The sequence below is a fragment of the Rhamphochromis longiceps genome, linkage group LG6 (assembly GCF_057381845.1).
Source record: "Rhamphochromis longiceps isolate RC_006_pf linkage group LG6, R_longiceps_female_GT1.1, whole genome shotgun sequence".
Lineage (NCBI taxonomy): Eukaryota > Metazoa > Chordata > Actinopteri > Cichliformes > Cichlidae > Rhamphochromis > Rhamphochromis longiceps.
Window position 1 is genome coordinate 9,302,459 of NC_140562.1, and position 288,358 is coordinate 9,590,816.

At 40.9% G+C, this 288,358-nt stretch overlaps 12 protein-coding genes and 1 long non-coding RNA gene across 21 annotated transcripts; 7 read left to right on the top strand and 6 right to left on the bottom strand.

The window, feature by feature from the left end:
• Nucleotides 1–16,987: 16,987 nt before the first annotated feature.
• LOC146667485 (rho-related GTP-binding protein RhoU-like) lies at nt 16,988–20,645 on the bottom strand. Its single transcript, XM_085409188.1, has 3 exons — nt 19,832–20,645; nt 19,518–19,576; nt 16,988–18,410 (listed from the first exon to the last, which is right to left on the bottom strand). The coding sequence occupies exons 1-3, from the start codon at nt 20,100–20,102 to the stop codon at nt 17,919–17,921; spliced, it is 822 nt and encodes a 273-aa protein (XP_085265314.1). The 5' UTR covers nt 20,103–20,645; the 3' UTR covers nt 16,988–17,918.
• Nucleotides 20,646–34,402: 13,757 nt separating this feature from the next.
• Nucleotides 34,403–40,693, top strand: dla (deltaA). The gene is made up of 11 exons (XM_085409176.1): nt 34,403–34,941; nt 35,087–35,389; nt 35,664–35,724; nt 35,818–36,075; nt 37,004–37,064; nt 37,169–37,299; nt 37,885–38,054; nt 38,309–38,525; nt 38,619–39,387; nt 39,477–39,585; nt 39,694–40,693. The coding sequence occupies exons 1-11, from the start codon at nt 34,873–34,875 to the stop codon at nt 39,697–39,699; spliced, it is 2,154 nt and encodes a 717-aa protein (XP_085265302.1). The 5' UTR covers nt 34,403–34,872; the 3' UTR covers nt 39,700–40,693.
• Nucleotides 40,694–46,736: 6,043 nt separating this feature from the next.
• zbtb45 (zinc finger and BTB domain containing 45) lies at nt 46,737–58,530 on the bottom strand. 2 transcript variants are annotated; one of them, XM_085409187.1, is made up of 6 exons: nt 57,141–58,530; nt 54,656–56,002; nt 54,149–54,283; nt 51,685–51,825; nt 49,730–50,003; nt 46,737–49,389 (listed from the first exon to the last, which is right to left on the bottom strand). In XM_085409187.1, exons 2-6 carry the CDS (start codon nt 55,712–55,714, stop codon nt 48,971–48,973), a joined length of 2,028 nt encoding a protein of 675 aa, XP_085265313.1. In that variant the 5' UTR covers nt 55,715–56,002; nt 57,141–58,530; the 3' UTR covers nt 46,737–48,970. The 2 variants fall into 2 exon arrangements, with proteins under 2 accessions (XP_085265313.1, XP_085265312.1); XM_085409186.1 differs by having other exon boundaries at nt 54,656–56,005.
• Nucleotides 58,531–60,318: 1,788 nt separating this feature from the next.
• On the bottom strand, nt 60,319–77,624 carry LOC146667488 (hexokinase-1-like). Its single transcript, XM_085409185.1, has 18 exons — nt 77,241–77,624; nt 75,160–75,322; nt 72,201–72,349; nt 71,143–71,262; nt 70,719–70,814; nt 70,513–70,612; nt 69,884–70,067; nt 69,352–69,507; nt 69,027–69,260; nt 68,370–68,674; nt 67,200–67,348; nt 66,775–66,894; nt 66,449–66,544; nt 64,596–64,695; nt 64,220–64,403; nt 63,838–63,993; nt 62,345–62,578; nt 60,319–61,553 (listed from the first exon to the last, which is right to left on the bottom strand). Exons 1-18 carry the CDS (start codon nt 77,301–77,303, stop codon nt 61,403–61,405), a joined length of 2,760 nt encoding a protein of 919 aa, XP_085265311.1. The 5' UTR covers nt 77,304–77,624; the 3' UTR covers nt 60,319–61,402.
• A 5,309-nt stretch (nt 77,625–82,933) lies between these two features.
• Nucleotides 82,934–112,242, top strand: myom2a (myomesin 2a). 6 transcript variants are annotated; one of them, XM_085409177.1, is made up of 39 exons: nt 83,008–83,088; nt 83,960–84,088; nt 85,297–85,389; nt 85,768–85,903; nt 86,457–86,611; nt 86,768–86,860; nt 89,302–89,390; nt 89,469–89,507; nt 90,356–90,520; nt 90,625–90,786; nt 92,092–92,233; nt 92,993–93,192; nt 93,275–93,328; nt 95,017–95,144; nt 96,157–96,340; nt 96,626–96,643; nt 99,068–99,242; nt 99,982–100,103; nt 100,328–100,345; nt 100,717–100,904; nt 101,055–101,181; nt 101,497–101,675; nt 101,778–101,892; nt 102,509–102,668; nt 103,279–103,385; nt 103,526–103,570; nt 103,657–103,793; nt 105,459–105,603; nt 105,756–105,815; nt 105,939–106,006; nt 106,154–106,267; nt 106,333–106,420; nt 106,525–106,563; nt 108,664–108,769; nt 109,286–109,449; nt 109,606–109,642; nt 109,731–109,753; nt 110,151–110,206; nt 110,901–112,242. In XM_085409177.1, the coding sequence occupies exons 2-39, from the start codon at nt 83,982–83,984 to the stop codon at nt 111,405–111,407; spliced, it is 4,545 nt and encodes a 1,514-aa protein (XP_085265303.1). In that variant the 5' UTR covers nt 83,008–83,088; nt 83,960–83,981; the 3' UTR covers nt 111,408–112,242. The 6 variants fall into 6 exon arrangements, with proteins under 6 accessions (XP_085265308.1, XP_085265303.1, XP_085265304.1 ...); XM_085409178.1 differs by lacking the exon at nt 100,328–100,345; XM_085409179.1 differs by lacking the exon at nt 96,626–96,643.
• A 142-nt stretch (nt 112,243–112,384) lies between these two features.
• LOC146667490 (uncharacterized) lies at nt 112,385–125,631 on the top strand. The gene is made up of 5 exons (XM_085409184.1): nt 112,385–112,648; nt 113,161–113,645; nt 116,573–116,737; nt 120,326–120,450; nt 121,244–125,631. The coding sequence occupies exons 2-5, from the start codon at nt 113,211–113,213 to the stop codon at nt 123,303–123,305; spliced, it is 2,787 nt and encodes a 928-aa protein (XP_085265310.1). The 5' UTR covers nt 112,385–112,648; nt 113,161–113,210; the 3' UTR covers nt 123,306–125,631.
• A 2,258-nt stretch (nt 125,632–127,889) lies between these two features.
• Nucleotides 127,890–132,804, bottom strand: lgsn (lengsin, lens protein with glutamine synthetase domain). The gene is made up of 4 exons (XM_085408467.1): nt 132,763–132,804; nt 131,835–132,519; nt 131,022–131,188; nt 127,890–129,193 (listed from the first exon to the last, which is right to left on the bottom strand). Exons 1-4 carry the CDS (start codon nt 132,802–132,804, stop codon nt 128,000–128,002), a joined length of 2,088 nt encoding a protein of 695 aa, XP_085264593.1. The 3' UTR covers nt 127,890–127,999.
• Nucleotides 132,805–138,147: 5,343 nt separating this feature from the next.
• On the top strand, nt 138,148–140,452 carry LOC146667492 (uncharacterized). The gene is made up of 2 exons (XR_014912068.1): nt 138,148–138,314; nt 140,111–140,452. It is a non-coding gene; the product is annotated as an uncharacterized LOC146667492 (long non-coding RNA).
• On the top strand, nt 140,217–144,461 carry ptp4a1 (protein tyrosine phosphatase 4A1). Its single transcript, XM_085409189.1, has 5 exons — nt 140,217–140,808; nt 141,474–141,566; nt 141,924–142,054; nt 142,378–142,452; nt 143,536–144,461. The coding sequence occupies exons 1-5, from the start codon at nt 140,704–140,706 to the stop codon at nt 143,651–143,653; spliced, it is 522 nt and encodes a 173-aa protein (XP_085265315.1). The 5' UTR covers nt 140,217–140,703; the 3' UTR covers nt 143,654–144,461.
• A 5,910-nt stretch (nt 144,462–150,371) lies between these two features.
• Nucleotides 150,372–174,947, bottom strand: col9a1a (collagen, type IX, alpha 1a). The gene is made up of 32 exons (XM_085409190.1): nt 174,473–174,947; nt 173,751–173,825; nt 173,256–173,294; nt 173,111–173,173; nt 170,973–171,026; nt 170,779–170,814; nt 170,519–170,542; nt 170,002–170,055; nt 169,772–169,825; nt 169,584–169,616; nt 169,192–169,248; nt 169,064–169,117; nt 168,919–168,972; nt 168,757–168,810; nt 168,126–168,179; nt 167,991–168,044; nt 167,765–167,818; nt 167,314–167,367; nt 167,067–167,120; nt 166,937–166,981; nt 166,765–166,818; nt 166,496–166,549; nt 165,135–165,188; nt 160,096–160,167; nt 158,684–158,719; nt 158,536–158,580; nt 158,251–158,283; nt 157,808–157,954; nt 157,440–157,494; nt 157,068–157,256; nt 156,328–156,405; nt 150,372–151,529 (listed from the first exon to the last, which is right to left on the bottom strand). Exons 1-32 carry the CDS (start codon nt 174,545–174,547, stop codon nt 151,324–151,326), a joined length of 2,064 nt encoding a protein of 687 aa, XP_085265316.1. The 5' UTR covers nt 174,548–174,947; the 3' UTR covers nt 150,372–151,323.
• Nucleotides 174,948–176,351: 1,404 nt separating this feature from the next.
• Nucleotides 176,352–187,044, top strand: hyls1 (HYLS1 centriolar and ciliogenesis associated). Of its 3 annotated transcripts, none has more exons than XM_085409192.1 (12): nt 176,352–176,518; nt 176,898–177,051; nt 177,706–177,825; nt 177,911–177,984; nt 178,200–178,402; nt 179,148–179,203; nt 181,527–181,696; nt 182,527–182,572; nt 182,654–182,708; nt 183,683–183,764; nt 183,980–184,006; nt 186,781–187,044. In XM_085409192.1, the coding sequence occupies exons 2-12, from the start codon at nt 176,952–176,954 to the stop codon at nt 186,898–186,900; spliced, it is 1,053 nt and encodes a 350-aa protein (XP_085265318.1). In that variant the 5' UTR covers nt 176,352–176,518; nt 176,898–176,951; the 3' UTR covers nt 186,901–187,044. The 3 variants fall into 3 exon arrangements, with proteins under 3 accessions (XP_085265318.1, XP_085265317.1, XP_085265319.1); XM_085409191.1 differs by having other exon boundaries at nt 176,914–177,051; XM_085409193.1 differs by lacking the exons at nt 176,352–176,518; nt 176,898–177,051; nt 177,706–177,825; ... (1 more) ...; nt 178,200–178,402; nt 179,148–179,203 and adding an exon at nt 179,229–180,659.
• Nucleotides 187,045–187,105: 61 nt separating this feature from the next.
• On the bottom strand, nt 187,106–193,263 carry LOC146667496 (large ribosomal subunit protein uL4m-like). Its single transcript, XM_085408396.1, has 5 exons — nt 193,210–193,263; nt 192,920–193,114; nt 192,315–192,358; nt 189,041–189,114; nt 187,106–187,182 (listed from the first exon to the last, which is right to left on the bottom strand). Exons 1-5 carry the CDS (start codon nt 193,261–193,263, stop codon nt 187,106–187,108), a joined length of 444 nt encoding a protein of 147 aa, XP_085264522.1.
• Nucleotides 193,264–215,422: 22,159 nt separating this feature from the next.
• LOC146667497 (uncharacterized) lies at nt 215,423–220,007 on the top strand. The gene is made up of 6 exons (XM_085408397.1): nt 215,423–216,082; nt 216,200–216,770; nt 216,876–217,154; nt 217,257–217,358; nt 219,254–219,394; nt 219,967–220,007. Exons 1-6 carry the CDS (start codon nt 215,423–215,425, stop codon nt 220,005–220,007), a joined length of 1,794 nt encoding a protein of 597 aa, XP_085264523.1.
• The last annotated feature ends 68,351 nt before the right edge of the window (nt 220,008–288,358 follow it).

Sequence of the window (288,358 nt, forward strand, 5' to 3'; positions counted from 1 at the left end):
TGTGAAGAAGTTATGTGGAGCAGTTACAAAAGTTGAAAAGTGATCATATAAATGGGGGTTTAAATTTTCAACTGATAAGACTAAAATAATGTTTTTTACGAGGAAAAGAGCTGGTAATAGTATCAACCTCAAATTAAGTGGACAAGAGTTGGAAAGAGAACAACCTAAATTTATTGTATTTTGGTTTAATGAAAGGGTGACATGAGCTGTAAATATTAATAATAATAATAATAATACACACGTGCATATTAAACATAATGAGGAAGTGACAGAAATTCTTTGAAAACCATTTAGTATTAGTAGTAGTATATATAATCCAAAACCATTGGATTATTCAGAGCAGTATTATATCAGTGCTCCATATAATTCTCCATAAATGGCAACAGCATGTAACAGCTCCATATAATTCAGCAGCAGGTACAAGTCTTCATAAATTCAACAATATCCATTATCAGTCTCTAAGACGCTCCATAAGTGCATTTAAACAACCCCGACAGCAACATTACAGGAAGTGATGAAAAGAAAGAAAAGAAACGCCACTTCCATGGCTGCAGGTGTATCAAATAAAGCACCTAGGCACGCAGACTGCTTCTACAAACATTTGTGAAAGAATGGGTTGTTCTCAGGAGATCAGAGAATTTGAGCGTGGCATCGTGATATGGTGCCAGCTGTGCAACAAGTTCAGTCATGAAATTTCCTCGCTACTAAACATTCAACTGTTAGTGGCCAAAGGGATCACCAACTTTCTGCAGAGTCAATCACTACAGACCGCCAAACTTCATGTGGCTTTCAGATTAGCTCAATAACAACCGTAGAGAGCTTCACAGAATGGGTTTCCATGGCCAAGCAGCATCCAAGCCTTAAATGCAATGCAAAGCACCGAATGTAGTCCCTTCTATATCTAGGGTGTTCTGTATAATGTTTGATCATGATTATACTTTTTTTTATATATTTTTTCTACAGTAAAAAAGTGACCTTGGATTTCATATATTTCTTACACAGAACATGCAAATAAAGATTTGAAAATATTTTGTAGCTGTTGTTGAAGAGCTGCGTCAGAGGTTTGCTCTGCTGTGACAGAGCTGCTGCTGAACAACAAACTAGTTGTTAAGTTATGAAGTTAATTTCCTTCTCATAAAAAGTCTTTATGACACAGCAACATGACTGTTTAGTTTTGTTGCATTTGTGCACTTTGCAATGCAATTACTTCTCTGCTTTTCTGTGCTTCGAGACATCACTTCTGATGAGTGTGTGTTTAATGTCCACAGTGTGACAAAGTGGATCTGTAGTCAAATCCATTCATTGTTAAGTTTTGTTTTTTTTATCCCTACCTATTAAAGTAACTCTCTCAAATTACACCAGCCAGGAGCGCAAGATCGGAACAAATGAAAATTAAAAGAATAGATTCATTCAATTCAACACACTTTTATTAAAATTTACATAGGTAAAGACCATGTGAGACATTTGCAGAGTGCAGTAATCACTGTCACAATGCGCATTAGGCAAACTGTTGAAAGAGTAACACTATTGTGGTGGTTGGATGGCATGTCTTTCTGGTGACAAATTCCACACTAAATTCAAAATTGTCTGTGGATCACGTTGTCATAAAACATATACAATTTTCAAGGTAACTGTGTGCCACAGATTTTTTAATTCCTATTTGGAATTACTTTAATTTAAATATAATTTAAATATTCTTCTCCTGAAAGTGAAACTGACAAATACACATGCCATGAGGCCAGTGGCAAAAAATACTTTTGGTAACAACTGACAGCATTTGGACTGGAGCATTTAAAACTAGGTCACTGGTTGGCCCAATATTAAAGGAGAGGATGCTTAAACATTAAAAGCATATGGACTCTTCCTTCAGGAATGTTGCAATGCTATGGAGGAATTGTAGCACTTGGAAGAATTAAGCATGCTAGCTGACATGAAAATTCAAATTCAGAAGTTTCCATTCAAACTGAGAGAAAAATGGAGAATAAACACAAACAAGATTCTTGAGAGGACTGACCAAAGAGCATGTCTTCTAGATATTGGTAACTTTATTGAACATCAGATTAGGATTATACCAGACCCAGTTTTTGGAGATATACAGGATTTACAGCTGCAAAGGGAATCATAAAACCTATTAAATCTCAAATAAAATTGCAGTTTAAAAGAAACACCTTTGTCACTCATGTTTCTCTTAAGAATGACTGTAAAATTGCTTCTTTCAAACATGACAAGTCTCCTGTCAAATCAAGCTTTTTCCTGTCTGTATTGTGTACAGGATGGTCATATATTGGAACAATGTCGACAGCTAGGAAAAAGGTCACATGGGGAAAAATGAGACTTTATAAAGTATAACTGACTGTTTGACTGCACAGTACAGAGTCCTGCCTATTGAGTGTAGTACCGGCAAATGTGACAGAAGAGACTTCTCGTTAAAAGGTTTCTTGAAACATCTTCAAAAAACTAAAGAAGTCGATTCACTTTTCTCTTTAAGCTCCTTCGATCAGAATAGAATGTTATCATTTAGAATGGAATATCATGAAGAATCATATTTTATCATGCAGAATGTAACATTATCGTCTAAAATAGAATGTCAAAATATGCAAGAAAATTTCAACTTGTCCAATGAAACATACTCAAGTATGGAATGTCACAGTGCCGAATGCAATGTCATCATATACAATGGAATGTCATTGTATAGAATGGCATTTTATCATGCAGAATGGAATTTCATTGTCTAGCATGGTAAATAATCATGTGGAATAGAACATCATCATGTAGAACACAATGTCATAGTGAACAATTGAACCAAATGGCAAAACAAACAAACCCACCAACTTTACGCTCTGAACCACTGAACAAGTGAAACGTATAAATGAAATTGATGATTTATTTTAGTGAAGAACACAGTAAATGGAGCTGTGATAACTGGGATATGTATTGAGAATACCTGATTGGAGGCAGGCGTATGTCTGTGATATGTAAAGGCGATCAATCAGCATGTGTTTTTCAGTAGTTGCAGGAGCAATAAGTTGCGTATATCCTCTTGACATAGATGCTTTTTTCCCTCTTCTCATAAGTCTCCACAAACAATGACTGGTTGGTGATTCGTCATGTTCAATGAGTCCAACAGGTTTTGCATTTGTGGTAAAAACCTGTTGTGGCTGTAATTTGGTGGTCTGTATACAGTTGCAATCAAAGCTCTGACTGGTGATTCAACTTTGAGGACAACAAATTCAAGGTCAGTCACATTTTGCAGGTATTTTCAGGCCTCAGCTCTAAGAGTTTTCTTATAGTACAGTGTAAATCCACCACCATTTACCTTTGCCGTGTCTGTATGGTTTGTGTAAGAGACGTGTCTGCTGTATTGTTCCAGCTGGAGGGAGAATGAGAGGATCCAGACAAGTGTGTTTCTCAGAAGCAAGTTGGGTATTTTGGTCAGACATCTTACATGTTATATACTTGTCAATAAATTTGTACACATGGTCTTTGAGGTCACTTCCTAATTCAGGTGGATCTTTGACCTAAACCAGTAAATGTATATGAGGGCTACCTCTAGCCTGAAACTCCATTCTATAGAAGTCACCTTCTACAGGATCAGATTTGCCATTAGGGCATCGATTCTCTTTTCAAACATGCGCATGACAGTGACAGGTTTGTATCAGAGAATTTCACACTTTGAATTCCAGACAAGCTCTGAAAACTCCACTTGTTCACTTTGTTGAGTTTTTATGCCTTCAACAACCTCAGGCCATTTTATTTCAGCAGTCCAAAATGTCAGGAAAAAAGTTGGCTATCCTAGCTGTCTGACCATAGCATGGATATCTTTCAGTGACCTTCTCCCAATAGACTGGAGTACCTCTCAGAGGTTTGATGAAGCGTGTTCATCTTTGTTATCTATCAATTTCACCACTTCATCTTTATTCTGAAGCATTCTGTTAGAGTTTTAGATTCATCTTTGGTGATTGCCTTACTTTTGTGCAATTGAATTGACATGCTGTTTGTAGCCATGTGTGTTTCTGTCACAAACTGTGAAAAAAATAAGTTGCAAAGCGTGTATCTGCAGAGAACATCCGTGAATTAAAGTACATGCTTGGGGACAGTTTAATTTGTCTGGCTTTATCTAATCTGTTCTGTCCAGTTGCAAACTGCTCAAGAAAGGTTCAAGTTTAGGAACAGAGAAAAAGCTAACAGGTTTATTTCCTTGGGCAGGTGCAAAGGTAAAAATTCCTTTGCCATATGATAACATTTCCTGTGCTATATCTGGTGGTTGCATACAGGTATCCAGAGAAAGACCAGGTCGAAGTTCCTCCTTTTCCTTCTCCATATCTTTTAATGGCTCTTCATTTGAATTTGACTGTTCAAGCTCTATTTGTTCATTTACGTTGTTAGATGGCTGAAGCAGCTCAGCTGCTGTATCCTCAGTGGTTCTCCTTTCTGACGCAATTTGGTGTTCTGAGTTTCTGGGCTGTGCACCCTGTATATCTGCATCAGGAGTGCAATGTTCTGTCTCTATTACCTGATTATCTGTGGGATTTTATAAAGTAGCTTCCTCATCAATTGACACATCTTTGTATTCTGAATATATTTCTTTTAGTTTTGATAGTCCTGCTAACACATTCTTTGTGTTCAGTGTAGAAGTGCTGGTATCCTTTGTACCTGGTGTGCCTTTTCAGTTTTACCTGCAGGAGTTGGCCTTCATTGCTGCGTCTTTGGAGCAAGTTTACTGTGGTTTCTACATCTGATGGTAAACAAACAGCCCCACGTATTGCTCTTTGCTGTCGTTTGGGCAATGCGATGATTTTGGCAAATGGAAGAATTTTAGCAATCAGTTGTTGTTCAAGTATATTTAATTCACTCAGTTCAGCTGGAATGGGTACTAGTGCTACAATGTGTGCCACTGCTTTTTTTTTAGGTGGCTGTCACAACTGTGGCAGATCCACTCTTGCATTCTTTGTTTTGGAAATTACAAAGAGTTGCGCTTTCCCTGTCACAAACATGGACACATTTCCCTGTCAAGCAAGTAGCAACAACGTGACTATTTCTAACACTTGTTGCAGTGTTTAATTTGATCAGGAAACAGTTCTGTGCCACACTGTACAGACATGGGTGGGCCCTAATCGAATTCTTTCACGGAAAGCTAATATGGCAGCTTGCATCAGTGTTCACTACACCCTATGGCTGTGCTTCAGACTGGAGTTTGCTGGCATTGTTGTGAGCCAGCTGTATTTTATCTTCATTCTCAGTGCGCAGTGCAACTTATTATGTATGGAGAAAAATCCAGTTGTGGTCATTTTGTGTCTCTGGTACAGGACACTGTATATGGTGCAGTCTGAATTGTGGGTCATTGTGATACCTGACATGAATTGTTTTTGTTTGTGCCTGTAGTTTGGATCAGATGCGTACCTTCTTTTTTATGCTCTCTTCCTTTCTCTGACACCATCCTCTCTGTATTTCTGGTCCATGTATTTTCTTTTCTGTCTGCTTTGAAAATCAGGATCTGTGGTAGATCTTCTGATGATAGTCTCTTTTTGTTTTGAAAATGAGGATCGGTTTGGTACCTCTTCACCTTATGGGCTTTTATTTTTCCTTGAATATGAGGATTTGCAAAATAATAATTTTTGTTTGTGGTAATGACAGTTTTCAGCCTAATGAGTTTTCATAGCCATCTCATCTGAAATTCAGGACAGCTGGCATATCGTTGTTCTCATGTCCTTTTTATTTTTTTCTCTTTTGTCTTTGCCTCTTCATCAGATGAAGATTTGTCTTCAGGTTGTACATGCTGCCTCTGACTTGTTTTGGCTTGGCAGATCGCTTACTTACGTCGTTTATTTAGTTTGCACACATTTTCTGCTGTTTTGGGGTTTTTATCTGTGACTTTGTCTTTCATTTAGTTCAAGATGTTCTTGTTCTTTCCTGATGCTGCCTGTTGGTTCAACAGATGTTTCAAGTTGGTCTTCAGATTTGATTTGTAGCCCTTTTGTCTTCTGATGAGTCTAAAGTACTTTGTAACATTGTCATGTAGGTTTGGCCTGATTCTGGTTGAGGCACTTGTAGCAGTAGCTCTTTGTGTTACCTGAGTTGACTGTCCAGGATGTTCACTGTGAGTGCTGATACTTTTGAACTGGTGCAAACTCATATCTTTCATAACTGCCACAAATTTAAAGGTCACAGGGAGTTGATCAGGTCATTCATGAGTGAACGTGAACCTGCTTCACTTCTTTAGTGTAAGTCAAAGAATCCATACCTCCTTGATCTGTCATGGAAAACTGCAACGCACTCAGGTGAGACCAAAGCATGGTTCACATCTGTTGACAGACACTTGAGGCAACCACCTCTTTTGTTTTTGAGGACTTTTTTTCTGCTGCTTTCAGGTATCCATACCGCACATCTTCCACGTTCACACTGTAGACATTTGTGTCTGTAGGAGCTTGATCGGGTAGTTCTTCTATTGTCAGATTGTGCATATAATGATCCTCCTGCAGAAGATTTGCTTTAACCCAACCATAGAGTACATCTCCCTGTTTGAGCACCTTATCAAGTTGGGCTGTGTTGAATTGTCATTCCTTATTGTGGTAGGCCAGGAATCTGAGGGAATTACATGTGCGTTGATAATTTCTAGAGAATTCTCGATTTAAACCTTTCATCACTTTGACAATGAGTTGCACTAACACACCAAAAGTGCTGAACTTTGTTGCTCTGTAGCTCCTCCGTCAGTAGGTCTTCATTTGTGTCGTGGAGAGGCTGTTCAAGGAATGATAGAGGGGGCACATGTTGTTCTTAAGCATTTAATGAAATGTGTTTCAAGGTTAAGCAATATAATGTATTTTCTCTTGTTACAACGAAGTTTCAAATGTCTTACATTTTCAAAGCAGACTCATTACTTTTGGTATATTTCATTTATTGTGTGTGTGTGACATATGACATGTTTCATATTGTGAACAAACTGAGGCACACTCACTGTGATATTTAAAAGTTGCATGAAAATACTGTGTAGTTTCGTGCAGGAAAAACGGGTTAGATTGCACGTGGGGAGGAGGAGGTGGTGCTCATAAAAAAGACCAGTACGACGTCTGTCATATCGACCTGGTTTGGGTTTAAGCAGTCGGATGTTGAGCAGAAAAATATCATCTGCAAATTATGCCGGGCGACAGTAATAGAGAAGAGAGGGAATACAAGTAATTTGTTTTATCACCTCATAACAAAGCTTGTTTTGGAATATGATTAAAGTCAAAAACTGCACGCTCCACAGACGCCCAGTCACTCAAGTGGAAAGAAAAAAGGTAGTCCTACCTAGCCTTACACACCAGTAACTGATATTTCCCAAGCCACATTTTGCACTTTTTAAAAAAACCAAAAAAAACCAAAAAACTATTTAGAATTGTTTTACTGATATTTTACTTGTGTGTTGGTTTTTTTGTTTGTTTGTTGTTGTTGTTGTTGTTGTTTTTGTGTGTGTGTTACATTGTTTGGAAAAAGATCTGTTACATCTTAAAATTTATTTGAATAATTTTGTAATTTAAATGGGAAAAAAAAAGTTTTGCACAATGTTCTTAAAATGGCATTCTGTACTGTTCAGTCATTTTTGACAGCAGAAAAGAATATATCGCAATATATTGTGAGTCATCTCTTTCCTTCTCATTTTCCTGTTTAGGGGCAAAGTCACCCTCTACAATGGAGGCAAAAGAAAATAGATGTATTTTCCCTTTTTTCTGTTCATGTTCTACTTTACTGATTCAAGCTGGGAGCCTTTATTAGAATTAAAATTTAGACTGAAATAAAGTGTGTATTCTATCTACTAATATATTTTATCATTACATGAATATAGCCTGAGGTTCAGTTAGCTTTGCATAAAATGGTTTGTAGAAATGTTAGAAATTCAAGGAACTACTTTTCTTTAAGTATATTTCAGGAGTATTTTTAACACGAGTATCTGTACTTGCACTAAAGTACAGAGTGTCTGTAATTTGCCACCTCTGAGAGCGACCTCTGACCTTTGCCACCTCTGAGAGCGACACAGAGAGAAGCAGATGGAGACAGTCAGATATTCAGAAATACCTTTCCAGAAAGAAAATGGGTGCAGGATGGTGCTTCATCCACTTTCCAGATGTGTTACAATAGTAGAGGTGTCCTGGCCATCTGTTAACACGTGGGAATTTCTTATACTGGGTTTCAACATTTCAAATCAGGAGTTAAATGGAATTGTCATCAGATAGATGTGTGAAACCATTATAGCTCCTGTTAGCTCAAAGCTATAATTTTTTTTCTTTTTTTAACGAGATCAGCTAAAGACACAATTTACAAAGTGATGATACTTGTGCAAAGTGGGGCTATTATTGGAAAGAAAAGAAGTTTGAAAAGTGAAATTAAACTACGGTTATAAAACAGAAAATGAGGGGGAATACCTTTTTAGCTGGAGAATTTGAAGGCGAGTGGAAAGCATCAGTTACCCAGAACGGTTTTGCTGGTGGAGGTGTCTGAAATCTGATAACATGTGATCTTCATTAAAATGATAAAATCTAGTAACACATTTGAAACAGTGAAACATGTTTAAAGAAAACAAGTAACAGTAGTGGTTACTGAACTTACAAAAGAATCCCCGCTGTTTGCACAATGGTAAAATGCCAGCAGCAAGCAACTCCAGATGTTCACAGCTCACACTTAACACCTCAAATTGATCAAAATCTCACAAACCTATAATATTGCATTATGAGTAGATATGGGGCCTTTGAATGAAGAGTGAAAATGAAAAAAAGCCAATTAAGCATTAGGAAGGGGCCCAAGACTATGATCAAATACTTAGCTTAACTTTCTGTATAGAATAAGACTGCAGATAGAATAAATAGTGCATTTCTATCACACAGTTTAGAAGTTAACTAAACTTGTAAACATGTTGTACCATTACTACTCACAAGCAACAAGTCTGCAAAGCAGCAACGCAGCCAGCTTCCTGTTTCCTCCACCAACAGGAACATAAAAAATCTCCACCAAAATATTAGCTTGTGAGTAGTCCCACTATAACCAGCAGAGGGTGCTGAAGGGAACAAAGCTATGCATGTCATATTTCACTGATATGCCAAGAACAAACTAGCACTGTGTCTTTCCCTGTCAGGTTTTCCAAAGACAAGTTATGCAGGTATACTCTGTAACGATGACCTTCCCTCATTTGACGATGACTGATTGACTTCTATCTTTCAGCAGAATGACAAATCCTAGCATCTTCCGAGACAGTCTTTTACTAACTGATTTAAAGGTTTTAAATGTAAAATTTACTTATTTATTATTTTTGTATTAAATCTAGATTAATGATCTATGTGAACTCGTGGAGACTATGGAGGTGAGAATGAGAGTGAGTGAGCCATGATCTTGGTATTTACTTGCATCGTACAATACTAAACTTAACTCTATTGTCTTCCTTTGTGTAGTACATTGTGACGAGGACCACATAGGCAGCCATTCAGGACGAGAGTACGTTTATTCACCTACACAGCAATAACAATACTAACGATGTGATGTTACAGTCCGGAGCTAGGACCTACCTCCTCCGATCCCAGTGGCCCACTAAAGAGAGAGGGCATGATTGGGACATTTCTCTTCTGCTCATTCACATGAAAGGGATGGTGCTAGCCAAATCCAACCAATTTAAACTGGGTGTTTCATGGATCATACTTTTCTTCTACAGATAATGACTCCTATCATGACAAAACTGTTATCAAATGATGATTAACACAGAAAAGCCTGGAGTTCAGTTTTCTGGATAAGAAACTAAACAGGATAAGAGTGCAGCTGTTGTTAATTTCATGAACATCAAAGCAGCTGAAACTGACTAACAACCTCCTTTGCTACTTAACTGACCAGATCAATATCCCAAATTTAGTTGACTGGATGCTATACTCTGATTAAAAGTGTTTCATTTGCGTCTCACTGCTGCAGAAGGCAATAATGTGCAAGAAGTTTCAAATTCCATATGAAAATAAAATGTTTTATTTGTTATTATTTCTTTTGATAATTTTGAAATAGAACCTAGAAAGCTGAAATCTAACCTTCATATTTTAAGAAGCCAAAGAGGTGGCTGCTGTTAAGAAATAGAGAGATATTTTTAATATGTATCTGCTCATTAGATTGTTTTATGTACTTTAATAATGAAGGCTTGTAGAGCAAGGCCACTTTTGACTCACAAACTAAGTGCTCAGCCAGACTGAAAAACAGGAAGTTGTAGTGCACAGGCATATTAATAGATAAGACACAGAAAAGAGGAACTTTGTAAAGTACCAAAATAAAACCTATATGAGGCACAGTTTATGATTCTAATGTTAGAGATCCTGCAACTGGCGTTTGGTCTGTGCAGGGGTCTCTCTCTTCCGGAAGATGACTGAATAAAAAGAAATATAAATGTTTTAACACACTATGAGTCGGTTTTCTCTGTTCTATCACGGGGACAAAAGAATCAGGGTTAATACTGCTGAGGCTGCAGCTGATGATGAAGCAGACAGCTCTAGTAAAATTGAGCTCAGTGGCAGCAATTTAGAGCACCAGCAGACATCTGAATATGTTCTGAAGCTCTGAAGATATTCAGGGGAAATTTCAGTCAAAGTTGATCCACTTAGTTTCCACAAGAGAGCACGTAAGCACTGTGACAGGACGATGAATGCAGGAGTGGTTCCTGGTAAAGGCAAAGCTGGAATTAAAAAAAGAAAAAGATGAATTCATAGATAAAACAAATGCCACCAGATTACCTCAGCCACAATTTTATCCCTAAAGAGAGCTGTCATCCCAAAGTCAAGGTGTCCAAAACATCACAAAATATATTTTGCAGAAGAACATTTTAATGTAGTTACTTTGCAATTTGTTGACAGTCCAGAGAATTATTATTCATGGATTTTCAAAATGCAACAAATGCTTATACTTTCAGATCAAGAAGGAGAGATGGATTTGACGATAAAGTGATTCGGAGTGGAGTCTGCAGAGCATGCAGGGCAGATTTGTACTGCAACTCTGTTCAGCATTACAGCTGCAGTCAAGGTCGTCTGGCAAGAACTAAGAATGTTATGGCTCACCAGAAAAATTCATAGTATAAGCTATCTGTCTAGCTTTGAAGATGGAAACTCATTTTTTAACACACACATTTTAGTTCCACATCCCTGCTGCAGAGGGCGACAGCGTCCAACACGTTTTTAATTTTCAGCTTGAAATAAACTGTTGGAATTAATAAACCTATCATATGTCCTTCATTAGTTAAAGGACTATACTTAACAATGTAATACTTCATTACACTAACTCTGCCAAGCTTCAGCAGCTGAATAGATCTCCAAACACAAGACCTGACATGGCAAGCTGCCTGTGAGCTGCACTACAGTCAGCGGCTGGACATGCAGAAGTAAAATGATAAAACAAATCATTAGCTTGATCTTATAATGATATTTACCAGCATTAAACAGTATAAACTTGATTATAGTGTTCCCTTACGTAGTACACATTTGCAGCATTTTCAGCTGTCCTGGAATGAAACTGTTAAAATGCCAACAGTGAGTTGAAAATGAAGAAATACCTTAAGATCACTTCCTCTTTACAACATTTATTACAGTTATAGTCTCACTTTCAAAACTAAGTAGCTATCTGAGTTGAGGATGATGTTTTGTATATTGTACAGTTTCACCCATCCAAACTTTGAAATCACAACATTTAGGAGGTTAGACGAGTGTATTTATTAAGTCCAGCTATCAGCTAAGTTCTAAAAAAAAAATGCAGTTTACCAAAATTTTACATATGATGACTTTAAGATAACATGAACTCTTGCTTTTTATTCTGTGAACATCCATAAGTTCATCATTCATCACATATGAAACTCTTAAGAATGTGTGTCAGTGATCAAGCTGTGAAATGTTAGCTGATTATACAAAAGTTTGAATTTTGCCTTCCCATCACTTTGAATGACTTAGGTGTAGATTTAAAATGTAACTTTGGTTCTATGTGTTTTGTATGACTCATGTTGTGTTAATGGTCCAGGTTCAAACTGAATACAGACAAGTAACAATTTGAAAAAATTAAAATCATAGACACACGTTTTTAAAATATACTTAGAAGATAAGCTATACTATGGGCAAATGGTTATGCATGAAAATATAGATTTTATTTTTTTTATTTTTTTTATTTTTTTTATGTACATAAAGTGCAGTGAGAGTGATAATGTATACACATGTATATTTTCAAATGTATATTTTAATCGGAAACTTCCCCATCACTCTCTCAGTCGCTGCTACTGCTCTGGTCGTCACATTACTCTTTCTCTTGCTCTGAAGTAGGTGGGATGTTTGTTATTTGATTTCTCATCCAGAGAAATTTAAAGTCCACTGACGCTTAGTTGGCAGTATCATTCACAAGTTTAAAAATCCTAGTACATATCGTGAAACTGATAAATTAGGACAGATTATGAGAACATGATCAGTGTACTTGCTACAAAAACATATTAGCCAAAAGTTTGTTAAAGACTCTAGCCTAAAAGATATGAGTGACCATATCAGTGCATTGATTTAACTCCTTTTGAAAATCTTTAGCACAATGTAAGAAAAACACCATCAGCAAGGAAACTACAGAATATTTGTGAGCAAAAAGCTTTTACGTGAGAAGCTGGCTAGAATTTTAAGATTCTGCGAGAGCTGCATACAGATGAAACATGGCCTCATATCTAATGTTGACTTCTTTTGAATGTTTATCCTGACCTTATCTGGTATATTTACGTTACAGTTTATCCTCACAACTTCACTTTTTTGTACATAAGGTAGGTTTAATAATTTAAACTGCAACAATAATGTTGTATAAAGTTTCTGTTAGCTTTAATCATTCCTCTTCTTCGTACTGTCCAGTCTTATGTCATTGGACATTCGCATGCTTAAAACATGAATCTATCCTGTTTTTTGTTTAACATGTATTTTATTATCTACTCAGAAGGTCACTGAAACAACAATCAGAGGCTGCAGAGAGGCAAGACAACAGAGCACAGGTGAGTCATGCTGTGTCACCCATCGGCTCAAACTCATCACACAGGCTGATTACAACAACTGTATCTATGGACACTTTGTTCACCCATATTATTCACCTCCACTTAATTAACAATGCTACTCACTGGAGCTTTCAAGTGTCAACAAGACCCATGTGTCCATCAGATGGATGAGATTCATTACGCTGCTGTACAATTCGCTTCAACCCAGCCAGACTCTACTAACTCCAACTTTAACCGAAGTCAGCGTGAGAGATACCAGGATGAAAGTGTTGTATTTTCCACCACTAATGTCAGCAGTACTAGAAGGTGAGCAGCTCTTTACACAGGAGAACTGTTCTTAAACTCTATACTGTACCTCAAGTTTAACCTTTTAATATTTGTTCTGCAGTAGTTGTGTCGCTTTATTACTTCACAGATCAAAACATCAAGCCTCTGTGGAGGAGGCCTCTGCACTGCACAGTAAACAAACATCTCAGAGTGTGAACACAGCCTGGATCTGCTGTGTGTTTCTTTGGGAGTTCCCGACCTGCGATGAATGTAACTCATCACCATGAGCATAAAGCTCATTTTAGAAAATTTTCAGTAGGATTCTATTTTATTTCCCAGAAACATATGGCAGTTTAGTGTTAACTGTCATGGAAGTATCTTCTTTAAAGTTGTGTTTTTATTGCTGTGATACAGAATTCAAAGAACGAACAAATTGTAGAGTGGCCAGTTGAAAGAGGAGATTCAGGTTAGTGAGCTCTGGTGCCATCTTCAGCCCAAAACGCGTTGTCTCAGTGTAATGAAGGTCTTCTCCATTAGTTTATTAGTTTACAAGCTTACAACTCAGACCGTTACAGGAAGTGATGAACACACACTGACAGTATTTTCAGAAACATGTTAGGAATTTTATGACGCAGGTGGATCTAGAGTTCAAACTTCTACTTATACAGACTGCTTTTATCCTGGAGACATCATCTCCTTTGCTTTCACAGGATATGAGGATTACCGCTCTCCATCTGTGTGTGAGTTCACTTCACTGTGTCTCCAGCAACACGTCAACAATGTGTGTTTGCAATGTGAGAGGTTCATGCTTTAAAGGCAGCCATTAATGCAGCAGCTAATTACACTTTGTACAAATGAAAGAGGAATCTTGACCTGCAGAGACACTACTTCTCTGTGTCTGTGTTCATAGAAGTTCGGTGTAAGTAAACAGTACATCAGTAAACAGCAGATCAGTTACCAGTTGGTTTTAAAAGTATATCGTGAATTTTTACACTATTGATGGAGTTTAAACTGGAAGACAAAATATCAAGTTGTTAAAGTTGAGCCAAATTATTATTAGAGCACATTTAAAATGATCAGACTAGAGGCTACAATATAACTGATCGTGCTTCAATTATATCATCAATCTAAACATGTTTGCTCTAAATTCTCTGAAACCTCCTTTTTTGCTGGTGAGTCCCTGCGAGGAGGCAGCAGAAGTAGCAGTGATGCAAACCCAGCTCTAAGCAGTGTAACTAAGAGAGAATTCAGGGTCACCTGATCGAGCCCTAACTGGCTGCAGGAGAACGGTCTGTCTCCTGAATCCAAACTGGGAGCTGGTTCCACAGAAGAGGGGCCTGAACTGAAGGCTCTGCAGTTTGTTGCTTCATTCTCTGGTCAGTGTGTAACTCTTGGCCTTTGGCACAAGATGTCGTCCCCCTTTTACTCACTCAACTAAACTTTAGTGAAGAACATCCAATTACTCTGACACCTGTTCAGTAGAGTCTCTTCATCTGCTGGCCTCCAACCATCCTGACATCCTCTATAATCTATAGATGACGTCAGAATAACGTCTAATCAAAATAAAAGGATTTTGAAATGCATTTTCATAATTTTTATAAGTATTTGCAACAACAATCTTCTGTTTTACAGGTAAAGGAAGACAAAACAGAGATTATTTCAGCAAATTCCAAGGTTTCAAAGCACCAGATTCACTTCTTGTTAATGCTACTGACACTAAAACTGCTTGAGCACCTGAAACTTGGGTGTGATTTTAGATACTGGGCTTGACTTCGAAAAGCATATCTTCTTCAGGGCTGCCTTTTATCATTATTTCTAAAGTGTGCTGGTTCCAGTCTCAGACTTTTCAAACAAAACGCATTCATTGTCAATGTCCAGGATCATTTGACCCAGTGCTTTGAGTTCTTGTGTTTTGATGTTGTTTTGTATTATAGTTTACATTCATTTTGTTAGTCACGAGTTTATTCAATATTTTTAATTGTCTCCCCATTTAGTTCTTGTCTATTAGGTTCCCCTTGTGTCTTTGTCCTTTGTGTCCCTCTCGGTGTGTTCAGTGTTTATGGGTCTGTCCTTGTGTCTTCTTCCCTGCTCTGCTGCCATGTTCCTCTCTTTGCGTTTCATTCCCTGTTCGCCTCTTCTATCACATTTTTCCATGTTTCCCCAGCACCTTATGTGTGTCTCGTTCTGTCTCTGTCTGCCTGCTTGCTCATTTAGTTTGTGTGTATTCCCAGCTTAGTTAGTTTGTATTTTTGGTGTTCAGCAATAAAGGTGTTTTTTGAGTTCAGTCTGTCTCCGTGAGTCTGCGTTTGGGGTCCAGTTCATGACATGCGTACATATTTTAGCATCTTGTTATTAACATGTTTGCTCTGGTGCCAAACATTGTCCAACGTTGTGTGTCCCCTAATAAATATCACAGCCTGAAAAAGTTAGCAAAGTTTTCAATCAGGATTATTTTTTAAACCTAAACTTGATATTTCTGAAAGGCTTCTTCTTCTTCTTCTAACTGAAACAGGAAGTTGTGTAAATTTTCAAATAGATTATGGGTAGGTCTCATACAGTCTGCTGAATCAGGACTATATGTTCTTCAGAGAAATCCTCAGGGGATGAGCATTAGCACCCAGATTTCCAGAGAGCGAATCACAACACCTGCCTGTAAAATCTCCCAAGCTGTTTGTGCCTCTGTGCTGGGGAATTTAGGCCAGGTCAGGTCAGGCTACCTGTTAAACTTCTGGTCAGCATGCTGCCGAGTGGTGTAAATGAAATAAAAAGAAGGCAATAAACTAGTCGAATAAACATCTAGGTAGCATATGCTAAAAATTTACTTTTATTTTACCTAATGATTAAAAACATTGACAATAAACTTTTAATAGAATTGTATTAATTTGAGCTTTTTAGTCTTCTGGTTACATGCTACAATTTTCTAATAAAGTATATTTTTTCTTTCATTTTCTTTCCCGTAGTTCCCACATTTCTGATCACTGGATTAATTATTTTTATGAACTATAGCTGTATATTTACACATATGTGTGCACGCATATATTTAACATTTACAATAGTAAACTTTGACTGACTGTCACTTTTAGAGTTTTGTTAAAAGTGGGTTAAAACTCCTGAAAATGAAAATACAAAATGCATATTGTGTGTGTGCTGAGCAGTCTGTGTGTGTAAAGTGCTGTAAATGTTTTTCTTACTTACAGTTTGCACATGAGATTTTGCTAAACCAATGAAAGTGTACCAATCTGCTTTTCCTGCTTCTTGAGGTGTGAGAGAGGCGCGCCTTCATGTGAAGAGACACAGGCTAAATAAACTGGTCTAATCCAGTCCAGGTGGTCCTGTCAGCTTCTATTAGAGGAGGCTGCCAGTGGGGGAGACTCCACCAGGTTCACAATGAATCCACAGGCTGGCTTACCAGCTTACTAGGAGTTGCTCCCTGACTGCCTGCTTTCAAAACCAACTTCTAAAGATAGAGATACTTTTTATCCATGTAGGTTCACCTTGTCAAGTCGGGTTTTGTAGAGTTTGTAGAGTTGCTTAGGTGGACCAAAGTGCTAAGTACGCAATCAGCAACACTTAATTCAATCAACAATTAATGCTCTAATTTGATATTGAGCTTTCTGTTGAAAGATAAAAGTGCACAAACAAATCATTCAAGTTTTGTCCTACGATTTCTAGTCCTTTATAAGTGACCTTTCTTTTGTTCTGTTGTTAAAAGAAACGATCTTGCACAGGTGTAATAAACTTTTATTCAAGGCTTCTGAGCATATTTCATGATCAGGAATGGCATTCAAATCAATAAATATAAACACACAATAAATAATCTACAACTAACAAAGAGTATATAATGTTTGGGTGTAAAAGTGACAAACAAACCAAATACTTCTTTTTTTTTACCCTTTAGATGAGTGAGGCTAACGAAATCAGGGCTAAAATATGAACCCACAATCACAAATCTACATGTAGCCTCAGATTCTGCTCATTTCTCAGTTCACAAGTCAGGAAAAATGATTTAGAGTACAAATGATTCTTACATGCATCATTTGTTCATTGTTTACAAAGTGCATTTCATATTAACATTACTTTCATTATTTTATTAAATATCTTCGAGTCCTAGTTGTGTTTTAGGAACTTTTTGCACACTGAATGATCTGCTGAATATTTCTCCTTGCAACCACCTTCTTTTGTTGATGGCAATTATGTAGTTGATGGTTTAGTAACAGGATTCCAGTGCAGTGCTCCTGCAATGCAGTGCTGCACTTCAATAAATTGTCAAAAATCAACGCAGCACAAAAACATCTTTCCATAGCTGGATGATTGAACATGCATCAAGACTACAGGTACTACATTTCTACTACATAATGCAGTTTACTAAAATCTGTCTTTATACTCTAGATACCTCATAAATGACAAAGACTCTTTACACTGGCTGTGCAGCTCATTTTCTATGTACTCTAACATGCACTTATTCAATTGTTGGGGATCTATTAACATTTTTCTAGCAGAATTTTCCTGTCAGTTTGAGAGTTTTTAACTGCTATTTGAATTATTTCAGGAACTTGTGTTGCTCTTTGTGTTGATAATGCCTCCTCTACTGGCATTATCTGTCACCTGGTCAGCTCTGTAAAAGACAACATCACTCAGGTTTGTAATCAAACTGTGTTCATTTGAATTCACAGCTCTGCTCTCCCATCAGGCAGTTGATTTTCCTCCACCAGGTCTCTGAAAGGCTCTTGATCTTATCAGGGGTCTTCTTCCTGAGCGTTAGCCTCTTCTGCTGCTGGACGTTGTTGCTCTCTGTGTACTGGATGCTAGCTAAGATAGCTGAATCAAAAGTGTCCTTCAGGTTTTTCTGAGTCAGTGCTGAGCACTCTGCAAAACTCACTGCCCCAAGCTCCTGGGCAAGCCGCTGGCCCTCCTCTGTGGACACTGGCTGCTGCTGGTTCTGTGCCAGGTGGATCAGTACTTGAACATCTTCTCTCAGGTCCAGCTGGGTGCCTACCAGGACCACGGGCATGCTGGGACAGTGCTGACGGATCTCAGGAAGCCATTTGGTAGTGAGGTTATGGAAAGAGCAGGGACGGACGACGCTGTAGCAGAGGAGGAAGACATCAGCATTTTTGTAGCACAAGGGCCGGAGGCTCTCCAACTTCCCCTGCATGAATATGAAGACAAACCAGATTATAATCAAGCGGATTTGTTTTACAGACAGACAGGTGGCTTCATTCAGCGTTTGTGTCAGTTATTCCCACAAAAATCAACATCAGCGGCGTATCTGTCTCGCCTCATTTGTGGCTCTCAGATCCAAGCCTGCTGACTCCACTGAGGAGATATTCCTTATGGAATAATTATTCTTTTATAATATTGTAAGTGCCCTAACCCTGTTACAGAAATATTGTGATTGCTGGTTTTCACTCATAAAAGAAACACAGATAAAGTATAATATATAGAAATAAATAATATAGTTTATTTACTTACACTGATCAGAACTGAGCACAAGTACTGCTGCGAGCATGGCTAATTCCCAATTTGATTCTTTAATGAGTGTTTTCAGCAGCTTCTGTTATGGTGATGTTACTGCTATTGGTCTTCCTCATACAAGATTACATTCATGGGGCCATTCATCTGTAGATCATTTACGGTGATAAGGCGTGGAAAAGGGTTTTGTTATAAGTTGGATAGCCCAACCCTATTATTTATTTTATAAAGAACAAAATAACCTGGGTGTAAATCTTTGTCCAATCTATCACTGATTAGTCTATTAGAGAAAGGGTGAAGATAAGAGAATCCTCAAAAAGTCGATAGAGCACAAGGAGCACAAAAAAAAAAAAAAAAAAAAAAAAAAACTACTGAAATACAAACTCACTTATTCCTGCAGGGGGCGACATAAACTGGGGGCTTACAGGGACATACTTGGGATTGGTGGGCAACTCAAACTGAAGGGGTGATAAAGGATTTAAGTCCAGGACTTGCTTTTACCTCTGGACTTAAATCCTTGTGTACTCTGCAGAGGCAGCCAGCACAAACAATCGGTGCTAATTTTGGATCCAATGACTGACAACTACTCATCGATCACTGATGACTTACATTAATCGATCCATCAACCAGCCCCCATTTCTATCATGGCAACGCATTATAAGGAAGAGAGGAGTAAACTTAATTTACACTGCATACATCAATATTTTAACTCCAGCTCTCCAATTCATCATATCAATTGCTAGCTTTTTAAAATAAGAAACTAAAAAGAAAAGCTGATGCTCACCTGTCCAGCCATGTCACAGAGCTGCAGCCTCACCGGCTTTCCGTCAACCACAACCATCGCTAAGAAGATCAAAAGACAGCTTACAGTATGTTTTGAGCTATGATCCTTTACAGCTTCAGTAAGCTTTGCAGCAATAAACGCTTCTTGTGACTGAAAATGTGGATAAACGACTAACTGAGGCATGTAAGAAGTGTGTGTGTGTGTGTGTGTGTGTGTGTGTGTGTGTGTGTGTGTGTGTGTGTGTGTGTGTGTGTGTGTGTGTGTGTGTGTGTGTCTGTCTCGCTGGATCAGCTACACTAACGATCAAGATTTACCGGTAAAGTTGTCAAACGCTGTGGGGACATATTCTGTTGGGTATCCATTGGTGGTGTAGCTCACGATGAGGCTGGTTTTGCCCACCCCTCCGTCTCCAACCAGGACGCAGTGCACCTTGCGCTCGGGCGCGGAGCCGGAACGAAGGCGCTTCATGCTCAGCGGAAAGTCCCGGTTCTTCAGGTGCAGAGGCGGGACCGGGGGACAGTCCCCTGCGCACACCGGGTCCGACACAAGGCGAGGCTTCTGCTTCCCAATATCCTGAGGGAGCATGGCTCTGCCTTTGCACAGAAGAAGATCCGAAGTTTTATGGCGGTTCAGATTTGTTGGAGGCTTCCCGTTTGCTCCATTTTCCTGAACACTGTTTCTTCTGACTGGGCTTCTCTACTGCAAATCTAAAACGCTAAATGGTACTTCGGAGATTTGTGTTAACCATGTCAGATATTTGGAGCAGGCAGTGGCACAGCCGTCGGGTTTCTCTGCTCAGCAGGAGCTCCTGATTGGCATTCTCCCTGCATCTGCTGTGGTCGTGTCTCCTATAAGAGGCTTACAGAGCTGAGCGCCATCTGAAGCTGCAGAGCTCTCCAAGTGAAATCAGCTAAGCTTACCAGAAACGTTTACCGTTAAATACGGATTTGATTTCATTCCTATATACAAAAAGAAAAAAAGAAATCATCTTCGCAGATGGAGCACCATGAAACTCCTCTGCTGAATAAATGTTAATGTTGACGAAATAGCCGACATAATAACATACATAGCAACAAAAGATCAATACAAATGCTGACTCACTGTTACTGTGACATCAGTTCATTTCTGCCAACCTGCTGCTTAGTGAAAATGAGAAAGAAGCGTTGCTATGCCCTCTGGTGGTTAAATCATTTCAGCTGTGGAGACTGAAGGAGCAGTAGCAAATCATTACTCAGACAAGCTGTAGACTGCAGGTCTAATGCTTCAGCAGAGAAAGAGAGGGAAGGCTGAAAACATCAGAAGTGGCGAGAGGCGGCTGCATATCGTGACGGGGGAAAGCTGTTATAACACCCTCAGTAAAAATCACAGTGACCATAAATATCATAAATAGTTCATAGTTATCTAATTCAGCATTTATTTAAAAAGGGAAATTGTCTCTGATGTGTGTGATCAAAGTAACATGAAAGTTTTGTGTTTTAAGGTCAAACCCTTGAGATTAGTTTCCAAATTAATTTGGATAAAAGTATGAAGCACTGGACCAGTAATAATAATCTAAAAACAAATACTTTTTTCTCCTTTATGGAGTCAAACAGGGAACTTTAATTCTTGCAGATTGTGATTGATTTTAAATATTAGGATTACAGCTACCCAATGAAATAAACTAACCTTGATTTATTCTGTCATCACAGACGAGGTGAGAAACTGCTTCACTAAGCCCAGCCGGCACCTTTGTGTGAAGTGTGTGATTTCTGCACAGCAGTCTCCTGGAGAAATGTGTGGGAGGCAGAATGTGGGAGGCAGAATGTGTTGCCATGCATTTAACAGCAACAGCACCCCACAGAGTGAGAACAAGAATATATTTCTTAGGGACACATTGCATGAAGTGTTCCCGTTTCTTTAATGGCAATTGGCATTGTTGAAGTATTTGTCCAGAGGACGTCTTTTTACAATCTCTCTCCCAGCACAGAAATATCAGGTGTTTCTGTCTTTCTCTATATGCAAAGAAAACCCTTTGTTTCCTATTTGTTTCTCAAAGAAGCTGTGTTTTTATCTACAAATACAAAAAGAAGAGCAAACTCCAAGAACTTAATACCTCAGGATAAGAAGAGATTTCCAACCACTCTGTGCATGAGCTGAGGAAGTGGAACCAGAAGGATGGTATTTATTAGAGACTATCAAGATGACGTCCTCCAGTTGTTCTTATTTCTGTTTGATATAAAGTTGTGAAGTTGTGACACAAAATGTAAAATGCTTCAGAGCCGTATTGACAGACGGACTCCAAAAGGTAAACACTCATAAAAACAATCAAGCCACATGTTTATTTACAATTCAATCCAAAAAGGCCCATTTTCATCAATTTACTTTTATTTAATCTATTTTTTTTTTACTTATTTTAATTTGTGTGTTTGTTTGATAATCTGCATAAAAATATGAATAATTGTAGGCAACAAAAGTGTGGAAGCAAAAGTTTTCATTTTCTACCCTTACAGAGGATTTCTGAACATAATGCAGCCTATAAACTGTGATCAAGTCATTATACCAAACCGTTTTTTTTTTTAATTGTCATCTGCAAATGATATTAATGCTTTTAAAAACGTTTGTCTTCAAAGTCAGACAATTCGTCGTCCTGAAGGCAGACGAAACATTGCTAAGAAATCATCTTAAACCAGCGAAGGACACTGTTGCCTAAAAGGATTAACAAAGAGGAACGCACCAGAGATCTACCAGCTCAGTGAATGGAGACATGGGGCAGCGTCTGAAGCTGGCAACGCACACACAAACACATAAATCTCATCAACACAGAGACACAATCACACACACACCTAACATACAAAGCTGCTATTCTACTCATGTACAAACAGTCTCCCCTAAACCCTCCCCACCCTCCAACATCTGATAAACTAGACACCTAATCAGAATCTTTGGGGACCCCAGGCCTCCTTTTGGAGTATGCAGACCAAGCAAATACATTAACTCAATTTAGAGTTTGGGATTAAGGGCCCACCCCTCCCCCTTTATGAACACACACACACACACACACATGCAACATCCCTCCTCTTTCCCCTTACTCTGCCTTTCCTCGATCCCTTGTCTCTCTTTTTGATGGGATCAGCTGAGCGCTACATTCTCTTCTTCTTCTTCTTCTCTAGCAACCTCTCTCTCTCTCGCTCTCTCTTTCTATCTTTATCTGTCACACTCTCTCGCTCTCTCCCTCAGGGGACCGGGGTGCATGGACTCTATAGTTATGGGCCGGGGCCATCTGTCAGCGTGCACATTCACGCAGCCACCAGAAGGCCACAACATGTGCAGATTTAAATGGAGAACCCAACTTTCCCAGGACACACAGTCCTGACCCCGGCAGCCGCTGCAGCTCCCCCTCCTCTTCATCCTCCCTCCCATCACCCCGTGCCTCCCTCCTCCTGTTCTTTCCTCCATCCCACGTCCGTGACCACTATCCAGCATCCCTAAAATACAGACCCCACCCACCTGCCACACCCTCCTCCACCAACACCACCAAGAAATACTGTCTGCATTTGAATCAGTGAATTAAAGTCCCCCACCCAAAACCTCCTGGACCAATCAGGCCCCAACCCAACACACCCCAAATAAGTGTTTGCATGCATGTGTGTTTGTGTGTATGCATTGTAATGGCTGAGCAGCATGCACAAGCACCTTCTTTACACATAATGATGGATTTCCACCTTACATAGCAGCTGATGGAGAAAGAGGGGAGGTTAAGGAGGAGGTGGGCGGAGGGTGGGGAGGGGAGAGAAGGGAAGGAAGGCAACACTGGTGGGTGTGTGAGAAAGGGAGCGATCAGCTGATTGGTAAAACTGATCATGAAGGAGAGGGAGAAAGGATGGAGGGGAGTGTTAGGCAGCAGTGTGTGTTGTTGGATGTGGGCGTGGGGGCATGGGGTGGGAGGGTAACAGGATTGGTCTTGTCTGTGGGACCCATGGGGAGGACAATAGGAGCGGCGGGGGTAGGGCGAGTGTCACACGCTTTTGCTTTGTGGCACGGTCAACAGGCGTGTGCCACGGGTGTCGTCTCGCCTCCCCTTCGCCTGCTGTCCAACTCCTGGGGAAGCACCGGCAGCCATGAGAACCAGGGCCCCAGGGCCTTTAATGAGGGGCGTGCTGTTTCTTATCAAAGATGGACAAGCCATCATTACAATCATCATTAGAAGCTGCACAATGGAGCATACCTCCCTTAGCTATGGATGGGAAAATCCTCCAGCAGAGCAGAGGAACTGATGGCAGCAGTGGGGGGGATGACATTTCTTTCTTTTAAGGGTACAAAAAGTGAGTGCGAATGTGTCATTTTAATGAATTTTCAACAGTTTCTCCTGGTGAGGCAGCGCAGCTCATTTTGCGCATCTCCATCATTTTTTTTCCAAGATAAATTGTTTCAAATAGATCATACATGAGCGAGAAAGCCATCATCTGATAACATTTTAGAAAGTTTCTGCCTTGTGCATAAAAATAATTTTGACTGAGAAACCCCTTAATGTATTCATTTTTCAAAATGTTTGCTAATCATAAAACTAACTAATAAAATTAAGCAGAGTAAGAAGAAAGAATACATTGAACAATATCTCTGCTGGGGCTCTTATGATGTCGAATTTACATTTCACATTTACGATGATCAAAAAAAATCCAATGACCATGTTTATATTTAACTCAAAATGCAAGTGCATGCAGATGTTGAGACACTCTTTTATACTCTTTTTCATAGCAGTAAAAAAAAGAAACTTACAAAAAGAACAATTACACAGTTGCTTGCAATGATATTATATGTGCATTACTGAAAATTACAGAAATCTCTCTGTTGATCCAACATTTTGTGGAAGCTGCAGCAGTTATTGTGTCAGGGTTTTTTTGGATACATCTTTACCACAGGTCAGTCAAACAAGGCCAATAGGGTGAAATTGCTAAAAAATTCAGTTATATACATGAATTTCAGCCATTTAAACAACTCTTCCTGTTTTTCAAGCTTTATCTCACTGGGTATGAAAAATCTGTCAATGACCATCTTCAGCTGTGTCCTGGGCATTGGCTGGGCCACTCAAAAACAGTTAGGTACTCACTGTGATTGGAAAGTCTGTGGCATTTCCTGTGCTGCATGCTTTAGCTGATGGACAGGTGAAGTGTTGACATGGTCAACTTCCATTCAAGAGCTCATGTTACTCAAGGTTGGACTTAACAGGTTGGGAAGATGTCTTGCTGACCATCTGCTATCAATCAGCACAGTTGCAGCATGAAAACCAAGAGGGTAGTACAAAGGTAATGCTCTGAGTTTTCAAGCAACATGTTGATATTTATGTCAAGGTTGGCTGTGTAACAGGCAGTATGACACAAACCCAACTGGTAAACAACCTCTTGTTAGCTACATACACAGATAACCTGAAAGTAACCATAGCACCATAACAGAAAGCCCAAATGTCAACAATAATGTTGACACTGGAACCAAGAATAATCAAAAATATAAAACCAGAGAAACCTGGACCAACGACCTGGGGACAACGACATCAACAATTTGTTTCAGGTATATAATATCTGTTGTTGCATTGTTATCTGAAATATTACTAATAAATATGTTTTCTAATTTTTGTAGTTCATTTTCTTTTCTGGCCAAAAAGGTTTTGCAACGTTGAGGGTTTTACAGAAAAGCAGGTTATTGTCTAGTGTTTGCCAGACACTATGCTTAAAGCCAAAATAGTTCTATTTTTGACTTTCTTTTCATACTTGTGACAGCATTGGATATCTGTGTTCTTGCGCGTCAAGATTAGTTTACAGCTGCAGTGCAAGTATAAAAAAACAACTTTGAATTGAACATTTGGGCTCTCATCACATCCCTGATTAAGGACCTGCTTAATAATTAATTGGCTGTGATAACCAACTCTCTGAAGAATTATAATATTTTTAAATTTCCCTCATTTTCCATATTTTAAAACTTCTGCACAACTTACCACATTTTTATCATGGGTGCATAGAGTTCATCAGAATTATGCCCTGACACAGAGTGTGTATTGTGGAATCTTCAAATCATTTCAGTTCAATTCAATTTAATCAATATAGTGCTAAATCATAGCAACAGTTCCCTTAAACTGCTTTATATTATAAGGTAAAAACCCTACAATAATGCAAAGAAAGCCTCACCAATCAGATAAACCCCTATGAATAAGCACTTTGTGACAGTGGAAAGGAAAAACTCCCTTTTGACAGGAAGAAACCGCCAGCAGAACCAGGCTCAGGGAGGGCCAGGCAGCTGTCACAGGGAGACACCAATCCCCGTGCTACAGATGAATCCTAGTCACAGATTACTGAAGTAACCTGTGAGCAAAAGCAAAATAAGAAATTCCAGTTTACCCTATAAAATGACACTTACATTTGGGTCATGTGATTACATATATGGTCACAGGATTCTTGGAGTTTGTGTTTTGATACTTTAAAGACTGTGAATGGTCAATAACCAAATACCCACTCAATTCTGGTTTACTTTGCATTTTCAAGTGCTAAGGTGCACCTGCCTGAGCTTTCAGACAAACTGAAAGTGAAAATTGTAATAACAACTAGATTACATAACACTAAGATACAAGGTGCAGTTCGTTATTTTGATAATACCGTATCATACAGTTAACTAGCAGCCATATAGCTGAACTTCATCTAAATGGTAGTTTAACCCTTTAAAGCCTCAATCATGAGAGGATTTTTTAAAATAAAGTGTTTATTGATAATTTGATCTGATAATTATTAAAACATTTTAAAAAATAGATATTAATTTGCATACATGAGCTTTAATTTGTACCATATTTGATATATCTATCATTGTTTAGTTTTTTGTATTATGTATTGTGCAAGTTATTTAAGTTTTTTTTTTCAATGGAAAAAAATCACACTGATGATGTAGAAGTCTCAAAAACCGTATCTATCCAATATGATAAACACTAGGTGTTAAGGGGTTAACAGCGTAATCGCGGTGTAGTCTAGAGACTGTAGCTCTGAACTGACGGGGGTGGGCGTCAAATACGTAAAGAGACTAAGTCTTAGTTGATAAGATAAGTGTAATTACCTGACGAATGACTGATAAACTGTGCTGATTTTATGATTCCCGTCCAAAGGTTTAAATAAGGATCTGATTTTATACAACATGATACTCAAATTGTCTCTTTCAGAGAGAAAAAAGTCCAGGCTGGGACTGTACCTTTAAAGTAAACAAAAAAGGAGCATGCTGAAGACTCAGAAGGAGCTTCGATCCCTGCATCATCTGCAGTAAGTTAAAAACGATCACACTAAATCTTTCGGTGTTTCTTTTCTTGGTTTCAGTCTCTCTGGGCGGCTGGCAGTCAGATTTGTCCAGGTTACCATGTCATGCACTGTAGCCCACTTTTGAATTTGTCATCATTAATGTTTGTCCAAAAAATGTGTCGCTCCACTGTGGCCTTTCTCAAGTGTCTCCTTCAAATTCTTTTTAATGCTCTTCACTGGCCTCTGGCCACGACTGCAGGGAGCATTGTCATTTTGCTAAAGGTGGAGGCGATATAGGGAGGCGGTGTGTGTGTGTGTGTGTGTGTGTGTGTGTGTGTGTGTGTGTGTGTGTGTGTGTGTGTGTGTGTGTGTGTGTGTGTGCGCGGAGGGTGAGGGGGGCATGACGCTGCAGCAGTGGCAGCTGGCGGCCCAGCTTGCAGGGGCCATCTCTTCACAATGGAGAGCCTTCCCTCGGGGGCCAGTGATTTAGGACAGGGCTCTCTGGACAGGCCCCTGAAGAGGGGAAGAGAGGACACTGGCTTTGGAGAAACACACTCGCCCTCTCTCTCTTTCTTTCCACCTCTACCTCCCCTCCTTTTTTGTGCCTTGTCCTCTAAAGCTTCCCTGCTGGTTCCTGTACAACCCCCCCCCCCCCACACACACACACACACACACACACATACACTCTTGACACAATCCCATCATCCCACCATGGCTAAGCTCTCTCCTGGGACGAACAGGCAGGCCTCTGGACAGGGAGCATTCCTGAGGTGTAGCACACTAATGTTCACTGGACACAATAGGGGACGACAACAGGTGCGTGTGGATCCTCTGTCATCCAGCGGCAGCTGAGAGATAGGAACACGGGGCTATTATGGCACCATTATCCACTGCTGCTCTACCGGTGGGCTGTCGGAGCTCTTTTCTCCAACAAAAACAAGGCTTTTTATGTGTAACCTGGTCTTGTACCCACCCAGCTCCAACAAGCCTCTCTTTCATCCTACTACCCCAGCTAGCACCTGCCACCCTGACACTCTCCAAAAAAGCCTAACAGCCACTTAACCATATTCAGTTCACTCGAACCCCAGCTGCAAAAAAACCTAAGCTCACTTGTTTAAAACATCTACCACTTCACTCTGGAGCTGCAAAAATTGTCCAGACAGCCATCTCTGTACACCACCCAACTCCCCCTCTCTCTGCTCCCTCCCTCCTACATCCCTCTGAATTATGTTATGTCTCAAATGAGCAGTCATATAGCAGATTGTTTGGTGCACCCACTTGATATAACTGGTGACAATGCCTCTAACAAAACGAGTGTCCTGAGGGGATAGGCAGTATTTGGTTACTGCATCCCTGATCTCTGCCCCATTGTGGTGGGCTCTGGGTCCCATAGAAGGTTGAAAGGGGGTTTGAGGAGGGGGACATGTGCACATATGTGAGCCCACAATGCAGGTGCCTACATCTGTTCATTTCTGGGCAGATGCTCGTGGTTGTAGAGATAGAGAGGGAGAGAGTGAGAGAGGGAGGGGAGATGGACTTCCTCCATTTACTCTCTCATCATTCACACTGGTGATTAAGCTTAAATGGAACAAAATAAGAGTAGACCTAAGAATGAAAAATGATGTGTTGCACCCCTTCTTGGGGAAAAAGAGAACTTTCAATGTTTGAATTTCATATACAACGCTGCTCAGATTGTTCTGGGTCTGTCTTTATGTTTTGACCCAGGCACCAGTTCAGGGAATACTCAATGCTGTAGCATAAAACAGTATTTGATCATGCTTTGAGCTTTCTGGCAGCCATTTTTTGCTTTAAAATAGCAATTCCACCAGCAACAGTTGCCTCCTAATCCCATCAGAAAGGTGAAAAATGAAAGGAAGACAAGACCACGGCCATGCAATAAATTCTGTGAGGCTGGTCTTTCTTAGTATAAAATGCTACCAACAAAGCTAGCATGTATTTGAACAGGTAATATATACAAAGTTCACAAATAGCATGATGTGATTGCTAACTAGCACTGAACACCAAGTGCAGCTCTTGATTGATTTTGCAGATATTTGGTAAAAAAAAAAAAAAAAAAAAAAAATTCTGACAAATGAAACTGATCATGTGATCTTAAATCTAGGTGAAATTTAAGGGCATGTAGTATTTTACACTTTAATATTAATAACCATTGTTAATAAAGGGAAAAATAATTAGTTACTGTCAGCAAAGAATACATGTGTTCATCTTTACTAATATGTTAATAATTGGCTTGTAAACTTTCTAAACCCTTCACTTGGCATCACTGTAAAGCGGCAACTGATGTAAAAAAATAATAATAATTTAAATGGTCTATAAGTGTCATTTGATTTGATATTATAAAGTTGCAAATGATGTTTGCAATAGCAGATTATCAGTCATTTCAAATGATAGGTTCACCCCTGCTGTTAAGTGTTTAATGACTCTATCAAACAGTAAATAGTTCTCTTTCCAAACATGAACAAAACAGTCCATGTCGACTTGTTCCACTGCATCACAAATAAAAGCGGGTGGAATGAGGCAAAGGTTCAATTCAGGGTAACACAACAGGTCAAAAGCCAAAAATGGCATTAACATTTGGCAATCATTAACAAACACGTGATGTAGTATATAAAATGCTAGGCGTGCAACAATAGTTGTAGGACAACAGACGACTGGAGAAATCTTTCCTGGTCTAATGAGACTTGACTTCTGCTGTGACATTCAAATGGTACGGTCAGAATTTGGCATAAACAACATGAAAGCATAGCTCCATCCTGCGTTGTATCAATGATTCAGGCTGCTGGGAGCAGTGGTGTCTATCATGTGGTGGATATTTTCTTACCAAACTGCCAGACCATGTCCATCCCTTTATGACTACAGTGTACATGTCTTCTGACGGCTGCAAACGTTGCCAGTCAACCATGTCACCATGTCACAAAGCTCAAATCATCTTAAAGTGGTTTCTTGAACGTGAAAATGAGTTGACAGTATTCAAACAGGCTCTGCAGTCACCAGGTCTCAATCCAACAGATCAACACTGGGATTTGGGTGGAACGGGAGATTTACATGACAGATGTGCAGCTGACGAATCTGCAGCAACTGTGTGATGTTATCATGTCAGCATGGACCAAATTCTCTGAGGAATATTTCAAGCAGCTTGTTGACTTTAGGCCTCAAAGAGTTTAGGCAGTTGTGGAGGCCAAAGGGGTGCAGCCCAGCAGCAACAGGGTCTAGCTGATGAAGTGGCCACTAAGTACACTGTCTATCTCCCTTCTTTTATGATACTCTGAAAGTGCGTATTGTTTCATAACACTTAGAGTATAATTTGCATTTTCCAGTTGTTACTCACTCTAAATTCAGAAGAATTGGGTGGGAAATTGCACTATATAAGTCACAAAGTCACATGAAGCCACTTAAATATAATTCACCCTATTTTCTTATTCACTACACTCCCATGTCAAACCACATTAAACCAAAAGCAGAGTTATAATCTATTTAAAAAGGTCTTACTTGCTTTTACCCATTAAGTGCCTTTAATTTTATTTTTTAACCCTACATCCATGTATGTATCCTCTTGACTGTGTATGTTTTGTCTGTTTGTTATTTATTCCTGCTGTCCAGGTGGTATTTATATTTTATTCCTGCACGGTTGGTGTGGAGCACCCATAATTTTGTTGTACATGTACAATAACAACAAAGCCCAATTTTACTCTATTCTACTATTCTGGTTGCTGTTGCACAGAAAATATTATAAAAACAGGCTAAACTTTAATTCACTTTTCTATGTAAATTTTATCATTTTATCAATAACCTTTGACAACTATAAGTTTATATTTATTAAAGGTTTGTGATTGTTCAATCCTTCCCCTACTCGTCATTACGGTAGGACCGTGGGTGTGGGCATTAACATGAGTATATGTTTTGGGTAAACGTGTGGCGCACGGCATCAGTTGTGGATTTATCGATTTTATTCTTAGGGACCCGCGTGTGTTGTTGTGCGTCACCCCAGGGTGCGCAGCAGATGTGTTTTTATAAACACTGGCACGCGACTGGCCACGTACAGCTCGCTCTTTACCTCCCCCTTAGGTCCCCTATGCCTACACAAACACACTTGCAGGCGCGTCTCCGGGCCTCCCACGTAATTACTGCCGCACTCTTCCCATAAACGTAAACTCAGCACGTCTCCACCAACAGCAAAGTATGCAAATGAGACAGCAGGCCGGACAGGGAGCCTCGAAGCGCCGTGGGAAGCCGTGAGGAGCCTCGCGGAACCCCGACAGGCCCTGGGGAAACGCGGGTCTGGCCTGTGGCCCCCTTTTCGAGCAGCTGGCCACAGTAATCTGATCTGGACACAAAGGAGCCTGTTGATCTCTGCGTCTGAGCAGGTAGAACAAGCGGACCTGAGAGAAGGCAGTCCAAGTCTCCTCTGAAATCCCAAGTCTCCAAAGAGCCTTAAAATGGTCCGAACTGTTTAGCAAAACTAAATTCTGATGGGATGGTCTTCCAAATAGAATATAAAACACTGGTAAAGTCACACAAAGGAATTGTATTTCTCCATATTGTTGCTAAGGTGTTTTTTCCCCGTAAGCTATTACGCCTGGAGGAGGAATGCGTAATAGCATCGCTCACGAACGTGCCCATTCAAAACCTGCCATTTCCTTTAGGCTTTCAGCGCTTACACGGGTGGCCTCTATCCCCTCATCCTCCTCCTTCTCCTCCTTAGCGCCCCCCTCCCCTCTCCTCTCAGCTGCATCCAGCAAGAGAACATTGATTCTGCACCTTTTCCTTTTCATTCGGGGGATTGAACCACCAACCATAGCAGCATCATGTGTGCATCTTTGACTCCAGGTGAAGTCTGCAGTCATATTTTCTGCACTGATGAGATATTACTGTAAATAATCAGTTGATCATCACACAGCATTACCCTCCCTTCTCCCCTTCCCCGATCACCGCCTCTTATGATCGATATCGTGTGATGCTCGCTGTGTTTACGTTCCCACGAGTGACCATGTGGTGTCTCCTCTTCTGGGACCAAGAAAGGGAAAAAAATCTCCTGCTTCCCCCTCGCCATATGGCCCCGGAGGGCCCATACCGTTACAGGTCCTTATACATGCTTCCAGTTGAGTGTAGATGGAGCCCAGTGGACAGAGGCACATAGAGATGTGCGCTTCAGGCCGGAGAAGGGAGGGAGGGAAGCAGGGAAATAAACGTCGTTTTCTGGATATGCAGGGGAGGGGGAAGTTAGTGGCAGATGGCTTGTAAGGGTCTGTCCGCGTCTGAAGGCGTGTCGTGGTCCTTCACTGAAGACCCCCTTCCTCCTTCCCCCCTGCATTCACAATCAATGGAAATTAAAGCGCAGAGAATGGATGAATAGTCAGACCCCGAGTCACCCTTTTTTGTTTGACGCAGCTACTGGTGGGCAGGAGTTAAACTACAGCAGCCCCCTACAGTAGCACTTTGGTTAAACAGCCAGCACCATCTTTTCGATGGACAGTGTCCTAATTGTGTTCTCTGTTTTTTCTGTTTTATTTTTGGTTGTTGGGGCGGGGGGGGGGGGGGGGGGGGGGGGTCTACTTTTCTGGTTTTGAGTGTAGAGTGTAGAAACTCAACACTTCACTCCAGGTGAAGTGCAGCACAGCGGCCAAGGTATTAACAGTAAATAGCCCTTCAGTTAAAGTTTCTGATAACGGACATTATGGGGGTTCAATATAGCCTGAAAACGTGTCTGTGTAATTTTACCATGTCGGTACCAAAAGTTAAAGGTATTGCACCCAGATGCACCCTCCAATCCCCTCCCCCAAGGACGGATGAAGTCTCCCCTATCCCTGAGTGTAATTGATTTTCTTGTCTCAACCGGCTTAATTGTGATGGTCATGGTTCAGCCGGAGTTTACTTTGAGAAAGAGTCGAGAGTTGAGGTTTATCAATAGAGGAGGACTTTTTGTTTGATTGTTGCCCATGAAATAATACGTAACACTGTTATGTGACGTATGAAGTGAAGGTAATTGTGGGGGAACGTAACACTTTTTCATGGGGGAGGGCTCCTCTGACAGCCGGTGTGTAGGACGGACCGTGGCAGCAGGTAACGAAGTCGGAGAGAGGCGCCAGAAAACAATAGTCGTGACGTACATATCTCAACACAGTGACGCAATGTACGTGCGCTAGCCCGCGCGTGCAGTTCCAGTAGACCCCATTATACAGCAGAAAAATCACACATCTAATGAACAACCTAATTAAGCAACACCCCTCACCACACCCCCCGTCCTCCCACTCCTTATTCATATGCGCACCACATAAGATTTTGGACGAAGCACAGTTTTCCCTTTTCATACTAGGATATATATATATATATATATATATATATATATATATATATATATATATATATATATATACTTAATGACAAATGAAGTCTGTGTGTGAGCGTGTGTACGCGCCCAGGGAGAGTATTGTGTGTTAGATGTGTGCGCGCACGCTCAGCCAAGTGAGGCGTACACGCGCTGTTATTGAGGAGAAGAGAGCAGGTGCTGGTCGAATTACCATACAGCTGAGGGGGGAGAGAGAGAGAGCAAACTTATTCCTCCACCACACACAACAACAAAAGTTCCCCCTTATGTTGGCCACGCGAGCGACTACGGTGCGCGCGCGCCTCTGTGCACGCACACACACTGCCACCTATAAGCACCCAAACACGGTCTCTTTTTTTCATCCTAGTGTGAAGAAAGAGAAGAAGGCGAGAGCAAAGTAGAAAAGCAGGAGTCCAGCCCCTCATGTCGTTTACCTCATTGCGCAGCTCTGCCAAGGAATGTTTTCTTCAGTCTTTTCAGTCAATTCAAAGCATCAAATTCTTCCCACAGATACAAATACCAAAATTTAGAGCGTGTGTGTATGCTGAGAAAGAAGGGGAGAAGGAAGAGAAAAGGGGGGAGGTGGGCTGAAAAACAATTAACTGAGTCAGAGTTTGACCAGGAAACGCTTTTTCTTTCTTTTTGGGGGAGATTTTTGAATCAGCTTCACACTGTTAATTGGCACTGCATCCAAAACATCTTAGGACGCCCACAACAAAGGAGCTGGTGCAGTGATGCAACAGCTGGATGGATCAATTCAGCCGCATGTCGTCCACAGCGCAGGGGGAAATCTGGCAGCTGTACGATGCTGAAAACTTTTAAAAGGTGTATAGAACATATCCATATTACCGCTTTAACACCTTTAGTTTGTTTTTCATATATAGGAGAGGGTCTGTGATGTCAAAAGACCAACAACCAAAAGTCAGCCCAATTCTTTTTCTTCTTCTTATGTCTTCTTAACCGCTTGAATGTTAAGTTTTCCTGTTTAGTGTTAGCAGAAAACATGTATTAATTAATCTTGTCTCCCGTCTTGTCCTGTGTAGGAGTCTTACAGAAGTTTTCACTTCTTAAATACTTCCACACAACCTTATTTGAGCTCGGGTATTAACACTGTATGAGAGGTTACAGGAGGAATAAGGAGGATGGTGGTGGGGTACTTGTATGGGATCCCATTGTAGAGAGCCAAGCCAGATTGGGAGGTGTAGTCGGGCAGCAGGAGGAGGGGGTCCATTTGCATGCTATTACCATAGCATGTGTCAGGCCGTATATAACAGGCTGCAGGCGGCCTTGGCTGTAGACAGACGCACAGTTCACAGTGAGGAAAGACATCAGGCAGTAGAAAGAAGCATGTTGGACCAGTGACAAATCTGTCCTTGGGTTAGACCAAGACCTTCACACACAAAACAAAAAAAGCTTCGCCCTAACATTCTTGCTGTAACAAACAAGGAACACTTCGCTTTTTCCTCTTTACGCACTGGATTATAACTGAACTTCGAGGACTGCTTTTCTTTTTCAACACAGCGCAGAAGTTTACTCCATTTGTTTTGTGATTTTATTTTTTAAGGTTTGGGATTTATCCTTTGTCTTTTTGTGCCTCGGGACATGAGTGAAAACGGCGTGGCTGATATCCACAGCAGTTGATGAGAAAACCCTGTGAGGCGACAGAAACGTGCTCAATGTATCTTCCTCAGACGGACTGAACAGGAGGAGGCACCCTGACGACAAGCCCAAGACTTTTTACTCTATTTATTTACTATTTATTATGTATTTATTTAATATGGGGCGCGTCATCCTGCTGACTCTTGCCGTCATGTCCATGTTGCTGTGCCAGGTAAGCTTCTAAATCAAACATTTTCCCTCCAAACAATGAACCATCACCCTCCCCCTGCCTCCCCTACCCTCCCATCACAACACGCACTCTCACACAAGCGGTACTGTGTGTGCACTTGATGATAATAAGCCGCTTTCCTCCGCAGGGGTTTTGCTCGGGAGTTTTTGAGCTGAAGTTGCAGGAGTTTCTGAACAAGAAGGGAGTACAAGGCAACAAAAACTGCTGTAAAGGAGGTCTGGCTTCGTCTTTCCAGCAGCAGTGCGAGTGTAAGACCTTCTTCAGGATCTGTCTCAAGCACTATCAACCCAACGCTTCCCCAGAGCCCCCGTGCACCTACGGCGGCGCTGTGACACCCGTCCTCGGCTCCAATTCATTCCAGGTCCCAGATGCCATCCCGGAGAGTTCGTTCACCAACCCCATCAGGATTAACTTCGGCTTCACGTGGCCGGTAAATACAACCATTCATGTAGAGTAGGAGTTAAGGCTGAGAAATCGCGCCAATTCTTGTAAATGCGTGCGTGAAAAGAGCACCTTTTCCCCTGCGCACAACTTGAAGGCTCAGAGAGCACACAAAGTTTACAGGTATTTAGTTTCATCGGATCAGGTTAGGCAGTTTGCATTCAGCACATTGAGTGTATGGCACAATCGCCTCGGGCCTTTACTTGATGTTATCGCCACATCTCCGCTGGCCACCTGTCTCATGAAGCCATTTGTGTTCCCAGGGGACCTTCTCGCTGATCATTGAAGCATTACACGCCGATTCCAAAGACGACCTCTCCACGGGTAGGAACTAAATCTCACATTTCAGTGTTGTTGTTGTTTTCACATTTACACACTTTCTCCTCCTCATCTTGTACTTCTACATGCACATTTCAGAGAACCCAGACCGGGTTATCAGCACCATGACCACCCAGAGGCATCTGACTGTGGGAGAGGAATGGTCCCAGGACCTGCACACCGGGGGAAGGACCGAACTCAAGTACTCCTATCGATTCGTGTGCGATGAGCACTACTACGGGGACGGCTGTTCAGTGTTCTGCCGGCCGAGAGATGACGCCTTCGGCCACTTCACCTGTGGAGAGCGCGGGGAGATTGTGTGCGACGCCGGGTGGAAGGGGCAGTACTGCACTGAACGTGAGCTGCAGAGATTTTTCCCGTTATAGAATAAAATATTTAGATTAGACGAGAGACAAAAAAACACAGAAAGGAAAAGAAGTTAGAGGTAAAGAAATCCGTTTAAAAGGAAATCGTTTAAAAAGGATAGATTTAAAACCAATTTGAATGTTTTTTTAGTGAAGGTAAAGTTCAAAAAGTTTTTATTTCCATGTATCTATAGTCAAGTTCTCTGAGTGCCGTTAGAAGGCAATTTAGGGCGTAAACACCACGAGCACCCCCTCCTCTCTCCTACCCCCCACCCCCCCCCCCCACCCCACCCCACCCCACACACACACACACACACATACATACACATACACACACACGACCACTTGATTTATTCTAAGGAAAGTTTTTGAGAATAATCTCACGCGTGCCATAAATTTACATGCTACCTTCCGATTCGTTACTCTCGAAGTGGGCCGGTCGGTGATTGGCTGAGTTGGGGGAGGTATTGTTTGAAGTGGGCAGCTGCCGGCAGAGAGGAGACAATGGAGCAGCTGTCGCGCACTGGCAACACACTCGCCAGCTGTCCACTCTTATCTACCCCAATCCGAGACATTAAGGGGAGTATGTGTGTGTATGTGTGTGTGTACACACACAGAATGAATAAAAGAGTTCTGACCCGCAGTGAAGAAGAAAAAAAAGAGGGTGGTGGGCTGAGGGCCTCTGTGTGTGTGAGTGCGTGTGTGCACTCTGGGGCACACACGCATGCACACACTCCCTCCTTTGTCTCTGCACTATGTTAAGCAGAAAAATCTTCCATGATGACAAGCTAATGGGTTCAGAATCCACTGCTTTACTTCATTTTAATTACTTTCTTTGGATTTTTTAATCTTTAAAAGCAAATCTTAAAAACAAGTTGCCTCAATGTTTCTAAAAAGCATACTCTTGTTTTCCTGTACAGCGATTTGTCTGCCAGGATGTGATGAAGAGCATGGGTTCTGCGAGAAACCCGGGGAGTGCAAGTAAGTTTTCTCCACAAGTTCACTGGGGCATTAATTAATTAGTGGATTGCGTGAAGTAATGTGAGTGGAGTGACCGGTGTTCCCTCCTAATTGGACAACAACAGGTGCAGAGTGGGATTCAAAGGGCGCTACTGCGATGAGTGCATTCGTTATCCGGGCTGCCTCCATGGGACCTGCCAGCAGCCCTGGCAGTGCAACTGCCAGGAGGGCTGGGGTGGACTCTTCTGCAACCAAGGTAAGGAAAGAGTCTGGGAAGTAGGGACAGAGAGAGAAGTGGTTTTGTTGGATGAAGGAAGCCACAACACGTAGGGTACAGCAACGATTGCTTAGACGTTTTCCAGATATCTAGGCTGCATCACAATTTTAAAAAACAAACAAATAAAAAAAACTATTTGAAATGTATTTGAAACAAAAATCTGGTTATGTGCAGCTTAGACTTAGATTTCATGAACAGGAAGATAACAAATTAATGCTTAAACAACTTACAAATGCCCTGCTTATTTGGTGGAAAGGTGACAAAATGTGGACAACTTGTTCTTGAAGGCAAGTTTTCCATCACTGGTTTGTCATTTATTCAAACCACAAACTTGGTTTCAAACAAGCCAGTAAAAAGGTAGACTGAAGCGAAAGAGCATCAACACTCCAGTAACAGAGCAGCAGTTGTTTCAGCAAAGACAGGAGGCAAGGAAACAAAAAACCACTGGCAGAAGAGAAACAGTCAAGTGTGCCTGAGGACAAAAGCGCATACTGTCGCCGCTGCTGCTGTCCCGCCATGTGTTATGCTCTGGCTAATCCACATGTGCTGCTGTGTTTTTTCCAGATCTCAACTACTGCACTCACCACAAGCCCTGCATGAATGGAGCCACTTGTAGCAACACTGGCCAGGGCAGCTACACCTGTTCCTGCAGGCCTGGCTTCACTGGGGCCAGCTGTGAGATTCGGGTCAACGAATGTGCTGGAAACCCCTGCCGCAATGGAGGAAGTTGCACTGTGAGTGCTCGTGGGTCTTCTTAAATGAACTTGGAATAAGAATAGAGACATCTTGTTAACTGCGGCTCAGCACCAGTGATGCCTGAATGCATCAGCCTTCATTCCTTCTCATCTATCTTTTCTGTTTTCGATCATTCTTCAATTATATTAAACCTAAAAAAAATCAAGACATACAGCATGCAGCAAGCTGGAAATGCTGCAGATGCAGCACCACACAGATCTTGATGTCAAGTCTGTTCTATTTTTTCCCACAGGATTTGGAAAACACATATACCTGCACTTGCCCTCACGGTTTCTATGGCAACAACTGCGAGCTAAGCGCCATGACGTGTGCTGATGGGCCTTGCTCCAATGGAGGCCGCTGTACTGACAACCCTGACGGAGGCTACTTCTGCCAGTGCCCCACGGGGTATGCAGGGTTCAACTGTGAGAAGAAGATTGACCACTGCACCTCCAGCCCCTGCTCCAATGGTAAGTACAAACAGAATAAGGGTTTGGTCTTTGAGATGCTCAGTCTGCACGAACTGAACACTCATTCATTCATGACTTCATCTCTATTCTCAGGTGCACGCTGTGTGGATCTCGTGAACTCCTACTTGTGTCAGTGTCCAGACGGCTTCACCGGCCAGAACTGTGACCACACTGGTGATGAGTGTTCTTCGTATCCTTGCCAGAATGGTGGCACGTGCCAGGAAGGTCCTGATGGCTACACCTGCACTTGTCCCCCGGGATACACGGGTCGCAACTGCAGCTCCCCGATCAGCCGCTGCGAGCACAACCCCTGCCACAACGGTGCCACCTGCCACGAGAGAAACAACCGTTATGTCTGTGCCTGTGCTCATGGATACGGTGGCAGAAACTGTCAGTTCTTGCTTCCAGAGCACGCTGCCATCCGGGGGTCAGAAGTTCCCTGGATGGCCATTGGTTCCGGGGTGGTGCTGGTGCTGCTGCTGTTGGCAGGCTCTGCTGTTCTGGTTGGCTTTTTGCAATCAAAAGTCCAGCATGTCGGCCAAGTAGAAACTGTAGGCGAAGCAGAGACAATAAATAACCTTACTAACAACTGTCACCGTAGTGACAGGGACCTGGCCATCAGTGTGATGCCGATGCCAGGTGTCAAAAACATCAACAAGAAGATGGACTTCTGCAGCGGGGACCCTGATGAAGGATCTCCACCAGGGAGGAGCAGCTACAAGAGCCGCCATCTGCCTGCAGATTACAAGCTCGTACACGAGGTCAACTACGAGCAGGCGGCCAAGGAGGCCATGCTGGAGGCGGCCTGCGAGGACAAGGACTCATTTGAGTTTGAGGAGAAGCGCAGCAAACGTTTAAAAAGGTAAATAACTGACGCTATAAACGTCTGTCAAACACAAAATCAGACTGTGGATGTCCACAAATCTAACGTGTTTTCTCACCTTCCTACAGCGATGCATCAGAAAAGAAAGCCCCAGAAATGTCTGCATGTGCGGACACCAAGTACAAATCTGTGTTTGTGATGTCAGAGGAGAAGGACGAATGTATAATTGCAACTGAGGTGAGTTCTACTTTGTTGACCCTTAGCCAGAGATACGATTTCTGCGGTCATTTGGAATTTAAAAGAACAAAAACTAAAATTTTCTGTCTTTTTGGTGTGTTTCCCCAGGTGTAAGAAGCCACCAATGGGCTGCCCGTTGTTCATTTACTCTATAGGAGAGTTTTTATGCTCCTTCAGATGCTGCTCTAAACCTAGGGGGAGGTGTCCCGCCTTGAGACTGCTGCTGATACGTTTAACTGATATTCAGAGTGAGCTGGTTCTCTACTGGAAACTAAGCGCAGGCAGTGGCGGCCTGTGGGATTAGAACTGGCAGGGTAAAAAAAAAAGTTTACAGTTCAAAGTAAACTGCTTCTTAGCTTTCTGTTCTGCCTGTTAACAGGGAGTGGGGTTTTTGTAAAAAATAAGAAAAAAAGAAGAAGAAAAAAAAGAAAATATAAATGAACGCTGTCCCGTAGCGATGATATACGAGTTTTGTTTTGCAACATTTGCACCCAGGCCTTTTCTCTAACCCACACGCCGTTGCTGAGCGCAGGAACTGCATCAAACGGTGGATGTTTGGCCATACTGGCCTGTTCTTCACAAGGCTGTTCTCGTGGGCTGTGCGCCCATCACTGCACCTGTGAAGACTGTATGTATACTTGATCACTGTGTTAACTGAAGTGCATTTTCTTCCCTAAGCCCTCCAAACCATTTTATGACATAGTATTGTTCAGTTCTTTTCTTCTTTGGGATATGAAAACTTTGTGTCGATTAAAAGAAAAAGAAAGTTGCTTTTTGATACTGATTTTGTAAAATAAATAAAGAAAAAAAACAAGTTATGATTTAAAATTATGATTTAATTTAAGTTAATTTAATGATTTTGTGTTATTTTTATTTTGTATTATATACTTGTGATGTTTGTTATGATTATTTAAGTTGCTTTTTTTAATGATATTTGCAAAGGCACTTCAGGTCAATGGGATGGTTTTTCTTTGTTTTGTTTTTTTAAGAAAATGTTATTTAAGAGGGATTGTACTGTACAAATTGTTATGTTACCCTTTCCTTTACCGTATTTGAATGAAGGAATTAGCCAAGACTATTTTTCCAAATAAATATTGCTAAATGTGAACATTTGATTGCGTCCAACTTTTGTTTTGTCCATCTGCAAGCACTCTGAAAAACACTTCTTTAGGGGTCTGTGAGCAAAGTTAATCAGTAACATCTGTTGTCTTCCCCTTGCGACCCCATAGTGGGCTTTTCTATGCCGACACTGTTGGCTACTGCCAGAAGTTGAAAGTGTCTCCCTGGAAATGAGAGAGGGGGCCCTATTCATAAAAAACAATACCCCTACGCTAGATTTACCACTCCTGTTTCTCCTCCTAAAGACCAAGTCAGGTAATTCACGGCTCTGAAATTCACCTACTGGACCACTTTAGGTTTGGTTTTCAAACCTTGACTTCCTGTTGCCAGAGAAAAAGCTATTAAAAAACAAACAAACAGCAAAGTTCGGTCACATCTGAACATAAAAGTCATACAGTATAAAATCAGTTCCTCGGAGTTCTCTTTCTTAATTGCCCCACAAAGATACAGATTGTGTTTGGACACAAATAACTGTAAATCATCAGGGCGGTAGAGTTTGTCCTTTGGAGGGGTTTATAAACCCACGGCCTTATGGGAACAGACTTCAGCAGACAATGATGGAATTGACAATGGGGCACACAAAAGGCCACCCTTGGGAGAACCTGCGTGTCCCTCGGCATGCTGGGAGAAAGAGAGTAACAGGAACAGATGTTGTTGAGTAACAGATGCCTTCTGGCCAGAGTTCAGCCACAACCAGCCAGACCTTCAAAGGAGCAGCAGTAAAAGGAAAAAAAAAACGATTATCTATGGGCCTTCAAGAAACAACAGCTTTTGCATTGTCTTCCTTTCTGATAAATTTGTTGGGATTTTTGAGAAATGGGCAACACAAGAGAGAACCTAAGAGGACTTTTGTGCACAGTGAGGAATACAAAGACACTACAGCACTCAATCAGCAGCCTGAGAAATTCAATGTTTTCATATTTAGCTTCAGCTATGTAAAACTCACAGAGCAAGAGTGATAAAGCCTTATAAAAAAGAAACAATTTAAACTAAAAACACGTTTTTAAACTGAGCAACCACAGTGATACACCAGTGTCTTTCTGAAGACATACTTATTATTATTTTATCCCCTGCTGAATATGTAAATTTGCCCACTTCCAAAGACATGAAAAGTCTCTAACTTTTATGACAGTTTCATTTTAATGGAGAGAGACAGAATATCGACCACAACCCCCCAAAACGCATTACATAAAAGCTTTAAATAGATTTTCTATAAACTGACGTCTTGAGATTGGCAGCTCCATAGTCTTAATGTGATTCTTCTTTAGCCACTCCTTTGTTGCTTTGGGTCATTGTTATGGTTGAAGACTCATCCACAACCCACCTTCAGTGTTCTGACTGAGAGAAGGAGCTTCTCATCCAAGACCTTATGGCACATGGCCCCATCCATTGGCTCTTTGATACTGTGAAGTCATCCTGTGTCCTTAGCAGAAAAATAGCCCCACTTCTTCCAGTTTCATGCTTAATGGTGGGGATGGTGTTTTTTTGGATCATACTCAGCATTCCTCTCCACCACAAACACAGCTGGTCCAGTTAACACTAAAGAGCATGATCTTGGTTTTAGTGGACCAGAACACTTTCTCCCAAGTCTTCTCTGAATCATTTACGTTTTCACAGTCTTAAGACAGCCATGGTCACTTCTTGAGCAGCAGACCTTGTGAGTGCTGCAAGATTTAAATCTTTTATGGTGCAGTGTGTTACCAGTGGTGTTGTTAGACTGTGGTCCTGTTGTCAGATCACTAACAAGCCAAACCACGCCATGTGGTTTTGGGCTGATCCACCACCTTTGCCATGATCATTCTCACGTAGCATGGAACTGAAAGCAACTAACAGTCATTTTTTTCCTTCCCAAATCATTGCTTCAACAATTTTCACCTTCGCACAAAGCATGCTGACGCTCATTTAGCCCTGTACAGGTCTACAGTCTTGTCCCTGACATCATCTGACAGCTTTTTGGTCTTGCCCATGGTGGTGGACTGGAAGAAACTGACTCTGTAGACAGGTGTGTTTTATACACATAAAGAGCTGAAAACAGGGGTGCCTATAATTAATGGTTTAATTGCAATCCCTGCACACAGGCAATCTGTGGGACCCATTATTCCGGCTTGGTTGTAAGGAATCAAATACTTTTTTCACTCGATAACATGCAAATCAGTGAATATCTTTTCTGTAATGTGTTTTCTCCCCTAAATTTTTGGTTGATATTCAGTCTCTCTCCATTAAAATAAAATGACCTTAAGAATTAAAGACTTACAAAATTACAAACTCTGAAAACGAATCTCAGATTTGAGGACAAAAACCGATATGGCCATCAGTGAATGCACTGTTATTAGCTGATATACTTACATTTGATAAAAGGTTCACGGTTGCTTTATTTATACGCAAAGGTAAATTTGCTTTACAGAAAAATTATAGCAATTTGGCATCCCTTCACAACCTTTTTGTATCCCTAAAAACAGGCTTTTCACCTCATTTCCAGCGCTTCTGGAGTTGAGCTGTGCGACATAATGACAATAAATATATAGTTGTGATCAGAGGTTTATATACACACACCATGGGAATGAAAGTCATGGTAGTTTAAGATTTTTAATGATTTCTTAGAACTGTTGTTTTTCCTGAAATTACTGTACAGCACACATCTTTAATGACTTTAATAAAGAATAATTCAGTGCAGAAGTTTGAATTTATTTGGGATTCTCTCTAAAGGTAGGGTCAAAAGTATCCATACAAGCTCAAATATGTACAGACACCCCAACTAATATTTAGTAAAATGTCATTTCACTGAAAAGGATTCAACTGTATGAAGTTCTTTGAGTGCTCAGATAGAATAGAAAAGCACTAATAGAACAAGACCAGTTACCATTTGCCTGCTTCATTCATGTGTTTTTGTTCCTGTTGGAACACTCGGCTGTGGTGTTTCAAAGTTCATAAACACCAAATAAATACCAACTGATAAAACATAATCTGTCAAGTGTAACAGTTGTAGGATTTTTTTCATGCTATGAGGGTGGGTTTAAGCAAAAGCACAATTCTATATTTTGCTTCCAACGAGTCAGACTTTCTTGCAGTTTTAAATTTGCGTTGAGCAGAAGTTCACTAGACCTTGTGGAGATCTTTCAAAATGTTCTTCTTTGGACATTGGCTGATTATGCACCTGATCATTTTTAGAGAACTGCATTTTTGCGTTATCTTATGGAACAAATTTGAAATATATTTATATTGAAATATATATGAAGGATGTCCCGACAGGGAAAATTGACTCTTCAGCCACTTCTGTTCAGCTCCGATAAAATCCATGCAGGGAGGGGTGGGACGTTGTTTTTTGATGGGTACACCATGTGGCCAATCACGAATCAAAGAAAGCAAGCGGTACAGGCCAAGTACACCGAGCGATAGAGAAACAAGGAGCCGGATTTAAGTCCAAGCATGTCGGGTGAAAGGGAAGAAATGAGCGAAAACAGAAAAGGAGCACCAACTGGCTCCATTTTAGTGATATTAGAAACTAAAGATGAGTGTAAATTTGTAAAATGAAAATATGCTTCAGAGCGGGGTCAACAAGAAGAAACTTGCACAGATGTTTAAGAACCATTCACCAGTCTGTGCAGCCTGAGGAGAGTTTACCCTCTCTCCTCCAGCTGCCATCCACTGGCCCTGGAAAAGTGTCCTGTTCGACTCTGCAGCATCCACCTTCTTTCAAAAAACTTCTGAAAAATCAAACCAAGACATGTACATTTATTCCAAAACAAATGACCCCAGACAAACGTGTTGACGAGGAGCTGGCTGACATGACGTTTAGTTATTTACTTGTTAAGGACAAAAGATTTCAAAGTTTTGTCCAGGGCTTAAGCTCCATGTATTCTTCGAAGCAGCAGTAAGTGCATAAAAATACATCACAATGAATAAAGCAAGCAAGCAATTCACAGTTGCTAAATTAGGCTAAAACTGAAGATACAGAGTGATACTCAATGAAGAGCCAGGACACCATCGTCCCATTCCACCATCGAGGGGGGTCACACAAAATACCAAGAGATAACTGTGCTTTCACAATAATGGCCTCTAATGATCTCAGCACCTGAATGTACAATGTCTGATCAGGGACAGTTTATAAATATATTAAATATATGTCTTTATATATTCTTTAACGTTAATAGTTTATCACAAACTGATTTTTAATTTCACATGATTGTTGGGTTTTTCTCTGTATCTATGAAGCGCCTTGAGGTGACTTTTGTTGTGATTTGGCGCTATATAAATAAAATTGAATTGAATTAATTGGAGATTTGAATGGAAGAAGAGTTTTGCATCTACGGGTTGTATGATTTACACTGTGTGATGAGCAGTGCTGGATGGGTAAAAATACCAACATCAAACGGCAGCTTTGATGCCTCGTGTTTCAAAGAGAACTGAGGGCGTGTGCAAAATAAGAATTGTATATCTATATTTGCCCACAAGACATGCGCAGATACAAACACGCATTTAGGGTTAAAAAAAAAGAAGGAGTTAAAAAAAAGTTATTTTTAAGAAATTGAGATCCACAAAGAGCAGCTGGCCCAGAGCCATAGAAGACTTTTTATTTGGAGAAAGAAATCTTTGAAATCACTCATTTTTAAAATTCAATTAATTCATCGAGTACGACATCTAAGTTCTCAGAAAAAGTTAAAATCATGCCTTTAGTCTTTTTATACATAAAAGATGTAGTTTTACAATGACAAGTAACTTTTTTTTTTTATAAAATGACTTTTTCTTCTTCTGACATATTTAGCTTCTGTTAAAGAAATAATGTAGAAAAAACAATTATCATCCCTCTCAATAAAACGAAAGTACAGAAAACAAAAAAGGCATAACACAGTACGATACAATGCGCTGACATGGCTTCAAAGCACACATAATACAGTACTGTACAAGGGTCCGCCTCAGACAAAATGCACCAAAACCACTTTCACTGCTGAGGATTGATCAAACCTCAGAAACAGCTCAATACTGCTTATTTACCAAACCCAGACCACAGCGTGGTGTTGGCATCTATCAAATGAGGTAAAGATTTCCAAAAAAGCACCAATGTTTTGGCGTTAACATTTATACACACTAATATATATATATATATATATATATATATATATATATATATATATATATATACACACATATATAAATGTATATAGCTTATAACCAACAGGCAGTTGGAGGAGTTTCAGTCCAGCATCTCTTCTTCTATCCACAACACTGGAGAAACTATGTACTGAGTCTGCAAATTCACTTGCAATGTTCAGAAGCCAATGAACACATGCTGCCAGGACTGTTCTGTGTAAATAAGCAGTCATTTTACACATTTATGTGGGACATTTCATGTCAATATTTATAGTGAAGCCTAGGCAGAAAGGATCCAAATCTGTATCTTTCCTGGATTCACTTTTTTAAAAGACGTCTACATTAAAGAGATTTTTTTAAATGTCAAATTATCTAATCACTTGCAAAGTTCTCAAGCTCAAAATGTCTCACTTTTGAGAGGTTCACTTATAAAATCATGTCAATTAGAAGGCTCTTACAAAGCTTAAGTAAACTACTGAATATCATATAATGCTTCAGCTAACAAACATTGAGGAAAATGAGCAAAAAGCAGGAACACATAAGGTCTTTTTATGTACCTTTAAGGTACTGAAAAAGAAAACAAAAACAATCTCGGGCCAAATATTTTAGGGGACAGCAACATTAGGTCTAAGTAACATGATGTGCAAACTTAACTGTGCATAGAGATCAAATCCTAATAAATATTAATGTGATAATTAATATTATCACTAGTTCGACTTGGTCAAAACTTGAAGGGGTGATTGTACAGTTTTATGATTAATTTAGTCTTACTAAAACATCAAAGGTTGTTTGTTTTTTTTTGTTTTTTTTATAGTGCTGTAAGAAAAGCTTTTATTTTTTTAAGCAACAAACACTTCCCATTTATTATCAACCAGAGCCCCAAAAGACAAACAAAACCAAACACTTAATAAAAATCCTGATAATGGTCACTGATTTGTCATTGATATTCATCCAAGTTTAACTTCCTCTGAATGGCTCTTTCGCTTTTAGGTTGTTTTTTTTCTGCCTTATTTTTGCATCAAAGAATCACATGAGCGACAAATAACAAACTGAGCGTTATAGTGATGTACAGGAATTTTACACATAAGTACTTTAGCAAGCTTTTAAAAAGTATATGGATCTATCTTAGCTTTAGTTTTCACTGTTTCTTCGTTTGATGTAGCTTAAAAGATGTGAAGCATAATGCCTGTCTTTGGACCACCGAGGTAATTGTAGGTGTGTGTGTGTGTGTGTGCGTGTCTGTGTGTAAAACATGCTGAAATGTTTAGCAAACATTTCAAATGAGTAACTAGTGTCCCTCTGAGCCATCGGGGGCTCGTTCTGGTTCGAGGTATATGATCCTGGTGCCGACCGGTGGCGCCTGTGGAAAATGTTACAAAGCGGTCTGATGGATGATGGTCAATTTCATTCACACTGCTGTGCATCATACAACCCGCCTCTTCCTCCCTCCCCCATTCCCTGCTGTATTCTCACTCTTCTCGGACTATTTTCCTTCTTCCTCGATTCATTCATCAGCACGCTTCTTTGTCATCAAAGGTTGCTCCTGAATAGTGCCGGGCTCCATTCACATTCAATTCAATTAACTCAGTAAGTGTATTCTTTTTTTTCAAGTTTAAATACGCAAAACTCAAAACCGGGTGAAAAAAAGAGGCGCTGAGGGTGTTTTGAAAGTAAAAGGCAAGCAAAATGTTTTGCTAAAGAGAATGCGCCCATGTGTTACTCCTGAGAACTGATGTGAGAACCATAAACTTCAGCTGCTGAACAACACGTAATCAACACTTAATTCTTTATATTTAAATCAACATCAGTGCTCTTAAATTGTTTAAATTATTATTTTTTCTATTATTGTCCAACTTGATCTAAAGTAATGCACTAAACCAAACCATAAATGTAGAAGTTACAGGTAAAAAATTATTCTATATAAAACTATATAGAAAGTCAGTGTTGGCTTTGATGAAAAAAAACAAAACAAAAACATTACCACCACAAAAGGTAGTTAAACAGTAGAGAAAGAAGTGATAATTCTCTGAATATTGCTTGCAAATAACTTTAACTGTTCCTTGCAAGAACTGTTATACATGCTAGCATAGCTAAATGTGGCTAATGCTATCATTAGCTTTTAATATTAAACAATAGCTAATAGCTAAAAATAGCTAATGGAATTGTGAAAACTTTTAAATGATCATTTAAAACAAATAAGAAAAAAAGACGAAACTGAGACTGTATTTATCTGTTAGCTTCTATGCTAAAGTGCTAGCTAAACCTCTACTAGCCGTCTGCATTGGGTTAGCTTCTCCTACTCTGTGCTCACATGTAGCACATTCACTGTTTTCTAACAATTTACTACTCAAATTTTCCCTTTTCTGTAATATTGACTTTATAGTGACACATTTAAATACTAAATTAAAAAAAACCCCTCAAGCACTTTTCCAATCTGCTGCTTCAAAGATTCTACGTATAGAATCATCCTCATTGGACAACCACATTGGGTTATGGTTACATGCTTATGTTTTGGTAATTTGCATGAACTGACACAAACTTCATTTAAATGAATTGAAAGTGAATGAAACCTGGTAAACTCACCGACCGACCTATCCTTCCCTGTTTCCCTAACTTGCATCTCCTTAAAACTCCACTCCCACCCTCACCTCCACTTAGAAAAAAAAAAAGAAACGCTACAACTTTCCTTAGCCTCACCCACTCCCAAACCCTGTTCAGTTTTCCTAACCTCTTTGGTGACTCTCTGGTCTTTTCAAAACAGGGCTCCTACACAAGTCTCAGTTATTACACAAAAGAAGAAACATGGCTATTCAACAAGGCATGATTATCGTGACATTGCTCTATAAGCTTATGGTTAGTCCTCACAGGAACTGATGTGACAACACGAATTACAGCTACGACTAGGTCAAACAGGTTTCTAGAAAATGACTTTTTTTCCAGCCAGATTTTCCCATAATATCTGTGCTATTCAAAAATACCCGTAAGAGTACTTTTTTTTTTTTTTTCTTAAAAGGCGTTCCAGTCCTGTGTAGGAGCCCTGACTGAAAATGGTATTAAGCTAAAATGGCGCTCTTTCCATCAGAACAAAAGATCAACAAGGCTGTTAGGAGCAAATTGTTGATTCAAGGAATGGGATCATAACCCCCCCCCCCCCCCCCCCCTTCCTTCCCCCCTCTCTCTAGGTGGAGGAAGCTCCGTGGCTCTGCATGTTGGCCATACTGCCAACCATGCCAGCCGCGCCAGCCATACCTGAGTGCCCTCCCATAGCTGGAGGGCTGTGCTTGGTAGGTGAGGTCATGTCGGCTCCACGCCCCTGGCCTTGACCTGGGGTCTGCGGGGCGTGGTGGGCGTGCTGCAGGGCATGGCGCTCCAGCAAGGTACGGTGAGTAAAGGCCCGGTGGCACACGTTGCACTGGAAGGTGCGCTCGGCACGGTGGGTGCGCATGTGCACATTTAGCGAGCTTTTCTGGGTGAAACGCTTGCCGCACATGGTGCACTGGAAGGCCCTGACACCAGTGTGCACCACCATGTGTTTGAGGAGGTAGTCCCGCAGGGAGAAGGAGCGCCAGCAGATGGAGCACTGATGAGGTTTCTGACCTGTGGAGCCAGGCATGTGCAGAAGCACGCTTATAAAACCATCCCCAAGAACAGTCTTGCCAATACAAGTGAATCATTTTCTGTTTGCCTTTTGTTCATATAAAAATACTTATTTTACAGTTCTTTTAATACGATACAAAGAATTCTGGGATAGAAACATGTCTATTCATTCGAGAGATTATCCTGAAATACAAGTCTCTACCTTTATGCTGACCTCAATGGCAGGTGATAATGAGGTGAATGCTGGAATACTGCATACGTAACTATGCAATTAATCTTTGTCCTCTTCACACTTGTGTAACATACATGCAGCTGATCAATTACTGTGACATGAACGTACCGGAGTGGATGAACATGTGCTTGCTGTAGTTCTTCCTGGAACGTAAAGATTTGCCACAGTGCGTGCAGTCGAACGAGGTCTCAGATCCCTGGGAGGAAGGTGAGGGCCCTGCGGAGCAGGAAGAGGTGGAGGGTGGCGGAGCTGGGGTCATCGGTGCTGGGGGTGGAGCCTGCTGACTGGGCTCTGTCCCCGCCATGGTGTCAATCCCACCCATGGGCCCGCCCACATAGAACGGAGCTGGCTGCGACTGGCTCACTGGGTACTGGAACAGAAGCTGTGAAGGAACATGATACAGACAATTTGCTCTGGATGAACATTTCCGAACACAATCGATAATATTTAGAACTAATTAACTACATATACCCCTAATAAAAACAATAGCTGGTGCATTTCAGTAATGACCACCATCCTACCAAGTGTGGCAGGACAAAAGCAGATCTAAACAAAATAACAGCAGGTTTTACACACGTGCTTCTCTCTGGACACCGTGCACGAGAGAGGAATAGTCAGCTGAAACAGAATCAGTGTTGATTTGCCCAGCAGAACTCAGGTAAAGCACAGGATCTGACTACTATCTAACCCACAAAAAGGTTAGATAGTGTGAATGCGCATTTTTTTCTTATTTGTTTATTTCTCCTTTTTAAAACCTCTGTAAGTCACGTTTGCACGACTCATTTGAAACTACTCCTCCCCAGATATTGCACCTTGGAAGCTCCACTCCTATACACATATGCAATAAATCCATCTTCAAAAATATCCGTGTCCACGCCTTCCAGCCACAAAACACACCATGCCTCTTTGGAAAACACACAGTCATTTTTTAAATGCCTAAAGAGAGCGTTGTGCTAGCACAGACCATCAGTAAATATGGTACAAATCGTTTGACAGGTGTGCGTTTCCATTTGCCAATTTAAGGAGCTGACATGTGACTGAACCCATCATCATCAGAATTTTGAGAAGGCCTGATTTGAGCATATATATGTAGAAATGGTATGTTACAGTCTGGTATGTTATGCTGTTTCATTTTCTTTTTTACTTTTTTTGTTGCATTCTTGAAAAAAAATAATAAAAAAATCATTGTCTATGCAGGCCATTTCTGCATTTTCATTTTCAAAGTCAGCACACCCGTCAATCAAAGTGTGTAGGCTGAAGCTTGAAAAAGATATACAGCCCATCACACTAAATTGAAGCTTTTATTTGTGTTTCTGTTGTTCTGTGTTGGTTGAGTATGTGTGTGTGTTTTTTCTTAGTGCTGCATTGCGTTAAAATGTACTCTCCGTCAATCATCTCACTTCCTGCCTCAATGCAAACATCATTTAATAAGATTAGTGCTTCACATTTAAGGCGCTTCAATTTTCACAATTCAATTATTTTGTAACTTTTGCAATTGCAATCATGTATTTATATATGAAATGTGGAGGAGCAATTATTATTTTCATTAACAATTAAGTTGCTCATTATTTCCTCATTTAACTGCATAATTGTTTACTCAGAAAACGGTGAACAGATTCATTCTAGGTTTGCACTCATTTTGTTTTTAGTTCTAACATACATACAAAAGGTGTTTCATTAGAATCAAGAATAAAAACATTTATACATTTTTTCTGAATACATGCACATTCCAGTGAAAATGAAAGGTGCACTCAGGGCTTAATTCGTGATGTTAGTAAGGTAAGGCTTAACAACTTGCACATATAAAACATGTTCCCCACTAGAGAGTATAACACAGTTTTTAAAAATGCTGTAAATAAAACAATTAGTGCATGTCCAGCCAATTTTAAGCTGAAACTCTGACCACAACCTGCTCTTGACCAGGTTATGAGTTCAGCATAAGTTGCCATAAAAAAAGCCACTTTGGTGATACAGAAAGCTCTGACTTTGAGCTCGACAGAGCTCACTAATCCATTAATCTTACTTCCCAGTACACCCCTCGTGAATTTGACTGAAGCACTGACCTGGTTGTTGATGGCCTGGGTGGTTGGAGGTGGAGTCAGTGGTTTATTGACCCTTCCTCTGGGGTTAAAAGCCATGGCTTGAGGGGGCTCACTCTGGGGCCAAAAACTCTCTGAAAACACGCCCTGCTCATCATAGAAATCCTGAAACACAAAAACAAACATAGATTTAAAAAAACAAAACAAAACTAAAACAAACAAAAGAACAAGCTAAAAAAAAGACTATTTAACATGAGAAATTTTGCTTGTTTTGCCATCAGTTCAAGGGTCGGATGGTTCACATCTCTGCAGCTCTGCAGACAGCACATATCATCAAAGGAATGTAAAAGCAAACCTAAAATTAGACTTTTGGTCATCTATACGGGCATATAGCTCAACTAAAAGACATTCCTTTATGCCATTGGTTTGAAGGAAACAAGATTATCTTTTTCATGTAACACACATTATGCAACTAAAAAAGACTTTCTGTGTAGGCAAACTACATCCCTCATTACCTAAATATACAGCCAGTTTTCTTTATATTGTTTATAAGTCTACCATGTTACAGCTGCAGGCGAGCAGATGCTGACACGATATCGTACATTACAGTCCAACCAGTCATAGAATGACTGTCAGCAGCAGTTTCACTGAAAGTAGTTAGACCTGGCTGGGAAGATGATCCACCTCAATGTAAAGAAGCACGAAATGCCAACATGAGTCATACCAGTAGTAACTTTCTGTTTGTCTGAGAGGCTGATCGAGTTTCACATGCTACTTAGGTGGTCTGGTATCTTCTTATCTGTGTTGATACATGTTGTGTGATGATGCAATAGTGTCATGCATTACAGTTTCCAGTAACTAGTGCCAAATGTTTAAACCAGTAATGTCAATGCTGGGATTTCAATAATTTGCACTTGCAGCCCATAATTTCATTGTACATGTGAGTACTATTCTAGTCTGTTTGTCCCGGCCATGATTTTCTTAAAGTGGAAAATACCCAAACTGTTGTTACTAAATCTGAGTAATAATAATAGAAATAACATAGTGGAATATATGTTTTGATTTTACGAGAGTCAGACATGTGTATGGATTTGGGGTAGACTGAACAGAAGAGCATCCAGAGCTGTTAACAACCTGGGTGCATCCTGTAACGGTACCATAGCACACACAGTGAGGGTAACACGGTAGACAGAGAAGTCAAACATTAACACTACTTCTAGTAAAAGGAAGTGAAGAACTGCACTAGCACTAGTACTGCTAACCTACTTAAAACAGACAGTCTTACACATACTGGAAGTTCTTCAAGAAACTCCACTGCACAGGCTTTATTTACGTCCTTGCAGAGAACAGGCCCATCTGCAGATTTTTATCACTGAATTTGAGATATCGGACCAAGATGACCTTTGAATATATTGGATATATAGTTGATTTTTCTTAAAAATGTGGGATCAGACATCATTTACAACTGATGACTAGCAATAACACCTCCAGGTGGCGTGTGGCCGACTGAAGCATTTTTGCACGCATTCTAGGGCTGTGGCCAAATATTCTACTATTCAGATATTTGTTCATTGGGTATGCATGTATATCTCAGCTTGCTAACCACATCTATCACACTCACTGCAGTTATCGTCATGCTTTGGTTCCCGCTATTGTTGCAGAAATTTAAGCACTTTCCATACTCATATTTTTATCCTCCTGCTTTGCAACAACATCTTGCTCGAATGGAACAGGAACAGCTCTCTCGCTCTGCTCTGTTCACTGGGTGAGCAAGCAGGGAGCGTTCAGAGTGGCAGGGAGCAGCGGTGCACTGTGCAAGAGGAAAAAAGTAGGAGAGCTTCTCCAGATTCAAACTTTCTCTCTGAACGCTCATCTTACATGTAAACATGGCTACAATCACAGCAGAGCAATTGCCTTTTAACCGTCATAGACATGAGGAGGACAAATAAGAAAAATAATGTCTGCAGGGATGAAAGCAAGAGCCCGTTTCACACATTGCTCAAAGACAAGATTATATTATTCAAGCAATGTTGGGTTAAGTGACGATCACATGCTGTGACTTTGACTAAACTGAGTAGATGATTTTATCTCCAAACGTGACAATCTGCAGCAAAACTGACAAGCAGGGCTGAATCTTTCTGACTGTGTGGCAGATGTTCCTTGTGTAGACTGCAGGGTACAGCAGGCTGCGGCATAAATCTGCTCCACCACGTTTTCCCGTCTACTTATTTCAGGACTTCTGGCACAAATGCTGAGTTTGAATGTACTACAATAAGGCCTTTCTAAGCCAAAACGGAAGATAATGTACCTAAATATTTCTCTAAAAAAATCAAAGACCATCACTTCACAACTGCAATATGTGTAATACTCTGAATGCCATGCTTCTCCTTGCATAGTAGATAAATTATTGAAACATTCAGCGCAGGTGAGCTGGGTTGTTTTTTTTTCTTCATTTTAGTTTTTTTTATTCACTTCTGAGTTAACATACCTGTCCAAAGCTTGCCATGGATTCCTGGGAGCCCTCCTGCTCTTGATCTCGTCTCCCATCCTCCAAGGCATAGACAGTCCCATCTGCATCCTGTACACTTTCATCCTTCACCACTACTCCCTCTCCTCCCAGCACCTAGGGAGAAAAAAAGACAGGTCCATTTCAATTTCAAGTAGTAAAGAAATACCTTTAGATCAGTATTGGAGCTAAAAAGCAACAAAAAGTCTATAAGAGCAACCAATGCCCCAGCTACAGCCCCTTCAAGCAGGTTCTGATAAGTTGAATAACCTACAGTCAATATGCAGAAGTCCATAGATTATCAACAAGGCAATTACTGCTGAAGTTTAGGCGAGAGATCCAACTGTGAAAAGTGCAGAAACATCTCAGCGATATACGCCAATGCAGTGTGAGAAGAGGGAAAAGCATAAAAAGAAAGAAAACGAAAACGTTGCAGCTCTGCATGCCTGAAAACTGTAACCATAGCAACCATTCCCCTTATCCCCCTACCTGGAGTCTTAGCGGCTGCCTCTGCTTGCGGCTGTGGCTCGCCCCCCTGTCTCTATCTCCATCTCTTCCCCTGTCTCTCCCATCCAAGTCCTCCTCTTCGCTGTATCGGTCTATCCCCACAAGGTCATCAGAGAGGTCAGTTGTGTTGCCGCGGAGGCTGTCCCTGCCAATGCTGTCCACACTGGCCACACCGGAGCTGCAGCCCGCTGAGAGGTTCCCTGTGCTACTTGTGCTGGCTCCATTGGCTGTCTGTGCCAACAGGTCTCGGAGCTTGTACCTTACGTCCTGAGTACAGCTTGAGCTCTGCTTCATGAGGACTGCACCTCCCCCGGTGCCCATCGCGTCACCACCACACATGGCACCGGGGCCCATGTCTCCAAGTGCCATCAGGCTTACAGTGTTAGCTTGATCCATTGGGCCTGGGCCGCTATCACTGACGCTAACGTTGGCACCCCCTAACCCACCGGCCATGTTACCACCTCCACATTCAGCCATGAAATTAGAGAAGTTGGCGTAACCCCCACCCCCACTAACAGAACAGCTTCCACTGCTGCCACTCTCTCTCCCTTTCCCCCCGCCACGCTCCTCTTGTTTAGGGAGGACCCCTCCAAGCATTCCTCCTCCAGCAGCAGCAGCTGCGGCGGCCGCTGCTGCTGCACTTGCTGCCCCTGCCGCTGCCTTCCTCTGAGAGATGATCTGAGTGCACTCATCAATGACCGTCTTAATTTGCAGGATGCTGGCAGCAGTGAGGATGCACAGGGCCTGTGACTGCAGCACTACCAGCGAGCCACTGTACATGAAGTCTACAAGCTGCTTCACGGTTTCAGCGGGCACCAGCGGCGGAACAGAGATTTCAGAATGACCGAGCAGCAACTTGTCCTGGAAGAAGGGGCTACCGGCTGCCAGAACGCAGGCGTGAGCACGCAGGGAGGCATCATGTATTCGCACGGTCACATCGCAGAAGAGGCCCTCACGCCGTTGTGTGCGAAGGGCTTCCAGCACTGATTGGCTGGAGTTGTGGAGGTGGATGTAGTGCACGGTCTCTGTGCCGGACACCATGGCAGGAGGAGGCGAGTCACTGGGAACCGGATGGGAGTGGGGGTGGGGGAGGGGGGGTAGGTGTCTGGGGTTTTGCGTCAGCTTGAGGGATAAGGAGGACAGGGAGGGAAATGGATACAGTGCATGGGCCACGGTGGGGCCGTGTCCTCTCAAACAGTCATGAGTCTGATGAATGTTTACAAACTGCTTCTCTGATATGCCTAAAGGTATGAGGAGCTGCCTTCGATGTCCTGAGTGTGGGCAATGTCAAGTGGCTGTTTCCACCAGAACGTTAACCTCTGTTAAAACCTGCTGAAATAAACCATAACAAAAACAATTATACACTAAGCACTTATAAAGTTTTCAGTAGTGCAAAAACACTACTGTGTTTATATATACATATATACATAATATATGTATGTCAAAAATGTTAATTTATTCAATTGCAACTCAAATATAAAAAATACAGAACTTGTCTTTACATTAGATTAATCAAAATTAACATTCTTTGTTTGGGGGTTGAACAAAGAGGAACCTGAATTGTTTTCCTAAAAGTCGTTGAATGGAATGCCCCTTTTTCTTATTTTCTAAAACCTTTGCAGATAGTAATAAGAATTTCATGATTTAAAATAAATCATTCACAAATTATACTAATAATCCTCAACTCTACCCCTTAATTATATTGTTCTCAGTGACTCGTTTCGTGTTGGAACTAGTTAATCCAGCCGTAACGAAAGGTGGCTGAGTAACAATTGAGCAGCTAATAATCCATCATCAAATTAGTCGCGTGCATCATCTGGCACACCTGTTTTGGTCAACCGACAGCACGTGCCGTGCGCGAGTCCAATGGTTCCCCGGGTCAGTATATGTGGTTATCTTGCACAGTAGGTGGCCGGTAATGCAACATCAGAGTTAATTACACCGTTGATTGAGCTAAACAGGCGCAGGAATAGCGAGGCAAAATGGGTGGATAATTAATAGCACTTGTTACCTAAATGTGTAACTAATAGCTCGATTAAATTGATGACTGACCAGCTAACGTTCCCTCCAGCTACAAGCGAGCAGGTTAAGAGCGGCGAGCTAACGTTAACTACCGTTAGCTGTTGATATTAGCCGCTCGAGTCTCACACGGAAATCTGCACAATTTTATACATGCAAAAAAAGCTTCGACGCCCAATAAAACACAAAAGTGGAGCACTGACTATAACAGCAACTGGCAACGTTTCTAGCATAACATATAAGCAGCAATCAAATCTCGCCCCCACGCGCAAATAGAATGCTAACCTGGCTAGTTTACTAGCTTGCGTTAGCTAGCGAAAAATTAGTAAAGTTAGCATGTCAGCAGCTAACGGGCTACCACCCTTTTCTGCACAAAGCTTCTTAAGGCTATACCTACGTGTTTTACTGTGACACTGTCATTGCATGCTATTTAATCACGACTACTTACAATGAAAAATACAGTGACAGTTCGGTTCTTGGTAGTTTCAGGCAGATGGATGCAGCAGGAAGCCCTCAAATAACGTACCCAACCTGATGAGAGCTGGTAACAAACACACATGCACGCAGTTGCACACACACGCATATACACACATACAGAAAGGGATATGGAGTTTCTCTTGTATAACGCAAGCTACACGAGCGGCAACTGCTAATGTACATGCACCACTTCTATGGTATTAATTATAGGCTTGTGCATCTAAAAACGTAGGACAAATACCTGCAGACAAAGTCTAGATACAAGAGGATCTTCAACATACCTGTACACGCCTAAATAGCTTCGAGGAAATGCAAACACTCAATTGTTTAAACTCTTTAATTCTTCCCAAGCTTGTCATATGGCAAAAGAGGAAACTAATGCAAAATTTTAAATGAATTATATTCGGCAAGCACAACAATAGCAACAATATAATACAGACAAATATACAAATCACAGGAGCATAGATTTTCAAGTTAACTTTTATAGTAAGTTGTTTAAATATTGCGATTTCTTACGGTTTCTATGAGCATGTATCTGAGGGCATTTGTACAACAAGAATTCCACTTACCTGACTTAATCCCAGTAAGAAAGGCAACATGCTTGTTGAAGTTGGTGGGGCAAGATTCTTAGATCAGCCTTAATGCAGTGCTGCATGCTCAAGAATGTTCGTCATGCAGTAAATGCTTGCATGAAATGGGAGAAAAAAAGGTCAGTATCTGAACTTTTCTCTGGGTTTAAAAGCCATGTGGGTACCAGGTTCCAGTTGAAAAGTCCTAACCCTTCCCAATCACATTACATTGGCCTTGATGACAATGAGGTCAAGGAAAGGTGTAAAGGAGAGTTTATATAAAACAGAACAGCCAGTGGGACAATAGTTCAGCCCCCACCACCACCTAATCATGAGTGGCAAACTTGAATACAAAATGATGATATAATGTAATAAATATGTGCTATATATTAGACATATAATCCAAAAATTGTGGTGTGAAAAAAACCCATTCACAAATACTCATAGGTTGTGAGACACCTTAAAAATGCTATAGATGACAGATAAAAGGTCAGCGATAGATTGTCTCCATGTAGCGCATTGTTTTGAACTTGTCTGTACCCTTCCTGATTTTTGCCCATGATATCTATAAACCATCACAAGTTATCTGATGTAAAGGAACTCTTTGTGCCTTTTTAAAATAAACAAACCATGATTCTGAAAAGCAAACTATAGAATTCCATGAGAAAGTGGTGGTATTATTAAATATCTAGAATAGAATAGAATTCAACTTCATTGTCATTGCACATGTCACAGGTACAAGGCAACGAAATGCAGTTTGCATCCATCCAGAAGTGCTTTAGCCATGATATAGATATATTACAAATATATATTAGCAATAATATAGATATGTGAGTATATTACAGAAATGGGTCTATTATGGTATGTTATAATGTACACGGTATGAAGTATGTTATAAATATGCTATTACTATAAGTATGTACAGGCTGTAGTGAGTACAAGCTATGTACAGGCTATGAACAGGATATAAATATGAAAAACTATACAGAATATGAAATAAATAACTTTACAGAAATCTGAGATATACAGTTATACAGAAATGTGAACTATGCAGATAATAAACAGTTGTAGTTTTAAAATTTATCGTATTGTACAGAATGATTATTTACACAGAATTATACAGTAGTGCAGTTAAGATGTGGATAATTTCTACAGAGGCTATATAAAGTGCTAGTGGTTTTGAGTGGTGGTTCAGTCCATGTTATTATTGTGTGTTTGAGGTTGTCCATTGTGTGTGTAGGTGGTTGTGGGTGTGTGTATGTCCAGTCCATGTGTTAACGTGGGTCAGATGTCAGGAGGCAGAGTTCAGGAGTCTGACAGCTGTGGGGAAGAAGCTGTTCCGGTACCTGGTGGTCTTAGTCCGGAGGCTCCTGTAGCGCCTCCCAGAGGGCATGAGGGTGAAGAGTCCATGTGATGGGTGACTGGGGTCTTTGATGATTTTCCCAGCCCTTTTCAGACACCGCTTCCTGTAGATGTCCTTTATGGCAGGAAGTGGTGCTCCGGCGATGCGCTGGGCAGTTTTCACAACCCTCTGCAACGCCTTCCGGGCCGAGGCAGAGCAGTTCCTGTACCAGACTGTTATACAGTTGGTCAGGATGCTCTCGATGGTGCAACAATAGAAGTTCACCAGGATGTCTGAGGACAGGTGGTTCTTCCTCAGAGTCCTCAAGAAGAAGAGGCGCTGGTGAGCCTTCTTGACCAGCTTGGAGCAGTTGGTTGTCCAGGTGAGATCCTCGGAGATGTGGACTCCCAGGAACTTGAAGCTGCTCACACGCTCCACAGCCGTCCCGTTAATGTAGATGGGTGGATGTGGGTCAGCATTTCTCCTGTAGTCCACGATGAGCTCCTTGGTCTTCTCGGTGTTAAGCAGCAGGTTGTTTGTGTCGCACCACTCAGCCAGACGATCCACCTACTCCCCGTAGGCGGCCTCATCGTTGTCACTGATGAGGCCAATCACCGTGGTGTCATCTGCAAACTTAATGATGGTGTTAGAACCACCGGCAGGTCTGCAGGCATGGGTGAAGAGGGAGTAGAGGAAAGGGCTCATCACACAGCCTTGTGGTACACCAGTGTTCATTGTGATTGTACATGAGCAGTGGTTATCCAGCCGGACATGTTGGGGGCGGTTGGTCAGGAAGTCCAATAACCATTTGTACATGAGGGAACTGATGCCCAGGTCTGTCAGTTTCCTGATGAGTTGTGAGGGGTGGATTGTATTGAATGCTGAACTGAAGTCTATAAACAGCATTCTGGCGTAGGTGTTGTTGTTGTCCAATTGTGAGAGGACAGAGTGCAGTGCGATGGAGACTGCATCCTCTGTGCTCCTGTTCTGGCGGTATGCGAATTGGTGGGGGTCCAGGGTGGGGGGGGGGGGGGGGGGGGGGGGAGACAGGATTTGAAGTGTCTAGTCAACTATCTAGTCAAGATAGTTGATAATTACCAAGCTATGGCACAGGCACAGCCCTTCCTTTGTATCAGATGAATGGTGAACTTAATGCACTTTTTATGTGTCAGCTTGTTACCAACTTCACCATCTGCATTTCCAGTTCTGCCCCGCTTGACAGCTAAAGAATGAGACACAGGTTTTACTCCACAACAAAATATAATTTAATGAATTAGCTTTTTACTGTGTCAATCACAAATCTATAATGATGTTAAAAAAAATAGAGCAAAAGAAAGAAAATGATCCAGTACCCTCCTTTGTGTTGATGTAAGGCATGCAGTCTCCATAGAGCTTTGGACATTGAAGCTACAGGTCATACAGTGAGACACACTGACACTCAGCTACAAATACACACAAAAGCGCTCATTATGTCCACTCTTCTTGGGGCCCAATAAACATTTATTGTTTGCACATACAATGAGTAGAAGTGGTATAAATCACAACACCAAAAGTTTAATAGTTTACGAATAGCAATAGGATGGGCTAACGCTTCTCTGGGGATTTTTCTACCTTGTCCACTCTTGAGGAATAATGGTATGGTGATGCAGGAATATTTGAATATGTGAATTACACTGACAGTTACACAGAAAGGGGTTAGTAGACAAACACGTTGTGTGAGCATGTAGCACACAAAATGAGGGAGATTTTAACAGCCGTGACTCTTGCATTCAAACCTTTGCAACGAGCCCTTTTGGAACTGGTTTTTCTCAACCAAAGGAGCCTGTAAAAACAATCGGCTTCATTCAGCTTCAAGAAGGTCCTTCATATGGGAAGTTACATTGACGTGTTGCTGCTGTAACTTTCATATAAAAAGTGCAGACATTTACTTGTGTCTATGGTGCAAAAATCTTGATGACCTCTGGGATTCAAATTGGCCCGAGCTATATAAATACAATTATATATCTGGCTTCATATAAAAATAAAACTAGTAGTACACAAATATTGCACACCTAAGGGAGTTTAGATTTGTCAGGTTATTGACAAGCTATTGAGGAAAATGTACAAACACGGAAATAATAAACCATCTGGTGCAGTATAAATAAATATTTAGATACTGAGTTTTAATTCTCTGCATGCAGTATATCTCTCTGGCTGTAGGTGGACCAAGTTGGGCACAGGTGGAGTCACGGCTGCCAAGGGGAAATGGATGTAGGCTGTGCGGTGCGTGAAGGTCATGGTGGAGCAGCAGGTAGTTCTTGTGGACAATTGGGACAGAGCTGCTCAGTGTTGCTGGGCATCCAGCTCCCTCTGGCGGCAGCCCACAGCAGTGATGAGGGCAGCTCCCTTACCGCTGCCGTCCTCAGACAGCAGGAAGTTGACATCACATTTGGGGGCGAGTTCCTTCACAGTTTGTTGGAAGATCCGAGAAAAACTGAAGAAAAGAGAGCAAGAGGAAACTGTGGTTATGAGGCAGCTTGCTACTGAACTTGAAATGACAGTTGCTTTCCAGCATAGGTGACAGACATACATATTATTCAAACTTTACAACTAGAAGCAGCACAGAGTTGTGTGAGGAGGTTCATTCGGGCCTATCGAGAGGGTGTGGACTTGGAGGTAAAAGAGGTCCTCTGGATTTTTATTGGTGCAGTTATCTCCTAATTTGTAACCCCAGTTACAAGAGTCCATCAGTAGTCCCCTCGACAAACAACCAAATGAAGATGTTAGCCTTGAGGTACTTTTTCAGAAAATTATCTTTTATATAAAAAACTGGTATAGTTGTAATTTGTCCTCACAAAGAATCACAAGTGGTAGCAGATCAAAGTGTTTTAAGGCTAAGAGATGTAGACAGATTGTACATTTAGTTGATTTATAACATACTAATACTTGGCTATTTATGGGTTGTAATATGTTTATTACAGTTTCTGCTGTTTTTATTCTGGACATCTGCAAACGTACAATTTGCTTTATCTTTTCAATGTCTAACATGCATTATTTAATGTCAAAAAAGACCAGTATATTTGTTGACTATAGGTCCTTCAGCACTTTTTGAATGTTTTTCCATCCTAGTGACTGAATAAATAATTCAGTGCTACTGTAAGGCCAGTGAGTTTGGTAATCTTGGGTAATTCTTTGCAGACTGATGAAATACAGTAACATTTTAAAATGAACGGGTCTCCTTTCACACAAACATGCCCTCTATTGTGTTCCTATCCCAGCTCTTACTGTGGGTGCAGCTTGTAGAGTGTGCCATCCACACCCACTGTAACATCCAGGTGGTCCAGTCTTCTGTTCTCACGGATCTTGTCCACCACTGCAGCCATTCCAGCTCCGCACAGTTGAGCTGCTCGGCGGGACACTGTGCCGCACACCTCCTTGACGATAATACTGTCATCACAGGTGCTGTCGAGCCCCAGCTGCTGCAGGATCGCTCTGACCTGCAGCAAGGCCAGACGATCGCTGTGGAGAGAGGTGGGAGGGGGGAGAGTCAGAGGTCAGCCAACAGCAGGAGAGTCATTGGATACCTCACAGCTGTTCCCAGAGACTAAGGTAGGCTTAAACAGCACATAAGCTCAAGTGCTCACATCCCCCTTCCTTCATCATTCCTAGGTGTGGTGATTCATTAAAAACTGCTTTTTGCTGAATACTTCAGCTTAATCCCATGTTTTCATGCTGGTATACTATTAATTTCCCAGCATTTTGCATGTTTAAGCCGCAGGCTTTATATAAACACAGATACTTTACAGTACTACTAACTCTTTCTAGCTTTCTGGTATTCACCATTTTCTTCTTAACTTCCGTTTTCATTTATTTCGCTACAGTATGAAAATTAGTCTGCATCAGACAAATTACTTTTTTAACCTCTGTATGGTTATGCAGGTATTCTGTAGGGGCAGAACATTAAAAACTGTCCCACACAATAATATTGTAGCTAAAAAACTAAGTACAAACTAAGTGCATTTTTTGTCTGAGGTGTATTATAGACTACTTCTTATGTGCTATTAGCTTTATCTGATATTCTGATCTTCTAAATTCACAAGCTAGATAATATATAATATTCTGTAAAAGTCAGTGGAGCCTATGCCTGCTAGGAGGTGTATAAAGCAAACAGTGTTCTGTGTAAAGTTATATAAGTTATATAATTAAATTTTATACTTTTGTAGTTATTAAATGCAAAATACTTCTGGTGCTAAACTTTTATTTGAATTAACTTGTGATGTTTGATAAGAGTGGTAAATGTAAATGTACCGAACTCACTTTTCTGTCTCCTGGCTTGACATCTGTGCGCAACTTTGAAAACTTTACACATTTGTCAGAATATCCATGTCATAGCATAGATCACCTAGAGCATAACAGGTGGCTGCATTCAGTAACAGTTCTATGAGAGAAGAAACTGATCTTTTTTTATTTAAGCAACTGATCCCTCTAATGTTGAAAATCAGTCCAAACCGGCAGTGGTTGAAGACTGTAACCACAACTTATGTGCTCTTTATCTTCTAATTGAAGAAATTGAATGTTGTGTTTGAATTGAATGCTCAAAATCATAGTTGGGGTGAATTTTACCTTTAAATAGGACAGACTATTTTTTAGACGCCACAATTCTGTAATGTCTGCTCCTGGATAAACAGTTTGTATATAATGATTGTTTGATAGCATTAAAACAGCCCTAACCAATAATTGCAAAAAAAAATAATGTTAGTGTGAAATGATTCACCCACCTTTCTATCTGTGACAGAAACTTTGTCTCAAAGATGCCCCTGGTCTTAAGTGTCTCTGAGATTTGTCCCCGGAACAGGAAGCCACGCTTGGTCAGATCAATCAAAATCTGCCGTACAATCTCACCAAGATACATTCCACTGCACATCTTCTCATATCTGTGATGCAAAAGAATTAACACAGCTGTGTCAGTAAGCTGTAAAGATGCTCTCTTAACTAGAGATACCATTTGTTTTCTTTTTTTCCCTTTAAATATATTTTTCTGTTTGCTCTTTGATCCAGTATTACTGAACAGGCCAAGATGTTGAGGGGAGAGTATAGCACTGTGGCAGGTGTTGCTATTTTGTTATTTGTGAAATAGTTGGGTACTAGCTGCATCCTAACCTTTGTTTGCCTTCGTTGAGTGAGTTCTCATCCACTGCCTGGTCGTATGTTGTCCTGATGTCATCCAGACAGCCATTGTCTCCAAATGCCCCCCACTCCATATTGACACACATCCGACCCTCGGTACCCGGCACTATCTCAATGTTCTTCATTTCTTCCATATAACAAGCATTGCTGCCCGTTCCTGAGTGTATACACAGCCAGGGCTGTTACATCTAAAAAGAACTACCAAATTTATTTTCTAACTGTAGATTAGTATTGGGCTAAGGTGCAAAATAACACAAAAGTAGTTTTGCTTAATAAAATAAATACATAAACATATCTTGCAAGATAATTGTAGAAAAAATATTTTTGTTATAGGTTGTGTGTCACTCACCTGCGATCAGTCCCACCTCACATGTGGGCTCCTCATATGCACAGGTCATCATCGTCCCCACTGTGTCATTCACTATGGCTACCACATCCAGCTCAAACTCCTACAAACATCACAAGAATTATTGTTTACACATCAAAGTACAACAATATTACATGCACGTATAATGCAGTAAGAACTTGTGTATGCTTTCCATGTTATAGACAAATTTCAATTAAAAAAATCTGTCGTGCAAAAAATCAGTTGTGTCCAGAATGCCCAGAATATATTCATTACATTTTTAATTCACATACTCATGATACTGAAGTGTTTACATCCGGTTACTTATATTAATAGCCATATAGATTTTTTTCCCTGCAGTCTAAAGAAAAGCAGGTAGCTGCTGTTGCTTAAGACTTTTCCAAGATGATGTTAAAGCAGCGTTAAGTCCATGTTTTTCACTAAACATTGCTGGATGGTTGTTTTGACAGATGAATCAATATCACACCTGGCAACATCTTAAATGCCACACTGAGCACAATGCGGTTAACCCACACTCCTAGACAGGCGAAACAACAAACTACACAAGCAGTTTCAAAGAGCTGTAAGGTTCAGGAGCTCTGCCAGACCTCTGCTCTTAGCTGCATGTCTTCTGGGTGTTATTGCATGCTATAAGGACAGTAAACAGGTCCAGGCTCGTACCGCTTTACCTGTTAGTTAATGATTTACCTTTGGTTAATACTTACTGGATTCTCCATCTAAAAAAATAAAATTAATATGTGAAACCGAAAAGTGGCAACATGTGGATATTAGGAATTTTCTAGATATAACAGTGACACTCAACTGTATTCATAAAAATGTAATTTATTAGAGAGAGTAATTAGTCATATTTGTTGTTCTGTTGTAGGTTTATACAGTACGAGGTGGGGTTAAGTGCGTTTATGCTGAAACTGCAAAATTGCAGTTCACAGCAAAGATGCCTGTATGCTGGGATTAGCAGCTATGTGGTCATGTGACGTGGATGGTGAGTGAATATATGATGTGCAATCTTCTTTACTACTAAGGATTTACTATAAGGTTTTTAATGAGGTGGTCTGTTAGGTTACATATCCAGATTCTTTCCCTTCCTTATTCTGTAATGTTTTTATGAAACAAAGTTTAAATTATGAGATTTTAAACGACCAAAATAACAAAAGTTCTCTAAATAGTGGGTAGATAAGTGAATATAAAAAAAAAACAGTTAAGCTCTAAAATAGCTGAATTTCATTATTTAAAAGACACTGCTTTGAGGGGCTCATTGAAGGCAAGCATTTATTTGCTCAGAGTGCTGTCAGTCAGAACCTGGACAGCACTTTTAACCCTCGGATGGTCATAGTCAAAAAAGGGACCCTTGTCCCTTTTTTGACTATGACCATCCGAGGGTTAAAGAAGCAACAATATGAGGGACAAACTGTGCCTACATTATACAGGATGCAAAGGTGCAGCTTACACAAAGCCTTTTTTATCTCACCAAATATCCCATGCAAAGACTGCTGTGACAAAACAAATTTCCCACGTGTGGGACTAATAAAGGTTATCTTATCTTATCTTATCTTATTGTTTTGCTGTTCTTTGTAACAATAACCAAGCAGCAGTCAGAGGTATAAAATATACACTTATGTCTATTAAATTTGGGATCATTTTAACAATACTGAATGAAACCATTTTACTGGTTTTAGGGTATTTTAGGTTTTATGTCTTTTAGGGTATATTTTGACTAAATGATGCATATTTTTTAGTAGCAAACTTTTCACAATAATGGCATCTTTGGGCTTTCTGTCAAATCCAGTGGATTAACTAGTGTTCGTGTTGTTGTGACCAAACTGGTCTGTGATTACCTCTTTCCTTTTGATTGCTTCCCGAAGAAGCTCCACTACATCTTCACCCTCACAGTCTGTGGCCTTGAAGCCTTTGGTCCATGTTACAAGGATGCCCTGAAGATAACAAAACAATAAGTAATGATTTAAATTATAATAATGTTTAATTTGACTGAATAACATTTCACAATTCTCTAAACATGACAGAAAAACGACTTATTAACCAAGTATGTGTCCATTACATGTGTACGTTACATTGTACATTATGCTTTGCCTTCTTGGTAATTTGGTTGTAGCTGGATTGAAAGCAACGTAAAGTTTTTGCTTTGAGGAAAAAGGGAACATACTGCATCCAGGCTGGTCTGATGGCAGGGGAACGAAAAAGTGAAACCCAGTGGGAGTCGAGCACTTTTCATTCCCATGTAGTCCAGGAAATCAGAGATGCAGTGCACAATGTGATCAAAAAGCTGGAAAGAGACATCATATAGAAAGAAAAGGTCAGGACTGCTAATGGCTTTTGGTGTTTTTTTTTTTCATGTGAGTTACAAAGATTCTTTATGGCACCAATGCAGGTTTGGATTTGGATAGTTGCATGTTTCAAATGGATTTTGTTGTAGCTAGAAATTAAGATGGAAAAGAGAAGAAATTGCTATAAATGTCTATAAATGTTTAATCTGTTTTCATGGAATAAGCAGTTTTTAAAGACTGAGAATTATTTAAACATGATTATTGTTCCTGTTTCCTGCAACAAATACGCAAAACTGATCGGTACCTCTTCCCCTGTGCCCTGCATGACTTCTATGGGAATGGCATAGATTTTGTTATGCATCTCCACTGATCGTCTTTTCCCACTGCGAATCTTGACCAGAAGCACGCGGAAGTTCGTTCCGCCAAGGTCCAGAGCAAGGAAATCACCATTTTCTGTTAAAAAAAGCCAAAGAAATGAGCATGAGAAGGCACAAAACATATTTCTACAACCACTGAATAAGTTTTATCTGTTGTACTGGTTATAATTTAGAATAAATATTGTTCTCTCTATGGTTAAAAAACTTGAAAATAGCAATTATATTTGACTGCCAGGTACAGAGAATTAGGGACAAAATATAAGGCACAGAATTATTGGCTTTTAAATCTTAAAGTATTTGTCTAAATGTTAACCTTCATGTATTAATTGCCATTAGGCATCACAGATAAGTAGTGCTAGTTTATCAAGGTGAGGCCAACGTTTACTCGTGTGTGCTTCTGTGTCTGGTAATTCACCTATTTTCAGAAAACCTTTTGAAAGAAACACATAGATCTAGGAAACGTCAGCTGTGTCTTCAGTCAGCATAAACTGACCATTTGTACTGTTACTGGTTATTGGATTGTGAAAATCCTTTCATGCAGATCCATAAAGTCCACCTCATACACTAAAAGCAGTGCTTGTGCTGGGTAAACATGTCCAGCTGTTGGGTTTTTAAATATCTGAAGCCTGTTGTTTGACTCCTTGTGCCATGAACTTTACTCAAGCTTTTTGTGTTAGCACAAGCGCTGCTTTCATTATTACCAAAAACCAAACATATAGTGACTGATTGTTTCATGATACATTATGTAGTTTAGTAGTTACTTTGAGATGACATATAGACTCGCTTTAATTATTGATAATGCTGTTTTTATTGTGGTAAATAATGCAACTGTTTGTTTCACCAAACACTGATATTGTATTTTATAAGCACGTAATAATTTTACCTGATGCAATGGTGGCCTTATTACAGGTAATACACTGAGTATAACACATGGTTTCACTATAGACCACACGAAACACTTTAGTATCAAAGGATATTGATATTTCCATCTGCATTACTTTCCTTTGGCCTTCATATATGACATAGACAGGCGTGAATGATTGACTTGGACCTGAGCTAACAAAAAAACGAATCTATGTATGTCTCATTTTAATTACCTGTTCCGTCCGGTGTGCTTCGAACAAAGGTGGGCAACATTTTGACTGTAGCGTCCTTGTGGCTGTCCTTCTTCAGGCCTCTTTCAATCTCCACCTTCATCCTTTTCTTTACCTCTAACAACTGATTTTTGCTCAACCGGAATTCTGCCAAAGTCTGCTGAATGTGGCGCGCCTGCTCAGTTAAACGGTATGCCACTGCTGTCACCATGGCCGCTCCTTTCCCACTCCCGCTTTCGGACAGCAGGAAACGGACATCTGAGTCTGGGACTAAGCGACGCACAGTTTTGTGCAGACGACGGGCATATCTGTTCAGAGAGCAAAAGAATTCCTCGTGAGTCTTCAAGTGAGTATTAGAATGTGTCAAAATCTATTTTTCATCAGAATTATGTATTCAGGCTGCAGAAATATATAAAACACTACACAATTACAGGATAACTGTGACTTAGGATTTTAGGAATTCACAATGCAGCAGATCTGAACTTCCACACAGACCAAAACCTGGAGTTTTTCATTTAGGACTGAATCTGAAGCCACTCAAAGAATTGTCTGGCGTACATCCTTTCTATGCTGCATAGGTCTTTTTGGAGTGCATAATATCCAAACTAAATGTGCGTCTCTGGAAAGCGCCCTTTAGTCCCCATTTTATGGCCTACTCACTGAGGGTGCATCTTGTACAGGGATCCATCAATGCCGACAGTGGTACGAAGCCGCACAACTCCTTTATTCTCTTTTAGGCGACAAAGAATGGCTCCCAGAGTTGCAGATATTAGATTAGCTGAGCGGAAGGATACGATGGTGCACACGTGCTGCACAGCCAGACAGTCTTCATCTGAGGGCTCCACTCCAAGCCTTGTCAGGATTTCCATGCACTTCTTCAGTCCTTCCTTAGTCCTAAAATTACAAGTATTGTACATTAAAAAGGTCTTAACTCTTCTGTTGAAAAATGGAAGTGGAAAAACTATTTTATTCCTTCATGTCTCACTTTTCAATTGCAGATACATGTTTCGTCTCAATCTTTCCTCTCGTCAGGAGCTCGGGGGTTATTCGTCCCTCAAACAGCAGCCCCTCTTTGGCCATCTTGACCAGGATGAGACGTACCAGTTCTCCCATGTACATGCCACTGGCCATCTTTTCAAACCTAATCAGAAAGAAACACAACAGTGTTTTCATATAAGGTATCACAGCTACAATTTCTATTCATCTAAATTACAGTCCACTGCAGACTAGAATGCTTTTTTTCAACTGTAATCTTAAGGGACAAAGCTATATTTTATCTATAGTGGTGTGTACAGTAACTTCACAATGTGTAACAACAAAGAGAACTAGTCCCAAAGAAGTTAAGCATACTGGTATACTTTTGTGTATTATATGCAGTTCGTTTACTGTTTGGCTGCACAACTTAAAAAACTAACTTGCATTGTACTTATCGTAGTCTACAGTAAGTAAACTTACTGAAAGATATTTAAACTTTCAAAACCTTCTTTAGTTTAAAAAAAAAAAGAAAGGAATCTTACAATTGTTTTCCTGGGTTGATCGATCCTCTGTCAATCTCACGGTCAAACTCTGTGCGGATGTCCTCTAGGGACCCATTATCCCCAAAAGCACCCCATTCAGTGTTGATGCACATCCGGCCTTCATCTCCTTCCACCAGGTCAATGTGACGCAGTTCCTCCATGTAGCAGGCATTTGTTCCCGTTCCTGAAAGGATGCACAACTGACATAACTCTTATTTCACTTCAAAGCAGAATGCAGTGTGCTATTTAGCTTATTTGGCGCCCCCACATGTAGAACTGTGTACACGCTTCTGTACAGTGCTCAGGACCTCGTGTGATTTTTGCCCAAGCTTGGACGAGAGACATTATTTTTGCTTGATTTTTGCCCTTCTGGGTTAGAACTTTAATATAAAAATGTATTCTCAACATCCTGGGATGGTTTGAAGTACTGATAAAGTACACTTGGTTACTAAAACCTGTTGGCTTTAAGGTGCTAAATACCTTTTCCAAAGCCTGGGGAAAGGATCTATTTGTTTAAAAGGGGCATATCAAATCATGTGAAATGCAAGATATTTTTCCCCCTACTTTAAAAGTGTCATTGGCTCAGGCATTTGTATTTGCCTAATGCAGTGGTAAAAATCCGTTTTTACCTATAATGATTCCCACTTCACAGCGCTGATCGTCAAATCCACAAGTCATCATAGTGCCAGTGGTGTCATTCACCACTGCCATGATGTCTGCTTGGTAGTCCTGGGAAAACAAGGTTATGTTTAACTCAAAACAAAATGGAAAAAAAGAGCCACCTGGCAGATGTCTTATCCATGTTTGCAAATGAAATCCACAGACAAAAACCTACCCCTCGTTTCTTGATAGCTTTGTTTAGAAGCTTCACAACGTCCATGCCTTCTACACCACTGGCTTTAAACTTCTTTGTCCATGTTAGTAAGACAGCCTGAAAAACAAGACTAACTTTAATTTACTATAAGACGGGCAAAGACAATCTCAAATATATGTCCATCGCTATTTCAGTCACGGCATCGCCAAACACATTATCTATAATATATTAACACAATAATATGATACTTTAATATAAATACAATACATACAATAAAATATAATGCATTGATGAATTTACACTGTTACATTCTATGGGCTTTATTGAGCTATTGATCTAAAACTATTAACAAAAGAAACAAGCCACACATGTTGAGATTGTAGTGATGACGTGTTTAATGAGCACAGTGAGTGGTACAGTTATCCTTTAAACTGGAAGTGTTTACCTCATCTAGTTTGGTTTGGGCACATGGGAAAGAGAACGTGAATCCCACAGGAAGTTTTTTATCCTTGATTTTTTGTTTCTCCATGAAGTCACCGAGGCAATCTGCAACATGGTCAAAGAGCTGCAGACACACAAAAAAGACATTTTTAAGAATTTCAAGGTGATGTAACTACATTTTGGCGCAAATGTAACATTTTCTTTATCATTTTAAGTTAATGCATCCTTAAAGTACAATTTCCAGTTTACATAAATATCCCTGAAACTTTACTTAGAAAATGCTTCAACAAATATGTAAAGAACATAAAAGATTCTGCAGACAGTTAAAAGCCTTTCTGTAAACCATGCATATTTTAGAAATCATCATGAGATCCTGGAAAGATAGCTGATATCTACCCATATTGACATGACTTGTGACTTAGCATGTTTTTAAACTATTTTTTTTTTCTTTTTTCTTTTTAGTCATTGGATTAATTGTATACTTGCATGAAATTGTTTTTAAAAAAAATCACACCAATGAAGACTGTTTACAGAGTTGTATATTATACAATAAGTCACAATCTAAATGTACGTCTTTGTTAACAAACCTGTGATATATCACATTACATTTCTTCTGACCAGCTGTCCGTTCAGCATTTCACTAAACAGCATCTGTCTTGTTCTGTCTGTGTAAGTCATGGCCTAAACCAATCACACCGCCGCAGACAGTCATTCATGTTTTGGTTATCATGTTACAACACGGCCGCCAGCTGTCTGTCCTGTGTAGGCCAGTGTAGGTTCTGACGTTGCTCTTATTATTCCCAAGTGTCACAAAGATCATTTTACACAAACTGAATGTTGAGTCGGCCTTCCTATAACTGCTTTGTGTGGTGTGTAGACAGTAATGTTGAATATTCTTAATTAAGTGTGATTACGATACATCGGTGTGACAAGGATTACAGCATGAGAACAACATGTCTGATTGCTTCTTAGCTATGTTTTCACAGAGGAATGGCTCAATAAGAAGAATACAACAAGAATGTTTAGTACATTTAAAAATGGTAGAAATATATTTTTGGTTACCTGTGCCCCACTCCCATGGGTAATGTCATCAGGGGTCTCATAGATCTGGCTCTCCATCTGAACTGGTTGCTTCTTGTCTTGTGTCACTTTGACACGCAGGATCCGAAAGTTCGACCCTCCAAGGTCCAGAGCTATGAAGTCCCCCTTTTCTGTCAGGTTGAGAGTGTGGTCACACATTAGTCTTTTTGAGTTTTGTGATTTTTTTTCAATTGCAATTCATGACAGACAGTTGCAACTAGTCCTCCCCCTGGTGTATTCCAACCACACACACACACACACACACACACACACACACACACACACACACACACACACACACACACACACAACAAAAAACAGAAGATTTTCCCCATATTATGTATATTTTGGATCATACCTGAATACCAGAAGTCAACTCATAGGTGGCCCAAAGACTGCACTTAGGGCTACCAGGGTCAAATGTGAGTTTTGGGTAGATTTATGTTTTGCATTTTGTTTTTTGACAGTTTTTACAAGCAAAGGGAGTGAAAATGTGTTTCTTTTTTAAGAAATGTAATATAATATCCTAATTTTAATTTAGGGCAGATTAGAAATTAATGAATGTTTGATACTTTATTAAAGCTGTCACTGCTAATTCTCTCTAAGGCCATCAGTATTCCCAAGCTTGGCATGTCACTAAAAGAGAAAAGGAGCTTTACAGGCATCCACCACAAAGCACATGCGGTTAGTAGTAGCATCAACAAAAGACAATGTTTGGAATAATACTCCCCTCTTGGCCAAAAGTACAAAGATCTATATCAACATTTCTCAACAAAGACACGAGGAACATATCCTCAGGTTTATTTTCCTTACTCCCTACTTATGGTTGGAATGCTGCCTGTCCTTAGAATCAAATATATAAAGAAACCCACCGAATAAAATAAAAAAAAGAAAGGAAAGAAAAGAAAAGAAAAGAAAAGCATAATGTCAACAAATAGCCCCTCTGATTAAAAAATGTGAAGTTTGTTCTGAAATGAATACACAGACCTATATGTGCAATATTACAGGTAATTACATAAATTTATTCTTCTTGAAATCTGACACTGGATAAGAACAGAACATGTGGATGTAAATTTACTATTGCTGGAATCAGAGTTGTAACCTTTAAGTAAAGAAGTTCAGCTGCCCTCCAACAAAACACTGTTCAGTCGTGCCATGACTGTAATGTTTGCTGCCTTGAGCTATTAATCCTCTTGACCTGACTGGAATGAGATGTGTGTCTGGGCTGGACATACAAGTGTTAGTGATTTGCCGCAGAGCATTTGCTGTTTTATAACCCATGTCGTTGTATATTCTCAGTGCTAGCATGCAAATGTCCTGATGCTGTTTCGTTTAATTAATGCAAAAATTCTTAACTAAGCTCGTCAAAACTAGTGTTGTAATCTAATCACTGATAAAAGAAGGCTTTATCTGTGGCATGGCTGGTGTCTGTAGTACTGGCAAAAAAAAAGAAACATAATATGGTTTACAGTTTTTAAATTATTATTATTTTCGAGAGATTTGATTCTATTTGATTCTATCTGCCATTTGATTCTAAAATACCTTTTAATTATTCCATTTCCATAAATGTGTTTTAGTAATAAAAGATAGTGAAAACAGAATCCGTGAGATTTAGGATGAAGACCCTAAGCTGGTCTGTCTACATTTGTATCTCTCATTAGCTTTTACACCAAGTATAATCTTATTACACAGTAAAACTTACAGTCTGAGCTGTTCATTTGTGAATTTTCTTTCCAGAGAAAAAAGTCAAGACAGAGGAATGGGATTAATTTTCACTTATCCCTCTTATCATGACAACCAACCTTGCCAACATGTTTGTCACTACTGTCATTATATGGATTTAAAATGTTTATTTATTTATTTTTTTTGCCATCACCATAGCTTCAACTTCGCACTTTGCTTCATCCCTGTCACCTCATGTTGAAACCCTAGGCTATATATAGTGCGAGAAGGCAGGAATGTCTGGCTGCCTTGTTCGGACATCAGTCTGCAGGAAAACTAAGATATACCTGAAGTATATTTCTGCATTTTTGTTTCTCATTTTTCGACTTGAATACAAGAATAAAACCAAAAACAGCAGAAAGACATTCAAATATTTAGTCATCAATTCTACTTTTTGAGGTTTGTTTCCCAGTAAATGATCTTTTATCATCTGTAATAATCTGACTGTCAAAGTATCCTGAATATACATTCTGTTCCTCTATTATTTTATCAGTATAGCCCCAAAATATAAGAAAAGTAACATCTTAAACTAGTTGCATGGTCTTACTAAAGGCCTTTTGCTGGTTACAGGCCAGTCCTCAGACTAGTAAAGAAAAATATTTGACACAAAGATATGATTGGATTAGACGAGCCTATGAGGATTCTGTTTCAGGTAAGTTAAATGTAACATTATGAGGTTTTCTTCTGCTTGTACGTTACACTGAGTGATGAGGCTGTGTGGACTGTTTGGCCTCAGGCCTAAAACAATAGTAATCTATTTAGCTTGAACCCAGAGCACAAACACAAAGAGGCTTATGTGACAATTTTAACATCAGCACATTCTTTACAGTCAGACAGAAACAAATACATCCTTCAACGAGTATGGATGAAATTTTGTCATCAGTGTGTGAATAGGAGGTATTAATGATGCTGCTTCTTCTGCATAATAGTGGAAATGCTCCTTTATTTTTGAACCATTTTGACTTCTAAAATGCAGAATTATTTTTGAGCTTTGTGATATTTTTTATATTGTTAAAATATTTTTACAAATTTTTAAGCATTTTTAAGTTTTAAAGGCTTAAACCCATGTGTTTGACCTCATTAAGTGAACTGCCAATGACTTTGGGCATTTGGGGGCACTGTTGGGCACTTACACAATTAAGGAGAATATTTTTGAGCTGATCAGAGCACTTTTCTCAATAATCTGTGATTTCTGTGAGACTCTTAATACACACTCTACCTGATCCATCAGGAATGGACCTGACGAACGTGGGCAGCATCTTCACGGTGGCAGTGGGGTTGGTGTCACGTTCAAGCCCATTCTCCATTTCCCTGCGGAACCTGTTCATGATGTCCTTAAGCGTCTCATCGGAGAACCGCATGGAGTACAGGTACTTATCGATCTGAAGAATAGGTGCACAGAGAAGTTGTTAGGGACGTTTTATGCTTGCTAAACATCTGTGAGACACTAATATTTTGCAACCTGAGCACATATCAATTAACATGAATTAAACACATGTAAACACTGCCTACTAGTATTGTCGTGGTTTAAACACAACAATGGGGGTTTCCTGGGATGGATTTTATAATGGGTTTGTGTCATTTGAATTAGTTAACGGCATGGCAGGAGTTCTAGGACATGGGCAAAAATCAATAAACAGGGAGTACCTCTAATTGTGGCAAAGAGCCTGAAGTTGGACACTTGAATCCATGTACTAGTCAGCATAACATTTTGATACAATTAAATTATCAACAAAACATTTTTTAATAATAGCTACATTATATGGTTACATCACAGTTAACACATCTAATGAATGAAATGTTTGTTGGGAGGATTTACAGAGGACAGTTTTTGTTATTGTTATATAATCACAGTGCATGCCATGGGGCACCCCACACGCCTGAAACCTGCTCTGTGCCACGAGACAGTCCACACATTTGTTACCCATCAAGCTACTCTGTCACATTATTAATATTAGCCTCTCCAAAATGTCACCTGATTTGTAGAGTTTGTCTACAAGAGTAATGAAACATGTCTGTAACTTTTTTTTAAAATACAGTAACTTTGATGTTTGTCTATATATACTTTATAAAGTAACATATTGATTTTTTTCATGGCCAATCTTCTTAATGTTGTATGTAAATGCAGTTAATTCGTATAGTTATTCACTCTTAGTTTTCCTGACACTTATAATATGGCATCTATTATCAGTCTCTTTCTTATGTTATTTAACTGCATCTGTGTGATGCCTTCTTTTGTCATGTTTTTGTATCAAACTTTTTCAGAATTCTTACGGATTTAAATTAAATTTTGTTTGTTTGCCTGATCCTTTGATGCTTAATCAAAGAATACTAGTAAGACCAAAGGTCTACACACTAAGGCTACCCCGCTACTACAACACTTGGATAACAGATAGTAAATCTAGCTGCCACTAAATTTGACTCCTTATCTTGATATGGTTACAGTGTCGGTGTCCCCTGCAGGATGTGCATGGTTTAAGAGCTTTCATCCTTTCAAGGATTGTTTTTACCCCAGTAGTTCCAGTAACCTACTTCAGCAGTGGCACGTGTTGCTACTGCACTGTGATATCACACATGACGTCATGAGTATTTGACCCCACCCCCACTTACACTGACTGCCCTCACCCGTATCCCCTATTCCCTGGGGATATCTTACCAGTTTGTTCAGTCACGAATTCGCTGTGAACACAGAGTCCGTTTATATGGGCAGCTAGAAGCTGTAATCAGGCTCAGATTTCACTGATGGCAACGTCTATGAGCTGCTAAAAAATTGAAATGTGTTTTCACGATGGACTAAAAGAGGAATGAAATTAAGAAGGCAACAGTGCAATGGGATAGAACATCTGTGAAACAGTAAAAATGAATGACTGGGAAAAGAAAGACACTGACAGTCGGGGACAAAATCGTGGATCTTGGAGATCTTGACTTTTGCCAACAACCCCTCATAGACACCTGTCTGCTTCAGATGCCATAGCAACCAGTGCTCCGTAAAAGCTCAGTGATGGAGCTTTCACCACGATCAATGACCACAGCCCTGCTCAAGGACATCTGTGTCAAATACTGCTAACAAACTGAAAATGCACCATATCAATATTAAACACCATGCTGGCTTTCTCCTCCCGTAACTCCCAAATGGTGCATCCTCTTCTCCCAACACGATAAACCCCAAAGATTCGATCCCAGCATGCAGCCACTGTTCGCCGGTGTCTGTGGGTACACGCTAGGCTGCTGTGATATAACAAAGCTCTGAAGTCTAATATAAAAGGACCACCATAACAGTTTAAAGCTGCTGTCGCTCACCTTTTTGAGTTGATCATCCTTCAACTCGGTGAAGTAGTAGGCCAGAAGCTGAGCCGCTATCATCCTGTCTGCGTGTCCTTCGGGAGCTGTCACTTACTACGAGGTGGTTTGACAGTGAAGAAGAAGGGAAAAGAAGATTGTTCAGTTTCCCCTCACGCTGATCCCGCTTTATCCTGAAGTAGAAGCAAAAGCAGGCCTTGCCTGAGCACTGTGTCAAGGCAAGGTTAAAAGGAAAAAGTCTGGTGAAACAAATGTGCAGCAGCGGCCCTGCCTGCTAGTCTGCGACAGGCACACACACATACACACACAAACACACACACAGGCTGGGTTTGGCCGTGCCTCCTCCCTCTGAGCTGCTAGCTCCCTGTTAGCTCTGAGGAGATGTAACAGCTCGGCACAGGAATGGTGGTTCTGTTTTGCCCTGCCCCCACTGAGCACTCCCATTGGCTGAACCCAGGACATGGAAGCAAAGGAAAGAGTGGGGAGCAAATTGGAGGAGGGGGCAACAGGGGAGTGCAAATGGGAGTGGGGGCACGGGAGTTGTGAGCTGAATGAGGAAGCGGCTTACGCACGATAACTGGCCACTCTCCTCCATAGACTTCCCCGAGTTTGCACGTCTCCATGTTTCCACGGCTACAGGAGGTGGACGTGCAGAGAGGCAGGGCAGCCACATGATGATGTCACTGCTGCAATACACTGAGCACCAACTGCAGCCTGAAGCACATCACATTCATGCTGCAACATCCAAGCATCTTCTCATAGCTCCACACATGCAGCAGCACCGTTGGAGAGTCAGACTTGTGACTGATGGCTTCTTATCTCTGCAGCACACACCCCACCCACTGCAACACAGAAGCTAGAGATATAGCTTTAAAGCTAAGTGTCATTCCTGACCTTGAGAGGACATTTCTTAATGGAAGGCAACCTGCACACATTATGTACCTATAAATCCACGAATCAGCGTTTTTAATTAAAAAACAACAACTAAAAACAAAAAGTAACAAAGAATATAAAAAGTCAGGACGACTCATCCAAAGACAAGAAGTAAAAACATTTGTTTGCAGGTTGCAGTCACATTAATTGATATTTTGAAAATGTGTTTTATATTTTTTTTTAAATCTATTCTTACATGGGCTTAAAATGTGTCTTTAGCTATAGCCAGCACATGTTTCGAGCCCCCACCCCTCTTTGACTGCTGATGAGGCTTCAGCATTGCTATACATAGTCAGGGACAGCTCCTCTGCCCCCTGTGGCTCTATTACGTCACCACGCTCTGCGTAAAATGAACCATGTCTCCTGACTCAGTGACGCCTAAAGCTTGTGACGTCTTTATTATATCCCCCCCCCCCCCCCCCCCCCCCCCCCCCTTAACCATTGTGATTTAGGACTTCCCTCTTTGATTTTCCTCTAGTCTACACACAGTCCCCCTCCTCTTGTGTTCCATCTTTAGCAGCCTGCAACCTAAAGAATGGTTTCCCGGTGCCGCCTTTCCCCACTGTGAAACAGAAGCTCAGAAAGGAGAGAGGAAAAAGGGGGAGGGCTTAATATTCATTCACTCCCCTCTGAGGAAGACTATCCGGCTGGTGTCATGGCTGCTTCAGGGTGACCTTTCCTGGTGACCTAAATGTTGTGCTCTTTATAATGAAGTAACGCATGCTTAAGCAGGACTTCTTTTTTTTAAATTGTTTACAGTTTCTTTATGTAACCACATGTTTATTTGAATATTAAGGACTCATTTTTTCTCATTTAAGTATTTTCCTCAACACGCGACCCTTTTAATATGTTATGCTTGATATGTTTATCGGTATACTTAAACTTTGCTGTTACTGAAGTTGAGAGTTCATCATTCATCCACGAATCCATTTTCAATCTGCTGCAGTATATATGTGCTTGTTGTTTGTAAAGGCACACAAGATTCCTGTCTGTCAGAGGAATATCCTTTGGGAAGCTTAAATGTCCTCAGTAAATCTGTTATAGAAATAGATTTGACTATTCCCTGCATATCAAGGAGCAAACTGGCCAGATTGTGGTGTTACAGTGAAGGTTAGCATGTTTTTCACGTTGGCATGTTTAAAAAGAGATATAAATAGAAGAGACTTGATGTAATCCAAGGTATTTGCAATTGTCCTCTTTTTTTCTTGGTAAGATGTCCTGCTTGGAACCAAGTTCGAACATCTACTGGGACCAAGACCACATATACTGAAATTTCTAGAGGTGTTTAGTTTATTATAAATTCTCATCAAATAAAAGCAAAATAAATAAATAAAATCTCTGCAGCCTTCATGCATCATAAAGTCATTGAATCTATTGGCACTTATGTAGTCTAAATATTCTGCAGACATGAGGCATCTCAAATGTCTGAACTTCATGCTTGTCACATTATCATGCTCCAATAATCTCTTTTACTCCCAGTACAAACATGCTATGTAGTGGGGCCAGAGAGGGGAACGAGACTGGAATCCAACAGGAGACCTAAAGTCAAAGACAATGAAACAGATAAAGAGAACTGTTACTGCAATTGTGCAAAAGAAAACAAACACACAAAAATGTCTCTCACATTTAGTGCATATAGTCAGTGTTAGTTAGGTTTTACTTGATGATGATGATCTTTGTAGCCTTAATCTTTATTACAAAAGGTTAAACTTGAACTAAACTACACTTTGGTTGAAAGCACACTATCATTCTGCATGTAACTTTCACTAGTTCAGATGGAGATCCATCCATCTATCCATTTTCTTCTGCTTCTCCTTCCAGGTCACAGGGATAATAAGTTAGGGCATTACTTATACTAAGTCATACTGTACAGGCTGACGGTTATACTGGGCAGGAGGGTAAGTGGCCTCTGAAAATGAGTTTTGCTCTGGTGAGACATGAAGTACTTTCAATCTCATCCAGAGAGGGTAAAGAACATCCTGTGGTCTTTTCAGCTGACCTTATCACCCTCTGCAGTCTTTCTTTGTCAGCCACTGTAAAGCCGGCGGGCCACACACTATCACACACTAATGGTGCATGACAGTCCAGACTCGAGTGTAGAGCAGTAGAAGGTCACCAGCAGCTTGTCCTCCAGTTTATTCATCTTTAAAACCCTCCAAAAGTGGAGGCACTGCCGAGCCTTTTTCACCACAGATGTTGTTAACTGACCACTAAAGATCTTCAGAGATGTGTTCCTAGGAATTTAAAGGTGGCAAAAAAGAGCTGAGGAGAAGTACCTGCAAAAAATATATAATATATAAAAATATAGTCTATATACATTACAGTATATAGTAAAGAAAACCCTGAAAAATCTTTAGTCTTTTGCACTTTATTCAGTTCTTAAGGCTGAAAGTTTTGGTGTGCTGCCTCAAATCACATTGTAATACTGTTTTGAAGGCTGAAAGTATGAGTGTGAAAAGATATTGTTGCAGATGGACATCAGGTGGCAGCATTGAACAGAGAGTCACACCAAACTGAGCCCATGCCTTCACCGTTGTGGATTTCTGGCTCCATCTCACTAGATCCCAGCATCCTCCTTGGTCACATCAACAAAGTAGGACAAGCATGCCCTCCTTCACTAAATCCATGAACTTCCCCTGTGCTCTATGTTCAACATCCTTTGTCCAGTAATTTTACTGTCCTTCTTCTGCACAATTCAATTCAGTTTTATTTATACAGCGCCAAAACACAACAACAGTTGCCTCAAGGTGCTTTATATTGTAAAGGTGGACCCTACAATAATACATACAAGGAAAAACCCAACAATGACCCCCTATGAGCAAGGTCTTTGGTGACAGTGGGAAGGAAAAACTCCCTTTTAACAGGAAGAAACCTCAGGCAGAACCAGGCTCAGGGAGGGGCGGGGCCATCTGCCATGACCGGTTTGGGAAAGATGTACTCTATCTAATTCTGTCCCTCCTGGTCACACCCAATGAAAATCATAGCATCTGAAAGCCAATTTAGATGTATGGATTGTTTTGTAAATTATGGATCACTCACCTCTCTTAACATGACTGGTACTTGTTAAGAGAGGTACAGTCTAATGATTTGATCGCACTCTGTTCTGTGGAGGGTCTCAGTCATCCAGATAATGGTAGTCTTAAGAAAAAGAAAGGCAACGGGACTTGTGGAGAGACGCAGGCATAGGAGGTGGTCCTGAGAGTCACTGACCTACTATTGATCATATGAGTCATTGCATGAGCTAAAGTGTGGACATGATTATTGAGGTCTTTATTGTCACCGGGGGGTTAAGGGTGAAACCTCTGTGAAACCTTTTCCCAACCCATCATGTGACCTATTGAGGTACTGGGAAGGGATCTCAAGACTACATTGTAGGCAGTTGATAGCTGGTGTTGTAAGCCATCACCTCTGTCCAAAGATGGTTGTTCACAGCGGACAGAGATGGTCTCCTTTACTTTTCTTTCAAACCATCCGTCTTCTCAGTCCAAAATGTGAACATCCTCAAAAGAGTGTCCTTTAGGAGCAGTTGTACAGCATCTGTATGAGCCGTTTTTTGTCTAAGGGTGTAGTGCGCTCAGATGTCATGCTTGGAGAAAGTTCTGAATGAGTTTCTCTGAGGAACCTTATGCAAACCTTCTCCTTTGTTGGTGTTTGACCTTTTTTCCCGTGTAACATCAAGAATGATCAATCACACAGCCTTTGTTTCGGTTTGCATGTATGAATTGATCGTAGCGTAACTGTTGTCTTTGAGTAAAGGTGGGAGATGGGTGACTTTTTTGAGTCAGTTCTTCAGGACAATTGCTAAGCTCAGTATTTCCTATATAGTCATTGTTTCTAGAAGTTACATCTTTTTTCTCTGCATTGTTCTGATTTCTTATCTGCGGGTTTTAATTAAATGAGATGATGTCTGTTACAATGTCTTTTTTTTAAGAATATACTGCTATATACTGTATTGTAAAAGTGAGCAAAGATGTCAGTGAAAATATTTTAAACATAAAATCAGTAACATTTTAACAACTACAGGTCAAAGGGGAAAAATTAAAGACTTTATATCTCTTTTTAGTTCACTGTGATCTCGACTGCCATTAAGTCTGTTTTATAAGATATTTCCATGTATATTCTGTTATTTATAATAGACTTGTTTGAATAAAAATAGCTGCAGTGGCTCGTGTACAGTAAGAAGTAGAGGTATCACTGTAACCGAGGACTTGCTGTTAAAAATAGCTTGACTGTTGCCTGCAAGTGTTGAGCCAAGGAGGACAAGCTGTCTCGAGTAACCTAAAAAGGTCTCATAATGCTTTGAGTGTCAGGATCTGCCAGAAATGACTGAAAACTTCTTCCTGACTCTTGCACAGATCAATATTTTTGATGGTTAAAGGGGAGATCCTTCATACCTCATACTTTTAGAAAAAATGTTAGACTTACCGACAATAATAAGAAGAGAGGCACTCTGGTATTTCAGATTTATTTTTCTGATTTTCAAAAATGAAACTTTGTGTGGAACAATTTCTAAACTCTGTCACCATTTACTGTTTCACTGTTCCAACTCTTTCTCATCTTTAATATTCCATTAAAAAAAAAAAAAAAAAAAAAAAAAAAAAAATATATATATATATATATATATATAAATATAAAAAACGTTTCCCATATTATAAAGAAAGGGGATAAAACTTGCCTCCAGAATAATTCATTAAACCTTGTGGAACAGGTGCACACTCTTCATCTACAAAGTGCAGAATGAGAAGGAAATTTGGGGGTAAATGCTATATATAGTTTTAAGTGCATCCATACATGGGGTGGAAGGGGAACAGCATTCCTCCAGTGAGAGGGTAATATTTTTGTTGCCATCAGCAAGTGCTTCCCAAGCGGCATCAGGCTGGTCTGCAACCTCTTTGCGCTGTTTAAATTTCTTGGGGTAAGTCTCTTTTGTTAATATTCGCTAGCTGGTGTGCTAATTTTATTTTAGAAATAACTTTTTTCAAAATGAGCTTCACATTAGGAAGAGGACTTATCTGCTGCCAATCCTGGGGCAGGTGAAATGTGTTGCATAAATAAATGGCAGCAGATAATCTGTCTCCTGTGTGGGGGAAAATGAAGCAGCAGTCTGTAATCTCCCTGAGCTGTACTTCCTTTCATATCAGGGTATTAAGAGGTTGCTGACCCTCTTTTCTTAATTTGCGTCAGCCAAAAAAGGACGATATTGTGCTGAAATAATTATTTATACAGAACGGAAGCACAATTAGCCTGCAGCAGAGTGTGGATATGACAGCTGGCTTAGATCTAAGTCTTGTTCCTGTACAGTCTGATCACTCTGATTTCCTGCGCAATCGTTTTAATTAAATAGTGTGAGGACTGTGCTCTTCTGGTAATGACACTGTTTCCTTCATTTCTCCGTTAATGGAATAGGCAGACTGGTGAAAGCTATTCATAGCTGAGCTGTGTGAGGCTGTTAGAGGAAGCAGTTGAAGTGCTGAGCTCGAGTAAAAAGTTGGAACTGCCATGCTGTCTCATAAATGTTTGCCTTTAAACATTGTTTAGGTCTATTAGAGATTCGGGTGTGGGTATTTTTCTCATGTGTTGTATAAATTCTACAACAGAACAGCAGAAACTGCACCTGTTAACCTTTGCACACGGTTGATTTCAGAGATGACAGCGCATCTAATACTTTAAACTTACATCACAGAATGATTGCAGTAACAGTGGTGGTAAAGTAAATACTTGTATTGACATTTCTAACATGGCTAACACATGTTTGGTCTCCCCCTCCCACTGGTACTCTTGGCCAGGACTCCTTGAAGTGTTCCAGTCATGGCTTCCAAAGTCATACCTTGGTATAAGAAGAAGCATGTGAGCCAAGTCAAAACTGATTATGCTTATCATCACACTAAACACGTTTCCAAGCAGCACACAGAAAGGTATGACAGTGACATTTACCTGCTGCTTTGAGTAGCACAGCTCTTGCTGCTTTGCGACGTAGAACAAAAAACACACACAGGGGTGTTGCTGAGGAGCAGCTGCGGTAGTGGGTGTGTCTGCTTCCTAGCTGGCAGTTTAATTGTCAATTCAAATTCAAAGTTCTGCAAATTCTGATTTTCATGAACAAATCAGTCAGTCACAGAGTGGTACATGCTAACTGACTGAATACCCAGATGTTAGTTCTGTTTATCGTTTTCCACAGGAATATATTTTCATGCCTCTTTATTATAGCTTCAGTTCGTTTCTTTGTAAAACCTCAATGTATCACCAGTGATTCTAAAGCTCTTTGTCTATGTGAGCTCCAGAATCTCTGAGAGCAGAACCCAAGTCGGTATTTCAGGAAGTGCTATTGCTTCTGTTGCTCTGCAGCTTCTGCCAACAGATCTTATAGTTCAGGCCAATGAAAGACATGTATGCATTTGTCTTTGTTGCTATAGCATGCTTTTTAAAAAGGTTTTCTGGCCCTTACAGCTGTGCTGTGCAGTATAGTCATACTTAACATGATATTATACATGCTGAAGATTGGCTTTTTCGTCACTAGTGGTGAGGTAATAAACTGAGCCCCTACGAGCCAAGTTCTGATCTCCCAGGGATCTGGAAACTGCAGCTGTCTAATGGCAGATGACTAATGTCACCACTTGAACCTGACCTACATCTGAGGCTACTAACTATACACAGTTGTGTTAGTACTGAAGAAGTTTCTCTCAAAGTGGTGGTTAGTCTTTATACACAGAATGTCAATTTTCTGGTTATTTTGTAAAAATAATTTTCTGGATAAAATCATAGTTTGTTGTGCAAATGACACTAGCCACTGTCAGATTTTTCACAATAGTGGTTGTGGTATGCATATAGAGAATAATATCCATCAATCAATTTTCTTAACCCCAGCTAATTTTGAGAAAAAGACAAAGTACATAAACAGATTTAATCCCTCTGTGGCGTATACAATACATCAGGCAGATATGCTGGGAAATCTTGTAACCGCATGTTTGTAACTGTTAGTTATTTTTTACTGCGAGTGTTTGTGTTTTTATGTATGTATATGTTCAGAAGACAAACTCAGCTTAGCTGCTAAATTAAAACCTGAGAATTTTTTTTATGCAGAGAACTTGCTTTCTGATTTTTAATGATGTGTTTTCCTCAACAGCAAATCAAGCTCTAAATCGGTGAGCCAGGCACAGGCCCAGGCCACGGAGGCTATGGCAGAACAAGCCTATACCGTGCCGGTGTTCCGGCAGAGGTGAGTCTGCTCTGGCTCACAGCTATTTCAGTCGCAAGGTAACATGCAACTACATTTTCTACTGGCTGACCCCTGTAACCACAGCACATTTCTTTAGTATAACTTGTTAATTATTCAATGATTACCGTTTAAATTATGAAACAATTGCACAGTCTTACTGCTACAATCCTATAGACTCATAACACTGACTCCCTGCCCTCAAGGTTAGTTTTATCCTGTGTTATGCTTGATATGCTCAATGCAACGGTTTCAGGTTGTATCATACAATTATTTTAGGGTAACAGTTCAGCTTGTAGGTAAATATGTAACAAGCGTATAGCTAACAATGATGCTAAAGTCAATCTTAGTCAAAGATTAATCTGATGTATGCATTGTTAGGACTGCTGAGGAGACTGAGGAGTACCAGAGAGTAAGCAAAAATGTTGGGAAAGGACTGGCTGTTATTCAGGAGGAGCTTCATAGGATGAGGATCGCTACTAAGGCCCAAGTGGAAAGTCTTGAAATTCAGAAAGAGGTTAGTAACCATCTGCTAAACAAATCAAGGTGACACTATAGTTCCTTTGTTGGTTTGTTTTTCTGGTGTTTTATCGCATATATGTGGAACAAGTTTAAAAGTCTGTGGAAATGTTGTGTGTACGCTTTAATGTATCTGTCTCTGTTACAATCACTATTAAAATTATATCAATTTGTAATCATGAGTACAGCAAAACAGCAGATCTAGAGTCTCTAAATGTAATCTAAATCATTCACTGTAGATACTCAGCTGTACATTTCTATGAAATCTGAGCCCAATGGTCTTATTGACATTGCATCAGTGAACTGTTGGTCAAATCAGTCTCAGGAATAAACCAACTTTTTAGGAGTTTTAACAATATGATCACTAACATCTGCTGGCCTCATGTTCCTTCATTGGTTTTGTCAGGTTTCAGATTTGCTGTTAGCTAAGAATTGTTGACAAAGATAACATGTTGCACTAAAGTGCTTATGTAATCTCTGCCCTATAGAGATAATGCATAAAAATGTCATTTTCATAAATAGATTAACTTGATGCAGTTGACTCTCTCCAGGTTAAGGGGATGATGAGAAAGAGAGTGGATCTGTTGGAGGAAATCCCCAAATTGCCAGACTTCTTGGTGGCCTTACGGCCGCATACTGTGTGGGAGAAGACTCCTGTCAAGCTGTTCTGCACCGTCGAAGGAAATCCGAGGCCCATCGTCAAATGGTCAGTATACTGCCATCACACACAAGCGGGTTTTTAAATTTGACTCAAGCTTTATGGTAATACCATTATAAGCTTTTCTGATTTATTACACTATTGAAATATTTTAGGACTGTAGAATATCACTGTAGTGTGAAACTGATTCAGATTCATTGGCAGGTATAAAGATGGAGTGCCAGTAGATCCACTGAGTACCCCAGGAAAGTACAAGATTGAGAATAAATATGGAGTCCATAGTTTGATTGTTAGCAGGTATGTATTATCTACAACTCTCAGCAGTTAGACATAAATGATTTCATTAAACTGAGTTTTATAACATGGATGCTGCAGCCTTTGATTTTCTTTTTACCTGAAATGAGGTAAAAAGAAAAAAGTCATGTTGTTCAGTAAATTAGAGAAGTAAAATGTTTTAGTAAAATTAAGTTATGAATTAAAATGAAGTTATTAATTACTGATATGTGTTGGTAATGCATTAGCATCTCTGAAATATTCATACAAATTTAGTAAAGACTTCCAGTATCAGTGAGCTAACTTTTTCCAGGTGGAGGTCGATTGTCCGTTTTATATCTCAGAATCCTCCAACACTGTTTTGAGCCACAGTGTGGTAGTAACCAAGCGTGCTAGTTACTAGTTACTGTCGTCATTGTCATCTTTTTGTGCATGTGGCGGTCAGCATTAAACTGTAACAGTGAAGTGTATCATCAATAACATATAAAAATGATTTAAATAAAAAATGTAAAATTGTTAAAATGTAGTTATTCTGTAGACTATAGAATAAGACTGTAAATGTACAGTAATAAGGTAAAAGCCAATATATTGTTTCCTCAGACTAAGATGCCTAAACTAATGTTAGGGCAACAGGAAGTGATATAATACAGTCTTGAATATATTATACAGTACTGTGCAAATGTCTTCAGCCACTTTATATTCTTTATAGTTTACAGAGTCAGACTTTCTTTCTTCTCCAAGCTCTCACTCATTTTCAGTCATACGTGACTTTAAGCTCACAATTTTTTGTTTGTTTGTTGTTCTGCTTAACACTGACCTACAAATCATTCAAGCACAAAAAAGCATCACCTAACACCTAACACTATGTGTCTACACATAACAGATAAATTGCACCAACAAGATGCCCAAAGAGCTATTAACTGTTGTCATATTGCTGCATGGTTGGCAATATGTCCTTAAAAAATCTGGGAAAAGTAGACAAGTGGAGGACAAAAGAAATGGCTGACATTACAAAACATCTACAGCAGTTGAAGATTATCTGAAAGTGACGCTCAGTAAAAATCAATTAAAAATGTGACACAGGACCTGAGAGATCTGGCTCTACTATTCAACAAAGCCTCAGCCTAAATGGTCTAAGATGAATGGTGGCTGCCAAGAAGCCATTCGAAAGGAAGTGAAATAGGGAGAAAAGGCTGAGGTGGTGTACTAAACTGCACAAGAACTGGAACGAAAATCAGTATAACCTGCTCTGATTGGCCAATGAATCCGAATAGGACATTTTTGGTTCAAATGATCATCAGTGAGAGTCTATAGCTGTCTATAAAGCATGATGGAGGCTCTGTTATCGTTTGAGGCTGCAGTTCAACCATTTTGCCTCGTGTGCGGTATTTCCCTGTATGTTTACACGTTTCTATAAATCTCTGCATCTGCTTCCGATTCTCCCACCAAAATATAAAGAAGTGAGGGTTGTTTAAGACTTTAATGAATTTATCAGCTGAGTGAAAATTTCTAGCATTTAAGCAACAAAAAGGCTTCCAGCTCCAGCTTTCAGGATTTCTTCTGGATTGTGTATTAGTTTTTCTTCCAACAGCGCAAACTGAAATTGCTCCCTGCATGGACTATATATGTTTTGGGGGTTTTGTAAACTTTTTTTCATTTTAAATTAAAAAAATGTCCCATTAAAGGTTTAGTGTAAATATGTTTTATGAGGTTTGTTGAAAAGACAATATTTTTATATAGTCAAGCAATTTTTCTAGTTGTTGTATTATAACCAGCCTTCAAACTGAAAGGAAAGCAGCATAGAAACAAACTTGGAAAGACTGAACGTCTGTCACTCATGCTCAGCGTAGATGTTTACACTTACAGGACTTTTATTTTGTTAGCACATTATATCGATATCTTGACATTATCTGACAGTCAGCTGGAGAGTTAGAGGGGAGATTGCTAAATTGAGGGTGAGGCTGCAGCCTGCTTCTTTTCGTCATCTTCAAGACCCCTCAGCTGTTCATGTTGGAGTGCTGACCTTTGCGTCATTCGAGCCATGAATTCCTCTGACTGCGCTCCGCTTCTCTCTGTCCCTCCCTCTCTCTGAGAATTGGAATATCTCTGGACCGTCGTAGCATTGAAGGTCACTGAGAACATCGTAGTTTATTTGCCAAACTTCTTCAGAATCAGTCATTTTCACATTCTTTATGCAAAAAGCACCAAGTGACAAGAAGGATGCATCTATGTCCAACACAGCTGGGAAAATGGATCTTTTAAAATAGTTCAGCTCAGGCTGAAGGTCAAATTTCTTCCTTCTATTCTAAACCTCAGACTCTTCTTGAGTCTCAACACAATTGCTTGCATTTTACCTTCTATTAACCTAAATAATACATGTTCTTCAAACCAAATGGCATCAAATCAAATATAAATGTTGATATACTGCAATCAGTGACTTCTTCCTACTCTGGCTGACCTTGTAGGTGTGTTGTGAGTGATACTGCTGAGTACAGTGCTGTGGCAACCAACCAGCATGGCACAGCTACCAGCAAAGCTAAAATTATTGTGAAGAGTAAGTCTCCCTCTTTCTTAAAGACATTGCTCACCTCCCATGTCTTTCTCTGTAAACATAAACGTCTTTTCTTCACAGGACCAGCTGGAGCCGGAGAGTCCTGCCATCTTGGTTTAGGTGAGAGCATAAAGGGAGTTAGTAAGACTGGGGAGTGTGGGGATTGAGGTGTCACGCCCAGACACAAGCTCATGGAATCATGACACTTCAAATAGCAGCAAGCAATGAGAGGCCTGATAAGAAGTGGAAACTGATAGCAAGCTGTTCCTGTCCCGTGACTCCCTCTGAAGAAAAACAAAACACAGATCTGTCTTTAGATGAGCAGCAAGCGATCGAAACATTTATGTACATGTTGGGATTTAAATAATGAGCAGTCCAGAAAATACTAACCTCCACAAGATTTCATTTAGACTAAAAACACCAGACATCTCCTTTGTCAAAACTAATTAAGCTGGATTACCTTATTTAAGATTTATTGTATACATTGTTGAAATGAAAAAACTCATGCTGTTCACTCCTTATGGACACATTTTTTAAAAGTTCCAGAGAAATAACTGTGACTACAAATTGTTTCTACTTTCTTAATGTTACTGGATGTGCTGATTGTACTTGAAAGCTCTTAAACCAAGTCCACGTTTAAAGTGAAACACTCATCACACATCACTTTGTGGAAATCACAGCCTGTGGTTGCCAAAGCAAGGGACAGTGTCACAAAATTTCCTTAAAATCATTGACGTCTAAGATAGCAAATCTCAGACCTCATTTTGGCTCCTGGACACGTATACTGAATTTTGATGCTTTTGAATGACAAGACCATATAGTTATATTGAAAAAATGTCAGATTTATGTTCATAAATCCATTGTGGTTCTACATTATCATTCTGATATTGCAAACATGTTCTCTCCACATATCCACAAAATACGATTATTATCTGATTGCTAATGATGTTGCAAATCTTGTCCTCCAGTGCCTCATCTGACTGAGATCCATGCCAGTAAGCTGGATGTCAGCCTGCTTGACCGGTTCCCAGTGTCTTTTGGTGTGGAGGGCAACTCCATCAGACTGGTGTGTACAATGGTGGTGGTCCCCGATCTCCCCAACATACCACCCATTGCCCAGTGGTACAGAGATGGTCAGACCTTCTTTCATTCTTTCATTATGTTTGTGTGTGGCACTGTCGGTTGACTGTGGAGTTTGGTCACTTCTCATTATGTCCTCTATCTTGTATTCTAAAAGATAAACTGCTGAAACCAAGTAAACTGGTGGAGATGTCAGTGGGTGGAGGTGCTGCCTCTCTCACGCTGCCTCACCTGGCCAAGGATGATGAGGGCCTCTACACGCTTCGGATCTTCACAAAGGACGGCACTGCTGAGCATAGCGCCTACCTGTTTGTCTCAGGTTGGACACAGTCCTAACACCACGTGATCGACTTTGAAAGAACAAATCAGAAATCGCTGTTTAGAATAATTAGAGCAATGGAAAAAAATTTTAAAAAGCCATGAATGAGCAAAAGAGATAGAATAGCACAAACCTTAGAAACTTTAAACTTACCACTTATAACTTACCTTACTTAAAATACCCAACTATAATCTGGTTAATATATATGATAGTCTGATTATGTGTAGTGTAATAATAGATAAAAGAAAAAAATGAAGATAAGTTGGTTAAAAATGAAAATACGTAACACTGTTGAACCTTCCTCTGAGGTGAGAATTTCTTTGTGGAACAGGTGAATAATGCCAGGGCTCAGATATCACCACGTCTGCTCTTGACACCTCAGTCACTGTTCCTTGCTCTGCTGCTTTTGGCCAGTTTGAGCCTGTAACTTTCTTTTTATTGTATGAGGTTGTTGGTCATCTGAAGCCCACAGGTTTCCCTGCTGATGTTGTTCCACCTTGATTATTTAAAGAGGTCATTTCTACTCTTCCATCTCTCCATCTGTCCTCGATAGCAGTTTCTCATCTGGTATTTTTCCCAAACCTTTTAAGCATGCTACAGTATTTTATCAAATTTTAGGGCTATTTACAAGCTTTTCTTTTTCTCTGAAGTTCTGGAGAAAATTGCTTATAGTCAGCTAAAAAACCTTTTTAGATGAAAATAGTGACCTTGAGACTTTTCAGTCTGGTTTTAAATCTCTGCTTGGCACAGAATCTGTTTTGCCTAGGGTTGTTAATGCCATCCTCCTGGCTAAAGATTTTTAGGGGAATGCTCTGCATGGTTTAGGTCTTACCTGGCTGAGAGAACATTTTGTGTAAGTCCTCAGCTCTGGTCTCATGTGGGGTACCACAGAGATCAATACTTGGACCTCTGCTTTTATCTTCTGCCCCTTGGCTGTACTTTTAGAAGCCTCTCCGTTGCTATGCAGATGAGACGCAGGTTTATATGCCCCTAACAAAGAAAAATAACTACACTATGCAAATGGTGGTAAATGTGGTAAATGATGTCTCTTGTATCTTGAGCAAGTGAAAGCTTGGTTGGCAAAATGAAATGTTTTATTAGTTAGCAATTAAATTAAGAGTTCCTAATCTTTTCTATACTCACAGCAGTACATAGATTTAAAACAGGTGTTATTGACTCCTTATTTCCTGTTACCACACATTAGGCATAGTATGCAAATAAGCGGTGGAGCCATAATAGTTGTGTCTATCACCATTCGTCTTCCATTCTTCCTCCCCAACATACCCGTGTTTCTTTATTCCCTAGATGCTGCTCCCTCTGCACCCGGAGCCCCCAGCGCACCAATGAGCGTAAAGGCCTATGACATCAATTCGGACTATGTCCTAGTTGCCTGGAAACCCCCAAACACTGTCAACGAGGCACCCATCACTGGATACTTTGTGGATCGGTCAGTTTTAATCTTGAGAAGGCTTCCAGCTCTCTTTAAATAGACCACAGTTGGCACACTGACATGAATACAGTGGAATTATACTGCACTTAATGCCAAGGAAGTGAGTCATAGTTATTAGAGCTGCACTCCTTAGAAGATTTTCTAAATTAAATGTATCTTTTCACACCAAATGCCAGATATGATTTGCTTATTTTCATGGTTACATAAAGTGCATATAAGACTTGTGGGATTTGCAAATCTCATGAACGCGTATTTTATTAACAGTGGAACATTGAAAATGTATTTAATAACATATGTTTATATTTTAAACAGATGTTTAAAGTGGGAAAATGAACCATTTTAAGAAAAACAATATACCTTATTTTCGATTTGATGGCAGCAACACATCTTTGAAAAAAACGTTGGTGCAGAGCCATGTTTACAGCTGACTACATCCCCTCTTCTTTTAACAACCAGATGGTTACAGCGGAGGGTTGGGAGATCAGTTTTGCCCTATTTTTGCCTGCTGTATGATCTTCTATGTCATCTTTTTCATTTCATGATGCACCAAATGTTTTCAACTGGTGAAAGGTCTGGACTGCAGTTTTCTTTAAACAAAAATACTTGCAAGTGCAGCCCTTCTCACCAGTTTATTAGGATACTTTAACTTCTCAGCTTGTCAAAATTGCCTCATAACAAATATAAAATGTCATGTGAAGTACTTTCTTATAAAAAGATATTAATTTCATGATAATGGAGAGTTTATTTGCTGTAAAGGTGTGAAGCTGGCACTGACACTTGGGTGCAGTGCAACGACGCCCCAGTGAAGATCTGCAAATACCCAGTACATGGCTTAAGGGTTGGCCACTCCTACTACTTCCGGGTCAGAGCCGTGAACAGCAGTGGCATCAGCAGGCCCTCACGCAAGTCAGACAAAGTGACGGCCCTGGACGCTGCAGAGAGTGAGAGACTGCAAGGTACAGATGAAGGTAAATACAAAATACAGGACAGCAGGATGCCAGCGTTTTCTGACCGATCTGTTGTCATTTCCTGCAACAGTGATTAAAATTGAAGGAAAATACGACATAGTGATAAAGGATGATGACCTGGAAGGTATAGTGGTTACACACTCGTCTGGTTTCACAGTTTTTGTTTCCCCTATCTTTAAGCCACCACCTCACAATCTCACTAAATACTAACATCTGTCACTCAACCCCAGCAGCACCATCATGAGAACATTTTACATTTTATGGGGATGTTTGCTTAAAAAGGCATCTTCCCTGATCAAACTCTCACTGATGTTTGTTTGCTGTTCTGTTCTGTTTTCTGTTCCACTATCAGTGAATTTTCTTTCCATTTATACCTGTTTATTGGACATGATCATTATTCCAGTAACAAATGAGTGCTGCATGATTAAATTAGTCACTATTACAGGAATATGTTTTCATCTTAAGGTGTGGCGTTTGAATTCTGACCTTTACATTCGTATCTTTTTCAACGAAGGAAACATGAGAAGGAAAAACATTTTAATGCGGATCTTAGAACTAATCTGTCATTTTCTCATAAGGTTTTTTTTAAACAACACAGGGAAAACTGTTTTCCAGAGCCTTCCCAGCTTAACTTTTGTGGTGCTGTCTTTGATCTAATCGAACTTTTTCCATTCACACTTTAACTGAAACAGTTTTCTCTTTAAATTGTGTCCACTTAATATAATATACTACTTTAACAAAAACTTATAACAGATGAAAACTAATTTTAGAAACTAATAGAAAATATCAAAAATATTACATATTTGTATAATATCACAATCAAGGCTATTGTAGAAGTCCCACATTTCACTGTTAACTTTAACTTTGATACGTCCTTTTAGTTCATATTTCTATTTTTTTAAAATCTGAAATATGATATCAGGGGTTTTTATCCATGTTCTGGTTTATCTAATGGCTAACTGCTGTATATGAAACTTGTAGTTAAACAAAACTAAAATATTGTGTGTTTTGTGAGCATTGAGCCACCAAACCACATACGAGGCTGTGGCAGCTCTAGTGTAGCATTTGGATATGTAATTATTGTTGAATGCTACCAAAAATAATTATTTAATCTTTAATAAAATTCCACCAATGTTATTGTCCTGCTGATCAGCACTTTTAGAATTTAACAAGCGAGAAAAAGGCAGGACTTAGTTGTGTTTGTTTTCATCACTTATAAGTACAATTCTATGAAAATGCGTTATTGAAGTCCATATAGTGGTGAATATTTAATCTCCTCTCTGCCTTTGAAAGCAAGCTCAACAGTAACATTAGAAGCATTGTAAAAGTCACTTTAAATGGTAAATGGCCTGTATTTATATAGCGCTTTACTAGTCCCTAAGGACCCCAAAGCACTTTACACATCCAGTCATCCACACACACTGGTGATTTCAAGCTACATTATAGCCACAACCACCCTGTAGCGCACTGACAGAGGCGAGGCTGCCAGACACTGGCGCCACCACCTCTGACCACCACCAGTAGGCAACGGGTGAAGTGTCTTGCCCAAGGACACAACGACCAAGACTGTCCAAGCCGGGGCTCGAACTAGCAACCTTCCGATTACAAGGCGAACTCCCAACTCTTGAGCCACGATCGCCCAGCTTGACACTACATTCAGTCATCCACCCATGTGTGTACATTCACACACATGGCAAGCTACATTGTAGCCACAGATAAAAACCTGAGTACAAAAAGTGAATAATGTGGGACTTCTGCAGTGGCTGCTGTTCTGTGTACGTTATGCCTCAACACTGTTCACTCCCAATCTAGGCTACGTAACTATTCCAGGTGAACCCACAGATGTGCATGCATCCGAAATTTTCAAATCATATGTCGTGCTGAGCTGGAAGCCTCCTAGCCCCCGTGGACGAGCTCCACTGTGGTACGTCATCGAGAAGGTGTGTGCTGCTTCACTTTTGCCCATCAGTTGCTCTCAGTTTAGCCGATTTAACCTTGGTACTGTAGCTGAGGGATAAACAAGACAGTCACATTTAAATGTCCTCTCAAGTTTTACTTAAATGGCAGCACTACACACAAACGAAGCTGTATTACGTTTGGGTTGCGTGAAACTTCAATACCCCAAACTACATGTTTTTTTTCTTTTCTTTGTTTTTTTTTTAATTTCACACAGAGAACTCTACACTAGCATATCTCCAGATTTCAGTTTGATACATTTTTGAACTTTTGATCTCATCTTTAGAGAAGCTTCCGTGGGTTTAAACAGGGTTTTGCTACCCAGTGTAAATATGGAACAATGGATTTACTGCAACCAGTGTAGAGTCACATGACATGTTTTAATGCATATAATCGCAAGGATGTAAACATAGCTGTGACCTTATAATATATTGCAAACAAATTCATATAGTAGCCATAGTGAATGCTTATACAAGAAGTTCAAATGTAATATAAATTTGTGTGATAGTAGCTATATATTGAGATGCTAGATTTCAAGTTGATGATAGTCTGAAATCTTGTTTATTACATATTGTATCTGATGTATTGTGCTTTTTATAGTATTTTTAATGCCACACATTAAGCAAGCCAGTCAAGTTGTAAACAGTCTTGCTAAAAATGTTGACATTTACACAATATGTTTATTATATTTCCCGAAAAAGTGAGAGAATGTTTTCATCAGGTTTAGCTTGAATAACAGTGTTAGCATTGCCCCCGGTTCAGTTACATGTCAATAGCAGAATTCACACAAAGATTGATTTTATTTTTAACCCTTTTGGCACACACAAACATACACTTTGTTATTTATGATTCTTATATCTTAAATTATTTAATTAATTTAACAAAAGTGAGATTTAACTTTGTAAAACACAGTATAAAAGCTGCTCTTTTTGTCTGTGCCACAACACATATGGCTATACCTTCTCATTTGCCCCCCTCCCTGACTTTCCCACACAGTGCTTAGCAGGCACTGGAGACTGGCAGCGGATCAACACAACAGTCAAACTGCACTCCCCTCGTTACCCAGTTTTTGATTTGCAAGACGGGCAAAAGTGCCAGTTCCGAGTGTATTCGGTCAACATGTATGGCTCCAGCGAGGCCTCTGCACCCTCTGAGCCCATCCAAAAGGTTGATGAAGATGGTAAGAGCCAGGATCAGTGCAGACTTAAAGACACATGATTATATATCCAGCAAAGCACAATGCACACAAAAACCTGTGAAGAAATGCTGAATCGTCAAATTTTGTAATTTATTAGAATTATAGATATTAAAGGTCCAGATGGGAAGGTTACTAAAACAACTTTTTTTGTGTTTGTCTACCTTAAGCAAAGTGTTTTAGTGCATACATGTAAATGTGTCCACAAAAACAAATGCATGAAAAGCCCAAATACAGTTTATTTCAAAAGTGATTGACTGTGTTTTGCAGGTACTGAACTTCCAATTGGTATGTACAGAAAAATATCAAACACACTTTAAAAGCACTTTTTTCACACTGCTGTAAGTTCACTCTTTCACTCTCTGCTCTGTGTGTGTTTGTTCTCACTATAAGTGATGAACTGGAGCACTTGGGGATGGCTTAGTAAGCTGTTATATTACAGGGTAACGAGAAGTTGATAAAGCAAAATGGGATTATTCTGGGCTCTCGTGCCTAAATTCAAATTAAATCCCAGAAACGCTCCTCTGTCACAGTGTTCTGCTTAAACATCCTGTTCTGCAAAAAGGCATGGCAAAGCCATTCCATGGGAACTGAAAAACAAGTCCTCTGTGCTGTGTTTAATCACTGTGTTTGTGCACACAATATACAGGAACACAGAACACAGCACAAATATCGAATGCATGCATGTTTTTTGAGTAGCAGTAACGTGCTGTAGCTGTAACCTGCAGACAAGTAGGTGGAAGTCAAAGCTTCAGTGAGTATTATTTACAGCTAATTGGCATGATTTCTGTTCTGTAAGAAAGTAAATTGTTAGTAACTGATACATTAATTAGTCATTTGAATAAAATGTTCTTTAATACAGAAAAAAATATTTACAACTGGTTTGATGTCTGAGGTCATCAGTTGTGGAATCATTCTGTCCTTGTCCTTTTTTCCACTTTAACACTTTCAGCTTTGTATACTTTTGGTAATTAATTAATATTACATGTATATAGCCTGGAATCCAGAGCCACACCACTGTGCCAGCCTCTCTCTTCACATGGCGCTGTTGCCTGCTGTGAGATTCCTGACACCCCTCCCCCACCCATCACCTTCACTCAATACCAGGTTGAGATGCAAATGAGGAGACTTCACTCAGGCAAGTCTGCTGGACCAGACGGAGTGAGTCCCCTCGTCCTCAAGACCTGTGCCCCCCAGCTGTGTGGAGTCTTTCATAAACTGTTTATGCTGAGTCTGAGTCTGCAGAGGGTCCCAGTGATGTGGAAGACATCATGCCTCGTCCCTGTACCAAAGACGCCACGTCCCAGTGGCCCCCAGGATTATAGGCCCGTGGCATTGACCTCCCACATCATGAAGACCCTGGAAAGGCTCATCCTGGACCAGCTGCGACCCATAGTAAGACCACATCTGGATCCCCTTCAGTTCGCTTATCAGCCTCGTCTCGGAACTGAGGACGCCATCATCTACCTGCTCAATCGTGTCTACACCCATCTGGACCAGCCGGCGAGCACTGTGAGGGTCATGTTTTTTGACTTTTCCAGTGCTTTCAACACCATCAGGCCGACCCTCCTGGGTGATAAGTTAGCAGCGATGCAGGTGGATGCTTCTCTGGTGTCCTGGATTGTTGATTACCTGACAGGAAGACCACAATATGTACGTCTCCCACAGTGTGTGTCTGACAAGGTGATCAGCAACACAGGGGCACCACAGGGGACTGTCCTCTCCCCCTTCCTCTTCACCCTCTACACCACAGACTTCAGCCACTGCACAGAGACCTGCCATCTTCAGAAGTTTTCTGATGACTCTGCGGTGGTTGGATGCATCAGCAGGGATGATGAGACAGAGTACCGGGCTGTGGTCGACTCCTTTGTCACATGGTGTGAGCAGAATCATCTGCAGCTCAATGTGGCAAAGACCAAGGAACTGATCGTGGACTTCAGGAAGACCAGGAAACACTTGACCCCTGTTTCAATCCAGGGGGTCAGTGTTGACATTGTGGAGGACTATAAATACCTTGGAGTACACATTGACAATAAACTGGACTGGGCTAAAAACACCACAGCACTTTACAGGAAGGGCCAGAGTCGACTCTATTTTTTGAGGCGACTGAGGTCCTTCAACATCTGCCAGAAAATGCTGAGGATTTTCTACGAGTCTGTTGTGGCCAGTGCGATCCTCTATGCTGTTGCATGCTGGGGGAGCAGGCTGAGGGTCGCAGATGCCAACAGACTCTATAAACTAATCCGTAAGGCCAGCAATCTTGTGGGGATGGAGCTGGACTCCCTCAAGGTGGTGTCGGAGAGGCGAATGCTGTCCAAGATAAAGACAATGTTGGATAACACCTCCCACCCACTCCATGACATGCTGGTCAGTCACAGGAGCACGTTCAGTGAGAGACTGAGATTACCGAAAAGCACCACTGAACGACACAGGAAATCTTTCCTGCCTGTGGCCATCTCCCTGTACAACGCATCCACTTAACACAGTTTGCTGCTACAACTACACATGTTTCTTTTCCAGCTATTTATTTATGAGTGACTTATGTATGTATGTATATATATGTATATATTGTACTATTCTTAGTTAACGTATTGTCTGTCTTGTCTTAATGTTGGTTTATAATGGAGCACTGTAACAAAAAATAATTTCCCCCAGGGATCAATAAAGTATTCTGATTCTGATTCTGATATATGTTTTTTCTTTGCCGCACAGGCGTCCCCTCTGCTCCTGGCCATGTTGTTGCTACTAGGAACACCAAGTCATCTGTGTTTGTGCAGTGGGAGGCCCCCAAACACCTGAAACACCTCATGGGATATTACATCGACGGCCGTGTCGTTGGAGCCAAGGAGTGGTTTGCATGCAACCATAAACCCTTCAAACATACCAGGTAAGAGGGACAAAAATGTTACACGATGGTCTTACTGTGATTCAGATGTTTCAAATGACACCAGTTTGGCAAAACACGAGTTTTTGCTTCTCAGCCTTTTGAACAAGAAGGAAAAAAAAGAATTTAATGAATATAAATAAAGTGTCTCCTCTAGAGGAGTGTTACATAGGAGTGCAGTAACTCCACAGCACACAGAGAGCTCAGTCTGAGAGTCCCTGAGCAATGTGTCAGGTTTAATATAAGGCAAAGGCAGGTTGTGGAGTCATGGATAAATGATGATGATTTCAACAATTTTCTAGCTTGTTTTATACTTTATTCTGCAGTATTCCCAATATCAGCTGACTTTCTCAAATCTGAAGATAAACTCACGATGGCTTTTGTGAGTGGAGCTCACAAAAAATAGTTTAGCCAGAATAACAATATGTACATAGAAATATCCGATGTGGGCACTGGTTTAGCTCAATAGGTGAGCAGGTGACCACACGCCCTGTGACCAGAAGAAGCGAGCGAGCTTTGAGTCCGAGCTGTGGCCCTTTGCCGTGTGTCTTCCCCTCTCTCACTCTCTCCCCACTTTCCTGTCCATCTTTCACTGTCACTGTTCAATAAAGACAAATGCCCCCCCCCCCCCCCCCCCCCCCCAAAATAATATTTAAAAAAAGAAATATATAGAAACAAGAGGAAAGACTTCAAGAGGTTTTATATGTATTTGATTTAAAAAATGAGTGTGTGCGTGCCTCAGGTTTGTGGTGCACGGCCTGATCCCAGGGGAGACCTATGTGTTCCGTGTCCAAGCCGTCAACCTCTTTGGCCTCAGTGAGGAGTCACAGGAGTCCTCTCCCATTGCTGTGGAGCCTGCACTCGGTAAGAGTATTATCAAGTTCATGATTGCGATTTATATGCTGCCTCTGAAAAGTTAAAACGCTCTTTGAAACTGTCATTTTTTTCAAAGAAATGTACATTTCTTTGAAAAAATAGAGGAATACATTGGAGAATGTATAATTTAAGAGAAATGGTGTTTCTTAAGATTACCAGAGTCCTTGAACCAACGTGATGCTCAGTGTGATTCATTTCATTATTCTGTGCAGGCAAGGGGGCTGAGTATGGTATGTATTCAATAGCTGTGTTTACTTTTGTCCCCCCCTTACTTACCCACAGCTTTCTCTTTATCCACCTTTCACTTTACATTATTGTGTTTTGATCACACAGAGACGTATTTTTAACAGGACTCTACAAAACACTTCACACTTCAAAGTCTGACAGTTACTCAGCACAAGAGTTGAAAACTTTACGATAAAACTTTGCAGGCTGCTCAGTGAAGTGTGAGAAAGTGCATGACAGGCTCACATGCAGCCGATCACAGTCATCGTTTCCTAGATTGATTAAAAAATGTTGAACTTTGAAAGACGTTATGTAAGATGATGTCATACAAAGTTTAAATATGAAGCTTCATTAAATGTGAAACTTTGTAATTCAGCAACTCCCAGCTCTCCCTTTGGGATCACCATGCTGAGTTCTGATGGTTCCTCCATAACTGTGGCCTGGAAGAGTCCCAAACACTGTGGTGGCTCCAAGGTTAACGCTTACTACATTGATAAGCGGGACGCTGACACTTTAGTCTGGAAGGAGGTCAACCTAAACGCTGTCACAGAAAGAATGTGCACTGTGAGTAATCAGACACAAGATTAAGATTTTCTTTCTTAAAGTTTTCTTTTCTTGTACTTGATAAAGCTAAATTTGATTAATTTACATTTACTCACTTTATTATTACTACTTTATTCATTCATTTGATGATTGTGCCACACGTTATTTTAGGTGGAAAATCTGAAGGAGGGAACTTTTTACGAGTTCAGGGTCACTGCTGGTAACATGGCTGGTGTTGGTCTACCATCTGCTGCCAGCGTTCCAATGAAATGTGAAGCTTGGACCATGGAAGAGCCAGGTACAGGATTGTCCATGTGACTTTATTCTGTAGAGTTATCTCTGCATCTCACAGTGAGTATGGCAGCTGTTGTTTTGACAGAGGCAAATTCACCAAAATGCCTGTTGAACTCCTGCAAATGTATCAATAAAATGAGCATCCAAGGCTTTTAAAATGTATTAAAGGTTAAAAAAAACATTTGAATTCCAGCCCAAAAAATAAAAATAAAAAACTTAACTGATAAAAATGTCAGTTAAGTTGCGTTGACTCCAGTTCAACTACAGCTCGTGCGTCGTGTGTTCTTTCTGGAACTGATGATGTTTCTGTAAATTCAAGGCCCAGCCTATGACTCGAGCTTCAGTGAGGTCAGAAGCCACTCTCTGGTCATCCTGTGGAGGGCTCCCATTTATACTGGAGCAAGTGCTGTCACTGGATACTTTGTGGACATGGCTAAGAAGGGCTCATCAGAGTTCGTCACTGTGAATCAGGAAGCTGTGAGCCACCGTTACCTGCAGGTAGCAAATCTGGTGCATCATGCATATTCCAACAAATGGCCAACCCTCTTTCCACACCCAAGTCACACTCTCCATGTGATGATATTTCCCTGGTTTTCGTAGGTGACTGGACTGGAGGAAGGTGAAAGCTATGTGTTCAGAGTCCGTGCTGTCAATGCACACGGTGTTGGAAAACCTTCCCAGTTGTCAGAGCCGGTCTGTGCTAAAGCTATTCCAGGTGATGAAAACAAACTGAACGTGTGCAGCCAGCTCTGCACTTTATCCTTTATATTGGCAAAACATTCAGAGACATGTGAGACGACAGCATGATAATTGTCTTTTATTAAAATACTTAGACATCGTATGAGCAGACATAAAACACAAAATCACTGATAATTACAGTTAAGCATTTTTAAGTAGAGAACTTTAGCATTCACTAGAGATATCAAATTTCATATACAAATGAAAACTTATGTGTGGTATCACAGTATTTTGGGAATTTCTCTCACACAGTCTAAACATAGAGGCTGTAGTGCTTTCATGTAGTTTACTTTTTTCATTTCTACAGACACATAGTAATGCTTTCTTCCTTACTTTGTAATATTTGACATATCATTGAAAAGATGTGTACACACTTTGGAAGGTGAATATCTTTGATCACTTCTCCCTGCAAACACATGCAAATTACTGCAATGCAAATTGAATATGTTCATATCATGATTATCAGTTTAATTTATGACACTAAGTTTAGAATTAAAACCACACAGATTATCTGACTATTATCTGATTATTTATGACAGCGAGTATTTTATTTTTGTTATTACTCACTGGAGGGTTTCACGTGTAATTTGCAGGCACAAAGGAGATTGTGGCTGGTGTGGATGAGGAGACTGGAGATGTCTTCCTGTCTCTTGAGGCCTGTGAAATCTGCGAGACGTCCAAGTTTGTGTGGTCGAAGAACTACAAACTCATCAGTGACTGTCCCAGAGTGGCTGTCACAACTAAAGGCAGAACGTAAGCTTGATCTTTGAGCTTTGACTTTGTTCTGTGTCCTTCGTTTGTGACAGCGGGACGAATCTAATGAATCATTCAGTAAATACACCAGCGCAAACAATGAGCTTCTCCCTCGGGGCCTGAACTAGTTTGCTTTGTCATCTTGCTTCGGTGAACTCAAAATGAAAACATGAAACACAGCCGGATCAAGTTTTTATGTTTCCATTCAAAAAGCTAATAGTTCATTCAAGTGTTTTCTAAAAAAGCTCATTATTGGCCACTTTTTTGCATTTTTTTCTGGCCAAAAAGTCACAGGTGATTGTATTGCCTTAGCATTTAATAGGAATTTACTGATTTAAGTTTAAAGTAACAAAAAATTTGACTGACCAAAATGTACCAGAATATTTTTAATAAGAGTATGAGGAAATAGTGAGGACTATACCATTAGGATATGTAACATGACACTGTAACAAACCCACTGTTTTAAATAACAGCAAATTTGAATGGAAATTAAATTTATAGTAAGAATTAAGTGACTTGTGAAAGAATTTTTGTTTGACACCCTGTTGAATCCCAGTTGAAAACTGCTTTAAATGTCCTGACTGTAATGGATCTTACCTTTATTTCACAGGTCCAGACTTACTTTCACTAACCCTGATAAAGATGATTTGGGCAAATACTCTGTCATCGTCACTGACACAGATGGAGTCTCTGCCAGCCATACTCTCACTGAGGATGGTCAGTCATGTCTACAAGTTGCTCTATATGTCAAAAGCAGTCATAAAAACATCAGATTTCATAATTCAGAGCCCCTTAGTTCTTCTCGCTCCGAATTGTTTCTTTATGAGTATATTTGTTTTCTTGAATCTTTCCCGCAGCCCTGAACACTATGTTGGAGCTCAGCTATGCCATCAGACATCCGAGTGAGTGTTGTGCCTCCCCATCAAACCCATTTACATCCAGTTTGTTTCTTACTAATTTAATTTTTAAATGTCTTTTTCTTTTTCAGTTGTTCCTCTGAAACATGGTCTGAACTATGAGGTTCTGGAGAAAGGACACGTGCGATTCTGGTTGCAGGCAGTCAAACTTTCACCATCTGTGTCCTATAGATTCATTGTCAACGACAAAGAAGTCACGAGTGGGGAGGTAAGGTGTCGACCTTTCAGAAATGAGTGAGTGTGAAATCTAATTATGAGTGAGTTGTATGTCTTCTCTTCTGTGTCTCTTCAGTCCTAATAGAAAAATACAATCACACATTTTGAATTCTTGATTCTGTTCATCTGGACGTAGCGTTCTCAGTGGGAGAAGCGTTTCGTCAGTCATCCCACTGTCCTTTCTCCCATCAAAAATGCTACATGCAGATGAACAGAATCAACTTTTGGGGATTTTCTTACCTGAATGATTGAACATTCCCACGCATCGAGATATTTTGAACTCTTGCTTTTAGGACATTGAATTCTTATTAGTCATTAAGCATCCTCTATTTTGATTTTAGTTGTTTGAGTTTGATTATTTAGAGTTTAGTTTATCACTTTCATGATTTTATTCTTTTAGTAATGTCTCCATGTTTAGTCTTAAGTTCTTACTATCTTTGTAATATGGTTTCTGTTAATCTTTAATATTTTTTATGTTTCTGACACTTTGTGTAGCCTTTAGCCTTCCCAGTGTCTGTGTGTATCTGGTCAAGTTGTCTCCTCTGTTAGGTGTTCTCTGTTTGGGTGTTTTATTTTGTTTTATTTTGATAGTCATTTATGTCTCGTGTTGTATTTTGTTTCACTTCCCCTGTATTATTGTCTTTGATTGGTTTCAGCTGTTTTCTGTTACCCAGGTGTTTTCACTCATCCCTGATTGCCCTCTGTGTCTGCATGTAACTGGTAAATGGTTCTTATATAGTGCACTTCTATTGTACCCGAGGACTCGAAACGCTTTCTACAGCATGTCTAATTCACCTATTCACACACACATTTAAACACGCACTACATCTAAGTGCTTTTTCTCTGACATTCACAATTCACGCATCGAGAGCAGCTCAAGGTTCCACATCTTTGGCATGAAGACTAGAACGGCCACGGATCAATTAGTGGATGACCTGTTCATGAGCTACAGCCGCCCTGTGTGTATTTAAAGCCTTAGTTTGGGTGTGTTTACTTGTCATGTCATATTTCCCTTTCTGTTTCCTGGAATGTTTCTTCTGGTTTCCTGGATTTAGTTACTTTGCATCTTGTATTATTTAACTTCAGTTTGCATCTAAGTTGGATTTCATCAGCTAAATCAGCAGCTGGCCTTTTGTTTCATCGAGTCTACATCTGAAGTTTGCGTTTTGGACTTTCATTCTACACATTCCATTACATGACATAAATATGAAGTTGAGGACTTAAGAGTAAAACTTCCTGCATTTCTTGTTCTCCTTTTTCCCAGCTTTGGTTCACATCATTCTTGAACTGATATGATCTCAAACAGCATTCAGTCAGAAAAACCCAACCAGACAAACACACAAACATCATTCTTGCCAAGCAGTCAGCTCAGGCTCACTTCATTTTTATTCTTTAGTTTCATTCAAAATAAAATGTTTCCACATGATAATATGACTACTAAGAAAAGTAAAGTTTAGCTAAATATGTAAAGGAACCCATATGTAACTTGAACAAAGACAAGGAAACTTTACAAATCTTTTATTATATTATTCTAGTTTCTTAAAAGCAGAACAGATACTGTAAAGTAGTCTTTTCTTTTTTACAAATGAGTGGCAAAAGTATTTAAACACATTGAAATTCTCATAGTTTAATATTTTCATCATTTTATTCCTCTTAGGGACAGAAGATCAGTCACGATGTGGCCACTGGAATCATCCAGATGACAGTGGATCATTTCACCAGAGCCAATGAGGGCACATATACTGTTCAGATCCATGATGGCAAGGCCAAAACCCAGAGCTCCCTGGTCCTGGTCGGAGATGGTGAGAGTTTTCCATCTCTCACATAGAAGTCCATATAACTCGTGTTGGAATACTACTTTGGAAACTTATAAAAACCTCTGTTTCTCTGATTGCACCAACCAAAAGGGCAGCACAGCGAGCATTTCATCTGTGTCTGTTTTTTACTCATTCAGTGTTCAAGGCTGCTCTGAAGGAGGCTGAGTTTCAGAGGAAAGAGCACATTAGGAAGCAAGGTATGAATATTTTTGATGACTTTGGCACAAGTAGTAAGCAAGTTTGAGTAAAATAATGGATTTAGAGATGTGTGCGGCCTTAATTTATGTCATTCATGTGGTTCTTTGTTCTTGTCCTTGTAGGCCCACATTTCTCTGAGTATCTATATTTTACTGTCACTGAGGATTGTACTGTTATGCTCGTCTGCAAGGTAACAAAACCACGTAATTATGTAGGATTTCCTGTAACTCTGAACCACATGTCAGATGTGCTTTCCACATGTTCATTGATTCTGTTTCACTTCTTATTGCTTTGCTTTCTTGTAAAAACAAAATCCTTTAATCTTTGTACTTGTCAGGTGGCTAATGTGAAGAAGGAGTCAACTTTACACTGGTACAAAGACGATGAGGAGATTGTTCCAGATACTCCCCCCAATGTCATGTCTGGATCCTGTGCTCTTCCCCTCCCACTGGTAACATCTGCACAATCCACACTGAAAAATATAATGTAATATAAAATAACCTTGTTTTTATTCAGTTCTCCAGAAAAGATCATGGTGTTTACAAGGCAGTACTCAGTGACGACAGAGGAAAGGACACATCTGTGTTTGACATTTCAGGCAAAGGTAAATTTTTAGTGTTGTGATGGGTCAGCTATTAGCTCTTGGTATTGTCATATTAGGTTTCTGTACCGTATTCATTGTGTCGTTTTTCCCACTTTGATTTCCAGTGTTTGATGACATCATCAATGCCATCGCCCAGATCGCTGGTAGGTTGGATCAGCTAACTTACACAGCATCTCAAACTGTTAAAATATCTTTGCTGCATAGGCCAGTGTATGTATGTATATGTGTGTATATATATATATATATATATACACATATATACTAGGGGTGCAACGATATTCGTATCGATATTGAACCATTCGATACAGTGCTTTCGGTTCAGTACGCATATGTATCGAACAATACAACATTTGTAATTTATTTTATCAACTTTCCTTCTGACGATGCTGTCTGTGTGGAGCGCTCAGTGAATCTGCGTTCGACTACTCCGCCTAGGCTGCACTGTCGAGCGCAGATCCACTGAGCGCTCAACACAGACAGCATAGTCCGAAGGAAGAGCGCAGGGCACCTCCCCCACCCTCATTCAGATCTGGCGTTTGGAATTATTTTGGTTTTCATGTGACGTATGACCCTGAAGGTAAGCGAGTCATGGACTAAAGTAAAACAGTATGTTGGATGTGCCATGCAATGCTCAATTACATGGGTGGGAACTAGTGTGTTAGCGCAGTTAGCTCGTTAACGTGTTGGCCGTCTAGCCCCATGCACGGGGCGATCGGCGGTAGCTCGTTAACGGAGATTTGCCATGTTGTGGTGTTAAGGTCATTTCAACGAGATTAACCTGAAAGCACTAGTGGGAACACAACGAATATGACTGCACATTTACGCCGACATCATCCTAGTGCAAAGACAAAAACAACAAGCATGCTACTAACTTTAGCCGAGTCATTTAGACAGCTGTTAGCACATGATTCTCCTTATGCTGCTGAGAATATAGCCCAGAAGAAGCGGATAGTATAGCTTTTATTTTGGAAAGAGCCATTTCTCTGTAATAAACTCTCTTTTCCAAAGATGCATGATTCCTCAATCAGATACAGGGCTTGCAATATCGCTAGCCTGACGTCCTGGGGCTAGCGATTTTTTCAGTCGGGCTACCAAAATCTATCTCTTCCCTGCCCGTCGGGCTATTGTAAGAAGGAAAAATATATGTCAATGTTTGCATTCTTTCAGAAATGTAGCTGGGTAATTATGTCATTGGCATCGGTGAGCCACTGTCAATATGTGACATATTGAAATCGCGTTTGAATTTGCGCTTGTTTTTTTGCTTTCACTTTGCAATCGTGCCAACTGTGTATAGAGAGCGACAGCACTGATCTGTGAGTGATGATAATTTGTGCACCAATTCCTCTGACATCGTCTTATTAATCGTTAGCTTACTATGCAAACATGACAAGTGAAATCTCCCGCAGCTTAAACATGTGAGAGGTTGATCGCGCAGAGAATCGCTGAGCTTATGTGAGTGCGTGTGTAAAAGCAGCAGGATTTATATTTGACTACGATGACCTGGATGACTGAGAACCTTCACAGACAGATATATATTTTAGTTCTGCTGAGCCAAATAAGACAGGTCAGGGTGAAGAAGTGACAGCCAAAGAAAAGCTTACCACAAAACGGAGAAGTTATGACAAATCAGACTATAAGGCAAAAAGAAAGTGCAGCTTTATGGTTTCATGGACAAAATAATTTCTGTGGCTGCAATATGACAAGCTAAATAACCAGGGCTGCACATAAGTGGTCCGCAGGTGCGCATTCGCTGTCAAAATAAAAAACACGCACAAGGGTTAGGGTTAAATTTAAAAACTGTACTTTTGAGTTAAAATATATATTTATAATTTTAATAAATGACAAATTAAAAAGGCATGAACATTTTTTTTGTATCGAAAAAATATCGAACCGTGACACCAAAGTATCGAACCGAACCGAACCGTGAATTTTGTGTATCGTTGCACCCCTAATATATACATATACTAGAAGTGCCTTTCTTAAGAAAAGTCCAGTGGAAAAGCTGCACCAAAGTCAGCTGCAACAGTACTGCTGCAGTTTGATGCTGACAGAGCTGGAAACTGGTTCAGAAGGATAAAGTACGTGTACATGTTAACCTGGAAACAATTCTGAGAACCCCAGCTTTTCTCTAAATACACAAATTTACATTAAGTCTGCTTTGGCTAAGAGACGAGGCTGTGATGACATTCTGAAGTCATTTCCCTATTGTTGGTGCCTGTGCGTTTCATGGTGGTTGTCTTTAGGTGCATCTGCTTCTGAGCTGGTGTTGCAGTGTACTCCAGAGGGCATCAGACTGCAGTGCTACATGAACTACTATACAGAGGAGATGAAAACCATCTGGAAGCACAAGTACAGTCGTGAATTTAAATATTTTAGATTATTCAAATATCTCTTTTTAGTTTATCATTTTAAGGTTTAGCTATTTTACTTTTTGAGATATTTTGTTTTACTGTTTATATGGAACAAAAGTTCATTATTCACAGACACTTATAGGCAGTCTGTGAGCTTACCCAGGCTGCTGCATGTGAGACAGCATTGAATCATAACATCTTTTGAAACAAATTTTCTATGAAACACTTCAAACACAGATGTTTTGAGTAGTTCTGTGGGTGGCTCAGTTAGCAAAAGGAGATGTCATGCAAATGTGTCACTTGTGGGGTTTGTTTGTGTCCAACTTTGATCAGGAGTGTTTAATATTGTAGAGAAGCACTGCTAGTTTTTAAAGGGGTGTAAAAGCACACAGACATTATGCCTTAGAGTCACTATATCTCACATTTGAAAGCAGCCTACGAAATGTCTGTGTTTGTTTTTTCACTCTGTATGAATTAATAACGAAGTTTTGAGATCCATGATGTAAACCCGCAGGGAGAGTAAGATTGCCTCCTCTGAGAAGATGAGGATTGGCGGTACAGCTGAGATGGCCTGGATGCAGATCTGCGATCCGTCCGATAAGGAGAAGGGTCATTACTCCATGGAGATCTCAGATGGCGTCAAGACCCACACCCGGACTTTTGACCTCTCTGGACAAGGTAAAAACCTCCATCTGTGCCACCATTTGTTTTCATTACAGTTTTTCTCTTTTGCTGTGATTGTCTTATTTATTTGTCTATTTATTTTGGAGTTTCTAAGATGTGAAACCTTTTGTCTTTGAAAAATTGACTCCATTGTAATCATTTGTTTTGTAGCATATACAGATGCCTATGAGGAGTACCTAAGACTTAAGTAAGTGTTTTGATGTTACAAGTTTGTAGACATGCGGTTTTAATCATGTCAAATTTTAATCAAATCGAATTTCCTCTTCGTCTTTTAGGGCGGCTGCATTCGCTGAGAAGAGTGAGTATTTCACAACTTGTATTGAGACAGTTTGAGAGAGATTCCTCATGTATCTTTCAATAAAGGTACATTGGTTAATTATTTTTTAAGCTGTTTATACTATGCGCACATCTTACAAGGACAAAAAATTGATAATCACAAGTGCCCTCGACAGCTCTTTAAGCATTCTGAAAATTTTCACAGGAATTTGTGGGCAAGGTATTTTATTTTAAAGGCAAAGTAGAAATGAATGTCTTACTCATTCTTCCTCTTCCTCCCCCTGAACATCTCAGACTTGATCTACTAGTGCACAATAACAACACTACACAATAAATGTAAAAAGACAGATTGCTGTAGTTTTAAGATCTTTGATTTCTAAGTCTGGGAGTGAAAAGTGACTTTTTCTTTTTCTGTTCAGACCGTGGTAGAGTGGTTGGTGGTCTACCTGATGTGGTCACCATTATGGAGGAGAAGGTAAACATTTTCCAAACTCGGCAATCAACGTCTCTTTTCACAGAGGGAGAAAAGACACGTTGTGGAAGATGATGCTTGAGTAATGATTAAATGCAGAGTGGTGGATAAACACAGAGAGTGAAAAGAGGGGTGGGCAAGTTCAGGCCTCGAGGGCCGGTGTCCTGCAGGTTTTAGATCTCACACCTGAATCACATGATTAGTTCTTTACCTGGAGAACTTCAGGACATGTTGAGGAGCTAATTTAGCCATTTGAATCAGCTGTGTTGGTTCAAGGACACATCTAAAACCTGCAGGGACACCAGCCCTGGAAGCCTGGAGTTGCCCACCCCTGTGTTACACCATAGTCTGAGATGTACTGCTGCGTACAGTATTGATAACAGTATTGACAAAACACTTCTTTGGATGGCTTTTGTTCAGATGTCATGCCTCAATTCATATTTAGTCTGCAGTTTAAGGTTCATTCTAAAAATGTTTAAAAAGAAATGCCAACTTCAACTTCAAATTGTGGGTCAGAGTTAATAATAAATAAATACTATAATGTCTGACCTCATTATGTCAAGTGATTACAACAATTTTCATTAGTTTAATAAACACATGAATAAATAAATCTTTGTGTAAGAATGTAACAAACCTAAAATATGAATCGTATTCTGTGAATATATTTTGATTTGAGTTGACTGTTGGTCCTTTCTAGTCCCTGAGCCTCACCTGCACCGTGTGGGGCGAGCCTACTCCTGAGGTCACCTGGTTCAAGAACGAGCAGGAAGTCGCTTCCACTGAGCACACCAGGGTCATGTTTGACGGTGGCAAGTTTGCCAGCCTCGTCATTAACAAAGTCACCCCCGAAGACTCCGGAAAGTACAGCATCAATGTACGGAACAAGTATGGTGGTGAGTTTGTGGAAATCACTGTCAGCGTCTACAGGCACGGAGAGAAGATCCCTGAGCCCAAACTGGGGCAGGCCAAAGCAGCCGCCACCACGCCTGTGCTGCCAAAGTCCCCAGCTCCCCCTTCCAAGACCCCAACCCCCACCCCTTCTAAAACCCAGACCCCAGCGCCATCCATGAAGAGCCCAACTCCAGCCTCCACCCCAATCTCCAAGTCTCCAACCCCTACCCCGAAGTCTCCTACTCCACCACGCAGTGTTAAGTCTCCAACCCCACCCAGATTCATGAAGTCTCCAACTCCACCCAGGAAGTAGAATGTGGGGGTTAATGTTCGCTGTTAGCAACACTGATTTATAAGCATTAGTGTGAAACAATGAGCTCTTACTTTAAAGTTTATTTAGATTTAGATAACGTCAAAGTCCCACTTCAAAAACTGCTGCTTACTCTGGACTACACCTCACAGTCATGTATGGGCCATCATATGTCTTTAAAGTGGTTCCTTTTAACACAAGAAAAACACTGAGAAACATAAAATGTCCGTGTATATTCATTACAAAGTTTTAAAGGCTGCACCTTCCACTATGCAATGTCAGTGAAATGCCTGCAACAAATTGTGGATGTCAAAGGATATTTATGCTCTATTACAACTTGGGTATTAGTGACACAAAAAAGTAAGTCAGTGAACTGTCTTACAAAGAGATAAGCAGAGTTTTAGAGGACAAAATTAAAGAAATTAGTAAATATTTTAGGTTTAAGCTCCAGTTTCAGTGCTTTAATCTTAATCTTCTCTGTTACTGTGTTTCCCTACATTTAGCACTTATGTCAAAGAGTGTGATATTATACAAAACAAAGCAAATAATATCAAAACCTACAAAAATAAGATCCAAGTTGTAATACACCAGTATCAAAGTGGATGAGCTGGGAGTCAGCAGGTACAGATGTGGGGTAATGTTAGTACCTGGGTGAAAATGTGCAAATACCAGGTTACTGTGTTTGTGCTCCAGCCATTCTTCTCCCAGGGTTAGTTTGTCTGTGAACAAAAACATTCACAGCCCTTGTCTCTGTACCTGAGAGGCTCTTCTGTCTGTGACACATTATGTCTTCCTCCCCAGTGCTTTGTGATGGCAATAAACTTTACTTCTCAACCTACTTTTGTTGTCTTTGTCAGTAGTCACTGCTACACCTCACCCTAGAAGAGGTAACTCAAATCCTTCGGCTACAGTTAATGAAGCCAAAAGTAAAAATGTGCACTTGTAGCCAGACTCCAAGGGACTGCATGACAACTTGCGAGACAAGCCAACCTGCCTCTGAAAGCCAGGTGAGCTGAGGTGGGTGGGGTTTGTTACTGTAGCTGTCAGCCGAGCAAACAGAGCAGGTACAACAGGCTATTCGTTTGTACAGAGTTCGCGAATCCACACCTTTAGCACTTACCGGCTTATGCTGGAGAGAGTACCGACACCAGGACCGACAGAAGGTTTTAACTTTTTAAGCTGGTTTAAAGTTTCTCGCCTCTGATTAATCAGGAAGACCAGGATTCTTTTTGGCCAGTTATGAAGTAAGTCTCTTTGTATATGTTGCTGAAAGTGTGTTGAATTCCTGACAATTTACAGTAGTTACTGAAGAAGTAAGCACATGCCTCATATTGTTTATGTGTTTGTGCTGAACCACATGTACCTTTTTGGTTTCCTAAGAGCTTAGAGGAGAAACATTTCTCGTATGACACCATGGTAATAAAATTATCTGCATGTCTAAGTTTCTTTAAGACAACAACTAAATGCACTGAAAATAAAATGGTCTTACATTTTTCTGTGATTGGCTGGAAAAGTTTGTTCCAAAGCTCTGTAGTGTTATGTAAAAATTGTATGTTGACAGTTGTCTCATGTTTGTCCTGTTCATGTTTAATGATTAGTTAAAGATTACATATTACAACTCAGCAATGCAGATAAAAATGTTAAAGTCATACACATAATATTTTTTTTCCTAATTATCTCTTTTTTGACATTCAGCTCTAAAATGCAAGTTTAACTCAGTGAACCCTGTAACAGCATAGTGTGTGTCACATTTAAGGTAAAGAAGAAGTCTGCTGCACACAGAGACTCAGAGGGGTTCTCGCATCCATGGAGTCCAATCTGTCATGCCTGTCTTCACTTGAAGAGGACTGTTCAGATTACATTCAGCCGCACTATAAAGAATCCTATCGTCTAGCCATTTATGCCCTACTATGTGGCGGCAAAGAAGCCTATGAAGAGTTCCTTCGAGCTGAGCAGATCAACCACTTCCTTTCAGAGGAAGAGACTGTGTTCATTTTGGAAAATGCAGAGTTACCGGTTGTGGAAGATGATTCAGAGGGAAGACGCAGCACAGACGAGGTCAGACCCTCCACCTATTTCCCAATTGAGTCGGAAGAGGAGGTGCCAGACTTGGATTTGGGCTGGCCAGGGGTTGCGCTGGAGGGTGTAGAGACCAGCATTAGCCTGCTGTTTCACCCACCCAGACAGAACACACCAACAATTAAAGAGGTGGTTCGGAAGCAGATTCAGGCTGCGCAGAAGGTGAGGCCTCAGCACTGCGATATAAACAAAAGAAATGCTCCTGGGCCAGTGCCAGAAAATAACGCCTCATCTATCAGGTGGAGGAATCAACAAGGACAATAGTTTATCAATAGTACAAATTCCTAGTGAAAGGTGTAGTTTTGCGTAGGCATATAAACACCTCTGCATAGTTCTCTGCATACACAGGAGACTGCAGGGAAGGGCTAAACATACATTAACCCACACAATCAGCTGACTACACCAGTTCAAATGTTTGAAGCAGTTAACTACTATGGCAACTGAACTTTTGTTATCATGAAAATGTACACGATGGAAGTCACTCATTACTGTGCAGCTTTTTGCTTTGTGACGTGTGAGGCAGGCGAGTGGCCAGTCTGAATTCATGTAGGCTGCACTAACTTTGGCAGGTTTCAGAGAAAAAGTATTTAGCAATTCAACATTCACAGAAACATTGTTGCAGCAATGTTCTTTAAAGCTGTAGCTATCATGAAGCGGTAACAGTGATGTCAACCTGGTAGAAATTTGTATTTATGCTTAAAATGCATTTCATGACTAGAAATATTAGTAATATTATATTAGAGCAGCAAGTCACTGCAGTTTTCCATTTCCTATTTTTTCCCCAGGAACCTGCTTCATGAAGCAAATTCATCTTGTACTTCCTGTGCAGTTATCTCCTGTAGAAAGAGTAGAAAATGAGTGCTGTTGCACTGCTTTCGCAATTTGTTGCTGTATGTTTAATCTAGTCTTCACATCGCTGTCTTTTAATGAGATGATCTTGTAGGATCCCGTGGAGGTCACAAACAGACACGCTGTTTTTTGCTTTTTTACCTCACACTTCCTGGAATTTTCCTTTTTATTTAAACCTATAATATTAAACTTAAGGATTACCTTTAAGTCATTTAAAAAGTGCTTATTATAATTTAGAAATAAGTAAATATAGTAATGAGTAAAGAGAAGAGCTTTTTTCTGTGCACATGTATGCAGTGTAGGAAAAACTGCTCCAATAAAGACTGCAAACATCTGAAGATTTTACTGAATCACAGGATCTACAAAAAAAAAATGATGAGATACAACAGTAAGGATACTGTTGCTTTCAAATTAGTTAAAAGATCAGTCAAATGAGATGGAAAAAGTATCACTGTGAAACATTAACATTAATTCTTGTAGTCAACATTGTAGCAAAATACCACAGTAGGATCAGATAGCTAGGGCTGGATTGGTTGGCCTTAAACTGATTACAGAAAAACTAATTAAACCAACTGCAAACCAACAATTGAACAGACCACTCTTTAAAAAATAGTTTTCCTGTGATCAAGTACATGTTTAAATACTTGTTTAAATTCATATGAAAGCACTGATATATAAAATGCTGACACAAAAAATAAATCATTCTACTTGCCGTAACTGTGAAAGTGACCTTTTTTGTTCTACCACATAATAACTGGCAGAACAAATTTAGATGCTACACATTAAAGGTGAAATCTAACTAATTTCAAAATAAAAGTACCTATACATAAATATATATCATGAAATGACGTAGGCAACAGTTATGTTGAAACAGGTAAAACTTTGTCTGATATTTGATTTAAAAAAAATCTGTCTTTCCTCTTTAGCAAACCACTTGTCTAATTTACAGAATTCATAACAACAAAAAATATCACAAGCAAAGGTGCTCAGTAAATCACAATCTAAAAAGTGAGTCTGCTCACGAAGCTTTACTCATTCACGGTCACCTGACAAAGAAAGTACACTTGCTTTTAATTCTAATTCTTTGGGCTTGTTGTCTTCTTACTGTTAAACATTTGGTCATGTCAGTGAGATACAAACTATGTAGTTTCCCCTTTTGCCACAAAATCATCACCTTTCCTGCTTGACAGCTGGTATGAGGTGTCTGGTTTTCACCAAATGTGTGGTCCTGTGTATTATGTCCAAACATCTTCACTTTGGTCTTGTCTGTCCAGCGGACATTGTTCCCGAAGTCTTTTGGTTTGTTCAGATGCAACCTTGCAAACTTAAACTATGCTGCCATGTGCTTATTGGAGAGAAGAGGTTTCCTCCTGGATCCTCTCAAACATTTTGTGTTTATTTAGTCTTTTTCTAACTGTACTATTATGAAGTTTGAAGTTTCTCTGAGCATTAAACAGTCTTACTTAAATTAAATTTGCTAGGATGTGCACTACAACACTGGCGACTTTTTTCCACTTGAATACTGTTTCTGACTGTATAGTGATGAAATTCCAGTTGTTTAGAAATGCTTCATAACCCACCCAGATTGATGGGGAGCAACAGTTGTTTTTGTAAGATCATTGCTGATGTCTTTCCTCCCCGGGATTGTGTTCTCACCCCCTCAATGCGCCAAAACAGCAAACTGTTAAAACATCTGCTGTTATAGAGGTACTCACATTTGCTGATGACCTTATAGTAACAGAACCTGTTAATTATCCTCCACATTTCTATGGAAGCAAAAAGGATGTAAAACAAATTAGTCCGCATTCTTATACTTTAGATACTGCTTCTGCATTGTAGCTTAATTTTTGTTAAATAAATAATGAAACTGTGCAAAATGTCACAGATTAACCAACACGAGGTTGCATTTGCCTAATTCTAAGACCTGCTAAGGACCAGATGATTTTTTTTTATTATGGCCCAGTACATAAACTCTAAAAATAAAAGTTTTTTTTTTCACATAACTGCATATATACAGTTGGCAGTTACTTCTCTTTGCATGCATCAGAAGTAATGACATTATTTGTGTTGCATAAAAGATTATTTCAAGTTAAGAAGGTGTTTTGCACAATGATACAGTTAATTTTGTGTGGAAAGTCATCTCTACTATACAAGTCCTGATGTTGACTACTCATACATTTTTTGACTTAATTTGTATTTTCTCAAAATTGAAAACATTTCCACGTCTAATGTGCTTCCAGCTTATTGCCATTGTAATGGATGTCTTCACTGATGGCGACATTTTCAAAGAACTCATCAATGCGACACAGAGGGGAGTGGTGGTCTACATCCTTCTGGATGATTCCCATGTCAAGAGCTTCCTCAAAATGGCACACGACATGGAGATTAATATTCAAGAGCTCAAGGTGAGAAACACGGCACCTTGAAATACAAGGTTTAAAGGGCGACAGTATCAGATGAGTATGTTTTATCACCATGCTGAGATATTATTGTACTTGTTGAGGCCATGAACTGCAAAAAATAAAAATCATCAGGAAAAAAAAATGTATTATCTTCCACTAGACCTATGTGATTATCTGGATTTCACAGTGGAGACACAACAGGCCTATTCTTATGTTTTCCACTTTTCCTGATATAAAAAGGGGCTTCTGGTAAACATGCTCTTCTGCACTTCTTGCCAAATGTAATTTTCCTGTTCCCGTGCATAGTATACACGTTAGCATTTTAAACAATGTTTATCTTGCAAAATATTTGAAAACTGTCAACTCCATTGTGTGGTGGCTTTAGTAGCACAGTGGCTGATAGTGAACAACAGCCACATACCAAACTAAGACAGGTAGAGTCATCTTAGAGCTGGGCATTTATTTAACCCTTGGCGCTCTAAGTCATAGTCAGTTCGGCAGTGAGTGTGTGTATGTGTGTGTGTGAGGGGTGGTGGGTACACAGATATGTAGACATGTATGGAGACATTTGCTACTCAAAGCCATAATTGGGCCCACACATGCCTGTTGACCTGTTAAACATCATCTGACATAGTCTAACATTTGCATTCCCCCAGAGCTTCCCATGAGGCTTCACAACCTTTCTTCTGTTGGCAAAAGAGCATTTAAAATATTACGTTTGACATTTTCTCCGCACCCTGATGGAAATACAGTCATTTACCAACATTTCCCTGCTGTGTCTCTACCTGCCATTTTCACACAACTGCAGCAACCGCAGGACAGATCTGTCAGTGTGGCTGGATTTTCCTGTTAAACAGCATTAGATGATGTTTCCACAGTCTAAACAAAGAGTCATCAGCTCTGAACGCAGTGACGGCTTCACGACCTCTTTGCAGCGTGCCTAGCCATTAGCAACATCAAAAAAACAGCCTGAGGAAAACTCACACAGGTTTGATCATGTAGAGTTTGACAAAGGGTGTGCGTGCTTTCATGTGTTTGTGTAAAGGTAGTAGTAATGGAAACTGGGGGGGGGAGTGTTTCAATTAAGTTAAGATTTAGGCTGTTTGCACCTGATGACTGAAACAACCCTGAACTCATGTTTCATGCTCTCGGTTTGAGTTTTTGAGTTTCATTTTTGAGTGTTGAAGGCCCTGATGTGTTGAGCAGTGAGACGTGGGAATCATTTAGTTTTTAAAAGATGTGGCACATAGTTCTTTCACACGGTAAAGAAGTTACATTCAGATAAATCAAAATGAACGAATATTAGATTTACTTGCAACATTTAATGTGGTGCCTTTGTGCACTTTTCATTTAAGTAAAGAGTTCAAATTATGTACTTCTTACTGAAATGATAATCAAAGCACTCCTTTTTTGGAAACAGGCTTGCATCATATTCCTGTTAACAAACTAGCTAATGTAAGTTGCCAAACTTGTTAGCCCAAAACAAAACTAACACAATCAATAACACAAAAGCTGAATTACTTCTATGTAATTCTTTTAGAAGGAAGTATGTCCAGCACATGCATGAATTATTTTTAAACTGGCAAAATCACATTCCTGTTTCTTGTGTAATGTCTTTGAAAAACAATGCATGTTCAAAGATTGTACTATCAACTATAAAACAGTGTTAACCTGAAAATCTCCTTGCAGTTAAGCTCGTAAGACTTGATGTTAGAATCCCTGATAATCAGCACTGGTGTCCTGTGGTCAGGAGGGAGGGGTACAACCTTTATCTGCTTTGAATGCACAGATTTGAATGTTCTGCTGGAAACAGATGAGAACAGTTGAAGAAATATTGACAGACATCAGTCATGACTTACAGAGACTGTGCCCCGTTAACAAACCCTGGATTACAAATGACATAAAAGCAATCATCAACCAGAAAAAGGTAGCTTTTAGAGGTGGTGACAAAGAATGGCTCAAACAGAGCTGAAGAAGTGACTGAACACAGCAGAAATGTAGTAGATAAAGAAGATAGAAAGGAAGCTAGAATACAGCAACATCTGTGAGGTGTGAAAAGGAATGAATACTAAAAAGAAACAAAAACAAAAAGAAAAGACAGCCACTTATGGGTGATGTGGAAAGAGTTCTTTAGTCCTTCAACTTTATGGTCACACTCACTCCCACTGCTTCTCCTTCACTGTAACTCCGTCTGCTCCTGCACAAGCTCCCCCTTCTCCTTTCATTTCTAATACAGCAGCTACTTCCCCTCTCACACCTGTGCCTTCATGCTCGTCTGTCACAGACAGGGGTGAGATTGGAGTTAGGAAGACTATGATAGCCCAGATGGTGTGTGTCCAAGGCTGCTCAAGAATTGTGTTGCCCAACTGTGTCAACCTCTCCACAGGATTTTTAATCTGAGTCTACTGCCAGGACTGTGGAAAACATCCTTTATTTTTCCGGTACCAAAAATAAAACGTCTTGCTGAACTAAATGACTTTAGACCAGTGGCCCTTATAATGCACATCATGAAAACCTTGGAACAGCTGATTCTACACCAAGACAAACTTGCTTAAAACTGCAGACAGGAATCCGAACACAGGGATCTCGTAAAAACCTTCAGCCACTGGTGTCACAAAACCTACCTCATGCTGAACATCTCTGAACACTGGGGAGGCAGCAACAGAAGGATCAGTAAATTTATTCTTATTCTTATTGTTGTCAGGGTCATCAGGTAGCCACCCTTGTTCACTGGTCACTGATAGACCCACGCATGTACTTGGATGCTCATGCTTTTGAGAAACCTGGTTGCACCAGCTACATCATTTTGTTTTGGCAACTATGTCTGCATAATTGAGCCTTTTGAATTGTATATGCTGCCTCCCATAGTACCATTATCTCCACAGTGTACAGGCACTTCTGCACGGTGGACCACCAGATGATGTCTGGCCTGAGAATACTTGGAGTAATCTTTGGTGGGAAAGTGACTTTCTGCAACTTGTAGCCACAGGCAGTATCCACAGTAGCTTTCATTCTTGCAGATAAGATTTAGGGGGGAATTACTTTTCCAGATTTGGGTAGCCTTTTGTGCACTAATAAGTGAAATCATGATTTAAAAGCTGTGTTTTGTATTTCCTTTTGTCTTTGCAAAACTAAATAAATAAATAAGAAATCAGGAACAAGGAAATGTTTTGTCACTGTATCGTTTGACCTGATTAAGCCTCCTTGGCTAGTTTTGCAGCCAGTGAGGATGTCACTGGAGGTCAGCAGAGTTCCATTTGTTCTTCTTTTTACTGTATCATGATGTTTACACATTCACCAAAAAAGGAAAAGATCACTGGTTTTATCAAAGATGAAGACATAAATCCCTTTGGTATTGCATTACGATGAGCATCTGGTATAAAAACTCTGAAATTAAACACATGGAGCTTCCCACTGTTTTGATCTGTTGTGAATAAGCCAGAAGTAGGTTCTTCTATCATTGCATGATAATGCATTTTACAAATAGAGATTGCTTAATGCATTCTCAAATAAGCATTACATATATTACTTGTAGGTGAAATGAAATTGATTTATTTTTGGCCTTAATTCTCATTTTTATTTTTCCATCAGAATCTTTGTGTTCGGACGGTTCAGGGGCCAGAGTATCAGTGTCGCTCGGGGTTTAAGTTTCATGGAGGTTTGGAACAGAAGTTTATACTTGTGGACTGCAGGACAGTTATGTATGGAACATACAGGTGAGTCAGTGCTGTTCAAAAGTATTCTGTGATTAAATTGAAATAGAGGCCTGGCCTAGCTCTACTTGGCAGCTTTGCTAACTTTAAGTAAACCTTAAAGCAATTTCATGTAAACTCACTGTGCTACTCTGGTATTTTTAAAAATAAAAATTGGTGAATTAGGAAGAAAAAAATATGATTAGCTGCCTTCCTTCACCACTTAGACTGGCTTTCTTCTGGCGGGTCAAATAGCCATATTAGGAAGATTCTGTCTCACTTTTATCATATCGAGCAAGTATGTGTTTAGAGCAGTCTGCAGCCTGAGCTCGTGGCTCACGGAGATTAGTTACATTATTTGAAACTTTCACTACTGAAACAGTAAAAATAAGAGAGAAAAAAAAGTTTTAAAAAAAGACAAACCCCAGAGCAAGTTCTAAGACAAACTTAACAAATCTTCCAAGTCAGCAAAACTAGTTTATCTGTTTGAGAACACACAGAGCTGAGGTAAGAAGAACACTTAATAAATGCAGTGGCCTGTGGGCAGTTGCAGGCACCAGAAACACATAAACTTTCTGCTGAATTTGCCAAGTTCAAACATCATATGATTTAAACTTTAGTCCTATGCTCTGCTACTATAGCTTTTGTTGTGTTGGATGTGTTTCCTGGTTGGCCCTTATTTCCACTGTTATGTTTCAGTTGTGGATTAAGCACATTAAAATTTAGATAATGAAGATATGCATGACTTTATTATTAATACTGTTTAAAAATTTGTGCATCATTATGATTTGTACTGGTTCTTCAATTTCTTTTTCAGCTACACATGGACTTTTGAGAAAATCAACCTCAGTATGGTCCTGGTTGTCACAGGCCAACTGGTTTCCACTTATGATGAAGAGTTCAGAAGACTCTATGCTTGCTCCACAACTTCTTCAGTCTTGCTTAACGGGAGGCCACCTGTTCTGTACCTTAAAGATACTTTGGCTCTGGAGAGCCCAAACTCCAGCCAGCTTTCTCTTAATATGATTCACAGGAGCTCCAGGGTGATGCACGTGGTGAGAAGTGTTCAGGACAACAGGTTCAACAATTCTGGCACAATGACCAGAGGCTTGAGTGTCCAGGATAGGCTCCATCAGTATGACTATACTAAAATGGGGAACCTAGTGAAAGGACACAGTTATGGAGGCGAGCTGCAAAAGGTAAACTCCATGACTCGGCTAAGGATGGGAACTAAAGACATTGGAGTCCCTGGGAGAAGTGGATCTAAACCGAGGGGAGGTGGGGAGGTGCTTCTACCAAACCGGATGTCGCACCATCACCTCCGGCACCAGACACGTTACGGTGCGGACCAGAACCTAATACCATTCAACTCAGAAACATCACTCCACCGCTGGAAGATTGATTCTTATCTTAATGAGAATGAGATGCATCCAGGTGCGTCATGTGATGCGATCTCACCTGTGACATCTCCATATAGCAGTCACACAGGCTTAAATGATTATCAGTCACAGCTCATTCACAGCAGGTCGAGAGATATTAAGTCCAGAATGGAAGAAACACGGCAAAAAAGGTTCAGTTTGCAGGACTATAACAATTTCAGGCAAAGCCACGAGTCTTTGAGGTCCATGTATCTGAATGCAGAAACATCCAAACTGATGTCTTCATTAAGAGGCCTGGATGTAAGGCAGAGTGTCACAGAATCGGAGCTAGCGGCACAAGAAAGCTGCAGCCAGGAAAACAGGGAGCTCAAGAAGCGAGGTAACAAAAGAGAGCCAGTGCTCACTGATGGACATCGTTCTGCCTCTCACCATGATGTGGTTTCAGATGGAAAAACAATGCAGACATATGATTGGCGTGAGCCTCTATCCAAGACAAGATCAGCTGCTGATTTAGACCAGAAAATGAGTGATGCACCACTCAAGCCTTCTCATTTACAGTCCAGCAGTGTTAGCATTCAGCATCCGAGAGCAATGGAATCTTTGACCGAGGTCCCTGAAGAAAAAGACAGTTCCCACACTCACTTAGACCCAGCACTTAAAGTCAGACGTGAGATTTGCAAAGATGAGGAGGTTGTTCCTAAGAACTCTGTAAAATCTCCAGAAAAAGAAATTCAGGATCAAGCCACAGGAAAGCATTATAGGGTGGCCAAAAGCACAGGCTCAGGTGATTCAAGGCAAGGAAAGAAATCCATTTCTAATGAAGTTGAAACTTCTCTGGGAGTCTTCAATCCATCTACAGGACCTCAGCGGGGAGTGGAAGATAAGGGCAGTCACACAGAAAAAGGGGAAGCACAGCCAGAAGATGCAGCGCTACAGAGAAAACATTCTATGAAAATGAAAGTGCCTACATCAGATGAAAAGAAAACTTCCAAAAATGAAAATAAGTCTCTCCAAAGAAGGACCTCAGGAGTAAGCCAGCCACTGAAGGCTGCCCATTCCCTGGCACCTGATGCAGTGCACACAACAAAAAGCCAGTCACTGAGCATGCCCAGTTTGCAGAGCTCCCTTACTAGTCCATCAGAGACAGAAAAGACTAAATCTCCACTGTCAAGATTTTCTCCTCAGCGTTTGAGCAAAAAGAAGATGGCCCTTGCAGCAGAGCAAGACTCAAAGGGCACTGTGGGTGACGAAAGAGAGACTTTATATCAGAGACCAAAAGACAAAGCCTACAGTCGGTATGAGTTTTTGCTTAGCAATGAAAATCTACGTCTGGATAAGTCAAAGAAGAAGGCAAATTCATATTCGTCAGACAAAGAGAGAATCTCTTCTTTGCAAAGGCGCGAGTCTGCCCGTTCAGTGAATCAGACACAGAGCAGCACTGATAACAAACTGGAGCGATTCATGCAGCGAGTTGGAAATCTAATAAACAAGAACAAGTAGCGAAGGCACAGAAGAAGGCCAACATGGTCAGAAATGAAGGCAAAGTTTAAGCATATTACATGTTTTGTTTATGCAGCTGTTTTCCATGCCTAGACAAACGGTTTCTTTACACCGCAGCAGTATGCTCCACATTTTTTTTTAAATCGCCACTGATGCCAGTAACAAGGCTTGATAAATCGGTATTTGCAGTTAAAGTCTGAGATGGATCTTACTGGGGAGGAGGAGTTAAGGCAACCAGGGAGAATCTGACAGTAGCACTTCAGGACATTCAGCAATGTTTGATTCAGTAAGCTAAATTATAATGATACGGTATGTCTTATGCAAAATATGTTTATTCTTTTAGTTTACCTAAAGGATCAGACTGATGAGAGCATCTTTTATGCTATGACAACACCAACACCTCTGTTGTTGTTCAGTATTGTTGTGAAATATCTACGTTTAAAAAAACCCACACCAGTAAGGCCCACTGTTATAACCTGTACCTGAGGTTTTCTAAACAAACATACACTGGTTTACTCTAATACAGTAATGCATACATTCATCTGCCACTGAATATATTTCTTCTTGTTTCAGAAACAGTACTGAGACAAAGGGTGGATGTAGCTCAGGAGGCAGAGCAGGTCATCCACTAGCTGAAAGGGTGGTGGTTTGATCCGTGTGTCAAAGTATCCTTAGGCAAAATACTCACCCCTAAGTTGCTCTACGATGGATTCACGGGAGGATGAATGTGTGTGAATTACAGTAGAAAAAAGTGCTTGTGTGAATGAGACGTGTTGTATAAAAGCACTTTGAGATCTTCAGTAGTGTAAAAAAGTGCTATATAAGAACCAGTTCATTCTCTGAAAATGTTCAGAGCTGCTGGAAATTACTGAAAAGTGTTCAATTAATAAACATATTTGGTTTTTTTGCTTCTTATATAGGCAGCACGGTGGTTAGCACTGTTGCAGCACAGCAAGAGGGTCCTGAGTTCAATTCCAACATCAGACCGGGGTCTTTCCGTGTGGAGTTTGCATGTTCTCCCCGTGTTTGCGTGGGTTCCCTCCGGGTACTCTAGTTTCCTCCCACCGTCTAAAGACATGCAACTTGTGGGGATAGGTTAACTGGATAATCCAAATTGCCACTAGGTGTGACTGTGAGTGCGAATGGTTGTCTGTCTCTGTGTGTTGGCCCTGCGACAGACTGGCGACCTGTCCAGGATGTACCCCGCCTCTCGCCCTATGACAGCTGGGATAGGCTCCAGCGCCCCCCGCGACCCTGAAAAAGGATAAGCGGAAGTGAATGGATGGATACTTCTTATATAGACAAAAGTCTTGAATCTATGTGTTTTCAGTCCCATTGTTACAGGTGTATAAAATCAAACACACTGTCATACAGTCTGCCTTCACAAACAACATGTCTGTGAACTGTATCCCCTCCTAGATATTCTGCGATGAACTGTAAGTGTTATTATGGCAAAGTGGAAGTCATTGTCAGCCATACCCACAGCGCTAATGTTCTGCTGACTCTCTACTCTACAGTTGATTAACATCAGTACTAAAACTGCATGCCAGGAGCTCTATGGTGTGGGTTTCTATTGATAACCAGCTCCTGTAGGTGTAATGTGTAGATAGCTCACTAGCTACTTTTGTCCATATGGTGTATGAAGACTGAAATTGTGGAGCAAAGCGTTGGTGGATTTGGTGGTTTTTTTGTGCAATGTGTCACAAAAAAACACCAAAAATATGTCATATGCCTTATCATTTAATGTATCATATAATGTATCATTCATGAAGCATATTGATATATAATTTTTTTTTAAATATGGACGATGCTGTACATTTTCTCAGTGTATTTTGATGAATTTAGCAACTATGTTCCAAATATGAAAGCATTCACACTGGACTTCTATCAGATATTTTATCATAAAGTGTCTGTGAACACTAAACTGCTTTCTAAGTCTCTGTGGAAGATATCTGCTGCATAGTCATCAGTGTTACTCTTCTTCACATCAGTTCTACAAAGCTTTTTAGGTTAAGCAGAGACACAGTTACATGCCTACTTTATAAGCTCCCTCTACAGATCACCATCTTGGTGTTGTTCTTTATAACGTGTTAGGTTTTTGCTTCCTGCTTTATTTTGTGAGCTGCTTGTTCCTTATGCTTTGCTTTTACTTTTGCTTCCTTGCCTCATCTTCTGCTGTCTCTGTGCGTCCTTTGTCAGTGTGCCTATTCGCTTCAACCCCAGTGATAGTAGCTCTAGTGTATTTGTTTAGGTTTCAGCAGTTTATAGTTTTCAGTGTTTCCCTTCTGGATTTATGATTTACCTTTTGTATTATTGCAAAAAACAATAAACAGTTCACTTCAAATTCACCGCTGTCTACCTGAGAGTCTACATTTTGGTCCTGTGCACAACATTCAGCCTGCATATCTTACATGCCATGAAATAAGACCATAACTGTAGCTATGGGTAGCTATGTTTGATGATAATGATGATGTCATAACTTTGCAAGACAATGATGAGTGGTGGCTTTTATTAAGTCAAAGATTTAGCTGAGCAGCTGATTCACACTGAGGCCACAGAAAAAATAAGAATATCAAATTGCAGCCAAGCTAGGGACCCCAAGACGGTAACATGCTTATTACACACCAGAAAACTAAATTGTTGCAATTTTCTCAACTGCTTGGGCTGCACTCCTAAATAATAGCTGAATTTGTCAAAATAATCTGAAATTCTTCATTACTTTTTGGTTCTTCTGCACAAAATAAAGCATTTCTAATTCTTGTTTTGCAAATGTTTTAGCACAGATGGGCAAAGGACTCTGCTTGCTGCACATGTCTTTGTCATTAAAACACATTATCAGTTAAATAGTTTAATTCTCTAAAATATACTTTAATTTCATGTGTAATATTTGTCACATGTCAAAGAAAATCTTTAGAAATTCAAAATCTCTCTAATCTTTCTATGCACAATAAACTTTGAATATGTATGTTGTAAAGCATATTTTTAAAGCCTGAGCACTGGTGGATCAAAAATAAATCTATAACACAACATTAACACGGAGGAACTGCTCATACAAACATTTTGTAGCCTGTGAAATATGCAGGGCAGAGAGGATGTGTGGCAGTAAATAAAGGGAAGACAACAGAATGCATGAAGGTGCATAAAAGTGCAAAGGATGGATGTAGCATGCACGGTAGCTTTTCTTATGTTACCTTGTAAGAGGACATCAGGTGGGAGGTCAGAGAAAATCTGTGACCAAATAGACAATGACTCAGCCCTTCTGTGCTATTGCTAGCACTGTAGCATTATATTGCAGATAATAGGACTGTTTTGGTTTGATACTTCGGGTATGGATAATGTGCATGCACATTGAAGTAATTTGTTAGTTTTCTGGTTACTGTGCTTGACTGTGTGACCACTGAAGGAAACGTGCATTTTTCCTTTCAATTCATGCAAATTAAATCCCACTTTTGCTTTACAGATTAGAATGTAAAACTTTCTGCCCTTGAAATCAGCATTTGATAATTAGTTACTTTCAGCAAAAATGTCTGACACAACTTCACCTACTTCCAAGGTGCATGGAGAGGATGATAGAATTCACAATGCAGGAACTCCAGCAACACTTAAGGGAAGATGAACAACTTTAATAATTGACCAACGCGCTTCGGCTTGTGGCCTTCATCAGGGTCATAGTAAAACATTGTAGAAAATTGCATAAATACAAGACAGGAAACAGAAAAAAAATTCAAATTAACCAATCACGCATGTGTTATTTTGAGACAGGTGGGGATTATGTCTCCTCCCCCCCATCCTCATCATTAATGATCTAGTCCAGTATTTACTTGGGCGTGACTTAACCAATTAACCAATACCTACCTGTTATATGTCAGATGATCTATAATTAGTTACTTTGACAGACAGTAGTAGTCAGTTGTCTTCACCACCACTTCGCTGTCATTAAAGCATTTCTACACCTACTGTCAGCCAGACAAAATAGTTTGGTTTTACACAATGTTAAGACAACTTTTGACTTTGTTGACTTTCATTTACACAATGTTTCTGACACACACACTGGGGTGAGCAACCTTTGCATTTAACCGATGGTCTACTGCTACATGTATGAGCAGTTTAAAGAACTGCAACTTCAGTGCTAAGAGCTTCAAAAATAATGTGCCAAAGTAAGTGAGGCATAAATATAAATGGATGCACAATGGAGAGAACTTTAGCTTTCTACAGTGAACATGGCAATGTTTTGGCAATGACCCTATACTTGACCCTGTGTTCAAGATCAAATCCTTCTAACTAATATGCACTAAAAACAATTGACATTATTACTAAACCCTAAACCTATCCCTAGGTCTGGAGTTTAGGTTTGGAATGATCACCAAGGTTTAGTGCTACTATGCCATTATATTCACACCATTCAGAGTAAGCGCAGACTGCATTGTTCTTGGCATTAACAACCAGAACAGTGTTTTGCTGTGTGCATACAACAACAAAATAACTCAACAAAAAAATAGCACAATACTGCTGTTTATTTGGGGGGTTTAATGCCTTTATTTTGAAGTAATATCTTCTAAAATATCTAGAGTGTGTCTAATAATAATGTATAACATTGTATAAAATAAAATCGTGTATATTCAAGCAGCTGATTCACATGCTTTTAGTTGTTTGGCAGGAGGAGGTGTGTTTTGTATAAAGTAAATTCAGGGTTTCTATATGAAATACTCAAAGCACTTGTTCCTCTCATCATCCATTTCCTGGGTCTCAATCTCAAACTTCTTCATGGCAATGAAATACTGAATAAACGGCTCCCCAAGGGCACTGCGGATGACATGATCCTCCCCCAGCGCCTCCAGAGCTTCGTCAAGCTTTACTGGAATGGTGAACTCTTTCTGTTGGATAGGGGCTTTGTTAAGACTGCTTTCAACATTCAGGTTTCTTCTGATACCATCCAGTCCTGCAGCCACTGTAGCTGCAAGAACAATGTAAGGGTTGGCCATGGCTGAGCCCAGCTTGTTGTCAATGTGCGTCTCCCTCCCGCCGTGACACTTGATGTTGAAGGAGCTGCTGTTATCATTGCTGCCACAAGTGGCATACAGCAACCGCTTGGGGTCTTTGATGGTTTTGGCAATGTGACTTCTGCAACCCAGGCCAGGTGACATCAAACAGCTCAGGGCAGCAGAGTGGGTCAGGAGGCCTGCCAACCATTTTCTACCAATCTCAGACATCTCGCCTGCTTTCTCTCCACTGTGGAAAAGACTCCGTCGCCCATTAGCATCCCACAGGCTATGAGAGAGCACCCCAGCATTGTATAGACCATCGTCAGTAAAAAAGCTGGCAATGTAGCTGTGTTTGCGAGCCATTTCTTTGATGCCGGTGCGGAAGGTGAAGGCGCTATCAGCGGCAGCAATACCAAACTCTGGCCTCAGGTTGATCTCCATCTGCCCAGGGCCACTTGCAGAAGCAATGCTGTCTATGTCAGCCCCCATGCAGTACATGCTGTCCACTAGCTGCTGGAAGAAAGGCAGGTCATGGTTGCTGAGCAGGGTTGTGGCAGGAAACAGGAGTGTCTTTGGTCCAATCCGGTCCGGCGCTCCTAGTACACAACATTCATAGGTGAAGGATGAGTGCAGGGAGAAACCCAGGCTTTGGAGCTGACCGAGAAGCTGCTTGGCAATGAGGCGAGGCGAAGTGCGAAGGGGGCTTCCGGTCACGGTGCATGGGTCGCATATGACCCGTGCTGTTTGTTCAGCCCAGGGTAGGACCCTAAAAGTCGAAAGGTCAGGGATCAGAAGGACATCACTACTGAAATTGGCAGTGTTTGCATGGTCCACTTCATTGCTTTGTGGGCTCAGGGTTAGCTCCAAATAGCTTCTTGGCATTGGTACCCCATATACTGCTTTCTCCTGTGAGTGAAACATATGCATTAAAGCACTTCTCACCTTTCGTTAGAAGGGATAGATAGATAGATAGATAGATAGATAGATAGATAGATAGATAGATAGATAGATAGATAGATAGATAGATAGATAGATAGATAGTAGGGGTGCAACGATATTCGTATCGATATTGAACCTTTCGATACAGTGCTTTCGGTTCGGTACGCATATGTATCGAACAATACAACATTTGTAATTTATTTTATCAACTTTCCTTCTGACGATGCTGTCTGTGTTGAGCGCTCAGTGAATCTGCGTTCGACTACTCCGCCTAGGCTGCACTGTCCAGCGCAGATCCACTGAGCGCTCAACACAGACAGCATAGTCAGGAGGAAGAGCGCAGGGCAAGCTAGCGAGACAGAAGTTAAGCTCTCCTTGCAAGATGGGCCTCCCCCACCCTCATTCAGATCTGGCGTTTGGAATTATTTTGGTTTTCATGTGACGTATGACCCTGAAGGTAAGCGAGTCATGGACTAAAGTAAAACAGTATGTTGGATGTGCCATGCAATGCTTAATTACATTGGTGTGAACTAGTGTGTTAGCGCAGTTAGCTCGTTAACGTGTTGGCCGTCTAGCCCCATGCACGGAGCGATCGGCGGTAGCTCGTTAACGGAGATTTGCCTGTTGTGGCGTTAAGGTCATTTCAACGAGATTAACCTGAAAGCACTAGTGGGAACACAACGAATATGACTGCACATTTACGCCGACATCATCCTAGTGCAAAGACAAAAACAACAAGCATGCTACTAACTTTAGCCGAGTCATTTAGACAGCTGTTAGCACGTGATTCTCCTTATGCTGCTGAGAATATAGCCCAGAAGAAGCGGATAGTATAGCTTTTATTTTGGAAAGAGACATTTCTCTGTAATAAACTCTCTTTTCCAAAGATGAGTGATTCCTCAATCAGATACAGGGCTTGCAAAATCGCTAGCCCGACGTCCCGGAGCTAGCGATCTTTCCAGTCGGGCTACAAAAATCTCTCTGCCCTGCCCGTCGGGCTATTGTAGGAAAAATATATGTCAATGCTTTTGCATTCTTTCAGAAATGTAGCTGGGTAATTATGTCATTGGCATCGGTGAGCCACTGTCAATATGTGACATATTGAAATCGCGTTTGAATTTGCGCTTGTTTTTTTGCTTTCACTTTGCAATGACAGCACTGATCTGTGAGTGATGATAATTTGTGCACCAATTTCTCTGACATCGTCTTATTAATCGTTAGCTTACTATGCAAACATGACAAGTGAAATCTCCCGCAGCAAGCTTAAACATGTGAGAGGTTGATCGCACAGAGAATCGCTGAGCTTATGTGAGTCCGTGTGTAAAAGTAGCAGTATATATATTTTAGTTCTGCTGAGCCAAATAAGACAGGTCGGGGTGAAGAAGTGACAGCCAAAGAAAAGCTTACCACAAAACGGAGAAGTTATGACAAATCAGACTATAAGGCAAAAAGAAAGTGCAGCTTTATGGTTTCATGGACAAAAGAATTTCTGTGGCTGCAATATGACGAGCTAAATAACCAGGGCTGCACATAAGTGGTCCGCAGGTGCGCATTCGCTGTCAAAATAAAAAACGCGCACAAGGGTTAGGGTTAAATTTAAAAACTGTAATTTTGAGTTAAAATATATATTTATAATTTTAATAAATGACAAATTAAAAAGGCATGAACATTTTTTTGTATCGAAAAAATATCGAACCGTGACACCAAAGTATCGAACCGAACCGAACCGTGAATTTTGTGTATCGTTGCACCCCTAATAGATAGATAGATAGATAGATAGATAGATGTGCATTACATGGAAGAAGCGGACAGGTACTGTCTTGGACCTTGACACCCCATGGAGGTCAGTGGCTTCAAAGCGGACGAAGTTGATATTGTCACGTGCTATTTGTTGTTTAATTTGCTCCATGGCTGCAATGAACCTCTGGTTCCCAGAGATCTCAATAGTGTCTTTTCCGTTATCTGTGGGAAACAGTTTGAAATATTTGCAAAAACATTTGAGAATCTTTCATTTTAAATATAAAGTGTCACACTTTTGAAAGAAAAAAAACATGTTGTTTTTTAAGTCAGAGATTTCATAATCAAGTTCAAGTAGCATCATCAGGACCACCCTAGACAAGAAACAATTATCTGGTTTAAGATAAGTTTCAAACAGTTTGTCCACAGGCAGCACAGTCAAGTGGATATTACAGCTTAAAACACCTCACTGTTAGTCACTGAATGTAATACTATGAGCAGAGAAAGCCAAATCCCACCAAAAAAATCCTTAAGCTAGACCTCATATATTGTTGTCCCAGATTCTTTTAAATGTAGAATAATGAGAGTTTATTACAACACTAATTTGTTTATTTTGATTAAATTACCTTTAAGAAGGTTTTAAATCATATGAATTTTCCAAAAACAAAAATGTGTCCATTTTTTATATTCAAGACAATGAGAAATATTCAGTATTCAGCTTTTATGAGCCAGTAATTTCTAATCGTTTTCCGTGAGCAGAAAGGTATCATTCCAAGTCTAATTATTTGCCAAATATATACTTTTTCAACATAAAATATTTCTTCCTTTCTATCAAGAACAGTGTAACTAAATCTAATCAAACTTCACCAACCTGTATGAGAACCGCCAGTCTCTCCCCAGGAGCCACCACTCACATATGTGTGGGTCCTGACTTCAGGCTGCCTATTTGTGTTGGCACTGAACCTGAACGAGCTGGATGAATCCATGGTGGAAGGCAGCTGAATAGATGTGCTATCTCTGGATCTGGGCCCCCTTCTGGAAGCATCAGAGTGTGGTTTGAAGGTGCTGAACACCCTGTGAGAGTTTCCATCATCCTGCCGTCCATCCGTCCCTCCACCACTAGTGCTGCTTCCGTGGAGATACGTGTAGGGACTCCCTGGTTTCCCCTCATGTCTTTCCCGGATACTGAGCAGGGGACTGACCCTCAGGATGGTCTTCAGCTCTTCCATGGTCTGCCTTGGAACACCCATTTTATCATAGGACAACCTGGTTTGACATGATGCCTCTGTGGTCCAGTCGTCCCCAGCGTCAGCTTCATCCACAGAGGGATCATTAACTTGCTCTGGGGGCTGGTGAGGCAGAGGGCCAATGGAGATAACTGTGGGAGTGTTGGGAGTTACTGGTGTACCGACGGGACCATGGATGATGGATGGGCCACCTCCTCTGCTATTCCAATCCATCGGAGGCACATACTTCCCAGTCACCCTGACTCCTTTCTTGCTGCCTAGACTCATCCCGGTGCCATCTATTTGGTCGTTGCTTCTATTTTGGCCTTCCTGGAAAACAAACAATGGCTCTGTCAGAATAATGGTAAGAGAAGGTCAAGTTATGCATGAAAATGATTACCAAGAAGTGTAAGCAATCAAATCTGAAATCATATTGAATGAAAAAAGACTTCTAAATTAAAAATACAATCCTCCAGGTATTTTTAAAAAAAGTGAAGTAATATATATGAAAACCCTACCAATGGACATTGCTCAATTAAATTCAAATCCAAAATGTAAATGTCAAGTTGTTACCTTGAAATCTTCAGAGTCATTCATTTCGTTTTTTGTACTCATGTACTGGGATTTGGATATTGATAGCCCCCCCTGTGAAAGAGCTTCACTCGCACATTAATTTTTATAGACAATTGGTACAATGATGACGGATTAGAAAATTCTTTCTGCCCCACAAAACAGCCACGAGAATCCAGCTGGAAACTGACATCAGCCGGCCACTGGTGGACACTGAAGCACTGCTGCTTTGAGCTCATTGGTTGTTTCCGAGACCAATTCAGTGGCGCTTTTGTGTCACCGCACAGTAAAACTGCAGAGCTCAGCAGTTCTGTGTGTGTTTCCAGAAAGATATGGGAGCAAAAGTATTTATTCCACACAATTATAAAGAGCAGACAATAGCAGCTGATACTGACAGTCTAAGCATTTAAGAACTGCTACAGGGCAGCGTGACACCAGCAACATAATTTTCTTAATTACTCAATAATAAATGGTGCCACTTTCTAATGTGTTTTATATTTAAATGCGGTGCCACAATATCTAAGTGTACTATTAAAACAATTGTAAAAGTGGTACTAAATTATAATTTAAAAATAAACCATAAGCCTAAATCATTACAGCCATTAATTTCAGCTTACTAAAGCAGATAAAAACATGTGAATCAGTTGGCTACTACGCATTCTGGGGGTTTTCAGTGAATCACAAAACAATCCTTCTTATTTTCCATTCCACCTTTTATGACAAAAATCTTGTCTTTAAACTGCTCAAAAATGTTAAACTTTGTACCACTTTATGTCTAGATCAAGTACCACCTACTGCATGTGATACACGTGTTACTGCTGATACAGCCAAGTCAAGGGATGTGTTACATTTATTTAATTCATAACTTTATTGAAATATGACCAAAAAAATCATGATGAGTATGTTAAGCTTTTTTATGCAGCTGTTTTTTATCCTTTCAATATAAGTTAACCTATCATTCCAAACAGCGGGTAGTCAAAACTGCGCCTATATTAAGTATTTTTATTTTTTGTCATTTACATTTACATTATTATTATTTTTATAACAGTAAAAAGTTCATGTGGAGTCTGAAACAAAAAAATAGCAACATATTTTTTAGCTCTTTGGCAACAGCAGGAAGGAAAAACTCCCTTTTAACAGGAAGAAACCAGGCTCAGGAAGGGGCGGGGCCATCTGCTGTGACCGGTTGGGAGAGAGAAGGAAGACAGGACAAAAGACAGGCTGTGGAAGAGAGACAGAGATTAATAACAAGTATGATTCAATGTAGAGAGATCTATTAACACACAGTGAGTGAGAAAGGTGACTGGAAAGGAAAAACTCAATGCATCATGGGAATCCCCGGCAGCCTACGTCTATTGCAGCATAACTAAGGGAGGATTCAGGGTCACCTGGTCCTGCCCTAACTATATGCTTTAGCAAAAAGGAAAGTTTTAAGCCTAATCTTGAAAGTAGAGATAGTGTCTGTCTCCTGAATCCAAACTGGAAGCTGGTTCCACAGAAGAGGGGCCTGAAAACTGAAGGCTCTGCCTCCCATTCTACTTTTAAATACTCTAGCAACAACAAGTAGGCCCGCAGAGCGAGAGCGAAGTGCTCTAATAGGGTGATACGGTACTACAAGGACATTAAGATAAGATGGGATATAATTATTTAAGACCTTGTATGTGAGGAGCAGGATTTTGAATTCAATTCTGGATTTAACAGGAAGCCAATGAAGGGAAGCCAAAACAGGAGAAATCTGCTCTCTCTTTCTAGTCCCTGTCTTTTCAGTGAGTTTTTTGGACATCCTGATAATAATGAATTACAGTAGTCCAGCCTGGAAGTAATAAATGCATGAACTAGTTTTTCAGCGTCACTAAGAGACAGGATATTTCTAACTTTAGAGATGTTGCGAAAATGGAAGAACGCAGTCTTACATATTTGTTTAATATGTGCATTGAAGGACATATCCTGGTCAAACATGACTCCAAGGTTCCTCACAGCATTACTGGAGGCCAAGGTAATGCCATCCAGAGTAAGAATCTGCTTAGATACGATATTTCTAAGATTTTCAGGGCCGAGTACAATAACCTCAGTTTTATCTGAATTAAGGAGCAGAAAGTTAGCGGTCATCCAGGTCTTTTTTTGTTTTTTTGTTTTTGTTTTTTTTCTGTCTGTTTGTTTGTTTCTTTATGCTGCACAGAACCCTGTGGAACCCCATAATTAATCTTCTGTGTGAAGAGGACTCTCCATTTACATCAACAACTTAGATAGATATGATACAAACCACTGTAGAGCAGTACTTGTAATACCTACAGCATGCTCTGATCGCTGTAATAGGTTATTGTGCTCAACAGTATCGAACGCTGCACTGAGGTCTAGTGGTAGTACAAGCATAGACATGTGTTTACTGTCAGAGGCTATTGTTATCATTAATTATGCTAAAATTTGTTAATTGAAAATCACAAATTTGATTTAAAAAATCTACATTAATTTTGATAATTCATGTATGTTACTTTTTTCAATAATCTTTATAAGAATTCATTTTAAAACTTAAGGTATGTTTGAGTGCAGTATGTATTTTACCACAAAATATTGATGAACGAGTGACTCGATGATACCTTAATCAATGCTGGGCTACGATGAAGTCATCATGATCAGGATTTTTTCAACTGTTTTTCTATTTTTTGTTACCTGCACACTTCTGTTTAAAACAATGTTAGCCATGGTTCACTGTGACACATCACAATGTAGTATAATGATTAGAAGTGGAAATTTGCAATCAAAGCAAAGCTTATAATATTAAACACAAACAGACACACATATTTCCAGGGGTAGAACCTTCTATTATTCTTACTATACTAATAAGCCAATTTCTTTTTAAAGTCTGACAGGTTGTATAAGTGGATTGAAAAATGTATGATGGAAAATATTTTTACAATTAAAATGACACAGCAGCACGTATACTGCTGGAGTCATGAATGACCCTATTCAATGGCTTAAAGGCTAGAAAGGTTCCATTTTTTACAAGGAACTTCTCGACAATTTCAAAGGACAAAAATATGTAATTTGGTACTAACTAAAGAGAAAATATGCATTTTCTTTCCCATTTAAATATTATTATTTGCTTATTACTAACAGTTTGATCCTTCATGTACATTATGTGTTTTGTTTTCAGAACATGCTAAATACTGACATATTGCTGGCAGCTTCCAGTTTATTCAAGTAATTAACGGGAATCCATATCATGTATAGTTAATCAGTCTTTTAATTTACTTGCTGAAAAATAAGTCAAAACTAAAGTTACCTAAAATAAGATATATACTATAACGGTAAATCAATAATAAATTACTTTTTAACCAATTTCATAAACCATCTTAAAAGAAGGTTTGTTCAGTATATGTTTAGTCGGGATTATTGTACCTGTTGTAGTTATTCAGTCATTCTGGTGCTCCTCTTACTCGATTCTGATGACTCAGAATTAGATCCTGATGACTTAAGAATTACTCATCAAATAGTATGACTCAGTGGCTCTAGAGATCAGCTTCACATCCTCTCAGCATTAAGTTTAATGCACATGTTAATGATCTGGCTTTTGTTCTTAAACAGGGAATTTATAAAAGATTAAGAAATAACTACTTTGATCAAAGCTTTTGTACAGATGCATGCAAATCAAGAGTAAAGAAAAAAGAGAAGAAAATCATGTGGTTTACATCTATGTAGACAGATCAAACTTTGCATGTGAATACAGGCATTTGAATTTTAATAGGCATGTGAAGACATGTGAATACAAAGCAGATTTGATCAATATGACAAGGTTGGACGGTGGTGAATCTACAATACATTTAATTCTCAATTTATTTTTCCTTGATCATTTTATTAAAAAAATTTAAAAAAAGTCCTTCATATTTTTAAACCGTTTTCAAATTTTTAAAGCAATAATATAATTATATTGAATAAGTAGTATCCCATGCTCCAGAAGGACTTCCCACCAGGGCACTTTGAGGGATGTAGTCAAATACCTTCTCCGTGTAGGCCATTATAACGTATTGGTTATGTTGTTGTCAGCAGTGGCTGTTTCTTTGCACGTTGAACTCCCTCAGGATCTGAGCTATTGTGTTTTGGGGTTTTTTTTGTGCATCCTTGCTGAGTGTTCCATTTGATTTTGGAACTTTTAACCCATGCTTGTAATAGATGTTCCTGTAGACTATCACATAGATTTAACTTAACAGAACATTTAATACAGCTGCCATAAGGCAAGAGGCAGGGTGCACCGATGCAGGGATAACACAGAGAGACAGACATCCATCAGCACTCATATTAATTTTTACGGACAATTTAGAATCCACAGTTAACCTAACCCCTCTGACTGCATGTCTCGAGATTGTGGGAGGAAGGCAGAGTACCCAATGAGAACCTACACGGACACGGGGAGAACATGCAAACTCCACAGAAAAAGGCCCTGGCCAGATGTTGGATTGAAAACCAAGAATTTCTTTGCTGTGAAGAAACAGTGCTATCCACGGTCCCACCTTGCTGCCCCTTTTCTATCTAAGATTTATACACAGTCACACATAGTGAGCTACTCAGGGTTCGATATCTTGCCTAGTATCTGGAATAGTAGCAGACTGGAGCAGCCAGAGATCAAACCAACAACCTTCCAATTAGTAGATGACCTGTTCTACCACCCTGTAAATATGATGGTTGATTTGAACCCAGGACCTTCTTATTGTGAGCCAGAAGAGCTAACCACTGCACCATGGTGTTATCCCATTTGTGATTCAAAGCACAGTAAAAAAGCTTTAAAACTCAGAAATTATTTGGGAATTTTCCTTTCCATTTCAAGTTATGAAATGTATCTACACAAAGGTCTGTTCACATGAAGTCAAAAGAACCACACATGTATAATTCTATGGTGTCGTGATTTCTGGCCTCCTCTGTCCTTGTGTATTTTCTGGAAGTGAAGGACGAATTAGGCCACAGTCACCAACTGACCTTTGCAGCCTGAAGACAGAGAGATGTCTGGACATAACACTACACATTTTCAGGGTGGGGTTTCACGAGACCAGTCAAGCTAAAGGCAAAAGGAAAGAAAGACAAAGGGTTAAGGAAGTTCGGTTTAGCTTCGAAATAAAGCTCTGTAAACAAGTGAATGGGACATGATGCGTGAGCATTCATCAAGACATTTACACATTGGGACGTTTTAAACATTTCATTATTTAAGATTTTGAATATTTTTGTTGTATGCTCACATAGTGTATAGTTCTACAAAATTATACATTTAATTCAGCTACCAGAAACCTTTAGTAAAAACTAAAGGTACATAACTTACAACTAAAGGTGTATATTTAATACTGAACAGTGTTTTATAGTGAAAGTCCTGACAGGAAATGACGTTAGTATCTCGGGCTCTCGCGCGCTCTCTCTCTCTAACTCTTTCCCGGCAGATCAGGAGACTTCGGCTCCGCTCGGAGAAACAGCACAGGACTTTATGGTGGAAAACCGTTTCATAGTTTTACCTTTTTCTAGGGACCGGCTGTATGATTAAGCTACAATCTTCAATGAGTAAGCATATCCCAGTAAGTAACCTGTTTTTCGTGGCTGCCATTTTGTTTCTCGGTTTCGTCTCCTAGGCTCCTCTGGTAAATCAGTACGTTACGGTGAACTGTTACCAGCTGGCCTTCACGTTGCTTCGATGAAATCACGGCCTGCTCGATAAAAACCCAGTTCAATATTTCCACAGTGCTATTGCCTAACGTTGCCTTTCTCATTTAACTGTAACGAAAATTCACAGAACATGGATTTGGCCATGTTATTTGAGTGCAATCTTAGAGCTGCATGATGATCGTCACGATTAGGAAGCGGCTGACGGATGCGCAGCTCGGGCTGGTCCCGGCTCTTCACTCGGAGTTTTTGCCGTCTAAAATCGACGCATATTTATTTGAAATAAACGAAACACGTAAATGACGTGTTGTTAGTGGTTTGCGAGACTGGCTACGTGCACGGTGTCTGGGTCGGGCGTCTTTTTGTCACCTCAGAGCACTGTGCAGTCTGTCACAGCTCCCGACGGCGCCTATAGGCCTCTAATGTTATATGATGGCGCCCGGTCTATCCTCACACAAAGGACACTTTACAGCCTTGTAATGCAATGCAGAGACATGTCTGCTATTTAAGCCACTTCTGCTTTGCTTCACGTCTCTCTTATATTTACAAATCACTGTCCTTTCAGTCAGGCAGTGGCTTTTAAGTGCTTGGTAATATTTCTAAGTAAATGCTGCTTTTCGGCCGGAAAATAGCAGATTAACAAAGCATGCTTGACCGGCTTAGATTTTACTATTTCGACAATAAGATGAAGAAAACCTTTCCAGTAAGCCAGCGCTCGGGTATCGAGCTTCTGTGAGGAGTAAAGGGCAGAAGCATTAGGGAGGAAATGGCAGAGAAAGCATTTGTGAGTCACATTTCTGACGATCATAACAGCGTGTATGTTAAAGCCCCGCTGAAGGCCCCACGGTGAGCTCAGCCTGCGCACACAGATACGACCTGGATGTCAGAAATGACACGTTATATATTTATTTCTGCTGTACAGCGGCAGCACTGCGCTGTGATTTTATGTACTGGGAGGTACAGTCTGCTCTGCTGTGTTAATCATTGCGTTATCTGAAACACCACTTTCTCTGCATGGGAATCAAACCCCAGACACTCTAGTGTATTTAGTCTCCAAACAATGTTAATGTGGCTGTTGACATACTTGAGTGTGAAACTTGGCATAATTAAAAAAAAAAAAAAAAAAAAAGAGTAGCTCAGAAAGGCTGCGGTTTAACTGCCTGTTTCAGGGTAGCTAATATAAAGAAAATTATACTGTGGGATTCGATTACTGTCATTACACCCTAAATCTGTGTTTCTAGCCAGACTCTGTGCTGTTGTCTGAAGGTAATTCTAAAATTCAAATGAGGAAATTTGTTTTATTCTTTTAAAAATGAATGGCTCATGACTTTACTGAAAATCCCTCACTTGTTTCACGGCTGCTTTGTCTATACTTTGGCCCTGTGCTTCCTCTATGATCTAATCCCTTTGTCTTTTACTCTGATGGAGTGGTATGTTTGACTAGGGGCTTATGGATATGTGTTTGGGATTAGAGTTGTCACAATATCAGATTTTCCATTTCATGATTATTGTGCTTAGGAAAAAAGAAAAGAGGCACAGTTTCCATATAGAATGTGAATAAAAACAGTTTCTCAGTAAAAGTTTGTCTTTTTGGCAAATGAATTGAACTACACTGAGAACAGTTGCCTGTGCTTTTTGTGTTCTTTAAAGGTGTTTAAAAAAATAAAAAATTAAGCTTTTCTTCCCTCCTGCCCCCTTCTGTGTCCTGCAGCAGTTCTGTGGTGTTCTGGGTCACACATTTATGGAGTTTCTGAAGGGCAGTGGGGACTACTGCCAGGCTCAGCACGCTGCCTATGCAGATGAGTGAACAGCCAAACTCGCCATCGATCCGACGCACTTGAGCCACAGGAGGGACCCCGGAAAGTTGGCAGGACCGGGACTCCTCCCAGAACCAGCGATAACTCGGCCTGGATGGGGTAACTCCACCTGCTGCACACTGCCCTCGTCGGCTTCCGCCTGGCCAGAATCAAGGTGGAACCAACCTTGGTTTTTTTTTCCTTCCTTTTCTTTTGTTTTATTCCAAAGGAGAGGGTTTGAGTTACTTCTCCAATTGTCCGCCCTTCCCAGCTGCCAACTTCCCAAATTTGCCTGTTACTGTTCTTTTTGGCGGGATTATTTTTATTTTATTTTGACACTTAGCCTTGCCAACCTCGAAGAAGACTGGAGGATTTTTTTCTTTCGGAGTTCCTCAAAACTTGTTGGACATTTGTTTGACATTCCCTCCGAGTTTAACTGTTTACATTAGTGTTTACTCTGTGGAAGACATTTTAGTTTTGTTATACATTTTTTTCCCGCATTGTCACGATGGCTCGAATGAACAGACCAGCCCCTGTGGAGATTACCTACAAAAACATGCGGTTCCTCATTACCCACAATCCCACCAACGCCACCCTGAACAAGTTCATAGAGGTGAGCCAAATTGTGGTCAAGTGTTTACATATTACAGAGTGTATATTACTCTAAGCCCACATTGGAGAAGCATGTAACCGGTGATTACATGTTGAGAAATATTTTGGAAACGACCGCAGTTTAAAATCTTTCCTGGAAATGTTTCAGCCAATGAACGCAATGACTACAGAATCGTTTTAGATTACAGGAATTGACGTATGTAGGTGTATTACTGTCAGTGTGCTTTAGAGGGTTGGGCAATCGGACAAAATTGGTGACTAAAATCAATTGATTCCTTTAACAGTTGGCTTTTTTTCACAGACTTCAAGAAATTGCACATTACAAAAGAGCTACCAGACAGTACCTCTTTCCTTTAAAAGGGAAATACACACAAGAACAGATTAGCCGCTTATGTCAACCAAAGGCAGTGGGATGTCACTAAAATAGTCATGGGCGAAGCTATCTAGCTTAACTTATCAACTCTTTAGTCAAGCGAATGATCTAAAAACTGATGATATGAAGAATATCACTAACTGACATGAGCTAGTGTTTGCATACATCAGCAAATTCATTTTCACTTCTTTTTGTTGGAATTTTAACGTGTCGTCCAACCTTAGTATCCTGAGGTAGCTTTAACAGTCTTGTTTGCCTCTTTCACTCATAAATCCTGTGACATGTGATTACAGGAGTTGAAAAAATATGGAGTCACCACGGTTGTGAGAGTTTGTGAGGCCACCTATGATGCCACCCTGGTGGTGAAAGAGGGAATCCAGGTTCTGGTGAGTTCACACGTCTGACTTCATCATGACTCCTAATGTTTCAAACCAAAACAAATGTAGTTTTTTTTTTTTTTTTTTCATTGCTCTGGGTTTTCCCCCCCAGTATACCAGGCTATTGTTTTTTTTTTTTTTTTTATTCTGGTTTTTATTGTGTAACAGATTTAGGTTTGGGGGGGGGGGGTTCCCTCCAAGCGAAGGTTCAGATTGTGCAGGAAGACAAGCTCCACGGGTGTCCTTGCTGCTGCAACAACATTTTTCTTTCCCCGCAGCTCAGCCTTCTCACTTCTTTTGTTTTGGTTTCCAAGGAACGGAGGCCACTGACATCATTTCCTTTTTTCTTCTCTCTTCTTTCTGCAGGATTGGCCATTCGACGATGGAGCTCCTCCCTCCAATCAGATCGTGGATGATTGGCTGAACCTGCTGAAGCTGAAGTTCAGGGAGGAGCCCGGCTGCTGCATTGCTGTGCACTGTGTAGCAGGGCTGGGGAGGTAAGCAGTCACTGACACAAAGATTCAAGTTGTTATATTTTACGTATGATAGTGAAATGTGGCTCTTGCTTCTGTTTGTATTCTGATACAGAAGCAGTCGGTGCTAAAACAGTTATTTGATGATCCCTGTTTTCATATTGTTTTTATATTGTACATAAGCTTTTATTTTAGGGGATTTTCTCTAACAAAACTGTTTGAATCCATTAAATAACGTTTTCCCCCATGTTTGTTTGTTTTGTTTTTGTAATTGGAGCAAAACACTATTTTGCATGTTAGTTTTAACTAACATTCCTGGTACTGTCTGTTCCCTTTCTTTTTCACAGAGCTCCTGTTCTGGTGGCACTCGCTTTGATTGAATGTGGGATGAAGTATGAAGATGCTGTCCAGTTCATTCGACAGTAAGTAAAAATAATTTGGCAGGAAATGATTAAAGAAGCTACTTTTTTTTTTTTTTTTTTTTTTTTTTTTTGGATGAGTTGAGGTTTTTTATTATAAAACCATTAAAATATCTGATAGTTAATTACATTTGTAAGGCTCTCTGGTGGACAGACTTTGGCATTAACTTTGAGAAAATCCTTGATTTTTGTCTTGCAGTAACCTGATACTTTGATACGTAAAGCAGGGAGGCCTGAGTCATATCTATAAATAGCAGAGATGTCAGAGAGTGAGATAAAGGATGATTCAGTAGGTGTGCTTTAAAGTATGTGTCATCCCTTGAAAGAGGGACTTGGCAGCACTTGGCAGTCAGCTTTTTTTTCCAAAGACTAATCAATAAAATGAGGGAAAGCTCAGCAATTTGAGGCTGTCATAGAAAGTGGTGTTATATTATTGATTAAATATTATTAATACGGATAAAATCCATTTTTTTCTTTTTAAATTAACAGTTAATAATAGGACTTGAATTTTTTAAAGTTTCTTTTAAAATCCTCAACAAGCCAAAGAATCGTTATCATGCTGAATGTAAAAATCATACATATTGCCATGAATCTTCATATAGAACAGAGTTAGTTGACTATTTCTGTAAATGTAATAGTACAGGGCAACCACTTTGCTCTTTTCCAACCCAGCATTTATATTCTTGCACTCTATCACAGTACCTTGTTATTCAGAGTACTGGTCCTTAATACAGCATTTTAATTCCTTTCCGTTTCCCTTTAACCAATCATCTGATTGGTTGCCCCTCACACCCAGAAGGTTAGAACAGTTAGTGGGTGGAGCTTCTTTTCTTACAGTCACAGATCTGTGGCTGAGCTTTCCTCTCTAACATCAGACAAAGCCATCATAGAAAAGCCTGTAAGTAGGGTTCACAAAAGCTGAGCGTTTGACTCACAGGGGTTAGACTGCTTATATGCACACTGACATGAATTATTTAAACTTTGGGCATGTTTAATATATTACAATATCCATGGTAGCAATATATATTATGGATTTACAAAAAAATCGGCAGTCATGAGCTAATTAATTTCTACACTTGCTTTCAGGAAGCGCAGAGGAGCATTCAACAGCAAGCAGCTGATCTACCTGGAGAAATATCGTCCAAAGATGCGCCTGCGTTTCAAAGATTCTAACGGCCATCGCAATAACTGCTGCATCCAATAGAGCCAAACATTGAGCCACACCAACCCCTCCCCAACCTACCCTCCAACACAGAAGAGTTTCATTAAACCTTGCTAGCTTATAACCTGGCAGGCTTCCTTTTTTTTTTTTTTCTTCTTTTTTTTTCTTTTTCTTCATTGTGTTGTATTTTAATTTGGAAAACCATGCTTGGTAAATGAAATTCCCCCTCCCTTTCTAGTTTCAAAATTAAATGTCAAAAAAAATGAAAAACAAGAGTTGTGTGAACAGAGTTTTTTCTTCATGTGCCCAGAAAAAAAAATAGGAAGAGTCGTGTATCATTGTAAGATGTTGGATTAACTGTTTTCTGAAAATGCATCCCAAAGATTTTGATTGGCCCGTGCATTCACATTGCCTGAAAATGTGTTAAAAAAAAAAAAAGAAAAGAAAATAGGTTAAAGAAATGTTTTCTTGATGTGAACAATTATGTGTACCCTGTTCAATTTTAGGATTCAGTTTCAAGACTGACTAGAAAGAGGTATGCCTTTCTTCAAATCAGATGGATCATCCATAAATGCCTTACAATCGGAAGTGGAACAAAGGCAATCGAGCAGGAGTCGGCTCCTGTTGGCATTTGGAAAAGGTGTTTCATTTTTCTACTTGGAACAAAAAAAAACCTAAACTGTTGCCTTTGTCTTGTGCAGGAAGTCTTACACACACTTATGCCCTTTCAGTAACTATTTTTTATTATAAATGCTTAACTGTTGCAATATTTGTCAATTGAAAGTCTAGGAACTTTTTAGTCTTTATCAGACCTTCTGTTTACTTATTAACTGCCATGTTAAAATAAAAATGTGATCTTTTTCATTTTTCCTTTTTTTTTTTTTTGGTTTATTTTTGTTTAGTTTTGTTTGTGTGTGTGTGTGCGCTTCAAACTGGACTTCCAACATCTGCAATATTTTGTATGCCTTTTTATTTGATGTCCATAACTTAAGACTTGGATACTTGATGATTTTATGTATTTGAAAATGTGTACTATTATTATTAGGTTGGCTATTTATACTATCAATGGATGTGTGATTTAGTACAGTGAGCAAAAAAGTTTTACCTGTTCACCAACTTGTGAGAGTACATTAAATGATACACTGAAAAAAGATGTTGGTCTTTTCTCCCCATTTTCTCAAGAGAAGAAAAATGCAGGAGGGGTTTGAGCAAAATAGGACTGATAAATACTTCTTAATAAAAAAATGTTGCAGATGTAGCGCTAAAAGACTTTCTTGAAAAATGATAATAATAATGGATTGGATTTATATAGCGCTTTTCAAGGCACCCAAAGCGCTTTACAATTCCACTATTCATTCACTCGCATTCACACACTGGTAGATTTAGCTGTTTGGTTGAATAGCGGCTTTTTCTCAAACCTTTCATCGTAAAATACCTGTATTTTTAGCATTTACATCACCAATAGTCCAGTAAACCAGTTTACATTTTAATCATTGCAAAGACTAAAATTTAGCTAATTTGTGGCCCAATATGAGTTGACAGTTACATTTGTTTCAGTTTCTATAGTCTTTGAAATAAAACATTCAGTCCCATGATTAATTCAACGCCCTGCTAGGGCCGTAACACTGGGTGACTGGCTCCAAGATGAGTCCTGTTGGTTCAAACTTCTTCCATTTACTGTCGATGGAGGCCATCGTGCTCATTTGGACCTTCAGTGCTTCAGGAATTTTTCGGTATCCTTCCCAATATCTGAACCACAATGCAATCCTGTCTCTCAGATTTACAGACAATGCTTTGGACTTTATGTCTTGGTTTAGGCTCTGACATGCACTGCCAACAATGGGACCGTATTTGTCAAATCAGACCTCATATCCAATCAACTGAATTTACCACAGGTGGATTCCAGTCAAGTTGTAGAAATATCTGCCAAAGATCCGTGGAAACTATTTACACTGGCCACTTTGTTAATTATACCTTACTATTACCAGGTTAGACCTTACCTGCCCTAATTCTGACACAGGTCAAACAAGATGCTGAAAACATTCAGTGGAAACTTTGATTCATATTGGTGTGATGAACATCTTTATATTATAGAGTCTTCAAAATAGCCACCTTTTGCTTTGATTACTGCTTTGCACACTCTTGGCATTCTCTCGATGAGCTTCATGAGGTCATCACCTGAAATGGTTTTCCAACAGTCTTGAAGGAGTTCCCAGAGATGCTGAGCATTTGTTGGCCCTTTTGCCTTCACTCTGCGTCCATTTCTTCCAAAATCATCTGGATTGGGTTTAGGTCAGGTGACTGTGGAGACCAGGCCATCTGACGCAGCACACCATCACTCTCCTTCTCCCTCCCTTACACAGCCTGGCGGTGTGTTTGGGGTCATTGTCCTGATGAAAAATAAATGATGGTCAAACTAAACACAAACAGGATTGGATGGGATGTCGCTGCAGGATGTTGTGGTAGCCATGCTGGGCCCTGTGCTTCGTACGTCGCTTACTACATCCAAGATCAAATGAAACATCCAAGACCAAACCATCGCGCTAACCGTGAGCGCGCTAATCCGGTTCCCCGAACACACCTGCTGTTGACGATTAGTACAGCTGGACGCAGTAATGTGACATCACTGGGTGTCGTAAAAGGGGCTACGCATCGATAGTAGAAACATTGATCGGCAACCCTCTGATTGGTCGGCGAAAATGTCGACGGAGCGCGCTCGGCTCGGTATTTTTCGGCAGCAGAGCAAGAACTCTTGAGTGAGGGATTTCAGGAGTTTCAGAGTTTAATCAGAACGCAAGGGAACACTGCAAAGGCTGCAAAAGCAAGGAGCGAGGGCTGGCAGGAAGTTGCTGACAAATTAAACTCGTAAGTAATTTAATAATAACAATAATAATGGAGTGGATTGATATAGCGCTTTTCAAGGCACCCAAAGCGCTGTACAATGCCACTATTCAGTCACTCTCACATTCACACACTGGTGGAGGCAGCTACAGTTGTAGCCACAGCTGCCCTGGGGCAGACTGACAGAAGCCAGGCTGCCATATCGCGCCATCGGCCCCTCTGGCCAACACCAGTAGGCGGTAGGGTAGATTTATTATATTACACTATATTATCCAATATTATATTACATTATATTATAATATGTTATATTTTATCCTCTGTCACATTAGAGCCACGACAGGACCCACTAGAACATGGGAACAGGTAAAAGTGAAATATAAGAATATTCTACAGAATGGTAATATTTATCACTTATATTGCTTTTAGTCTCTTGGAAAGAGACCCTGGAATAATCTGTTTGTTTATAACAGCAACCAAGAAAAGGGCAGAGCAACAAAAGACAGGTGGTGGTCCTGCACCCCCTCGTCAACAAGTTGGTTAAGTAAATAATACCCTCACGGGAAAATCGATATCTCTCTATGAGCACACTGTCGCGCTGAGCTAAAGGATCCTGTCTGTCCCGCAATATACGCTGAATTCTGAGGACTCTCCTTATCAATCTTGCACCTTCCGCAATGGGTGGCTCGCGTATACGGACAGGACATGGCTGCGACAGACTTCCCAAATCCACCTTCGCTTTTATAGCCGTGGTCTCTCATCTTGATTACACGAAGTAATTTACAATTGCTACTCTGAAATATGAATTAAATCTGTAATAATCACATACATGTAATAGAATGTTAATAGTACATTTCCCTTTTTTAGGAAATGACCTGTGTGACATCAATAAATGGATCAGGTGCTGCATTGTCTTTAGTTACATTGATGTTATTTATTTATGGTGAAACAGTGGTGGAATATCGCTGTTGCTTTCGTATGAATGACGCGGGCATACCTGCGTGGCCGCGATCTAATCCTGTTTACATAAAGTAAACCTGCTCCCCAGCAGGTTTACGCTTACGGCTCTGTTGCTATGACAGCAAGTCCCGGATGGGCTTCGGGGAACCGAACGATCCAGGATCACGCGAAATCGTCAACAATCTAATCCAGCTAACTTACTTAGCGAGGTACGAAGAACAGGCCCCTGGTTCATTGTGCCTTCAGTTTGAATAAATCCCCAACAGTGTCACCATCACACCTCCTCAGCCATGCTTCACAGTGAGAACCATGCATGTAGAGACCATCCATTCACCTTTTCTGCATCGCACAAAGACATGGCAGGTCGACCAAAGATCTCAAATTGGACTCATCAGACCAAAGCACAAATTTCCACTGGTCTAATGTCCACTCCTTGTGTTTTTCGTCCCATACAAATCTCTTCTGCTTGTTGTTTTTCCTCCGTGGTGGTTTCTTAGCAGCTGTTTGACCATAAAGGCCTAATTCACACAGTCTGCTCTGTACAGTTGATGTAGAGATGTGTCTGCTACTGGAACTCTGTGTGGCATTTATCTGGGCTCTGATCTGAGGGGATGTTAACTTGCAATTTCTGAGGCTGGTGACTTGGATGAATTTATCCTCAGTAGCTTGTGAGCCAGCTTTGACAGAGCGCTTGATGGTTTTTGCAACTGCACATTCAAAGTTTTAGCAGTTTTACCTACTGACTAACATTCAGTTCTTATAGTAATGATGGACTGTTGTTTCTCTTTAATTAGCTGATTTGTTCTTGCCATAATATGAATTTTAAGAGTGGGGTCCCAACCCCACTAAGAAGGCAAGAAACTCAACAAATGAACCCTGACAAGGGTTTGCAGCGCTATCAACAAAGCGAAGGGTGGCTACTTTCAGGAATCTAAAATATAGGACATATTTAGAGTTATTTATCATTTTGCCTTTGCTACATAAATCCAGATATATATTACATTTATATCTGGATTTATGCGCCATATATTCAATGTCTTCAGTTTGTATCTACAGTGTAGAAAGTAGTAAAAATAAAGAAAAAACACAAAATGAGAAGGTGTGTCCAAACTTTTGACTGATAGTATAGATCATTACAGCCTGAAATATTAATGCATGGTTGGATGAATCCATGTCTTCATATTGTATATGTTAAATTCTGTGACCCATCTGAATGTCACAGTAAAATTCAGCACTCATCAGACCAGGCAACATGATTCTGATCTTTTATTATTCAGTTTGGGGGAGTCTACATGAATTTAAGCCTCAGTTTCCTGTTCTTGGCTGACAAGCGTGGCACTCAACGTGATCTTCTGTTGCTGGAGCCCATCTGCTTCAATATTTACAAAAACTTAGCTGTAACATTCGAGTTAGTTTCTTACTATTAGTTCAATGCTATCGGGCCCAATCTCCCCTGACCTCTGACACCAACAAGGCATTTCTATTCATGGAACTGCTGATTACTGGATATTTTCCTTTTTAGACAATTGTCTGAATGCTTGTGTGGGAAAATCCCAGTAGATCAGCAGTTTCTGAATTAATTAGGCCAGCCTGTCTGGCACCAACAACCATTACACATGAAAGTCACTCGAATCACCCGTTTTCTTCATGCGTCATTTGAACGTCAGCAGGTTGTCTACATTCCTAAATGCAATGAGTTGCTGCCATTTAAATGGCTGATTAGATATTTTTGTCAAAGATTTGAAAATGAGCCTGTAACGGTCCGCTACAACCTCTGGTGTACGTTTTGGAATAACTTTGAGAAAGAGTATTCAAAAAGGGGGAGGACACAGTGAATTTCAAGTATACAGAGATGGGCAGTAACGTGTAATCTGATTACTTTTTTCAAGTAACGAGTAAAGTAGGGGATTACTATTGCAAAACAGTAATTAGATTGCAGTTGCTTTCCCATAAGCATGTTACTAAACCGTGATTTTGTTTGTGAGAGTGTCTCATGACAGTGCCGTACGAGTGTGTGACATCCGTGGCAACAGACGTGTGTAGATCAATGGATAATATGGAGTGCGGGAGAGAGTCCATCCATGCTGCATTTAAAGTTTGGAAGTACTGACATTACTTTGAGTTTGATTCCGTAAAAAGTGACACAAACATTAGCGTCCGCTGTTCACTCAGTGTGGGAAGAAAACTTCTTTCTACAGCAAAAAAATTAAACTTCAAATCTGAGCAAGCACCGAGCAAGCTGCCATGAGAATGTAAAATTCTAAAAGAAACCCCCAAATCCTCTCACTGACATGACCTCTGCAGCACCGGGCAAACCTCCACCTCCTGCCCCACCCCTGCTAAACAGGTGACAATAGCTTTAAGAGCGACAGGACTTAGTGCCACTGAGTCTTTGATTTAATTTATTTATTTTGCTCCGTTTTACTTGCATCTATTTGAAAGAGTGTAAACACAGAACATTATTTTATTCTGTATGCTGGAATATGCAGAAAATAGGTTTAAATGCTAAACAAATGTCTTCAAGTCAGAGAATATTACATATAATTTATTTTTTGCTTGATGCATAAAGTTAAAAGATTAAAACTAATCAAACAAGTTTTAAAAAGAGACTTTTTGAATTTTATATGCAAAAAAACAGAATTGGGTCTATTGCTTGATTACATATTCAGGTTGTGTATCATCTTTTTAATAAATAACTAAGTAATAAAGTAACTAATGACTTTTGGAAATAAGTAATCAGCAAAGTAACAGGATTACTTTTTGGAGAAGTAATCAGTAATTAGTAACTAATTACTTTTTTCAAGTAACTTGACCAACACTGGCAGTGTACACAACTGTTTATATTCGGGTTAAGTCAAAGGATTAAAGAAAATTAAAACCTACCAAAATAGTTTGGTTTGCACTGGTTTCAGTAAATGAAGATAAAAGTAAAATAAAAAAATTAGGTGAAAGCTTGGCAGAGACCACCTAAAATTTTAATGAAATATTTGAAATATTTACAGTGAGGAAACAGGATGCAATATCAATGACAATTTTAATGACACTGTAAAAGCACTCATTTTAGTAAGCATGGTTAAGCACGTCTTCATGAGATCGGCTTTCTGATACTTTTTAATCCTTTTGTCTGAACTTGGTGTGTTTTAAAGTAACAAACAGCTTTGAGTTTTTCATCGTAGTGATTCAAGTTTACGTTTTGTTTTAAGTGCACTTCATTTTTATTTTCCTTGTTCATACAAAACATGCCAGGGGTTATCAAAATGTTTTTATTTCCCTCCTTTGTACAACTTGAAGATGTCACGTCAAACTTTGATATAATAAATAAGAAGTCATATAAAACTGCCAGAGAGGTTTTCAAACATGGCCAACCTCTAATCAAAACCACACAGAGACAGAAATTATCAAACATTCTCCTACATTAAGAGCAAAAAGCACAAGTGGGGATTTAAGTGGACAACCAACAAAGATACTCACAAACTAATGTATGTTTTTCATCAGTATAATTTGCATATTGACACATTTACATAAACACACAGAAAATATTGCCGTGTTGTTTGAATCGAGAAGGGGCTAGAAGGTTTGTAGAGGGAGCTTTTAATTTCTCAAAAATAAACCCTCCTTTTACTTTTACAGTACAGAGATGGCAAAGTTGAGGTAAAATTATTTTTTTTGTCATATAAAGGAGTTTCAAAAGCTGATGGGTGTTTTTCAGTGTCCACCATAATATGACTTTATAACCACAAAGATGGCTTAAAAATAAATCTAGTTCCAAATCAGCTGACTACATTTAAAAACACAACAACACACTCACACACACACACACCAAGCTTCAAAACTCAAATGGACACATTTTCTACAGAGTTCTAGTTTCTCCTCCACTCTGTCAGTTTTCCGCCTAATGCAGCTGTGGTCCCTCCTCACATCTCAGTGGGACCTTTCATGCTGGAGTCCTTTGCCGAAACCGGTGATGCCACCATGGGAAGGATGCACTGCGACGGCTCACAGTAACTGTTCAAACCAGGAGGACCAGGAGGTCCAGGAACACCAGCTGTACCAGCAACCCCACGAGGTCCCCTCTCTCCGTCACGACCGTCTCTGCCATAAGCTGGTCGACCAGGATTGCCTGCAAACAGAATGACAGAGGATCAGAAGTTAAACATCCACGTTTTTCTGTAATCATCCTATAGACTACATTGATGCAGCCCCTGGACCTGACTTTTTACACTGGACTGTGATATTGCTATGCCCACCTTCTTTCTATGACTGGTTGTCAATAAATTCACTCTATTTTACAAGATTGTGGGTGATACACTGATTTAGTTTAGTTGTGTTTACTAAGCACTAATTTACAAATTTTTGCAATACAGTCCAGGAAGATTATCCATAAACCTTCAGTTAGTATGTCAAATGTAATGATTGCACAAGAGCAGTGCAAAGAAAAACACAAAATATGAGGAAATATAAATATATTCAAAAGTTTCCCATGTTCAGTTTGCATAGAATATCTGCCTTTGTCAACTATGTGGAAAACCTTAGGCCAAGTATCTAACCCAGTAGTAGTCAAGTGCTGTGAATTTTTGCAGCTTCTCATTACACTTAAAATGTGTCATGTTTGGCACTGCTGGCATTAAAACTCATGTATCAGATGAATATCAACAAGTTACTAGGCCCTGGGTATCTAGAAAGTTCTAAACATGATGTGTTAAAGCAGTTCTGTAATAATTAACATCATTATTTGCAGAGTAAAGTACACGACTACAAAAATGAAATGAACAATTTTTAATCACTATAGCAATCAAGTCAGTTAAACTTGTGGGATATTGATCTGGTCAGTTTAGCAGCAGAGGGGGTTGTCTGTCAATAAGCTTCAGCTGCTTTTGTGTTTGTGAAATTAACAACAGGGGAACTAGAGGGGCAACAATGAAACAACCACCAAAACAGGAATGGTTTTGAAGGTGCAGGACACTGGCATTTTTTTTCTTCACTTGTTTTGCATACAACTAGGGGCACTGTCACTACTGCTAATAGAGCCCAGTTGGCATTTGGCATACACTACCAGATTTGGCAGATCTGCTGATGTCCTGTGTTTTTCACAGATAAGAGTAGGTTCACGCTGAGCACACGTGAGAGAGAGGAAAGGATCTGGAGAAGGTGTGGAAAACATTATTCTCCCTGTAACATCATTCAGCATGGTTTGGTCTGAAAAGGCACACACACCCTATAGAGGCTAGGCAACAGCACCCTTGGACCAACTGTCGGACCCTATGCTGGTGCAGTGGGTCCTGAGTTCCTCCTGATGTATGACAATGCCCAACCTCATCTGACAAAACTCTGCAGGAAATTTCTGGAGAATGAACAAATTGATGCCATTGATTGACTACATGCTCACCTGACCTAAAGCCAATAGAACATCTTTGGGACGCCATGTTTCGATCCATCTGACACCACAATGTTATATATAGAATGTTGGACTCGTTCCCGGTGGGTGATGGGCTCCGCCAGGGCTGCCCTTTGTCACTGGTTCTGTTCATAATTTTTATGGACAGGATTTCTAGGCGCAGCCAAGTGGCAGAGGGCTTTCATTTTGGTGGCCTCAGAATCTCATCTCTGCTTTTTGCGGATGATGTGGTTCTGTTGGCTTCATCGGGTGGGGACCTCCAGCTTGGACTGGAACGGTTCGCAGCCGAGTGTGAAGCAGCGGGAATGAGGATCAGCACCTCCAAATCTGAGGCCATGGTTCTCAGCCGGAAAAGGGTGGCGTGCCCACTCTGGGTCGGGGATGAGTTCCTGCCCCAAGTGGAGGAGTTCAAGTATCTCAGGGTCTTGTTCGCGAGTGATGGGAGAAGGGAGCCGGAGATCGAAAGACGGATTGGGGCTGCAGCTGCAGTAATGCGGACGCTGCACCGGTCCGTCGTGGTGAAGAGGGAGCTGAGTGTAAAAGCAAAGCTCTCAATTTACCGGTCGATCTACGTCCCTACCCTCACCTATGGCCACGAGCTGTGGGTAGTGACCGAAAGAACGAGATCGCGGATACAAGCGGCAGAAATGAGCTTCCTCCGAAGGGTGGCTGGCCTCTCCCTTAGAGATAGGGTGAGAAGTTCGGCCATCTGGGAGGGGCTCAGAGTAGAGCCGCTGCTGCTCCACATCGAAAGGAGCCAACTGAGGTGGTTCGGGCATCTGACAAGGATGCCTCCTGGGCGCCTCCTGGGTGAGGTGTTCCAGGAGGCCCCGGGGCAGACCCAGGACACGCTGGAGAAATTATATCTCTCGGCTGGCCTGGGATAGCTGGAGGAGGTGGCTGGGGAGAGGGAGGTCTGGGCCTCTCAGCTTAGGCTGCTGCCCCCGCGACCCGGCCTCGGATAAAGCGGATGAAGATGGATGGATGGATGGATTTTTTCCCCATTAAGATCTGATGTGTTTTCAAAGTCTTCCTTTGAACAGTTGTTTTGAGAAGTGTACTTATTCTCCTAAATATAAACTATTTAACTGTCAAAGTGATACTGTTTTTTATTTAATGTGCACCCTTTCTTTGAATTGCAGAGCTTTCCATGCCTCTAATTAAAAAACATTTTTTACAATGACTGAATGCAGCATTCACGGTGTTAAATGCAGCATTCACGGGACAGGGTGGAGCAACAGTTTGACAACCCTCGGAGTATGTGGCAGGGACTAAACACGATCACAGACTTTAGAGGGAAAACCAGCACACCGCAGACCACGGCCTCTCTGTGTGAGGATCTAAACGTATTCTACGCTAGATTCGACACAGCGAACACCATGAGACCGGACAGTGTGCGCACCGCGGATGACGTCAGTGCGCACACTGTGTCTGAGGAGGATGTGCGGAGGTGCTTCAGGAAGGTGAACGCACGCAAAGCTACTGGTCCGGACGGGATTCCCGGCCGCGTCCTCAAGTCATGCGCGGCTCAGCTGGCTGGAGTGTTCACGTACATCTTCAACCTTTCCCTTTCTCTGTCTGTAGTCCCAGCCTGCTTCAAAATGGCCACCATCGTCCCTGTACCCAAATCCTCCACCATCTCCTCACTGAACGACTGGCGACCTGTAGCCCTGACCCCCATCGTAAGCAAATGCTTCGAGAAGCTGGTCAGGGACTTCATCTGCTCTGCACTACCCGACTCACTGGACCCTCTACAGTTCGCATACCACCACAACAGGTCCACTGATGATGCCATAGCCCTGACACTACATACTGCCCTGTCACACCTGGAGAAGAGAGACACGTATGTGAGAATGCTGTTTGTAGATTACAGCTCAGCATTCAATACCATCGTTCCCTCGAAGCTGGACAGGAAACTGCAGGATCTAGGACTGAGCAGCTCCCTCTGCAGCTGGATCCTTAGCTTCCTGTCTGACAGACGCCAAGTGGTCAGACTGGGCAGCATCACCTCATCCCCCGTCACACTGAACACTGGTGCTCCACAGGGGTGTGTACTGAGCCCTCTCCTATACTCACTCTACACCTACGACTGCACAGCCACTAACAACTCCAACATCATTGTGAAGTTTGCGGACGACACTAAAGTGGTGGGTCTTATCACCAATGGTGATGAGACGGCTTACAGGGAGGAGGTCAGCGCCCTGACCCACTGGTGTCAAGACAACCATCTCACCCTCAACGTCGCAAAGACAAAGGAGTTGATAGTGGACTTCCGGAGGTGCAGAGAAGTACACACCCCCATCACCATCAACGGCGCTGCTGTGGAGAGAGTGAGCAGCTTCCGGTTCCTTGGCGTACACCTGGCTGAGGATCTTACGTGGTCAGTTTTGTGTGTTTTGTTTGTGGTCAGTACACACAAACAAAACAGTGAAGAAGGCGCAGCAGCGCCTCTTCTTTCTCAGGAGACTGAAAAGATTCGGCATGAGCCCCCGCATCCTCAGGACCTTCTATCACTGTGCCATTGAGAGCATCCTCACTGGATGCATCACCACCTGGTATGGCAACAGCACCGCCTACAACTGCAAAGCTCTCCAGCGAGTAGTGCGGTGCTCTGAACGGATAATTGGAGGTAAGCTTCCCTCCCTCCAAGACATCTACAGGAAGCGCTGCCTGAGGAAAGCGGGGAGGATCATCAAGGACTCCAGTCACCCCAGCCATAAACTGTTCAGACTACTTCCATCAGGAAGGAGGTTCTGCAGCATCCGGTCCTGTACCAGCAGACTGAGAGACAGCTTTTTCCATCAGGCCATCAGACTGCTGAACACTTCATAGACACCTCAGCTTCACTACTGGAACTTTAACATTATGCACTCCATACTGTACAGTAATGCCACTGTTTTGCACGTCTCACTCTGTATATTTTATTTTATTTATTTTATATATTTTATTTATTGTTTACTCTATTTAATTTGTAAAATATGTGTACACACACACACACACACACACACACACACACACACACACACACACACACACACACACACACACACGTAGAAAAATATTTAGTATACACATCCAGAAATGCATATACTATTATATATTGTACATATATTTATTAGTTTCAGATGTAGCCATTCTTGTATTTTGCTTGTTTACATTATTGTATTTTGCACAACTCTGTTGCTTGTGAAGCTCGCACACAAGAATTTCACTCACATGTGCTGTACCAATGTACCTGCACATGTGATGTGACAATAAAAGTGATTTGATTTGATTTGAAAATTATAATATTATTAACCTATAAGACTTTATGCACTCGGGAGGACAGAAAGGGATATTTTTGCTGTTAATTAATATAAAAGGCTTTGTGTAATTGAGCTCAGATCTGGGGGTTTTTTGTCCAGCATTATTGTTCATCCAAACGGCATTTTTCTTTTGGACAATATTACATAATCTTCACTACCTGATGCTTGACTGAGACATTTAGTTCATTTATTCTATGTACAGCTATCTTGTCAATTACCTGGTAAACCAGGTGCACCTGGTTCTCCTTTGGGTCCTCTCGTTATGGGTCCCCTGTCCCCTTTATCACCCTGGTCACCTGTGGGGAGGGAAAGTAATTATCACCAATGGGAAACACATAATTAAAGTTACTATATTTAGCTGTGTTTAGCATGAGGTTCAAACTCAGGCTTCACACCACATCTGGTCCCTCATTCAGATGATTTGTCCCTGAGGAGCTACGGGTCAAAACAACATGAATATAAATGACTGTCAGTTAATTTCGATAATCCCACAGGCTTGCAGCTTACACATGAGTCATTTGCTTTTATTTTTCTGATTCAGTAATAGTAATCCTCCTGATAAGCTCCAGATTTCCTCTGTCTAAATTACAAATACATCATAGCTGTGTATCTCAATACTAGAGTTAAGCATGAAAGATTTATTTTTAATTTTGAGTTTGCATGTGATTCCATGTTTGGTTTAACCTTGCCTGTTTTCATATATATGCACCTGAAATGTACACCTCTGCCAGTGGTTTCCCATTATTTTTGAACTGATCTACAGATGGCAGTAATGCACCAAGAAACTCAGTGATGCACCAAAAAAAGGCAGAGAATAAGAAATGTGCTATTATATGCTTGTTAGCAGTGACTTATCACCAACTTAAGTCAGACAGTTTTGCGGTCTTTGTGCTCACTGGACTTGCACATTAGGGGTTGCGCTACTCCAACAATCTTCAACTGCCAAGATAAAGCTCACCCTTAGGTCCTTTGATTCCCATCAGTCCAGGTGGCCCTTTCAGACCAGGCAGACCTCTTGATCCGGTGTGACCTGGGAAACCATTCTCTCCTGTGGGGCCTGGAGGTCCAGGTGGGCCTGGAGGACCGGGCATCCCACCAATACCTGACTCAGGCCTGGTCAAGCTAGCTGCTAGCTGGGCAAACTGATCTGTGGCACAGGAGAATTTTATTTTTTAATTTTCTGTGTTAATCGGTGGATATATAGATGTAAAATAACAAACATTTTGTGTTTGCCACAGATTGGTTTGAAAAGCTCTTTTATCCAAATGACTGTAAAGCACACTGTCTTCAGTAACTACACCTAGTGGTAACCAGCCGATAGAACGCTTACCTTGCATTACCCTCATGCAGACTTGTTTGATGTGTGTATCTGTTGGTGATTTTCCCTGAACAAACAGATCGTTGATAGTGATGAGTGATGGTTACTGAGGAAATTCTGGTGTTCTCAAGGTGTTTCTTGAGAAGATTGGATATTTATAGTCTCATTAAACATTCTGCAAAAATACTGAACAAGTATTTTTTAATTGAATACTAATAATAAACACTGGATGTATCATATTCCCTTTCTCCAACAATCCATTTATTGAAAATTCAAAATAACAAGCATTGTATTTCACTTGAGCGAACATGCTGTTCAATAATCGACCATGATTCAACAGAGAGTTGTAACAGAACAGTACAGAGATAAAAATTTCTCACCGCTGGTCCCTGTATTCCCGGCAGGCCAGGCACCCCCATGTCCCCCTGCATGCCACGGGGTCCTGGTTGGCCCAACTTGCCCTCTTTACCTGGCAGTCCTCGGCTGCCCTCGGGTCCTTTATTTCCCGTCTCTCCTGGTGGGCCTGACTACAAAAAATAGCACCAAACAGATGACTTCAACAGAAAAAAGGGAAGAGAAGTGGGAATCTGTGGAGTAAGATGGAAAACACTGGACAGAATAATACAATAATACATTTTGATCAATCTAAAAAATTAGGTGGGTTCTCATTTTTAAGAACATATAAACCATAATCGTCAGCGAATATTTCACTTTATGCGTAAGGAAGCTAGCATATATGAAAGTTTACCTTTTTGAACTAAGTTATGGGAAAAAAAAATCTCCAATATTTAAGGATAGGATACACTTGGTTAGATGAACATACCGATCCTTTCTCTCCAGATTCTCCTGGTTCACCCTGAAAAAAAGAAAGCAGGCGTAAATAACTACATGCATGCAGAAACATCCGAAGATATTTCTACCAGATACGTATCATATTTTATTATTCTGCAAAGCTGTGTCACTTTGTCACAAAGGAGTATTTCCCACAACAGATTTTGCAAACTCAAGTGATTCTTGACACTGTTAACAACTACATCCTTCTTAATGGCATCACTGCGAGCATGTCTGTTTTCCCACTTCTTGGTACTTTCAGTAGTTGATAACTCACCACATCTCCTCTCTCTCCTGCTGTTCCCTCAGCTCCTGGAAGTCCCTAAAAATATTAAAATGTGCAGATTTTTAGCTCAAATCCCACTCTGTGATTTGTCTAATAATAATGATAATGATATTACAGTTTAATAAATAAATAAAAATACCTGGTCTCCCTTTGGACCATCAAGACCGACTGCACCCTGAGAAAAACAAAAAAGCAAGATAATTATTTTTGGGAGTTTGATAGTATTAACTGGAAATAAATAAATTTAGTGCACCAATACCCACAATAATCCAATTTGCTAATCTAGATCTGATCCAGACTTCATTTATATGATTGAAGCTGCCTGAGTCAAAAAAAGATATGACTTTAAATGGACCTGCATTAGGACAGTGTGGGATATTGGATCAATTATTTATTAGTCTAAGGAGCTTGGAAAGAAAAGCGTCTGGACTTTTTGTCTGTATCAGTTATTTATTATTTTTACAATTTTCGATGAATTTTTAACTCATTCACTGCCAGCCATTGGCAGTGAATGAGTTAAACCCATTGACTCATTCACTGCAATTGACGGCTATAGACGTCAATGGCAGTGAATGAGTTAATAGAATTGTCATTTTAGTGTGGTGATCACACACAGCAGTAACCCATTCTGACAAATGTATTTGGAAAGCTAATCTGAAGCCATCTATCAGTTGTATGTGCAGTATTTCCTGACTGGGGCCTGATACTGGTCATCTGCAGAGTCACAACAACACTCCATCAGCCTTTTTTCAACTCAGGGGTAAAAACACACAATTGTTCCTGCTATAAAATTTTATACAAAACTTCATCCAATTCACCTACTTAGTTCCAGTTACACCAGAAAGCCTGCAAACAATAGAATTAAGGATTTGTCTGGGAAGGTTCTCAGTGATCCAGGTCATCATAGTCTAAGGAGCTTGGAAAGAAACGTGTCTGGACTTCTTTAGGTTTCTGTGGAGACGTTTCACCTCACATCGGAGAAGCTTCTTCAGTTCTAAGAGCAATTGGTGGAGAGTCCCAGATTTTAAGCCCTATGGGAGTGTCCCCCAAGAGGGTCATGGACCCCCTATTGATCCCCTACCTAATCACACGAGCCAAGGTGTGAAAATGGGTGTGGGTCACAATCAGCCAAGGTTTCGGGGGGTTAATACACACTGTAAACATTTGCTATGTTTTAACTTCGTATATTCTCCGCACACCCTCCACCCCACCCCCGCAAGTGATCAGCTGATCTGACTTTCTCTCTGCTCTGCAGGTCTGAACACGAACTGAGCAGAGTGAAAATGTCTTGTTGGGTTTGCACCCACCTTTAAAGAGGATCATTTATATCTGTTTGCTTCTTTTGATATTAGCAGATCTCAACCATATCCCCACACAAATTCAATTCCCATATTGTTCAACAAAAATAACATTAGTGTGCAACTTAATAAGTAGAGTGAGGTAGTGCTGTGAGCCACGGTACATGTGACTACTTATTTTGGACTGTTGCATTCACATGACTTCGGTTTAAATCAGATCTGTTTTTATCTTGTTTCATTTTGTGTCTCTTACCCTGTCTCCTTTCTGACCACGGAAACCAGCAGGGCCAGGGAGTCCGGGTAGGCCTGGATTTCCTTTGCTCCCCTATTTTTTTTTTTTTTAAAATAGCCACACACAGACATAACCTCCTCTTAACATATAATACACACATTCAAAATCACAACACAGAACACACTGTGTGAAGCCTAGAGCAGGTACCATACCACCCCCAACTTAATCTAACCATATCTACAAGGGAAAAAAACATTTCCAGCTTTACATCATTCTGAACCACAGGCTGGACCCACCAGCACCCCAAGCATCCACCCTCCCTTGGATGTGTTAGGGTTTCAAGGGGATGGGGATGTGGGCATTCCTGGGGAACAGAGATTTCTTTCAGGGTTTCTCGGGTTATTTTCCTGTCCTGAATCCCCCCTGAGCTGCAGAAAAAATAAAAGTCTGTAACACAAGAGACCATTCATGCCCACTCACCAGTGGATTAGAGACTTAACTGCAGGGACAGGCGTTCATAAAGACGTTCAGCTCTTTATTAAAAGCACAAAAACATGACTCTGCTTTCCTGCAATGAATATCTGAGCAGATACAAGGTTTTTCTTTACCGGATTATTCTCGTGTCGAATAATACTTTCAGGATGGATTGTATTTATGAACACTGTGTCTGCTTGGCTTTCAGTTTCGAGGCGCTCATTTCTTACTGATTTTTGCTCTCCCAGTGACAAGCAAAAAAGACCAGCGTGTACTTTTCTCAAGGCCCATCAGACCTTGGAAATTATTGCGTTCTACTTTTTAATTTTTTTTGCTTGTTTGAAGTTATCGTTATCTGAACATTTCCTCTCTGTACAGCGTCTCCTGTTTCTTTTCCCACAACAGCACTATCATAATCCTGTTGTTTTTCACTCAGGCGGACTCGGTTCTAACAAAAAGCATTGCTTTTAACCCAGATTTGTTGATCTGTCTGTCTGCCAGCAGGAGATCTCAGGAACTGTGCATTTATATGACTGTAAAAAGAAACAATTAAATACAACTTTTCTACCCTTTCATGATCTAAATCAGAGTTTTCTTTTATTTTCCCACTAATTAATTAACATAAATAAATTCTTCTGTAGACATTCTATGGAACACCAGGACTGCCATAATGAATTAATTAAATACACCATTAAATAATTAATTAAATGTGGCAATAATTAATTAAAATTGGAATTAATTAATTAAATAGTTATGACACATGTAATTAATTAATTATTGACACATTTAATTAATTATTTATGTATTTCACATTTTAATTAATTATTGACACATTTAATTAATTATTTAATGATATATTTATTTATTTCATTTTGGCAGTCCTGGCGCCTGGCTCTCATCATGAAATAATTTTATCTGTCAGCCTCACCCATCAAACTCAGGAGGCGGGGTTAACGCTGCCCATGCAGCTTCTCTAACATTTGATTGGTTGCCGTGCAAAGTAAGTCAAAACAGGTCGATCCTAGATAATCGATTGCTTGTGTAGACTTGGGGCAGCCAGGTATCCCAGAATGCAGATCAAATCACAGGCAGCAATGGTGGTGGTGTAGTTTTAAAATACCCCGTTTTTCTGTCACCAGCTACACTTTTAACAGTGTTTTAGCCGCGAATGTCGCAACGTATGTCTGGTCAGGTTGTCAACATAGAATATGTTTGCAAAAGTGCTCAGATGTTTTCAGAGATTTCACTAGCTCTGCTAACAATTAGCATGCAGAGTGCACCGAGGGGGTTACGTTAACCAGTTTGTTTACATATTCCACTCTCCGTGTTCCACATGTTGCATTCGCAGATTCTCATTTTCACCGAACGATCGTCTCTTTCCGCCTGGTCTTGTGTCTCTGTGCTTCTGTAACATAAAGAACGAGCTGACATTTTTCTCACGAAACCAGCGATCAGCTCAACAGACCCTCAGTTTACCTGCATGCATCCTCCTCCTCATCTGTCAGCTGTTTAACACCTGCTGCTAATTCAAGAAACACGCCTACGTTACCTGGTGATAGTCACAGTTTAACTGGGCAGCCGGTGCTCGATATAAAGCAATGTCAGCGCATTTTTCTGCACAAGATAAGTAAATATAGTGTTTTCCCCGAGCGCAGAGCTGCTGGAGCTTGTTTCCTTACAGAGCACTTTATAGGTGAACAGCTTCATCAGCGGCTGATGTCCAATCACCGGCACACAGCTTTGAAACCTCAGCTGAGTTTTAGCTCTCAGTGGTTAAACGCTGGACTTCATTCACTCAGGTTCTGTCTGTCGGGTCACGTTTACTTCGCTGTTTTATTTACAACTGAGCAAATCGGTTTGGCTGAGGTTAAAGTTACGTTTCATAACTGCATAGTTTCACAGACGTTTAATGGTTCACTGGCACATGTGTTAGACTGAACTATCATCTAAATATCATCTGTTTTTTAATAGTTATTCAACTGTATTCTAAGCACCAGCTGTCTGTTAGAATGTGATTTTTTTTCTCTCTCTGTTGGCACACGTATAAAAATGCGCAGGAAAATCTGACGTGCATGGCGAACTTCACCGACGATATTTAGGGAGGAATAAACACACATCAAACATAAATGAACCATTTGCCTGTCTCCATAATTGAGAGCATTTTCTCTTCTTATCTCAACATTCTCTCTCTCTCTCTCTTTTTTTTTTTTTTTTTTTTTTTTTTGCTTTTTCGGTCATGTTATGTTTACCTGTCAAAGGCTTGTTACAAACTATGAAACACATCGTGCAGACTTCTGGATGTTAGAAGAAAACTAATACTGCTCATGAATGAGACTAAAGGCAGGAAGGTGTCCTTTAAAACTAAACATGTTAATAGGACCTCCCTATTTATATCATAGTTTATGATATAGCACGTGTATTTCAGTAATAGCTGAGGCCACTATACGTGCTGGCCTCATATCAAATGTGAAGGCAGACTGAGTCTATGTTTGACGTTTTTTATATCTAATCTTCCTTTTCAAACATTTAAACAGTCTGCAGCTGAGGGAATACAAACTCAAATTGTCGGAACAGGTTTGCTCGTTTCTTGGATTCATTTGGTGATTTATTAAATCTATAACTGTTATTCTAATCTGCTGCTGAGTCTCTTACACTTTTCTTTATGCTGTATATTTTCACGTCTCTGGAATAGTTGGAAGTTAGATAGTCAGGTGGGAAACTTTGTGTTAACTCATGGAGCTGAGGATATCGTGGATATCGTGGACATGCTGACCTCGCTGCGTGGTGTACAGAGCGAGGTCAGCATGATTAATATTCACAATAAAAATATTAGCCGAACATCATGAAGTCTGTATGTGTTTCATAGTGTCGAACAACCTTTGTACAGTTAAAGCCAGCAGTTACTACATGACAGAAACACCAACGTTATCTCTTTTATGTGTTTATACACAGGTCACGCTGATTACTGAACAAAAACCCAAAGATCAGATGTTAAACAGATTTATTTGCTCTCTCTCCTCCTTAAACATGTTTTTAATGTTAGTTATAATTCAGAATTGGCGACTGAAACACGTAGGACACATAAGAACATCAGGAAATAAAACACCGATAAATATAACCTCAGTAAAAGAAGTCAGCGGGGGTTACTACAGCTGTGTACCGGGGCCTGCGCTTTGTCGGTGGGATTGCTTGCGAGGCGAGCGGGTCTATCCCACGCTTTGCCGTGAGACTGGGCAGACATCTCCGAAATCATCGAAACACTTTTGCAAAGAGGCTGTATCTTGACAAACCGACCAGACACATGAAGATTAAACCACTACATTCTCGGCTAAAAAAAATATTAAAACGGTATTTGGTGACACACAAACAGGGTTTTTCAAAGCTCAGTTCTGTTAGCTTCCACATGCCGGTTGTTGTGTGCTAGAAACAATGGCCACCAGGCCAAAGCAATGGTTTTGACTCGATCAGCGTTAACCCCGCCCCCTGAGTTTGATGGGTGAGGCTGACAGATAAAATTATTTCATGATGAGAGCCAGGCGCCAGGACTGCCAAAATGAAATAAATAAATATATCATTAAATAATTAATTAAATGTGTCAATAATTAATTAAAATGTGAAATACATAAATAATTAATTAAATGTGTCAATAATTAATTAATTACATGTGTCATAACTATTTATTTAATTAATTAATTCCAATTTTAATTAATTATTGCCACATTTAATTAATTATTTAATGGTGTATTTAATTAATTCATTATGGCAGTCCTGGCGTTCCATAACATTCAGCTCAGATCCTTAAATCGTGTTGATGTGTCAGTATATTATGCAATACAGTTAAACTCCAGCATAATAAAAGCATGGATACCTGTTGATGTCCTTTTACCATGTATTATTAAAGCCTTTCCAGTCTATACAACCCTTATGTTTTCCATCAATATTAGAACCAAAACAATATGTCAGCATACATCTGAAAAAATCTACAGCAAAATGTCTTTATAGAAACCAAAATCTACAAATCTGTTGGAGCTCTTTGGACTGTTTTTTTTTTTCCTGTCTGAATTCACCAACCCAAAGGAGCACTAGCAGGAAGCTAATGTTACAGCTCAGTTTTCATGAAGTCAGACAGTTGCTTTCTTGTGTTCAGTGATGTTCACTAAGAGATAAAATAGTTTTCACTCCAAAAAATCTAGATGAATACCTAGCGCTACAGGCAAAAAAACTATATGTACCATCAAGATTTCTGATTATTTTCCGTTATTGTCACATATATCTCAGATTTCAGACTAAACTAAAAGCCTTTACTTAGAGTGTGACTGTTGCACTGGGAACTACTGTAAATGAATGCAACAAAGATCACGGAAGTTACAGTAAAACCAGGACCTCAGCAAGCAAGCAATATTGATTTTTAGCACATTTCCCAGACAGGACTCTTTGCAGAAAATAAGATCTCAAATAAAATTTTTAAATATCTTACATTTAAGAAGAATCTTACTTGTGTTACTGTGTTAAATTCTTTTTCTCCCATATTTTTTTTCAAAACATAATGTCCCCAAGAGAAAAGACGGCTTTCCCTCAGGTCTTACCCTGGCTCCTGATAATCCCGGGGGCCCATCGGGTCCTCTTTCTCCTTGTCCACCCTAAAACACAGAAGAGCTATGGTCACATCTGGAAATACAGACAGAAGTGAGTCAAAACGCAAGTGAAATAAACAAAAAGAAATGCAGTTTGGTAACTTGTCATGTTTGATATACTGTATGTGATGATATTTTTAGGTCAACTGTCCTGTAGCTATTACAGGGAATCTTTTATATCCTTATCGTTTACAGCTCATTATTTTTATAGTTGAACAAGTCACCGTATATTAACATCCTTATTTATCATATATCCCAGTCAATCCTCTGGGTTTGACTGGGATATTTGATTTTTTTCTAATTGGCTGGCGCTCCTAAAGGTTGTGTGTCTAAGAATATGCTGTCACTCAAATTTGAAGCCTGAGCTTTTGGCTAACAGATGTCCGGGTACACTCTCCTTCTGATTATAAATCTATAAATGCATTTCTTCTCTACATGACTGTTTGCTCTCAATTTCTCATTCAATAAATATCGTTTAATCAAATTTGAGGCAGCGGACTTTGCATCTGTTTGTGTATGTTCTGAATGGAGACCAGCATAGGTGCACTGTTTTCCCTCTCATCTCATTTCTCATCCTGCTGAAGTTACTGTTAAGATAAGATAAGATAACCTTTATTAGTCCCACATGTGGGAAATTAGTTTTGTCACAGCAGAAAGTGGACAGTGCAAAAGTTATATAGCAAAAATTAGAATACAATACAAATGATATACTGTGCACAACTGTACAGAATACAATAGAATGAAATAAAATACTATATAGAGTAGAATAAAATATACAATAGGATAAAAATAGAATACAAATTCTATATACAACTGAGTAAAAATACAACTTTGTCAGAAAAGAATATTGCACTTAGCCTTATTGCACATGTGTGGGTTTGTGTGTGTTTGATCAGCTGCCTTCTATCTCTTTAATCTTACCCTACTGAGGAAGATGAACAGTTACTTACATCATGGAGTTTCCTTTACTCTGCAACAGTTTGCTTCCTCTGTTCATATTGATCAGATTTACAGAGGCTATAATACTAAAGCTTCTAGCATAAAATAACAAGGCTCAAACAATTTCTTTAGACGTGTTTGCACCATGCCCTGCAAGTAGGCCATGTAGGCAAAGCTAACAGGTGACTGCTTCTGGCTGTTGTGTTTTGCCCACAGGAAGGTGGAAGTCAGGACTTAGGTGAGATAAATAGTAGATATTGGGGCATCATGAAGGGCTGGAAGCAAACAGGAGGGGATCTTCTGGTTTACGAAGGGAAAACAACTGTTTTGGAGGTTAAAGTGAAAAACCAAGTACATGAATTTCAGAGACTTACTGGTCCTCCTCTGAGCCCAATGGGTCCCACCTCTCCTTGATCACCACGTTCACCCTAGTGAACAAGATATCAGACAAGATAATCATCAGAGCTCCAAAAGGCAAGAATTTTTGTCATCTACTCATAGTAAAAGTTATCTGACTAATCCATTAGTTGGTACCTTTAACCCGGTAAGGTACAGTAGTTTAATGTGCTTTTACATGCGTCTATTGAGACTTTTGCGTAACAATTTAATGAACCTGATGCATCTCGCCTTGCTTCAAACTTACTTGTTTCCCTGGAGACCCCATCAAACCAACAACTCCTGGATCGCCTGCGTTACCCTGGTGACACAGAGAGACAAACAGAACATCATTGGCTCATCTTACTGTGGAACTCCTGTCTTTTTGCAAACATAGTTTTGTTTTTCACGAGGTGTTGGTACAGAAGCATTGATCATACCTTTGCACCTCCGTGTCCTTTTTGACCATAAGCTCCCGGCAAACCCTACATGAAGAAAATTGTAATAAGTGAAAATATCTGAGTCAAGAAAAGATGTTAATGAGGAATCAGGCTGTCAGACGTCACTTACAGGAAGTCCCTGTGGGCCAGCATCACCTGGAGCCCCATTTTTTCCTGGAAGACCCTAAAAATAAAAACAATTGAACTGCTAAAGGAGGAGGAACTGCTAAACACCTTTATTGTTATTGTATTATTGTTGCTAAAAGTAATTCCTAAGGAAATGTCTACAGACTTAGACTGAAGGCTAAACTAAAAGCAGTCTTTTGAGAATCTAGACTTCTGTTCATTATTAATTAGATATTAATTAAAACAGTTACCTTGGACCCTGGCAGTCCAGGAATTCCTTCACGACCATCTGGACCAGGAAGGCCCTGTTGGCAAGATAAGAGGGATCTCATTACAAAGCTTATTTCACACATTTAAATCAAAGTTCCACAGTAAGAAAAAGAGGAAGATGTTATATTTGGTAGAGAAGGAATATGTGTAGAGATAAAGCTATTTAAACCCAATACGGTCAGTCATGATAGCTAAACAGCACAATAAGAGCGTTATTGCAATTAAATTCTGAATTCTAGCAAGACAAAGACACAGGAAAACTCGTCCATAGAATACAGGTGGGAAAGGAGGATAACAATATGAATTCAACAGACAATGGTCGGATGGTTTTAGAAGTAGAAAACAACAGAAAAGCAGGTCAGCAAGAAGACATAGAAGAAAAGATTCATTGACTGATTGATTCTAGCATGTATAAGACATATCTGTGCTCACAGGGTCTCCTTTTGGCCCAGGAACTCCTCTGATTCCTGGTGGACCTCGGTCCCCCTATGAAATAACAAACTGCAATTAACTGCAAACAAATTCACATGATGACAGGCCTAAGTTCATTTCATGCTAAGTTCATACTGGGTGATGTATTTCAAGTGGAAACGGAGAGTTAAAAGAAAACTTTGGCTGATGCTAAATTTCTTTTCTTTTTTTTTATTTGTGATCTTACCAGCACTCCTTTTGGGCCGTTCTCACCAATGGGTCCTCTCTGGCCTGGATCCCCCTAAAAATGGTCAGTTTTCATCAGGATTTTATCCAAGTAACACAAAGGACTGTGCAGAGATAATAGTAAGCTTCCACTCACCGGAGCTCCCTGGATTCCACGAGGGCCTATGTCGCCCGGGTTTCCACGAGGTCCCTGTTTATAGTAACGGAAAAATGGACATAAGTCAAATTAAGTTAATACATTTTTTTTCTATTAAAAGTATACATGATTCACTTTCCAGTGCACGTCTTAGATCATGAAATTACTGCGTTTTGGGTCTTTTAGGCTGTATTGGATAGAGACCGTGTAGAAAGACAGGAAAGTGGGGAAAGACTGCAGCAAAGGGCCGGGGGTTGGACGTGAACCCAGGGCTACTGCTTTCCATCCATATGGCATATGAGTGCCTGTATATCCCACTGAGCTAAATCAACACCATTACTGAGCTTTATTAATAACGATTTTTTGGGGAGAACATGCACTCTCCTCACAGAAACTCAGGGCCTTTTCTCTTGAGGCAGCAGTGCTAACCACTGTGCTGCCCCTTTTCATATAATAGTTTGTAAATACGTCTGTAGCTATGGACTACAATAAGCAACTTGCACAAACTTCCTTAGAGGTATTTTTTTTTTACATTGGACTGTCCCTTAATATATGCCCTTTTGGCTCAAACTTTACTGTTTACGTTTACAAATACAATCCATGAAACTGTATGCAGTGTGCGTCCTCTCACCCTGTCACCTTTAGAGCCCATTATTCCTGGGAGGCCTCTTGATCCAGCTGGGCCCTAGAATTACTCAGCAGATAGAGGAGTGTTAATATGTTTGACTGCATGGAGCAATTTCTGTATGCATTCAGATTTTTAGGGTCACAAGAGAATGATGAATTAGTTTACTGGTAGTCCTTGAGATCCAACTTCACCAGCCAGTCCCTGTTCACCCTCATCTCCCTGAGAAATGAACGTCCCAGAAATGTCAGGATTTGATATCAATGCTTAATTTTTTCATGTAGTGAAAACTAAGATGTTAGCATAAGGTTACCTTGTGTCCTTGTCTTCCCGGCTCACCTGATTCACCTTTAACCCCTTTGTGACCCTATAAACAGAAACTAAATGTTAGAAGTTATCAACAAAAAGCTAATTAAATATGCTAATAATTGATCAACTTACTTTCATGCCTGGGAGGCCAGAATATCCAGTAATACCTAAGGGGCAGGCATTGGGACACTGGAAAATACAACAGCCTATTTGAGGTCATGGAAACGCCCTCCCACCAGGGGGCTCCACTGACAGCTAAAACAACGCTGTAATCTCACAGTCAAGATAATCAGCTTTTAAGATAAGATAATACTTTATTCTAGATTTGGGAAATTCTTTTATTACAAATGTTACGATAAGAACAATAATAATAATATTTTGAAATTAACAAAGGAATGATAATTTTGCTGCTAATCACATCATTAAGTCTATTCATGTTCTGTTCTTAGTATGTTTCCCTGGTATGTAAGCCAAATGTAAAATTGTGGTTTTACAAACAAATAGTTGCAGGTTTATCTACTTACCAGGTCTTTGCCTTCATAGACAGCCGGAGGCCCCTAGAAAAAAGTGTCTGAGCTTAAATCATCTTATTTTTATTTTCAATACAGACCTCATCTATTCATTAAAATAAATTACCAGATCATTAACCTTTATTATCTTTTTTTCCCTGATGATGTTCATTAGCAGTGTACACAGAAACTGGGATACTTACTCTTGGACCACGAGGACCAGGAAGACCAACTTGACCTCTTCTCCCTCTTGCTCCCTGCAGCAGATAGATGTGTTTTTATTAATCAGTTGTGTAGTCACCAGCAGGACATGTTTTGTGATGATTGTTGACTTTGTTTGTACTGAAGGTATTGGCTCTTTCAAAGATAAAAACTTTTTATTCTACAAAAGCTAAGAAATTGTATTTAGGCAATTTATGATTTATATACTCACTGGGGGTCCTACTTTTCCCAGTTCCCCTGGTAGCCCATCAGAACCAGGAATACCCTGTTAAAAAATACAGCAAAATAGCATAAATTGTTGTAAATGAGCTCTACTTCCACCTGTGCAACACTGAGCAGTTTTTAACAGAAGAACTGATAAATTCTAACAAAAACACACCAAAATATTAGCCACAATAATAATTTAAACGCTCCCATTTGTGGAAATGACATTAACAAGATGATCAGATATTTATCATTTATCAAATGAAGCCTTGCTTCAAAAAACATTGAACATTCAAATTTGTTTTTAGCAGAAGTTAGATCTTTTCACCATACTCTGCCCAAAGAATAATATCGTATAAGAGCCCTGGAACTACAGAACAGCCTGTAAATATGTTACAAAGTAACCAGTAACCACTCAGTTGCTGGTAAACACAAATCGGCAACCACTGATTTGTTTGTTCGTTTGTTTAATGTACATACTTATGCAAACCTGAAAAGGACTTAGAAATCAGCAGTGTACTCACATCAAGTCCATCAGGTCCTACGCCCTGTGGGAGAAAAGTCCTAAATTACAATGTGTCAAACTGAGAGTAAGAAATAATTACAAATTTGCAAAGCTTCTGGCTGGCTTTATTAGCTTTAGTCAAATTGTCTCAATGCACTTTTTAAAACTAGGTTGTACAAGATATAATAGGTAATAACTAAAATGAAGAAAGAGGTCAAATTTGCATTGAAAAGAAGGTAATATATATAAAGCAATACATATTTGAATATCTGTACTTACAGGCTCTCCAAGGGGCCCACGTGCTCCAGATTCCCCCTGAAAACCAGCAAGAACAGAAATGTTATTTCACATGAGGACAGAGTACAGTATACTTGCAGATATGTGGTGCTACTCTATACTGTAGTGTGAAAAAACTGATTTAGAGATCTGAGCAACATGACTAACTGAGAAATATGTTGAGACAATAAACTTACTTTTAAGCCTTTTGGGCCCACGAGGCCTGGATCCCCAGGAGGTCCCACAGGTCCCTGTGGACATGAAACAAAGTACATTCAAATCTTGGCATGCAATAATGATATTTTAAATATATATTGCACTCTAGCTGCCATACCATTTTTTTCTTTTCCTATTGTTGTTTGGTTTGATTTCTGTGTGTGTGTGTGTGTGTGTGTGTGTATGTGTGTGTCTCATAGTATAGGACTGAGGTTAGAGAATTTATAGGTGGACTTGGTGGACTTGTGTAAAGTGAAATTGTAACTTTCTGTATCCAATAATATACACTTTACTTTTTCTTATACACTTTACAAAAGCTCTGGAGGTCTCCTGTGATATCAGGCACCAAGACGTTAACAGCAGATCCCTTAAATGCTGGATGTTGGAAGTTGTAGCCTATGTGAATCACATTTGTTTTTCCAGTACATCCCATAGTTGCTCGCTCAGGCTAAAGTCCAGTCAACCCATTGAATTCCCTTATGTTCCTAAGACTATTCTTGGAGAATTGCTCCAATATGTCAGGATGCATTATTATCCTGAAATAGGCCAATGATGTGCTTTGAAGTGATGGGTTTAGATTGCAGTAATGATTAGCTTAGTATCAAAGTAACATTCACATGAAAGACAGGACCTAAGGTACAACTGCAAATTGAGCATTCTGACAGTTCAATGACCATACAACACAGCATGCTGTGATGCCCTTTGTGTCCTGGCAACTTGTCACTTTGCATGCAACAAAGGGTGCTCAAGTAGGGATTGGACAAGGGTTTGCATCACTTAGAAGCCCAGAATAAATAATGAGCTGGCCAAAGCAGGAGACAGATACCACTGATGTCAAAAACTCATCACACTTCATGAAGGCAGCAAAGAGAGGATTACCGGTAGTTAGAGCTATAATGAAAAGATCAGGGGGATGGCACCCTGAGATGAACTGCGAGAAGAGAGTCTGAGATAGCAGACGATAAATAACATTGACAAAAAGAGAAAAGAAATGTTAAATATATGTGTAAGCCATTCATGGGATATACAATCAAGATACAAGTTCCTTGGGGATAGCATAAGGGCTCTGATCATAGTGGCACAAGAACCACCAATAAGCACCAAGGCAGAAAGCTATCACAGCCATCAGAAGCCATGTTGCAGGTTGGTCAAAGATGGCACTGAGACAGTCCAGCTCAGAGTAGCAGGAGCCTGGAGACTGACAAGTACCATAGGCTGAAGGAACAGCTAGAAAACATGAGGGATGATTGCTCCAGATTATGACACATGAGACTGAAATAAGTCTGATATCGAGTTGAGGGTTTTTACATTCTTTAGCTTTTCCGCTGACTGCCTTCCTTATTAACAACATTCAAAACACTCCCCACTTGGTCAAAGGCATAGGTTAAGAAATAAAATGTGTCAACACATTCAGTCTGTGACAAAAGGTTCCTTCTGTCTCAAAGCTGAAGGTCAAAATCTCAGCAAATTTCCATTTAGTATTGTATTAAAGTCTATATTCTGCTTCTATAAGTAAAGGAAATTGGTGTAACTTTTGTTTTTAATTAATCACAGAGTGGTTGTGCAGGCTTGCTAAAAAAGAATTCAGTACATATAAAACTCTGAGTCTTTCAGTCTGTTCTCTGTACCACCACCACATAGAGGACAGCAAACACACTGTGACCATTCTGCACCATCTTTCCCAGCGTACAGCCTTCAGTCAGCCATCTCTGGGCAGCTGATTTCCCTGAACTCCTTGAGTAGTGCACAAAAAGACCCCTGTTTCTGTCAGTACGCTATTTGAGACTCAACCCTAAATAAACAGATTGATTTATTCAAGGGACCTTTCTTTTTCCTCTACACTTTTGCTCAGCTGGGGCCAATATAAACTGCTCCTACAGCAGCAGATCTGAATGTCTTAAGTCATGTGGCTCAGATCTTACGGACACTTAATACATTATCGCATTGGAGAATTTAAGACCTACTGGATCAGGTTAGCTGGTGAATTCAGAACTTAATAAAGTCTTTTATTTTGGTTTGGACTATAGAGACCACACCGCGAATGATTAAGCTATAAAACATGACTGCTGGACAAACACTTTACCAGTTTGTGCCTGTGTTGACATGTTGTCTTACTTACATCTGCCCCTGGGATGCCTGGAGCTCCAGGAGTCCCATCTTTGCCATTCTCTCCATCAGGTCCCTGGAAGCAGAAGATTCAGCATTACTGATTTTACTAATCTTAGACTTCTGCATGTGAGAAGAGAAACCAAAAACTGACTCACTGGTGCACCAGTCACTGTAGAGTCTTCTCCTCTGTCGCCCTGAAGACACATGAAGGAGATGATACAATGAAAACTAAATATTCATCATACATATAACTTTATGTTTCATTGTCATTTATAAGGTGATACATAAATGGCTCAATGCAATCATGATACCATCAAATGATTTCATTAAATGTGGATTTAAAAGACTGTCTTAAACTTTTTGAGCCCATAGCAGGCCAGCATCCAAATGAAAAGGCAGACTTTCAGTGCACAATGTATGGCACACTTTAGATTAAGATGATCAACTTTCTCTTTTTCTGTAGGGCAGTTCTTCTGAAAAAGGTCAACGAGCCCTGCATAGATACAACTATACCATGATTTAGACAGAGAGACAGACAGAGCTTTGTTATTGTCGGAGAACATCAGCTGCTGTTTGGTTTCACTGTTCACTGAGCTGATTAATCCTGGAATAAAATTCAGTACAAAAGAAGAACCAAAAAGCAGACTCACATCAATACCGTCCACTCCGGGCACTCCACCTATCCCGGGTGGCCCTGGAGGGCCTCTGGGACCGACTGGGCCTCTCTGTAAAACAAACACAGAAAACATTTTTTACTTTTTTTCCAACTGAAATCCATCTCCAAATACCAAGCAGTGCTGCTGCTGCTGCTAGTGTGAAGGTAAGCTCACACAGAGTCCCATTGTCTGCGTGATGTGAGTGGCTAGGTCACAGAACCAGGTTTCCTATTATTCCACCTAAGTAACCGCATGTGCTCAGATTACTGCTGCCCTCTGGACTTCACTGGTGCCAGTTGCGATCACTGGGATGAACTGACATTAGAAAAACCTAATAAAAAACACTGAAATCATTCATTTAATCATCAATACAGCATGTTAAAGTACAGTAGCCTTAAAGTACCGTGCATTTTGCAGTAACTGCTTTAGGGTAGTTACGTTTCCACCACAGAAAGCTTTTTACATGTCTAAAGTTAGAGCACAGAGTTAAAGAAGAATATTTAACTCATAATGAGATTACTTAAAGTGCTACACAAGTATATGAAATACAGCAGAGTAAAAACTACAGTTAGGAACCGTAAAGTGTGCTCCTTTCTGAGTCGTAAATACCTATCAAATATACCACATCGGCTCTGCCACATGAACGCATAGGACATTAGGACTTTAAAAACGTTTGCAGTTCAGAGAAGAGAAAAAAATCTACGCTTATCTCTCACCTGAGCGGAGCAAATAAACACAATTTGCAGTAAAAGCACCAAGAAGGATTCCCGACAGATTCGTGGTGGAGCCATGATCTTCCTACGGACCGAGGAAGACACTGAAAGTCCCTTTTTCCAGATCAGATGGGGCTCTCAGGCAGTCCACCTGTCAGCGTCCCCCCTGACTGAAACCCCACCGCCTGTTGGAAGGGGAGGATGTTAGAAAGTCCTGATTATTTCTGAGAGGCTGAGGCCGGCCGGAGGAGGAGGAGGGGTTCCCTGCACACACAGGGTGGGACGTACTTCCCTTTACTTGTAAAGGTTAAGCTGAATGTTTAATACACACACAACTGTTACATTACTGTGGTTCTTATCAGTAAATTGCTACATAAAACATAACAGCATTCTGTAAAGTAAGATGCTTTCATTCCACTTTTAATACCAAAGATTTCGAAACTCAAGGTTTACCTTTTAGTCTTCTGTGGGGCCTTCAACATCAACTTAAGGTCCAACTCTGCTAACAGAAGCCCTAAATGAACTATGGTGGTATAGCTTTAAATGATAGAGGTGGGGGCCTTTACATGTTTGTGCCCAACTACACCACTTATTTGTATTGTACTTCAATTTATTTTTCAATTCAATTTTATTCATACAGCGCCAACAACAGTCACGTCAAAGTACTTTATATTGTAAGGTAGACCCTACAATAATATATAAAGAGAAAAACTCAACAATCATATGACCCCCTTTGAGAAAGCACAACAGTGGGAAGGGAAAACTCCCTTTTAACAGGAAGAAACCTCTGGAAGAACCAGGCTCAGGGAGGGGCGGGACCATCTGCTGCAACTGGTTGGGGTGAGAGAAGGAAGACAGGATAAAGACATGCTGTGGAAGAGAGCCAGAGATTGATAACAAGTATGATTCAATGCTAAGAGGGTGTATTATGACATAGTGAGTGAGAAAGGTAACTGAAGAAGAAACACTCAATGCATTTACTTAATGTATGTAATTCACTCACTTACTGAATGTCATCCTTGTACATATTCACTTACTGTTTATTAAGTTCTCTTTTTGCACAGTCAAGGAGCTTTTCAGGACACATTTCACTACGTGTTGTTCTCGTATAACTATGCATGTGACAAATAAAGAATCTTCAATCTTGACTCTTGAAATGGAAGAAAGCAGCCCTACATATTTGTTTAATATGTGCATTTAAGATGGAAAGTCTCAGATTTCAATCCACTAACTAACCATTAATTAGTGGGGTTAGGTTAAGTGGCGATTCTAATTTCTCCATAGGTGTACATGTGAGTGCATATGGCTGTCTGTCTCTCTGTGTTTGCCCTGCGACAGACTGACATTCTGTACAGGAAGCAGGAAACTGCCTCTCACCCAGCACTTGGGATATGCTCCGGTAGCCCTGCAACCCTCATAAAGATAAGCATAAGAAAATGGCTCAATGGACGGACGGTAAATGTTCAGTTCTAATGTCAATCCATCATGTTTCTTTAATTACATCATCTAAAGAAATAATTTTCAATATATTACAATTATATTAGTATATTATATTACTGTTGTGCAAATGTCTTTGCTTAATATTTGATGAAAACATCAACATTGATAAATTAGATTGAATATCCAATTTTAACTAAAAACTACAGCAATATACTACCTCAAAATCAGTTCCTCATTTACTTTAAGATATTATTAAAGCAACTTTAACATTTTCCTCTCACACACCGTGCCCTGGCGTTCCTATCTGGGAGGATGATTAATGTGATTTGTGAGAACTATTTATTATCGTCGTTGTACTTTTCCAGTCCAGTTAGAGGTGGTAATGCGTCGACTCGTCAATCGCTAAATAGTACAACGAAGAAGAAAAAGACCGGATGTTTATGTCAATGACGTTAGCAGGCGTCATTTTCAAAGCTCTTTACGGCCGTTGTCTTGGTGCTGAGTGTTTAACTCTGTACAAACAATAAAGCGCAACTACTACTTCGATAAACTACACCGGTAACATTAGCAGGATGGGTTCACGCTAACACCTAACCGGCTTGTGTGAAGGTGAGAACGGACAAGTTAAAATTAGTTAACATCGTTTCTCTTTATGTCTGGTTGGGAACGGCTAGTCAAGCTAGCTAACAGCTGTTGTAAAATCAGTTTTGAATTGTTGTTAGGACAGTAGGAAATCAACGCAGATGTTAGACTTATTTATTTACTCTTGGTTTATTTGATATTTGTTATAGAGTATCTACAGACTGTTTGTTAAAATTGCAACTGCGCTAGTAATCATACCAAAAGTGTGTCTCATTGTCCAACACTGTGATAAAAGCCCATGCGTAAAACGTGTTTGAAAAGCTTTACATGTATCAAAAGAACATTTTGTTTATGACATAACATCTTGCATCCTGCATATCTGGTTTTGTCTTTGTGTTTGATTTAGATTTTTTTTCATGTAGGACTGTTTTCATATCAGTGACTGGAAGCTGGAAATATTATGGACAATCTGGATTTCTCAGAGGAGGAAATTCAAGAACAGTTAGCCCTCCTTGGCTACAAAAACATACCAAAGCACAGGCTGCGTGAATTTAAACAAGGTTAAACATATATCTACCAACCCTTCTTAAACCTCCCAACTCACATTGCCATATTGTTTTGCAGTTTAATATATTTATTGTGCACTGATTATTTACATTTTTAATTCTAAGAATTGATCTCTTGTTTTTCTTAATTTTCTGTCATATACTCACATTAAACATAAAAGTTTCAAATAATGAGCTCAGTAATTTTCTGTCATATATTAAACATAATCAAAGTTTCAAAAAATTAGCTCAGTAAGTAATCTCTGCGAGTAAAAAGCTCAGACTTTAGGAGTTTCAAAGAGTTGAGTAATTGTTTTTTGGGGGAGGGGGTGTAACTTGTCTTAGATAATGGATTTCCCTTATGTGGTTATGTCAGGAGCACAACTCTAGTATGGGCACACGTGTTGTTCAAACCATCAGTTTCTGAGGCGCAGTTAATCAGAGGAAAGTTAGCCTAAAGAGAGATGAAATTAAACAGTTGTTTCACACTATAGATGAACTGAGGGGCTGCACAGAAGTTAAGGATTATTTTGAACTGTGAATCATGCAGAGCTACTCTGGTAGAGTGTAATAATAGAAATAGATGTGGAAATGACAGGCATTACAGGAAATGATTGCAGACATGTTAATCAGTAAATATTGAGGGGAAACTGTCATTTCTGTGATTAGATCTGGATGAGCTGGTTCGACGAGGGGAGTGGAAAGGCCTTTCCTCATCAAATGAGATGAATGCCAAATCTCAGGCAACTACACCTCAGCCAAGTCCCCCTGCCTATACCAAAGAAAAGGGTCAGAGCACTCACTTTGTGATTTTGAGTATTTCACTTTTATAACACTTAATAACATCTAACTTGAGCTCTGTTTTTCTCCACAGTTAGTCCACACTGCTTTAAAGGCACTAGTGAATCATTCTTCCTACATGCAGGCAGTACAGACCATGCCAGAAAGGTAAGCATTAATGACTCATAACATACAAGATATGTTTTTATATTATATTCATTTATTCTTGCATTCATTGCTCTATTGAGCCAAATGCTGTTAATGTGTTGCCACATAAAATCATGTCATGAGTAGCACTACTTTGATTGGACAACAAACATAGTCTTAATTGTAATGGTGTCAGGCATGTGCAATAAATTAAAAGCATGTAATGTCACACCCAGACGCTCATCAACTGTTATAACGGAGACTATGACTCGTACGCTCAACACTCGGTGGCCCAGAAGCTCAAGCTCCCTCCAGGTGCTCCAAGCAGGCTTCAGGTGGAGCAGGATCTTGAGGATACCATCCACTCACCACTGACAGATAGCTACACATCTACCCCAGACACCCAGGGGAGACACTTCATCAAGAGAAAAGTTCTGAGGTAGTTTTACGAATCGTGTGCTAATTTTTTCATTTGTTTGTCCAGAGTTAATTTGGTAATGGTAAATGGCCTGTATTTATATAGCGCTTTACTAGTCCCTAAGGACCCCAAAGCGCTTTACATATCCAGTCATCCACCCATTCACACACATTAGTTAATTTTAGTTTTATTTGTCTTTCCAACTAGCAGCAGCTGGATTTTTCTTTGTATTAATAAAAAAAGCACGTAAAGAGTAGAATTTCATGCATTTCTAGGAAACAGCTTTCCGGATACAATTTTGTTCTGATTACCAAAGAACAAGTTTGTTTGTTTATTTTTGTTTGTTTTTTTTCATGTTATTCTGCTCTGTAACCACTAATGGCTCACGAGTGAAAGAGTCTATGGGTTTATGGGCCTATGTGCTTACTGTCTGGATTAGTCTGTTTTATTTTTTTACAGTTTATTTAAACTTTAAACTTTATTACAGTTTAGCCCAAGATTTTAAATAAATATGAAATAAAACCCGTGTTTTTCATCATCTCTGACACCGATCTCCAATTTATATCGCAGGTCGGTATTCAAATTTAAGTTGTTTTTTTAATCATTGACATATTCTTCTCTTTTTATATCATTTCTTCATTGGCTAACACTAACAGGGAATTTGTGGCACATCTGGAACAAGTCAACTTATTGTGGAGATATGACTTGTTCCAGATGTGCCAAATGGAGAAGGTCTTCGACTCTAATTATGCTTCCCGCCCCTCAGGAAACACAAAGGACAGTCACTTGTCTGTGATGAATCAGTCTACAGTGAAGACTCAGGTAACAAAAACTAATGGACAAAAATCTGTAATATCTTCTGATCATCTGCTTTAAGGTTTATTGTTCTAAAATAATAAGTAATAATGTTCGATTTTATGTTTTCACAAAGCTGTAATGTACAATTGTACTGTGTACTATTAATCAAATTGGGATTATTTTTTTTAGGTAGCTTTACTATAACTAGATTAGAATAAAAAAAAAATAGGTAAACTGAAGTGCAGAAATAATTTCAAGAAGAAAATGAAAGAATAAATTGACTGAGTACTGCTGTAGACATCCAGTTTGTATTTATGGATCACAACAAGTTTTATCCGAAGTTTCATGTTTATAGTTGAACCCTGGCCTTCATTGTCTCACAATAAGAAACAACTATTGAAACAAGCAGCATTAAAGAGTAAATGCAGCAGTGTAATTCCTTTTGGTCAGCAGCAGTGGGCGCTGTTCCAGTGAGAAGAAGCTTTTGAGGCTTCAGCTAATCCTCTTAGCTACTTCCTTAAGTCCTGTGCCTTCTCAGATCACACACTCCATACACCTGAGTTGTAGTGCAAACTCAACATGTACAAAATGTGCAGCACTCAGTCAGACGAAGAGAGTGAAGATGACAAGAATTCCCTTTCCTCCTCATTTTGGTCTGATGGAGATGAGGAGAAAGAAGAAGAAGAGGATGAGATTGAGCGAATGATTGACTCTAAACCAGCCACCGATGCAGAAGATTTACTTCAGGGGGCTTCAGAGGAGGTAAAGAGTGGGTTGAACAACCAGAGCAACTTCAGCAAGGAAAGTTTGGATAAGACAAATAACGATGAGGAGGAGGAAGAAGAAAGGTGTAGTAGCAGTCCAGATAGTCTCGCACCAAGTCTGATGACCTCTGGCTACGGGACCTACAAACCAGAGGGGCAGGAGGGAGCAGAGTACAGAGATGACCACACCATAACAGAGTTTGATCAGGATAGTCTGTCTGAGATGAGAGAGGACGAAGAGGACAGTCGGTCACTCAGCAGCTTTGGCGACTTTATTGAACCTACACATAAGCCAGACTTCAATGAACTGTCTGTGTTAGAGGTCAGCAAGATTTTTGATAATGTGGCGTGCTGTAGAGAAATCATCCACATCACAGAAGTGCATTCGGAACAGAAGAAAAAGCAGGCAGGTGAGGAGGAGTGCGATCTACATGCGGCATCTGAAAAGAAAGCACCAAAAGAACAGCATCGCACTGTTCAGGCTGAAGACATGTTCCGGCTGAACGAGAAGCAAAAACAAGAAATAGAGGTGCACGACCTTCATGGGTTCAATAATGTCAAGAAAGACGTCGGAGGAAAAGCGGAGTGTGAAGATCCAGACGAGTCTTCGAGCAACAAAGACATCAAGTTTATTGACTCCAGAGTGAACATTAGCTCGACCATGATGTATGGCAACATGTGTGCAGAGTGGGAAGGAAACCTCAGACAGGACAGGGGTAAATGTTTTCCAGCTTCTAAATCAGCACGTCATGATACTTGTTACTGTAAGGAGGTTGTTTTTTTTTGCTGTTTGGTCAGAGGCTCAGAAATGGGCTACATGTTTTTGGGCATTTAGCCATAAAAAGGTCAGCTTTGAATAATAAATTACATCCCAGTTTGGACATTTAAAAAAAGGTTATTGAATTTATATTCAGAAAAATAAATACATGTTGTATGAAAACAATTTTTCAAAGAGTTAAATTTCTTGATATAAGATGTACATTTTTAATGCAGGTATTAAATTTCAACATCACATTAATTGTAAATTGACTTCTCAATTAGTGTTGATATGAAAAGTTTAAAAGGTGGGCTGATTATGCTTTCCCTTATTTTCTAACATACATATGTACTATTACAAAATAAATACTTCTGTTAAACAGGTCGAGTGTTTTAAATAATGAGGTGTTCATGTGTGTTAGTAATCGATGTGAGACTTAAGCTTCTCACTGATCTAAATGCTCATTTTAAGGCCGTTTTTTCAACCCTTTGAGGGCAGCCAATCAGGAGAATGTTGTCTTGGAGCCACTTATAGGAAGAGGAACTAAAATGTAATTCTGTCAGAGAGTAGATGAACCTTGAAGCAGAACCAAGGCTCACTATCAAATTAAAAATAATTATTTTGAATTGTGGCAAAAATATGGAAATTTGCTAATTTTAGCAGGGAAAGTTTAATATTTATACATGTATTAACACAGACTTTGCTACTCTCTTCAAAGTTGCTAAGAATCCAAATATGGAGTTGGAGATAAGCAAACTATGTCTCTTTTAAAGTAGCTGAGAGTGAAGTGTTGGGTTTGCTGATGGTTAGTAATTTGTGTTTGCAGGTACAGCGAGCTGTCTGGAAGAAAGACTGGCTCAACTTCATTTAGCCACATCACCTGAGCAGGAGTCACCTGAGTCAGACAATGAAGACCTGGACGATCAGAGCGACACTCAGACCTCTGAGAGTGAAAGAGTGTCTTTAAGCGCTTTTGAATTGTACATGAAAGGCATGGTGGGTAATATGTCTGTGAAGGTTCTCAGTCATCCAGGTCATCGTAGTCAAAGGAGCTTGCAAAGAAAAGCGTCTGGACTTCTTTAAGTTGCTTGAAGACGTTTCACCTCTCATCCGAGAAGCTTCTTCAGTTCTAATGTCAAATGGTGGAGAGTCCCAGATATAAACCTAGTGGGAGTGACCCCCCACAGAGGGACAAAAGGACCCCCTGATGATCCTCTAATCGCCTGAGCCAAGGTGGGAAACTGGGCGTGGGTCCCAATCCGCCAGAGTTTCGGGTGTGTTCATTGTGAAACCTGGCCCCACTTTATCATGCGAATTCCTGAGGTCAGATGGCCCAGGATGTGAGTGGGCGTTAAGGCAACTTAAAGAAGTCCAGACGCTTTTCTTTGCAAGCTCCTTTGACCATGGTGGGTAATGTAGTCTCTTAAGATTTAAGAAATTTAATAGCGTTCAAAGTGTGTCTTCTGTCCTATCTTGCTCCTCCTGCCAACGGGTGAGGGGGGATAGCTGCCCTTCCCTTAGCCTGGTTCTGCCAGATATTTCATCCTGTTAAAAGGAATTTTTTTTCCTTCCCACTGTCACCAAGTGCTTGCTCATAAAGGGGTCATTTGATTGTTGCTGTTCTCTCTCTATGGGTTTACCCTGTTGTAGGGTCTTAGTTTACAATACAAAGTGCCTTGAGGAGACTGTTGTTGAGATTTTATGCGATATTATATCTATAGCTATATTATATTAATAAAACTAACACATTTTCTTCTGTTAATAACAGTTGAAGATGTAATATCTTGTTTTTTTCTTCTGTTTGTCTTTCTTTATGGTGGAAGCAGACTCGAACTAAGAGTGATGGTGATATAAGGCCCAAACCAAAGTCCTGTAAGCTGGCAATAAAGCACAATATAAAGATTTTGCTTTCTCTGAACTTTCGATAATTTCTCACATAGATTTTCATTTCAGTCATCCGGCCAGTGATGAGTCAACAGACCATAAAGAAGACTGACCCAGTAGCCAAGTAAGTTACAAAATGCAGTGGTTAAAAAATGAAAAGGATTGCCACTTCTGTTTGAGACTCACACCTGAAATAATGTGGAATTATGATTCTAGAGGCTCCTGATAGGTTTCTTAATGATTTCTTTTCCATTAGAAGACTCATGTGCAGCACCTTAATGCTTCCAAATTCAAAATTCAAATTTTTATTTGTCACGTACACAGTCATACACAGTACGATATGTAGTGAAATGCTTGGACAACTGCTCGTGACCTAAAGAAAACAAAAAAGGAAAAGGCTATGAATAAGAAAGGAAATAAATATGAAAAATTAAAAAGGGTAAATTTAACTAGGAAGGAATAAAATATAAATTAAGGTTAAAAATGAAATAACTGTACAACACAAATTAGAATGAAGGGTAAATTTAACTGGGAAGAATAAGATAAAGATAAATATATAAATTAAAGTTGAAAATAAAATAACTGTACAACAAAATACACAATATAGAACTATATAAGAATGTATGAAGAAATCTAAATATAAATAAATATATACACAATAACAGCAGCTGTACAAGTATTAACCGGAAATGAAGAATATAGTGACCAGTGTTGTGCAAAACCAAAGTCCAGAAAGTCCAGTGTGTGTGTAAGAACCATATGTGTGGGTCAGTACTGTGTGGTGGTGTGATTGAGAGACCGTATCGCCTGCGGGAAGAAGCTCCTCCTCAGTCTCTCTGTGTTGGTCTTCAGGGAGCGGAATCGCTTTCCATACAGCACTTCAGTACTTCCTATAACTTGTGTTAGTGTAAGTTAGACAGTAATTATGCCAAATAAAGGACAGTAATTTTAATTGATTATCCTCATGTTGTATAACAGTTCTGTAACATTCTGTTTGTACTTCCTTAATACAGCAGCAGTCTGGAAGAATCACACCCATCAGGTTCACATTGATGTGATGGTTACATGTTTGCTCACTGGGTTTTCTTATATCTGCAGGTATTTCCAGTACAAGCAGCTCTGGGAGATGTTCAAACTTTCAGGAGAGAAGGACAGGAGGGCACTGCGCTCAGAGATTAAGGTAGAAAATATAACTTCAATAGGCAAGTGTTAGCACTCCTCACATAGATGTTCAATCATCTTTGTTTTCATACTTGTGGGATGAGACATAAAGTTATTACACCGTCGCTTTTCTCAGTAATAGAATGATCTGACTTATAAATTCCTGTTTTGTTTCATTGTCCTGGGCAGCAATGTTTATTGGAAGTACTTATGAGTGTATGTTTTTCTTTTCAGCAACGGCTCACATATCAGCCTCCACCAGTAAGTATTTCTCCAGATTTTTTTTTCTATTTCTCATTTGTCCTTTTTGTACACAAGTTGTGTGAATACAAACTTTGGATAATCTCTCTCAAAACATAAAATATATGGTATACCATACCATAAAATAAATTATGGTAAAAATAATAATAATAATAATAATAATAATACATTTTATTTAAAAATAGCGCCTTTCAAAGCACCCAAGGATACTGTACAACAAATAAAAACACAAAAACTGGAAATATACACAATAATAAGAATAACAGATAAAAGTTAAGAGCATACAGAGGTTTAAACATAAGCAATTTTAAACAGATGAGTTTTGAGGGTGGACTTAAAAAGAGGGAATGAACTACTATTACTGAGGTCAGGGGGTAAGAAATTCCAAAGTCGAGGGGCAGAACAACTAAAAGCCCCGCCCCCATTGTAATCAGATGAGCGGAAGGAACAGAGAGAGAAAGAGAAGATGAAGATCTGAGGCACCGGGATGGGAAGTTCATCTGTACTAAATCGGAGAGAGAGAATGAATAGCCTTAAATGTATAAAGGATTATTTTAAAATGGATGCGAAATTTAACCGGAGCCAGTGTAGCTACTTCAGGAGTGGGGAGATGTGGTGGGTAGAGAAAGTCCTAGTAATAATATGGGAGTTCTGGACACGTTGGAGCTTGTTAATGGATTTTTGTGTAAGGCCAAATAATAGTGAGTTACAGTAATCAATTCGCGAGATAACAAGATTATGGACGAGAATGGCAGTGGCATGAGGAGTGAGGAAAGGGCGGAGGCGATTGATGTTACGGAGTTGAAAATATGTTGCACGTGTGACATTATTGATATGTGAATTAAAGGACAATGTGCTATCAAGAATGACACCCAAGCTTTTCACAGAGGGAGAGATAGGGACCAGCGAATTATTGATAGTGAGAGAGAAATCGTTAATTCTGGATAGCAATCGTTTAGTGCCGACCATGAGAAGTTCTGATTTATTGCTGTTGAGTTTAAGGAAGTTGGAGGAGAACCAGGAATTGAGTTCAGCTAAGCAGAGGGTGAGGGAGGGTGGAGGAAGAGTAGAATCGGGTTTGGTAGAGAGGTAAAGCTGGGTGTCATCAGCATAGCAGTGGAACCGAATGTTATATTTACGAAAAATGTGTCCGAGTGGAAGAAGCTAAATGATGAAAAGGAGGGGCCTGAGGACAGATCCCTGGGGCACCCCAGTAGATAGAGAAGAGAAGGCTGAGAAGTGAAGGATTTTCATTGAATGAACTGAGTGCGGTCAGACAGGTATGATTTAAACCAGGCTAATGGAGTATGAGAGAGACCAATAGAAGCTAATCTGCTAAGAAGAATGGGATGAGAGATGGTGTCAAAGGCTGCACTCAGATCAAGGAGAATAAGGATGGAGAGGAGACCAGAATCAGCTTGCCATAAGAAGATTGTTTGTTATTTTTATAAGAGCAGTTTCGGTGCTATGCAGAGGACGGAAACCAGACTGGAACTGTTCGTAAAGGTTATTATCAGTTAGGTGTAGATGGACTTGTGAAGCAACTATTTTTTCAAGAATTTTTGAGAGGAATGAGTCCTATCTCCAATCTAGGAGATAGGACGAAAATTGTTAAAGTTGTTGGGATCTAGACCTGTTTTTTTCAGGATTGGGGTAATGGCGGCAACTTCGAAAGAAGCAGGAACAGTTCCAGTGGTGAGTGAAGAGTGAATAATAGCAGATATGAGGGGAAGGAGAGGGGGTAAACAGGCTTTGACAAGGACAGTGGGGATAGGATCAAGCTGGCAGGTAGAAGGCTTTGATTTGTGGATGAGCTCAGCAATATTAATTAAAGACGGAAGTTGAAAAACAGAGAGGAAGTGAGAAGGGGGTGGAATTAAGACAGAAGAGCTACATTGAGCATTAGGGACCAAGTCTAGGTGTATTTTTGGAATTTGGACGAGCTCATCAGCTGTATACTGATGGATCCCAGTGCAAAGTCGGAAGATCGATGACATAAAGATCCAGACCCACACAGACAGTGCATAGATCCTGAGAGGCCACATCACGGACAGGAAGAACCGGACAGAGACACCGGTGGGCCGTAGAGACAGGAACAGGACAGGAATCCGGTAGCGACAGAGGTAGCGATGAGTAGCGGCAGCAAGTCGCGCCAGCGTTCACTCAACCGGAAGGTTAAAATGTATCAGAGGAAAAATAAAAATAAATGAAAAACATGAAATGAGAAGGTGTGTTCAACCTTTTGACTGGTAGTGTACATCTATTTCATGGACGAATTTGTAAGAAATGCAAATATGTCCCAAGTGCAATGACCTGCAGCTCTTTATTTCAGATTTTGTCTGAAACAAGAGTTTATTGTTTTATCTCCGTCCTTTAAAGTCTTAACCCTCTGTGGTTGGATCTTATCTTTGGATCTTTACACATTCTGCAAATATTTTCCAAGAACACAATGGGCAGCTGTTTATAGGAGAGTGTGGATGTTCTGAGAAGTGTTAAAGGGTAAATAAAGGTAGCACTGTGTTCAGAGTAAGATTTCTATTTGAATCTCTTTGACCACGTGTAACAAACACAACGGTCACTTGCCAAACAGAGCTAAATTTTCCTTTAACTTGATGTGTAAAGAACTGAGATCAAAAATCTACACAAAACGTCTCTCAACTGTTTAAGTGGCTTACATATCTGAGCCTGCTGTTGCATAGATCACAGTTGGAGACTCAGAACATCCGAAAGTGATCAGCTTTAGTGGTTAAACAGTTTATCCCTCGTCTTTGCAGCCTAAACCTCGGAGAGTTTACGTACCCAACACCTACATCGTGCCAACAGAGAAGAAACGGTCAGCACTTCGCTGGAAGATCAGGAATGATTTGGCCAGTGGTCTCCTTCCATACAAATGATTACACTCTGCATGTTGTTTTTACATATTTTTATTAAACTTTTGCTTTTTTTTTTATCATTGGAGTTATTTATTATTGACTTTCTTGTTACAAAAAATAAAAACAAAGAAAATGTGACTCACTTAACTCAGTTAATATGTTACAGGTCACTCTTTAAGGAAAGTCAGAGTAGGTTAGTTTAAACGGGTAGAGAGGCGTGTAACGTTCATCGTGCCAGAAACTTAACCTTTTCCAAAGTGAGGACGATGGCTTCATGTTTCAGCATGCTGTGGACATTCAGACCTGAGAGAGAAAATATGACAAACTGTGTGAGTTTTAAAGAAGAGATTTGTTACATATAACACTTAAAACCCTGAGCTTTTTAACAACTGTTTAATTAAACTGGCATGTTAGGGGTCCATAGACACAGTGCTGCAAAGACTTCAATGCATGAAATATTTTGCACAGAGAGGCATTTTTTGAAAAATGTATTGATAGCAATGTTGAATATTATTACAGGGTGGCTGGCCTCTCCCTTAGAGATAGGGTGAGAAGTTCGGCCATCCGGGAGGGGCTCAAAGTAGAGCAGCTGCTGCTCCACATCAAAAGGAGCCAGCTGAGGTGGTTCGGGCATCTGACAAGGATGCCCCCTGGGCGCCTCCTGGGTGAGGTGTTCCAGGCATGTCCCACCGGGAGGAGGCCCCGGGGCAGACCCAGGACACGCTGGAGAGATTATATCTCTCGGCTGGCCTGGGAACGCCTTGGTATTCCCCCGGATAAGCTGGAGGAGGTGGCTGGGGAGAGGGAGGTCTGGGCCTCTTTGCTTAGGCTGCTGCCCCTGCGGGTCGCAGCAGCCGGGTCGGCCTCGGATAAAGCGGATGAAGATGGATGGATGGATGGATGGATGGAGGAAAAAAAACTACATGTAAAATAATCCAAAGACATGCAGCTTGTGGGGATAGGTTAATTGGATAATCCAAATTGCCATTAGGTGTAAAATGGTAAATGGCCTGCATTTGTATAGCGCTTTTCTAGTCCCTAAGGACCCCAAAGCGCTTCACAGAGAAGCGGGGTACACCCTGGACAGGTCGCCATTCTGTCGCAGGGCTAACACAGAGAGACAGACAACCATTCACACTCACATTCACACACTGGTGATGGCAAGCTACATTGTAGCCACAGCTGCCCTGGGGCGCACTGACAGAAGCGAGGCTGCCGGACACTGGCGCCACCGGGCCCTCTGACCACCACCAGTAGGCAAACATGGGGTTAGTATCTTGCCCAAGGATATTTGGCATGCAGCCAGGAGGCAGCCTGGGATCGAACCACCAACCTTCTGATTAGTGGCTGACCTGCTCTGCCACCTGAGCTACAGCCACAGGTGTGAATGTGCGAGTGAATGTGAGTGCGAATGGTTGTCTGTCTCTCTGTGTTAGCCCTGCGACAGAATGGCGACCTGTCCAGGGTGTACCCCGCCTCTCGCCCTATGACAGCTGGGATAGGCTCCAGCGCCCCCCGCGACCCTGAAAAGGATAAGCAGAAGCGAATGGATGGATGTAAAATAATTACACCGTGATGCCTCTGCCTTTGTAAATAGAGGGACAGTAACTGCGTGTTTATATGTAAGCGTGTAAAACCTGAAGATATACAAAATACTGTTAATCTGACTATCTGCCATTCTGCAATTCCCCTCATGTAAGCAATAACGTGGCGCACAGCTGATGTGAAAAAAGGCACATACCATAAACGTTGCGTGAAGAACTCTGTATTCCTCGTCCACACGTAAACGCAAAAAATTCGTTTTAAAAAATCTCAGTTTTCGGTGATTCGAAACGCCGTTTACGTGTGGAAGAAACAGCTGCGTTTTCAAAAATACCCGTGTAGGTGCGTTAGTAGTTTATTTTCTTACTACCTGCAGATTACTTGTATTTGCTTAATTGTTTACTAAATGTTTGAGGTGTGAAATAAACCGCAATTGAGCAAATATGGGTGTGTGTGGTTGGAGGATGTGTTAGTGCGCGCGTGTGTGTGTGCGCGTGAGGGGGGCGCGAACATTTTTCTGTAAAACAAAGGGGGGCCCTTCGAAAAAAGTTTGGGAACCACTGAATTAATCTGCTAAAACTGAGTTAAGAGAGACAAAAATCACTCAGTGTGAACTTACCGATTGCTGGAATGATGTTCACTGTCTTCAAGTTTGCCGTGGCCTGAAGGATGTTTTCAGAAAAGTCTTCACCTCTGAAAGCAACAACAACAACGTGAGCACTGAGCAACAGTGGGCGTCCAGTGGTGGAGATTCAAACAGATTTTAAAGTTGATCATTTCGAGTTCAAAGTTTATTCGCCACATGCAGTGGCAGGTTGCCCTGCAGTGGAATGAACCCGCCCCCTGACCTTACACATACAACACAGACATCACATGGGGATACAAGTCAGAGAACGGTTGCATTACAGAAAAAAACACTGAAATGTACACTACAGTGGGAAAGGTACAAGAGGAAAAAAAGAGACCTCTACTCATGCTGGGCTACAGGAGGACAGCATGAGAACAGGAAACAAAAAAACTCCTCTGCACAGAAAAGCACATAAATGTCCACAGTACAACATTATAGAGCACGTGACCAGTAACAGGGTTGGGTAGGGGATATGGAGTTCTCCCAGGCAACACAGCAGCCATCCTGCCACTGCGCCGACTCTCCAGTGCGGGCCCAGACCCGCCTCGTGTTCCCAGGAGGCAACAAGCATCGAAGGCGTTGGAAGGGGACAGGGGATGTGTGAGTGCTTATCAGTGTAAGTGTATGTGTGTGCGTGTCCATAGTTCAGCTGAGACAGTGTCCTTCGCCCTATCAGGCTAAATAAACAGTCTGCTAGCCAATCCAGGTGGCCTTGCATGGGATGGGAAGGATAGTCATCACACAGTCGTTATCAGGAAGTTGTTGATTGGCTCCAGCCTTGGGCCTGAGCAGCTGGCGCCGTGGTGTCCATATGTTGAATATTGTTGATTTCTCCTTTATGCGAGCAGCTCCGAATTTCAAGCTATTCTTTAACACTCTGACACTGGTCTCTCGATCTCCCGTTGGAGAGCCGCGAGCCTCCCCATGATGGTATCAAACTTCTGTTCCGTGGTGTTGTCATTCTTTTGATTCTGAGACCCCACAACCCCACAACTTTCGCTCAAGGGTGTCATTTTGAGCAGGCCTCTCTCTGATGTATCCCATCATACGCTCAATGTTGTTATTTTGAGTCTTCACGGCAGCCGTAAGTGTCTCCAAGGTGTTAACCATGCTGCGTTCGTTGTGAGAGGTCGCGCCTCGTCCCATCGCTTCAATTCCAGCAGTCAGCCTTGGGGGGGGTTTGAACAGCTGGTTCCGCTCTCTTATTTCTATGATAAGTCAGGGCCAAGCCAGCTCCGATCAGCAAGAACCCTGTTATCATGGTTCCGAATAGGTAGGTATCTTCAGCGTCCTCGATCGACAGTCCCGCCAGGACTGTCAGGACATCGTGTATCTGGCAGGGAAAGTCCCTCCAGGGCACTCGGGCTCTCCCGAGCCCAGACTTCTCGTTGAGAAAAGGGTGTCAATAGCATTCAGAGACCAGTTGATCAAATCCATAATTCTCTTTTAGGTTTTAGAGAACGACAGTGAGAGATTGTTCGAGGGAAAGTAATACACACGAGACAAGACAAGGATACAAGAGGCTAAGCAAGGAAGATAAGGGTAAGGAGGAGAGGAGAAAAAGTGTGACCGCCTTTGCATTTGTACAGAAGTGCTGCTAAAGATACTCACATCCACTATTAACACAGACTCTCCCCTGTGTCTGATGAGGTCAAGCAGGTACTGAGAGTCTGGTGTGGGGATGTTCAGAATCAGAATGGGTTTATTGCCAGATGTTGAGGTTTACAACATTAGGAATTTGCTGCGGTGCTTCAGTGCAAACAATAGAATTAAAGTGCTATGTAGAAAGAAAGATATGTGCATGAGATATACATGAGATATATACATGAGAATAAGAATTAAGAGTGCTACGTAGAAAGATATATACATGAGTGCAGGTGGTGATCAGTGCCAGACATGAAATGATGCAGTGACACAGCGTAGGGTCATGTGTTAGTGGCGGGGACAGTCATGTGGTTATTGTTCATGTGTCCAACAGCAGAGGGGAAGAAACTGTTCTTGTGGCGAGAGGTTCTGGTGCGAATGGACCGGAGCCTCCTGCCTGAGGGGAGCAGGTCAAACAGACTGTGTCCAGGGTGAGAAGGGTCAGCTGAGATCCGGGCTGCACGCCGCAGTGTCCTGGAGGTGTACAGGTCCTGCAGAGATGGGAGTCTGCAGCCAATCACCTTCTCAGCAGAGCGCACAACACGCTGCAGTCTCTGTTTGTCCCTGATAGTGGCTCCAGCGTACCACACGGTGATGGAGGAGGTGAGGATGGACTCGATGATTGCAGTGTAGAATTGCATCATCGTCCGTGTTGGCAGGTTGAATTTCTTCAGCTGCCTCAGGAAGTACATCCTCTGCTGGGCTTTCTTGATGACGGAGGTGATGGTGGGCTCCCACTTCAGGTCCTGGGTGATGGTGGTACCCAGGAAGCGGAATGAGTCCACAGAGGTGATGGGGGTGTCAGTCAGGATGATGGGGGGGAGTGGGGCTGTGTGCTTCCTGAAGTCCACAATAATCTCCACTGTCTTCTGGGCATTCAGCACCAGGTTGTTGTGGCTGCACCAGGACACCAGACGTTCAACCTCCCTCCTGTAGGCAGACTCATCCCCGTCAGAGATGAGCCCAATGACGGTGGTGTCATCTGCGAACTTGATTAGCTTGACAGACTGGTGGGTGGAGGTGCAGCAGTTGGTGTACAGGGAGAAGAGCAGAGGAGAAAGAACACAGCCCTGAGGGGAGCCGGTGCTGATGGTCCGGGAGTCCGAGACATTCTTCCCCAGCCTCACGTGCTGCTTCCTGTCCGTCAGGAAGTCAGTGATCCACCGGCAGATGGGATCAGGCACATTCATCTGGGAAAGCTTGCCTCGGAGATGGTCTGGAAGGATGGTGTTGAAGGCAGAGCTGAAGTCCACAAACAGGATCCTGGCGTAGGTTCCTGGGGAGTCCAGATGCTGCAGGATGAAGTGTAGGGCCATGTTGATGGCGTCGTCTACAGACCTGTTGGCTCTATATGCAAACTGCAGGGGGTCCAGGAGGGGGGCCGTGAGGGTCTTGAGATGGGAGAGAACTAGGCGCTCAAATGACTTCATGACCACAGATGTCAGAGCCACGGGTCTGTAGTCATTTAGTCCAGTGATCCTAGGTTTCTTGGGGACAGGGATTATGGTAGAGGACTTGAAGCAGGCAGGCACATGACATGCCTGCAGTGAGGAGTTGAAGATGCCAGAAAACACTGGGGCCAGCTCGTTTGCACAGTGTCTGAGGGTGGCAGGAGACACACCGTCTGGGCCGGGAGTTCACAATGTGAAGATCATCCTTTGTCAGCTAGCAGTTCAAAAGGGGGGAAAGTATTCAGCTGTCAAGAAATATTACGGATACGTAATAATGTAGTTAAAGTCATCGTGTATCCTATTCTCACATTTGTTATGTGCTCTAATTATAGTGTCACAGATAAAGAAAGGATTTTCTTTCTTTCTTACAAGTTCGTCACTGTCACCAATCTGCTACAAACCAAATACTCTCAAGAAATGATATGAGAACATAAAGGGTGAAGAAATTCTCCATTTAAAACAAGTGGATTTATCTCCTCCCCTCTTTAAGCAAACTTTCTTCTAAGTGGCTAACCACTGCAAACAAAGGGTCTGAACAATAGGTGGGTGCGGCTTCTGTATTCACACGTGTGAGATATCTGTACGGGTTATCGTCTCTGTGACATCATAACAACAGCAATAAGCGCTTGAGATAAGTGGGTGACAAAAACAGCTGCTTGTGGACACCGTCATATGTTACTGCATGTTTTACAACTCTTATTACAGATGTTATGAGCCTCTAACATCACTAGCAGCTGTATTTGCTCTTCACATGAAACAAAGGGGTTTCTCTTACCTGAGCCATCTTGGAGCTCAGCGCCACTTTGAGTCCTTGCACTCGAACTTTCATGGGTAACATGTAGTAGTAACTGGTGGGTCCTCTGGGTCCATGAGACACTCCACCTGAATGAAACACAGAACCAGTCAGACCATACTGGCCTCCAGCATGGGAATCCTTCCAGATCAACTCCACTGAAGGGTGATCATGTTTCTGGGAGTCATGACACAGAGACGAGCATACGCTGGACTATAAAACAGATGTTCATTCAACAGCAGACAGGGAAAAAATGAAAACAGAAGTTTTACAATAAGATCAAAAAGAGGCACCTCCTCTCCAAATGGGTGATCGGATGCTTCCATGCCGAGCTCGTCCACTTCCTTTCTGTTTCCAGGGATTCCAGCTGTACGGGTACAGGGATTTATTGTAGGGGCGGATCTAGAAGGGCGGCATGGGGTGGCCACCCTAAAATGATCTCTTGCCACCTATAGTACCACCCTAGTTTTGCATATGACATTGTTGTTTATTAAAATAAGAGCATTGACACTTTGAGCCATCTATATGGCTAACACTAAATATAAATTCTAAAACTGAATGTATTCCATTGTGTTACCCCCCCCCCCCCCCCCCCCCCCCCCCCTTCCACCATTAAGAAATGGTTTAGCCCATAGCGCAGACCGGCTTTATTTCTTGCTTTCAGTAGCAACCAATGCCTATGATTGTGCCAGAGCACATTTTGAATCAACATCATGGGTATTTCAGACTTCACACAGGTGGTTGGTTGCTACACTCTGGAAATGGAAAGAAGGTGAGTCTCCTTAACCCTCTGTGGTCAAGGGACACATATATGTATATATATATGTATATATATATACATGTATGTATGTATGTATGTATGTATGTATGTATGTATATATATATATATATATATATATATATATATATATATATACTCCGCCTAGGCTGCACTGTCCAGCGCAGATCCACTGAGTGCTCCACACAGACAGCATAGTCAGAAGGAAGAGCGCAGGGCACCTCCCCCACCCTCATTCAGATCTGGCGTTTGGAATTATTTTGGTTTTCATGTGACGTATGACCCTGAAGGTAAGCGAGTCATGGACTAAAGTAAAACAGTATGTTGGATGTGCCATGCAATGCTCAATTACATGGGTGGGAACTAGTGTGTTAGCGCAGTTAGCTCGTTAACGTGTTAGCCGTCTAGCCTCATGCACGGGCGATCGGCGGTAGCTCGTTAACGGAGATTTGCCGTGTTGTGGCGTTAAGGTCATTTCAACGAGATTAACCTGAAAGCACTAGTGGGAACACAACGAATATGACTGCACATTTACGCCGACATCATCCTAGTGCAAAGACAAAAACAACAAGCATGCTACTAACTTTAGCCGAGTCATTTAGACAGCTGTTAGCACATGATTCTCCTTATGCTGCTGAGAATATAGCCCAGAAGAAGCGGATAGTATAGCTTTTATTTTGGAAAGAGACATTTCTCTGTAATAAACTCTCTTTTCCAAAGATGAGTGATTCCTCAATCAGATACAGGGCTTGCAATATCGCTAGCCTGACGTCCTGGGGCTAGCGATTTTTTCAGTCGGGCTACCCTGCCCGTCGGGCTATTGTAGGAAGGAAAAATATATGTCAATGCTTTTGCATTCTTTCAGAAATGTAGCTGGGTAATTATGTTATTGGCATCGGTGAGCCACTGTCAATATGTGACATATTGAAATCGCGTTTGAATTTGCGCTTGTTTTTTTGCTTTCACTTTGCAATTGTGCGAACTGTGTATAGAGAGCGACAGCACTGATCTGTGAGTGATGATAATTTGCGCACCAATTCCTCTGACATCGTCTTATTAATCGTTAGCTTACTATGCAAACATGACAAGTGAAATCTCCCGCAGCAAGCTTAAACATGTGAGAGGTTGATCGCTGAGCTTATGTGAGTGAGTGTGTAAAAGCATTTCAGTTCTGCTGAGCCAAACAAGACAGGTCAGGGTGAAGAAGTGACAGCCAAAGAAAAGCTTACCACAAAACGGAGAAGTTATGACAAATCAGACTATAAGGCAAAAAGAAAGTGCAGCTTTATGGTTTCATGGACAAAATAATTTCTGTGGCTGCAATATGACGAGCTAAATAACCAGGGCTGCACATAAGTGGTCCGCAGGTGCGCATTCGCTGTCAAAATAAAAAACGCGCACAAGGGTTAGGGTTAAATTTAAAAACTGTACTTTTGAGTTAAAATATATATTTATAATTTTAATAAATGACAAATTAAAAAGGCATGAACATTTTTTTTGTATCGAAAAAATATCGAACCGTGACACCAAAGTATCGAACCGAACCGTGAATTTTGTGTATCGTTGCACCCCTTATATATATATATATATATATATATATATATATATATATATATATATATATATGTATGTGTGTGTGTGTGTGTGTGTGTGTGTGTATGTCAGGGTCCCTGTGCCTACCCGGTCGGCTCAGTATGGCTACATATGTTTTTGTATTCTTTTTTTTGTTCCTGCTCTCTCCCTTCCCCCCTTTCCCTCCTCCCTCTGCCTGGGCGGAGCTCACCTGTGGGCTCCTGCCCTTGGCCCACGCACCTATGGCTCATCACGAGTGATCCAGCTCCTTTATAAGATGGCAGCTCTGTGTTTCTCGTCGCTGGACCGTTGCCGACCCTCGTCAGTGTAACCCCAGCTCAATTACTTCTAGAGTGCTTTCACAGCGATTTGCCTTACTATCCCTTCGTGTCTCTGTGTACAGATTCCCTGGACCAACCCCTGTGTTACCCGAGCAAGTGGAGTGTGAAGAGGAGTGGACGGAGTGTGTGTGTGTGACTATCGGCAAGACCTAGAGCCTGCGTGTGAGTCCGTTCAGTCGCAGTGTGACAGTGTATACGTATATGTGTATATATATATATATACGTATACACGTGTGTGTGTTTGTGTGTGTACCAACAATCCTCCTGGCGGTCTTAACAATCCTATTGATTTGTCGCTTCTCATAGGACAGCTGCAGCTGCCAAACCAAGATGTAAAACTTTGTGTCAGGCTGTTTTCAATGGTGCCACAGTAAAAAATTGTGAGGTGAAGTGTGGAGAGTCCTCCTTTTCAGTGTTTCCTCAGGGAGTGGAGACACTTTTGTGCTCTTTTGATAACTGCTGTTGTGTTAATGGAGAAGGACAGGTCATCAGAAAGGTGTACACCCAGGAACTTAGCACTGCTGACCCTTGTCGCGTGTTCAGAATATTGAGGATGAGAACAAAACAATGATGGTCCAGAAGAGTTTGGGTCAAACAATGATTTTAATGAACACACGCGTGGGGAGATGAACACTACACACAATCAGCATCGATCTCCACCTAACAATACACAAGCAGTTTTTATAACATCAGGGTATTCTTACGCCCCCTCATGCGTCAAAGCAGATACATCACATGCATAAGTTTCAAAACCACAAATGTTCTGTTGACAACTTTTGACACATTTGAAAAGAACATTCTCTCCGTCTCCACGCCAGGTGCTTCCTGTAGATGCTTCTTGCTCTCGCTTATCTCTGGAACATCAGACGCACGTCCTACAACAAACTGTCACTTATGCAGGCACAAAATGCAGCTACAAGCAAAATATGTCTGAACTCTTACCTAGAATATGAGTCTACCTCCTGTGTGTGTGTGACCTCAAATGCACTCTGTCTCACCTCGCCAACTAAACTCATGACCTCTTACCAGACGGAAGTCACTCTCATATGTGTAATAATCTAACTGAAACTATATATACGGAATATATTGAATAAATGCTTTAATCAAATGCCACTACTCAAAGCTTAATAAAAAGGATATAAACAGCTAAAAGATAATAATGAGTAACATGGCATATGTGTCTTGTAAGCATGTAGGCAATCCTTCCATAACTCTAAGTCACTTTGCACAATAGATCGTCTGGACCTAGCGCCGGACGAAGCTTCTGACCTTCAATTAACTGACTGAGCTTCAACTCTTTAAAAAGCACAAACTGCAAGGTGTGTATAAAATGGTTATAACTGCACCTGGAATAAAGGTTAATATGGTGCCTGTATGTTTAAACATCTTAAAGCTATCTGTTATATTGTTAATGCAATGTTAATGCTGTAGATTATACTGTAGCAGTAAAATAACTTGTTCAATTCCACAATTCCCTCTCTTGACCTCTTGACCACAAGAGGTCACCATACGTTGTGTTGTGTCACTCCTCGGCCCACTCAGCTGCTTCCATGTCCATCAATGGCATCATGGACATCGGGGTCACCGCCGAGGGGTCCACTGCCCTCGCTCTGACCCTCTCTAGCCGTCCTCTGGCTCAGGGAATGAGACAACAACCTCAGGTGTTGTCTCATTCCCTGAGGTGGTCAACCAGAACACACTTCTTAATAAGCACTCTGTGTATACAATGATTATAGTTCAGTGCTTTCATCAGTATGCAGAATGCTTCGTAACTTTTTTTCCATATATGGTTAGATGTACTGATGTGCTTGTGTCATGTGCGTTAGATGTGAGTTGTCATGTGTCCATCTCCTTTCTCGGCTCGTGTATTGTTTTCTGCCATCTTCCAGTGCGGATAGCGTGATGAGCAGAGCCGTTGCCAGTAGTAAGACGCCAGTTTCCACCTGAGAACACTTCATGCTTGAGGTTGGTCACACCCAAATGCATCAGTGAGCCTAAAGTTGGTCAGTGGCTGGAGAGAATGAGAGTGCTAGCTGAGCTCAATCAGCACTCCTCCCTCACCACTGAACCCACTGACACCGGTGAGATACTCCTTACACTTGTGAATCTCTAGTGGTCTGTGTCATGGTCCTGGGTCGTGCGACCCAGTGTTTTGTGTTTAGTCTATTTTGATGTTTATTGTTTGTTAGGTTCATTAAGTTATTCCAGCTCATTTGTAATTATATTACCCTTGTATTAAGCCTCCCTTGCCCTTCATGTGTTTATGTCTGTGTATCTTGTGTTGTCAAGTTCATGCTGTCACTTCTGTCATCTTCCCCTGTACTCCGTATCCCTGGTTCGTGCGTCTACCTGTCATGAGTCATGTGTGCGTGGTTATGTTTAGTTCATGTCATGTCTAATCTCCATGTTTCCTGTTTTACTTTGAAAGTCTGTATTCAATGTCAGTGTATTTAGTTTCACCTCTCCTGTCCTGTTGTTAGGTTCATGTGTGTCAGCTGTGCTCCCATGTGTGGCCACTTCCCCTGATCATCCCTCATGTGTATTTAGTCTCGGTGTTTCATGCAGTCTGTGTCGCGTCGTCTGTGTTCCCACCCTCCATGTTGTCACAGCCAGTCTTTTGTATTCATAGTTATGATTTCCTGTGTCTTCATAGTTTATCCTGGTATCACTTTCCCAGTTTAGTTATAGTTTAGTTTTGTCACTGCGCTTCTGCCTTGTTTGCACTCCTTGTCTTCAGCCACAATAAAGGCTCGCTTTTCGTTCAACTCAGTTTTGTGTCCACGCCTGTGTCTGCACCTGAGTCCTCCACACACTCTCCACACGGTCTGCCACTGCGACCGTGACAGTCTGGGCTTCAAGCTCCACTTCCTTGCAGTGACTCTGATGAATCCAAAATGGTCTCTCTGCAATTCTACAGGCTTGAGCAACCTTAAGCTTAACCTCACATCATAACTGACTAAGGTGCCTCTTCGTATTAATATTATGTCATTATTAATGTTATTATCTTTTTATATAACAGCAATGGGACATTACAATATTTTATTAGTATATTACAATATACTACTATACTACTAATATACAATAGTCTATTATAATATTTTATTTATATTTCATTTTGTATCCAGCAAGGGCTTCGGGTGATCTGCAATTTCACCCTTTCCCAAGCTGGAGACATTTTCCTTTTCACATAAATCACTTCATTGTCATGGAACTCCCTGAGTTATTCCTCAACTTCAAGCTTTAAGTGTGTTAACTTCACACTATTCTAATACTTATGAAAGTAGCAAGCTGATTTTCATTGCATATGTTTGTGTTCTTAGCCAGGTTTAATCAATGTCTGTGCATTAATCTTCATGAGCTCTCTTAAGGTTAATGCATTTTCTGTTTGTGTGTGTGATTTTGTATATGTTGCTTTTGCAGTGTTTCAGACTCCTTCACAATTTTCCCACTTAATCAGACAGTTTTCTCTTCCCCAAGGTTGCTAACCTAAATTTTGATTTCCCACCTTAAATAACAGCATTCCTTGTCTTCAGCCAGGAGTGAGAGCTCTCATGTCAGAATTAGTGACACCAGTGATGTTCACCTATAAATTTCTTCCGACCGCTGCATGTGGAAAATTGGTCCAGGTCTGCTTTGCGCCTGAAAATAACAAAACTGAGACATTTTCATTATTATCATCAGTGCTTAACCGACCCACTTCTCTCCCACCCGCCAGAAATAACAATTCATGTCATGTATATAAGTTATGTGTTCATATTAATGTTGAGTGTAATGTTGAGTTTCTTCATTGCATATGTATTTTATAATAAGGTTTAATTCATGCATCTTTACACTGAGCTGTGGATTCAAACTGTCTCACTTCTGATTCTTTCCAAAAAATAATTTCACATGTAACAATTTGTGTATGTGTGTTTTCTATTCATTAATGTAATTGTTAGTTAGTTCCTCTCATTATTTTTACCTTCTTCTTTTTTTTTTTTTACCTCTTTGTTGTGATGTGGTGGACAATTCTAAACCTCCACGAATTCAGTCACCATTGTCAATCCAGTCATATCCTGTACTCTCTCACTCGAACTCGTCCGGGCTTGACCTCTCACTCACATGGCAAATCTGAAAATCAGTGTCCAGTGCTTTCCAACAGTTATTTATCCCACTGTTCTTACCAACCTGTAATTCACAGTGCATGTTGCATCACGTGCTTCCTTACATGCTGCTGCTGGAGTCGTCAGTGTAATAGTTCAGTTGCACTGTCTTTTTGCCTGCTGTTAATTATTCAAGTACACGGTGTTCTGTCTGTCTTCATCGGGAGATTGTCTGTCCTTTAAGCTTCTTCTCAGGATTGGGACAGAATGAGAGGTCAAGCTGTAAAAAATTTTAAGCCAAAGACTGGCCTGTTTTCATCGCAATTCTGTTAATCTATCCTTTTGCGCTGTACTCATGTTTTCAGGTTGAGAAGAGTCCACCTGTACTGACACACTAAAACATGTGATTAATATCCTTTTTTATTACTTTTTCTTAAGACAATCCTTCTAAGTCTTTCTCCCTGGTCTCACACTACACACATCAGCCAGTTTCCTTTTATGGGCATGCAAAGTTCCTGTCACACACACTACTTCCTGTCACACACACAGCCACACAGACTCATATTTTCTGTTTCTCTCCTTCCTGTTTCTTCAGGATAATCAAACTCTTATTTTTTGTATTTACAGTCTATAAACCCTCTGTAATTCTGCTAAGTCTTGATCTAAAAACAATGCACCCTTATTTCACACACACACACACACTTTTAAATATACTAAGTTCTTTGTTGAATGTTGCCATTGTGTTTCTTAAATTTGTACAGTCTTAGTTCAAGCAGTAGGCTCAAAGCCATTCCTTTGATCCTGACCACCTCTCCAACCACTCTGTGCTGGGGGAGGTTTTATTGTAGATACATCCTATCTGAAAGATCTGTTTCTTTTGATGTAAGCTTCCTGGGTTTACGACCCTTTGGTCAGCAGGAGGTCTGACACACACACACACACACACACACACACACACACACACACACACACACACACACACATTCTTACAGAAGTTCACACATATACATAAAATACTTTGTCTTAGAACCAAGGGGGCGTGGCTTTGTTCTGACGTGTTTTGTGTGAACTGTCTCTCAATAAAAGGTAGCAGGAGGAGGTCAGATCTGGGGGTCATTTTCGTGGTGGACACAGACGAGGCCTCCCTTGCGCAAATAATCGATCGATCGACTGTCTTGTTTTCTTCATGATGAATAAGTCTCTAGAATTAGCGGGGCTTGTGGAAACACAGACCCAACATTCATCACAGTCTTCAGCGTACTTAGCAGATCTCTTTCAGACCTCAGGACAATTAACAGTTTTTGTTGTTTGTTTTTCCACACATATCACCATTCTTTAGGTCAGTTTTGTAGCATCATCCACACAATAGTTTCCTCAGCATTTTGCATCCTTCCCTAAACTTCGCCGTCCCACACACACTTTTCTCTCAGACTTCCTCTGTTCACACACTCTGCTATGAACCCGTGTAGTGTGATTATTATTTATTTATTATTTAGTACGACTCGCACAGAATCATTCAAACCCAGTACTCACAACATTCACACACTTAGAATCCCTCAAAATATACTTTCCTTCAGAATCAGAAAGAGCAAGTGAAAGAAAAACAATTGAAACCTCTAATAATTCTCACATCACACACAAAAATGGAAAAAATAAAACACACCAGCATTTATTGCTGAAGAGAGGTTACTATTGAAAGGAATATATTGATCTTAGGTATGTACATTGCACTCAGTATACAGGATGGGCCATTTATATGGATACACCATAATAAAATGGGAATGGTTGGTGATATTAAAGTCCTGTTTATGGCACATTAGTATATGTGAGGGGGCAAACTCCTCAAGATGGGTGGTGACCATGGTGGCCATTTAGAAGTCGGCCATCTTGGATACAACTTTTGTTTCTTCAATAGGAAGAGGGCCATGTGACACATCACACTTATTGGTAATGTCACAAGAAAAACAATGGTGTGCTTGGATTCAACGTAACTTTATTCTTGATGTAGATAGCATCAGCCAGCAGCACAGGCCCTACTGTGCTGTAGATGGCCTCTAGCAACAGAAGCACAGGCCCTGGTGTAATGTAGTTTGTTTTTTTTTTAATTAATCCTTTATTTATCCAGGTAACAAATCTCATTGAGATTAAAAATCTCATTTCCCAGAGAGACCTGGCATCATGGCAACAAAAGTCACATACCACATTGGTATATAACATTTAAAACGAATACAATATCCCATACAAACATGTGTAAAATATACAATAACAATAATAGCCTCTACCAACAGCAGCTCAGTCCCTTGTGTACTGTAGATGGATTCAGCCTGCAGCACAGGCCATGGTTTACTGCAGATGGCATCAGCTAACAGATCAGGCCCTGGTGTGCTTTGGACGTCATCTGCCTGCAGCACAGGCCCTGGTTTGCTTTTGATGTCATCAACCAGCAGCACAGGCCCTGGTGTAATGTAGCTTTCCTCAGCCATCAACACAGTCCCTGATGTAATGAAGATGGCCTAAGTAAGCAGCACAGGCCTTGATGTTGTGTAGATGAACTCAGCTTGCAGGACAGGCCCTGGTGTACTGTAGATGGCCTCAGCCAGCACCACAGACCCTGGTGTAATGTAGATGGCCTCAGCCAGCAGCACAGGCCCTGGTGTACTGTAGATGGCCTTAGCTAGCAGCACAGGCACTGCTGTGATGTTGATTGCCTAAGACAGCAGAACAAGCCCTGTTGCAATGTTGAACACCTTAGCTAGTAGCACAGGCCCTGATGTGCCGTTAATGGTATCAGTCATCAACACAGGCCCTGGTACAATTAAGATGGCGTCAACCAGCAGCACAGGCCCTAGTGTGATGTAGATGGCATCAGCAAGCAGGACAGGCCATGGTGTAATGTAGATGGCGTCTACCAACAGAAGCTCAGGCCCTGGTGTGATGTAAATGGCCTTAGCTAGCAGCACAGGCCCTGCTGTGATGTTTATGGCCTAAGACGGCAGCACATGCCCTGGTGTGCTGTAGACGGCCTCTACCAACAGAAGCTCAGGCGATGGTGTACTGTAAATGGCCTAAGAAAGCAGCACAGTCCCTGTTGCAATGTTGATGGCCTTAGCTAGCAGCACCGGCCTTGCTGTAATGTAGCTAGCCTCAGCCATCAGCACAGGCCCTGCTGTAATGTAGATGGCCTCAGCCAGCAGCACAGGCCCTGGTATGCGGTAGATTGCCTCTACCAAAAGCAGCACAGGCCCTGGTGCACTGTAGATGTCCTCTACCAACAGCAGCTCAGTGCCTTGTGTACTGTAGATGGCCTCAGCCAGCAGCACATGTGCTGGTGTCCTGTAAATGGCCTCTACCAACAGAAGCTTAGGGCCTGCTGTGATGTTGAATGCCTAAGACAGCAGCACAAGCCCTGTTGCAATGTTGAACACCTTAGCTAGTAGCACAGGCCCTGTTGTGCTGTTGATGGTATCAGTCATCAACACAGGCCCTGGTGCAATTAACATGGCCTCAACCAGCAGCACAGGCCCTTGTGTGATGTAGATGGCCTCGCAAGCAGCACAGGCCATGGTGTAATGTAGATGCCCTAAGCAAGCAGCACAGGCCCTGATGTTGTGATGATGGCCTCAAGCAGCAGCACAGGCATTCGTGTACTGTTGATGGCCTAAGCCAACTGCAGCACAGGCCATGAAGTAATGTAGATAGCTTCAGCTAGTAGCACCCACCCTGGTGTGCCTTAGATGGACTTTACCAACAGCAGCTAAGGCCCTGATGTAATGTTGATGGCCTCAGCCATCAGCACAGGCCCTGGTGTAATGTAGATGGTCTTAGCCAGCAGCACATGCCCTGGTGTGCTTTAGATGGCCTCAGCCAACAGAAGCTCAGGCCCTGATGTAATGTAGGTGACCTCAGCCATCAGCACAGGCCCTGGTGTAATGTAGATGGTCTTAGCCAGCAGCACAGGCCCTGATGTTGAGTAGATGGCCTCAGCCAGCAGCACATGCCCTGGTGTGCTTTAGATGGCCTCAGCCTACAGAAGCTCAGGCCCTGGTGTGATGTAAATGGCCTCAGCCAGCATCAAAGGACCTGGTGTAATGTAGATGGCCTTAGCTAGCAGCACAGGCCCTGGTGTGATGTAGATGGCTATACCAAAAGCAGCACATGCCCTGGTGTGATGTAGATGGCATCAGCAAACAGCAGCACATGCCCTGGTGTGATGTAGATGGCATCAGCAAACAGCAGCACAGGCCCTGGTGTATTGTAGATGGCCTCTACCAAAACCAGCTCATTCTCTTGTGTACTGTAGAATTCCTCAGTCAGCAGCACAGGCCCTTGTGTAATGTAGATGGCCTCAGCCAGCACCACAGGAACCGTTGTAATTTAGAAGGAATCAGCCAACAGCACAAGCCCTGGTGTGCTGTAGATGGCGTCAGCCAGTAGCACCGGCCCTGGTGTGCCTTAGATGGACTGTACCAACATCAGCTAAGGCCCTGATGTAATGTAGGTGGCGTCAGCCATTGGCACAGGCCATGGTGTAATGCTGATGGCCTAAGACGCCAGCACAGGCCCTGTTGCATTGTTGATGGCATAAGGTAGCAGCACAGGCCCTTGTGCAATGTAGATGGCCTCAGCCAGCAGCACAGGCCCTGGTGTGCTGTAAATGGCCTCTACCAACAGAAGCTCAGGCCCTGGTGTGATGTAGATGTCATCAGCCAGCAGCACAGGCCTTGGTGTGCTTTGGATGTCATCCGCCAGCAGCACAGGCCCTGGTGTATATGTAGCTTCCCTCAGCCATCAGCACAGGCTCTGGTGTAATGTAGATGACCTCAGCCAGCAGCTCAGGCCCTGATGTTGTGTAGAATTCCTCAGTCAGCAGCACAGGCCCTTGTGTGCTGCAGATTGCCTCTACCAAGAGATAAGATAAGATAAGACTTTATTGATCCCACAACGGGGAAATTTTTGCGTCACCTCAGTTCAGGTACAGATATATGAAGGAAATACAAAAATACAATTAAGTACAATCAATGAAAAAAAGTAAGATAATACACTATATACAATGGTAGCATACACAGTATGTGATTATGGATATAGTTGGAAATATGGAAGACATAAACTATATAGCTTGGAAGGTCATGGAAGGTCCATTATGCATGAAGTGGTGACCGTGGATGTTCACAGTGTCCAGTGACTTATGACCAGTGTTGGGACTAACGCGTTATTAAGTAACGCGTTACAGTAACTACGTTATCATTGTGGTAACGAGCACGGGAACTAGTTATTATGCCAAAACCAGGAACGCGTTACTCGTTACTGGGATTTAAATAGGCTCGTTATTCGTTACTTTGTGTGGTGGCTATCGCGGAGCTTCCACAGATTCAATAACATTAGCAAGTGGTGGAAGCCAGCAGGTGGATGCAAGAGGAGAGACCTGAAGCAGCCGCCGGTCCGAGTATCAGGTGAACTGAACTTCAGGTAAGAAGTTATAACCTGCAGTTTATCTCAGTCACATATAAATCAAGTTTAGGTGGAGTTTATTTTCGTTATGCTGACTTTTTCGTACTGCGTACTAGCTAGCATGACGGAGTTTCTATACAGCTGGGTGGGTGCAATGTTACTGATGTTGAACTTTATTTTGTTCATACGGTTAATTATTAGAGTTGCCAACCGTCCCGTAAAAAACAGAATCGTCTTGTATTTGGAGAAAATTTTACGGGTTTCGTATTGAGGTGAAAAGGAACATTTTGTCCCGGACTTCAGCTACAATGAAAAAGACACAAAGCTGGAGTTACTCTGTGTTTACGCTGCACAGCTGCCTCTTCTTCTCTCATTCTCCCCCCTCCCTCTCCTGTTTCTACTTCAATCATGAAACTGATCAATGATCAGCTGATCGGCTTTTCTCTCTTGTTTGTTTATCGCCCACTTTGCGCCAGAAAGAGGAAACCAGCGGATGTCGCGGTAAACAACAGCAGCACTTTTAAGCTTGATCAGCTGTTGTTAGAATTTATTTAATATTAATTTCTTGTATCAGCTGATGTTTGCTGGAGCCAAGCTGTAAAGCTGCTGGTCATGATATCGGTTTGTATATGTGGTGAGATGGAAACATGAAGATGAAACCAGGAGATGTCCTTACTGGATCATCAGAGCTGAACAGGTGATGGAGAAACAGGTTTACCTTTTAGGTGACATGAATGAGTTGAAGGGAAGTTATGAACTGTTTCTGAGAAATAACACCAGGATCCTTTTTTTATGTAGCTGACAGCTGGTAACTGTGCAGGGGCGGATCTAGCAAAGTGTTGCCAGGGGGGCAGGTAGGGCATTAACAGGGAGAGGGGGCACAAGGAAATACTTTTCTTTCTTATTCTCATTTAAAATGTCTAGCTTTTAAAAAATAATTATCTGAGTCTTACAACAAACAATTGATAGATTGATACATATATACCATCAGAACAGTGTACATCACTGTCACAACAGCGTTTGTTTTCATTCAAAGGCTTTATGATTTTTCCTATAATGGTGGGCCGGTCTCTAGTCAAAATGCCCAGGATGATTTTTTTTTGTCCCAGTCCAGCCCTGTAAGCAGCTCATCTGCACTCTGGTGTTACCTGCATCTTCCTATACAGAAGGCAGAATTTCCGAGTTCTAAGTACAATCGAAAGCACCACGACTGCAGTTTTTGTGTTGGATGTAAAAAGCAGGCTAGAATCATGCGGCGGTCAACGACGGTCCAGGCGTGGGATTTCTCTCATGGAAGTGTGCACATTATTTTTTTCCTTTCTATTGGTAGGTGGCACAGTGCACTTGTGGCAAGTAAGCAAGCTAGAAGACTGGTAGTCTGGCTGGGTATCCAGTTACAGAAGCAACACATTAACAAGAGAATTCTGAGTAAAACCAAAGTTACTTTCCCTAGTAACTAGTTACTCTGAAAGTAACGAGTAACTTGAAGTAACTGAGTTACTTTTGATAGAAGTAACTAGTAATGTAACTAAGTTACTAATTTAAAGTAACTTACCCAACACTGCTTATGACATCGTGATTGAGGAGTTATAGAGTCTAACTGCTGTTGGGATGAATGATCTGCGAAAGCGCTCCTTCCTGCAGTGAGGGTGTTTCAGTCTCTGACTAAAGGAGCTGCTCAGCCCACTCACATACTCATGCAGTGAGTGATGTGGGTTGTTCATGATGGATGTCAGCTTTACTAACATCCTCCCCTCACTAACCACCTCCACGGACTCCAGGGGACATCCCAACACGGAGCTAGACCTCCGCACCAGTTTGTCAATCCTGCTCCTGTCCATGTCCGTGCATCCACTCCCCCAGCAGGCCACTGCATAGAAAAGGGCAGATGCTGCCACAGTGTCATAGAATGTCCTTAACAGAGTCCTGCAGACTCCGAAGGACCTCAGTCTCCTCAGCAGGTGGAGGCTCTGGCCCTTCTTATACAGGACGTCTGTATTTGTAGTCCAGTCCAGTTTATTGTTGAGGTGAACACCCAGGTACTTATAAGAGTCCACTATCTCAATGTCTTTCCCTTGGATGTTCATCGGTGTTGTAGGGGGTGACAGCGGATGCTGTCCAAGATAAAGACAATGTTGGATAACACCTCCCACCCACTCCATGACATGTTGGTCAGTCACAGGAGCTCGTTCAGTGAGAGACTGAGATTACCGAAAAGCACCACTGAACGACACAGGAAATCATTCCTGCCTGTGGCCATCTCCCTGTACAACGCATCCACTTAACACACTGTTTGCTGCTACAACTACACATGTTTCTTTTCCAAATATTTATTTATAAGTGACTTATGTATGTATGTATGTATATATATGTATATATTGTACTATTCTTAGTTAGCGTATTGTCTGTCTTGTCTTAATGTTGGTTTAAAATGGAGCACTGTAACAAAAAATAATTTCCCCCAGGGATCAATAAAGTATTCTGATTCTGATTCTGACTTCTTCCTGAAGTCTATAATCATCTCCTTTGTCTTGCCGGCGTTGATCTCACACCAGCCAACAAAGTCACTGATGACCCCCCTGTAAGTGAATGGTAAATGGCCTGTATTTATATAGCGCTTTTCTAGTCCCTAAGGACCCCAAAGCGCTTTACATATCCAGTCATCCACCCATTCACGCACACATTCACACACTGGTGATAGTAAGCTACATTGTAGCCACAGCCACCCTGGGGCGCACTGACAGAGGTGAGGCTGCCGGACACTGGCGCCACCAGGCCCTCTGACCACCACCAGTAGGCAACGGGTGAAGTGTCTTGCCCAAGGACACAACGACCGAGACTGTCCAAGCTGGGGCTCGAACCGGCAACATTCCGATTACAAGGCGAACTCCCAACTCTTGAGCCACGATCGCCCCTAAGAGCAGCACATGGTGTAATGTAGATGGCCTAAACCAGCAGCACAGGCCCTGGTGTGCTGTAGATGGCCTCTACCAACAGCTGCTCAGTCCCTTGTGTACTGTAGATGGCCTCAGCCAACAGCACATGCGCTGTTTTGCTGTAAATGGCCTCTACCAACAGAAGCACAGGCCCTGGTGTACTGTAGATGGCCTCTACCAACAGCAGCTCAGTCCCTTGTGTACTGTAGATGCCCTCGGCCAACAGCACATGTGCTGGTGTGCTATAACTGGCCTATACCAACAGAAGCTCAGGCCCTGGTGTGATGTAGATGGCCTTAGCTAGCAACACAGGCCCTGCTGTGCTGTTGATGGCCGAAGACAGCAGCACAAGCCCTGTAGCAATGTTGTTTGCCTTAGCTAGTAGCACAGGCCCTGGTGTGCTGTTGATGGTATCAGTCATCAACACAGGCCCTGGTGCAATTAAGATGGCGTCAGCCAGCAGGACAGGCCTTGGTGTAATGTAGTTTGCCTCTACCAACAGACGCTTAGGCCCTGGTGTGATGGAGATGGCCTTAGCAATAAAGCACAGGCCCTGCTGTGATGTTGATGGCCTAAGACAGCAGCACATGCCCTGGTGTGCCGTAGATGGCCTCTACCAACAGAAGCTCAGGCCCTGGTGTGATTTAAATGGCCTAAGAAAGCAGCACAGTCCCTGTTGCAATGTTGATGGCCTTAGCTAGCAGCACCAGTCCTGATATAATGTAGATGGCCTAAGCAAGCACCACAGGCCCTCGTGTAATGTAGATAGCCTCAGCCAGCACCACAGGCCCTGGTGTAATGTAGATTGCATCAGCCAGCGCACAGGCCCTTTTGTGCTGTAAATGGCCTCTACCAAGCTTAGGTCCTGGTGTGATGTAGATGGCCTCAGCCAGCAGCACAGGACCTTGTGTAATGTAGATGGCCTTAGCTAGCAGCACAGGCCCTGGTGTGATGTAGATGGCATCAGCCAGCAGCACAGGCCCTGGTGTAATGTAGCTTCCCTCAGCCATCAGCACAGGACCTTGTGTAATGTAGATGGCCTTAGCTAGCAGCACAGGCCCTGTTGTGTTGTAGATGGCCTCAGCCACCAGCACAAGCCCTGGTATGCTGGAGATGGCATCAGCCAGCAGCACAGGCCCTGGTGTGTTGTAGATGGCCTATGCCAGGAGAAGAGGGCTTGGTGTGGCTCAAATGGTTTTTGCTAGCGGCACAAGCCCTGGTGTGTTGTAGACAGCCTCAGCCGGCAGCACAGGCCCTGGTGCCTCCAGCAATAAACAACTTAAACATAAACAATCACAAAGAAAGAACAATACTGTATCCTCATCTGAACCAAAGAGTAAAACAGTGAAATGTGGATTCTTAATTATTAGGTCTCTCTCCTCCAAGCCTCTGTTAGTACATGACTTAATAATTGATCAACAAATTGATTTACCCTGCCTTACAGAAACCTGGTTGCAGCAGGATAATTATGTTAGTTTAAATGAATCAAGACCCCCGAGTCATTCTAACTACCAGAAATCTCGAAGCACAGGCCGAGGGGGCAGTGTGGCAGCAATTTTTCACACCAGCCTATTAATTAACGAAAGACCAAGACAGACTTTAAATTAATTTGAAAGCCTGATGTTTAACCTTGTCCACCCCAGCTGTAAAACTCAGAAACCAGTCTTACTTGTTATCATCTATCGTCCACCTGGGCCTTACACAGAGTTTCTGTCTGATTTCTCGGACGTTTTATCTGATTTAGTTCTCAGCTCAGATAAAATAATTATTGTGGGTGATTTTAACATCCATGTAGATGCTAATTGGCTTCTCTCAACATGTAAAATAACCCACCCACCACTTTAATCACACTCTAGATCTTGGCATAGAAACTGAACATTTAACAGTGTTTCCTGAAAACCCTCTCCTGTCTGATCATTTCCTGATAACATTTACATTTACAATAATTGATTACACACCAGTGGAGAGTAGACTTTATCAAGGTAGATGTCTTTCTCAAAGCGCTGGAACTAAGTTTAAGAATATAATCCACCCACTGTTATCATCTTCAATGCCCTGTACCAACATAGAGCAGAGCAGCTATCTGAACACTACTCCAACAGAGGTCGAATATCTTGTTAATAATTTTACCTCCTCACTACATACGACTCTGGATACTGTAGCTCCTGTGAAAACAAAGGTCTCAAATCAGAAGTACCTGACTCCGTGGTATAATTCTCAAACACGTACCCTAAAGCAGATGACTCGTAAGCTGGAGAGGAAATGGCGTGTCACAAATTTAGAGGATCATCATTTAGCCTTGAGAAATAGTTTGCTGCTTTATAAGAAAGCCCTCCGCAAAGCCAGAACATCTTACTATTCGTCACTGATTGAAGAAAATAAGAACAACCCCAGGTTTCTCTTCAGCACTGTAGCCAGGCTGACAAATAGTCAGAAAGTCAGTGGCTCTTTTGAGCCAACCATCCCTTTAACGTTAACTAGTAATGACTTCATGAACTTCTTCACAAATAAAATTTTTATCATTAGAGAAAAAAATACCAACAATCATCCCACAGATGTAATATTATCTACAGCTACTCTTAGTACCATTGATGTTAAGTTAGACTCTTTTTCTCCAATTGATCTTTCTGAGTTAACTTCAATAATTACTTCCTCCAAACCATCAACGTGTCTTTTAGACCCCATTTAATTATATCCAAATTATATCAGTCACGGTAGCCAAGTTTATATAGGTTCTCCTCGTGTATCGTGTGGAGTATGTGATGATGGGAATTAGGTGAATTATGTGGGATCAATAAGATGTTGAGCAGGGGTAGGAATTAATAAGTATGTTCATACTTCTTCCTACTCCTTTTCAGACCAAACATTGTTACATTATGTCAGACGATTTTGTTTTATTTCATTATATATTTTTTGTTTATCTGAACACATACGTGTGTGTGTGTATATCTACATATATATTCGTATCTGTAAATGAAAATATATGTAGTGTGTATATATTGTTTTTTGTTTTATATGTCTGAAACAAATAAAGATACAATACAATACAATACAATACAATTGCTACAAAACTGCTCAAAGAAGTCCTGCCATTAATTAATTCTTCGATCTTAAATATGATCAATTTATCTCTAATAATCGGCTATGTACCACAGGCCTTCAAGCTGGCTGTAGTTAAACCTTTACTCAAAAAGCCATCTCTAGACCCAGCAGTCTTAGCTAATTATAGGCCAAAATCCAACCTTCCTTTCATATCAAAAATCCTTGAAAGAGTAGTTGTCAAACAGCTAACTGATCATCTGCAGAGGAATGGCTTAATAGAAGAGTTTCAGTCAGGTTTCAGAGCTCATCACAGCACAGAAACAGCTTTAGTGAAGGTTACAAATTATCTTCTTATGGCCTCTGACAGTGGACTCATCTCTGTGCTTGTCCTGCTAGACCTTAGTGCAGCATTTGATACTGTTGACCATAATATCCTATTAGAGCGATTAGAACATGCTGTAGGTATTACAGGTACTGCGCTGCAGTGGTTTGTATCATATCTATCCAATAGTCTCCAATTTGTACATGTAAATGGAGAGTCCTCTTCACACGCTGAGGTTAATTATGGAGTTCCACAGGGTTCAGTGCTAGGACCAATTCTGTTTACATTATACATGCTTCCCCTTGGCAGCATAATTAGAAGACATAGCATACATTTACACTGCTATGCAGATGACACCCAGCTCTATCTATCTATGAAGCCAGATATATCACACCAATTAGTTAAACTGCAGGGATGTCTTAAAGACATAAAGACCTGGATGGCCGCTAACTTTCTGCTTCTTAATTCAGATAAAACTGAGGTTATTGTACTCGGCCCTGAAAATCTTAGAAATATAGTATCTAAGCAGATTCTTACTCTGAATGGCATTACCTTGGCCTCCAGTAACACCGTGAGGAACCTTGGAGTCATTTTTGACCAGGACATGTCCTTCAACGCACATATTAAACAAATATGTAAGACTGATTTCTTCCATTTGTGCAACATCTCTAAAGTTAGAAATATCTTGTCTCAGAGTGACGCTGAAAAACTAGTTCATGCATTTATTACTTCCAGGCTGGACTACTGTAATTCATTATTATCAGGATGTGCTAAAAACTCCCTGAAAAGCCTTCAGCTAATCCAAAATGCTGCAGCAAGAGTACTGACAGGGACTAGAAAGAGAGAGCATATTTCTCCTGTTTTGGCTTCCTGTTAAATCCAGAATTGAATTCAAAATCCTGCTCCTCACATACAAGGTCTTAAATAATCAGGCCCCATCTTATCTTAATGACCTTGTAGTACCATATCACCCTATTAGAGCACTTCGCTCTCGCACCGCAGGCCTACTGGTTGTTCCTAGAGTATTTAAAAGTAGAATGGGAGGGGAGAGCCTTCAGTTTTCAGGCCCCTCTTCTGTGGAACCAGCTTCCAGTTTGGATTCGGGAGAGAGACACTATCTCTACTTTCAAGATTAGGCTTAAAACTTTCCTTTTTGCTAAAGCATATAGTTAGGGCTGGACCAGGTGACCCTGAATCCTCCCTTAGTTATGCTGCAATAGACGTAGGCTGCCGGGGATTCCCATGATGCATTGAGTTTTTCCTTTCCAGTCACCTTTCTCACTCACTATGTGTTAATAGACCTCTCTGCATTGAATCATATCTGTTATTAACCTCTGTCTCTCTTCCACAGCCTGTCTTTTATCCTGTCTTCCTTCTCTCACCCCAACCGGTCGCAGCAGATGGCCCCGCCCCTCCCTGAGCCTGGTTCTGCTGGAGGTTTCTTCCTGTTAAAAGGGAGTTTTTCCTTCCCACTTTGCCAAAGTGCTTGCTCATAGGGGGTCATATGATTGTTGGGTTTTTCTCTGTATCTATGAAGCGCCTTGAGGCGACTTTTGTTGTGATTTGGCGCTATATAAATAAAATTTTATTTAATTGAATTGAATTGATGTGTTCTAGTTGGCCTCAGCCAGAAGCAAAGGCCCTGGTGTGTTGTAGTTGGTTATGCCAGCAGCAGAGGGCCTAGTGTGGCTCACTTAGGTTTTGCCAGCAGCACAAGCCCTGGTGTGGTGGAGATGGCACCAGCAGGCAGCACAGGCCCCGGTGTGGTGCGGATGGTCTCACCCGGAAGCACAAGCCATTGCTGAAAACAGCCAAAAGGAATGTCGTTAATGTGCCCTCATTAATTGGCAGCTGCTTTGGGTCTTTCAACACCCTCCTTCTCTGGATCAAAAGCAGTTCAATGACATGAAAAGGGGAAGCTTATAGCACCTGGTATTCCCAGGAAGTCTCCCATGCAAGTACTAACAAAGCCCAACCCTGCTTAGCTTCTGAGATCAAACAAGATCAGGTGTGCTCAGGGTGGTAATAATAATACATTTTTTATTTAAAAATAGCACCTTTCAAAGCACCCAAGGATACTGTACAACAAATAAAAACACAAAAACTGGAAAAGATAAGATAAAAGTTAAGAGCATACAGAGGTTTAAACTAGAGATGGACCGATCCGATATTACGTATCGGTATCGGTCCGATACTGACCTAAATTACTGGATCGGATATCGGAGAAAAATTAAAAATGTAATCCGATCCATTAAATATCACGAAAGCACCTCACAAAACTTGCAACACGCCGTAACTCGCCTCAGAACATTAGCACGTAGGAGCAGTATGCATCACGTGATAGAGTGGCTGTGGCATGCGGGACCTGTTGGTGGTCTGGCTAGCATGTGGAGCTTCGCTAGCAACCCGGCATTTCATCTCCGACAAAGTTATCCCCGACAGAAGTAAAGCAAGTATGTAAGTCCATCTCTGAATGTTTGTAAAGCATTCCTGCGTTAAGCTTAACAAGCAACTGCCTCTTCTTGCTGCTACTTCAATCATGAAACTGCTTTTCTGTCGCGAGTCCGTCTCTCTTGTTTGTTTTTGGCCCACTTCACGCCAGAAAGAGGAAACCAGTGGATAAACAACAGCAGCACGTTTAAGCTTGATAAGTTGTTGTTAGAATTTATTTAATATTACTTTCTACACCAGGATCTTTTTCTACGTAGCTGACGCTGGTAACTGTGCAGGGGCGGATCTAGCAAAGTTTAGCCAGGGGGGCCGATAGGGCATGAACAGGGAAAAGGGGGCACAAAGACATACTTTTCTTTCTTATTCTCATTTAAAATGTCTAGCTTTTAATAAATAATTATCTGACACGCAAAGTTTTAATTTGATGTAAAATGAATAGAAGTCAATTACTGTATATAATGACTATTAAGTCTAATATATATACCCTAGTAAGCTATAGTACTTTTTCCTTTGGGAAGGTACCATCTGTGCAGTCTGCAATTTTGTTGAAGAGAGATGTTGAATCTATTTAATATTTCTTGAAAAATAATTGATTTCTGTGCATTTTTTTTCACACTGCATCAAATCGTGGTTTGGGAACAGCTGTGTGAAGGACCAAAAAGCTCTCCAGAGAGTGATCCGTACAGCAGAACGCTGCTGCAGGATTGCTCTCCCCCCGCTTCAGGACACCTACACCAGGAGATGCCGGACTAGAGCAGCGCAGATACTGAAGGACCCGTCCCATCCAGGCAACAAACTGTTCCAACTTCTGCAATCTGGTAGAAGGTTCCGCATCTTCCGGGCAAGGACAGAGAGACTCAAGAGGAGCTTCTATCCCCAAGCCATCCGTGCCCTAAACACACACACCCGCCCTCTCACATCATCTATAATTGACTGAGACAGGACTCTCTTCCAGACACTCTAAACCAAGGCACAATGTACATTTCAATTCCTTTAATTTTAAATATGTTTATATTGTCTATCCTGTAAAATAGTCAGATGTCTATTCATATTAATGTACAGAATTCACCTGCTTGCTGCTACTACTGCACATTCACCCAGTGTATATATATATACTGTGTCTGTTGTCATTGTGTTCAGCTTGTGTCCTCCAGTCATCATGTGTATTCAGATCAGCTGTTCTTCCCTCCTGTGTGCGATTACCTGATTACCTTGTGTGTGTATATATAGTGGGTGTCGGTCTGTATTCGTTGTCGGCTCGTCTGCGTTCTATGGTGTTCCTGTCTCTGCGTCTCTCTGCCCCGCACCCCTTTTGTATGGTCTCAGGTTTGTCACTTAGTTTCTCCCAGTTTAGGTTTCCGTTTGTAATTACTCATGCTTCATTGCCTGTTTTTGCCACTACCACCCTGTAAATAAACGTCACTCGTATCATCAGTTTGCTGCATTTTGGGTCCTCCTTTTCCTCCACTCCACACGGCTCTCCGCCAGCCGTGACAGTACGAGCCGACCAGACATGGACCCAGCGGCATCCGCACCTCCCGAGGAGCTTCGGGAGGAACTAATTGACTCTGTTTCCAGGTTGGTTAACCTATGGCTCGAGCATGAGGGGGAAGAGTGTCTCCGCGCTGTAGAAGCCAGGCTACAGCAGCTCATCTCCGCTCACTCCTGGCTGCTGGACTCTCTTCACCCGCTCGCACAGGACTTCATACTCAACGAACTGCACCTTCACCCACCAGCCGCTACCGCTTCCCAACTCAGCCCAGCGGCGAAGATTTTGCCCGGCCCGCCGGAGGTTTTGCCCGGCCCGCCGGAGGTTTTGCCCGGCCCGCCGGAGGCTTTGCCCGGGAGGAAGCGACGATCGCGCCGTCGGCGCATCACCCCACAGCCGAAGACTAGGACTTCGGAACTGCCAGCTGTGAGAGACAAACCACACAATACTGAAAACATTCCTCAAGAGCTGGCCAGTTCTGAGACTGTGACACACTCCAGGGCCTCCCCAGAGGCTGGGTTCCAGCCCCCAGCCGACTCTGGACCCCTGGAGGTTAAGAAGCCAGCTGAGGACTGCATCCGGCTGTCGCTGCCTGAGCTGAGTCACTGCTCTGTGCAGCCGCAGTCCGCTTTGTGTTCGCCAGAGGCCCGTGTGCCTGCTGGTTCTGATCTGTTCCTGCCAGAGGCCCATGCGCCTGCTGGTTCTGACCTGTCCCTGCCAGAGGCCCGTGCGCCTGCTGGTTCTGACCTGTCCCTGCCAGAGGCCCGTGCGCCTGCTGGTTCTGAACTGTGCCTGCCAGAGGCCCGTGCGCCTGCTGGTTCTGAACTGTGTGTTCCAGGGGCCCCGGTGCCCACTGGTCCAGAGACTGTTTTCGCTGGGGGGCCCGAGGAGCCCGTCCAGCCTCCTGCTTCGCCTGCTGGGGGGCCCGAGGAGCCCGTCCAGCCTCCTGCTTCGCCTGCTGGGGGGCCCGAGGAGCCTGTCCAGCCCCAAGACTCGTCAGCTGGAGGGCCCAAGGAGCCCGTCCAGCCCCAAGACTCGTCAGCTGGAGGGCCTGAGGAGCCCGTCCAGCCCCCTGCTGCAACATCGTCATCTGCCTCGCCTGGCCCGGCTGCAGCTTCATCGTCTGCCTCGCCTGGTCCGGCTGCAGCTCCATTGTCTGCCTCGCCTGGCCCGGCTGCAGCTTCATCGTCTGCCTCGCCTGGCCCGGCTGCAGCATCATCTTCTGCCTCGCCTGGCCCGGCTGCAGCATCATCATCTGCTTCGCCTGGCCCGGCTGCAGCATCGGCTGCAGCATCGGCTTCAGCTTCGCCTGGCCCGGCTTCAGCATCGGCTTCAGCTTCGCCTGGTCCAGCCTCTGCTTTAGTCTCGTCTGGTCCAGCCTCTGCTTTAGTCTCGTCTGGTCCAGCCTCTGCTTCAGTCTCGTCTGGTTCAGCCTCTGCTTCAGTCTCGTCTGGTCCAGCCTCTGCTTCTGCTTCAGTCTCGTCTGGTCCAGCCTCCGCTTCAGCTTCAGCTTCGCCTGGTCCAGCCTCCGCTTCAGCCGCGCCTGGTCCAGCCTCCGCTTCAGCTTCAGCCGCGCCTGGTCCAGCCTCTGCTTCGGTCTCGTCTGGTGCTGCGACGGCTACGCCACCTTCGGGTCCTGAACTGCCGCCTCGACGTCGGCGGTCATCTGCCAGGCCGCTGGTGGAGCGTCATCGTCACTATGGACGACCTCCTAGATGCCGCCGTTGCTGTCCGCACGGTCGGCCGCCTGAACTGTTTCCTCGTCACCGCCGTTGCTGTCCGCACGGTCGGCCGCCTGAACTGTTTCCTCGTCACCGCCGTTGCTGTCCGCACGGTCGGCCGCCTGAACGGTTTCCTCGTCACCGCCGTTGCTGTCCGCACGGTCGGCCGCCTGAACAGTTTCCCTGTTGCCGCTGCTGCCATGTGCACGGTCGGCCCCCTGAACTGCCTCCACTCCGCCACCGCTGCCTTCCTTTTTTTTTTTTTCTTTTTTTTTTGGCCTGTCCCGTTTGGCTCTTTTGCCATCAGAATTGTTGTCTAAAGGCAAAGAAAGATGCCCAACGGATTTACTTTACCAAACTGACCATCCCAGCCTTGCCGTAATGGTCCATTTGATTCACCTTTTATTGTTTATTTTATTTTCACTTACTGAATACGGGACAGACTTGACTGGGGGAAAGAAGGGGAGAAAGAAAGAAGGAAAGAGAAACAGCTGAGAAGAGGAACGGGGGAGAAGGGCAAAAGACAAAAACCAACAGAACAGGCAGAGAAAAAAAATGCATATATCAATCACCTGGATCACCTGCTGAGAAAGAAAAAAGAAAGCAAGCAGAAGAGAACAAGAGTAATAGAATAAACAACATCACAATGATATATGGGAATATGACAGTAAATACTAAATGTTAAACATTATTGTGCAGCACATAAGATCAACAGAACACAGTGTGCTTTGAGGTAGGAGCCAAAAAGGGTGTAGTTTGTGGGTGTGATCACCCGTGTGTACACCTGTGAGCATGGACGCGCTTGTTTTTTGTTTTTTAAAAGGTTCCTTCATGTAATAATCTGCTAGAGGGTGTGGGGGGGCCACAGCCCCGTCCTCCAGGGCGTGAAGCAGGTGTGGAGGAGATCAAAACTCCAGACATCCAGAGGCCCCCAGAACACAAGAGACCAAGGAAGACCAACAGAGGGGCAGCTGCGCCACTGTCCCGGAAAGAGCTGAGGAGAGTCCCAGATGAGGGCTCACCCAGCAGCCGCGGAGCAGAAGCCAGGGGGAGTTGCAGTGACGCGCCCGTGAGCTCCGCCGGCAGCCAGCTGCGCCTGAGTGACCGAGCCCCAGGCCGAGAGGCCGGGGGCACCCCACCTCCGAAGTGGCCCGAGCGAGCCCCAGGCTCCAGGCCCCGATAAGCGGCCGCCAAGGAGTGAGCCGGTGTGTACCTGGACGCCCATCCCCGGACACAAAGAACCACCAACGCACCGATGTCTGAGGGGTTCCGCCACTGCCAGGGGAAGTGGTGGTAGGGGGAGATAGGCCTCCAAACCTTGGAGGGCCTGAGATGTCCCCAGAGAGGTGGCGCCTGACACCCAACCTGACATATAGACACAGACATACAGGCACACACAGATACAAACATCCATTCCCACCCTCATGCTCTCATATGCACTTACTCCACACTCAACCAACGTGGAGACAGACATAAAGAGACGTTGTACACACGATCACACTCCCCAAGCGTACTCTACAAACCGGGTCTAGGTGCCCCCGCCCCTGGAGGGGGGAACTGCACCCAGACCCAGGTGGTGTTTCCCTTTTCCCTGCGGTGGGGGGAGGCAGACCGCCCCGACTCCGCAGCAGCAGGAAGGCTCCACACTCCAGACCGCAGTCGGACGGCCAACTCCTCCTCCTAGTCCTAGCCCCCCTGCTCCAGCAGGTCGCAGAGAATGGGGGTGAGAGAAGACTCCATTGTAGTGTTGATGCATGTGTGTTCTAAGGTGCATTTAAAACCCAGGAGGGCTTGGAGCTACCTGCCAGAGAGCAGCAGGTAAGCGCATGGTCCCTCCTGCTAGCCCTCAATGTCTACGTGTATTTAAAATTGAGAGGTGGGCAATGATGCCAGGGGTGGGGTGTACACCCTGATGGTACTTTGGACTCCGTGTATCGTGCCCACCCCCAAGATCCTATATGTATGTGTAATGAGAGTGTGAGTAATGTGAATGTCTAAGTTGTGGGATAAAATTGAGGCAGAGGCAGCCAGAAGGGGACGGGGGGGGGGGGGGTAGCCTCCTCTGCACCCTGGTGACATACCCCTACTCCAAGGCCCTGCATGTGTGGGTGGTTGTGGTGGAGCGGGAAGAGCTACCGCTGCCTTCCGCTCGGTCGGCTTATCGATCTGCGTCGCCGACGTGGCCGGCCTCAGAAGATGAACTGTCCTGGACTTCTGAGTTGTCAGCCTCCGGGCCGGCCTCCTGAACTGTGTTTTGTTCTCGTGCTCCCCAAGCGTACTTGGGGAGCACGTCCAAAACAAAAACACACATGCTTTTGTTTTGGACGATTCCCTCAGTTCGCTGGAGCTTGTTTTGTTCGGTGTTGGTCCCTCCGTCCTGGGCCCCCGCCGCCCGCCCTGGATTGGTCGTCTGTTTTTGTTTTGGGCTGCTTGCTTTACTTGCTTTACTTGCTTTACTCAAGGACTCAGTTTAGCATTTAACCACCAGCAAAGGCCCTGGTGTAATGTAGATGACCTATGCCAAGAGTAGAGGGCCTTGTGTGGCTCATTTGGTTTTTGCTAGCAGCACAAGCCCTGGTGTGGTGTAGATGGCCTTAGCCAGCAGCACAGGCCCTGATGTGTTGTAGACAGCCTCAGCTAGCAGCACAAGCCCTGGCGTGTCGTAGATGGCCTTAGCCAGCAGCACAGGCCCTGATGTATTGTAGGTAGCCTCAGCACACCCGATCTCCTCTGTTCTCAGACGCTAAGCAGGCTTGGGCTTGGTTAGTACTTGGATGGGAGAATTCCTGGGAATACCAGGTGTTGTAAGCTTTTCCTTTTCATGTCATTGAACTGCTTTTGATCCAGAGAAGGAGGGTGTTGAAAGACCCAAAGCAGCTGCCCATTAATGAGGGCACATTAACGACATTCTTTTTGGCTGTTTTCAGCAATGGCTTGTGCTATTGGCTGAGGCCATCTACAACCTGTGCTGGTGGCTGAGGCCATCTGTTACACACCAGGGCCTGTGCTGCCTGCGTTTGCCATCTCCACCACACAAGGGCTTGTGCTGCTAGCAAAAACTAATTGAGTCACACCTGGCCCTCTGCTGCTGGCATAGGCCAAATACAACACTCAAGGGCCTTTGCTTCTGGCTGAGGCCAACTACAATACACCAGGGCCTGTGCTGCTGGCTGAGGCCAACTACAATACACCAGGGCCTGTGCTGCTGTCTGAGGCCAACTACAACACAGCAGAGACTGTGTTGGTGGCTGACACTGTCTAAAACACACCAGGGCCTGTGCTGTTGGCCAAGGCCTTCTACAACACACTAGGGCTTGTGCTGCTAGCAAAAACCAATTGAGCCACACCATGCCCTCTGCAACACGGCCTGTGCTAGTGGCTAAGGCCATCTACACCACACCAGGGCCTGTGCTGCATGTTGAGGCCATCTACAACACACCAGGGCTGTCTCTCAATTCAGGGTCTGCAGCCTTAAAGTACGGACTTCAAGGCCAATTACGTCACAGCGGCGCGCCGAAGGCTGTCCCAATTCAAAGGCTGCTTGAAATGCGGCCCTGAAATGCGTCCTTCATTTCCCTGAATTTTAAGGCTGTGGCAGTGTAGCCTTCGTGGTCCAACATATCCCAGAATGCATAGCGCTGCGATGGGTGTGGATAAATTTGCAGAAAAAAACGGCGGATGAGGGGCGGCCGAAGAGTACACTTTAAGTACTGAATATTATGTCACTTATTTATGTGCAAATGTTTAATAACGAAGAACATTAAACATTACTGTTGGCCACATGTCGGCAAAGTTATGTGACATTAGTGACGTTTGTACTAACTTGGTTTTAAAGCCTTTACTTTAAAATATACGCCGTTCAATAGCTGACCTTAATCTTACAGAGAATGATCAAAGCTCATGTAGAAACAAACAAACAAATGAACAAAAGATTTTCTCCTTCATTTCTGTCAAACAAAGCTGTATGACACGTTTCCAGTGGTTAGTATCATGGTTGCTAGGCAACCTGGGCAGCGCAACGGAGGCTTTTTTTTTTAACTTTATTGACAAACAACAGTATCAGCGCAGCGGAGGCTAGACCGTCCCATTACACAAGCCTCGCACTTCCGGCCTTAGCGGTCTTTGAGTACGCGGCCCTTGAGGATCGTTGAGGCTGCGTACTTTAAGGCTGCAGACCCTGAACTGGGATACAGCCCAGGGCCTGTGCTGCGTGGTGAGGCCATCTACAACACACCATTGCCTGTGCTGGTGTCTGAGTCCATCTACAACACACCAGAACCTGGTGTGCTCTTGGCATAGGCCAACTACAACACACCAGGGCTGGTGGCTGAGGCCATCTACAACACAGCAGGGCCTGTGTTGGTGGCTGAGGCCAACTACAACACACCAGGGACTGTGTTGGTGGCTGACGCTGTCTAAAACACACCAGGGCCTGTGCTGCTGGCTGAGGCTATCTACAACACACCAGGGCCTGTGCTGGTGGCTGAGTCCATCTACAACACACCAGAGCCTGTGCTGGTGGCTGAGGCTCACCATGGTCTGCAGAGTGTGCTTGTAGTCTGTGACGGTTTGTATTCCTTGCCACTGCCTCTGAGTATCTCTGCTGTCGCTGAAGCTTTGCAAAATCCTCATGGAGTACTGCCTTTTCGTCTCTGATGCCACGTGACAGGTTTGCCCTTGCTGTTCTTAGGCTCTGAAGGCTGCATATCATAAATTAAAAAAAACAAAGACGGTGTGTTCAAACTTTTGACTGGTAGTGTACATCTATCTCATGAATTAATTTGTAAGAAATAAAAATATGCAATGCCCCCAGTGCAATGACCTGCAGCTCTTTATTTCAGATTTTGTCTGAAACAAGAGTTAATTGTTTTATGTCTGTCCTTTAAAGTCTTAACCCTCTGTGGTTGGATCTTACCTTTGGATGTTTACACATTCTGCAAATATTTTCCAAGAACACAATGGGCAGCTGTTTATAGGGGAATGTGGTTTAATGCAGTACAGCTGTTATTATTATCACTTGTCACATCCTGTTTATGAAAGTTAAAAAAATAACATTCCTATAAGAAATAAAATTGTCTTGTGTCAACTGTATATGGATAGGCATATACCAGCGGTCCCCAACGCCTGGGCCACGGACCGGTACTGGTCCTTGAGTCGTTTGGTACTGGGCCCGAGAGTTGAGGCTCGGGAGTGAAATGTATGGTTTTCAGGGTTTTTATCATTAACTCTGTTTCCCTGGGTTTTTACCGGTGTTGTAGTTGTGTGTCTTATTTTGAAAGAACTATTTACGCATTACCATAGCGACCAGTGAGCATTAAGGGGCAGAGAGGAGGATGTTACTCTCAATGTTGTTGGTGCATTTCAGGGGGATGTTGCTTATAAAGTTACACAATTACACAGCAAATTTGGATTTATTATTATATTTACAAAATAACCACGGTTTTTGTCTTGGTCATATCATATCATTTTATTTTGTTGTATTAACTGCGACACCTTAAAGGCCGGCCTGTGAAAATATTGTCTGACATTAAACTGGTGCGTGGCACAAAAAAGATTGGGGAACGCTGGCCTATACTACTGTACTTTAATGTTGGTCATAAGGGTGGTACTTAAAGAGACATATATTTTATGAGGTGGTACTCATAGTGAAAAGTTTGAGAACCACTGGCATAGATCACAGTTCATGTCTCAAAACATTCCAAACCTGATCAGCTTTAGAGGTTAAACAGTTTACCCCTCGTCTTTGCAGCCTAAACCTCAGAGAGTTTACGTGCCTAACGCCCACATCATGCCAACAGAGAAGAAACGGTCAGCGCTTTGCTGGAAGATCAGGAATGATTTGGCCAGTGGTCTCCTTCTATACAAATTCAGCTAATGATTACACTCTACATGTTGTTTTTACATACTTTTATTCAACTTTTGTATTTTTTATTATTCGAGTTATGACTCTCTTGTTACTCTCTTGGTCTCTGTGACATCATTGATGCATTTTGGGATGAAGGTTTTTCATCAATTTCAAGAAACTTGACCAACACTGCTGAAAAGCTTTGAAAAAGGTTTGATTACTTGAAACTTTTCACCACAGTTGTCTTTGGTGACATCTGGTGGCCTGAAATATGAAGAGCAGGTTGAATCACAACTTAAAATAAACTGCTTCATTATGATCGCTCACTCTACAGAGACTGTTGCCAGTTTCTGTTTAATATCATGTGACGGTGCTGTGTGATATCGTTCTACCACTGTGGTGCTTTGAACATGTCTATTTGATTAATAAGTAGTTTTGATTAATAAACATTCCTTGTTTAAACATGTGTCATGGTGTGGTCTCTCTTTGCTTGTGACTTCTTGACATCTGTAAACATTTGGTGAACTTTATGAGTTTATTTCTGCCTTCTGTGTCCTGCATCTGGGTCCACACTCTACCTGCCACACAGCAGACCATGACGGCTGTAAGAAATGTGAGTGAAGTTGGCCTCAGCCATGAACACAGGCCCTGGTGAAATGTAAATGTCCTCAGCCAGTAGCACAGGCCCTGTTGTAATGTGGATGGCATCATCTAACAACACTGTCCCTGGTGAAATATGGATGGTATTGGTCAGCACCAAACACCCTGGTGATCCGAAGGGCCAGCTCTGTTCTAGGATGCCCTCTGGACCCAGTGGAGGTGGTGAGTGAGGTGGTGAGTGACAGGAGAACGGCGGCTAAGCTGTCATCCCTGATGGACAACATCTCCCACCCCATGCAGCAGACTGTGACAGCACTGAGCAGCTCCTTCAGTGGGAGACTGCGGCACCCACGGTGTGGGACGGAGAGATTTCGCAGGTCTTTCCTCCCCACTGCTGTCAGACTCCATAATAAAGACTTTAACTGATCAAGCACACATATCCATACATATGCAATAATACTAAGTGCAATAATCCTTTCTGTCATCGTTGTATTTTACTCAGTTGTATATAGTATTTGTATTTGTATTCTATTTTTATCTTATTGTATATTTATTTTATTTTATTCTACTGTATATAGTATTTTATTTTATTCTATTCTGTACAGTTGTGTACTGTATTTATTCTTATTGTATTCTGATTTTTGCCTCATAACTTTTGCACTGTCCACTTCCTGCTGTGACAAAACAAATTTCCCACGTGTGGGACTAATAAAGGTTATCTTATCTTATCTTATCTTATTATCTTAATGTGAGTGGCCTTAGCCAACACCACTGGCCCTGGTGAAATGTGCATGATATCGGTCAGCACCAAAGGCCCTGGTGATGTGTATGTCCTCAGCCAACACCACAGGCCCTGGTGAAATGTGGTTTATATTGGCCAGCACCACTGGCCCTGGTGTAATGTGAATGTCCTAAGCCAGTAGCACAGGCCGTTGCGTATTGTGGATGTCATCAGCCAGCAACACAAGCCCTGGTGAAATGTGGATGGTATCATCGAGTAGCACAGGCCCTGGTGTAATGTGGATGGCCTTATCCAGCACCACAGGCCCTGGTGTGGTGATGATGGCCTCACAGGAAGAACTGTCCCTTGTGTAATGTGGATGGCCTCATCCAACAGTACGGGCCTTGGTGTGGTGAAGATGGCCTCATCCAGCACCACATGCCCTGGTGTGGTGATGATGGCCTCACAGGAAGCACTGTCCCTGGTGTAATGTGGATGGCCTCATCCAACAACACTGGCCCTGGTGAAATGTGGATGGTATTGGCCAGCACCACAGGCCCTGGCATAATGTGAAAGTCCTTGGGTATTGTGGAACGCATCAGCCAGCAACACAAGCCCTGGTGAAATGTGGATGGGATCATCGAGTAGCACCGGCCCTGGTGTAATGTGGATGGCCTCATCCAGCACCACATGCCCTGGTGTGGTGATGATGGCCTCACAGGAAGCACTGCCCCTCGTGTAATGTGGATGGCCTCATCCAACAACACTGGCCCTTGTAAAAATGTGGATGGTAACCGCCAAAACCACAGGCCCTGGTGTAATGTGCATGGCATCAACGAGTAGCACAGGCCCTGGTGAAGTTTAATTGGTCTAAGCCAGCAACACAGGCCTTTGTGTAATGTAGATGGCCTCAGAAAGCAGTACAGGCCCTGGTGTGGTGAAGATGGCCTCACAGGAAGCAGTGGCCCTGATATAATGTTGATGGCATCAGGCACTAACAAAGACCCTGGTCTGGTGAAGATGTTCTCACAGGTAGCCCTGGATCTGGTGTAATGTTGATGGCATCAGGCAGTAGCACAGACCCTGGTCTGGTGAAGATGGTCTCAGAAAGAAAGCACAGGCCCTGGTGTGGTGAAGACAGCCTCACAGGGAGCACTGGCCCTGGTGAAACATGGATGGCCTCAGCCAGCACCACAGGCCCTGGTGTGGTCATGATGGCCTCACAGGAAGCACTGGCAGTGGTGTAATGTGGATGGCCTCAGCCAACAACACTGACCCTGGTGAAATGTGGATGGCATCATCCAGCAACACAAGCCCTGGTGAAATGTGGATGGTTTCGGACAGCACCACATGCCCTGGTGTAATATGGATGGCATGAGCCAGCAACGCAGGCCCTGGTGAAATCAGGATGGTATCAGCCAGAAGCACAGGCCCTGGTGTGGAGAATATGGCCTCACAGGGAGCAGTGGCCCTGGTGCAATGTGGATGGCTTCAGCCAGCAACGCAGGCCTTTGTATATTGTGGATGGGATCAGCCAACAACAGTGGCCCTGGTGAAATGTGGATGGTATTGGCCCGCAGCACAGGCCCTGGTGTAATGTGAATGTCCTCAGCCAACACCACTGGCCCTGGTGTAATGTAAGTAAGTAAGTAAAGTAAAATTTTATTTATATAGCACATTTCTAGATAGAAATCACAAAGTGCTTTACAAGATATAACAGATTATAAAAAAAAACAAAATAAAAACAAGATACAAACAAAGTTAGCAAAAAGCAATTTTAAAAAGATGTGTTTTTAGCTGTTTTTTAAAAGTAATCAATGAATCAGCGGATCGTAAGTCCTGAGGAAGGGAATTCCACAGTCTGGCGGCCACAGTAGCAAAAGCTCTATCTGTCACGGCGAGTGAGATGAGCCGTGTGGAAAATAAAGGAGGATCCAAACGCAGGCACTTGTATGGGTGTGAGGGTGGTTTATTAAACACAAAAAGGAAATGGACAAACGGTGAACGGAGCAATGACTAAACTAAACTGGGAACAAACTAACTACAGAACACGAACCTGGACATGAATGAGAGCGGGCGGAAACAGATGATGGTTGACTGCAGGGAAACACACAGATGAAGCAGGGTGGAAACACAGACGGACCAGCAACTACAATGACGGAGGACATGACTTAAATACACCCAGAGAAACACAGGGGAATTACACACAGGTGGTGGACACAGCTGGGAATGATCAACAAGACGAGACAGAGGTAAAACTGAACACACTCACATGAGACCCAGACCTTCACAATAAAACAGGAAATGAGAACACCACACCAAGACGCAGACCTGACACTGAGAGACAGACAGAATGACACATGGAACCTGAACTAAACTAAACGTGAGATACAACCGAGAACAAATCCTTAAACATGAAACTCAAATAATAAACATCATAATCATCATCATCATCAACACAACAAGAGAACAAGAAAACAATCCCTGATTCAAACTAAAACCAAAACATAATAACCTCAAACATGGAATAACAAAAACATGAAACTCCACATACTGGGTCCAACGGACCCAGACCCGTGACACTATCACCCCTAGTTTTCAGTCTCGTATACTGAGTGACAAGTAGGCCCTGACTACTCGACCTCAGAGACCTACTAGGGGCATAGGGCTGTAAAAGTTCAATAATATATGGTGGTGCTTGTTGTTGAAGAGCCTTAAAAGTTAAAACCAAAATCTTAAAATGGACTCTAAATTCGACAGGAAGCCAATGTAACTGCATAAACAACGGTGTTATATGTGAAAATTTAGAAGCTTTTGTCAAAAGTCTTGCTGCAGCATTCTGAACGATCTGCAGACGCTCCAAAGAACCTTTGTTTAAACAAGTAAACAGGGAATTGCAATAATCCAGTCGTGATGAGATAAAAGCATGAATAACAATCTCCAGTTCGGTATAGGATATTATAGAGCTCAATTTAGAAATATTTCTTAAATGATAAAAGCAAGACCGAACAAGAGATTTAACATGACTATCTAACGTAAGAGCAGGATCAAGGATAATCCCTAAGTTCCTGACAGATGGTTTTACAAACGTTGAAAGAGGACCAAGAGCATTTATTATACTGGATATGTCTATCTGGGGCACATAAGAGGACTTCGGTTTTATTTTCATTTAGTTGGAGGAAGTTTTCAGCCATCCAGCCTTTAATGGTTTCCAAGCACACTTTTAAAAGCCGCAGCTTAGAAGCCTCTTCCGGTTTAAAAGATATATAGAGTTGGATATCGTCCGCATAACAATGGTAACAAATATCCTCAAAAGGGCTCAAAATGTGCTGGAGAGGGAGTAAATAAACTAGAAACAATAAAGGCCCCAGCACAGAGCCTTGTGGCACACCAAAAGACAAGGACGCAGAAGATGATCTATACTTAGAAACTGCCACAGAAGAATATCGTTCAGAGAGATACGAGGAGAACCATTTCAATGCAGTCCCAGAGACACCGACCCAGTATTTCAGCCTGTTAAGTAAAATATAGTGGTCAACAGTATCAAAGGCCGACGTAAGATCCAACATTAAGAGAACAGAACATTTACCTGCATCGCTTTGTAACAAAATGTCATTAGAAACTCTAAGAAGGGCTGTTTCAGTGGAATGAACTTTACGAAAGCCAGATTGAAATTTGTCGAAAATACTATATTTATCTAAAACTGCTGTAAGCTGCTTAGCCACGATCTTCTCTAGAATCTTAGCAATTAACGGAATTTTTGAGATCGGTCTATAATTGCTAGTGAGAGATGGGTCCAGCATAGGCTTTTTTAACAAGGGATGTATAACAGCAGTTTTAAAATAGGCAGGGACTATGCCCGAGGCCAAGGAGGTATTAATTATAGTAAGAATACAGGGACCAGTAGAGTAAAAGACATTTTTGAATAATGATGCAGGTAAGAAATCAAGAGAGCAAGAGGATAATTTTGTTGCACTAACTATTTTTCCCAGCTCTGGTAGTGAAACAGGTGAAAAACCTTCTTCTTCTTTAGCCCTCAGCGAAGGCGGTCGCACTTTTCTCCTCTCCTCCTCACCCTTATCTTCCCTGCTTAGCCTCTATGTCCTTGTCTTGTCTTGTGTGCATTACTTTCCCTGGAATAGCCTCCCACTGTCGTTCTCTAAAACCTAAAAGAGAATTATGGATTTGATCAACTGGTCTCTGAATGCTATTGACACCCTTTTCTCAACGAGAAATCTGGGCTCGGGAGAGCCTGAGTGCCCTGGAGGGACTTTCCCTGCCGGATACACGATGGACGGGTGGCAGAACTGGAGGATCATGTGCCTGGCGGGACTGTCGATCGAGGACGCTGAAGATGTCTATCTATTCGGAACCATGATAACAGGGTTCATGCTGATCGGAGTTGGCTTAGCCCTGGTTTATCGGAGAAATAAGAGAGCGGAACCGGCTGTTCAAACCCCCCCAAGGCTGCCCGCTGGAATCGAAATGGAACGAGGCGCAACCTCTCACAACGAACGTAATATGGTCAACACCTTGGAGACGCTTGCAGCTGCTGTGAAGGCTCAAAACAACATCATTGAGCGTATGAGGGGAAACATCAGAGAGAGGCCTGCTCAAAATGAGACCCTTGAGCGACAGTTGGAAAAAATCGCGGAACGGATCACTGCAGTTGTGAGGTCTCAGAATCAAAAGAACGATAACACCATGGAACAGAAGTTTGATACCATCATGGGGAGGCTCACGACTCTCCAACGGGAGATCGAGAGGCCAGTGTCGGAGTGTTAAAGAGCAGCCTGAAAAATTCTCCTTGGCTGCTCGCATGGAAATTAACAAAACCAACATAAACATTGCGGATCCCCATCACGGCGCCAGCTGCAGGCCCAAGGCTGGAGCCGAACAATCACTACCTGATAATGACTGTGTTACGGCTATTCTTCCCATCCCATGCAAGGACACCTGGATTGGCTGGAGGACTGTTTACTTAGCCTGATAGGCCGAAGGACACTGTCTCAGCTAAACTATGGACACGCACACACACACACTTACACTGATAAGCACTCACTCATCCCCCCTCCCTTTCCAACGCCTTCGATGCTTGTGCCCTACCGGGGAAGATAGCAGTCAACTGGACCAGCACAGATGCTGCAGGACCGGATGCGCTGTCTACACCGGCTCTCTCTTACCCTTTACCCGCCCCTGTTGCTTGTCTTGTGTTTCTATAGTGTATTGATAGTCATGTGCTTTTTGTGCTGAGATGTTTTTTCTGTTATCAAACTGTTCTCCCACTAGGAGCTCAGTCTGAGTGGAGTTTTTTTTCTCCTCCTCTTACCTCATGTAGTGTATTTTCGTTGTTTTTTCCTATCAGCCTACCTTTCTGACATGTCTGCCCAATGTGATGTTTGTGTAAAGTTGGTCAGGTTCCTTTGTAAGTGCGCATGCGCCATTAGCGTGCTGCCTGCTGTAACCCTAATTTCCCTCGGGATGAATAAAGTATTCTGATTCCAATTCTGATTCTGATAAAACAACAGGCCGAGCTGGAGTGGGAACTGACAGCGCAGACGCTGAAAAAGACAAGTTTTTCCTTATGTTGCTAATTTTTTCTAAAAAGAAAGCAAGAAAAGTTTCACAATCTTCAACAGAAGAAATAATGGCAGCAGGTGGAGCAGGAGTAATGTGAATGGCATCAGCCACTATCACAGGCCCTTGTGTTTTGTGGATGTCATCAGCCTGCAACACAATTCCTGGTGAAATGTGGATGGTTTCAGACAGCACCACAGGCCCGGGTGTAATGTGGATGCCATCAACGAGTAGCACAGGCCCTGATGTAAAGTGGATGGCATGAGCCAGCAACGTAGTTCTGGTGAAATGTGGATAGCCTCAGCCAGCAACGCAGGCCCTGGTGAAATGAGGATGTATCACCCAGCAGCACAGGCCCTGGTGTGGTCAATATGGCCTCACAGGGAGCACTGTCCCTGGTGTAATGTATATGGCCTTAGCCAACAACACTTGCCCTGGTGAAATGTGGATGGTATTGGCCAGCAGCACAGGCCCTGGTGTAATGTGAATGTCCTAAGCCAGTAGCACAGGCCCTTGCGTATTGTGGATGTCATCAGCCAGCAACACAATCCCTGGTGAAATGTGGATGGTATCATCGAGTAGCACAGGCCCTGGTGTAATGTGGATGGCCTTATCCAGCACCACAGGCCCTGGTGTGGTGATGATGGCCTCACAGGAAGCACTGGCAGTGGTTTAATGTGGATGGCCTCAGCCAAAAACACTGACCCTGGTGAAATGTGGATGGCATCATCCAGCAACACTACCCTGGTGAAATGTGGATGGTTTCGGACAGCATCACATGCCCTGGTGTAATATGGATGGCATGAGACAGCAACGCAGGCCCTGGTGAAATCAGGATTGTATCAGCCGGAAGCACAGGCCCTGGTGTGGTGAATATGGCCTCACAGGGAGCAGTGGCCCTGGTGCAATGTTGATGGCCTCAGCCAGCAACGCAGGCTTTTTTATATTGTGGATGGGATCAGCCACCAACACAGGCCCTGGTGAAATGTAGATGTCCTCAGCCAGTAGCACAGGCCCTGTTGTAATGTGGATGGCCTCATCTAACAACACTGTCCCTGGTTAAATGTGCATGATATCAGGCAGTAGCACAGGGCCTGGTGTAATGTGGATGGCATCAATGAGCAGCAGAGGCCCTGGTGGGTTGAAGATGGCCTCACAGGAAGCACTGTCCCTTGTGTAATGTGGATGGTAGAAGTCGGCGTCACAGGCCGTGATGTAATGTGGATGGCCTCAGCCAAAAGCACAGGCCCTGGTGTAATGTGGATGGCCTTATCCAGCACCACAGGCCCTGGTGTGGTGTTGATGGCCTCTTAGTGGTTATTGGGCAGCACCACACACCCTGGTGTAATGTGAATGGCCATAGCCAAAACCACTTGATCTGGTGAAACGTGCATGATATCGTTCAGCACCAGAGGCCCAGGTGTAATGTGAATGTCCTCAGCCAACACCACTGGCCCTGGTGTAATGTGGATGGCATCAGCCAGTAGCACAGGCCCTGGTGTAATGTGGATGGCATCAACAAGCAGCAGAGGCCCTGGTGTGGTGAAGATGGCCTCAAAGGAAGCACCGTCCCTGGTGTTATGTGGATGGTAGAGGCCAACAACATTTGCCCTGGTGAAATGTGGATGGTATTGGCCAGCACCAAAGTCCCTGGAGTAATGTGGATGGCCTCAGCCAACCGTACAGGCCCTGTTGTGTTGAAGATGGCCTCACAGGAAGCACTGTCCGTGATGTAAAGTGTATGGCCTCAGCCAACAACAGTGGTCCTGGTGAAATGTGGATGGTATTGGTCAGCACCACAGGCCCAGGTGTAATGTGGATGGTATCAGCAAGTAGCACAGGCCCTGGTGTGGTGATGATGGCCTCACAGGAAGAACTGTCCCTGGTGTAATGTGGATGTCCTCATCCACCAGTACAGGCCCTGGTGTGGTGAAGATGGCCTCACAAGAAGCATTGTCCCTGGTGTAATGTATATGGCCTCAGCCAACAACAGTGGCCCAGGTGAAATATGGATCGTATTGGTCAGCACCACACACCCTGGTTTAATGTGAATGGCCTTAGCCAGTAGCACAGGCCCTTGTGAATTGTGGATCACATTAGCCAGCAGCGCAGGCCCTGGTGTGGTGAAGATGGCCTCACAGGGAGCACTGGCCCTCGTGTAATGTGGATGGCATCAGCCAGTAGCACAGGCCTTTGTATATTGTGGATGGGATCAGCCACCAACACAGGCCCTTGTGTATTGTTGATGGCATCAGCCAGTAGCACTGTTCCTGGTGTAAAGTGTATGGCCTCAGCCAACAACAGTGGCCCTGGTGAAATGTGGATGGCCTCATCCAGCACCACACGCCCTGGTGTAGTGATGATGGCCTCAGCCAAAAGCACTGTCCCTGGTGTAATGTATATGGCCTCAGCCAACAACAGTGGCCCCGGTGAAATATGGATCGTATTGGTCAGCACCACACATCCTGGTTTAATGTGAATGGCCTTAGCCAGTAGCACAGGCCCTTGTGAATTGTGGATCACATTAGCCAGCAGCGCAGACCCTGGTGTGGTGAAGATGGCCTCACGGGGAGCACTGGCCCTGGTGTAATGTGGATGGCATCAGCCAGTAGCACAGGCCTTTGTATATTGTGGATGGGATCAGCCACCAACACAGGCCCTGGTGAAATGTAGTTGGCCTCAGACATGACCACAGGCCCTGGTGAAATGTAAATGTCCTCAGCCAGTATCACAGGCCCTGTTGTAATGTGGATGGCATCAGTCAGGAGCACAGGCCCTTGTGTATTGTGGATGGCATCAGTCAGGAGCACAGGCCCTTGTGTAATGTGGATGGCCTAAGCCAGCACAACAGGCCCTGGGTTGGTGATGATGGCATCACAGGAAGCACTGGCAGTGGTGTAATGTGGATGGCCTGAGCAAACAACACTGGCCCTGGTGAAATGTGGATGGTATTGGCAGCACCACAGGCCCTGGTGTGGTGATGATGGCCTGACAGGAAGCACTGTCCCTGGTGTAATGCGGATGGCCTCATCCAACAACACTTGCCCTGGTGAAATGTGGATGGTATTGGCCAGCACCACAGGCCGTTGTGTAATGTGGATGGCCTCAGCCAACACCACTGGCCCTGGTTTAATGTGGATGGCATCAGCCAGTATCATAGGCCCTTCTGTGTTGTGGATGTCATCAGCCAGCAACACAAGCCCTGGTGAAATGTGGATGGTTTTGGACAGCAACAAAGGGCCTGGTGAAATGTGGATGGTATTAGCCAGCACAACAGGCCCTGGTGTGGTGAAGATGGCCTCACAGGAACCACTGTCCCTTGTGTAATGTCTTTGGCCTCAGCCAACAACAATGACCCTTGTGAAATGTGGATGATTAATGGCCATCACCACAGGCCCTGGTGTAATGTGGATGGCATCAACGAGTAGCACAGGCCCTGGTGAAATGTAGTTGGCCTCAGCCAGTAGCACAGGCCCTGGTGTAATGTGGATGGCATGACCCAGCAACGTGGGCCCTTGGTAAATTGTGGATGGTATCAGCCAGTAGCACAGGACCTGGTGTGGTGAATATGGCCTCACAGGGAGCACTGTCCCTGGTGCAATGTGGATGGCTTCTGCCAGCAACACAGGCAGTGGTGTGGTGAAGATGGCTTCACAGGGAGCACTGGCCCTGGTGTAATGTGGATGGCATCAGCCAGTAGCACAGGCCTTTGTATATTGTGGATGGGATCAGCCACTACACAGGCCCTGGTGAAATGTAGTTGGCCTCAGCCATGACTATAGGCCCTAGTGAAATGTAAATGTCCTCAGCCAGTAGCACAGGCCCTGTTGTAATGCGGATGGCCTGATCTAACAACACTGTCCCTGGTGAAATATGGATGGTATTGGACAGCACAACACACCCTGGTGTAATGTGAATGGCCATAGCCAACACCACTTGATCTGGTGAAATGTGCATGAAATGGTTCTGCACCACAGCCCCAGGTGTAATGTGAATGTCCTCAACCAACAATACTGGCCCTGGTGTAATGTGAATGGCATCAGCCAAAAGCACAGGCCCTGGAAAAATGTGGATGGTATAAGTCAGCAGCACAGGCCCTGGTGTGGTGAATATGGTCTCACAGGGAGCATTGGCCCTGGTGCAATGTGTATGGCCTCTGCCAGCAACACAGACAGTGGTGTGGTGAAGATGGCTTCACAGGGAGCAGTGGCCCTGGTGTAATGTGGATGGCCTCAGCCAACAACACTGGCCCTGGTGAAATGCGGATCGCATCAGCCAGCAACACAAACCCTGGTGAAATGTGGATGGTATCAACGAGTAGCACACACCCTGGTGTAATGTGAATGTCCTCATCCAACACCACTGGCTCTGGTGTAATGTGGATGGCATCAGCCATCACCACAGGCCCTGGTGAAATTTAGTTGGCCTCAGCCATGACCACAGGCCACGGTGAAATGTAAATGTCCTCAGCCAGTAGCACAGGCCCTGTTGTAATGTAGATGGCCTCATCTAACATCATCACCTGGTGTGGTGATGATGGCCTCTTAGGAAGAACTGTCCCTGGTGTAATTTGGATGGCCTCATCCAACAGTACGGGCCCTGGTGTGGTGATGATGGCCTCACAGGAAGCACTGTCCCTGGTGTAATGTGGATGGTAGAAGCCGGCATCACAGACCTTGTGTATTGTGGATGTCATCAGCCAGCAACACAAGCCCTGGTGAAATGTGGATGGTATCATCGAGTAGCACAGGCCCTGGTGTAATGTGGATGGCCTTATCCAGCACCACAGGCCCTGGTGTGGTGATGATGGCCTCTTAGGAAGAACTGTCCCTGGTGTAATGTGGATGGCCTCATCCAACAACACTGGCCCTTGTAAAAATGTGGATGGTAACCGCCAAAACCACAGGCCCTGGTGTAATGTGCAAGGCATCAACGAGTAGCACAGGCCCTGGTGAAATTTAATTGGTCTAAGCCAACAACACAGGTCCTTGTGTAATGTAGATGGCCTCAGAAAGCAGTACAGGCCCTGGTGTGGTGAAGATGGCCTCACAGCAAGCAGTGGCCCTGATATAATGTTGATAGCATCAGGCAGTAGCACAGACCCTGGTCTGGTGAAGATGGTCTCAGACAGAAAGCACAGGCCCTGGTGTGGTTAAGACAGCCTCACAGTGAGCACTGGCCCTGGTGAAACATGGATGGCCTCAGCCAGCACCAAAAGCCCTGGTGTGGTGATGATGGCCTCACAGGAAACACTGGCAGTGGTGTAATGTGGATGGCATCATCCAGCACCACATGCCCTGGTGTAATATGGATGGCATGAGACAGCAACACAGGCCATGGTGAAATCAGGATGGTATCAGCCAGAAGCACAGGCCCTGGTGTTGTGAATATGGCCTCACAGGGAGCAGTGGCCCTCGTGTAATGTGGATGGCCTCAGCCAGCAACGCAGGCCTTTGTATATTGTGGATGGGATCAGCCACCAACACAGGCCCTGGTGAAATGTAGATGTCCTCAGCCAGTAGCACAGGCCCTGTTGTAATGTGGATGGCCTCATCTAACAACACTGTCCTTGGTTAAATGTGCATTATATCGGTCAGCAGCACAGGGCCAGGTCTAATGTGGATGACATCAACGAGCAGCAGAGGCCCTTGTGTGGTGAAGATGGCCTCACAGGAGGCACTGTCCCTTGTGTAATGTGTATGGCCTCAGCCAACAACGGTGGCCTTGGTGAAATGTGGATTATATTGGCGAGCACCACAGGCCCTGGTGTAATGTGAATATCCTCAGCCAGTAGTAAACGCCCTTGTGTTTTGTGGAACGCATCAGCCAACAACACAATCCCTGGTGAAATGTGGATGGCCTCATCCAGCATCACAGGCCCTGGTTTGGTGATGATTGCCACACAGGAAGAACTGTACCTGGTGTAATGTGGATGGCCTCATCCAACAGTACAGGCCGTAATGTGGTGAAGATGGCCTCACAGGAAGCACAGGCCATGGTGTAATGTGGATGGCCTCAGACAGCAGCCAGGCCCTGGTGAAATGTAGATGGTCTCAGTGGGCAACATGCGCTCTGGTGAAATGTAGTCTGCCTCAGCCAGTAGCACAGTCCCTGTTGTGGTGAAGATGGCCTCACAGGAAGCACTGTCCCTGATGTAAAGTGTATGGCCTCAGCCAACAACAGTGGCCCTGGTGAAATGTGGATGGCCTCATAATGCACCACACTCCCTGGTGTACTGATGATGGCCTCAGCCAAAAGCACTGTCCCTGGTGTTATGTCTATGGCCTCAGCCAACAACAGTGGCCCTGGTGAAATATGGATCGTATTGGTCAGCACCACACACCCTGGTTTACTGTGAATGGCCTTAGCCAGTAGCACAGGCCCTTGTGAATTGTGGATCACATCAGCCAGCAACGCAGGCCCTGGTGTGGTGAAGATGGCCTCACAGGGAGCACTGGCCCTGGTGTAATCTGGATGGCATCAGCCAGTAGCACAGGCCTTTGTATATTGTGGATGGGATCAGCCACCAACACAGGCCCTGGTGAAATGTAGTTGGCCTCAGCCATGACAACAGGCCCTGGTGAAATGTAAATGTCCTCAGCCAGTATCACAGTTCTTGTTGTAATGTGGAAGGCCTGATCTAACAACACTGTCCCTGGTGAAATATGGATGGTATTGGTCAGCACCACACACCCTGGTGTAATGTGAATGGCCATAGCCAACACCACTTGATCTGGTGAAATGTGCATGATATCGTTCAGCACCATAGGCCCAGGTGTAATGTGAATGTCCTCAGCCAACACCACTGGCCCTGGTGTAATGTGGATGGCATCAGCCAGGAGCACAGGCCCTGGTGTAATGTGGATGGCATCAACAAGCAGCAGAGGCCCTGGTCGGGTGATGATGGCCTCACAGGAAACACCGTCCCTGGTGTTATGTGGATGGTAGAAGCCAACAACATTTGCCCTGGTGAAATGTGGATGGTACTGGCCAGCACCAAAGTCCCTGGAGTAATGTGGATGGCCTCAGCCAACAGTACAGGCCCTGTTGTGTTGAAGATGGCCTCACAGGAAGCACTGTCCGTGATGTAAAGTGTATGTCCTCAGCCAACAACAGTGGTCCTGTTGAAATGTGGATGGTATTGGCCAGCACCACAGGCCCTGGTGTAATGTGAATAGCCTTAGCCAACACCACTGGCCCTGGTGAATTGTGCATGATACTGGTCAGCACCACAGGCCCAGGTGTAATGTGGATGGTATAAGCAAGTAGCACAGGCCCTGGTGTGGTGAAGATGGCCTAACAGGAAGCACTGTCCCTGGTATAATGTATATGGCCTCAGCCAACAACAGTGGCCCTGTTGAAATGTGGATGGTATTTGCCAGCACCACAGGCCCTGGAGCAATGTGGATGGCATCAACGAGTAACACAGGCCCTGGTGTAATGTGGATGGCCTCATCCAGCACCACAAGCCCTGGTGTGGTGATGATGGCCTCAGCCAAAAGCACTGTCCCTGGTGTTATGTGTATGGCCTCAGCCAACAACAGTGGCCCTGGTGAAATATGGATCGTATTGGTCAGCACCACACACCCTGGTTTAATGTGAATGGCCTTAGCCAGTAGCACAGGCCCTTGTGAATTGTGGATCACATCAGCCAGCAACGCAGGCCCTGGTGTGGTTAAGATGGCCTCACAGGGAGCACTGGCCCTGGTGTAATGTGGATGGCATCAGCCAGTAACACAGGCCTTTGTATATTGTGGATGGGATCAGCCACCAACACAGGCCCTGGTGAAATGTAGTTGGCCTCAGCCATGACCACAGGCCCTGGTGAAATGTAAATGTCCTCAGCCAGTATCACAGGCCCTGTTGTAATGTGGATGGCCTGATCTAACGACACTGTCCCTGGTGAAATATGGATGGTATTGGTCAGCACCACACACCCTGGTGTAATGTGAATGGCCATAGCCAACACCACTTGATCTGGTGAAATGTGCATGATATCGTTCAGCACCACAGGCCCAGGTGTAATGTGAATGTCCTCAGCCAACACCACTGGCCCTCGTGTAATGTGGATGGCATCAGCCAGGAGCACAGGCCCTTGTGTATTGTGGATGGCATCAGCCAGAAGCACAGGCTCTTGTGTATTGTGGATCGCATCAGCCAGCAACACAAGCCCTGGTGAAATTTGGTTGGTATCAAGGAGTAGCACAGGCCCTGGTGTAATGTGGATGGCCTCAGCCAGCACAACAGGCCCTGGTTTGGTGATGATGGCATCACAGGAAGCACTGGCAGTGGTGTAATGTGGATGGCCTGAGCAAACAACACTGGCCCTGGTGAAATGTGGATGGTATTGGCCAGCACCACAGGCCCTGGTGTAATGTGGATGGCATCAGCGAGTAGCACAGGCCCTGGTGTAATGTTGATGGCATCATCCAGCACCACAGGCCCTGGTGTGGTGATGATGGCCTGACAGGAAGCACTGTCCCTGGTGTAATGCGGATTGGCTCATCCAACAACACTGGCCCTGGTGAAATGTGGATGGTATTGGCCAGCACTACAGGCCCTGGTGTAATGTGGATGGCCTCAGCCAACACCACTGGCCCTGGTGTAATGTGGATGGCATCAGCCAGCAACTCAAGCCCTGGTGAAATGTGGATGGTTTCGGACAGCACCAAAGGGCCTGGTGAAATGTTGATGGTATTGGCCAGCACCATAGGCCCTTGTGTAATATGGATGGCCTCAGCCAAAAGTACAGGCCGTGGTGTAATGTGGATGGCCTCATCCTGCAACACCACAGGCCCTGGTGAAATGTGGTTGTTTTCGGCCAGCAACACAGGCCCTTGGGTAATTTGGATATCTAGCAGCACAGGCCCTGGTCTGGCGAAGATGGCCTCAGAGGAATCACTGGCCCTGGTGTATTTTCGATGGCATTAGCAAGCAGCAAAGACCCTGGTCTAGTGAAGATGGCCTCACAGAAATCACTGTCCCTGGTGTATTGTGGATGGAATCAGCAATCAACACAGGCCCTCGTGAAATATAGGTGCCCTCAGCCAGCAGCACAGGCCCTGCTGCAATGTGAATGGCCTCATCCAACCCCATGGCCCTGGTGCAATGTGGATGGCCTCAGCCAGCAGCACAGGACCTGGTGTAATGTGGATGGCATAATCTAACAACACTGGCCCTTGTGAAATATGGATGGTATTGGTAAGCACCACACACCCTGGTGTAATGTGGATGGCCTTAGCTTACCCCACTGGCCCTGGTGTAATGTCCATGGTATCGGCCAGCATCACAGGCCCTAATGTGGATGGTATCAACGAGCATCAAAGGCCCTGGTGGGGTAAAGATGGCCTCACAGGAAGCACAGGCCCTGGTGTAATTTGGATGGTAGAAGCCGACATCACAGTCTCTGGTGTAATGTGGATCGCCTAAGCCAACAACAGTGGCCCTGGTGAAATGTGGATGGTATTGGCCAGCACCACAGGTAGTGATGGGACGTTCTGTATCGAGGCTTCGGAGCGTGTGTCGAGTAATGGAGGGGGCGTTTCCGCGAAGCGCGTATCGAGGCTTGCTTCATTTATGGGAGGAGCTGAAAATGATGACGTCCGAAGCCTCGCTGCCCGGCTGTACCACGTGACTGGTTCATGAAGTGGTTCGAACTTTGCCGCGAGATATGACAGCGATATAAACCCCTCAGACTTCATTCAAAAATGTGGGTGTTTGATGGAGAGTTGTGGTTAGTGAGAGTTTGGAGACAGTTTGGAGGTTTATGAGAGTGAGGAGAGAAAGTCAGGAGAGAATGGAGCCAGCTAAGAAGAGGAGGATGTCCTCCCCTGTGTGGGAACATTTTGATCTTATTCCTCCCAACAAGGTATGTAAATTTCTACAGAAGATGTATTGTCATGATACTGATGGTGCAATACAATTTATGTTGAGCTGTCTTGACTTTTGTACAAGGTGAAGTGTTTGCTATGTGCCAGGGAGCTGGGATATAACAACAACACCTCATCCATGCTTCGGCACTACAGAGCTTTGCATGAGAATAAGAGGAACACCGATTGTGGAGCAAGACCAGGTGAGCCATCAAATGCAATGATAATATAGCATGCAGTAATGTTACTAAATGATATAACAATATTATACAACTGTTATAAGTTACGTGTGTGATATTTATATTTGAGCTTTATCTTTATTGTCTTTCCTCAGGAGAACAATCTCAAATAGATGAAGACCTGGTTAGCATGGTGATTGAGGACTCCCAGCCATTTAGCATTGTGGAGGACAAAGGATTCAAAAGATTTGTTAAATCATTAAATCCTAGCTATGTTCTCCCCACTAAAAAGGACGTAAAAGCAGTGAAAATTTAGTTTTTACAGAATAAAATGTGAACAGGCAGGACTGAGGCTCAAAGCCTCAGTGTGTAGCTGTCCATACCTCAACGTTACAAAAGCACAACTACTGTCCACACCCCAACCACACCTCACCTCACAGTAAATGATCATTTCCATTTCAAGCATTTCCAAATAATCATTTCCCATACTGCCACTATAAATATACACAGTATACTGCCATCACTACAATATACATGTTTTACACACTCCTTTTGTTGTTGACATTTACAGGCTGTGTGCAAAATGCCACACTCTTCAAATTCATGCCAGCTATTATTTTTACGTCCAGTAGGTGTCCTGCTAGAGCAAATGAAGCTTCATGAAGCTTCGCGTTGGGGTGAACCAATTGGATGAAAAGCTTCAGTGCTTCATGGGGCTTCATCTGCCCATCACTAACCACAGGGCCTTCTGTAATGTAGATGGCATCAGCCAGTAGCACATGCCCTTGAGTATTGTGAATGGCATCAGCCAGCAACACAGGCCCTTGGTTAATGTGGAAGGCTAGCAGCACTGTCCCTGGTGTAATGTGTATTTCCTCAGCCAACAACACTGGCCCTCTTTAAATGTGGATGGTATTGGCCAGCACAACAGGCCATGTTGTAATGTGAATGTCCTCAGCCAGTAGCACAGGCCCTTGTGTATTGTGGATCGCATCAGCCAGCAACACAGGCTCTGGTGAAATGTAGATGACCTCAGACAGCAGCACAGGCCCTGCTGTCGTGAAGTTGGCTTCAGAGGGAGCACTAGCCCTGGTGCAATGTGGATGGCCTAAGCCAGCAATACAGGCCCTGGTGTGGTGACGATAGCCTCACAGGGAGCACATGCCGTGGTGTGAATAATGTGAATTATATCTACCAACACTTGCCCAGGTGAAATGTGGATGGTAATGGCCAGCACCACAGACCTTGGTGTAATGTGGATGGCCTTAGCCAACACCACTGGCCCTGGTGAAATGTGGATGACATCGGAAAGGACCAATGGCCCTGATGTAATGTGGATGGTTTCAGCCAACAGCACAGTCCCTGGTGTGGTGAATATGGCCTCACAGGAAGCAATGTCCCTGGTGTAATGTGGATGGTCTCACCAAACAACACTGGCCCTGGTGAAATGTCGGTGGTACTGGCCAGCACCACAGGCCCTGGTGTAATGTAGATGGCATCAGCCAGTAGCACAGGCCCTTGAGTATTTTGAATGGCATCAGCCAGCAACACCACTGGCCCTTGTGAAATGTGGATGGTTTCGGCCAGCAACACAGGCCCTTGGGTAATGTGGATGGTATCAGCCAGCACCACAGGCCCTGGTGTGGTGATGATGGCCTCACAGGAAGCACTGTCCCTGGTGTAATTTGGATGGCCTCATCCAACAACACTGGCCCTGGTGTAATGTGGATGGTATTGGCCAGCACCACAGGCCCTGGTGTGGTGATGATGGCCTGACAGGAAGCACTGTCCTGGTGTGACAACACTTTTTTCCAGTGGTGTTGTCTGAGGCCATTCAGACAACAACACTGGCCCTGGTGAAATGTGGATGGCATCAACGAGCAGCAGAGGCCCTGGCGTGGTGAAGATGGCCTCACAGGAACCCCTGTCCCTGGTGTAATATGTATGGCCTCAGCCAACAACAGTCGCCCTGATGAAATATGGATGGTATTGGTCAGCACCACCAATACCCTGGTGTAATGTGAATGGCCTTAGACAGTAGCACAGGCCCTTGTGTATTGTGGATCACATCAGACAGCAACGCAGGCCCTGGTGAAACGAGGATGGCCTCAGCCAGAAACGCAGGCCCTGGTGTGGTGAGTATGGCTTCACAGGGAGCACTGGACCTGGTGTAATAAGGAGGGCATGAGCCAGCAACGCAAGCCCTGGTGAAATGAGGAAGGTATCAGCCAGCAGCACACGCTCTTGTGTGTTGAATATGGCCTCACAGTGAGCAGTGGCCCTGGTGCAATGTGGATGGCGTCAGCCAGCAACGCAGGCCCTGGTGTGGTGAAGATGGCATCACAGGGAGCACTGGCCCTGGTGTAATTTGGATGGCATCAGCCATGACGACAGGTCCTGGTGAAATGTAGTTGGAGTCAGCCATGACCACAGGTCCTGGTGAAATATGAATGTCCTCAGCCAGTAGCACAGGCCCTTTTGTGTTTTGGATCGCATCAGCCATCAACACAAGCCCTCTTGAAATGTTTTGCAGGTTTTGCAGCCGTTTGAGCTAAGGTTTTAAAATTATTCACATAATGAAAACCTATACTTTGTTTCAGGCGAGTTTCCCATTCAAATGCATGTAACAGTGAGAAACACTGTCTTGGCGAAAGAAAGCGTTTTCGTACAACTTCATATAAATTGCTGCAACTTTTGATAGAAGACTCAGACAAACATGTTTATGGCTTTATCTTATAGAACTCAATATCCCCGTGCTGGGCAAATAGGTTTTGCAGCCGTTTGAGCTAAGATTTTAAAATGATTCACATAATGAAAACCTATACTTTGTTTCGGTCGAGTTTCCCATTCAAATGCATGTAACAGTGAGAAACGCATTGTCTTGGCGAAATAAAGCGTTTTCGTACAACTTCATATAAATCGCTGTAACTTTTGATAGAAGACTCAGACAAACATGTTTATGGCTTTATCTTATAGAACTCAAGATCCCCGTGCTGGGAAAAAAGGTTTTGCAGCCGTTTGAGCTAAGATTTTAAAATTATTCACATAATGAAAACCTATACTTTTTTTTCGGTTGAGTTCCCCATTCAAATGCATGAAACAGTGAGAAACGCACTGACTTGGCGAAAGAAAGCGTTTTTGTACAACTTCATATAAATAGCTGTAACTTTTGATAGAAGACTCAGACAAACATGTTTATGGCTTTATCTTATAGAACTCAAGGTCCCCGTGCTGGGAAAACAGGTTTTGCAGCTGTTTGAGCTAAGATTTCCAAGTTATTCACATAATGAAAACCTATACTTTGTTTCGGGCGAGTTACCCATTCAAATGCATGTAACAGTGAGAAACGCACTGTCTTGGCGAAAGAAAGCGTTTTCGTACAACTTCATATAAATCGCTGTAACTTTTGATAGAAGACTCAGACAAACATGTTTATGGCTTTATCTTATAGAACTCAATATCCCCGTGCTGGGCAAATAGGTTTTGCAGCCGTTTGAGCTAAGATTTTAAAATTATTCACATAATGAAAACCTATACTTTGTTTCGGTCGAGTTTCCCATTCAAATGCATGTAACAGTGAGAAACGCATTGTCTTGGCGAAATAAAGCGTTTTCGTACAACTTCATATAAATCGCTGTAACTTTTGATAGAAGACTCAGACAAACATGTTTATGGCTTCATCTTATAGAATTCAATATCCCCGTGCTGGGCAAACAGGTTTTGCAGCCGTTTGAGCTAAGATTTTAAAATTATTCACATAATGAAAACCTATACTTTGTTTCAGGCGAGTTTCCCATTCAAATGAATGTAACAGTGAGAAACGCATTGTCTTAGCGAAATAAAGCGTTTTCGTACAACTTCATATAAATAGCTGTAACTTTTGATAGAAGACTCAAACACACATGTTTATGGCTTTATCTTATAGAACTCAATATCCCCGTGCTGGGCAAATAGGTTTTGCAGCCGTTTGAGCTAAGATTGTAAAATTATTCACATAATGAAAACCTATACTTTGTCTCAGGCGAGTTTCCCATTCAAATGCATGTAACAGTGAGAAACACACTGTCTTGGCGAAATAAAGCGTTTTCGTACAACTTCATATAAATCGCTGTAACTTTTGATAGAAGACTCAGACAAACATGTTTATGGCTTTATCTTATAGAACTCAATATCCCCGTGCTGGGCAAATAGGTTTTGCAGCCGTTTGAGCTAAGATTTTAAAATTATTCACATAATGAAAACCTATACTTTGTCTCAGGCGAGTTTCCCATTCAAATGCATGTAACAGTGAGAAACACACTGTCTTGGCGAAACTTTTGATAGAAGACTCAGACAAACATGTTTATGGCGTTATCTTATATAACTCAATATCCCCGTGCTGGGCAAACAGGTTTTGCAGCCGTTTGAGCTAAGATTTTAAAATTATTCACATAATGAAAACCTATACTTTGTTTCAGGCGAGTTTCCCATTCAAATGCATGTAACAGTGAGAAACGCATTGTCTTGGCGAAATAAAGCGTTTTTGAACAACTTCATATAAATCGCTGTAACTTTTGATAGAAGACTCAGACAAACATGTTTATGGCTTTATCTTATAGAACTCAATATCCCCGTGCTGGGCAAACAGGTTTTGCAGCCGTTTGAGCTAAGATTTTAAAATTATTCACATAATGAAAACCTATACTTTGTTTCAGGCGAGTTTCCCATTCAAATGCATGTAACAGTGAGAAACACACTGTCTTGGCGAAATAAAGCATTTTTGTACAACTTCATATAAATCGCTGTAACTTTTGATAGAAGACTCAGACAAACATGTTTATGGCGTTATCTTATAGAACTCAATATCCCCGTGCTGGGCAAACAGGTTTTGCAGCCGTTTGAGCTAAGATTTTAAAATTATTCACATAATGAAAACCTATACTTTGTTTCGGTCGAGTTTCCCATTCAAATGCATGTAACAGTGAGAAACGCATTGTCTTGGCGAAATAAAGCGTTTTTGAACAACTTCATATAAATCGCTGTAACTTTTGATAGAAGACTCAGACAAACATGTTTATGGCTTTATCTTATAGAACTCAATATCCCGTGCTGGGCAAACAGAACAGGTTTTGCAGCCGTTTGAGCTAAGATTTAAAAATTATTCACATAATGAAAACCTATACTTTGTCTCAGGCGAGTTTCCCATTCAAATGCATGTAACAGTGAGAAACACACTGTCTTGGCGAAATAAAGCGTTTTCGTACAACTTCATATAAATCGCTGTAACTTTTGATAGAAGACTCAGACAAACATGTTTATGGCTTTATCTTATAGAACTCAATATCCCCGTGCTGGGCAAATAGGTTTTGCAGCCGTTTGAGCTAAGATTTTAAAATTATTCACATAATGAAAACCTATACTTTGTCTCAGGCGAGTTTCCCATTCAAATGCATGTAACAGTGAGAAACACACTGTCTTGGCGAAACTTTTGATAGAAGACTCAGACAAACATGTTTATGGCGTTATCTTATATAACTCAATATCCCCGTGCTGGGCAAACAGGTTTTGCAGCCGTTTGAGCTAAGATTTTAAAATTATTCACATAATGAAAACCTATACTTTGTTTCAGGCGAGTTTCCCATTCAAATGCATGTAACAGTGAGAAACGCATTGTCTTGGCGAAATAAAGCGTTTTTGAACAACTTCATATAAATCGCTGTAACTTTTGATAGAAGACTCAGACAAACATGTTTATGGCGTTATCTTATAGAACTCAATATCCCCGTGCTGGGCAAACAGGTTTTGCAGCCGTTTGAGCTAAGATTTTAAAATTATTCACATAATGAAAACCTATACTTTGTCTCAGGCGAGTTTCCCATTCAAATGCATGTAACAGTGAGAAACACACTGTCTTGGCGAAACTTTTGATAGAAGACTCAGACAAACATGTTTATGGCGTTATCTTATATAACTCAATATCCCCGTGCTGGGCAAACAGGTTTTGCAGCCGTTTGAGCTAAGATTTTAAAATTATTCACATAATGAAAACCTATACTTTGTTTCAGGCGAGTTTCCCATTCAAATGCATGTAACAGTGAGAAACGCATTGTCTTGGCGAAATAAAGCGTTTTTGAACAACTTCATATAAATCGCTGTAACTTTTGATAGAAGACTCAGACAAACATGTTTATGGCTTTATCTTATAGAACTCAATATCCCCGTGCTGGGCAAACAGGTTTTGCAGCCGTTTGAGCTAAGATTTTAAAATTATTCACATAATGAAAACCTATACTTTGTTTCAGGCGAGTTTCCCATTCAAATGCATGTAACAGTGAGAAACACACTGTCTTGGCGAAATAAAGCATTTTTGTACAACTTCATATAAATCGCTGTAACTTTTGATAGAAGACTCAGACAAACATGTTTATGGCGTTATCTTATAGAACTCAATATCCCCGTGCTGGGCAAACAGGTTTTGCAGCCGTTTGAGCTAAGATTTTAAAATTATTCACATAATGAAAACCTATACTTTGTTTCGGTCGAGTTTCCCATTCAAATGCATGTAACAGTGAGAAACGCATTGTCTTGGCGAAATAAAGCGTTTTTGAACAACTTCATATAAATCGCTGTAACTTTTGATAGAAGACTCAGACAAACATGTTTATGGCTTTATCTTATAGAACTCAATATCCCGTGCTGGGCAAACAGAACAGGTTTTGCAGCCGTTTGAGCTAAGATTTAAAAATTATTCACATAATGAAAACCTATACTTTGTCTCAGGCGAGTTTCCCATTCAAATGCATGTAACAGTGAGAAACACACTGTCTTGGCGAAATAAAGCGTTTTCGTACAACTTCATATAAATCGCTGTAACTTTTGATAGAAGACTCAGACAAACATGTTTATGGCTTTATCTTATAGAACTCAATATCCCCGTGCTGGGCAAATAGGTTTTGCAGCCGTTTGAGCTAAGATTTTAAAATTATTCACATAATGAAAACCTATACTTTGTCTCAGGCGAGTTTCCCATTCAAATGCATGTAACAGTGAGAAACACACTGTCTTGGCGAAACTTTTGATAGAAGACTCAGACAAACATGTTTATGGCGTTATCTTATATAACTCAATATCCCCGTGCTGGGCAAACAGGTTTTGCAGCCGTTTGAGCTAAGATTTTAAAATTATTCACATAATGAAAACCTATACTTTGTTTCAGGCGAGTTTCCCATTCAAATGCATGTAACAGTGAGAAACGCATTGTCTTGGCGAAATAAAGCGTTTTTGAACAACTTCATATAAATCGCTGTAACTTTTGATAGAAGACTCAGACAAACATGTTTATGGCGTTATCTTATAGAACTCAATATCCCCGTGCTGGGCAAACAGGTTTTGCAGCCGTTTGAGCTAAGATTTAAAAATGATTCACATAATGAAAACCTATACTTTGTTTCGGTCGAGTTTCCCATTCAAATGCATGTAACAGTGAGAAACGCATTGTCTTGGCGAAATAAAGCGTTTTTGAACAACTTCATATAAATCGCTGTAACTTTTGATAGAAGACTCAGACAAACATGTTTATGGCTTCATCTTATAGAATTCAATATCCCCGTGCTGGGCAAACAGGTTTTGCAGCCGTTTGAGCTAAGATTTTAAAATTATTCACATAATGAAAACCTATACTTTGTTTCAGGCGAGTTTCCCATTCAAATGCATGTAACAGTGAGAAACGCATTGTCTTGGCGAAATAAAGCGTTTTCGTACAACTTCATATAAATAGCTGTAACTTTTGATAGAAGACTCAAACACACATGTTTATGGCTTTATCTTATAGAACTCAATATCCCCGTGCTGGGCAAATAGGTTTTGCAGCCGTTTGAGCTAAGATTGTAAAATTATTCACATAATGAAAACCTATACTTTGTCTCAGGCGAGTTTCCCATTCAAATGCATGTAACAGTGAGAAACACACTGTCTTGGCGAAACTTTTGATAGAAGACTCAGACAAACATGTTTATGGCTTTATCTTATAGAACTCAATATCCCCGTGCTGGGCAAACAGGTTTTGCAGCCGTTTGAGCTAAGATTTTAAAATTATTCACATAATGAAAACCTATACTTTGTTTCAGGCGAGTTTCCCATTCAAATGCATGTAACAGTGAGAAACACACTATCTTGGCGAAATAAAGCATTTTTGTACAACTTCATATAAATCGCTGTAACTTTTGATAGAAGACTCAGACAAACATGTTTATGGCGTTATCTTATATAACTCAATATCCCCGTGCTGGGCAAACAGGTTTTGCAGCCGTTTGAGCTAAGATTTTAAAATTATTCACATAATGAAAACCTATACTTTGTTTCGGTCGAGTTTCCCATTCAAATGCATGTAACAGTGAGAAACGCATTGTCTTGGCGAAATAAAGCGTTTTCGTACAACTTCATATAAATCGCTGTAACTTTTGATAGAAGACTCAGACAAACATGTTTATGGCTTCATCTTATAGAATTCAATATCCCCGTGCTGGGCAAACAGGTTTTGCAGCCGTTTGAGCTAAGATTTTAAAATTATTCACATAATGAAAACCTATACTTTGTTTCAGGCGAGTTTCCCATTCAAATGCATGTAACAGTGAGAAACGCATTGTCTTGGCGAAATAAAGCGTTTTCGTACAACTTCATATAAATAGCTGTAACTTTTGATAGAAGACTCAAACACACATGTTTATGGCTTTATCTTATAGAACTCAATATCCCCGTGCTGGGCAAATAGGTTTTGCAGCCGTTTGAGCTAAGATTGTAAAATTATTCACATAATGAAAACCTATACTTTGTCTCAGGCGAGTTTCCCATTCAAATGCATGTAACAGTGAGAAACACACTGTCTTGGCGAAATAAAGCGTTTTCGTACAACTTCATATAAATCGCTGTAACTTTTGATAGAAGACTCAGACAAATATGTTTATGGCTTTATCTTATAGAACTCAATATCCCCGTGCTGGGCAAATAGGTTTTGCAGCCGTTTGAGCTAAGATTTTAAAATTATTCACATAATGAAAACCTATACTTTGTCTCAGGCGAGTTTCCCATTCAAATGCATGTAACAGTGAGAAACACACTGTCTTGGCGAAACTTTTGATAGAAGACTCAGACAAACATGTTTATGGCGTTATCTTATATAACTCAATATCCCCGTGCTGGGCAAACAGGTTTTGCAGCCGTTTGAGCTAAGATTTTAAAATTATTCACATAATGAAAACCTATACTTTGTTTCAGGCGAGTTTCCCATTCAAATGCATGTAACAGTGAGAAACGCATTGTCTTGGCGAAATAAAGCGTTTTTGAACAACTTCATATAAATCGCTGTAACTTTTGATAGAAGACTCAGACAAACATGTTTATGGCTTTATCTTATAGAACTCAATATCCCCGTGCTGGGCAAACAGGTTTTGCAGCCGTTTGAGCTAAGATTTTAAAATTATTCACATAATGAAAACCTATACTTTGTTTCAGGCGAGTTTCCCATTCAAATGCATGTAACAGTACGAAACACACTGTCTTGGCGAAATAAAGCATTTTTGTACAACTTCATATAAATCGCTGTAACTTTTGATAGAAGACTCAGACAAACATGTTTATGGCTTTATCTTATATAACTCAATATCCCCGTGCTGGGCAAACAGAACAGGTTTTGCAGCCGTTTGAGCTAAGATTTTAAAATTATTCACATAATGAAAACCTATACTTTGTCTCAGGCGAGTTTCCCATTCAAATGCATGTAACAGTGAGAAACGCATTGTCTTGGCGAAATAAAGCGTTTTTGAACAACTTCATATAAATCGCTGTAACTTTTGATAGAAGACTCAGACAAACATGTTTATGGCTTTATCTTATAGAACTCAATATCCCCGTGCTGGGCAAACAGAACAGGTTTTGCAGCCGTTTGAGCTAAGATTTTAAAATTATTCACATAATGAAAACCTATACTTTGTCTCAGGCGAGTTTCCCATTCAAATGCATGTAACAGTGAGAAACGCATTGTCTTGGCGAAATAAAGCGTTTTTGAACAACTTCATATAAATCGCTGTAACTTTTGATAGAAGACTCAGACAAACATGTTTATGGCGTTATCTTATATAACTCAATATCCCCGTGCTGGGCAAACAGGTTTTGCAGCCGTTTGAGCTAAGATTTTAAAATTATTCACATAATGAAAACCTATACTTTGTTTCGGTCGAGTTTCCCATTCAAATGCATGTAACAGTGAGAAACGCATTGTCTTGGCGAAATAAAGCGTTTTCGTACAACTTCATATAAATCGCTGTAACTTTTGATAGAAGACTCAGACAAACATGTTTATGGCTTCATCTTATAGAATTCAATATCCCCGTGCTGGGCAAACAGGTTTTGCAGCCGTTTGAGCTAAGATTTTAAAATGATTCACATAATGAAAACCTATACTTTGTCTCAGGCGAGTTTCCCATTCAAATGCATGTAACAGTGAGAAACGCATTGTCTTGGCGAAATAAAGCGTTTTCGTACAACTTCATATAAGTAGCTGTAACTTTTGATAGAAGACTCAGACAAACATGTTTATGGCTTTATCTTATAGAACTCAATATCCCCGTGCTGGGCAAACAGAACAGGTTTTGCAGCCGTTTGAGCTAAGATTTTAAAATTATTCACATAATGAAAACCTATACGTTGTTTCAGGCGAGTTTCCCATTCAAATGCATGTAACAGTGAGAAACACACTGTCTTGGCGAAATAAAGCGTTTTTGAACAACTTCATATAAATCGCTGTAACTTTTGATAGAAGACTCAGACAAACATGTTTATGGCTTTATCTTATAGAACTCAATATCCCCGTGCTGGGCAAACAGAACAGGTTTTGCAGCCGTTTGAGCTAAGATTTTAAAATGATTCACATAATGAAAACCTATACTTTGTCTCAGGCGAGTTTCCCATTCAAATGCATGTAACAGTGAGAAACGCATTGTCTTGGCGAAATAAAGCGTTTTTGAACAACTTCATATAAATCGCTGTAACTTTTGATAGAAGACTCAGACAAACATGTTTATGGCTTTATCTTATAGAACTCAATATCCCCGTGCTGGGCAAACAGGTTTTGCAGCCGTTTGAGCTAAGATTTTAAAATTATTCACATAATGAAAACCTATACTTTGTCTCAGGCGAGTTTCCCATTCAAATGCATGTAACAGTGAGAAACACACTGTCTTGGCGAAATAAAGCGTTTTTGTACAACGTCATATAAATCGCTGTAACTTTTGATAGAAGACTCAGACAAACATGTTTATGGCGTTATCTTATATAACTCAATATCCCCGTACTGGGCAAACAGGTTTTGCAGCCGTTTGAGCTAAGATTTAAAAATTATTCACATAATGAAAACCTATACTTTGTTTCAGGCGAGTTTCCCATTCAAATGCATGTAACAGTGCGAAACACACTGTCTTGGCGAAATAAAGCATTTTTGTACAACTTCATATAAATCGCTGTAACTTTTGATAGAAGACTCAGACAAACATGTTTATGGCTTTATCTTATAGAACTCAATATCCCCGTGCTGGGCAAACAGGTTTTGCAGCCGTTTGAGCTAAGATTTTAAAATGATTCACATAATGAAAACCTATACTTTGTTTCAGGCGAGTTTCCCATTCAAATGCATGTAACAGTGAGAAACGCATTGTCTTGGCGAAATAAAGCGTTTTCGTACAACTTCATATAAGTAGCTGTAACTTTTGATAGAAGACTCAAACACACATGTTTATGGCTTTATCTTATAGAACTCAATATCCCCGTGCTGGGCAAATAGGTTTTGCAGCCGTTTGAGCTAAGATTTTAAAATTATTCACATAATGAAAACCTATACTTTGTCTCAGGCGAGTTTCCCATTCAAATGCATGTAACAGTGAGAAACACACTGTCTTGGCGAAATAAAGGGTTTTCGTACAACTTCATATAAATCGCTGTAACTTTTGATAGAAGACTCAGACAAACATGTTTATGGCTTTATCTTATAGAACTCAATATCCCCGTGCTGGGCAAACAGAACAGGTTTTGCAGCCGTTTGAGCTAAGATTTTAAAATTATTCACATAATGAAAACCTATACTTTGTTTCAGGCGAGTTTCCCATTCAAATGCATGTAACAGTGAGAAACACACTGTCTTGGCGAAATAAAGCGTTTTTGAACAACTTCATATAAATCGCTGTAACTTTTGATAGAAGACTCAGACAAACATGTTTATGGCTTTATCTTATAGAACTCAATATCCCCGTGCTGGGCAAACAGAACAGGTTTTGCAGCCGTTTGAGCTAAGATTTTAAAATTATTCACATAATGAAAACCTATACTTTGTCTCAGGCGAGTTTCCCATTCAAATGCATGTAACAGTGAGAAACACACTGTCTTGGCGAAATAAAGCATTTTTGTACAACTTCATATAAATCGCTGTAACTTTTGATAGAAGACTCAGACAAACATGTTTATGGCTTTATCTTATAGAACTCAATATCCCCGTGCTGGGCAAACAGAACAGGTTTTGCAGCCGTTTGAGCTAAGATTTTAAAATTATTCACATAATGAAAACCTATACTTTGTCTCAGGCGAGTTTCCCATTCAAATGCATGTAACAGTGAGAAACGCATTGTCTTGGCGAAATAAAGCGTTTTTGAACAACTTCATATAAATCGCTGTAACTTTTGATAGAAGACTCAGACAAACATGTTTATGGCTTTATCTTATAGAACTCAATATCCCCGTGCTGGGCAAACAGGTTTTGCAGCCGTTTGAGCTAAGATTTTAAAATTATTCACATAATGAAAACCTATACTTTGTCTCAGGCGAGTTTCCCATTCAAATGCATGTAACAGTGAGAAACACACTGTCTTGGCGAAATAAAGCGTTTTTGTACAACGTCATATAAATCGCTGTAACTTTTGATAGAAGACTCAGACAAACATGTTTATGGCGTTATCTTATATAACTCAATATCCCCGTGCTGGGCAAACAGGTCTTGCAGCCGTTTGAGCTAAGATTTTAAAATTATTCACATAATGAAAACCTATACTTTGTTTCAGGCGAGTTTCCCATTCAAATGCATGTAACAGTGAGAAACGCATTGTCTTGGCGAAATAAAGCGTTTTTGAACAACTTCATATAAATCGCTGTAACTTTTGATAGAAGACTCAGACAAACATGTTTATGGCTTTATCTTATAGAACTCAATATCCCCGTGCTGGGCAAACAGGTCTTGCAGCCGTTTGAGCTAAGATTTTAAAATTATTCACATAATGAAAACCTATACTTTGTTTCAGGCGAGTTTCCCATTCAAATGCATGTAACAGTGAGAAACGCATTGTCTTGGCGAAATAAAGCGTTTTTGAACAACTTCATATAAATCGCTGTAACTTTTGATAGAAGACTCAGACAAACATGTTTATGGCTTTATCTTATAGAACTCAATATCCCCGTGCTGGGCAAACAGAACAGGTTTTGCAGCCGTTTGAGCTAAGATTTTAAAATTATTCACATAATGAAAACCTATACTTTGTTTCAGGCGAGTTTCCCATTCAAATGCATGTAACAGTGAGAAACACACTGTCTTGGCGAAATAAAGCGTTTTTGAACAACTTCATATAAATCGCTGTAACTTTTGATAGAAGACTCAGACAAACATGTTTATGGCTTTATCTTATAGAACTCAATATCCCCGTGCTGGGCAAACAGAACAGGTTTTGCAGCCGTTTGAGCTAAGATTTAAAAATTATTCACATAATGAAAACCTATACTTTGTCTCAGGCGAGTTTCCCATTCAAATGCATGTAACAGTGAGAAACACACTGTCTTGGCGAAATAAAGCATTTTTGTACAACTTCATATAAATCGCTGTAACTTTTGATAGAAGACTCAGACAAACATGTTTATGGCTTTATCTTATAGAACTCAATATCCCCGTGCTGGGCAAACAGAACAGGTTTTGCAGCCGTTTGAGCTAAGATTTTAAAATTATTCACATAATGAAAACCTATACTTTGTCTCAGGCGAGTTTCCCATTCAAATGCATGTAACAGTGAGAAACGCATTGTCTTGGCGAAATAAAGCGTTTTTGAACAACTTCATATAAATCGCTGTAACTTTTGATAGAAGACTCAGACAAACATGTTTATGGCTTTATCTTATAGAACTCAATATCCCCGTGCTGGGCAAACAGAACAGGTTTTGCAGCCGTTTGAGCTAAGATTTTAAAATTATTCACATAATGAAAACCTATACTTTGTTTCAGGCGAGTTTCCCATTCAAATGCATGTAACAGTGAGAAACACACTGTCTTGGCGAAATAAAGCGTTTTTGAACAACTTCATATAAATCGCTGTAACTTTTGATAGAAGACTCAGACAAACATGTTTATGGCTTTATCTTATAGAACTCAATATCCCCGTGCTGGGCAAACAGAACAGGTTTTGCAGCCGTTTGAGCTAAGATTTAAAAATTATTCACATAATGAAAACCTATACTTTGTCTCAGGCGAGTTTCCCATTCAAATGCATGTAACAGTGAGAAACACACTGTCTTGGCGAAATAAAGCATTTTTGTACAACTTCATATAAATCGCTGTAACTTTTGATAGAAGACTCAGACAAACATGTTTATGGCTTTATCTTATAGAACTCAATATCCCCGTGCTGGGCAAACAGGTTTTGCAGCCGTTTGAGCTAAGATTGTAAAATTATTCACATAATGAAAACCTATACTTTGTCTCAGGCGAGTTTCCCATTCAAATGCATGTAACAGTGAGAAACACACTGTCTTGGCGAAATAAAGCTTTTTGTACAACGTCATATAAATCGCTGTAACTTTTGATAGAAGACTCAGACAAACATGTTTATGGCGTTATCTTATATAACTCAATATCCCCGTGCTGGGCAAATAGGTTTTGCAGCCGTTTGAGCTAAGATTTTAAAATTATTCACATAATGAAAACCTATACTTTGTCTCAGGCGAGTTTCCCATTCAAATGCATGTAACAGTGAGAAACACACTGTCTTGGCGAAACTTTTGATAGAAGACTCAGACAAACATGTTTATGGCGTTATCTTATATAACTCAATATCCCCGTACTGGGCAAACAGGTTTTGCAGCCGTTTGAGCTAAGATTTTAAAATTATTCACATAATGAAAACCTATACTTTGTCTCAGGCGAGTTTCCCATTCAAATGCATGTAACAGTGAGAAACACACTGTCTTGGCGAAATAAAGCATTTTTGTACAACTTCATATAAATCGCTGTAACTTTTGATAGAAGACTCAGACAAACATGTTTATGGCTTTATCTTATAGAACTCAATATCCCCGTGCTGGGCAAACAGAACAGGTTTTGCAGCCGTTTGAGCTAAGATTTTAAAATTATTCACATAATGAAAACCTATACTTTGTCTCAGGCGAGTTTCCCATTCAAATGCATGTAACAGTGAGAAACGCATTGTCTTGGCGAAATAAAGCGTTTTTGAACAACTTCATATAAATCGCTGTAACTTTTGATAGAAGACTCAGACAAACATGTTTATGGCTTTATCTTATAGAACTCAATATCCCCGTGCTGGGCAAACAGGTTTTGCAGCCGTTTGAGCTAAGATTTTAAAATTATTCACATAATGAAAACCTATACTTTGTCTCAGGCGAGTTTCCCATTCAAATGCATGTAACAGTGAGAAACACACTGTCTTGGCGAAATAAAGCGTTTTTGTACAACGTCATATAAATCGCTGTAACTTTTGATAGAAGACTCAGACAAACATGTTTATGGCGTTATCTTATATAACTCAATATCCCCGTGCTGGGCAAACAGGTCTTGCAGCCGTTTGAGCTAAGATTTTAAAATTATTCACATAATGAAAACCTATACTTTGTTTCAGGCGAGTTTCCCATTCAAATGCATGTAACAGTGAGAAACGCATTGTCTTGGCGAAATAAAGCGTTTTTGAACAACTTCATATAAATCGCTGTAACTTTTGATAGAAGACTCAGACAAACATGTTTATGGCTTTATCTTATAGAACTCAATATCCCCGTGCTGGGCAAACAGAACAGGTTTTGCAGCCGTTTGAGCTAAGATTTTAAAATTATTCACATAATGAAAACCTATACTTTGTTTCAGGCGAGTTTCCCATTCAAATGCATGTAACAGTGAGAAACACACTGTCTTGGCGAAATAAAGCGTTTTTGAACAACTTCATATAAATCGCTGTAACTTTTGATAGAAGACTCAGACAAACATGTTTATGGCTTTATCTTATAGAACTCAATATCCCCGTGCTGGGCAAACAGAACAGGTTTTGCAGCCGTTTGAGCTAAGATTTAAAAATTATTCACATAATGAAAACCTATACTTTGTCTCAGGCGAGTTTCCCATTCAAATGCATGTAACAGTGAGAAACACACTGTCTTGGCGAAATAAAGCATTTTTGTACAACTTCATATAAATCGCTGTAACTTTTGATAGAAGACTCAGACAAACATGTTTATGGCTTTATCTTATAGAACTCAATATCCCCGTGCTGGGCAAACAGAACAGGTTTTGCAGCCGTTTGAGCTAAGATTTTAAAATTATTCACATAATGAAAACCTATACTTTGTCTCAGGCGAGTTTCCCATTCAAATGCATGTAACAGTGAGAAACGCATTGTCTTGGCGAAATAAAGCGTTTTTGAACAACTTCATATAAATCGCTGTAACTTTTGATAGAAGACTCAGACAAACATGTTTATGGCTTTATCTTATAGAACTCAATATCCCCGTGCTGGGCAAACAGGTTTTGCAGCCGTTTGAGCTAAGATTTTAAAATTATTCACATAATGAAAACCTATACTTTGTCTCAGGCGAGTTTCCCATTCAAATGCATGTAACAGTGAGAAACGCATTGTCTTGGCGAAATAAAGCGTTTTTGAACAACTTCATATAAATCGCTGTAACTTTTGATAGAAGACTCAGACAAACATGTTTATGGCTTTATCTTATAGAACTCAATATCCCCGTGCTGGGCAAACAGAACAGGTTTTGCAGCCGTTTGAGCTAAGATTTAAAAATTATTCACATAATGAAAACCTATACTTTGTCTCAGGCGAGTTTCCCATTCAAATGCATGTAACAGTGAGAAACACACTGTCTTGGCGAAATAAAGCATTTTTGTACAACTTCATATAAATCGCTGTAACTTTTGATAGAAGACTCAGACAAACATGTTTATGGCTTTATCTTATAGAACTCAATATCCCCGTGCTGGGCAAACAGAACAGGTTTTGCAGCCGTTTGAGCTAAGATTTTAAAATTATTCACATAATGAAAACCTATACTTTGTCTCAGGCGAGTTTCCCATTCAAATGCATGTAACAGTGAGAAACGCATTGTCTTGGCGAAATAAAGCGTTTTTGAACAACTTCATATAAATCGCTGTAACTTTTGATAGAAGACTCAGACAAACATGTTTATGGCTTTATCTTATAGAACTCAATATCCCCGTGCTGGGCAAACAGAACAGGTTTTGCAGCCGTTTGAGCTAAGATTTTAAAATTATTCACATAATGAAAACCTATACTTTGTTTCAGGCGCGTTTCCCATTCAAATGCATGTTACAGCGATTTATATGAAGTTGTTCAAAAACGCTTTATTTCGCCAAGACAATGCGTTTCTCACTGTTACATGCATTTGAATGGGAAACTCGCCTGAAACAAAGTATAGGTTTTCATTATGTGAATAATTTTTAAATCTTAGCTCAAACGGCTGCAAAACCTGTTCTGTTTGCCCAGCACGGGATATTGAGTTCTATAAGATAAAGCCATAAACATGTTTGTCTGAGTCTTCTATCAAAAGTTACAGCGATTTATATGAAGTTGTTCAAAAACGCTTTATTTCGCCAAGACAATGCGTTTCTCACTGTTACATGCATTTGAATGGGAAACTCGCCTGAAACAAAGTATAGGTTTTCATTATGTGAATCATTTTAAAATCTTAGCTCAAACGGCTGCAAAACCTGTTTGCCCAGCACGGGGATATTGAGTTCTATAAGATAAAGCCATAAACATGTTTGTCTGAGTCTTCTATCAAAAGTTACAGCGATTTATATGAAGTTGTTCAAAAACGCTTTATTTCGCCAAGACAATGCGTTTCTCACTGTTACATGCATTTGAATGGGAAACTCGCCTGAAACAAAGTATAGGTTTTCATTATGTGAATAATTTTAAAATCTTAGCTCAAACGGCTGCAAAACCTGTTTTCCCAGCACGGGGATATTGAGTTCTATAAGATAAAGCCATAAACATGTTTGTCTGAGTCTTCTATCAAAAGTTACAGCGATTTATATGAAGTGGTTGAAAATCGCTTTATTTCGCCAAGACAGTGTGTTTCTCACTGTTACATGCATTTGAATGGGAAACTCACCCGAGACAAAGTATAGGTTTTCATTATGTGAATAATTTTAAAATCTTAGCTCAAACGGCTGCAAAACCTGTTCTGTTTGCCCAGCACGGGGATATTGAGTTCTATAAGATAAAGCCATAAACATGTTTGTCTGAGTCTTCTATCAAAAGTTACAGCGATTTATATGAAGTTGTTCAAAAACGCTTTATTTCGCCAAGACAATGCGTTTCTCACTGTTACATGCATTTGAATGGGAAACTCGCCTGAAACAAAGTATAGGTTTTCATTATGTGAATAATTTTTAAATCTTAGCTCAAACGGCTGCAAAACCTGTTCTGTTTGCCCAGCACGGGGATATTGAGTTCTATAAGATAAAGCCATAAACATGTTTGTCTGAGTCTTCTATCAAAAGTTACAGCGATTTATATGAAGTTGTTCAAAAACGCTTTATTTCGCCAAGACAATGCGTTTCTCACTGTTACATGCATTTGAATGGGAAACTCGCCTGAAACAAAGTATAGGTTTTCATTATGTGAATAATTTTTAAATCTTAGCTCAAACGGCTGCAAAACCTGTTTGCCCAGCACGGGGATATTGAGTTCTATAAGATAAAGCCATAAACATGTTTGTCTGAGTCTTCTATCAAAAGTTACAGCGATTTATATGAAGTTGTTCAAAAACGCTTTATTTCGCCAAGACAATGCGTTTCTCACTGTTACATGCATTTGAATGGGAAACTCGCCTGAAACAAAGTATAGGTTTTCATTATGTGAATAATTTTTAAATCTTAGCTCAAACGGCTGCAAAACCTGTTTTCCCAGCACGGGGATATTGAGTTCTATAAGATAAAGCCATAAACATGTTTGTCTGAGTCTTCTATCAAAAGTTACAGCGATTTATATGAAGTGGTTGAAAATCGCTTTATTTCGCCAAGACAGTGTGTTTCTCACTGTTACATGCATTTGAATGGGAAACTCACCCGAGACAAAGTATAGGTTTTCATTATGTGAATAATTTTAAAATCTTAGCTCAAACGGCTGCAAAACCTGTTCTGTTTGCCCAGCACGGGGATATTGAGTTCTATAAGATAAAGCCATAAACATGTTTGTCTGAGTCTTCTATCAAAAGTTACAGCGATTTATATGAAGTTGTTCAAAAACGCTTTATTTCGCCAAGACAATGCGTTTCTCACTGTTACATGCATTTGAATGGGAAACTCGCCTGAAACAAAGTATAGGTTTTCATTATGTGAATAATTTTTAAATCTTAGCTCAAACGGCTGCAAAACCTGTTCTGTTTGCCCAGCACGGGATATTGAGTTCTATAAGATAAAGCCATAAACATGTTTGTCTGAGTCTTCTATCAAAAGTTACAGCGATTTATATGAAGTTGTTCAAAAACGCTTTATTTCGCCAAGACAATGCGTTTCTCACTGTTACATGCATTTGAATGGGAAACTCGCCTGAAACAAAGTATAGGTTTTCATTATGTGAATCATTTTAAAATCTTAGCTCAAACGGCTGCAAAACCTGTTTGCCCAGCACGGGGATATTGAGTTCTATAAGATAAAGCCATAAACATGTTTGTCTGAGTCTTCTATCAAAAGTTACAGCGATTTATATGAAGTTGTTCAAAAACGCTTTATTTCGCCAAGACAATGCGTTTCTCACTGTTACATGCATTTGAATGGGAAACTCGCCTGAAACAAAGTATAGGTTTTCATTATGTGAATAATTTTAAAATCTTAGCTCAAACGGCTGCAAAACCTGTTTTCCCAGCACGGGGATATTGAGTTCTATAAGATAAAGCCATAAACATGTTTGTCTGAGTCTTCTATCAAAAGTTACAGCGATTTATATGAAGTGGTTGAAAATCGCTTTATTTCGCCAAGACAGTGTGTTTCTCACTGTTACATGCATTTGAATGGGAAACTCACCCGAGACAAAGTATAGGTTTTCATTATGTGAATAATTTTAAAATCTTAGCTCAAACGGCTGCAAAACCTGTTCTGTTTGCCCAGCACGGGGATATTGAGTTCTATAAGATAAAGCCATAAACATGTTTGTCTGAGTCTTCTATCAAAAGTTACAGCGATTTATATGAAGTTGTTCAAAAACGCTTTATTTCGCCAAGACAATGCGTTTCTCACTGTTACATGCATTTGAATGGGAAACTCGCCTGAAACAAAGTATAGGTTTTCATTATGTGAATAATTTTTAAATCTTAGCTCAAACGGCTGCAAAACCTGTTTGCCCAGCACGGGGATATTGAGTTCTATAAGATAAAGCCATAAACATGGTTGTCTGAGTCTTCTATCAAAAGTTACAGCGATTTATATGAAGTGGTTGAAAATCGCTTTATTTCGCCAAGACAGTGTGTTTCTCACTGTTACATGCATTTGAATGGGAAACTCACCCGAGACAAAGTATAGGTTTTCATTATGTGAATAATTTTAAAATCTTAGCTCAAACGGCTGCAAAACCTGTTTGCCCAGCACGGGGATATTGAGTTCTATAAGATAAAGCCATAAACATGTTTGTCTGAGTCTTCTATCAAAAGTTACAGCGATTTATATGAAGTTGTTCAAAAACGCTTTATTTCGCCAAGACAATGCGTTTCTCACTGTTACATGCATTTGAATGGGAAACTCGCCTGAAACAAAGTATAGGTTTTCATTATGTGAATCATTTTAAAATCTTAGCTCAAACGGCTGCAAAACCTGTTTGCCCAGCACGGGGATATTGAGTTCTATAAGATAAAGCCATAAACATGTTTGTCTGAGTCTTCTATCAAAAGTTACAGCGATTTATATGAAGTTGTTCAAAAACGCTTTATTTCGCCAAGACAATGCGTTTCTCACTGTTACATGCATTTGAATGGGAAACTCGCCTGAAACAAAGTATAGGTTTTCATTATGTGAATAATTTTTAAATCTTAGCTCAAACGGCTGCAAAACCTGTTTGCCCAGCACGGGGATATTGAGTTCTATAAGATAAAGCCATAAACATGGTTGTCTGAGTCTTCTATCAAAAGTTACAGCGATTTATATGAAGTGGTTGAAAATCGCTTTATTTCGCCAAGACAGTGTGTTTCTCACTGTTACATGCATTTGAATGGGAAACTCACCCGAGACAAAGTATAGGTTTTCATTATGTGAATAATTTTAAAATCTTAGCTCAAACGGCTGCAAAACCTGTTTGCCCAGCACGGGGATATTGAGTTCTATAAGATAAAGCCATAAACATGTTTGTCTGAGTCTTCTATCAAAAGTTACAGCGATTTATATGAAGTTGTTCAAAAACGCTTTATTTCGCCAAGACAATGCGTTTCTCACTGTTACATGCATTTGAATGGGAAACTCGCCTGAAACAAAGTATAGGTTTTCATTATGTGAATAATTTTTAAATCTTAGCTCAAACAGCTGCAAAACCTGTTTTCCCAGCACGGGGATATTGAGTTCTATAAGATAAAGCCATAAACATGGTTGTCTGAGTCTTCTATCAAAAGTTACAGCGATTTATATGAAGTGGTTGAAAATCGCTTTATTTCGCCAAGACAGTGTGTTTCTCACTGTTACATGCATTTGAATGGGAAACTCACCTGAAACAAAGTATAGGTTTTCATTATGTGAATAATTTTTAAATCTTAGCTCAAACGGCTGCAAAACCTGTTCTGTTTTCCCAGCACGGGGATATTGAGTTCTATAAGATAAAGCCATAAACATGGTTGTCTGAGTCTTCTATCAAAAGTTACAGCGATTTATATGAAGTGGTTGAAAATCGCTTTATTTCGCCAAGACAGTGTGTTTCTCACTGTTACATGCATTTGAATGGGAAACTCACCCGAGACAAAGTATAGGTTTTCATTATGTGAATAATTTTAAAATCTTAGCTCAAACGGCTGCAAAACCTGTTCTGTTTGCCCAGCACGGGGATATTGAGTTCTATAAGATAAAGCCATAAACATGTTTGTCTGAGTCTTCTATCAAAAGTTACAGCGATTTATATGAAGTTGTTCAAAAACGCTTTATTTCGCCAAGACAATGCGTTTCTCACTGTTACATGCATTTGAATGGGAAACTCACCCGAGACAAAGTATAGGTTTTCATTATGTGAATAATTTTAAAATCTTAGCTCAAACGGCTGCAAAACCTGTTCTGTTTGCCCAGCACGGGATATTGAGTTCTATAAGATAAAGCCATAAACATGTTTGTCTGAGTCTTCTATCAAAAGTTACAGCGATTTATATGAAGTTGTTCAAAAACGCTTTATTTCGCCAAGACAATGCGTTTCTCACTGTTACATGCATTTGAATGGGAAACTCGCCTGAAACAAAGTATAGGTTTTCATTATGTGAATCATTTTAAAATCTTAGCTCAAACGGCTGCAAAACCTGTTTGCCCAGCACGGGGATATTGAGTTCTATAAGATAAAGCCATAAACATGTTTGTCTGAGTCTTCTATCAAAAGTTACAGCGATTTATATGAAGTTGTTCAAAAACGCTTTATTTCGCCAAGACAATGCGTTTCTCACTGTTACATGCATTTGAATGGGAAACTCGCCTGAAACAAAGTATAGGTTTTCATTATGTGAATCATTTTAAAATCTTAGCTCAAACGGCTGCAAAACCTGTTTGCCCAGCACGGGGATATTGAGTTCTATAAGATAAAGCCATAAACATGTTTGTCTGAGTCTTCTATCAAAAGTTACAGCGATTTATATGAAGTGGTTGAAAATAGCTTTATTTCGCCAAGACAGTGTGTTTCTCACTGTTACATGCATTTGAATGGGAAACTCACCCGAGACAAAGTATAGGTTTTCATTATGTGAATAATTTTAAAATCTTAGCTCAAACGGCTGCAAAACCTGTTCTGTTTGCCCAGCACGGGGATATTGAGTTCTATAAGATAAAGCCATAAACATGTTTGTCTGAGTCTTCTATCAAAAGTTACAGCGATTTATATGAAGTTGTTCAAAAACGCTTTATTTCGCCAAGACAATGCGTTTCTCACTGTTACATGCATTTGAATGGGAAACTCGCCTGAAACAAAGTATAGGTTTTCATTATGTGAATAATTTTTAAATCTTAGCTCAAACGGCTGCAAAACCTGTTCTGTTTGCCCAGCACGGGGATATTGAGTTCTATAAGATAAAGCCATAAACATGTTTGTCTGAGTCTTCTATCAAAAGTTACAGCGATTTATATGAAGTTGTTCAAAAACGCTTTATTTCGCCAAGACAATGCGTTTCTCACTGTTACATGCATTTGAATGGGAAACTCGCCTGAAACAAAGTATAGGTTTTCATTATGTGAATAATTTTTAAATCTTAGCTCAAACGGCTGCAAAACCTGTTTGCCCAGCACGGGGATATTGAGTTCTATAAGATAAAGCCATAAACATGTTTGTCTGAGTCTTCTATCAAAAGTTACAGCGATTTATATGAAGTTGTTCAAAAACGCTTTATTTCGCCAAGACAATGCGTTTCTCACTGTTACATGCATTTGAATGGGAAACTCGCCTGAAACAAAGTATAGGTTTTCATTATGTGAATAATTTTAAAATCTTAGCTCAAACGGCTGCAAAACCTGTTTGCCCAGCACGGGGATATTGAGTTCTATAAGATAAAGCCATAAACATGTTTGTCTGAGTCTTCTATCAAAAGTTACAGCGATTTATATGAAGTGGTTGAAAATAGCTTTATTTCGCCAAGACAGTGTGTTTCTCACTGTTACATGCATTTGAATGGGAAACTCACCCGAGACAAAGTATAGGTTTTCATTATGTGAATAATTTTAAAATCTTAGCTCAAACGGCTGCAAAACCTGTTCTGTTTGCCCAGCACGGGGATATTGAGTTCTATAAGATAAAGCCATAAACATGTTTGTCTGAGTCTTCTATCAAAAGTTACAGCGATTTATATGAAGTTGTTCAAAAACGCTTTATTTCGCCAAGACAATGCGTTTCTCACTGTTACATGCATTTGAATGGGAAACTCGCCTGAAACAAAGTATAGGTTTTCATTATGTGAATAATTTTTAAATCTTAGCTCAAACGGCTGCAAAACCTGTTTTCCCAGCACGGGGATATTGAGTTCTATAAGATAAAGCCATAAACATGTTTGTCTGAGTCTTCTATCAAAAGTTACAGCGATTTATATGAAGTGGTTGAAAATCGCTTTATTTCGCCAAGACAGTGTGTTTCTCACTGTTACATGCATTTGAATGGGAAACTCACCCGAGACAAAGTATAGGTTTTCATTATGTGAATAATTTTAAAATCTTAGCTCAAACGGCTGCAAAACCTGTTCTGTTTGCCCAGCACGGGGATATTGAGTTCTATAAGATAAAGCCATAAACATGTTTGTCTGAGTCTTCTATCAAAAGTTACAGCGATTTATATGAAGTTGTTCAAAAACGCTTTATTTCGCCAAGACAATGCGTTTCTCACTGTTACATGCATTTGAATGGGAAACTCGCCTGAAACAAAGTATAGGTTTTCATTATGTGAATAATTTTTAAATCTTAGCTCAAACGGCTGCAAAACCTGTTTGCCCAGCACGGGGATATTGAGTTCTATAAGATAAAGCCATAAACATGGTTGTCTGAGTCTTCTATCAAAAGTTACAGCGATTTATATGAAGTGGTTGAAAATCGCTTTATTTCGCCAAGACAGTGTGTTTCTCACTGTTACATGCATTTGAATGGGAAACTCACCCGAGACAAAGTATAGGTTTTCATTATGTGAATAATTTTAAAATCTTAGCTCAAACGGCTGCAAAACCTGTTCTGTTTGCCCAGCACGGGGATATTGAGTTCTATAAGATAAAGCCATAAACATGTTTGTCTGAGTCTTCTATCAAAAGTTACAGCGATTTATATGAAGTTGTTCAAAAACGCTTTATTTCGCCAAGACAATGCGTTTCTCACTGTTACATGCATTTGAATGGGAAACTCGCCTGAAACAAAGTATAGGTTTTCATTATGTGAATAATTTTTAAATCTTAGCTCAAACGGCTGCAAAACCTGTTTGCCCAGCACGGGGATATTGAGTTCTATAAGATAAAGCCATAAACATGTTTGTCTGAGTCTTCTATCAAAAGTTACAGCGATTTATATGAAGTTGTTCAAAAACGCTTTATTTCGCCAAGACAATGCGTTTCTCACTGTTACATGCATTTGAATGGGAAACTCGCCTGAAACAAAGTATAGGTTTTCATTATGTGAATAATTTTAAAATCTTAGCTCAAACGGCTGCAAAACCTGTTTGCCCAGCACGGGGATATTGAGTTCTATAAGATAAAGCCATAAACATGTTTGTCTGAGTCTTCTATCAAAAGTTACAGCGATTTATATGAAGTGGTTGAAAATAGCTTTATTTCGCCAAGACAGTGTGTTTCTCACTGTTACATGCATTTGAATGGGAAACTCACCCGAGACAAAGTATAGGTTTTCATTATGTGAATAATTTTAAAATCTTAGCTCAAACGGCTGCAAAACCTGTTCTGTTTGCCCAGCACGGGGATATTGAGTTCTATAAGATAAAGCCATAAACATGTTTGTCTGAGTCTTCTATCAAAAGTTACAGCGATTTATATGAAGTTGTTCAAAAACGCTTTATTTCGCCAAGACAATGCGTTTCTCACTGTTACATGCATTTGAATGGGAAACTCGCCTGAAACAAAGTATAGGTTTTCATTATGTGAATAATTTTTAAATCTTAGCTCAAACGGCTGCAAAACCTGTTTTCCCAGCACGGGGATATTGAGTTCTATAAGATAAAGCCATAAACATGTTTGTCTGAGTCTTCTATCAAAAGTTACAGCGATTTATATGAAGTGGTTGAAAATCGCTTTATTTCGCCAAGACAGTGTGTTTCTCACTGTTACATGCATTTGAATGGGAAACTCACCCGAGACAAAGTATAGGTTTTCATTATGTGAATAATTTTAAAATCTTAGCTCAAACGGCTGCAAAACCTGTTCTGTTTGCCCAGCACGGGGATATTGAGTTCTATAAGATAAAGCCATAAACATGTTTGTCTGAGTCTTCTATCAAAAGTTACAGCGATTTATATGAAGTTGTTCAAAAACGCTTTATTTCGCCAAGACAATGCGTTTCTCACTGTTACATGCATTTGAATGGGAAACTCGCCTGAAACAAAGTATAGGTTTTCATTATGTGAATAATTTTTAAATCTTAGCTCAAACGGCTGCAAAACCTGTTTGCCCAGCACGGGGATATTGAGTTCTATAAGATAAAGCCATAAACATGGTTGTCTGAGTCTTCTATCAAAAGTTACAGCGATTTATATGAAGTGGTTGAAAATCGCTTTATTTCGCCAAGACAGTGTGTTTCTCACTGTTACATGCATTTGAATGGGAAACTCACCCGAGACAAAGTATAGGTTTTCATTATGTGAATAATTTTAAAATCTTAGCTCAAACGGCTGCAAAACCTGTTTGCCCAGCACGGGGATATTGAGTTCTATAAGATAAAGCCATAAACATGTTTGTCTGAGTCTTCTATCAAAAGTTACAGCGATTTATATGAAGTTGTTCAAAAACGCTTTATTTCGCCAAGACAATGCGTTTCTCACTGTTACATGCATTTGAATGGGAAACTCGCCTGAAACAAAGTATAGGTTTTCATTATGTGAATAATTTTTAAATCTTAGCTCAAACAGCTGCAAAACCTGTTTTCCCAGCACGGGGATATTGAGTTCTATAAGATAAAGCCATAAACATGGTTGTCTGAGTCTTCTATCAAAAGTTACAGCGATTTATATGAAGTGGTTGAAAATCGCTTTATTTCGCCAAGACAGTGTGTTTCTCACTGTTACATGCATTTGAATGGGAAACTCACCTGAAACAAAGTATAGGTTTTCATTATGTGAATAATTTTTAAATCTTAGCTCAAACGGCTGCAAAACCTGTTCTGTTTTCCCAGCACGGGGATATTGAGTTCTATAAGATAAAGCCATAAACATGGTTGTCTGAGTCTTCTATCAAAAGTTACAGCGATTTATATGAAGTGGTTGAAAATCGCTTTATTTCGCCAAGACAGTGTGTTTCTCACTGTTACATGCATTTGAATGGGAAACTCACCCGAGACAAAGTATAGGTTTTCATTATGTGAATAATTTTAAAATCTTAGCTCAAACGGCTGCAAAACCTGTTCTGTTTGCCCAGCACGGGGATATTGAGTTCTATAAGATAAAGCCATAAACATGTTTGTCTGAGTCTTCTATCAAAAGTTACAGCGATTTATATGAAGTTGTTCAAAAACGCTTTATTTCGCCAAGACAATGCGTTTCTCACTGTTACATGCATTTGAATGGGAAACTCACCCGAGACAAAGTATAGGTTTTCATTATGTGAATAATTTTAAAATCTTAGCTCAAACGGCTGCAAAACCTGTTCTGTTTGCCCAGCACGGGATATTGAGTTCTATAAGATAAAGCCATAAACATGTTTGTCTGAGTCTTCTATCAAAAGTTACAGCGATTTATATGAAGTTGTTCAAAAACGCTTTATTTCGCCAAGACAATGCGTTTCTCACTGTTACATGCATTTGAATGGGAAACTCGCCTGAAACAAAGTATAGGTTTTCATTATGTGAATCATTTTAAAATCTTAGCTCAAACGGCTGCAAAACCTGTTTGCCCAGCACGGGGATATTGAGTTCTATAAGATAAAGCCATAAACATGTTTGTCTGAGTCTTCTATCAAAAGTTACAGCGATTTATATGAAGTTGTTCAAAAACGCTTTATTTCGCCAAGACAATGCGTTTCTCACTGTTACATGCATTTGAATGGGAAACTCGCCTGAAACAAAGTATAGGTTTTCATTATGTGAATAATTTTAAAATCTTAGCTCAAACGGCTGCAAAACCTGTTTGCCCAGCACGGGGATATTGAGTTCTATAAGATAAAGCCATAAACATGTTTGTCTGAGTCTTCTATCAAAAGTTACAGCGATTTATATGAAGTGGTTGAAAATAGCTTTATTTCGCCAAGACAGTGTGTTTCTCACTGTTACATGCATTTGAATGGGAAACTCACCCGAGACAAAGTATAGGTTTTCATTATGTGAATAATTTTAAAATCTTAGCTCAAACGGCTGCAAAACCTGTTCTGTTTGCCCAGCACGGGGATATTGAGTTCTATAAGATAAAGCCATAAACATGTTTGTCTGAGTCTTCTATCAAAAGTTACAGCGATTTATATGAAGTTGTTCAAAAACGCTTTATTTCGCCAAGACAATGCGTTTCTCACTGTTACATGCATTTGAATGGGAAACTCGCCTGAAACAAAGTATAGGTTTTCATTATGTGAATAATTTTTAAATCTTAGCTCAAACGGCTGCAAAACCTGTTCTGTTTGCCCAGCACGGGGATATTGAGTTCTATAAGATAAAGCCATAAACATGTTTGTCTGAGTCTTCTATCAAAAGTTACAGCGATTTATATGAAGTTGTTCAAAAACGCTTTATTTCGCCAAGACAATGCGTTTCTCACTGTTACATGCATTTGAATGGGAAACTCGCCTGAAACAAAGTATAGGTTTTCATTATGTGAATAATTTTTAAATCTTAGCTCAAACGGCTGCAAAACCTGTTTGCCCAGCACGGGGATATTGAGTTCTATAAGATAAAGCCATAAACATGTTTGTCTGAGTCTTCTATCAAAAGTTACAGCGATTTATATGAAGTTGTTCAAAAACGCTTTATTTCGCCAAGACAATGCGTTTCTCACTGTTACATGCATTTGAATGGGAAACTCGCCTGAAACAAAGTATAGGTTTTCATTATGTGAATAATTTTTAAATCTTAGCTCAAACGGCTGCAAAACCTGTTTTCCCAGCACGGGGATATTGAGTTCTATAAGATAAAGCCATAAACATGTTTGTCTGAGTCTTCTATCAAAAGTTACAGCGATTTATATGAAGTGGTTGAAAATCGCTTTATTTCGCCAAGACAGTGTGTTTCTCACTGTTACATGCATTTGAATGGGAAACTCACCCGAGACAAAGTATAGGTTTTCATTATGTGAATAATTTTAAAATCTTAGCTCAAACGGCTGCAAAACCTGTTCTGTTTGCCCAGCACGGGGATATTGAGTTCTATAAGATAAAGCCATAAACATGTTTGTCTGAGTCTTCTATCAAAAGTTACAGCGATTTATATGAAGTTGTTCAAAAACGCTTTATTTCGCCAAGACAATGCGTTTCTCACTGTTACATGCATTTGAATGGGAAACTCGCCTGAAACAAAGTATAGGTTTTCATTATGTGAATAATTTTTAAATCTTAGCTCAAACGGCTGCAAAACCTGTTCTGTTTGCCCAGCACGGGATATTGAGTTCTATAAGATAAAGCCATAAACATGTTTGTCTGAGTCTTCTATCAAAAGTTACAGCGATTTATATGAAGTTGTTCAAAAACGCTTTATTTCGCCAAGACAATGCGTTTCTCACTGTTACATGCATTTGAATGGGAAACTCGCCTGAAACAAAGTATAGGTTTTCATTATGTGAATAATTTTAAAATCTTAGCTCAAACGGCTGCAAAACCTGTTTTCCCAGCACGGGGATATTGAGTTCTATAAGATAAAGCCATAAACATGTTTGTCTGAGTCTTCTATCAAAAGTTACAGCGATTTATATGAAGTGGTTGAAAATCGCTTTATTTCGCCAAGACAGTGTGTTTCTCACTGTTACATGCATTTGAATGGGAAACTCACCCGAGACAAAGTATAGGTTTTCATTATGTGAATAATTTTAAAATCTTAGCTCAAACGGCTGCAAAACCTGTTCTGTTTGCCCAGCACGGGGATATTGAGTTCTATAAGATAAAGCCATAAACATGTTTGTCTGAGTCTTCTATCAAAAGTTACAGCGATTTATATGAAGTTGTTCAAAAACGCTTTATTTCGCCAAGACAATGCGTTTCTCACTGTTACATGCATTTGAATGGGAAACTCGCCTGAAACAAAGTATAGGTTTTCATTATGTGAATAATTTTTAAATCTTAGCTCAAACGGCTGCAAAACCTGTTTGCCCAGCACGGGGATATTGAGTTCTATAAGATAAAGCCATAAACATGGTTGTCTGAGTCTTCTATCAAAAGTTACAGCGATTTATATGAAGTGGTTGAAAATCGCTTTATTTCGCCAAGACAGTGTGTTTCTCACTGTTACATGCATTTGAATGGGAAACTCACCCGAGACAAAGTATAGGTTTTCATTATGTGAATAATTTTAAAATCTTAGCTCAAACGGCTGCAAAACCTGTTTGCCCAGCACGGGGATATTGAGTTCTATAAGATAAAGCCATAAACATGTTTGTCTGAGTCTTCTATCAAAAGTTACAGCGATTTATATGAAGTTGTTCAAAAACGCTTTATTTCGCCAAGACAATGCGTTTCTCACTGTTACATGCATTTGAATGGGAAACTCGCCTGAAACAAAGTATAGGTTTTCATTATGTGAATAATTTTTAAATCTTAGCTCAAACAGCTGCAAAACCTGTTTTCCCAGCACGGGGATATTGAGTTCTATAAGATAAAGCCATAAACATGGTTGTCTGAGTCTTCTATCAAAGGTTACAGCGATTTATATGAAGTGGTTGAAAATCGCTTTATTTCGCCAAGACAGTGTGTTTCTCACTGTTACATGCATTTGAATGGGAAACTCACCTGAAACAAAGTATAGGTTTTCATTATGTGAATAATTTTTAAATCTTAGCTCAAACGGCTGCAAAACCTGTTCTGTTTTCCCAGCACGGGGATATTGAGTTCTATAAGATAAAGCCATAAACATGGTTGTCTGAGTCTTCTATCAAAAGTTACAGCGATTTATATGAAGTGGTTGAAAATCGCTTTATTTCGCCAAGACAGTGTGTTTCTCACTGTTACATGCATTTGAATGGGAAACTCACCCGAGACAAAGTATAGGTTTTCATTATGTGAATAATTTTAAAATCTTAGCTCAAACGGCTGCAAAACCTGTTCTGTTTGCCCAGCACGGGGATATTGAGTTCTATAAGATAAAGCCATAAACATGTTTGTCTGAGTCTTCTATCAAAAGTTACAGCGATTTATATGAAGTTGTTCAAAAACGCTTTATTTCGCCAAGACAATGCGTTTCTCACTGTTACATGCATTTGAATGGGAAACTCACCCGAGACAAAGTATAGGTTTTCATTATGTGAATAATTTTAAAATCTTAGCTCAAACGGCTGCAAAACCTGTTCTGTTTGCCCAGCACGGGATATTGAGTTCTATAAGATAAAGCCATAAACATGTTTGTCTGAGTCTTCTATCAAAAGTTACAGCGATTTATATGAAGTTGTTCAAAAACGCTTTATTTCGCCAAGACAATGCGTTTCTCACTGTTACATGCATTTGAATGGGAAACTCGCCTGAAACAAAGTATAGGTTTTCATTATGTGAATCATTTTAAAATCTTAGCTCAAACGGCTGCAAAACCTGTTTGCCCAGCACGGGGATATTGAGTTCTATAAGATAAAGCCATAAACATGTTTGTCTGAGTCTTCTATCAAAAGTTACAGCGATTTATATGAAGTTGTTCAAAAACGCTTTATTTCGCCAAGACAATGCGTTTCTCACTGTTACATGCATTTGAATGGGAAACTCGCCTGAAACAAAGTATAGGTTTTCATTATGTGAATAATTTTTAAATCTTAGCTCAAACGGCTGCAAAACCTGTTCTGTTTGCCCAGCACGGGATATTGAGTTCTATAAGATAAAGCCATAAACATGGTTGTCTGAGTCTTCTATCAAAAGTTACAGCGATTTATATGAAGTTGTTCAAAAACGCTTTATTTCGCCAAGACAATGCGTTTCTCACTGTTACATGCATTTGAATGGGAAACTCGCCTGAAACAAAGTATAGGTTTTCATTATGTGAATAATTTTTAAATCTTAGCTCAAACGGCTGCAAAACCTGTTCTGTTTGCCCAGCACGGGATATTGAGTTCTATAAGATAAAGCCATAAACATGTTTGTCTGAGTCTTCTATCAAAAGTTACAGCGATTTATATGAAGTGGTTGAAAATAGCTTTATTTCGCCAAGACAGTGTGTTTCTCACTGTTACATGCATTTGAATGGGAAACTCACCTGAGACAAAGTATAGGTTTTCATTATGTGAATAATTTTAAAATCTTAGCTCAAACGGCTGCAAAACCTGTTTGCCCAGCACGGGGATATTGAGTTCTATAAGATAAAGCCATAAACATGTTTGTCTGAGTCTTCTATCAAAAGTTACAGCGATTTATATGAAGTTGTTCAAAAACGCTTTATTTCGCCAAGGCAATGCGTTTCTCACTGTTACATGCATTTGAATGGGAAACTCGCCTGAAACAAAGTACAGGTTTTCATTATGTGAATCATTTTAAAATCTTAGCTCAAACGGCTGCAAAACCTGTTCTGTTTGCCCAGCACGGGGATATTGAGTTCTATAAGATAAAGCCATAAACATGTTTGTCTGAGTCTTCTATCAAAAGTTACAGCGATTTATATGAAGTTGTTCAAAAACGCTTTATTTCGCCAAGACAATGCGTTTCTCACTGTTACATGCATTTGAATGGGAAACTCGCCTGAAACAAAGTATAGGTTTTCATTATGTGAATAATTTTTAAATCTTAGCTCAAACGGCTGCAAAACCTGTTTGCCCAGCACGGGGATATTGAGTTCTATAAGATAAAGCCATAAACATGGTTGTCTGAGTCTTCTATCAAAAGTTACAGCGATTTATATGAAGTGGTTGAAAATCGCTTTATTTCGCCAAGACAGTGTGTTTCTCACTGTTACATGCATTTGAATGGGAAACTCACCCGAGACAAAGTATAGGTTTTCATTATGTGAATAATTTTAAAATCTTAGCTCAAACGGCTGCAAAACCTGTTTGCCCAGCACGGGGATATTGAGTTCTATAAGATAAAGCCATAAACATGTTTGTCTGAGTCTTCTATCAAAAGTTACAGCGATTTATATGAAGTTGTTCAAAAACGCTTTATTTCGCCAAGACAATGCGTTTCTCACTGTTACATGCATTTGAATGGGAAACTCGCCTGAAACAAAGTATAGGTTTTCATTATGTGAATAATTTTTAAATCTTAGCTCAAACAGCTGCAAAACCTGTTTTCCCAGCACGGGGATATTGAGTTCTATAAGATAAAGCCATAAACATGGTTGTCTGAGTCTTCTATCAAAAGTTACAGCGATTTATATGAAGTGGTTGAAAATCGCTTTATTTCGCCAAGACAGTGTGTTTCTCACTGTTACATGCATTTGAATGGGAAACTCACCTGAAACAAAGTATAGGTTTTCATTATGTGAATAATTTTTAAATCTTAGCTCAAACGGCTGCAAAACCTGTTCTGTTTTCCCAGCACGGGGATATTGAGTTCTATAAGATAAAGCCATAAACATGGTTGTCTGAGTCTTCTATCAAAAGTTACAGCGATTTATATGAAGTGGTTGAAAATCGCTTTATTTCGCCAAGACAGTGTGTTTCTCACTGTTACATGCATTTGAATGGGAAACTCACCCGAGACAAAGTATAGGTTTTCATTATGTGAATAATTTTAAAATCTTAGCTCAAACGGCTGCAAAACCTGTTCTGTTTGCCCAGCACGGGGATATTGAGTTCTATAAGATAAAGCCATAAACATGTTTGTCTGAGTCTTCTATCAAAAGTTACAGCGATTTATATGAAGTTGTTCAAAAACGCTTTATTTCGCCAAGACAATGCGTTTCTCACTGTTACATGCATTTGAATGGGAAACTCACCCGAGACAAAGTATAGGTTTTCATTATGTGAATAATTTTAAAATCTTAGCTCAAACGGCTGCAAAACCTGTTCTGTTTGCCCAGCACGGGATATTGAGTTCTATAAGATAAAGCCATAAACATGTTTGTCTGAGTCTTCTATCAAAAGTTACAGCGATTTATATGAAGTTGTTCAAAAACGCTTTATTTCGCCAAGACAATGCGTTTCTCACTGTTACATGCATTTGAATGGGAAACTCGCCTGAAACAAAGTATAGGTTTTCATTATGTGAATCATTTTAAAATCTTAGCTCAAACGGCTGCAAAACCTGTTTGCCCAGCACGGGGATATTGAGTTCTATAAGATAAAGCCATAAACATGTTTGTCTGAGTCTTCTATCAAAAGTTACAGCGATTTATATGAAGTTGTTCAAAAACGCTTTATTTCGCCAAGACAATGCGTTTCTCACTGTTACATGCATTTGAATGGGAAACTCGCCTGAAACAAAGTATAGGTTTTCATTATGTGAATAATTTTTAAATCTTAGCTCAAACGGCTGCAAAACCTGTTCTGTTTGCCCAGCACGGGATATTGAGTTCTATAAGATAAAGCCATAAACATGTTTGTCTGAGTCTTCTATCAAAAGTTACAGCGATTTATATGAAGTTGTTCAAAAACGCTTTATTTCGCCAAGACAATGCGTTTCTCACTGTTACATGCATTTGAATGGGAAACTCGCCTGAAACAAAGTATAGGTTTTCATTATGTGAATAATTTTTAAATCTTAGCTCAAACGGCTGCAAAACCTGTTCTGTTTGCCCAGCACGGGATATTGAGTTCTATAAGATAAAGCCATAAACATGTTTGTCTGAGTCTTCTATCAAAAGTTACAGCGATTTATATGAAGTGGTTGAAAATAGCTTTATTTCGCCAAGACAGTGTGTTTCTCACTGTTACATGCATTTGAATGGGAAACTCACCCGAGACAAAGTACAGGTTTTCATTATGTGAATCATTTTAAAATCTTAGCTCAAACGGCTGCAAAACCTGTTCTGTTTGCCCAGCACGGGGATATTGAGTTCTATAAGATAAAGCCATAAACATGTTTGTCTGAGTCTTCTATCAAAAGTTACAGCGATTTATATGAAGTTGTTCAAAAACGCTTTATTTCGCCAAGACAATGCGTTTCTCACTGTTACATGCATTTGAATGGGAAACTCGCCTGAAACAAAGTATAGGTTTTCATTATGTGAATAATTTTTAAATCTTAGCTCAAACGGCTGCAAAACCTGTTCTGTTTGCCCAGCACGGGATATTGAGTTCTATAAGATAAAGCCATAAACATGTTTGTCTGAGTCTTCTATCAAAAGTTACAGCGATTTATATGAAGTTGTTCAAAAACGCTTTATTTCGCCAAGACAATGCGTTTCTCACTGTTACATGCATTTGAATGGGAAACTCGCCTGAAACAAAGTATAGGTTTTCATTATGTGAATCATTTTAAAATCTTAGCTCAAACGGCTGCAAAACCTGTTTGCCCAGCACGGGGATATTGAGTTCTATAAGATAAAGCCATAAACATGTTTGTCTGAGTCTTCTATCAAAAGTTACAGCGATTTATATGAAGTTGTTCAAAAACGCTTTATTTCGCCAAGACAATGCGTTTCTCACTGTTACATGCATTTGAATGGGAAACTCGCCTGAAACAAAGTATAGGTTTTCATTATGTGAATAATTTTAAAATCTTAGCTCAAACGGCTGCAAAACCTGTTTTCCCAGCACGGGGATATTGAGTTCTATAAGATAAAGCCATAAACATGTTTGTCTGAGTCTTCTATCAAAAGTTACAGCGATTTATATGAAGTGGTTGAAAATCGCTTTATTTCGCCAAGACAGTGTGTTTCTCACTGTTACATGCATTTGAATGGGAAACTCACCCGAGACAAAGTATAGGTTTTCATTATGTGAATAATTTTAAAATCTTAGCTCAAACGGCTGCAAAACCTGTTCTGTTTGCCCAGCACGGGGATATTGAGTTCTATAAGATAAAGCCATAAACATGTTTGTCTGAGTCTTCTATGCAAAGTTACAGCGATTTATATGAAGTTGTTCAAAAACGCTTTATTTCGCCAAGACAATGCGTTTCTCACTGTTACATGCATTTGAATGGGAAACTCGCCTGAAACAAAGTATAGGTTTTCATTATGTGAATAATTTTAAAATCTTAGCTCAAACGGCTGCAAAACCTGTTTGCCCAGCACGGGGATATTGAGTTCTATAAGATAAAGCCATAAACATGGTTGTCTGAGTCTTCTATCAAAAGTTACAGCGATTTATATGAAGTGGTTGAAAATCGCTTTATTTCGCCAAGACAGTGTGTTTCTCACTGTTACATGCATTTGAATGGGAAACTCACCCGAGACAAAGTATAGGTTTTCATTATGTGAATAATTTTAAAATCTTAGCTCAAACGGCTGCAAAACCTGTTTGCCCAGCACGGGGATATTGAGTTCTATAAGATAAAGCCATAAACATGTTTGTCTGAGTCTTCTATCAAAAGTTACAGCGATTTATATGAAGTTGTTCAAAAACGCTTTATTTCGCCAAGACAATGCGTTTCTCACTGTTACATGCATTTGAATGGGAAACTCGCCTGAAACAAAGTATAGGTTTTCATTATGTGAATAATTTTTAAATCTTAGCTCAAACAGCTGCAAAACCTGTTTTCCCAGCACGGGGATATTGAGTTCTATAAGATAAAGCCATAAACATGGTTGTCTGAGTCTTCTATCAAAAGTTACAGCGATTTATATGAAGTGGTTGAAAATCGCTTTATTTCGCCAAGACAGTGTGTTTCTCACTGTTACATGCATTTGAATGGGAAACTCACCTGAAACAAAGTATAGGTTTTCATTATGTGAATAATTTTTAAATCTTAGCTCAAACGGCTGCAAAACCTGTTCTGTTTTCCCAGCACGGGGATATTGAGTTCTATAAGATAAAGCCATAAACATGGTTGTCTGAGTCTTCTATCAAAAGTTACAGCGATTTATATGAAGTGGTTGAAAATCGCTTTATTTCGCCAAGACAGTGTGTTTCTCACTGTTACATGCATTTGAATGGGAAACTCACCCGAGACAAAGTATAGGTTTTCATTATGTGAATAATTTTAAAATCTTAGCTCAAACGGCTGCAAAACCTGTTCTGTTTGCCCAGCACGGGGATATTGAGTTCTATAAGATAAAGCCATAAACATGTTTGTCTGAGTCTTCTATCAAAAGTTACAGCGATTTATATGAAGTTGTTCAAAAACGCTTTATTTCGCCAAGACAATGCGTTTCTCACTGTTACATGCATTTGAATGGGAAACTCGCCTGAAACAAAGTATAGGTTTTCATTATGTGAATAATTTTAAAATCTTAGCTCAAACGGCTGCAAAACCTGTTTTCCCAGCACGGGGATATTGAGTTCTATAAGATAAAGCCATAAACATGGTTGTCTGAGTCTTCTATCAAAAGTTACAGCGATTTATATGAAGTGGTTGAAAATCGCTTTATTTCGCCAAGACAGTGTGTTTCTCACTGTTACATGCATTTGAATGGGAAACTCACCCGAGACAAAGTATAGGTTTTCATTATGTGAATAATTTTAAAATCTTAGCTCAAACGGCTGCAAAACCTGTTCTGTTTGCCCAGCACGGGATATTGAGTTCTATAAGATAAAGCCATAAACATGTTTGTCTGAGTCTTCTATCAAAAGTTACAGCGATTTATATGAAGTGGTTGAAAATAGCTTTATTTCGCCAAGACAGTGTGTTTCTCACTGTTACATGCATTTGAATGGGAAACTCACCTGACACAAAGTATAGGTTTTCATTATGTGAATAATTTTAAAATCTTAGCTCAAACGGCTGCAAAACCTGTTCTGTTTGCCCAGCACGGGGATATTGAGTTCTATAAGATAAAGCCATAAACATGTTTGTCTGAGTCTTCTATCAAAAGTTACAGCGATTTATATGAAGTTGTTCAAAAACGCTTTATTTCGCCAAGACAATGCGTTTCTCACTGTTACATGCATTTGAATGGGAAACTCGCCTGAAACAAAGTACAGGTTTTCATTATGTGAATCATTTTAAAATCTTAGCTCAAACGGCTGCAAAACCTGTTCTGTTTGCCCAGCACGGGGATATTGAGTTCTATAAGATAAAGCCATAAACATGTTTGTCTGAGTCTTCTATCAAAAGTTACAGCGATTTATATGAAGTTGTTCAAAAACGCTTTATTTCGCCAAGACAATGCGTTTCTCACTGTTACATGCATTTGAATGGGAAACTCGCCTGAAACAAAGTATAGGTTTTCATTATGTGAATAATTTTTAAATCTTAGCTCAAACGGCTGCAAAACCTGTTCTGTTTGCCCAGCACGGGATATTGAGTTCTATAAGATAAAGCCATAAACATGTTTGTCTGAGTCTTCTATCAAAAGTTACAGCGATTTATATGAAGTGGTTGAAAATAGCTTTATTTCGCCAAGACAGTGTGTTTCTCACTGTTACATGCATTTGAATGGGAAACTCACCCGAGACAAAGTACAGGTTTTCATTATGTGAATCATTTTAAAATCTTAGCTCAAACGGCTGCAAAACCTGTTCTGTTTGCCCAGCACGGGGATATTGAGTTCTATAAGATAAAGCCATAAACATGTTTGTCTGAGTCTTCTATCAAAAGTTACAGCGATTTATATGAAGTTGTTCAAAAACGCTTTATTTCGCCAAGACAATGCGTTTCTCACTGTTACATGCATTTGAATGGGAAACTCGCCTGAAACAAAGTATAGGTTTTCATTATGTGAATAATTTTTAAATCTTAGCTCAAACGGCTGCAAAACCTGTTCTGTTTGCCCAGCACGGGATATTGAGTTCTATAAGATAAAGCCATAAACATGTTTGTCTGAGTCTTCTATCAAAAGTTACAGCGATTTATATGAAGTTGTTCAAAAACGCTTTATTTCGCCAAGACAATGCGTTTCTCACTGTTACATGCATTTGAATGGGAAACTCGCCTGAAACAAAGTACAGGTTTTCATTATGTGAATCATTTTAAAATCTTAGCTCAAACGGCTGCAAAACCTGTTTGCCCAGCACGGGGATATTGAGTTCTATAAGATAAAGCCATAAACATGTTTGTCTGAGTCTTCTATCAAAAGTTACAGCGATTTATATGAAGTTGTTCAAAAACGCTTTATTTCGCCAAGACAATGCGTTTCTCACTGTTACATGCATTTGAATGGGAAACTCGCCTGAAACAAAGTATAGGTTTTCATTATGTGAATAATTTTAAAATCTTAGCTCAAACGGCTGCAAAACCTGTTCTGTTTGCCCAGCACGGGATATTGAGTTCTATAAGATAAAGCCATAAACATGGTTGTCTGAGTCTTCTATCAAAAGTTACAGCGATTTATATGAAGTGGTTGAAAATCGCTTTATTTCGCCAAGACAGTGTGTTTCTCACTGTTACATGCATTTGAATGGGAAACTCACCCGAGACAAAGTATAGGTTTTCATTATGTGAATAATTTTAAAATCTTAGCTCAAACGGCTGCAAAACCTGTTCTGTTTGCCCAGCACGGGATATTGAGTTCTATAAGATAAAGCCATAAACATGTTTGTCTGAGTCTTCTATCAAAAGTTACGGCGATTTATATGAAGTTGTTCAAAAACGCTTTATTTCGCCAAGACAATGCGTTTCTCACTGTTACATGCATTTGAATGGGAAACTCGCCTGAAACAAAGTATAGGTTTTCATTATGTGAATAATTTTAAAATCTTAGCTCAAACGGCTGCAAAACCTGTTTGCCCAGCACGGGGATATTGAGTTCTATAAGATAAAGCCATAAACATGGTTGTCTGAGTCTTCTATCAAAAGTTACAGCGATTTATATGAAGTGGTTGAAAATCACTTTATTTCGCCAAGACAGTGTGTTTCTCACTGTTACATGCATTTGAATGGGAAACTCACCCGAGACAAAGTATAGGTTTTCATTATGTGAATAATTTTAAAATCTTAGCTCAAACGGCTGCAAAACCTGTTTGCCCAGCACGGGGATATTGAGTTCTATAAGATAAAGCCATAAACATGTTTGTCTGAGTCTTCTATCAAAAGTTACAGCGATTTATATGAAGTTGTTCAAAAACGCTTTATTTCGCCAAGACAATGCGTTTCTCACTGTTACATGCATTTGAATGGGAAACTCGCCTGAAACAAAGTATAGGTTTTCATTATGTGAATAATTTTTAAATCTTAGCTCAAACAGCTGCAAAACCTGTTTTCCCAGCACGGGGATATTGAGTTCTATAAGATAAAGCCATAAACATGGTTGTCTGAGTCTTCTATCAAAAGTTACAGCGATTTATATGAAGTGGTTGAAAATCGCTTTATTTCGCCAAGACAGTGTGTTTCTCACTGTTACATGCATTTGAATGGGAAACTCACCTGAAACAAAGTATAGGTTTTCATTATGTGAATAATTTTTAAATCTTAGCTCAAACGGCTGCAAAACCTGTTCTGTTTTCCCAGCACGGGGATATTGAGTTCTATAAGATAAAGCCATAAACATGGTTGTCTGAGTCTTCTATCAAAAGTTACAGCGATTTATATGAAGTGGTTGAAAATCGCTTTATTTCGCCAAGACAGTGTGTTTCTCACTGTTACATGCATTTGAATGGGAAACTCACCCGAGACAAAGTATAGGTTTTCATTATGTGAATAATTTTAAAATCTTAGCTCAAACGGCTGCAAAACCTGTTCTGTTTGCCCAGCACGGGGATATTGAGTTCTATAAGATAAAGCCATAAACATGTTTGTCTGAGTCTTCTATCAAAAGTTACAGCGATTTATATGAAGTTGTTCAAAAACGCTTTATTTCGCCAAGACAATGCGTTTCTCACTGTTACATGCATTTGAATGGGAAACTCGCCTGAAACAAAGTATAGGTTTTCATTATGTGAATAATTTTAAAATCTTAGCTCAAACGGCTGCAAAACCTGTTTTCCCAGCACGGGGATATTGAGTTCTATAAGATAAAGCCATAAACATGGTTGTCTGAGTCTTCTATCAAAAGTTACAGCGATTTATATGAAGTGGTTGAAAATCGCTTTATTTCGCCAAGACAGTGTGTTTCTCACTGTTACATGCATTTGAATGGGAAACTCACCCGAGACAAAGTATAGGTTTTCATTATGTGAATAATTTTAAAATCTTAGCTCAAACGGCTGCAAAACCTGTTCTGTTTGCCCAGCACGGGATATTGAGTTCTATAAGATAAAGCCATAAACATGTTTGTCTGAGTCTTCTATCAAAAGTTACAGCGATTTATATGAAGTGGTTGAAAATAGCTTTATTTCGCCAAGACAGTGTGTTTCTCACTGTTACATGCATTTGAATGGGAAACTCACCTGACACAAAGTATAGGTTTTCATTATGTGAATAATTTTAAAATCTTAGCTCAAACGGCTGCAAAACCTGTTCTGTTTGCCCAGCACGGGGATATTGAGTTCTATAAGATAAAGCCATAAACATGTTTGTCTGAGTCTTCTATCAAAAGTTACAGCGATTTATATGAAGTTGTTCAAAAACGCTTTATTTCGCCAAGACAATGCGTTTCTCACTGTTACATGCATTTGAATGGGAAACTCGCCTGAAACAAAGTACAGGTTTTCATTATGTGAATCATTTTAAAATCTTAGCTCAAACGGCTGCAAAACCTGTTCTGTTTGCCCAGCACGGGGATATTGAGTTCTATAAGATAAAGCCATAAACATGTTTGTCTGAGTCTTCTATCAAAAGTTACAGCGATTTATATGAAGTTGTTCAAAAACGCTTTATTTCGCCAAGACAATGCGTTTCTCACTGTTACATGCATTTGAATGGGAAACTCGCCTGAAACAAAGTATAGGTTTTCATTATGTGAATAATTTTTAAATCTTAGCTCAAACGGCTGCAAAACCTGTTCTGTTTGCCCAGCACGGGATATTGAGTTCTATAAGATAAAGCCATAAACATGTTTGTCTGAGTCTTCTATCAAAAGTTACAGCGATTTATATGAAGTGGTTGAAAATAGCTTTATTTCGCCAAGACAGTGTGTTTCTCACTGTTACATGCATTTGAATGGGAAACTCACCCGAGACAAAGTACAGGTTTTCATTATGTGAATCATTTTAAAATCTTAGCTCAAACGGCTGCAAAACCTGTTCTGTTTGCCCAGCACGGGGATATTGAGTTCTATAAGATAAAGCCATAAACATGTTTGTCTGAGTCTTCTATCAAAAGTTACAGCGATTTATATGAAGTTGTTCAAAAACGCTTTATTTCGCCAAGACAATGCGTTTCTCACTGTTACATGCATTTGAATGGGAAACTCGCCTGAAACAAAGTATAGGTTTTCATTATGTGAATAATTTTTAAATCTTAGCTCAAACGGCTGCAAAACCTGTTCTGTTTGCCCAGCACGGGATATTGAGTTCTATAAGATAAAGCCATAAACATGTTTGTCTGAGTCTTCTATCAAAAGTTACAGCGATTTATATGAAGTTGTTCAAAAACGCTTTATTTCGCCAAGACAATGCGTTTCTCACTGTTACATGCATTTGAATGGGAAACTCGCCTGAAACAAAGTACAGGTTTTCATTATGTGAATCATTTTAAAATCTTAGCTCAAACGGCTGCAAAACCTGTTTGCCCAGCACGGGGATATTGAGTTCTATAAGATAAAGCCATAAACATGTTTGTCTGAGTCTTCTATCAAAAGTTACAGCGATTTATATGAAGTTGTTCAAAAACGCTTTATTTCGCCAAGACAATGCGTTTCTCACTGTTACATGCATTTGAATGGGAAACTCGCCTGAAACAAAGTATAGGTTTTCATTATGTGAATAATTTTAAAATCTTAGCTCAAACGGCTGCAAAACCTGTTCTGTTTGCCCAGCACGGGATATTGAGTTCTATAAGATAAAGCCATAAACATGTTTGTCTGAGTCTTCTATCAAAAGTTACAGCGATTTATATGAAGTGGTTGAAAATAGCTTTATTTCGCCAAGACAGTGTGTTTCTCACTGTTACATGCATTTGAATGGGAAACTCACCTGAGACAAAGTATAGGTTTTCATTATGTGAATAATTTTAAAATCTTAGCTCAAACGGCTGCAAAACCTGTTCTGTTTGCCCAGCACGGGGATATTGAGTTCTATAAGATAAAGCCATAAACATGTTTGTCTGAGTCTTCTATCAAAAGTTACAGCGATTTATATGAAGTTGTTCAAAAACGCTTTATTTCGCCAAGACAATGCGTTTCTCACTGTTACATGCATTTGAATGGGAAACTCGCCTGAAACAAAGTACAGGTTTTCATTATGTGAATCATTTTAAAATCTTAGCTCAAACGGCTGCAAAACCTGTTCTGTTTGCCCAGCACGGGGATATTGAGTTCTATAAGATAAAGCCATAAACATGTTTGTCTGAGTCTTCTATCAAAAGTTACAGCGATTTATATGAAGTTGTTCAAAAACGCTTTATTTCGCCAAGACAATGCGTTTCTCACTGTTACATGCATTTGAATGGGAAACTCGCCTGAAACAAAGTATAGGTTTTCATTATGTGAATAATTTTTAAATCTTAGCTCAAACGGCTGCAAAACCTGTTCTGTTTGCCCAGCACGGGATATTGAGTTCTATAAGATAAAGCCATAAACATGTTTGTCTGAGTCTTCTATCAAAAGTTACAGCGATTTATATGAAGTGGTTGAAAATAGCTTTATTTCGCCAAGACAGTGTGTTTCTCACTGTTACATGCATTTGAATGGGAAACTCACCCGAGACAAAGTACAGGTTTTCATTATGTGAATCATTTTAAAATCTTAGCTCAAACGGCTGCAAAACCTGTTCTGTTTGCCCAGCACGGGGATATTGAGTTCTATAAGATAAATCCATAAACATGTTTGTCTGAGTCTTCTATCAAAAGTTACAGCGATTTATATGAAGTTGTTCAAAAACGCTTTATTTCGCCAAGACAATGCGTTTCTCACTGTTACATGCATTTGAATGGGAAACTCGCCTGAAACAAAGTATAGGTTTTCATTATGTGAATAATTTTTAAATCTTTGCTCAAACGGCTGCAAAACCTGTTCTGTTTGCCCAGCACGGGGATATTGAGTTCTATAAGATAAAGCCATAAACATGTTTGTCTGAGTCTTCTATCAAAAGTTACAGCGATTTATATGAAGTTGTTCAAAAACGCTTTATTTCGCCAAGACAATGCGTTTCTCACTGTTACATGCATTTGAATGGGAAACTCGCCTGAAACAAAGTATAGGTTTTCATTATGTGAATCATTTTAAAATCTTAGCTCAAACGGCTGCAAAACCTGTTCTGTTTGCCCAGCACGGGCATATTGAGTTCTATAAGATAAAGCCATAAACATGTTTGTCTGAGTCTTCTATCAAAAGTTACAGCGATTTATATGAAGTTGTTCAAAAACGCTTTATTTCGCCAAGACAATGCGTTTCTCACTGTTACATGCATTTGAATGGGAAACTCGCCTGAAACAAAGTATAGGTTTTCATTATGTGAATAATTTTTAAATCTTAGCTCAAACGGCTGCAAAACCTGTTTTCCCAGCACGGGGATATTGAGTTCTATAAGATAAAGCCATAAACATGTTTGTCTGAGTCTTCTATCAAAAGTTACAGCGATTTATATGAAGTGGTTGAAAATCGCTTTATTTCGCCAAGACAGTGTGTTTCTCACTGTTACATGCATTTGAATGGGAAACTCACCCGAGACAAAGTATAGGTTTTCATTATGTGAATAATTTTAAAATCTTAGCTCAAACGGCTGCAAAACCTGTTCTGTTTGCCCAGCACGGGGATATTGAGTTCTATAAGATAAAGCCATAAACATGTTTGTCTGAGTCTTCTATCAAAAGTTACAGCGATTTATATGAAGTTGTTCAAAAACGCTTTATTTCGCCAAGACAATGCGTTTCTCACTGTTACATGCATTTGAATGGGAAACTCGCCTGAAACAAAGTATAGGTTTTCATTATGTGAATAATTTTTAAATCTTAGCTCAAACGGCTGCAAAACCTGTTCTGTTTGCCCAGCACGGGGATATTGAGTTCTATAAGATAAAGCCATAAACATGTTTGTCTGAGTCTTCTATCAAAAGTTACAGCGATTTATATGAAGTTGTTCAAAAACGCTTTATTTCGCCAAGACAATGCGTTTCTCACTGTTACATGCATTTGAATGGGAAACTCGCCTGAAACAAAGTATAGGTTTTCATTATGTGAATAATTTTTAAATCTTAGCTCAAACGGCTGCAAAACCTGTTCTGTTTGCCCAGCACGGGATATTGAGTTCTATAAGATAAAGCCATAAACATGTTTGTCTGAGTCTTCTATCAAAAGTTACAGCGATTTATATGAAGTGGTTGAAAATAGCTTTATTTCGCCAAGACAGTGTGTTTCTCACTGTTACATGCATTTGAATGGGAAACTCACCCGAGACAAAGTACAGGTTTTCATTATGTGAATCATTTTAAAATCTTAGCTCAAACGGCTGCAAAACCTGTTCTGTTTGCCCAGCACGGGGATATTGAGTTCTATAAGATAAAGCCATAAACATGTTTGTCTGAGTCTTCTATCAAAAGTTACAGCGATTTATATGAAGTTGTTCAAAAACGCTTTATTTCGCCAAGACAATGCGTTTCTCACTGTTACATGCATTTGAATGGGAAACTCGCCTGAAACAAAGTATAGGTTTTCATTATGTGAATAATTTTTAAATCTTAGCTCAAACGGCTGCAAAACCTGTTCTGTTTGCCCAGCACGGGATATTGAGTTCTATAAGATAAAGCCATAAACATGTTTGTCTGAGTCTTCTATCAAAAGTTACAGCGATTTATATGAAGTTGTTCAAAAACGCTTTATTTCGCCAAGACAATGCGTTTCTCACTGTTACATGCATTTGAATGGGAAACTCGCCTGAAACAAAGTATAGGTTTTCATTATGTGAATCATTTTAAAATCTTAGCTCAAACGGCTGCAAAACCTGTTCTGTTTGCCCAGCACGGGATATTGAGTTCTATAAGATAAAGCCATAAACATGTTTGTCTGAGTCTTCTATCAAAAGTTACAGCGATTTATATGAAGTGGTTGAAAATAGCTTTATTTCGCCAAGACAGTGTGTTTCTCACTGTTACATGCATTTGAATGGGAAACTCACCCGAGACAAAGTACAGGTTTTCATTATGTGAATCATTTTAAAATCTTAGCTCAAACGGCTGCAAAACCTGTTCTGTTTGCCCAGCACGGGGATATTGAGTTCTATAAGATAAAGCCATAAACATGTTTGTCTGAGTCTTCTATCAAAAGTTACAGCGATTTATATGAAGTTGTTCAAAAACGCTTTATTTCGCCAAGACAATGCGTTTCTCACTGTTACATGCATTTGAATGGGAAACTCGCCTGAAACAAAGTATAGGTTTTCATTATGTGAATAATTTTTAAATCTTTGCTCAAACGGCTGCAAAACCTGTTCTGTTTGCCCAGCACGGGATATTGAGTTCTATAAGATAAAGCCATAAACATGTTTGTCTGAGTCTTCTATCAAAAGTTACAGCGATTTATATGAAGTTGTTCAAAAACGCTTTATTTCGCCAAGACAATGCGTTTCTCACTGTTACATGCATTTGAATGGGAAACTCGCCTGAAACAAAGTATAGGTTTTCATTATGTGAATCATTTTAAAATCTTAGCTCAAACGGCTGCAAAACCTGTTCTGTTTGCCCAGCACGGGCATATTGAGTTCTATAAGATAAAGCCATAAACATGTTTGTCTGAGTCTTCTATCAAAAGTTACAGCGATTTATATGAAGTTGTTCAAAAACGCTTTATTTCGCCAAGACAATGCGTTTCTCACTGTTACATGCATTTGAATGGGAAACTCGCCTGAAACAAAGTATAGGTTTTCATTATGTGAATAATTTTTAAATCTTAGCTCAAACGGCTGCAAAACCTGTTTTCCCAGCACGGGGATATTGAGTTCTATAAGATAAAGCCATAAACATGTTTGTCTGAGTCTTCTATCAAAAGTTACAGCGATTTATATGAAGTGGTTGAAAATCGCTTTATTTCGCCAAGACAGTGTGTTTCTCACTGTTACATGCATTTGAATGGGAAACTCACCCGAGACAAAGTATAGGTTTTCATTATGTGAATAATTTTAAAATCTTAGCTCAAACGGCTGCAAAACCTGTTCTGTTTGCCCAGCACGGGGATATTGAGTTCTATAAGATAAAGCCATAAACATGTTTGTCTGAGTCTTCTATCAAAAGTTACAGCGATTTATATGAAGTTGTTCAAAAACGCTTTATTTCGCCAAGACAATGCGTTTCTCACTGTTACATGCATTTGAATGGGAAACTCGCCTGAAACAAAGTATAGGTTTTCATTATGTGAATAATTTTTAAATCTTAGCTCAAACGGCTGCAAAACCTGTTCTGTTTGCCCAGCACGGGGATATTGAGTTCTATAAGATAAAGCCATAAACATGTTTGTCTGAGTCTTCTATCAAAAGTTACAGCGATTTATATGAAGTTGTTCAAAAACGCTTTATTTCGCCAAGACAATGCGTTTCTCACTGTTACATGCATTTGAATGGGAAACTCGCCTGAAACAAAGTATAGGTTTTCATTATGTGAATAATTTTTAAATCTTAGCTCAAACGGCTGCAAAACCTGTTCTGTTTGCCCAGCACGGGATATTGAGTTCTATAAGATAAAGCCATAAACATGTTTGTCTGAGTCTTCTATCAAAAGTTACAGCGATTTATATGAAGTGGTTGAAAATAGCTTTATTTCGCCAAGACAGTGTGTTTCTCACTGTTACATGCATTTGAATGGGAAACTCACCCGAGACAAAGTACAGGTTTTCATTATGTGAATCATTTTAAAATCTTAGCTCAAACGGCTGCAAAACCTGTTCTGTTTGCCCAGCACGGGGATATTGAGTTCTATAAGATAAAGCCATAAACATGTTTGTCTGAGTCTTCTATCAAAAGTTACAGCGATTTATATGAAGTTGTTCAAAAACGCTTTATTTCGCCAAGACAATGCGTTTCTCACTGTTACATGCATTTGAATGGGAAACTCGCCTGAAACAAAGTATAGGTTTTCATTATGTGAATAATTTT

Excerpts from the sequence above, each read along its gene's own strand:
- LOC146667485 (XM_085409188.1), bottom strand. The coding sequence starts at position 20,102 with ATGCTCCCTCAGGATATTGGGAAGCAGAAGCCTCGCCTTGTGTCGGAC. Across the intron at positions 19,577-19,831 it reads AGCGTTTGACAACTTTACCG|CGATGGTTGTGGTTGACGGA; the intron begins GTAAATCTTGAT and ends TGATCTTCTTAG. Across the intron at positions 18,411-19,517 it reads TCTGTGACATGGCTGGACAG|GGGAAGTTGGAGAGCCTCCG; the intron begins GTGAGCATCAGC and ends ATATTCATGCAG.
- dla (XM_085409176.1), top strand. The coding sequence starts at position 34,873 with ATGTATTTATTTAATATGGGGCGCGTCATCCTGCTGACTCTTGCCGTC. Across the intron at positions 35,725-35,817 it reads CAAAGACGACCTCTCCACGG|AGAACCCAGACCGGGTTATC; the intron begins GTAGGAACTAAA and ends TGCACATTTCAG. Across the intron at positions 37,065-37,168 it reads GAGAAACCCGGGGAGTGCAA|GTGCAGAGTGGGATTCAAAG; the intron begins GTAAGTTTTCTC and ends GGACAACAACAG.
- zbtb45 (XM_085409187.1), bottom strand. The coding sequence starts at position 55,714 with ATGGTGTCCGGCACAGAGACCGTGCACTACATCCACCTCCACAACTCC. Across the intron at positions 54,284-54,655 it reads GGCAGCCGCTAAGACTCCAG|GTGCTGGGAGGAGAGGGAGT; the intron begins GTAGGGGGATAA and ends TTTTCTCCCTAG. Across the intron at positions 50,004-51,684 it reads CCCAGGCCATCAACAACCAG|CTTCTGTTCCAGTACCCAGT; the intron begins GTCAGTGCTTCA and ends GTTCCTTCACAG.
- LOC146667488 (XM_085409185.1), bottom strand. The coding sequence starts at position 77,303 with ATGATAGCGGCTCAGCTTCTGGCCTACTACTTCACCGAGTTGAAGGAT. Across the intron at positions 70,815-71,142 it reads CCCAAACCAAACTAGATGAG|GCTGTCTTACTAACATGGAC; the intron begins GTAAACACTTCC and ends CTTGTTTTTCAG. Across the intron at positions 61,554-62,344 it reads CTCTACAAGCTGCACCCACA|TTTTTCTCGGATCTTCCAAC; the intron begins GTAAGAGCTGGG and ends TCTTTTCTTCAG.
- myom2a (XM_085409177.1), top strand. The coding sequence starts at position 83,982 with ATGGCTTCCAAAGTCATACCTTGGTATAAGAAGAAGCATGTGAGCCAA. Across the intron at positions 93,193-93,274 it reads AGAGAGTGAGAGACTGCAAG|TGATTAAAATTGAAGGAAAA; the intron begins GTACAGATGAAG and ends TTCCTGCAACAG. Across the intron at positions 101,893-102,508 it reads CTGTGCTAAAGCTATTCCAG|GCACAAAGGAGATTGTGGCT; the intron begins GTGATGAAAACA and ends TGTAATTTGCAG.
- LOC146667490 (XM_085409184.1), top strand. The coding sequence starts at position 113,211 with ATGGAGTCCAATCTGTCATGCCTGTCTTCACTTGAAGAGGACTGTTCA. Across the intron at positions 116,738-120,325 it reads TTAATATTCAAGAGCTCAAG|AATCTTTGTGTTCGGACGGT; the intron begins GTGAGAAACACG and ends TTTTTCCATCAG. Across the intron at positions 120,451-121,243 it reads GTTATGTATGGAACATACAG|CTACACATGGACTTTTGAGA; the intron begins GTGAGTCAGTGC and ends TTTCTTTTTCAG.
- lgsn (XM_085408467.1), bottom strand. The coding sequence starts at position 132,804 with ATGAGTACAAAAAACGAAATGAATGACTCTGAAGATTTCAAG. Across the intron at positions 132,520-132,762 it reads ATGACTCTGAAGATTTCAAG|GAAGGCCAAAATAGAAGCAA; the intron begins GTAACAACTTGA and ends TTTGTTTTCCAG. Across the intron at positions 129,194-131,021 it reads TACCTGTCCGCTTCTTCCAT|GAGAAAGCAGTATATGGGGT; the intron begins GTAATGCACATC and ends TTTCACTCACAG.
- ptp4a1 (XM_085409189.1), top strand. The coding sequence starts at position 140,704 with ATGGCTCGAATGAACAGACCAGCCCCTGTGGAGATTACCTACAAAAAC. Across the intron at positions 141,567-141,923 it reads AAGAGGGAATCCAGGTTCTG|GATTGGCCATTCGACGATGG; the intron begins GTGAGTTCACAC and ends TTCTTTCTGCAG. Across the intron at positions 142,055-142,377 it reads TGTGTAGCAGGGCTGGGGAG|AGCTCCTGTTCTGGTGGCAC; the intron begins GTAAGCAGTCAC and ends TCTTTTTCACAG.
- col9a1a (XM_085409190.1), bottom strand. The coding sequence starts at position 174,547 with ATGGCTCCACCACGAATCTGTCGGGAATCCTTCTTGGTGCTTTTACTG. Across the intron at positions 168,045-168,125 it reads GTGGAATCCAGGGAGCTCCG|GGGGATCCAGGCCAGAGAGG; the intron begins GTGAGTGGAAGC and ends GACCATTTTTAG. Across the intron at positions 167,121-167,313 it reads CTGGACTGCCAGGGTCCAAG|GGTCTTCCAGGAAAAAATGG; the intron begins GTAACTGTTTTA and ends TTTTATTTTTAG.
- hyls1 (XM_085409193.1), top strand. The coding sequence starts at position 179,759 with ATGTACAAAATGTGCAGCACTCAGTCAGACGAAGAGAGTGAAGATGAC. Across the intron at positions 182,573-182,653 it reads AAGGCCCAAACCAAAGTCCT|TCATCCGGCCAGTGATGAGT; the intron begins GTAAGCTGGCAA and ends TTTTCATTTCAG. Across the intron at positions 182,709-183,682 it reads AAGACTGACCCAGTAGCCAA|GTATTTCCAGTACAAGCAGC; the intron begins GTAAGTTACAAA and ends TTATATCTGCAG.
- LOC146667496 (XM_085408396.1), bottom strand. The coding sequence starts at position 193,263 with ATGGAAGCATCCGATCACCCATTTGGAGAGGAGGTGCCTCTTTTTGAT. Across the intron at positions 192,359-192,919 it reads TGAGCTCCAAGATGGCTCAG|CTGACAAAGGATGATCTTCA; the intron begins GTAAGAGAAACC and ends TTGAACTGCTAG. Across the intron at positions 189,115-192,314 it reads GTGAACTCCCGGCCCAGACG|AGGTGAAGACTTTTCTGAAA; the intron begins GTGTGTCTCCTG and ends TGTTGCTTTCAG.
- LOC146667497 (XM_085408397.1), top strand. The coding sequence starts at position 215,423 with ATGGACCCAGCGGCATCCGCACCTCCCGAGGAGCTTCGGGAGGAACTA. Across the intron at positions 216,771-216,875 it reads CTCTGCTTTAGTCTCGTCTG|TCTCGTCTGGTCCAGCCTCC; the intron begins GTCCAGCCTCTG and ends CTTCTGCTTCAG. Across the intron at positions 217,155-217,256 it reads CGGTCGGCCGCCTGAACTGT|GTCACCGCCGTTGCTGTCCG; the intron begins TTCCTCGTCACC and ends AACGGTTTCCTC.